This window comes from Argiope bruennichi, chromosome 7 (genome assembly GCF_947563725.1).
Source record: "Argiope bruennichi chromosome 7, qqArgBrue1.1, whole genome shotgun sequence".
Taxonomy (NCBI): domain Eukaryota; kingdom Metazoa; phylum Arthropoda; class Arachnida; order Araneae; family Araneidae; genus Argiope; species Argiope bruennichi.
In genome coordinates this window covers 4,781-284,651 of record NC_079157.1, presented here as the reverse complement: position 1 = coordinate 284,651, position 279,871 = coordinate 4,781, and the positions used below count along the sequence as shown (strand labels likewise).

Here is a 279,871-nt window from a genome sequence, read left to right as displayed (position 1 = left end):
CTCCATGGTAATTCCAACTAGCATAAACTGGCTTTCCTTCTGGCCGAACCAAATCTCTGGATTTACTCGCGAAAATGGCGGAGCTTGTACGGCTACCCAAGCTATGTTAGCGGAAATTTCGTTTTCCTCTTTCGAAATTAAATTTCAAAAAATAAGCAAAATGATTGCTACACAAGGTGTAGCAAGCACTTCAAATAAGTCCTACGGCTGCAGAAAGCAAGGTTATAGCAATTGACGGATGTAAACAGATTGAAGCTAACGTATTCAAAGTCCACAGGTCACTAGTTTGGCGGTGGAGAATAAACACCATCCATAAAAAAACCATAAATTTAATTATTAATTCTTAAAGCACTTTAAATATTTGATGAAAAAAATATGTGTTGCACATCAATGATAAACTAAATTAAAAGTTTGAACGAAAGAAAGTACTGTTACTCGATCAGCAAAATCAAATAGAAAAATGACAACATTTTGCAGTGTTCCTTCAGCCAGCTATTTTAAATAATAATCATATATTTTAGCTGTTGTTGCCGACGCCACAAGTAGAATGCATTTGAGCTCCTGTTGCCAATGCCACATACACTGTTACTCAATTTTTAAATTTCATTAATATCATTAAAGAAATTTCTGTAAGATATTCATAGTATAGTTTATTAAAAGTTTATTAGGCAGCTTAACTTTTAAAATAACTTTATATATATAATTATAAATTGAATATATTACTAATAACAAATTATATATTTAATATATATAATTTGTTATATATTATAAATAATATATAACAATATTCCATAGGAATAGTTGTTAATATGGAATATTTGTTGTAGGAATTCATGAGGATATTGAGAGCTATATTCCCTGTGTTTGTCATTAAGTGAAAATATGAATTAAATATTTTAGATACATTAATTTTCATTATTTGAAATTATACAGGATAAAATTAGAAAATAAAGAACATTTGTCAGGGTATCTTTTTGTAGTTGTTATTTGCAATTTCGATTGCTAGTCATTTAATATTTATAAAATTAAAATTATGACATGCATTACTATATTTTCAATAATTTTAATTCATTTTTTGCAATGAACATTTTGTTTCATGTCTTAACCAAAGAGGATCTCTTTTGAAAGAAATCTAGGGAAGGATGTGCTTATTGAGAGCGTAAGAGAAGGTGCAATTTGATGTTTTATAATTATTTAGGCTTCTTCTACTTCTGTAATCCTTAGAAAATTTTGCATTTTCTATATGATGCAATATCGCCATTCGTGTTGAATATAATCCAAACAAGGATGTATTTGGTTTTAAGGGAACAAGACCTGACATTCTTTCAAGGCTTGGTCCCTTACATATCCAGAGTACATGCTGTCTGAAGTCCTGTGGTGTCGAAAACAACAATTAAAGTTTTGATTTTCGTTGAATTTTTTAGCTATATTCCTATTTTTGAATTATTGATAAGAATTATTTAGAAGAGCGGCAGTGGCTGCAATATAGTACAAAAGCTTTATATCGACTGCTCTATAGAAGTGGAAGAGCATCCATCTCCGTTACAATAGAGGGCTTTGGTGATGTACTTCACTGATTGGTAATTAGTCAGACGTTCCAAAGCGAAATGAGAAGACGTGCCCCTCGAAATTATCACACATGAGTCACCATGTTTGTAAATCTTTTCACCTTTTCTCCACTTAAAGATTTTTTTACAAATTATGTACAGCAAAAAAAAATAACATAATTGTAATGTTGTCCTTTTCTAAACTTCAGCACATCATAGAATTTATATACCAAACTTCAAATGCAATTCCTGATTAATATCCTATTCTTTATTACTATTCAAGAGAACAAAGGAAGAGAAAAAAATTGTATTTCTTCTCATTATTTAGGATAACTTAAACCTCTCGATGTTTGATCTCACATCTATGCGAACAATTTCAATACATGCTAATACGCGGCGTTACCATAAATTGCATTAGAAATGATGAAAGCATCTAATGCGCACCTGACACTCAGAATCGTAGACACTGTTTGCGGCCAACCACAATTAAAACAGATCGCTCCTCTTAATGCCTCAAAACAATTTAATCCCGTTTTGCAATTTTCATTCTTGCCCATAATTCAAAATCCAAATTGCGCTTTTAAGAGGCGCGAAATATCATTGCCCGAAGCAATTTCCCCAGATTCGATTCCATCCCCTGAAAATTGGCACACACACCACTTTTACTAGAAACCGTGACCGTAACTTCAGGTTTATAGGAAATAGGTGCGAGCGAAGCCTAGTATATTTATGAAAGTGGATTCCATTTCCTGTCGCTCGACCGTAATGAGTTTCATTTGGTGAGAGGGAGAGGCAGAAAGTCCTTCATTTGAGCCTGATTTGTCTCTAGAATGATAGAAACAGCGCATTCTACGTTGGATAAAATAAAAAACTTAAGAACTAGGAAAGCAGAAAAGAGTGAGTCCTTTTTGGCAGCTACATATATATATATATATATATATATATATATATATATATACAAAAATATTAAAATCAAGTTAATAGCAAAATCAAATAAACCAAATAAAAAAAGAATCCGGCCTGAAGACTTTTTCAAGGGTCACCCTCAGGAGGGATTCAAAAAAGGGGATTTTTTTCTGTGAGGGAAGGCAGACAAAAAGTCTAATAATGATTTCTCGTGACCCGAAAATCAACTGAAATTAGGACTAAGAGATATACCATTTTAACAGAAAGGACAATACAAAACAACAAATTAGAAGAAAATAACCACTAAAAAGTAAAAAAACAATAACAAAATAATAAAAAACACTAAAAACACTAAACCATTAAAGAAAAACGAAAGGGAAAGCAACATGCCAGCAGCAGCAAGGAAATTTTAAGCTATCGATTGTGATTCCCGCTTTTTAAAAACACAAAGCTAACGAATTAAAGGTAAATAATAAATGTTGTCTCCCAGCACCATTTATTGAGTGATCTAATATGCAAGTAAAGTTCTGTTTTAATTTTAGGTAAAGGATTAATCTCAAATCATATTTTGTTTAATCAAAGAGTTGATATTGCAGTAGTTTCTTCGAAATTCATTATTAATTAAATTTTTTATGAGGTTATTTGAGGTTTTAATATAGGAATTTTTACTATTGCAAACACTTTTAATCCTGTTAAATTGTGAAAAAATTAGATTTTTGAAAATTTTAGAGTTTAGATTGGAATGATAATTACAAATTTTTGTTATTTTAAAGTTGAATTCATCCTTTTTATCGCAGATACCAACTATTGTTTTATCATTAGCAATTTCGATTTTCAAATCCAGAAAGGTAGCCTAAAGTTGATTTTTATTTGTTTCTGTTAGAATTAAATCTTTTGGATAGCAATTGGTAACAATATTAGTATTGTTTAAACTAATCAAAAGTAGGTTAATATACCTCCACCCGTTTATTAAATTATATTTAATTATTTTATTCTCATAGTAATGTAGGAAAATATTAGCTAAAGCAGCGTTTCTCAACCTTTTAGTATTCGTGACCCAGTTTTCAATCATAAATTTCACCACGCCACCCGCTTACAATAAAATATATACAACAATAATGTATATTGAGTATTTTGGATTCTGTTTTTAAATTATTTTTAACTAACTGCCAAAACAAGAGTAAAAGCGAGCCAACGTTCGCGAGAAACCACATCTTGCATTTTGGACAAGCGGGCGGTAAACAGATAAAGCGAATGAAAGCGGAGAAAATTTAAATATTATATTTGAAATGAAAGCGAAACAGGAAGATAATGTTAAAAGAATATGAAAGTAGAAAAATTCGTCAATGAAAGTTAACCTAGATGGGGTGAGCTAAATTAAGAAACTGGGATTACATTTTTTTCGAATAATAAAAGAAATAAAACAGAAGCATGACAAAACAAAAGTGAAAAAAATAGAAATGTTTGCGGAAGGGAATCCACACGACCGATGCCGTCTCGAATATGCGCGGAGCAAATGTTTTCTCATAGAAAGAAGGAAAATATTCGATAACGCAAGTTTTAATTCCAGCCAGTCTCATTCGAGTCGATCCTTTTATGACTATCGAATCTATCGTAAATCTGTATGTTATATATATTTTCGTGTTAATTGCAATTCTCTATATTAAATATTCACGGCAGCAGATTTATCCAGATTCATGAATAAATTTTTAAGCGTAAGTAAGCAAGAATTAGACGATAGTCAAGTATCAACAAGTACACAGACGAGCGTGGTTCCGAAAATAAAATCAAGGAAATATTCACAAGAATACTTAAATTTTGGGTTTACCAGTACTGAAGTAAATGAAGAAAAAAGGCCCCTGTGTATCATTTGCTCAAAATTGTTGGCCACAGACAGCATGAAACCTAATAAACTTAAACGACATTCGGAAATGCTTCATAGTGAGTACGTCAACAAACCCAGAGAATTCTTCGAATTAATATTAAAATCATATAAAAAGCGAAAATCATTTTTTAAAGAAACTTTCTGTGAATAAAAAAGGCTTTAATTGCATCTTACAAAGTTCATATAAAATAGCCAGATGTAAAAACCTCACACCATTGATGAAGAGCTTATTTTGCCAGCAGTAATTGAGATTGTAGAAACTATGTTTGGAGATAATTTTTCAAAAGAATTGCAATCCATACCTCTTTCAAATGATACTGTTGCCTGTCGAATTGGCGATATAGCTGAAGATGTACAGTGTCAGCTTTTCTCCAAGTTGCGTGACAAATTGTTTTCAATACAGCTTGATAAAACAAAAGATAGTAATGAAGATCGCATTTAATTGCCTATATTCGAATTTCTGATAATATGTCATTAGTAGAAGAACTACTTTTCTGCAACCCAATAGAACTCAAAACATCAGCGCTCGCATTATTTGTTATTTTAAATGATTATAGAATGGAAAAATTGTGTCGGAATATGCACCGATGGCGCTCGTTCAATGTCCGGAAGATTCAAAGGTATACAAGCACTTGTAAAACAAAAATCGCCTCAGTGCACACTTTGCATGATCCACAGAGAAGCTTTGGCTTCGAAAGAAATGAGTCCTGGTTTGAATATTGTGTTAACTACGGTTGTAACCGTAGTAAATTATATAAAAATGAGACCCCTGAAATCAAGAATCTTTTCCGCACTTTGTAAAGACATGGGTCAGTACATTCAGCGTTACTATTTTATTGCGAGGCAAGATGGTCATCACGTGGGAAATGTTTGGAACGTGTTTATGAATTAAGAGAAGAAATCGCCATTTTCCTTGAAGAAGAAACAGGAGGCCGAGAATTTTCACGATAGTTTATTTGTGATGAAATTGAGGTACTTGGTCGACATATTCGATAAATTAAATAACATGAATCTTCAACTCCAAGGAGCAAATACACATATATTGGATGCGAGTGAAAAAGTTAATGATTTTTGTAGAAAATTGGAATTGCGGAACAGAAATTTAAAGCAAAAAACCTAATAATGTTTGTAAATGTGGATGATTGTACTAAAACTTATAAGGCTGAAGAAAAACATGTAAAAGTTGTTTTTGTAACCATTGAAAATCATTTAGCCATGCTGGCAAAGAATTTTAAAAAGTATTTTCATGCTGACGACAAACTGATAACAAGTTACGAGTGGATTAGGGATTTCATAAGACTCTCGAAGGACTCTCAATTGATGAGGAAGAAAAATTCATAGACTTCACGACAAGTGGCGAAACTAAAAGACAATTTAGTAATAAATCACTGTTTGAATTTTGGGCAGGAGTAAGGGTTTATTTTTCTGCACTAAAAACAAGGACATTTCACTTTCTATTACCTTTCTATTCACATTCAACATCCTACCTTTGTGAAACTGGATTTTCTGCTGTGGCTTCTTTGAAGACAAAATATAGAAACAGAAGTGAGAGTGGCTATTTCTAATATTAATCCTCCCTTCAAAAAATTTTGCTCTGCAAGACAGGCCCAAGGAAGTCACCAATAATTATTAAATTTGTTTTTAATTTAGTATATTTTGATTTAGTAAATTGTTTTACTTTAATAAGTTATTAAATATTTCGAAATGTATTTTGTTTTCTATGTGTATGTGTCCTTTCCTCTCAGTCAGTTAATCAATTTTTTAAAATATTTTCTCTTGAATATTCTCGCACCCCCCCCCCTCTAGTGTGCTCGCACCCCTCTAGGTGGGCGCGCCCCACAGGTTGAGAATCGCTGAGCTAAAGCACTTGAGAAAGCTGTTCCCATTGGAATGCCCTTTACTTGTTTATAAAAATTGATTCCATTAAAAACGCAATTTTCAGTAATATTAAAATTACATAACTCTAGCCAGTTATTTTTAGGAATAACATCTTCGTTTAAATATTCATCATATAAAAAAGTACAGACCTTTATTAATTTTTCATGAGGTAGATTGGTGTATAAATTTTCGAAATCATAAGTATTAATTTTATTAATGTTGTTATCTTTAAGAAAATCCGGTACTTCTTTGTTACTAGAAATTATAAAATTGTCTTCATCTTTGATTTTGTCCAGGATAATTTTTAAGTATTTAAAGAAATGTTTTCCCGATAGTAATTATAACTGCCAGTGCTACAAGTCACGAATCTGAATTTTAATGGATTTTTATGAAATTTAACTGTTGGGAATAAATAAAGATAGTTTAGAGATGAAGTCTTAATTTTGGTTTTTTTGCAAAAGCTAGCATTCTATTATCTAATTCCTTTTTCCCGGTGTTCTTTAAAATATAAGTTTCGTTAGAGTTATATTCATTAATTAAAAGTTCTTTATAATAATATTTACAAATTAAACAGAAATTGTTTGCTGATTTATCTATTACTGTAATAACAAATTTTTCTTTTAAATTTTTTATTTCGTTTTTTAAGGTTTTGCTAAAATAAATCCCGCGTTGTTTAGATCTGTCAATATCAGTATTCATTTTTATTTTTATTTCTTCTAAAATTCTCACTTTCCATTCCCTGAAATCTTCCGTAGGCCAATGGTATTTTCTAGATAATTTAGCAATAAAAATGTCCAAATCTTAACCAATAGAAATTAAAATTTTATTATGGTTTATTTTTTCTCTTAATCTAAATTTAGTTCCTCTTTCCATTAATTCTCTTAAAGAGTTGGATTTAATAATTTTTAAATTACCTGTAATAATATGACCTTTATCAACATAAATAAAATCTTTAAAGTTTTCATTATTACAGTAACAATCTGTTTTATTTATTTTATCTTTGCTATAGTAATTGTATTTACTAATTTTTTTCTTTACAGTTGAAGCATAACTAAACACTACTGAAACAGTTGTTTTATCTGAAAGAGGAAAAAATATATTATTATTATGTACAATTTTGGGTAATTTTAGATATTCGAAGTAAATATCCAAGAATTTAATCACACAGAATTCTTTGTAAACATTATTTTTATTATTAAAAAGTAAATCGTTTTTCCAATGTTAAGCTTACATTTAATTAGATCTAGAATAATATATTTTGTGTACGGATTTTTAAACTCTAAATCCCCGAATTTATTATTTAAAAACCATTTAATTTCCAAAAATGTATTTCCTAATTTTGTGAATGTTTTCACTATTGTGTTCCAGATTACAGAAATTTTGAAATTCCTCAAATATAATTTGAAAATTGCCCCCTTTCCCTTTACCTCTTTTAAATCTTTTAGAATAGTTATCTTTATTAGAAAATTTTTAAAAATGTTATATTTGTAATAAATACAATTATTGTTTAAATCTGCAAAACCTTCCAGTTCAAAATCAGTAGTTCTATTTTTAATGTCGGATCTGTGATTGTTAATTCTTAAATGGAGCTCGGCTTCAGTTTGGCCAATATATTTTAAATTGCATTCTGAACAATTTAAAAGATAAATCAAGTTTTTGTTTTTACAGAAAACTTGTAATTTTGAGTTTTCGTTATTGATCTGTTTCTTATCTGGTAATGGACATGTCTTACACTTTCCGTTTCCACAAATTTTATATTTTTTTGTATTTTTAAGATTTTTAAAACAAAACGATTGTGTCAGTAATTTTTTCTCCGTGAATGCTCCTGACACAAAGCTATCCACAGTGCCCCTTGGTAGAGCGCGCGACGGGCCATGCGCTATGATCAATTTCCTATTATCTTCTTGCATAGTTTTATTTATTTATAAAATGAAGTTATATCTCCCAAATGCCAAAAAACATAGAATTCTCAAAAAAGCAAATTTAGGAGAATGATATATATATATATATATATATATGATGATGAGAAAGGCGAACAGTAAAACAATCGGAATCATTATACTTAAAAATTAAATATTTTTTTAAAAATCATATGAAATGTTCAGTAAAAGTGGCATTCAGATCTCTTGTGTCATTTCTATTACAGTCTACTCTTTCCTAAATTAGAAATAAAACTAAGAATCATTACATTTGTATCACTCTAAAAATTTTGACTTAGGAGAAAAGGCCAAACAGTCCATTTTGAAATGTTCTCAGAGTATCAGCACTTCGTATTTCTTTTTTATCCATTACATCTAGAAAAGCGTCTAAATTTATGTTGATACTTTTTAGCAAAAGCATGTTTCCTTAAAATTAGGATTGATCTAATAAAATAAAGAAGTGATTATAAAAACTTATCTTATTAAGATACTTACTTATTTTATACATTCTATTTTTTTCTCCATATAATGAAATGCTAAAGATTAAGTTGCATTTAATAGACTAAGAGAAAAGTATTTATTGCTTTGCAAACGCAGAAACAAACATATTTTGCTTTTACTATAGTATATTTCATTCGTCTATCTTAGTATCAATAATGTTTAGCAGAAGAATTTGAAATGATTTTTTTATCATGGATATTATTTTTACTATAAAGCGAAACTTTCATTTAAATGAAATCTGATATATATTTCGTTAAAGCTTTCTTACAATTCTTAATTTAGAAGTGTTCAACGAAAAACAGATGATTTCTCTGTTCAGTAGCAATTGTCACTACCTACTAATATAGATAACATGGATTTTAGATCCCGTCTTTTTTTAACCGAGTTTAATTAAGAATAATAGAGCGGAATCAATAGATGGTGGATATACAATTTGGTACAACGCTTCATTACAGCGGTACAAATTGTAGTGATTCCTTTTGGCAATGCATACCTAAATATACGTCTTCCGTTGAAGTGGTTGTGTACACTGTTGCTGTAACATTCGATATAATATAGTGCACCTACAAGAGACCTATCATTCGTTTTTTGCTTTTCACCTATTTCCCTGGAAGATAGATGAATTTATAATTGTTTAATAGCTCATTTACTTTCTGTCTCTGATCATTGAATAAATGGGTCCCTTCACTATTGGGTAAGAAAAAGCAATAAATATTCACTTTTTCCCCAGGAGCTTCTATAGTAGCACAAACAGTATCTTCTATAAATTCGAATTTTTTCTGACGGCTGTCTTGAAATACTAACATTGATTAAGAATGCCATGTATAACTCTAGAATCTGGTAAAATATCTATTCTCAAAATAGTACGATTTCTTTAAACTAATGTGAGAACAATATGTATTATAGCAATTACCTTTCTTTCAAGATGTATGTTTATATGGAATGTATGGATCTTAGAATTTTTCTGAGCACTTAATCCTTTTTTTTCCGAAGGAAAGAGTGTAATATCTTTCCAGAAATTGAGTTACTAGCTACAGTGTCAACACACCATATTCCACACCAACACGAATGAAAATTTCAAACCTATTTTTGACCTAGTTCTGTAGAATGTGAGTACAAGGCAGTAACGGTTTGCATGCTTTCAATGTTTTCTTTATGGGGAGAAAATAAGGCATTTTACTTTTATGAATCTTATATTCCCACATCCGTATTAAGTAACTAGGGTTTATTCTCACAGTTCAAAGTTTTAATTTTTAGAATAAAATTCTCTGGGAACTCCACATTTTAAATTCTGAAGGTTTTTTTTTTTTTTTTTTTTTTTTTTTTTTACGGAATATTTCTTTCAGAGACAACAATGCTTGGGGGGGAGGGGAAGGAAGAACAATATTCCTCTCTTTCGTAGACAGCTTGTCCTTCCGCCAGTGGCAAGAAATTAAGAATTTCATTGCTAAAATTATTTAGCGTTTCGAGAGGAGATGTAGAGAGTTACATTTCAAAGAACTTACATTTCAAGTTCTGTCGTAAAGTTATTATATTGTAAACTCTCGAAATATGCTAATTTTCTCCAAATTTTATTATCGGTTAATGGAAGTGAAATCAACGGAATGTGGACATCTAATTCAGTTGTCAGCAATTATCCTGTAGTTGACAAAGCATTGCCGGGATAAACTACAAGGCCGGCAACTTCCTCGTCAAAACATTTTCTTCTTTAGGCCATCAAAACCCCTTTTTGTTTTTATTTTTTTATCTACTGATTTTAGTCACTCAGCTAAGAAGTTTATGTGATGGAGGCTGCCGATTAAGTCGACAGAACATTGAACATCTGATTCAGTTGTCATTTATTCTACTAGTAATTTGTATTACATCTGGAAGAATAACTGGCATGGCGACAAGGGAGTCAAATGTCACTTTGTCGTCAACTAAAAATCGTTATGAAGTATGAAATGGATGAAACTTTTTATGAATTGTTACTTTCATTGATTGCTATCACTTGACAGTGGAACTGTTAGTGAAACATTATTATTATTATTTAGCGATTGAGTATTCGGATCAGTCATCGGATGCATGGACGCCTTTTGTCTTTTATTCAGGTATTAAATTGTTATTAAACCCATAAGAAAAGAAAGAAAATTTCTTCATTTAATATACAACAAACTTATAGAAAAAACTTTTTTAACAATTGGAGTGTTAAAAAAAATGCATATTTTCTTTTCAAATTTTCGTTAACACTTATTTTCCCTTATATTTAATTTTGCTCATTTTATTCACTCATTTTCTTTTTATTCAGTAACTTTTCTTTAATATTAAAGAAAAATTATTTATTAAAAAAGAGAAAAATTTCTGTGAATAAGACTACAGTGTAGAAATTTTGCCATTGGATTATCACTCTAAAGTATGTCGAAAGTATTTCTAGGCCCTTCATAGATTTCGAATCATGCTGCAATCTCTTCCAAAGCCTCTGCGAATAGCTATAATTGTGAACTTGTATTTGAAATATGTAGAAAACAATCATTTGTATAAGTGCAAAAAAAATAAAAAATAAAAATCTTTTTAAAAATACATTTTTTTTTCTTATAAAAAAAGAAAGAATATGAGATTTAGATGGAATTTGAGAGAATATTACATGCGTAATTAAACAACAAAATTATTAAAATAACCTATCATAGTTCAAAAGTGTTAAATTCCTTGCTAAAGTATAATGTACTGTAACAAGAACATATTACATAATAAACTAAGATTAAATAAAACCATACAGATCCTAATAGAATAGATTACTAATAGCGTACAGGCTACTTCTTTCTCAGGCTGATAGCAGTTAGCGGTGATAATAAAGTTTCTGACTTTCAGGCTCAACGGATAGAAGTTCATTGCTTAGTCTGATAGTAAACAAATCTCCTTAGTCTGTTTCTATTACTAGTCTACTGTTTAGCGATTGCTTTCAATCTAGCAGTAAATAAATTTAGCACAGACTTATTTAGAGGACTTAATTAATTGACATAATTCATAACTTAAGATCCTTTATAATGAAGTTATAATAAACCTTACACAACCTGTGTTTATTTATTTTCTTTGAATAAATATAACACAATTATTTCAAATATCATACAAAAAAAGGCCTCCTCCGGCTAACCACTTCAAATATATCTCATCGATAGTAAAAACTTAATTTTTAATTCTTGATTCACAGAAAAAAAAATGTTTATAATGATATTTATGATTCTTAAATCAAAGCCATCAATCATTTGATAGCACTGTAATTGTTTTCAGCTTTATCATTTGGATTTTCAGATCCAAACAAAAATATGGTTTAGGGCCAATAATAACTAAAAAATGAATTATTAAGTAAAATCTTTAATTTTCATAACAAGAAAGGAATATGTAGAACAGATATTTATATATAAAGGTTAATATTTAATTTTTTGCACATTAATATTCAAAAAAAAATTTCAAGAAAAAAACAGTTTTTCAATTTATAGTCAATAAGCTTTTTATTACTTTTTGAATATCAATTCAAACTGAAAAAAATCAAGGTATAAATGTATCAATCATCCTTTTAGACAGAAAAATAAAAACACTAAACAAATAAAAAGCTCATGCAAAAAAATGAATGGTTCAGTAATTTTCATAGTAAGACCTATTACAAATGTTTAAATATATCTTACATAAATTTGCCATAACATTTATTTTTATTGCGGGCTACTACACTTTATTATTATTATTATTTTTATTTATTTTTTATTTATTTATCATTATTATTATTATTATTATTATTATTGACATTGGGAGTACAAATAATTGTCCAGATTTCGAAATCTAGTAACAGTTTCTGAACTTCCAGTTAGAATGTTCAGTATAGAGCCTAACCAGTTCCCAGGGTCAGGTCAAATGCCAAAATTTCTGGTCATAGGATTGTTAGTAATCTGTTTTTAAAATAACAGTAGGTCTTTGAAATGCTTGACATTGCCTTCATCATACTTGCTGAAGTAGGCCCTCATCATTCATACTACTCGAATAAAACGAATCCAAATACTTTTTTTTTCTTTTTGTTCTTTCTCTCAAAAAATTATTTTTTAAGTATTCAATTAAATTCATTATAATCTGAACTTTTCTTTACGTTTTAGTCTTTAACTAATTTCATTCTTCTTTTTTCTTCCTCTTTCTTAATTCAACGGCCCTCAGATTAACGTTGTACTTAGATTATATATGATTTAATTCTGCTGTTCTGTCAGTATTTACTCCAGGTATGTAGCGTTCGAGCCAATATGACCGATTCAGAAAATTAATCATTCTTGCAGTAAATGACAGGTTAAGAAATGGTTTAAACAATAGTAATGCAAGTTTTAAAAAAATATATCAAATAATATAAAGCATCTATAAAAATAAAAGGAAAATACTCGAAATTGAAATTTACGTTATTTACACTTTGAACAATAATATCTTACATGAGATCTGCAAATGTAATTCTTACAATTGTAGCGTAACATAATAGCTTTGTTATCATTGCTTGATGGACAGACCTTGCATCTTGCACTTTTGACACACAATGAAATATTCTCAGCAAATTCCGATGGTACGTTTTTCCCTTTTTCTCTATATTCATTTCACTATTTTTATTGAGTCCTCACTTTTTGGTAGATGTGGCATTGCTTCAATGTGTGGAAAAATGAAAGATTTTTCCAGTTCTTCCAAAAATAGCCTTAGTTTAGTCAATTTGTTTTCGTTCCATTCACTATGTATTGAAGTCCATAGAACAAATGCATTGTACGCAGAATTGTCAAATATGTTATAGAATGTTACCATGGGCCAGCGATTTGTTTTTCTTATACAAGTGTTTAAAAGTTGATCAAGAGTATCAACAGCCCCTTTAGTCGAATTAAAATCTACGATAATTAATGATTTTGGTCACGTCTATTGCTAACTTCTTTGTCATGATGTAAAGTGCTCATAAGAATAACATTCTTGATCTTTTTTGGGATTTAGATTACAATTGCTGTGTCTTCTGTAAAATAAAATAATGAGCTGTGAACTTCTTTATTTAGCATTTCTTTAGGAAGTTCTAATTTGTTTGTTCTAATTGTGCCAAGCATAGCCATTTTCCGTTTTAGAAGAAGTTGTTCTAAGTTGTAAGATGTGAAAAATCATCACGTGTAATATTGCGCCTCTAGTACCTATAAGTAAGATCACATACAACTCGCATTCCATGATTTTTCTCTGGCTTTGACCCGTGTTTTTTTCATGTGTAAATTTGTGTTTTCACTACATTACGAAGTTTGACTGTCACATGAAGTCCATATTTTGATCCCCTACTTAGATGGCTTATTTGGTATATATTGTTTGAAAGGACATCGACCATGAAATCCTACTAATTGTTCATCTACAGTAATATTTTCATTCAGATTATATAATTTTGGTAGAATTTCTATCCACTTTTTCCAGATATCTCACACTGCAGCTAATTTATCCAAATTTCTTTTTTCTTAACAAGTGTATTTATTATTAGAGAGAATAACTCCCGATATGGTGCAAAACGTTTGGAGGGATATTATCGCACAAAGTATATTTTTGCCAATTTCTTTGTCTCGTAAGCTTTTGGTTGATTCTCTATATGAATTGTAAATACCCGCTAACAATAATAAATTAATATATACTTGAAAAGTTTCAGTTTCAGTATTTTTCCATTTATCTCCCTATATCTTTTTGCTTTCAATATTAGTCATTTTTATGATTTCACTTTCAGTTGTAGATTTGAATTCTATCGCAAATGCACTTTTTACGTCTGTTATCCTTCATATCTTGTGACCTCTGGAGTAGTTTTTATAATATTAGCAGCTGTTTATTGAGACGAATGTGAACTTACACTTTATTTCACGATTCTTGGATCAAATACTCTGTTTATAGTTCATTTGTTGAATATCGGTATCAAAATCGTTGTCACAAATTTCACTCTCAATTTCATCATTTGTATGATTTTCATACTCGGAGATTTCTTCGCTACCAAAATCTTCCATTAGTTTAGCTATATCAGCGTGACTCAAATTTATGCGATTCGTTATTTTTTTTCTCACATACACAGGTACAACTCTTTTACAGTATATCAGAAAACGAAATACAGCAGAAAAAAGGAAACGTTGAAATAAGAGCAAATAGTTTAGCCCCCTACCAATCGTATCAACTTTTTGACGCGCTCTCGTCATATGACCAAACACATACGTCAATGAAACAGGTTTCAGAAACAAATAAATTAGAAAAACTATTATTATTTTCTTTTAAATTTTTCCAAACAAAAGTGAATATGCATCAGTAAAATTAAATGTTTTTTTTTTTTTTTTTTTTTTTTTGCAATGGGTCATACTGACCCGAACGATGCATTGAATATAAATTGAAAAATATTCCTTCGAAATACAAATAAACATAAATTCCTCTAGGAGTGCATACTTATATTATTTACCAACAATATCAAGAAGTTTCAGGAAACCTGTACTATATTTTTTATGAACGTATAAATTTTATCTTGAGTCATATATACCTGAACAGAACAGCAGGATTAATACTTCTGAATATAACTGAACTATATCTTGTTCAGTTGTAATTTTTACTTAATTCTTGAAATAAATTTATTTTTGGCTCATCTATGTCAAAGAAATAATTTAAAGAAATGCATTTTTTTTTTAAATTTTAAATGCTACCACACTAAAAACAAACCAAAAATTAATTACAAATTTCTTGCGAAATATACTAAAAGAAAAAAAAATCTTTTATTTTTGTTTACTCCCGCAAATATCAAAATGTTTTGCGCATAAATACTTCAATGTTTAGTAAATTCTTCACATGTCTCTGAAAAAATCTTGATCCTGGACGGGGAGCTCAAATTAAACATATGTCTTCACATTTGAATTCAATATATATTTGATGTTTCGATTCAAAAATTTACTCAGAATTATTGTGCAATCATAAAGTAATTCATTCACTGCTTAATACTACCACTATCTAAAAAATATTTTTCTCACGTATATGTCTTTGCAAGCATTTCTTGTATAAATATGTACAATATGAGTGTTTATTATTAGAATCATATGCTGTTTATTACCTGAATTTTAATTCTGATAAGAAATCAGATACGAATGACTGAAATTTGGAGCGCTGGCATTGCTTCTCCAAGGACTACCCATGCATTCTTGATTGACGATAAAAGAAAGAGCGGTTCCCCTATCTTTCAAAAGCAGCTGTTGCTGTGCTGAAAGCTTTTATCGGGAGATTGGCAGATGAAGATGAGATCTCAGGTTGTCATCGGCGGGTGTCGCCGGGCCTTGATAACTCGTCCGCGGCCACATTGATTTTCATTCACCAATCTCATGAGCTTTGACGTTCTGAAGAAGTGAAAATGAAACTTCGAATACTCTGAAAGTGTAAAATTTTTCAGAGAGGTTGCTAAAAGATAAACACTTAAAATGGTTGATCTAATATACACTAGAATATTTACACATTCTGTAGATCTTTGTGTCTCTTACTGAAAGTTAGGAAATGTCAGTTTGCTTTCACGAGGTAATACAGTTTCGATCAATAAACGAATTAAATGAATTTCATAGTTGAATTTAAATGCATAGTCAGTGGTGAATGTATTCTTAATCGATATATGAACGTTCAGCCTGTCGAAAGTTCGCAATATTAAAACGCTGTGTAATCTTTCTGTACAGAGTACAAAAGTACTCTAACATAAAAAAAAAAAAATGGAATCTATAATATCGTAGTTCAAATTGCTTTCAAACAGCAATTAAAATTTTTGGGTGCCACTCAGATCACACGAAAAATTTAATGTACAGAAATATTTCAACTTGGTATATTTCTAAAATTATATTTTGTTGATTTTTATAAGAACTTCTTATACAAACATCGAGATATTAAAGGTTGAATTTTGTCAAACTTGGACAAATTATGTTTTTTAAAGTGTCAAATTTTGAATTATTTTAATAGATTTTGTCATCCTTCGAAAAACTCTTGGACCAATCCTGTTCACTTGGTACCCAAAATTACGGATTTGAGAATTTGTGGTAATTGTTACCGTCTGAACGCTGTATCTGTTGCTAACAAATATCCATTACCGCAAATTCAAGATTCAACGTCATTATTCCAAAATAAAATAGTACTTTCCAAACGAGATTTAAAACACATGTATTATTAGATACCTGTTGAAACTACAGACATACCAAAAACACCTCAGATTAGCCCTCGTGGTTTATATGAATTCCTTTACATGCCTTTTGGTTTTAAAAATATTGCTAGCAAAGAATGCTTTTAAAATTTTGCTTCAGTATATCCTGGCTATTAAAGACAATTATCAGTCGTTACTTCTAATTTTGTGTGGTGCAACCCTGTCAGAACTTCCAAATCTGCTTTCATAAGTGGGCATCGTAGATGAGACATATATCAATGTTTTTCGTTTTGGATAAAAAAAACCAATGGAGTTAAATGAATAAACATGTAAGACATAATGACTTATTGAAAGAAAATTTCCATTCACTTAAGAGCTTAACTAACATGTTAATTTGATGGCGAAGGGCATTTGAAATAAATTTTTTTTCTGAGAACAACTAAAAGTTATGAACATTCGTTGAAAAATTATTTAAAAAAACATGCATAAAATTTATCTCAGTAAAGAATTTAGAAAACAAAGAAATAACCATATGGAAACTAGTGCTTAAGGAAAATTAAATGCTGGAAACGAAAAATGAACGAGGAGAAAGTTCTTGAAGTGAATATCTTACAAAATAATGCTTTAGGATTTTTTTAGAATACAGTGGATGACATTTTAACGAATTTTTAAGACAAATCATCCTTTAAAGAACCCATTCACAGATAATGTTCGGATAATAAACATGTAATAGAAGAAACAAATTGCACGAATCTATTTGTCATATTCAAAGAAATGAAACAATCTGAACTTCCATTTGTTAGTAGCATTGCAAAAGAGATGGTAGAAGTAGGATATAAAAAGTTGCTTGGAACAGCATCATACACGTCAAGCAAATAAATGTTAACAAAAACAAAATCAAAAGTAAGAATTATAGATTTTTTTTAATATATGGATAACTTTGAAAATTTCTGTGCTTACATATATTTTTGTTTTAATTAAAGTGTTCTGACTCCAATTTACATAGAGAACGTTTTAGTTTGAGTATTTTGTTGAAATTTAGCATATACATTATTTGGATCGTGGGGGAGGGGGATCTGCAATAAAAATTGATAATTCATTCAAAAGATCGCTCATATCAAGAGCAAAAACAACATATTTGAAACAAAAAACTTTATGTGATCACATAATTTGTTCAATGCACAATTTCTTTGTGACAATCACGTGCTCAAAGCTAGTTATAGAGCTTTTCACAACAGCGCGAATCGCTTCTTGAAAGATTGCAGAAGCCTGGTGCTTATTCTTCTTTGCAAGAGATACATTTTCTCCATTGACACCATTTTTCAGGAATCCGTACAACCAGAAATCAATAGAGAACGTAAAAAAAAAGTATCAGAAATGTCTCTAAATTATCCAGTTATCTCCAAACTGACTACGAAACGTTTCTTTAATTTTCATACACCTTGGAATGTGGCACCATCTTGCATGAAGACAGTACTCTATAAACATTCGTGTTCTTATGAGTCAGGATTGACTCGCTGCAGTAGAAATTCACAGTGGCGAACACCCGTGACGGAATATCTCTTAGACCTTTTGAAGAACATTCTTCTCAAAGATAAAGAGCCAAGAATGAAATCTGCAGTCAAATCACACCAGCCAGTAATGTAATCAAAATGCAGATTGTTCATGCACAACCTTAAAATTATCAACAAACGCATATGACAATTCTGAATATTCACTGCTCCAACTGGTTTTTAAATATTGATCTGAAAGGTGATAACCTCATATGATCACTACTCCAAGGTCATGCATTGTCAATGGTTATTTTGGCTTGAAAATTAAGCAAAATTAATACGTTGTTTCGGGTCTTCAAGTAACTGTAAACCACATGAACCTTCTTAGGATAGTATACTTTTAGAAGAATTACAGAATTTTTCGTACCATAGACTAAGGGAGAAACAAGCCATGTGACAATTCTCGCACATTTGTCAAAGAACATTGAGAACGGGACGCTCTTTCAACTATAGAAAAGTGACTTCTAGAATTTGATTTGAAATCCATTTCCGCCCTCTTCTTGGTAGCACAACCAACACAATGGTCTTTGCAAATTCTGTAATCCTTTTTTTCAAACCAGTCTTCGACAAAGGCCTTTTTCTCTACCCTTAACAGGTGTCGATCTTCCGATAGTGCATCTAAACCATTAATGCGTAACAACTTAACCAATAAAGATTCTCTAAAATCATGGTGAAGAATGATTTTACAGCACCGATTACTGACATTTTTAAACATTCCTAATTTGCAAAATGACCTTTCTATATTGCATAAAAAGCCCCATGTAATAAAGTATTTAAACTACTATTTTTTCCAAGTTTCTCCTCCCCATAGCCCATATAACACGTAAACAAAGTTTCAATGTAGTAAATTTATCAAAATGGGCTATTCATAGATCTAAATGGAATCAATTTAATTATATCCTGCAGTTTAATTATTTTCTCAGTGTTTTGATTTCTAGTCATGAATATTCCAATGAGTGAAAAGAGAAATTGTATTTTCAAATGCTGTTGGAATTGATTTGCGGACTAAGAAAAAAAACTCTTCAAAACTCAGTGTAGGGAGGTACCCCTTATTTTCTACTCGAAAATTATTTTAAATGGTAAGGAGTGTGGGAAAGGTGGTAGAACAATTTCAAGAGAGATTTAATTTCCAGACACCATTAATAAACATATTCTGTCTATTATTGTCCATTAAAAGAAAATGTCATAAAAAAGACAGTGTTTTATTACCGGCACATATAGAGCCGCTCTGCAGAAAAGTGACATAAACTGTGCGTTCAGAAAAAAAACCAACTTCTCAAAGTGATTAATTTCATCACACTTTAATAAAATATGAGGAATACTTCAAATTCTTTCAGGACTGAGAAGGCATTTTTTTGAAACATATACCAAAATTGCAAAATTCATTACGTATTTGTGGGAAAAAATTTATTAAATGTTATCATTTAACTGGACCATAAATATTGCATTGTTAGAAAAAGTATTTAAATAAGGAGAAACACTTTTGCTCTCCACAACACCCAAACGATTAACTTTCTGAATTATAGTGGTTTATTATTTTTCCTGGACCACTTATTTTAGTTTTAAAACCATTTAAGGAAAAAGTGTATTCCTAATCTTTAAAAATATTCCATTATGTGGTTTTAAAACTTGAATGGATGCATTAAATACTGCTTTGATATGAGTGAATCAGAAATAAAACCCCATATTTGAAAGATTTAAGCTTCTTCATGACTCGGAGAACTGGCTTCTATGAATGACGAGAGATTTAAATAACAAAATTTCATTCAAATGAAAAAAAGTTGCAGAGATGCATTTTCTTTTATTTCGGCGCTTTTAATATTAATGCATTCTGTGTTTGAGAAATAAGAAAAAGTTAAATTGCACGCACTTAATAGTTTCTCATTTCATTAATTCTTTTTCTCTTCCTAAAATTAAGATAGTAGAATCATCAGTACTACACGAAATTGAAAGAGGCTACAGTGTTTCATAATATCATTGGATAGCTATTTATATTTTTGCATGCGTTTAAATCAATGTTGGACGCGTAACTCAAACATTTAAAAATATTACTTTACAACGTTATGATCTTATCTTATATAAATATTTTATAAGATAATCCCGAACTGCTGTGCTTTGAAAAGAAAGACAACTGTGTTGTTTTTCCATTCAATTTGAACTGGCTGTTGTTCCCACTCTTCTTCTGGAAAGATTTACAAAATTTGAATAAGTTAAGAAACAAAGAAATCTGCACCCAAAACACAAACAGAGCGAAAGATTCCAATTAAAGCAGCGGGTAATAAATTATACATTTAAAACAGCAAAGCAGCACATTCAGAAATTAAGTTGGGATACTTAATCAACAAACGGACGAAAACTTTTCTGTCTAATTATAATTATTTCCGCTGCAGTTACTTCGGTACGAGGAATTGCTTTAATAAAGCATTCTGGACGAGCTAAAATGTATGAAATTTTAACCCACTCGGCAGAGGGCGACCCAACCTACTGTTGGATCGTGAAATTTCCTCTGGCAATATCATTTTATTTTGATGAACATTCAGTGAGATGGTTGTTGAGAAATTCTAATAACTAATGAAACGATGCATTGGCTTCAAGTTACCAAATGAGAATGACAGTCAAGAATTTCATAATTTATTTTAATATTTGAATTCTCCAAATTACAATCTTTATAGGAAGTTGGTTACTTTCCATGAAATTAATTTAAATCTAAAAGGTACAAAAACTTTAAATGATGTACTAAAATACAAAATTCTCAATAATTTCTGATGCATAATGTTAAAGGAATTCGCAGGATTTTTTTTTAAATTCGCTTTTGGATTGTTCACAAGATTATTGACTTTTTAAGCAGTGAAATAATTAATATCGAATGCACTTTTTTTTGAACATTTTACCTTATTATTTGATAAGAACAAAAAACCTGAATTTAACTGAATACATCAAAACAAACCAATTATAATGTATGCAAATTATAAATTGTATTTAGTGAAATTCTAAATTTTGCACCTCTAGTGAATTAGCTAATTACAATTTAAAACGTTTACAATAAGTTATTGCTTTAAACAGGAAAAAGAGTTTGGAAAATAGTAATTTAGTAACATGTATTCTGTTAATTGCAATATGATAGAATATAAGCTCCTTTCTTAAAAAAATATTATAATTCGTAAAAAAGTTGAGGCATGGCTTTTGGGCATTCGCATGAATTGATCCATGCTAACAAGGACAAATCTGTGGAATACTCACCACTTATTTCACAAAAGTGTATAATTAGTGAAAAGACCTAAACGATAAAATACTGCTTTGTGAATTTGTTAATAGGTTATCTTGTTTTGAGAACAATTTGGTACATTATAAAATTCGAATATAAGGAAATATGATTGTAGAAACAACTTTAGATTGAAAAGCAATACGAAAAGTAATCTGGAATTATAAATAAGCAAATAATAATTAAATGAAATATATATTTATAAAACTATGGACTTTTTCTTCTAATGCCATGAGTCAAAAAAACCTTGGATTTCAAAATAAAAAATAAAATCATAAGTTATCAAAGCAATTGAATAAGGAAAAGTAAAATTCTTAAAAACATTAAGAGTTAAAACAGAAACACACTTTCAAATAAAAGGGAATCTGAAATAATATGAGGTGAGTAAGCACTTTTATGATTCTCGTTTCCATTTCTTCCTTCCTTAATTAATTTCAATAAATCGCATTATCGAGATTTTCATAATAGGGAAGGAAAAGGCGAAAAATGAAGATGGGTCATTTAGAATCAATTTGATAAGAAACTTCATAACTGTAAATCAAGTACTTAAGCTAGTACAGAGATCTCACTTCTATTGCTTCTATAACAAACGCTAGAAATGGAAATCTTGAAAGAAATCTCGCTTTTGTTTAGTTTTTCTTTGGCTTTCAGTGACTTTATGTGTATAGTAAACGTAATAATTATTTCCTATTAGTTTTTTTTTCACAAAAACTTCCATAATCACGAGCAAAGTAATGGCTCACATAAAAAAGAGAAAAGTTCTTAGCGCATAGAAGAAACATTGTCAAAGGTCAAACATGTTTGAAGAAATAGTAAATTTAAAAAGCTAAGAAATACATGGAAAAGAACGTCGTTGAAAATCGCAAGTTACAGCATATTTTTTTATTATTATTATTAAAGGCTAATATAGCTGATTTCAGGAATTGGATGTTGTTTCTTTTCTTGATTGTTTCAATCGAACTTTTTAATCGCTCTAACCGAATGCTTTTAAAAACTAGAAACTCTAGAAGAAATTCATGTTAAGGGTATAGTAATGTTTCAAAAATTTATCAACAGTGTTTAACTTTCAGATAGGAAAATCACAAGCACAGAGTACAGTTACTTGAAAATAAAATCTAGCTTCCAAGGAAAATTCTCTAAATGTAAAAATCAATAATAAATAAAAATGGAAAATTTAATTTCTTTATAAAATCGTGCTAAATAATAATCCAACGATGTTTTCATGACGAATGTTTTCAAGACGATGTTTTCAAGACGAATGGACATTTTTGGAGAAAATATATAAGGTAAAAAATAAAAAGATATTTATATTTATGCTGTCATGGTATTCTATTAATATTAAAATTACTAGAAGATATGCCCATCTATGCCAATTTTTATCCTATAAACCATATCTCAGATGAACTTATGCAAGCTTGAGAAGAATATCTCGTGTAAATTTGCAGAATGTTTTAGAAATAAAAAAGTATGATTTGTACTACTCTTTAGTAGTAAATATATAGTAATATTAAAAGATAACAATAAAAATTCTGCTTTACAAATTAATCTACTCAGAAATTTTATTTCACATTAAATTATTTTCCCCTCTGTCATCCTTCACCAATCTCTTCCCGTTGGGATAGTACGGACCTTATAAAAAGTGGCATGGATTATTCTGCACATATACATCTTGTAGATATTCTGAATGCAGCAATGAATGCGAATTATCAAGGACTAATTTAAGTAGTCATAAGAGAAAGCGTCAATAATATTCCTTGCCTTTTAGTGTAATTAAAACTGCCAGTGAAGGTTCTTTCTTCACTTATTGAAAGCTCCTCCCAAAACATTTGTTTATTATTTATATCTATTCCATGTATCACTACACTCTAGAAATCCTGCGATGTGCTTACGCCCACTCCTTCATGCATTTTTACTGCTAAAGAATGCAGCTATTTACAAAGAATTTAAAACTTTTATTTTAACCATACACATTTATTTGAATATCAGAATTTAATCTAAACATGATACTATTTTATTTTTATCATCAAAAACTTATCCGAAATTCGCTTGAAAACAAGAATAAATAAATAGTTTTACTAATATTGCTAAAATTTTATGACCGAAGATTGCAGAGTCATAAATGTATCTCAGGACATGAACCAAAGGACAAAAGTTTCCATAATGCTAAATAGATATGAATTCTGCTCAATATTTTTCTCGTTTCAGAATAATGTACCTTCTAATACAGTATACAGATAATATCTTCTATGCAGTTATTATAAATACAAGATATACAATATGTGCAATGGCACATAAAGATATATAAGAAATATTGTATAATTATTCCATAAAAAGGCTATTTAGAGAGTTATATAGTTGTTTTACTATATAAAAATATTAAAGAGGATTTTTTTTTTCCTAATTTAACAAAAATTAATCCAACAAAGTTTTTAAAAACACAATTTTTTAAGTAAAAATTATTCTTCATCAAAATAAAATTTCTAAAATTTTTGTGTCTTCTACATTTGTATTTCACTAAGCATCCAGCATTCCATTAGAATTTCTTGTAATTTGGGTAGTTGCAAAAAATGTAACAACGCGTTTTTCTGTCATTAAAAATTATAGACCAGAAAATAACTTCTATCATAATTCCCTTGGACGTTAATATTCCCTTTAGGCTAAACTGATTCATTTATTTTACATAATCATCTTTTTTTTGTCTGGAGTAATTAAGATTTATGCAATGCTTGATTATAAATAGCGATTTGAAATTGATTATTTCAGCCTCAAGAAATTCAAACAAGAATTGCCCAAGAACTTGATGGATTGCAATTCAATACAAATATTATGTTTCTTTTTTTCTTTATCATCAAGTCGCTAAATTTTTTTCACAGGCGTTATTAAACAATAGATTTTATATTCAACAATATACTTAAGACAGCGGGATGGCATTAATGTATAGAATATTTCGCAACTTAAATATATTTGATTTATTTAAAAGCTGCAGATGATAAATTAAGATATTGTGTAATTTTGGATTATTTAAATTAAATATTTTTCATTGTTAAATGGGTACAATATATACTGTAAGAATAGTTTATATCATTATACATCAATAGAATCTTGAAAATAAATACTTATAGTTAGTTTCACAATAAAACATACATACATATTAATTTATTAAATTATTTAACAGTAAAATACTTCGTTGATGGTTAATCAATTTGATAGATGCTTACGATTCGACATTTTTTCCTTCATCTTTTATTTTTGAATCACTCGTTTTTTTGTTAATGTTTTTCTGATGGGATTTTTCTAAATAAACGAACTTTATTTATCAGTAGTAAATATTTGTAGAAATTGAGAAAAAAAAAGAAATGGCTATTTGTTAAATGTTCGAAAGTTAAAATAGAAGGGGGACTTAAAACTTTATCATCAAGCTGTAGCAAAGGTTGTTTTACGAGAAAATTTGTGAAGCTATGTGTGTTTATTAACATCTCCATTTTCTATTGTATTAGCTAATCGTTTCGAAAATTTCTACAGCTCATTCAAGAATGGACTTTTCTTCTACCGTAAAGACCAAATGCTTCGGACTCACCAGATGATTGCCTCAAGCTTTTGAACTCTTTTCTTGGTGTTTCTCTTTTCTCGTTCTCTTTTCTTGGTGCATATTTTTTTTTTCAGTGTCCATGCAATTAATTTTACTCATGAATTCATTCGAGCACAAAGATTTTCTGTAGGGAAAATAGAGTTGTTTAAAGAAATGTAGTAGCTTTTCCGCATTTTCAAGCCATTTGTGCGATTTTTCAGGATAAAATGAAGCATATCTGTAAATACATAGTTGAATATTCTATGGTCAAATATATTTTAAATTATGAAAACCCTCGTCACGAATAAATGTCATATTCTAATTCCTCTGGCGGTAGTGAAAAGCGTTTCTGATAAAAAAAGAATGTTCATATGAATATTAAGTTTGATTCATAGAATATATATTGCTATTGTTTAAAACTACTTTTTATACGTATAATTTATTTTTAAATGTATTTTAAGTAATAATGCACTCTTTTCCCAAACCTAAAATTATAATTTTGTCTAATGACTTGGCGTAGCAGGTTTTCATATGTTTTCATGGAAGAGATCTGTTCGGTGATGCAGTGTGAATAAGACAGAAGAAGGAATGCGATAGTTCTCGTTCACGATTCAGCAGCGCTAATCCATTATCATAAGAAATGAAGACTGAAATTTGTCTCGCAAAATTCGGTGATTGCCATTCTGCTGTAAAATTAGAAAAATTATATTTTTACAACTTTCCCAATCTTACAGCTGAATGCGCGAACAAACTATAAAATTACTGTCAATAAACTATACACTTCCCAAAATTATTTAAAGCCAATCAAAAAGAACAATAATTATTTATAAAAACAACTGATGCTATTACTTTTTTTTATTCGGGTTTGAAACATGTAAATTAAATTATCTTATTTATTCATCACGGAAAATCATAAATTATATTCCGTCACTGCTTCGTAAAATGATTTTATTCATTTTAATTATTTATTTAAAAAGATATAAAGCAAAAAAAAATTAATATCACTCAACTAAAATTTGATCGATTTACTGTTCTTTTCTTCTTTGTGTCATTTATTCATATATTTTCAATTCTAAAATTTAATAAAACCTATCAATAACAATTCTTTTTCAAACAATAAGCAGTGAAGTATGTAGTTTTCTATTCCACTGAGAGAGTTACCTAAAAGTTTATTCCATAATGAATGGAAGGTGTATTTTCAAAACTGTAAGCTACTGATTTAAATTTTTAAAGAAGCTCAAAAGGGCTTCAGAGAAAATAAAGAATCTCTTCCTACGCGATTACCCTTATTTGGGGTAGAATAATTCAAATGCAAAATCACTTTTTCAATAGAAAAAAAAATTAGGGCTTGAAGAAAATAAAAAAATACTATTTTCAAAGATTTAAAAAACAGTGAACTCCTATTTTGAAAATGAATAACTGTAAGATATGAAAAGCAATAGCAAATAGCTTTGCGGCCTATACTATTCAACTTATAAAAAGAAAAAATAGCAGCTCCTATTTAATTGTAATTTTATAAATAAATTAAGTAAATATCTTACAAAAATTATGATACTGCCATATTGTTTCAAAATTTTTTGATACCAATTGGCTGATACGATTACTATGAATAAAGCTAATCAAGTGTTTTAATATTATTTTTATAAAAAGGTTCAATAACTGTACATAATAAATAAATATTCAGTATTCAGGTAATGCTTCTGATAATACAAAAAAATAATCATTATGACATTTTATAATACCAAATGGGGATATAGTGGTTACATTTGTTCCAGGAATAAAAATTAATTTTTGCTTAAACAAAATGTTTTACATACTCATTACAATGCTTTAAGTCATGGATTCAAAAGTTATTGATAAAAGATAACCAGAGAAACGTTTCACGAATAAACGGTCAAAAGAGGGAGGATCTCCATTTTGTATTTGTACCTCCATCTCTGGATAGTTTTCTCGGGACCCGTTTTTCTATTCGTATCGGAAATATCTCTTCCAGTGCGAAGAAGAGTAGAACGCATTCCTCTTCACAAACACCCGGGCAAGGCTAGAAGTAAAGTTATCGGATTTATTGGATTTCACTTTATCCCAAGACCTCCTTTTTACTCCTTGTCCATTTTTTTTTTCCTCTCCAGGATAGAGGTCGGGATTTACATGGGAGGAAACACAGTAAAGATCTATCTGAGAATTTATGTCCCCCTCCTGACTCTGGCTGAATCACACACCATTCTCTAACTAACGCAGGAGGATTTTTTTACGTGCTCTGCTCTCTTTTCGGCCTTTGAATGCTCCATTTTTACTTTCGAACTATCCTTTTATTTGTGTGTTTTTGTTTCTGCTGCAGGTCGGAGATTCACACCTGAATTATTTTGATTTAGGGCTTCCGCTCAACATGCGAACGGTTCGATCCTTCAGACTCTGCATGTACGGATTTTCGTTTGAGAGTCACGAAAAAAAATTCTATGCTTTAAAATGATTAGACTCGGGCTTCTGTTCGATAAGAATTTGGTAGCTCGTTTGTTGTTTTTGTGGGGAAAAACAGTTTACAGTTAAATGTAGATCTGGAGTAAGATGAAGAATATTTCTTTCAAATGAAATTTGTGATTTGTGTTTGTTTAAACACATGAAAAAGTTTCAACAAAAAAAGGTTCGAAAACTTAATTCAGGATTCATTTGGCACAATTAGAAATATTATAAAGACGTTACAATTATTACATGAAGGAAAATGATAAATAGGAGGAATTAGTGAGGAACTTAAAATTGTACATTTCGATTGTTCGGCTAACAAATTTGGTAGTTATTAAAAATGTAAAAATTTTCATATTTTTTTAAATATTTAAATTGTATGCAAGATTTTTATTTCTAAAAAAGAAATCTTTATATCCAGCCTAGTTATAATAAAAACACTAAATATGATAAGAAATTAATGTTGACAGACCTAAACATAGAATTCAAAAATTTGTAAAACTTGAATTCAATATTTTCTCTAAATGTTACATTAAATTATATAAAGCAAGTTTAAATATTTGAAACCACATAACAAATCTCTGAATAAAATAAAGAATAGTATTATAATTGGTATGAAACAACTTAAACTATGAATTTAATCCAATTTAAATCTTTGAATAAAATAAACAATAGTACTATAACGGGTATGAAACAACTTAAACTATGATTCCTCTTAAGGAATTGGACAAAACATTTAAAGAATTATCATTCAATTACTATGTAGCAGAAATGGGATTAATTTAAATTCCATCACACGGTAAAGCATTCATTACGTTTATGTTACCAATCAGTTACACCGATGGTTAGATCGAACTCTTATAATTCCCACCCCCTTTCTCCTACGTATGAATGATTTGTCTTTAATTTCACGGAAAAGGTTATAGGTACGTCGATTTTAATATTTTTATAATTTTTTAGTTCCTATAAAAAAATTTAAAACTGAGGAGTGTATCTGTGACTTAAGAATGCATTATGACTGCAGATTATAGAATAAATTTCAAAAATCATTAATCTATATTTTATAAATTTGACTCCAATAAGAAAAAATAAAACTCCCGAAACACCATTAATTTTTATGCATTTTCAAAGCATGAAATGCATACACAAAATTTATATTTCTGTATGCCTAAAATGACATGTGTTCAAACACATGCTCAATTTTCATGTGCTTGAACGCACGTCATTTTAAGCATATGAGAATATAAATTTTGTGTATGTGTTTCATGCTTTGAAGGAAGAACAACAAGTTTCAGCAAATATTCGCTACATCTTAATCATCTTTCAAGATTTGCATGGATTCTTTTTCAAAATTTCATCACAAACATTTACATTCGAAATCCTAAAAAGACTTTCTCTTCTGTTTCATAAAATTCTGTTATTGTTAATTTTCTAAATTTTCTTTCAGCTGAATCCTTAAAGAGAAGGATCTATATAACAAATTGGATGATTCCTTCGAAGTTGAGTGCTTGAGCTGCAAATTTGCATTTCCAACTCGTTATTTGCTCAAATCCAAGTTGTCTTCGACTTTTCATTGGCAATACCTCTCTTCCTCATTCAAACTCAATTCAGAGAAATCCATAGTCATTTGAAACACTGAAGCACCTTTCATCCAATGAGAACCTTTCCAGCACCTTATACAGCTTTTTTTGGTGACGTTTAAATTAACAGGAATTTTCTTGGCGTGTTTCAATGATGCTCGATCACTTAAATATCTGATATCTTGAATGTGCTTTGAAATCCATTTAAGCATAGGGTCACACTTTAAAAAAATACACCAACCAAACGCTTTAAAAAAAGAATCAATTAACTTGGCTCCAATAATTGTAGCAAGAATTTCCGTTCCTGAAATAGTCGTGCCTCTCAACTGAGTTATTTCGAATTTTTCAGCGAAGAGAAGCAACTCTAATGAATCACATTTTTTACTCTTAAAGAAGAAAATATTACATTATCATCATGTGGCCATTAGAAAAATTCGCACAGTTGCTAAAACCTTCTGAAAATGTTTGAATAAATCTTGGGATATGGCCATCTATTAAAATTCTCAGGTCTTTAAACCACTACAAGAACATTTTTAGGAAGTCATCAGTTACTTCTTCATTTCAGCTATTCCCACCTTCCATGTTTTATGTGGCATTATTTTTGACAAAGCTTGATCAGGGGGAAAAAGGCCGAAAGTTTCAAATACTTTAGAAACTGTAGAACCATCAAACTATAATCCTATCAACCCATATTAATTCTCGATATATCAAATTTTTGTTCCAAGACAAAACTAATATGTGAATTTTGGTTTTATTATTACCACCTATGTAAAGAAAAAAGCTAACGGTAATCCCATTCTTTTAATTTAAAACTGTTTTTGGAGGCCATGAATTTTGAATAAAGATATACTCGGTAGTTTTTTTTTTTTTTTTTGCTATTATTAATATTTTTGATAAATATGTCCACATAAGATCATTGGGGGTGGGATCTCCCCTGTATTTATTATCTGTACATGAATATGGTATATCTGTCCTGAATATGGTAATCTGTTAATGAAGATAACAAGAAATAATTACATATTATACCACAAACATCTTTTGTGAGTCGGAAAATTATTATATTTTTTCCTTTAATTTCACACCACAGAAAATGAAGGAAGTCTGTCTTCTTCATTTATACAGGAAAAATTTTGATATCGGCTATGACTCCAAAATGTCTTCCTCATTATAGAAGAAGGTTATCATGAAAGGGTTCATTTATATTCAGACCATTCTATAATCATTGGTTTTATGAACGATGAAGAATCAAACACAGGTCATATTATATTCTTTCTACTAATTGCTTTTATCAAGGTAAGATGAAGCAAAAATTTGACAGCAGAAATTGCATGCATCTTAGTTACTTTTTATTGTGAATTCCTGTTCTCACGTTTTTCATACAATATTATTGCAATAATTTTTAAAGTATTGTTGTCAAGTATTCACTTAGCCGAACTGAGATTATTAGGCAAAAAAGATTTATCATCAATATAAAATAGACTTGTCTCATATCGGCCATCATAATTCACAAGCAATGCAATTCAAAAATACTCTTTTGTCTAGCAATCAATCTCACACTCAGAAATCTCAACAGGATCCACTCCCCTCAGCCACAAGACTTCTTCTGGTGTAATGAACTTCACGACTCTCAGGCACCCTGGTAATCTGGGCTGCCTTCAATTTACCTTTTTCTCAGCCTGTTGCTTTTTGCTCTTTTCCTTCTTTCCCTCGATGGCAAGTGAAGGAACTACTCATGGAAAAACTATTGCCTTCTTGTTTTCTTCATACTTCTCATAGACAGTCCAAACCCCCCAGATGTTGGCCATGCGGGCGACCCATTATACAAGTAGTGCAGTGTGGTACCCATTGTTTTAATCGGCCAATAGCTAGACACCTAAATAGTTAATCTGGTAGAGATCAAGAGAAGGGGTCATTTTTTTTTAGTTTGAAGGTACTGTCCCCGAGAATGAATCTGAGCATATGAATTCCGATTATGAAGCTGGTAATTTCCAGAACCAGGGGCTGTCATTCCTGATCGGATTCAGTGATGCCTGGAACCTAGGGCGTAAAGTCTTATCAACGTCTAATAGGCAAATCAAAAACTCTTCAACAAATGTAATAGCAACTTTTCAACATTCTTTTCGATTCAAAGGAAATAATAAAAAAAAGAAAAATTTCATGGTGTATCTCCTTCCTTGGAGGAAAAAAAATCAATATCTGCAAATATTGGCGAGGTGTAATCCATAAAGAAACTTCGACTTGGTGAATTGCTGGTAGAAGATGGACTTTCAAACAAGTGGAACAAATTGTAAATTTGATGATTCCAGCTTTAATTAGTCCACATCCATTATTATTAAATTCATCAAAAGGTAATATATCCTGTAGTGAACTATTTAATGCTCCAGTAGAAGAAATTACTAAAAAGTTAAAAAATCAGGGAGTGATCCACATGCGGCGTAAAACAATAAGGAGAAACGGCTAATTCCTGAACATTAAACATGTTGTGTTAACTTTCAATTCCGCAATATTTCGGGAGAATATTAAGGTTGGATATATGCGATTATTTGTTAGAATGTAAATCGAAATTACATTTAAATTTTTTGCTCTCACTTTATAACAATTTTGCTTCAACTTTTCAGTGTCGATCCCTCAAAAGAGCAAATGAACAAACTTTTTTTTTTTGACTAAGATGAATGTAATTCAGTTCTTAAATTAAATTTAAAAATCCCCTAATTTATAATTTCTGCAATTTTGAGTCAAAAAGTAATAGTCTAATTTTTCTCTAATGCAATTAATACTTTCAAAGTCTGGAGAAATATATTTGGTCTTCTTAATATTTCTTGATTGCGTGACTATGATATAAACATTTGCTTATGTTTCAATATTATTTCACTTTTTTGTTAAAATAATTTGTTGAGCATTAAAACAATATAAGTTGAAATGTTATCCATCATAAAAAATGTATGGACTCTTACTATCTGTATTCGCTACAGTTGATTACAAATTTGCAACTATTAGTAATTTATTTCTCAAATATCATTAAACTGATATGTTTAGAAGGACTAATTTCCTATTCTCTTTTCTTATACAAAACTAGCTACTCCTAATAATATTCTCTCTTATTTTTCTTTTAAGAGCATAATAAAATATATTTTCTGCATCAATATTGGGAATGGAAAGCCTATTGAGTTTAGAAATTATTGAAAAAGTCAATAAGAAAGCAAGACTGAATCATCTTATTCATTTATCTTTTGTCAAGCCAAGCATTTCCTGTGTTCATAAATAGAAGAATTTTTTTTATTTGAGCAGATATAATCAATTTCAGTAGTTTTATCCTTTCGACTAAAAAGTCTTCCCTGTCAAGACGAGATTTCCTACATTTTTAGCCATATCATATTCAGCACCAGTTAGCGGAAAATACTCAACAAATTCCTTGGTAAGGGAACTAACGACAGTTGCATTCACTAAATATTAGAATTTGTCGATAACAAATATTTCATCGCATTTATGAATCTATTTAATTTCAAAATAGCAACTATCCTATTATATAGCCGAAAATTAACTGCGAGTTTTTTCTTTTATCTGAAGGAGCAATGGGTAAAAGTAATTAAATGTAAGCTGAGCATGAAGCCTTGGTAATTCATGATCTTGTTCATTTTATTTTATTTTTTTAGTGAGAGTTTTAAATATGATATTTTGTGACCTTTTTACATGTTTCCAGCTTCGTTTGACGAAATCATTTATCTCCAATTCTTGATCGAAATCAGTATCTTACGTAGATTTTTTTTATGCTCAATATAAGATAACTAAAAATTTTAATTGGATTAATTGCAAGGAGACATTTAGTAAACCTCAACGAATATAAAATCAACTTTCTTCAAGCTTTTCTCTTTTTCAGAGGTTTTCTTACTTTATAAAACTCCTTTTACCCATAAGGAAAATATGTCCAAGAAAATCATCTATTTTCTCAGTTTAAAAAAAAAAATAATTATCCCCAATAAATTTATGTCCATAAATAATTTTATTAAATAACTATATTAAATATATATTCATACTTCTGTTAATCAAAGTAGTTCTAACTCATCTTATACAAGAGATCTTAAATCACTATTGGATCTACAGTGAATAAAATTATAGCAAAATTAAATTTAAATTCAGCAAGCAAAACGCAACAACCCTTTCTTTGTAGTCGTCCATAAATTTTTATTCATTTTTATGACTCGTATACCGTTTTTTTTTATTGTTATTTTTTTAAACAAAAAGATTGATACCGATTACGAGGATGTCTAAAATCAACATTATTATAAAAAATAATGAAACTCGCAAAATAAAAAAATTAAGCTTTCGTCCTTAATAACGAATTTTCCATTTCACAATGGAGGTTTCGCCATCAGATCCAGTTACTTTGTTTAGAGGAACTTAGCTACAACTGGTTGCTAGGTTACAAAAAGATAACTTTTATATTCTCCTAGCATGATTAGTACTATTTTAATTTTTAAAAACCAGAAGGAAAAAAGTTTTTTAAAAAAATATTCTTTTTCTTAAATATAGCAAATCGAGGCCTCGGTTTTGTGATTCTTGGTAAAGGCACTCAGAACATTTGCTCTAATCATATTAAGTCACTGAAGACACATCATATACGATAATTTATAATTCTTAATACGTACCATTCAAGCAAGCATTTGTCAATCCGAACTGAAAATACTAAAACCACCAGACAAACTTTTGTACCGTTTAAGAAAATCAATGAGCTTGTAGTGCACGAATCATTCATAAATTTAGGAACAAATTATTTTTTCATGAAAAGAAAGGGCTTAATGTTCTGGGGAAGACAAAAAAAAATTAGCATTATGAATGAAGGGTTCATGTACCCAGTTGATTCCTAGTATAGTTCTGACGGTTGGAGAGGATGTGTCGGCACAGATGTATCATCATCGGGCCAAGATTCAAAATCATGAGGTCCGTCAAAAAATATTTTTCTCGTCACTCGAAAAAAAAGGCTAATTAAGGAAATATAAATTTCAATTAGTATAGCTTTGCATTGCAAAGCCAGACGGACTCGAAGACTTTCATCCAGAAGGAACAGTCTGTCAACCCTCAGAAGCAATGCTTTCAGCCGATCCCTATCATAACAGGCGGTAGATTTCAAATGGAAGTGGGAGCTCCTTAACCAGCATAAGCAGGAGAGGGTGAAAAAGAAGGAAGATAGGGAACGGTAAAAGAAATCGAAAAGACGAAATGTTTCCCAACTTCACTGGTGAAAGACGACATCCGTCGCCCGAAACTGATACCATTTTACAATATAATTATTAGCTTAGGAAAAACTAGCAAATGGAAGTTTTCGTTGAAAATCCAGAAATGCTATAAGAAATAAACAGAGAAAGAAAGTATAAAGAAAAATTCTGAACATTTATTAAAAGCTAAAATATGTTATAAATTTAATTAAAGCATTTTTATTAGGATATCAATCTCCATTCATCAATTTTAAACATAAATATTTTTGATTAAAAAATAACTAAATTTAAGAGATCAGGAATATTATTAGAGGATAGTAATTAAAAAATTTACTCTCAGAGAAGGAATATCAGACATTCGAACTAGAGTATTTCAAATCCCCTAGAATATTAAATATATTTATTCCGTATATATATAAATATTAAGTAATGAATATCATAAGAAACCCTTGAGAAATAATAAATAGAAAAGCTTTTTTACATAAATCTCTTATCAGTTTCTTGAAGAAGAAAAAATTCTTTTCAAAATTTGGAAATCAAATAAATATTTTAAAAATCTGAGGTCTAAAAGAAAAAATTAAAGTCTCGATGAATATGCGAACAAATAAGAAATTCTAATTAATTATGTACAAATGAAAATACATTTCCTATTCCTACTTCCTTAGTGATACAATAAAAGTCCTTGCAAAAGTTGTCACGATTTACCATTTGTCTAATACTGTAAATTTAGATAATATTTGTGAAGGAGTTGATGAAAACGAGCTCAGTAACGATCAAAAATACCTTCAGGATATATAGCATGCTGTATTTAATAACCGACATTGAATTAGAGTTAATTCAAGAAACTAAATTTAAGAATTTTTCAAATTTTGACAATGATAATATTATATTAAACTACACAATACGCATATGTTCGCTTTTTGTGGTGCGCGAAAAATTTATTTTTCATTCTTTAACAACTGGAGTGTTTAAATGAGAGGGTGTTTTTTTTTTTTCCCCCTTTTCTAAATGTTTTTGCATTTTTTTTATTTTATTTTATTTTCCTTAAAAATAAATATTATAAATGGTTAAAAGTAATTTTTGATATTTCAAAATTTATTGTTAATTAATTGCATAATTTTTGTCATTTTTTTTGTTGCAATTGATATTTCTTTTTATTTATAGCTAGTTCATCATTTAAATATGCATCGAAAAAATTATGTTTACATTTGATTTTTTTTTATTGTAATGTAACTAAATTAATGAAACAAAAGGTGGCCAGTTGTAAGACAGCAATGTAAAAATGAAAGCTTTTCGGCAGGATAGCTTTCGTGTGGGGGGGAGGGGGAATTGCATATTTTTTGGTTATTACATTTATCCTCACGTCCATTTAAAGATTTTATTTCTGTAAAAACGATAAATATAAGGATATGGCACAGCGTTATATACTAATAGGCGCAATTTAATGCAAATTTCTTAACCAGAAATTATGAATTTTTTAATCAATCTTAAGTATTTTTATTTTTTAATACTGAGCACAGATAATAGCAAAGCTAGACCACTAATGTTGGCATTTGAATGTCAGTCGATTATTTCTTTACTGAACATAATCTGCCATTCAAACTTTTGATTTAAATTTAGCAAATTTTTGTATTGTGTGCGATTTTGATATTCCCATTAAAAAATGTCTAAGCATTTGAATCAATGATTCAGAGATTAAATATTACATTGTATACCATTATATCATAGAGCAACATGTTTCAATAGTAATCACCAATTCATTACCAACTCTTACAGGTAATGCATGCAGCAAAAGTTATTGACAGACTCCAAAAGATATTATATATTAACATTAAAATCATAGCGATTTAATTTTACGAGTTGGCAATTTTTCTGGCGAAATTTCTACTTTTCAAATTCAATATTTCAAAGAGCTGTAAGCTAATTATTAAAGTATTTTTATATATATATTTTAGCATAGTCAACGATTTCATTTATGTTATATTTACATATATAAGAACTACGATGAATGTCTAAAATTAAATATCGTCAAATTGCATAGTTTATGTAAAAGGTAACAACTGAATACTTTGAAAAATATATTCATTTCAACCTTAAAGCTTCAATCATAGCAACTATTTAGAAAATTTGGAAAAAAAATTTAAATATTTCGCAACACTTTTGAAAGATTGAAATATATCCTGCATTTATTAAAATAATATAGAATATTACAATTTATTTTTAAAAAAATATGTATTTCTTTTAAATATAAGAAAAACTGCAGAATGATCATTTCGATTTATTTTAAATAATTTCCTATTACTTTAAATTGAAATTTAGATCTCTAAAGAGATTAATAGGAAAAAGTAAAAGATGTCAAAAGAAACTGGAATCTACTATATTTTAGAAAAAATACTAACTAGAACCATTAAGTAACTACCAAAATAAATGGTACAATAAATGTAAATATTCATCTTCAAATGAAACAATGAAAAGTAATTTAGGAGTTATAACAAACTCGAAGTCAATTGCTTTTTTTGCCTCATCAACAAACTCTAGTTTAGCAGCACTAAGTAGAGAAAGAAATAATACTTAATATAAATTTTATTGGAAGAAATTAAGAAAATTGTAGACTCACAAAAAGAAGGTCAACGATTTCATTTATCAGGCCCAAAAAGCGCATGAGCTTACAAAACAGTAAATTTACAAGAATCAAAAATATTGTAATCAAAACCAAATAAAAAGGAAACTTTAATAAAAATATCGGGAAAACTATTATAAACATCAATTAATGAATTAGTAATAAATGAAGACAATTCAATATAGACAACAGATGATTCAAAAATAGTACCATTAAAGGGTTAGAAAAAAGAGGAAGCTCTCCAATTAGCTAAGAAGGCGAATGAACAGGAAATCATGAAAAGTAAGAAAAATCCACAACAAAGAAAAATCTCCTTTGCTTGTGCTGCAGAAACTCCTAAAAAGAAACAAATCCAACTCTCACAACTAAAAAAATTTGAAATTTATTTTTAAAAAGGTCATTTGTTAAAAAGGCATACGTTAAAACACTTCTCAATACCAACGAGAAAAATGAAGTGCTAAAGAAAACTATAATAGCTAGAATGCTTTGAAAAAGGTATCAGAACACCATCACATACGATTTCCCATACTTTATGATAGTAGATGATATTAGAATTCCTTGGTGCAAAGTTTCAAACCAAAATTACCTTTCAGATAAAAGGCTGGGAATCAAATACTTCACAGCGATTGAGTTTCAAAGAGACCATCGGAGGTGATAAAAAAGCTATTGGAATGTTGAACCATTGCAATAAACCGGAAGAAACACAGAATGAAATTCTTCTGCATAAAAAGGTGCCTTAAAAGCTGAGCATTATGCGATGCAGCAAGAGCCGAATGCAAATACAATCAAATTGTGCTCCGGGAGACATGAAGTCAAGGGATGCAGGCTTCCTGAACCAACCTGCATTAAGTACAGTGAGGCTAACGAAATACATGGAACCAGAATACAACAACCAACAAAAAGCAACAAACCACAAGTGCCCTTGTTTCAAGAAGGAAGTTATAAAATATCGTCGCAAAAAAAATTATTGATAATTTTCTTCTAGAGCTTTCATCTTACTATGAAATACCAAAAATGTTGAAGTTTAATTCTAGATATCAACCAATCCAACAATTAGTTTCGTTGTACTCTTCACCAATAGCTAACAGTCAAAAAATACTGAAAATCTTTACTTTCTTCTTAAATGAAATACTCCATTAATCTATACTACTATTATAAATGTGAAAGTTTGGATGGATAGATGGATGTTTGTTAGTCAATTATGCCAGAACGGCTGAACGGAATTGGATGAAATTTAGCTGAGATATAGATTATAGTCTGGAATAGGACATAGGCTACTATTTGTTCCGGTAAATTCAGTAGTTAATTTTTTATTAATTAAAAACTAACTATCTTGCCAAAAATATGAGGCCAAATCCCGCCAAAAATGAGTAAGGCTTCAGTTTTTTTCCCCACGCTAATGAGGTTAGGCTTAATGGATTTTCGACCGATTATTTCAAAGGATTCTGTTTATTTTCTTGGTTTTTGATGCATTTAAAATTAAACATTGTTAATTAATCGATCTTTAGGATTCATTCTGAAGTACTTTTAAATTAAAATAAAACAGATTAAAGGAAATTAAAAATTTCTAATCTACATTGCGTTACCTCAAATGGCGTAGAAAATTCACGAATTTGCGTTACCCCAACTGGTGTTGAAAATTCACGCATGCGCAGTGTGTTCTTATTCTTGACAACTATGTTTTCATCTATACTACTATTATAAATGCGAAAGTTTGGATGGATGTTTGTTAGACAATTACGTCAGAACGGCTGAACGGAATTAGATAAAATTTAGCACAGTAGTAGATTATAGTCTGGAATAGGACATAGGCTACTATTTATTCCGGTTAATTGAGTGGTTAATTTTTTATTAATTAAAAACTAACTTTCTCGCCAAAAATCTGAGGCCAAATTCCGCCAACAATGAATAAAGTTTCAGTTTTTGCTTCCACGCTAATGAGATTAGGGTTAACGTATTTTCGACCAAATATTTCAAACGATTCTATTCATTTTCTTAGTGTCTGATGCACTTAAAATGAAACATTGTTAATTAATCGATTTTTCGGATTCATTCTGAAGTACTTTTAAATTAAAATAAAGAATAAATTAAGGAAATTGAAAATTTCTAATCTGCATTGCGTTACCCCAACTGGTGTAGAAAATTAACGCATTTGCGTTACCCCAACTGGCGTTGAAAATTCACGCATGCGCAGTGTGTTCTGATTGTTGCCAACTGTTTTCATTTTAATTGAAAGTTTAAAAATTCTGTGTATTATACTGTTGTAGATATCTCAATCTTGATTTATAAATAAAATAGACTTGACTTGATTTTAAAGAAACACGGACTTCATTTGCTGATTTGTTTTATTTCAGGTAACTATATAAATAAATTTTTTTTAGGTTAGTTGAATGCTTTTTAATTAAATTGTATTTATATCTATACTACTATTATAAATGTAAAAGTTTGGATGGATGGATGGATGTTTGTTAGCTAATCACGCCAGAACGGAATTGGATGAAATTTAGCTGAGAGATAGATTATAGTCTGTAAAAGGACATAGGCTACTATTTATTCCGTTTAATTGAGTGGTTAATTGTTTATTAATTAAAAACTAACTTTCCCGCCAAAAATTGCCATATAAGTAAAGCTTCAGGTTTTTTTTTTTTTTTTTTTTTTTTTTCCCACGCCAATGAGAGTAGGCTTAACATGATTTTGATTGTTATTTCAAACGATTCTGTATATTTTCTTAATGATCGATACATTTAAAATTAAACAGTGCTAATTAATCGATCTTTCAGATTCATTCTGAAGTACTTTTGAATTAAAATAAAACAGAATAAAGGAAATTAAAAATTTATAATCTACTAGCCATTACCCGCGACTTCGTTCGCGTGGAAATTTTGATGTGTATGTATGATAACTGACGGTCTGATCAAAATATAAAATGTTATTAAACCGTATCATTATAGCGTTGCTGAAAGCAAAATCTGATCTATACTACTATTATAAATGTGAAAGTTTGGATGGATTGATAAATGAATGGATAGATGTTATTTAGTCAATCACGTCAGAACGGCTGAAAGGAATTGGTTGAAATTCAAAACAGACGTAGATTATAGTCTGGAATAGGACATAGGCTACTATTTATTCCGGTTAATTGAGTGGTTAATTTTTTATTAATTAAAAACTAACTTTCCCGCCAAAAATAGCCAAATGAGTAAAGTTTCAAGTTTTTTTCCCCCTACGCCAATGAGATTAGGCTTAACATGATTTTGTCTATTATTTCAAACGATTCTGTTTATTTTCTTAATGTTCGATACATTTAAAATTAAACGTTGTTAATTAATCGATCTTTCGGATTTATTCTGAAGTTCTTTTGAATTAAAATAAAATAGAATAAAGGAAATTAAAAATTTATAATCTATATTGCGTTACCCCAACTGGTGTAGAAAATTCATACATTCGTGTTGCCCCAATTGCGTTGAAAGTTCACGCATGCGCAGGAGTAACAAAAGATAAAGGCATTGATGCTATAAATTCCAATCTCCTACTACTTTCAAGTTCAACGGACTTTATTTTGAATAATTGGTTTTTTGTTTTGTTTTGTTTCAGGTACACACTTTAAATAAACTGTTTTTAGGTTAGTTCTGTGGGCTAAGCTTTCATATACAACCATTTGGTGCTTTGCGAGGTTGGTAATTTTTTGGTACCGCTTTGTTTGGGTTTACATTGCCGTCATTTTTTTATGTTACTGTAATTCGAACTTTCCTGTTCATTTCCCTTGATTTTTTTCCCTGCTGTACATTCCTCTGCATACATTCATTATTTCCGATTAAATTTTTTTGCGTGCATTTCATTTTTTTTTTTTTTTTTTTTTTTTGCATTTATTGATTTTTTTTTTCTATATTTCAGACCGTCAGTTCTCACACATACACATCAAAATTTCCACGCATACGAAGTCGCCGGTAAAAGCTAGTGTTCTATAAATTGAATATTTTCTCAACGACACTTCATGAAAATAGAGTGTACACTCCAATGTTTTACTATAGGTGTGCTCCAGAAACTTCTAATATTCCAGTAAACGTAAAGTTAACTTTATCCAGACATTCGGTTGTACTCTTTTGATTTAAGGCATGCACACGTTTAGTTGTAAAGGAAAAATACTTTTTTTTTTGGGTTTTTTTATGATTATATACATATTATCACTCTTTTTATATTTGTTTTCTTTTTGTTTAACGATAAACGTTTAATTCTGAATTTTCTGCATTTAATGTTTTTTTATTTATTTCTACATTGTATTATTTTATATATATTGTTTACTTAGTTTTTTTCAAAATAAATGTCTTTTAAAATTTATTTATGATTGTTATTCATTTATATTTAATATTTGTATTCATTTTTATGTTTAATTTTTATAGTATTTATATTTTTTATATTTTTCATTTTTGTTAATTTTTTATTTAAATAGTTTTTTTTTATATATATTCTCTTTTTCTCTTTATATTCTCCTTCTACTTTTACTTATTTTGGGAACAATCCTCTAAATTTTTATGTAACCATATTTGACAATTTATCGTAGGCCCAGCAATATAATCACTTTTTAAAGAATTTTTTTTCTATGAAATAATAAAGTTGCACGGAGAGTGATTTATTTATAAGGGGCTTGAAGGGGTGTTGGTTATCATTTTGCTCTCACATTCATTCAACTTTTTTATTCTTGTAAAAGGAATGGGTGCAGATGATATGTGTGACGGGGGTTATATATTTACAGGCGATTGCTTCAAAGAATTAGCAAGCAGAAAACCTAAAAACATCACCCATGTAATATGAATCGAAATGACAAATTAAATTTCAGGTTTATACATTACACCACTTAATAAAATCCCATAAATTAATTAACTAGCTAAATTTGTCATGAAAATTTATGCTCTCTTATAGCTTATTATAAGTTGTTATCTAAGCATTACTTTTAGATCACAACACTTTTTTTGAGATAGCACGATTCTTTGAGCACTTAGAAGATGAAATTAAGGTAATTGTTCAATCAACTCTATTGAGAGAAGCTCTAAGAAAGTTTCCTTTCGTGCTTATTGCTTGATTCATGAAAAATTATTTGATGTCTGCTTAGCAAACCACCTGCTTATCCCCTACACCTTAGCTGCTTCAAATCACCATTTTAAGACAGAGAATTAATTCACTAATTTTGAGACAGAGAATTCTTGGATCTAATTAAATAGTAGTCTACAGCACTAATGCAACCATCGCTCATCTTAATATAAATAAAAGTAAATACATACATATATATATATATATATATATATATATATATATATATATATATATATATATATATATATATACTAGCTGCCTTTGGCGACCAGCCGATTTGCCACTCTTAATGCTCGTTAAAATTTTAATAATTAAATATTTTATGTAACTCCTACTTTAATAGCTTCTTCATCAAAATATTTTAAAACCTCAAACTTTGATAGTCATATAATTCACTCATAATATTATAAAGGCCTTAAGTCATAACGTAATATGTATCTCTCTAATTTTCTGTTAGCTCCCGTAGAATTTATGCTTTAAATTTAAGTGGCAACGATTAATCTGCAATTAATAATTTTTTTTTAAACTGAAATAAAGCATTTTTTCTCATAATATGATTACTGAAAGCAGGTTCAATGATTACTGAAAGTAGAGTCACTGAGCATTTAAATTTTATGGTCATAAAGAATATCTTTCTTAATTTGTGTAATATCTCAAGAATTTTTCAACAAAATTTTTCTCAGATTCATCATGAGCAGATCGATTAATTAACAATGTTTGATTTTAAATGCATCAAACACTAAGGAAATAAACAGAATCGTTTAAAATAATCGGTCGAAAGCAGGTTAAAATAAACTACTTAAAAAACGATGTACTTAAAACTATAAGCATATACAATTTAAATACAAAAGCACACAACTAACCATAAAATAATTTAAATCAAGTCCGAATACGTTGAAAATAATTGTCAATAATCAGAACACAATGCGCATTTGTGAATTTTCAACGCCAGTTATGGTAACGCAAATGCGCGAATTTTCTACGCCAGTTGGGGAAACGCTATCCAAATTAGAAATTTTAAATTTCCTTTATTCTGTTTTATTTTAATGCAAAAGTACTTCAGAATGAATCTGAAAGATTGATTAATTAACAATGTCTAATTTTAAATGCATCAAACATTAAGAAAATAAACAGAATCGTTTGAAATAATTGGTCAAAAACATGTTAAGCCTAACCTCATTAGATTGAGAAAAAAAACTGAAACCTTACTCATTTGGTGGTGGGAAAATTAATTTTTAATAAATAATTAAAATTCTAATTAAAAATTCAAAAAATTGGACTCCAGGTACACATTCCTGACCTCCAAGGTATACATGTACCAAATTTGATAGCTGTAAGTCAAACGGTCTGGCCTGTAGAGCGCCGACACACACACACACACTCATTGAGCTTTATTATAAGTATAGATATAGATATAGATATGCATGTATGTATGTTTCATATCTCTTCCTAAAAGACTGGGCTGATTTCAGCCGTTTATTGCACACTTGTTCTTCAAGAGAAAGGTTATTATCTTCTTTTCAAAGTGAAAAAATGAATTTAATATTCAATTTAATTAAAAAATAAATGTAATTTTGCAACTTTTCTGAGATTACTTCGGAGCGAATAATCTTACAGAAATTATTTCAATACCTTTCTAAAATTCAAAGTTTTACTATTTCGATGATACTAATTCCAATTTCCATAATACATCCTTCAATTGTTATCATTTTTTTAAAAAAATTAAAATTATTTAATTCAGTGTTAACTTTGAATTATTTTATTACTGATTTTCTTATTTCTGCTTTATTGTAATACATATTCTTCCAGAAGGGTTTCATTTCCTTTTAAGTGATTTAGCAATGCTTAAAAACAGGAATAAATCAATCGCTCAAACGGAGGCAATAAAAGCCCTTGCGAGCACATGAAACAAATGTTCAATGAAAATAGCGGCTTCAGGCTAAAAGAAATAATTAAAATTTTATCTAATTTCTAGAATAACTTTGAAGAAAATTATCTTAGAAAATATATTTTTACATCATCTTAAAATTCAGTATTTTAAATTTTCAACGATATCGATTTCGTTTCTGCGCAATTTTTTCAAGCGCTATTAATTTGTTTTTTCAATGAGCGCAGACGATTCTAAAATTAAGAAATTCATGCACAACTTTTGATTGGCAAAGGTTGAACCTTAAATTATTTTACCATTATGTATTTAATATTCTTTTTATTTTAATACATTTCCAAAGGAAAGCTTATATGCACGACACAAATTGAAATGATGGATCGGAAAACAAATTGCTTGTGAGCAGTTCAAAAAGCTTTTATTTTTGAAGAGAAAAAAATATGTAAGAAGATCTATTGCAAAAATTACTTTAGTAAAATTCTATGAGAATACTTTAAGATGGAGAAGATTAACAATTTGTATCAGAAAAACCATTGATTTAATTTATATTCTTGTTTTTTAATAATGAAAATTTAACTTTTTAATTTATTTTCTCTTAAAACGATCTTTCACTTTTTCATATACTTCAGCATTTGTGAAAAAAATTTGCAAGACTAATATAAGAAATATTTCATAGAAAAAAGTAGCTACCGATGATTTTCAAAATCGCCTACTTCAATTGATATTTGATTTAAAAAACTATTTCAAACAATAAAAGGACTTTGTTATATCATTACTGCAAATAGACATAACATTACAAAGAAAGGACTGCAGACGATAAAAAGTAATATGTACATGATTTAAAAATGGTAAGTTCGTGAAAGTTATTTTCTTATGAAGTTATCCTCCTACAAAAACATTTTTCGAGAAACAAGAAAAATATTTGTTTCAAAGAGAAGTGCTGAAGACGTCCAGAGAATGATGAATGCATGTAATTCATGAATATCCGAGCAACCCTCCTTGCAGCGATATGAGAAACAGCAGATCGGGAGGAATGGTGAAGATTGAAGATAAATATTTGATGCAACAGGATTTCTTTCTCGATACCAATCGACATGCTAAAGATATTTGTAAATATGGTTTCAAAATTTCTTCGAACTGTGGATTTCAGTGTTTTCAAGAAAAATTAATATGTATGATGGGCTAATGCATACAATGCGTTTCAAGTTAGCGTTCGTTGTTCAAATTGGTTGTTTACCGACTGTCGATTGGAATCTATTACAAAGAGATGTCTTTTTTTGAAACTCTACATTTGAAGTTGATAAAATGTTGGCTCAATTGTGATCATATATTTGCCAAAAGGAATTACCAATGAAATTGAAAATCATTTAGAAACAAATAGACAGCAATAAATAGACAGCAATTTTTTGTATTGAAATACAAAAATGTAAGTTCAAGAATATTAATTAAAGGAAAAAAAAACATTTAACTCATATACAATTTAGAAATTTAGGTCTCTCATATTTGTAAAAGAACTCATATTGGAATGTGTGTGTGTGTGTGTGTAATGATATTTTAAACTTTTAATTTAGCCCATAGTAAAATATTGTCTTATTTCTTGATCTAATTCCACTTTCGGTTTAATTAATTCCTTTGTAAAAAATAATGAACCATCAGTACTACTTATCAAATGAAAATCATCCCTTCAGTGCTCTTACCAAGGTGTCAAAGGTCAAAACATGTATTGAATTGGCGCGCGTGGCCGGAAATCTCATCTTATATAAGACTAGTGATCATTTGTTTCGTTCCCTTTTGCCTTTCTTTACTTCTGCTTTTGTGCCGCGCTTGAAAATTTAAAAAAATTTTAAATAAAAGATTATATGAATATGAATCATTCATAATGAAATTCCTTAATAATACATAGAGAAAATAATAAAAAGAAATAGAAAGTTTTCTTCCAATACAAAAATGCAAAATTTAGATTGAAATTTAAAGATAAAAAAAAATTAATAATAATTCTATTTTGAATGTGTGAGATGTGTGAGAATGTAACAACTGTACTATGCCTATAACCTTTGCGGAAAGGTAGTCAATAATTTGGCAATATTTATTGCAATCAGATGAACGTTACGGCAGTGCATAAAATACGAACAAACATTCATTTTTATATATTAGATTTGTCTGTTCTTTTAGAATTGTGATGCTTGGTGTTCTTTCAGAACTCTACATAAAGAAACTGTTTTTGTATCTTTCGTGACTCGTTTAATATTCGTTCAGAATTCTCGAGATTAATGTAAGAAAATGAGATCAAAAGTTTTTCTTTTAAAATTTATTAAACATGCAAAATATGCTTATACCATAAAAGCATTGAAATAGTTGAAAAGATAATTTTTTGAAAATTAAGAAGGTGCAAAATTATTTTTACTTTAATATTTTTGGAAGTAACTGCGAAAAACGCTAACATTTTTTTAATTAAAATTTAAACCCAGCAGGAGCGGTCTCCCCATTTCTTTCTCGCATGCTCTCTAATGAAACTGTTGCCTCAGAGAACGACCTGCACGACATTTGCTTGCATTTAGATAAGAAATATTAACCACTATTTCGAATTTAGTATTTCTACTGTAATGTTTTGATCTAGACGGATCAAATAACGAAGCAGAATTTCCAGACAGTGGTTTCTTTTACAGCCCTACATATACAAAACAACAACTTGTTTTAATTTTGGTTAAATAAAAAGTTATTTACACCTGTAGTAGGAGAGACAACAGTCGAAGTTGATGGTTTTCTTGAAACTCAGTTCTCCATCAATACGGAGAAACCACACCACAAGGAACTCACAGGTTGTTAGTCAACAAGACCACTTAAGGGGTAGTTCTCCAGAATCCGAACTCGTGGACACAGTCCAACAGTCTGCCTGCAATTCGTTTCTTCTCTTCTCCTAAAAAAAAAAAAAAAAAATCCGCAACGCAACGGCAACGTCGTGATTAGGGATTGCAATACCGGACCAAAAGTTCAATACCGGTATTCGGTATTTTTTAGATCTTAATACTGGGATACCGGTATTGGAAATTTTAGGGAAAGAAAGAAAACACGGGTGTTTCTTTGTTTTATTTACCAGTTTTATTAGAGAATGTAAATATCACAAAAATAATTTGTAGCATATAAATTATAACGGTTTATAAAGAATCACAAAAAAGTAAAGGAACGTTTTCTTTATTTCAATCACAAAAAAAGTGCTGTTGTTGTTTCTGGTCCAAAGTGATACAGCTGCACTATACCACCTCCATGAAACCAAAGATCTCTAAAAAGTCCAAAAACAATAGCGGATCCCTTAAAATCTCAAAAATCGTAAAATTTAAACATTTAAGAATTTGATTGTGAGAGGCTTGATCTGCCTTGCACCAAGGACATTCAGCAAAGATCCTCCGTCCGTGTTGGAAGATGAGGGATTTGGTGTGTCCACTTAAAAAACGAGAGATAGCCGTTTGCTGTTTTCTAGAGATATTCAGACGGTGACACCAATCGGGACTTTTACCAAAGTACCAAGGATGAGCAGGTGGGATTCTCCAAAGTGCACTCGACTCCATCTTTTTGATAGAGGAGATTTCAGAATAAGTTAGTGTTGCATCACCATGAAATATGTCTGCTTAGGCAGTCTTAGCTAAATTATCCGCTATCTTATTACAATTTAAACCAACATGTGAGGGGACCCACTGAAAGTGTATAGAGTGTTCAGCAGAGAACCTGGCAATAATAATGTTTAGATAAACAAAAAAGTGTTAACATCACTATTCAGTCTCTGGTACTATTACAAATTTTTGAAATGTGATCTTAAAAACATAATGCATCAATTGTACTGTCATTAAGCCTGGAACATAATTCTGTGCGAAAATTATCAGCTGTCGAAAGCGCTCTTACGGCATCTACGATAGTTGGTGGTACTGTTAGCAATTTGTGATATACTTTTTCCAAATATTTACTTCCAAAATACCTCATCTTCAAATAAATCGATTACTCGTCGGATGGTTTTGGATATAGCTGATTTCTGTGTTGTATTTTGGTTTGTTGAATATTTTTTATTTATCCCTAATTCTAATTTTTGTTCAAGGGACAATTCCTTTTCACTGTCGGCATTTGTGCCATAATAATCTCCGATAACTGTACCAAATTCTTTTGAATGTGGACAGGGTTGTGGGTAAAAAAAATTTAAGACAATTTACTATAAACTTGATCAGATTTGAATTGGTTAGTCTCTTTTCTTCTTTTTCATTTTTAAATTAATTATAATTATGTAAATACCGTGAGACATTTTCTATTTCGGTATGCCTTTCTTCTGAGGGATTTTTCAATGTAATATATAATTCTTCAGATAGTGATGTGTGCTGTTCTTTCAATGACTGTAACATGAAATTTATTGTTGCATTCGCTGTTAATAAATTAGAATCTCTCCGACATAATGCCTCAACTGCCAGTTTTAATATTAAGTTTATATTAATTATAACAACCTGTTCTGGATATTGAGTCGAATTCCTTATCTGAAAAATTAATTTGCTGGTTAAAGTTAATTATTGCTTTTTGGATTGGATATATCAGTTCCAAAAATCGTTCCATCATTAGGAGTAAACTGCTTTTTAAACTGTAAAGAACTTTTGAATCTCCTCCTAAACATCTCCTTTCATCTTTCCTCTCACTCCTATTTTGTCAAAGTAAACTCAAAGTTGTGCGAAAAAGGTGGAGGCTTTAACAATCCATTGTCTTTCAGTATTTTATCACTTCTCTTGATTGTACGATGCAACTTTGTATTCACAGTCTAATTAATTTCGCCCGTTAGGGAGACATAAAAACACAAACGTATACTATTTTGCTATGTTGGCGATCCCTGAACAATTTCAAAAATTACAAGGCAATTTAAAAAATTTCTATTAAATGCCGAAAAATCGGTATTTAAACTTGTGAATATCGGTATTATAAAATTGTACAAATGGCTCAAAATACCAGTATTCGGTATCCCGGTATACCGGTATTGCAATCCCTAAATACATCTATATCTCCTAATTGAATTCCATGTGCATAGCACAACTGCTGATTTGCACCAATCAACTTTCCAACTTTTTTCGTAACTGTTGCTCCATCAGTCGTTATGGATACAATTTCTTTTTTCGGGGATAATCCATGTTTCGCTAATTTAGATTTAAGCAATTAATTAAGCCATTAATTAGCTAATTAATTTCGCCCGTTAGGGAGACATAAAAATAAAAACGTATACTATATTTATATGTTGGCAATCCCTGAACTTATAGTGGAGACAGTTTTAAAAATATTTAGTAAATACCGAAAAACCGGTATTTAAACTTGCGAATACCGGTATTACAAAATTGTACAAATGGCTCAAAATACCGGTATTCGGCATCCCGGTATACCGGTATTGCAATCCCTAGTCGTGATGTTTCGGAGTCCCGCGATGTAACAAAGCGGTCACGAGCACCTCCACATCATAATTTGGAATAAATACTTTAATTTGTTAGTTTAGGGAAAAGTTTAAATTAATTGAAACTAGTTTGGACGAGCGCAATAAAGCTCTAACGTCATAAGATTTGGTATTTAATTATTATTATTATTATTTATGATAAATTAATTAATTAAAAATAATATTTAGTTTATTTATGGGGTAAAATACAGAGAATTTTAATGGAATTACGTTGCACGTGCCTTACTAACTATTGGGAATGTTTTATTGAACTAAATTTACTGAAAGGAAAAAAAATTTCAAGAAATTTCACGCGTGTAGCTTTTTGTAGCTATCTGAGGCCAAAACAAATAATTTTGATAAATTTAATCCTCCTGATTGGAAACAGAGTTCATTAGTTCTCAGTTTTTTGACTGAGGGAAAATTAATGTAGACATTATCTATCACAGCTCTCGGTCTCTTCCTCGAGCTGGATACTACTGGATCATATGCAAGTAAGTTAAATAACTTGTTTCGAATCTGGGGTAGTTTTCGAAGAATTTAATTGATGTTCTTCTAATAAAGTCCGAAACAGGTTCAATTTTGAGATCGTCATGTAAGACTTTTCTCCTGATATACCAGGGGGAATCTACAATGTTAGTCAGGTGCCTATTATGGAAAACTTGCAACCTCTTAATGTTAGTGATGGAAGCCGCCCCCCAAATTTGGGAGCAATACATTAAAATTGCTCTTAAAATAGCTTTGTAGAGCAGAAGCTTGAGTCTAATCGATCGCTTGCTCCTAGGAGAAATTAAGCTGTTGAGTTTAATACTCATTCTTGTAGCTTGGTAAGGGCAGCTTTAATATGACTATTAAAGCTTAATTTTGCGTCTTAAACTAACCCTAGGTATTTATATTCATTTACGAAGGGGGCGGGTTGGCCAAAGATTTGGATAGTGGCTAAGTCAGGCATTATCAATTTTTTTGAAAATAGAAGACACGCGCATTTATTTGGGTTGACTTTTATTTTCCAGCCGGTGAGCCAGCACCGTAAAACGGTCATATACTATTGTAAGTTTGCTATGATTGTGTGTGGATCCCTATGCTGTGTGAGAATGGCGGTATCGTCTGGAAAAATTCCTAAAGGACAATTACTAGATATGGGTAGATCATTAACATAGATGTTAAAAAGAGTTAGTGAAAGTAAACTCCCTTGCGCACAACCGCTCCACTTATTAAAAGCAGCTCTCTCCAAACTACTAAAATGAGTATTAAACTCAACAGCTTAATTCTCCATGGAGTAAGGCTCAGGCTTCTACTCTACAAAGCTATTTTATGATCTTGATCTTGATTATTATCTTGAAAAACTTGCATCAAGTTGCAAGTTTTTCAAAACTGAACACTGAGGAAAGTAGTTAACGCACCCTGGTATGTCAGAGGAAAGATAATACATAACGACCTCAAACTTGAACCTATTTCGGAATTTATTAAAAGAACGTCAATCAGGTTCTTCGAAAAGTTGCCCAAGATTCGCAACGAGTTACTCAAATTACCATCGTATGATCCAACGTTCCCCAGCTCTAGGAAAAGACCTAGAGCTGCAATTGATAATGTATATAATTGATAATCAATATCCCAGCCGTTAATAAGCTGAGAACCTCCTAACTCTGTTGCCAATCTGGTGGCTTAAAAAGTCTCAAAATTATCACTGTTTAGGCCTTAGATAGCTACTACATGTGAGTATAATTTTCTGAAATTTTTTATTCGGCCCAATTAAAGTCAGTCCCCATAGAAAAAGGCACGTGCAGCGTAAATCAATTAAAATTTCTTTCTACCCCATAAAATATCTTTATATTATTTTAAATAAATTAATTTTACCATTAATTTTAAATATATAAAAATTAAATACCAAATCTCATGACGTTAGAGCTCTACTGCGCTCGTCTAAACTAGTTTCAATTAATCTTAACTTTCCCTAAACTAAAAAATTAAAGTATCTATTCCAAATTATGATGTGGAGGTGCTCCTGACCACTTTGTCACATCGCTGAACTCCGAAACATCACGACGTTGAAATGCCGTTGCGGAAATTTTTTTTTAAAGGAGAGAATAAGCGAATTGCAGGAGACGGTTGGATTATTCCCACGAGTTCGAAGTCTGAGAAACTACCCCTGGAGTGGTTGTGTTGACGTGATGGAGAACTGAGTTACAAGAAAAACCTTCGACTTTGACTGTTGTATCTCCTACTACAGGTGTAAATAACTATTTATTTAAGCAAGATTAGAACAAGTTGTTCTTTGTATATATAGGGCTGTAAAATAAAGAATTGTCTGGAGATTCTGCTTCGTTATTTGATCAGTCTAGATCCCTTTTGTTGGAAAAACAAGAATGCCAAATATTCCTTCCAATAAAATTTAATAATATAAATTAATGAAATATTTGAGAATTTTCCAGAAATTAAGACAAATAATATAGTGCTGAAGTGAGATTTCCAGATTCATGAATTATTTAAGTATCGCCTAAGAATATTTAACCAATGTTATTACGCTTATAAAAAAGCAATTTACTTGGATTTCTAATTCAAAACAAGAGCTGTACAAAGAATCAACTGAAAATTCTGATTTCTGAATTTATTATAATATTCTGCTTATTATTTTATTCAATTTCGCCAGATGCATATAAATATATCAGAAAGTCTGACTATATATTTTTTTTATCTTATCCTGTGACTTTGAGAAATATATTGTTACCGATTTCCCCAGGTTCGCTTTGTTAGTGTATGGTTTGTATGGTGAAGAGAACACACAATCAGCAGGCTTCAGTAGAACACAACAACGATTATTTACGAGGAAGACGAGGAATCCGCAGACGACAAATATTTACAGCCCAGCCGAACACAGGTAAGCACACAGCAGCAGACAGTAGACGACAGTAGCTCACAAGTAGTAATCCTCCACAGCACACAAAGCGGCTGGACAGAATGCAGCTCCAACGGCTGAACTTCTCGCTTTAGCTGCCGACTCGCTACTTCTCACACCTGGCTACTACACATAATATACGACGACACAGCATTCGGCACACAGCAGTTCAGTACTCGCTCTCTCCAGCAGCAGTGGAGAGAGCGAGCACTCAAAGTGGTCAGGAGCACCTCCACATCATAATTTGGAATAGATACTTTAATTTTTTAGTTTAGGGAAAGTTAAGATTAATTGAAACTAGTTTAGACGAGCGTAGTAGAGCTCTAACGTCATGAGATTTGGTATTTAATTTTTATATATTTAAAATTAATGGTAAAATTAATTTATTTAAAATAATATAAAGATATTTTATGGGGTAGAAAGAAATTTTAATTGATTTACGCTGCACGTGCCTTTTTCTATGGGGACTGACTTTAATTGGGCCGAATAAAAAATTTCAGAAAATTATACTCACGTGTAGTAGCTATCTAAGGCCTAAACAGTGATAATTTTGAGACTTTTTAAGCCACCAGATTGGCAACAGAGTTAGGAGGTTCTCAGCTTATTAACGGCTGGGATATTGATTATCAATTATATACGTTATCAATTGCAGCTCTAGGTCATTTCCTAGAGCTGGGTAACGTTGGATCATATGCTGGTAATTTCAGTAACTCGTTGCGAATCTGGGGTAATTTTTCAAAGAACTTAATTGACGTTCTTTTAATAAATTCCGAAACAGGTTCAATTTTGAAGTCGTTATGTATTATTTTTCCTCTGACATACCAGGGTGCGTTAACTATTTTCCTCAGATGTCTGCTTTGAAAAACTTGCAACCTCTTGATGTTAGTGGCTGATGTCGCCCCCCATATTTGGGAGCCGTACATCAGTATTGGTCTTAAAATAGCTTTGTAGAGCAGAAGCTTGAGCCTAATCGATAGCTGACTCCATGGAGCAATTAAGCTGTTGAGTTTACTACTCATTTTGGTAGCTTTGGAAAGGGCTGCTTTAATATGACTATTAAAGCTTAATTTTGCTTCTAAAACTAACCGTAAGTATTTGTATTCATTTACAAAGGGGACGGGTTGGCCGAATATTTGGATTGGGGCTAAGTCAGGCATATTCACTTCTTTAGTAAACAGGAGGCACGCGCATTTACTTGGGTTGACTTTTATTTTCCAGCCGATGAGCCAGCAGTGTAAAACGGCCATATACTATTGTAAGTTTGCTATGATTGTATGTGGATCCCTATGCTGTGTGAGAATAGCGGTATCGTCTGCAAAAATTGCTAAATGACAATTACTAGCTCTGGGTAGATCATTAACATAGATGTTAAAAAGAGCTGGAGAAAGTAAACTCCCTTCCGCACAACCGCTCAAGATTGGTCTGGAGGATGAAATTACATCGTTGACTCGTACCCGAAAATTACGAGAAAGTAGTTACGAGCGTAAAATTTTGACAAATTGCGCCGAAAATCCAAGTCGCATGCACTTGAATAAAAGCCCTTCGTGCCAAATTTTATCAAAAGCCTTGGCTACTTCCAGAAAAAGTGCACCTGTGGTTTGGGACTTCATAAAGCCACTGCGAATCAATTCTGTAACATGAATTAGCTGGTGATTCGTCGACAGATTTTTAAGAAATCCGAATTTTTCGGAAATTAAAATATTTTTGTCGCTGAGGAATTGATTCAGGCGTTTGAGAAGCACAGATTCGCACACTTTGCTCAAGCTACTAAGTAGCGAGATGGGACGAAAATTTTGAGGTAAAGTCAAATCAGAGTTTGGTTTTGGAATAGGGACAACCACAGCTGTTTTCCAGCAATCGGGAAAATAACACAAGTCCATTAACCTGTTTATTAACAAAGTTAAATATAAAATAAATCTAAGTGGGAGGTTTTTAATCAGGCGATTAGTTATCAGATCCGATCCAGGCGATTTATTCGGCTTAACGGTTTTCAGAAATTCCATAATTTCCGTAGGCCGAACGGGCTCGAGATTGTTTACGTGTTGTTGTGATAAGAACTTCTCCAAAATATCTGCACTTTATTTCGGCGGCAGTCTCCGCCTCTTAATTTTCATTGGTCATTTCAGCTCTCTTGCCGCGAATCGGGGTTTAGCAATATACTGCCTCAGCATCGCAGGTAGGGGGATCAGTGCTCTTCTGATGAAGAAAATATGGAGATTCAGCAGTGAAAAGACAACAGAAAAATTCAAGAACCAAGCACAAGTAAAGATCAGAGGCCGACATCGCCATCGTCGGTCCAGATTACGGACGAGTACATTGCCGAACATAGCCTGGAAATAACTCAATTTATCTCCCTCAAGGAAAACCTGGGAAACTGGGTTCAGGCCCTAGCAACAGTCAAGACTGAGGAAAACCACAGTCAAGTCCAGAAGGAGATTGCGCAGGTAAGCGGCTGTTCAACAATCTCTTAGTTAAGTTAGGGATCCCCTTTTCAAACTACCTGAAAATGTAAGAAAATTTAACTTCATTTGTGAAAGGGTCCGGCTTAAAAATGCCCCTAGTGCAACCTCAAATTTAGGAAAAAGTAACGAAAAATCCAACGTTAAATCTACTCCTAAGAGAAAAATAGACCTAAGTTGTAATTCAAATAAAAATATAAATTCGACGAAAGGCAGCCCAGTCAAAGAGAGTAAGAAAAGAGTAGCTGGTGAGGATGGGTTTATAGCCCCGGCTGCTCATCTCATCTAAAAGTCAAAAACTTAAAAATAAATAACGATAAAAAAAATAATGAAGAAATTAAAACTAAAAAACTTCCGGAACGAATAGAAGAGGTTGCGTTAGACGACGAGGTCGATGCCTAACTCCCAATTACACAACCAAAACCAACCGCCCGTCTTTGTAACCCCCAGAGCAGACTTCAGAACGATGTTCAATATTCTAAAACTTGAGGCACCTTCCCTACACTCAGTAATGAGCAACAAATTCTTAAAGATCACAGTAGAAACCGAGGGAGAGCACAGAACCTTTCCCACATTCTCGAAGCTCAGGGTGCTAAGTTTAAAACTTTTATGTTAAAAACAGATAGGCCCATATTGGTCGTACTTCGAGGACTTCCCTCCTGCACTCCTATTGAGGAAATTAAAGAGGAATTAAAAAAGGAAGGGTTCGCAGTTGTCAGTACCACTCAACTGTCAAAATTTCAGAGCAAGTCACCGATGCCGTTATTCTATGCACAGATTGCAAACGGCCCTCTGTCAGAAACGGTCTACACCTCACTGAAATGTTTGGCACGAAAATTTCAGTGGAGCGATACAGAGGAAGGAAGGGGCCTTCTCAATGCTGGCGGTGTCAGGGCTTCTTCCACAGCTCTGAAGCATGTAAATTACCTATCAAATGTGTAAAATGTGAAGGACCTCACAGGGCTAAGGACTGCATGTTAGCCTACGAGGATAAACTTACTTTTGCAAATTGTGCAGGTGATCACGCGGCGAACATGCGCCAATGCCCCCGTTTCCCTAAACCAAGTGATAGAAACAACATCACTACTAATTTCCAAAAACCTCACCCCTCCAAAAAATCCATATGGGATATAACCTAGGACGCATCGGCCTCTTAAAAATTTCAGAAAAGTGGAATATAATGTGTCGTTCACAAAACTTCTGGCGAATTCAGAGTCAGAATTTCCTCCAATAGAGACCCCAGTGGAGAGTGAAACAATCTCACCAGCTGCTAAAACCCCTATTCCAAATCAATCGGTCCCAGTGGATGCAATAAATACCAAAAATTTTACCGACATCTTTTTAGGTCTAGCTATGCTCATGAGAGAAGATTGGTGCGAAGCACCTCTTCTATTCCAAGCCTATACAAATGCTTTACCAGCAATTCGTGCTGCATCCCACGGAGCTGATATGGCGTATTTTCTTTTCAACGAATACATCAATCTTAGTTACGGTACCCAACATTAACATTCAATTGTAACAACACAATAAACTTGCATAATCTTAAAGTTTGCACCTGGAACGCAAATAGTCTGCGGCCCAGGATGAGGGTGAGAGACTTTGTATCAGAGCAAAATCTTGATGTGTTATTGGATCAAGAGACCCTACTCCCCCCGGAGTGCACACCCGTAATCGCTAATTACCGGATTTATAAAACTGATAGATCCGGAGATAGTTTTAATCGCCAGCGTACTTACGGAGGCACCTGTATTTATGTGAAATCAATAATTGAACCTCACGTCATCCCCACTCCTGGTTTAGAGAGGATGGACGCGACAATTATTGAGGTTAAATTAGGAAATCCCCCGCCCTCTCAAAATTGTGTCAACATTTGTTCGATCTGGGAGTTCGTACATGTTCGCTCTGGAGGATTTGAAAAAACTTTTAAATTTAGACCCAAACGTCATCATAGCGGGCGATATGAACGCAGGTCATATCGCTTGGAATAACTACAAAATCACGAGGTATGGAATCCAGTTGTATAATTTTCTTGCAACGCAAGAAGGAATCAATGTTTTGGCCCCCCACTCTCCAACCCACATTAATGAAGTTATCTCTAATTATTCCTTCATAGACTTCGCAATATTAAAGCGAATTCCTTTCCACTCACAAATTAGAGTGCTAAATTCATTAGATTCAGATCGCCTTCCAGTAGTTTTGACTTTTAATACTTGAACCTTTTCTCTAAATTCACCAGCACAATTCTCCACCAACTGTGAGAACTTTCGGTATATCTTAAATTCAAAACCTCCCCCCCCCTTCAAAATTAATAGCAATGATGACGCAGAATTTGCAGTTGGTAGTTTAGGAAAAATTTTAACAGAGGCACTCGCAGAAGTCTCAAAACCAAAATTTAATAAACCTCCAGAGAAGTTTCCTTTAGAAATCCAAAACAAAATTAAACTGCGAAAGTACCTGCGAAGAGTTTGGCAACGTTCTCGCGATCTTCAAGTGAGAACGGAACTTTGCAGAACCCAGGATGAGATAAAAGGGTTAAAAGTAGGTCATTTTGAGCAACGGTGAGTTGAGCAGTTAGAAAACCTTAACTCTCGCGGCCTCTGGTGCCGCTCTTCCTTTCTCCAAAAACCATTCTCCCCGATCCCCCCCCCCGTAATAGGGGGAATTGGGGAACTTGCTCTTGCACCCATTGAAAAGATGGAAGTTTTGACAGATAATGATGTAGTTTCTTCCCCCAGACCAAGCCTGAGCGGTTGTGCGCAAGGGAGTTTACTTTCACTAACTCTTTTTAACATCTATGTTAATGATCTACCCATAGCTAGTAATTGTCACTTAGCAATTTTTGCAGACGATACCGCCATTCACACACAGCATAGAGATCCAAACATAGTCATAGCAAACATTCAACAGTACATGACCATTTTACAGTGCTGGCTCATCGGCTGGTAAATAAAAGTCAACCCAAGTAAATGCGCCTGCCTCCTGTTTACTAAAAAACTGGTAATGCCTGACTTAGCCCCTATCCAAATTTTCGGCCAACCCGTCCCCTTCGTAAATGAATATAAATACCTAGGGTTCCCTCAGTCAAAAAACTGAGAATTAATTAACTCTGTTGCCAATCTGGTGGATTAAATTTATCAAAATTATTTGTTGTGGCCTCAGATAACTACAATGAGCTGAAACGCGTGAAATTTCTTGAAATTTTTTCCTTCAGTAAATTTATTTTCAAAAAATCAGTCCCAATAGTTAAGGTACGTGCAACGTAATTCCATTAAATTTTTCTGTATATTACTCCATAAATAATCTAAATATTATTTTAATCAATTAATTATATCATAAATAATAATAATATGAATTAAATACCAAATTTCATGACGTTAGAGCTTTATTGCGCTCGTCCAAACTAGTTTCAATTAAATTTAACTTTTCCCTAAACTAACAAATTAAAGTATCTATTCCAAATTATGATGTAGAGGTGCTCGTGACCACTTTGTCACATCGCGGAACTCCGAAACATCACGGCGTTGTCTTTCACAAAGAGAAACTTCTAGCATCCAGATGTGTGGACACCCCTTTCTCTTTGAAGGTACTATCAATACCTCTTGGACGAGGAATTCCATATGTGGTCTTTCAATGTAGTCGCTAATGAACAGATGCGAGACCATCCAGGTGAAAAGGTCCACCATCTGGCTATCTTGAGAAGTTTAGTAAGTAGCAGCGACGACACAGCTGGCTGTAAATGTCTTGTCAATACTGGGAAACGGGGAATGTTATACTACTGAATCTATTGTGTCTCCTCCGCGAATTATTTGGAGATTAATCCTTGGTTAACAGATGCTATTAATAGATTTGAAAATATTTTTTATATATATCAGATTAGATTTTTACTATGCCTATAACCAAAGTGCAAATGCAAGCAGTAAGTTGGCAAAATTTTATCGCAATTGGATGGACGTTATTGTAGTGCATAAGATACGAACAACCAAAAATTCATTTTCATATATTATATATAATGTAATATTTTTAATAAAATTCTTTTTATTTCTCTTATTTAAAAATAGACATCTTTCATAAATCAAAAAACGAGATGGATTTAGTAAACACAATTCGATTTTGAAATAGTTTCTATTTATATAGTTGCAGGAAATTTATTACAAATAAATAGATTATAAGCAAATAAAACAATATGCAGCAAATATATATATATATATATATATATATATATATATATATTGTGGAAAATTGATAATTTTGCTGCTTATTAGGGAATTCTAAATTTTAAATGTAGCAAATAATATTAATTTTACTATTATTTAAATTCTAAACTTCACATTCTTGTACCTAAAAGCAAAAATTTGCTTTTTATTGTGCTTTTCAAAAAAAAATTGAAAATTTATGTTTTTTACTTTAAAAAACCATGTTTTAGGTCCATTCCGAGAGACCTAAATATTTTTCAATTTGACCAAAACTTTTTTTTTTTTTGAAAATATGTGATAGACAATAACATATATTTATTTATTTATTTAAAAAAAAATGTTGTTTATCGTGAAACTCCCTACTGCCGATTTACCAGGGACATTTATAGAATTTTAATTCGTATAGGAAACAGAAAAAAAAGGACGAAACTATGATTATTATTGTTGTCTTTATCTGCAATAACATTAATACATAGATTTTGTCTGGTTGATATGATTTGTAGATATTTTAAGCACAATTTTGAACGCGCCTTAATTCCAGGCATTTTTATAAGGAAAAAAAGTGAAGCGGAGGGAATATAAAAAATCATATAAAATTTCAGATAGCAAAAACTAACTGCTTTCTGCACTATGATCTCATACAAGCATTGTCAGGAACTTATTTAAGAAATCCTTCATAGATGTAGATATCACATTTCCAATTTTCGAATTTTGTCATCTCTATTCGCGCTGTTGGCGCGTAGGCGTTTCGCACTGGTGACGGGAGTAACTCTTCTTCCCCTCTCTATAGAAACTGGGAGGATTTCAGAAACAGTGGGTTATTGCTCTTCATCTCGAAATTCAAAAATATTGATAATTCTTTTACTTAACTATTACACAATGCGTTGTTCTGTCTTTATCAAATTTTATTATAACATTTATAAATATATCTGGTATTGCTCTGGAATAAAATACTGTCATGTATAATATTTTTAAAAAACTATTTTTGTGTAAAATATTTTAATACATAAAATCATTTTATAATTCCTGAAGTGACTATTTTTTTAATAAAAATTAAAATATCAGTTGAATCAGACGATTTTTAAAAATCACCGATAACTAATTTTCTTCATGTTATTAACATTTGTTTCATTAGTATTATAAATTTTATTTGAAAATGATGTAATACAAAATAGTTTCTTCAGAATATTTCTAACTATTGATTAAATAGCTGTTTCTTTTTCATTAGTATCATAATCGCGAAAAGGAGCCAAATCAAATTTATTATTAATCATCTATTTTTAAAGTTTCCTTTTACAATATTGGAAATGTGTTCTAGCCATAATACTTCGTATTTTGTTGTTGTTTCTTCCTTCGAAAACTAAAACTATTTCACTTGTTCACGAGAGCTCAATATTCTTTACTTTCATTTAAGTGATTAATTTATATTTGATTTTAGATATCTTCAAACCACTACATTCAAATCATTAAAAGTAAATGAGTGAAAATAAACACGAATTTAAAAAATAGTGGTAGAGTAGTTCAAAGTTTTGAAATTGACTTGAAAGATCATTTTCCATTTGGTATGTTACTTTCTCAATCCTGCTATAGCTAGAAACATTTCCTCCAACTATTTGAAAAATTTTCCATATTTGTTGCTTACTGAACCTGAAGATTCCTTTTGGTAAAAATTGCGACATAAGGCAAGAAACTAATTCCAACTTTAGTTGAAAATAATTGGCAACGTTTATTATCTTAAATTCCATTTTAAACATTCAATACAATTCCCAAATCACTGATAATCACATAATTCTCCCACACTAAGTGATAATGATGTGGAAAGACAGAATCCGAAACTGAGGCAGCATTGAATTAAGCACTGAAGTGTTTTAATTTACATAAAGCATTTTTCATTACTAAAAAATTTTAAAAATACGCTTTTCAGCGAAAACGAAGAGATTAGAATTATGGGCAGAAAGAACATCTGAAAAGAATCGAATGCATATAGAAGTGTTCAGCTGAATAGTAAAAATTCAGCATACAGTTATTGGCTGAGGTTTAATGACGACATAATCATTCAGCATTTGATTATTTGAAAAGGAGATTTTAAATATTATTTCATGAACGACAGAAGAGTATCGATAAGATTCAACTTTGTTATCATATGCAAATTATAAACGATCGGTAAATTCATTTAAAAAATAAGAAATGAAGACTTTAATTAACTTTCCGGATATCTTGAGTGCAAAAGATGTCGTGATAAAAATTATCTGTATGATAAATAACGACTAAAGTTGAATATCTTATTCAGACAAATGTAAACGTTAACACACAGAAGTAGCAAGTAATTAGAAGCGTGAGATGTAACTGGTATCCTTTCCTGGTGCATTTAAAACAAATTTTGCGATGCCTATCTAGATGTTCATGGCTGAATGGTTGTAACATTTAGTGCCAGAGACTTTACAAATGTTCGATAATTTAAGATGATCATGATGTGTCAAATACACTTTGGTGATAGATATCAACGGAAGCACATTTTTAGATGTGTTTTAGCTCAGATTTATTCTTATTAAATTTAAACTTCAGGGAAAATATACAACTAAAACATCTTTTCTTGAAGCATGGTTTAATGTTTTGAACTTAAAAATAATGGAATCTTTGAATGGTAAAAATACTTGATGTGAATATGTTTAAATGGAAGACCATTGAAATATGAGAAAGTTTGTAGAAGTATATGAATGTGTGTAAGTATGAGAAAAGGTTTATGGATGTGTATAAAAAGTAGATGAATGTTTGTGAAAATGTGTGAAGATTGAAGAAATGGGTTAAGGTCGCGGAAGTATGTACATGTGAAAACATGCATGTGAATCTATTGAATTTAATTATTCATAAAAATAATCAATTTTCTGAAAAAGTGATTGCTATTGAAAATTTATAGGAATAGGAAAGAAACATAGAACGAAGCACAGGAAAAGTGAAACTTAAAATAACGAACAAATATAATTCGTTAAAAATAGAAAACATTATGAATAAATGCGTATAATAAGTATTCATTGTTAAAATAAACTATTAAACATTTTTAAATTCTAAAGAAGAAAGATCTCTTTCATCTTTATTCTTATTTGGGGGAAAATCTTGCACTTAACAAAATTCAAAGAAAATTGCTCTGAAAATCAAAGTAAAAGAATAAATTCAACTTGTTTTTATAGATGGCAGCACGAGCAATATCTTATTTTCTTGATAATTTGCTTCGAAGTCTGTATGATAAGAAGTCGAGATTATAATCTGTAGGAACAGAATGAGAATCGCGTTCCTTTAATTGACCGTTTGCATTCCATGCAAATTATTTCTTAAATAAAAAGATTTATTCAGAATAAAGTTTTAATTAAGGTAAAAATTAAATAAGAGTGAAACTTTGGAAATAAGACAACTTCAAAATGATGTACCAGCAAGAAAGTTGTTATTTAAGTTCTTGAGATTTCTCGTCTCACTATCAATTCAGTCAACCAGAATCAAGTGAAGTTAATCTATACCAGAACAGCAATTATTATTAAGAACAGCAATTATTAGCAATTTATATACCACAGAGTTTTCTTTAGAATATAATATTTGTATGTGGTTTTCTTTTTTTTTTTTTTTTTTTTTGCTTTATAAATATAAAAAAATTAGTATGAAAGCAATCCGTGATATACAGTAGAAAAGTTGGAAAGACAGGACGGATTTCCGCACAGCCGGTCGCCTCTTGACTTGAAATCAAATCAATCAAAACCTATATCGTAGTGCTGAATCGGCAGCAAATTTTTTCATTGCAGATTTGTTCAGAATTTTTTTTTCCTTTTACTCATAAAAAAAAAGGAAAGGACAAAGAAAGAAACTAAATGAAAAGGAAAAGAGTAAACCAAACATAGGAGGAAATAACTATGAATGGAAAAACTAAAAATAAATAATTTCAAAAGTAGTGATATTCAAAAAATTTCTAAGATATAAAAAATTATAAAATATTGAAAAAAACCGAAATATTAATATCATTTGTTACAAATAAACTGCAGTATGATTATCAAATTCATATGATCTGAATATTCCTATTAACTGAAAACTGAAGGGGATATGGCATACCGGGGCGAGGGACGATCTAAATGTTTTCTTTTTTTTCTGCAACAAATGAGCAACTATGTTTTATTTATTTGATTTACAAGAGTAGTGTACTCAAATGCATTATTCTTTATATTATTTTCTGTCAAATTTTAGAATATTTCTCTCTTGATTTATTTCAAATTTGTTTGCAGATCCATGAGATCCCTTTATACTTTCATTAACTAACCGACTCAATAGTCAACAATTTTCAGCTAAAATAAAATTTAAAAATAGCCCCCTTTTACAAAAAAATGTCAATGCTATTCCCTGAAACGAAAAAGAGGTATGACATTGACCTCACTCTTGACCTTAGGCTCAGGGAACGACATTGTTTTCTAGAAACTTCTGCATATTTTCGTTTCTATCGTCTACATTTCCTTTAAAGTATTTCTTTCCCGAGATATTTCCTTTTTGCTGAATTTTTGGAGAGGCCAGCTTCTTCTTCCACTTATTAGTTAAAATACTAAAAGAAGAAATACAAAAAGTGCCTTTTAATTTGAAATCCAGAGAGTTAGGCGACCCTGGAATAAAAAAGAAAAAAAAACATATGTAAAATTGGATGAAAGAATTGAAAACATCCTAAAAGAATTTGAAACATCAATCAATTTAGAAAAATGTCTAAAATCTTTAAGTTTTGTAACTAGGTTAGACTAAATTCTATGGTAAATGATATTTATGCCTTTATAATAAAGATTAGTTAATATTAATTTACTTGTGTTTATTTTTCTTTTATTTACTTGTATCTGTTTTATATATTTTACTTCTAGTATTTATTTTTACTTACATTAAGGAAACTAATTAATTTTATGGCAATTGCACCTGTTCTAATATTTATTTGACTCTCAAATACAGTTTTCCACAAAATCCCTGAAATTCGTTCATACCCTTCATTATACTGTTACTTGCTGTTAATTTTTAAATATTTTTTATTTTTATTACATTTTGCTATGTTTAAAATGCATTCGCACTATAATATAATATAAATAACTAAATTTGATTGGTAAAAATATTTTTATCCTTTTAATTCGATAATAGAGTGCAAAAACAGAAAATTTCGGTTAAAAAAAAACGTGTTATCCCACGTGAAAGAGGTTTGCCACTTAAAATACTATTTTAAATTATATTTGTGATTTTTAAAAGTATTTATTTACTTATTTATCTGCACCCTATCTGTTCCCAAAATGTGTCCGCTCTAACCACGATGAGTTTCGGGGTGTCCGCTCTGACCACAAAATCTTATATGTCCGCTGTAGCCACACCACCTTTTTGACACTTGAACATGTACACAATCTCGAGCCCGTTGGGCCGATGGAGATCATAGAATTTATGAAAAACGTTTAGTCGAATAAATCGCCATGATTGGACATAATTACAAATCGCATGATTAAAAACCTCCCGCCTAGATTTTTTTTTTATTTAACTGTGTTAATTAACAAACTGATGGAACTTTGTTATTTCCCCGATTCCTGGAAAACAGCTTTGGTTGTCCCTATTCCAAAACCAAACTCTGATTTGACCTTACCTCAAAATTTTCGTCCCATCTCGCTACTCAGTAGCCTGAGCAAAGTGTACGAATCTGTGCTTCTCAAACGCCTGAATCAATTTCTCAGCTACAAAAATATTATAATATGCGAACAATTTGGTTTTCGTAAAAATCTGTCGACGAATCACCAGCTAATTCGTGTTATGGAATTGATTCACATCGGCCTTGTGAAGTCTCAAACCACAGGTGCACTTTTTCTGCACGTAGCCAAAGCCTTTGATAAAATTTGGCACGAAGGGCTTTTATTCAAGTGAATGCGACTTGGATTTTCAGCCACATTTGTCAAAATTTTACGCTCGTACCTACTTTCTCATAATTTTCGGGTAAGAGTAAAAGATGAAATTTCATCTCCCATATCAATCCTGAGCGGTTGTGCGCAAGGGAGTTTACTTTCACTAACTCTTTTTAACATCTATGTTAATGATCTACCCATAGCTAGTAATTGTCCTTTAGCAATTTTTCCAGACGATACCGCCATTCTCACACAGCATAGGGATCCACACACAATCATAGCAAACTTACAATAGTATATGGCCGTTTTACGGTGCTGGCTCACCAGCTGGAAAATAAAAGTCAACCCAAATAAATGCGCGTGTCTTCTATTTTCAAAAAAGTTGATAATGCCTGAATTAGCCACTATCCAAATCTTTGGCCAACCCGCCCCCTTCGTAAACGAATATAAATAACTAGGGTTAGTTTAAGACGCAAAATTAAGCTTTAATAGTCATATTAAAGCAGCTCTCTCCAAACTACTAAAATGAGTATTAAATTCAACAGCTTAATTCTCCATGGAGTAAGGCTCACGCTTCTACTCTACAAAGCTATTTTATGATCTTGATCTGGATTATTATCTTGAAAAACTTGCATCAAGAGGTTGCAAGTTTTTCAAAACTGAACACTGAGGAAAGTAGTTAACGCACCCTGGTATGTCAGAGGAAAGATAATACATAACGACCTCAAACTTGAACCTGTTTCGGAATTTATTAAAAGAACGTCAATCAGGTTCTTTGAAAAGTTGCCCCAGATTCGCAACGAGTTACTCAAATTACCATCGTATGATCCAACGTTCCCCAGCTCTAGGAAAAGACCTAGAGCTGAAATTGATAATGTATATAATTGATAATCAATATCCCAGCCGTTAATAAGCTGAGAACCTCCTAACTCTGTTGCCAATCTGGTGGCTTAAAAAGTCTCAAAATTATCACTGTTTAGGCCTTAGATAGCTACTACACGTGAGTATAATTTTCTGAAATTTTTTATTCGGCCCAATTAAAGTCAGTCCCCATAGACAAAAGGCACGTGCAGCGTAAATCAATTAAAATTTCTTTCTACCCCATAAAATATCTTTATATTATTTTAAATAAATTAATTTTACCATTAATTTTAAATATATAAAAATTAAATACCAAATCTCATGACGTTAGATCTCTACTGCGCCCGTCTAAACTAGTTTCAATTAATCTTAACTTTCCCTAAACTAAAAAATTAAAGTATCTATTCCAAATTATGATGTGGAGGTGCTCCTGACCACTTTGTCACATCGCTGAACTCCGAAACATCACGACGTTGCAGTTGCCGTTGCGGAAATTTTTTTTTAAAGGAGAGAATAAGCGAATTGCAGGAGACGGTTAGATTATTCCCACGAGTTCGAAGTCTGAGAAACTACCCCTGGAGTGGTTGTGTTGACGTGATGGAGAACTGAGTTACAAGGAAAACCTTCGACTTTGACTGTTGTATCTCCTACTACAGGTGTAAATAACTATTTATTTAAGCAAGATTAGAACAAGTTGTTCTTTGTATATATAGAGCTGTAAAATAAAGAATTGTCTGGAGATTCTGCTTCGTTATTTGATCAGTCTAGATCCCTTTTGTTGGAAAAACAAGAATGCCAAATATTCCTTCCAATAAAATTTAATAATATAAATTAATGAAATATTTGAGAATTTTCCAGAAATTAAGACAAATAATATAGTGCTGAAGTGAGATTTCCAGATTCATGAATTATTTAAGTATCGCCTAAGAATATTTAACCAATGTTATTACGCTTATAAAAAAGCAATTTACTTGGATTTCTGATTCAAAACAAGAGCTGTACAAAGAATCAACTGAAAATTCTGATTTCTGAATTTATTATAATATTCTGCTTATTATTTTATTCAATTTCGCCAGATGCATATAAATATATCAGAAAGTCTGACTATATATTTTTTTTATCTTATCCTGTGACTTTGAGAAATATATTGTTACCGATTTCCCCAGGTTCGCTTTGTTAGTGTATGGTTTGTATGGTGAAGAGAACACACAATCAGCAGGCTTCAGTAGAACACAACGACGATTATTTACGAGGAAGACGAGGAATCCGCAGACGACAAATATTTACAGCCTAGCCGAACACAGGACAGCACACAGCAGCAGACAGTAGACGACAGTAGCTCACAAGTAGTAATCCTCCACAGCACACAAAGCGGCTGGACAGAATGCAGCTCCAACGGCTGAACTTCTCGCTTTAGCTGCCGACTCGCTACTTCTCACACCTGGCTACTACACATAATATACGACGACACAGCATTCGGCACACAGCAGTTCAGTACTCGCTCCACACAACGCTGGTAATTCGCCGTTGCTTCTCTATACTCTCGAAGACTCATTACTTGTCGGCGACTCCGACTATTCGACACACCCAGCTTGAGAGTGCCAGCCTTTTATAGATCCCGGGAGACAAGGCTAGACGCTTCTAGAACAATCAAGTGTGTATCGGTTCCTAATGGACGGATCGACGAAATGCTCGAAGTTTCGAGTATTATCCATTTTGTCGCCAAAGTCACCAAATGGTCGCCAAGTTCGGGGATCACTGGCTTGGCATCCGGCAGCATCCAATACGGACGACTGTAAATCAGTCTTTCTTATGGGGACACTATTCGAGATGGGAAGCAAAATTGCAAGTTCTTAACAATATTCACACTTGCCATCAGTCAGAGCAGAACAATTTGCATTTTTCATGGTATATTAAGCAGAAGTTACAGTTTATTGGGTCTACCGACAAAAATATGATTTTTCAAATAGATGAAATGCACATCGAACCTTACTTTGGATACCAAAGGTGGAAATATATTTGGTTTCTATTATAGTTCAGATAATGCTGTCACATAGGTTATAACTTTTATGATGAACAGCATTTCATCTTCATATAAAGATGTTGTTCATATTCTTCCTATAAATAAAATAGGAACAAGTGTTTTGCATATATTCGTTAAAGAAATTATTGTTGGATTGGTAGACATTGGTTTTAAAGTAATATGTGTAATAACAAGTAACAATTCAATCAATCAAAAAGCAATGTCAATGTTAGTAGTCATATTGAATTGTTAAGCTGGTAAATGATGAACAGCATGATTTTTTTACATGATTCATACCATCCCTTAATTGAAAAGTATTCACAATAATTGAATCAATCAGAAGAATATTGATAAAAGCATCAAAGAAAAAAATTCACGAGATTATTTTAAAGATGCTGAATAAACTGATATAATATCATTGATTCTCTTGGTGCAATAATTGAGTATTCTAATAATAATTGAATATTCTAATCTGATAATAGGATTTATCTCGTCTTATTTATCTTCAAAACGTTAAAATTGTAGTATGAAACTATAAAAAATAATAACCTTGTAGTGTATATATAAATTATCTTCAAAAGGCAATGAGGCCCAATAATCTAGAAAAATTAAATGTTAAATTCGTACTTAAATTTTCAACAAATTTATGACTGAAAGTATAATGAAATTATGATCTTCTATTTTGGAAATTCTAGTTCCCAAATTAAAAAGATATTGTAGAATGTATAAGAATTATAAACAGATGGTGAAATATTGATAATGTAAAAATCCATTCACTGGAATCCGAGAAAATAATATTTAAATAATAATAATAATAAAATGAAATCTACGATCGCAAATTTCAAGTTATCATGTGAGAACACTATTATTTTTTAAGTCATTATTTGTCTTGATTAATTTAAGACATTAACAAGTTTTAACCGGTTCGAAACAATCATGAGACTTCTCTCATATATATTTATATAATGGTAATTTTTTAAACTTTCATTTTCAATTTTTCTAACTGGCAAACAAAGTTTTGGAACTCGACCAATTTTGAGATGAAAAAAATCCATCGTTTTTCTAAATATCGACATATGCGTAATCTGATAGTCTCGTGATTGTTTCAAACCGGTTTAAACTGGTTAATGACTTAAATTAATTAAGACAATTCGTAAGATTTTAGAGAATGAATAATTTGGAAATCAAGTTGTAACTTTAGGTGTCGATAAATCGCCAATTTGTTCTCTACGCATTTTGAGGCTTCAAAAAGGGAGGAGGATCCTGCAATTTTTAATCACTAAATGTCACAGCCTATTAAAATATTGAGAACTGAAAACAATATTATATTCTTGTAGAACTAGGGAAGCATTACGATTATATACAAAATAAATCATCATTATAACCAAAAGTTTCTTGTTGTCTTATATATATATATATATATATATATATATATATATATATATATATATATATATTGTTACAAAAATTGTCTGGTGTGTGTAGGTGAACAGTCCGACAAGCAGGATACTAGAAAAATAGTAATTTATTCTTTAAAAGTAATAAAACAGGAAGCACAGATGACAACAAAAATCGTACTTGCACAAATTTGCAGCACAAAATAAACAGTAATCCACAATTTTAAACAGACGTAATCCGAACAAAATAACTCATTTTGCAATGCAATCAAGATAATCGCTTTCACTCCGAAAGACTAACTCCCCGACGATTGAATGGTGGTGGTTAAAGGAGAGCCCGCTTTATTCAGAAGCTGTCTCCTGTAGTGGCGAGAAGTTGTAATAAAATAGCTACAACTTCTCGCCACTACAGGAGAATGAATGCCAGGACTTTCTATGGTCCTTGGTAGTAGGTGGTTGAAGTAGAACTGGCGCTACTCTGCGTAGCAGTACCCCTAAGTCTCCCCGACGATCAGCGGTTCTGTCTATTTATACCTTGAAGATCGGATGTGACACCACATAGAGAGTTCTCTAATATTCCGGTCCTATTCTGGAAACTTCTCGACGAACCTGGTTTTTACTTGAAGATTCGTGATACCAATTTTTGTCCCCAAATTTGTCGCCAAGGCCGGGGGTCGAATTCCTGCTTTTCCCTTTGGCGTCCAGATAGATTGTGAACGTCTATTCGCAACCATACAATCCGTATAGCTGGGAAGCAACATTTCATATTTGTAACACTGCTCCCCTCTTTAAAGACTGACATCCCGGCTGTCTCATTGCGAACAATTATGGTTAATCGCCTGATATGGAGCTAGCCGATTTATGTGAATGACCTTCGGTTTAGCATTCGGCAACTTCTGAATTCTGTAGGCAGCGTCATTTAGCTTCTTGAGACAGTGTTGGGGCCTTCTCATGTTCTGTTGCAGTTTCGGACTGAGTCCTCTCTGTCGCTTTGGGTTATACATCCATACAGAATCACCCTCTTTAAATCGGTGCTCTGTCGTCCCGGAGTCGTAACGAGTCTTCATTTTTTCACTGGCTAGTTTTATTCGCTCTCTGGCAAATGCGTGTACGCTTTCCAAACGTGCCTCTAAGTCCTTCATGTATTTATTCGGCGAGGAAGGCGTATCTGTCGGGTGTCAAAGAGGACATCACAGGACAGTCGAAGCGTTCTGCCAAACAGCATCTCTTACGGAGTCCATCCAGTCGCTTCGTGAATAGAACTTCTATAGGCGAGGAGAAAAAGTGGCAAATGCATGTCCCAATCAATTTGTTTCCTCGAAACGAATAAAGACAAAAGGTTTAAAATCGTTCGGTTAAACCTCTCGATCATGCCATTGGACTCTGGATGTAGCGCTGTAGTACGAGTTTTCAGAATTCCCAAGCCTTTGCACAGCTCGGTAAAGAGCGCAGAGTTAAAATTTGTACCTTGATCTTAATGTAATATCATAGGCACACCATAAGGCGAAATCCAGCTACGAACGAGTTCCTCAGCTACGGTCGAGGCTCCTTGATCTGGAATGGGGATCGCCACTGACCACTTCGTGAAATAGTCCATCAATACTAGGACGTATCTATTGACATTTGCCATCACAAGAAAAGGCCCTAATATGTCCAAAGCCATTCTTTCGAACGGAGCACCTACATTGTAACGTTGCAAGCGACCTTCAGTTCTTGTTTTGGGTCCTTTTCTGGCTCCGCAATCTTGGCATTCTCTGACCCATTTCTCAACGTCAGCTCGAAGTCGATCCCAATAAAATCGCTCTCTAGTTTTACTTAACGCTTTCATGACACCAAAATGACCTCCACTTGCGCTGTCATGAATCTCTCGCAGAACTTCTGGAATAAGGCTTTTCGGGAGAATAAGCTGCCATCGCCAAGAGGTTCCATCATCACTCTCCCATTTACGGTATTAAACGCTGTCCTTAAGATGTAAGGAGTCCCAAAAAGCCCAATACCGTTTTGCTGTAGGACACTCCGGAGTGATTTCCTGCCAAGATGGTTGATCGGCCGAATTTAATTTCTTCTCCAGAATTAACTTAATGTCTGGATCCTCTAGTTGAGCCTTTTGGATATCACTTGAAGACCAAGAATCAGAAGCTGTAGTTGTTAGAACTCTCACGGAAATATCCGTTTCCAATCCAAACTTTTTCTCGGCATTTACACAATGTTTGCAGCTCACTTTACAGGGTCTACGGGAGAGGGCATCTGCATTACTGTGAGAAGTTCCTTTGCGATGTTGGATTTCGAAGTCATATTCTTGAAGCCGTTGAATCCAACGAGCTACCTGGCCTTCAGGCTCCCTAAAATTTAAAAGCCACCTCAAGGAAGCGTGATCAGTCCTCAAAAGAAATTTCCGTCCATAGAGGTAATGATGAAAATGCTCTATAGATTTAACAATGGCCAACAGTTCTTTACGGGTGACACAGTAATTCCTTTCCGGCTTACCCAAGCTCTTACTAAAGTAAGAGACGACAAACTCTTCGTTCCCAATTTTCTGGGATAGCACAGCTCCTATTCCTTCATTACTGGCATCCGTATCCAGAATAAAATTTTCGTCAGTCCGGGGATAGGTCAGAACAGTTGAAATTGTCAGTGCCTGCTTTAAACTATTGGAAGATTTCTGGCAATCTTCTGTCCAATTAAAGTTATATTTTGCTTCCGTTAATTTATGAAGAGGTCTAGCTATTGTGGAGAAATTTCTTACAAATCGACGATAATAGGTGCACAGTCCAAGAAAACTTCGAAGCTCGTGTACTGTCTCTGGACGAGGCCAATCAGCCACTGCTTTAATTTTCCCTGGGTCGGTTTTCACTCCTTAGGTGGAAATAACGTGTCCAAGGTAAGAAAATTCCTTTCGAAAGAATTTGCATTTCTTTGGCCTTAGTTTAAGGTTGGCTTTCTGCAATCTCTGAAATACTTTACGAACATTACTCAAATGTTCTTCGAATGTTTTTCCTACTAATATAATGTCATCTAAATACACTAAGCAGGCTTCAAATGAAAGTCCATGTAACACGGTCTCCATCAATCTTTCAAATGTCGCAGGTGCATTACAAAGGGCATTACCTTAAATTGCCAAAGTCCTTGTCCGGTGGTGAAGGCTGTCTTTTCTTTGTCTTCAGGTTGGATTCCCACCTGCCTATATCCACTTTTCAAATCTAATGTCGAAAACCATTGGCTTCCATTCAAAGAATCTAGGGTGTCGTCTATTCGAGGCAAAGGATAGCTGTTCTTTTTCGTAATCTCATTCAGTTTTCTATAATCAACTCAAAACCGTGTTGATACGTCTTTCTTCTTAACAAGGACAATAGGTGAAGCACAGGGTCCAGACGATTCCTCGATAATTCCGCTGTCAACCATTTCTTTAACTTGGAGCTCAGCTTCTTCCTTCCTTGCAAGAGGCAAACGTCTTGGATATTGTTTTATTGGAGGATGATCGCCAGTATTTATTTTATGCTGGGTCACATTACAAAGGCCGACATGAGCGTCACATGTGGAAAACAAGTGCTGAAATTCTTGAAGCAATTTTTGTAAAGCTATTCGCTGATCCTCGTTAAGTCCTTTAATATTCTCCAAGATCGACTGGATAGTTTGTTTTCCAGAAAATTCTTGAGGACGAGCAACAATATCAACCACTGGTTCGTATGACGCAATGACAGCTCCTTTATCCATGGTCTTGGGTTTATTGTCTACATTCAGAACTCGGACTGGAATGGTTTCCTTTTTTAAATCGACAAGTGTGGCCGCAACAAGGATACCTTTTTCAGAGATATGGTTAGGAGAATTCGTTACGGCATACCTGAATTGTTCGGAAACTTTAGTAATTCCCCGAACGAGGCATTCAGATCTTGCTGGTATTACAGTCTTTTCTTCTGCAAATACGGAGCACAACTTTGGAAATTCTACATTGGACGAAAACAAAGGAATTCCTCCCTTCCTGTCCGTATCTCATTCCTTTCCAGGTCTACCGTAAAGTTGAATTCTCGAAGAAATTCCAGACCAAGTATGCATGGATCGGTGATGTCAGCCAAGTAAACTTTGTGTTGGAATCGTCTGGAACCACATTCAATCGATGCATCCAACTTTCCGTGTATGTTAGCTTTCTCACCAGTGGCTGTCGTTAAAGAGATGTTAGGAGCCGTATAGATAAATTGTTGTTTCAATTTATGTGCTAAGTCGGTTCTTAAAAGAGTTACGTTCGCACCTGTATCCACTAACATCAAACATGGAATACCGTAAATCGATCCTTCCAAGTAGAGTCCATATTTTTTTCCGCTCAATGCGGAAATTTTCAGTTCTTCTACAGTGGCATTATTCAGAAAAGGCAGCCTTTACCCCACAAGACGGCCTTTGCTTAGTTTTTCTGGTTTGGCTTAATCGATTGGCAATCCCTCTGTAAGTGCCCTTTTCTATTGCACTGCCAGCGAGTCACATTTGGGTTCCGTCGAGTGACATTCTTCTTTTCAGTGATACAGTTATTCAATAATTTTTCCAACCTGTTGAATAGAGATTCAAATGTATCCTCTTTCTTTTCTGAATCTTCCTCCACCTCTATAGATCTGACATGCTTGGAGGTCTTGGAAACAATTCTTGCCGCTTCATATTTCATACTATAGGCCAGAGCGGATTTCAAGTCTTTGGCATCCATCAACCTAGTTGAATGTTGCGTGTCTTCGTCTACGATGGCGTCGAAGAAGTACTGAGCTGCTAAACTTTCACGAATGTCCAGAGGGCACTCGGCATAGGCTAGGCTCATTAGTCGCTCCACATCGGCGGCTAATACTTGCAGGCTTTCACCCAGCTTCTGCCGTCTTATCTTCAATTCAGTCCTATAAAATTGTGTAAGGTGATTGTCTCCAAATCGGGATTCTAAGGCTCTTTCTATAGTCGTTAGGTTCGTCAAATTTCCTGCTGGAATTCCTTGAAGAACCTCTGCCGCAGACCCTAGGAGAGATACCACAAGTAGACTAGCTTTCACACGATCCGTCCATCCGTTTGAAGAGCTCACTACGTCAAATTGAGTCTTAAAAACAGACCAGGACGTCTGCCCGTCAAATGTCAAGGGTTCGACTGTCGGTCTAAAATACATGACTTCTGAACTTGGCAGAGAATTGATTGGTCTTTCCTCTAGATCACAAAGTCTCTTCTCCAGGACGCTAATCTTTCCTTGAACATTGTCTACCTCTTCTTTTACATCTTCAATTTCCTTTTTCACACTTTGGACATCTCCTTCAATTTTTCCAATACATTCGTTAACATGTTCCTTCATCCCTTCGACTTGCACCTCGACGTGTTCTCTAATCTCCTTCTTCATTACTTCCTGTCTAGATTCCAATTTCTTCTCCAATCCGGCTGACATCTGCTCCATTCTTTCTTGACCGGAACGCATCTCTTTCTCCAATTCGGCTCTCATCTCCTCCATTCTCTCTTGTCCGGATCGCATCTCCTGCTACATTCTTTTTTGTCCTTGCTTCATCTCATCTTGTCTTTCTTCATCTCCTCTTGTCCAGCTTCCATAGATTTCTTCATCTCAGCCAACAGAGCCAGTAACTCACCATTACCGCTATCAGCCATCGTAGACTGAGATCTCGTTTTCACCATACACAACAGATAAATCCCACTTCAGACACCAAATGTTATGAAAATTGTCCGGTGTGTGTAGGTGAACAGTCCGACAAGCAGGATACTAGAAAACAGCGGCTCTGTCTATTTATACCTTGAAGACCGGGTGTGACGTCACATAGAGAGTTCTCCAATGTTCCGTACCTATCCTGGAAACCTCTCGACGAAACTAGTTTTTACTTGAAGATTCGTGATGCCAATTTTTGTCGCCAAATTTGTCGCCAAGGCCGGGGGTCGAATTCCTGCTTTTCCCTTTGGCGTCCAGATAGAATGTGAACGTCTATTCGCAACCATACCATCAGTATTGCTGGGAAGCAACATTTCATATTTGTAACAATATCATTCTTTCAGAAACTGCGCAAGTTCGATTTTTAAAAAGTTATTTTCTTGCTCTGCATTTCAGTATGTCTCAGATATCTTAAATGCTCAATTCCTCAAGTTTATCTTCCCTTCTTCATAAAGGCGAAGATGCAATTGCCGATCAATGAAAACGAACAACGTTATGCGCAATTATCAAATTTTTTTGGAGCCATAATATTTGGATCATTTACTAGTTGCATTCTGAAATAAATAGTTTTTTTTTTTTTTTTCATATTTGCGGCCAGTCCTTCGAAATTTAAAACTAAGCATATCTCTGCCAATTTTCTAAATAAATATGTGAAATTTGGTACGCATGGACGAAAATAAGAGAAACATTATACTAATTCACTCTTGAAATTATAAAAATTGCCTAACTTATTTAATGAAATATTGTAAATGGAAGTATGTCCAAATGCAGAATTTAAAAAAACAAAAACTTGTTCCTAAGTGCAACCACCTAATTCTTTTTTAAAAAAATGAATTCTGAAACCATGCTTACATTGCTGTGAAATTAGTCCTACCTTACGGCCTAATATTTAAATATTTACTATTGTAATTTCAATTTTGATTACGATAAAGATCCAATCTATATGAATCTATACTTTTGGAAAGAAATTCCGGGGGGGGGGGAGGAAAAAGACAATTAAAATATAAAGTAATATATCTTATTTCGAATTTTCTTTCGAGCCTAGATTTAGGACAAATTGAAAATAAGTATTAAATAACTGTCAGCGCTTTTAAAAAAATAGACAGAAATTTGTTACTACATTACCTGCGAATAAAACATTAGCTCATGATACTGTATCTGAGAAGTAATCGTTTTAATGTAATACGTGTAGATGTTGCATTTATAAGTCGATTGCTGGTGCATTGAATTATATATATTTAAATCTGACAGTAAATAAGCTAGAAGATGAGGTAATATATTTCTGAAAGGAATATATACTACCTCATATATTTTGAAGGAATTTCAGTAATTATCAACATTTCGTTATTGAAAATATGTTTTTTTTCCTGTGAATTAACCAGCAATTATTTTTAAAATTATTAATATAAATCCTATCTTATTTATTTTAGCCAAAGCGCTTCTTATTTTGTTAAAAAAAAAAAGTGAAATTAATGCAACTTATTTGAATAACTTCAACATTAGCACATTTCACGCATCAGCTTGGGGAATATATATACATACATGCATACGTATATTTTGAAAGAACTAAACATTTTTGATATCCATTTAAATTTGAATTTAAAGCACTTTCTATGCATTTTTTTTTTTTCATTTTCTTAAATAAAGTTAAACCGTAAAAGATATAAAGATTAAATACTCATAAAGCAGAAAAATTACATTTCACTTTATTAGGTTAAATATTTATTATGCAAATCAAAATTATAATTTTTATAAATGTCTTCTATGTGGGGAAATTATAAACAAGTTCCTTTATAATAAATTTTTACAGCAAATTTCCTACATTTTATTTATTATTTTTAACTCTCATCTGAAACGCGGTAAGGGTCATCAGCATTTTTCTCACGGAAGCTTCGTTTCGTTATCAGAGACATAGAGTATCATTCTTAGTCTGACAGTGATTGATTACCATATGACGTACATTGTAAAATCGCCAAATCTTACATGCAAAGATAAAAGTTATAATGTGGTAACTTTTTTAAAGCTTGAGCGCAAATGACACTTTTTAATGAGTTAGCGCAAATGCGACTGAGGTCATCGGACACACGACAAAATAAGCATTATAGAATTTTTTAATGATGTAATGCGATATCGAAAGATACCAAAGGTATTATCTATATGTAGATTATTTTAAGAAAAAAAGCAATAATCACTATGCGAAGAACTGTGTAAAGTAGTAAGTTTTATACAGACGGTCACTTAAGAGAAATATGATAATATCGCAATTTATGTTTTTGTAAATAAAAAAAAAAATCTAATAAAGAATCAACAGAATGCTTTAACATCAATAAAATACTTTTTGATCACAAGTTCTGTACTTAAACATAATACTTATGATAGATTCTTTTCAGATTTCTCATAAAGAGAATTTTCTTTCCATTCGAGGGAAACCACCTGCAGCCTACTATTCAAACAATCTACTTTTCTCTGTCTTTTCTGCACAGGTGTGTGTTGTCTGCTCTGCGAAGAGTGAATAAAACCAGGAGAACTTATGTTAGCTAAATTTTTAACGCCGTTAGTTACAACGTATTTATCCTCAGTGTATTCCCATAATTTGCATTAATTTATATTATGCCTTTTTATCCGAAATAATTTGAGAGAAGTTGATTCTACATTTAAATACAAACTATGTCATCAAACATTCAAAAAATTTTCTTAGCTTTCATAATATACCATACAAGTTTCTGTTTCGGCTTTCAAATGTATTAAAATAAATAGAGAAACAAGAATATATCTGGAAAATATTCAGTAGAAAAGTAATAACATTTACAATTTCGAGTCCTAAATTATATTTCTTATTAGCTTATTAATAAATTGTCTGATTGGGGCAACTATTTACTAATGCCCCAATGCGGTCTCCTGAAGAAGGGGTGACCTTAAATTGCGCTCAGTAGGTGGTTTCGTGTGAACCCTGCTTTACTGAAACCAACTAATTTTCAATTTTCTCTTCTTTGTGGCCAGAGTAGCGGCTATTGGTCAAAGAAAACGCCTGTTAGTACGCCTTCAGTCATTGACGAACTATGGATGAACCGGAGAAACAGAGGTAAGTATCTACTGTTGAACTTATTTATTTTGCGTATATGTAAACAGCAATTTTTTTTTATTTAAATACTTCTAATACAATAAAAAGAGAAATGCCACAGGATGATATAATCTCAAAGTATTGCATAACTCTTATTTAACTCTAGAATCTATGCCACTTTTTTTTTCGCGCTTAATTTTCAAGCTTTAAAATACAGAGAAAAATTTTGCTTGTGATGAATAGAAAACTTTTTTTTTAATTTTTTTTTCCATCAAAAATTATAACTATGAACTTTAGTCACCTTTCAATACCTTTCGCCGAATATTCAGTAATAATATTTAAATATTTTGTATGTTAAAATAAACTTTCAAAAATTTTGTTGATTATTAACTTTGGGAAGATGAAGCATTAGATTTTTTTTTAAGTATTATTTTGTGAAAATATCAGTAACTTTAAGATTATTGCAAAATTTATCTTGATTTAATTGTCATTCAAAGCTTCCTTAAAATCTAAGCAATGCAAATTTCTTTAGTTGCTACAATAATGACTGAAAGATATTTCTGAGATATTATGACTTATTTAATAATTCCTTAGTAATTAGCTGGACATAGTTATGGATTTAAAAACTACCATTATAAAGAAATGATTTTCGCTTTGAAAACGAAAGTGTATTTCCTATTAAAAGTTAAATAAGTTTCCTTCTTATACAATACTGTCTTCAAAACTTGTAGAATGCAGTCATTAATTACTGAAGGATGCAGCATAATAATTCTTTCTGTAATACTTTACAAAATAAACATTTGGAGTTTCTTCAAGTTATAGCTTCATTCAATTACGTATATTAATTATTTCTATTATTTAGAATATCAATCTTTTCAATAAAAGTAAAACAAAATTTTTGAGTACTGCAATAGTTTTATTATTATCATTATTAATTTAGAAGGAATATTTTGAAAATAGGGATTTATTTTCTGAATGTCAGCCTGAAGTTGAAAAGATACTGGGTGGTTTTGTGGTGTATCGCGTATGTAAAATGAGTGGAGGGAAAATTATTATTATTATTATTATTATTATTTTTGTAAAATTAACGAATATAATACACTTGTAAAATATCCTTCAATAATATCAAAGGCCTATCATTACACTCACTCCGTTGCGTATTGGCTTTCGAATTGGTTTCGTAAAAACGGTATTTTTATCAGTGCTTTCACTTGGCAAACAAATCGGTCCAACATATTCTTTATAAATTTGTAGATTTAATTATTGTAATATTCTTAAAACATTTATATAATTCTTGGTTATATATTAATGGTAGAATACCTTAACAAATTTCTCCATATAACTCTATTGCTTAAAAAAATACTTTGCAAAAATAGCCTAATAAAAATATGTGTGTAAGCGCATGTTGGTGGCATCCTATAAAATACACCTGAACTTAACTATTACAGACATAGACGATTCTAATTGTTTTAAGATAACTGGGTTATTTCAGCTAGTTAATAATACATTAATTTGTAACAGAATTTAACAGCTGATAAATTTCTTATTATTTGAAATAAAATATATCTAAAGCTTTATAATTTCGTGTATTATAAATAACTCATATGCCTTTAAAAATAAATTACTTTACAAGCCTAATTTAGTTATAAAAATACAAATCTCATATTTAAAAATCTAGTATTCGCGTTTATATTTAGATATGAAAACTATATCTTTTCTTACATAAATATAAATGGAAGATCTTGACTATAAAATTTATATAATATCTAAGAATTATACATATTTTTTAACAGTATAAAGAAACGCAACTTAAAGACTGATGAAACAATAAAATTAACGTAATTTATTCTTAATTGTATGATAATTTGCACTAATTATAACATTATTTTTGTGTGTCAATATTTTTGAGTTGCACTAAATTGCACATTTCTTCCTCCCAAATATATTTGTTCTAAAATTAGTAACTCTAGGTACAAAGATCTATCTAAAGTAGATCGTCAAAATCGATGAAATTTCTGTGAAAAATTGTGAAAACAGAATAAGTTAAGAATTTTTTTTTTTTTTTCAAATTATGTTTCTATGGCTGCTAGAAACAAACTTTAACTTTTTTGTAAAAATAATTTAAATTACTTTTTTATGGATAGTAGCATTAAAGGTCTAGGTCTTATCATAATAAAAGTAAAATACACCTATATGCAATTTAAAGTCATTTCCCAAGTATATAATATGCAAATTAAAATGTATTTGCTCACTAGCAATCAACATTAAATAAAAGATAAATCTATATTAAAAGAAATGCATAAATACAAAATAACTTTTACGTATAATAGCTTTTATATGTACTATAATCTGGATTTATTTCATTTTGTGTCCTCATACAAAAAAACTGGAAAGGCAAAACTTTTTTTTTTTTTTTTTTTTTTTGCACAAATTATATATAATGTTAACAATTTATTGATTTCCTAATAAATGAAAGCTGAAAAATGACAAGAGTATTTTTATATTTGAAGTATTTTGAACATTCTTTGAAAGAAATAACTAGGCCGTGGAGGCCTTATGGCAAAGTCTTGCTTTCGGAACCGAAGGGCTACAGATTCGAGACCCGATATTCTACCGACCTTTGTGTAAGCTAATCTGGTGCACCTTAAATTCGTCGGGGTAAACGTCCTCTCGCTAATGTGGCATGGAAGTTTGGACATTGTGTGCCAACTTAGGTATCGCCCTCGTCATTTGACCGCTTTTCAAAATTACGAGGTCCACCCCTAAAACAGCCGTAGTGTTGCTTTAAAAAAACGGGACTTTAATATAACTGAACTGAATTGATAACTGCTAGAGGTTATTTTGATAATAACTTTAAAATGTAAATGTTATGTAAAAATAATTTAAATTACTTTTTTATGGATAGTAGCATTAAACATTAACGTTTTGTTAAGTATTCCTTCAAATTTAATACAAAATCACTAAAATGTTTACCTGAGAAAAAAATTACAGCTGTTACGTAAGATATTAAAATACAGTTTTTTTATTTAACAATATATTGATCGGAAATTATTTATTTCATGTTAATAACAAGATTACAAATGTCTATAACGAAAATATGCTGAAGATTTAATCAAGGTTTTATATATTATGATTGAAAATAAATTGCATAAAAAGAAGTGAAATTTTTTAAAACTTTTTTAATGCTACAGTAACAGTTTTTCTTGCAATGCAATAATGCAAGTCTGATTTTATCACTTTTAATAAAGAAATTAAGGTTATAAATTCGGAAATCGTACCGATCGGAGTTCTGCGACTTGTGGGCTCATTGTGTAGCCAACTAGACTTTTGCCATAGCAAATTGTCTGTAACATGCAAATAATTTTCACAAAAAAGAATTGCTAAAGAACATCCGAATCAACGGGCATTGAAATGTGTCCGTAAAGCCGTTTCTAATAAATGTAATTAAATTCCCAACAGTTTTGAATCTATAGTACAGGAGGTTTTATGTCAACAGACCGAAGAAATTATTTAAATAATTCAAATAAAGACGTAAAAATGGCCGATTTATTAAATAGGTAAAGTTTGTAATTGCCAAGAGCCCCCTGAACTCTCAAAATTTTGTAGCGGTATTTTAAAAGTTAAGTTATTTAATTTTATGCTTTCATTTAATTATAGAGGCCGAATAATTCAACATTCAACTTAGTCAAATTAAAATCAAATATTGTATTAATTTATTTGGTCTTTATTCTAGTGATATTCCTAATTACCATTTGCAAGTTATTTACTGCGCTATTTTATAACTCTACAAAATTAGGTGCTTTTGAATTTTAAAAAAATTAGCCAACTTTTTGTAATATTATTTAAAGTATGTAAAAGAAAGTTTTTTTAAAAAATTCAATTTTGCTTAAAGTTATTTTCAAATTTTATCTTTGCACTTTTTTTATGCTTAAAATATTGAAATCGACTTTTTAGAAAGGGATTTTCGATTGCATTTTGTCAAAATTTGCTACTTAAAGTTGCCGAATAAAAATTAAATTAAAATCGATAAAAAAAAAATACTGAGTCTTTGGCGGGAAAAAGGGACCTAGATATTTGTATTACCTCAGGGTCCCTGAAAGTTTTGTCCGTCCTGAATTCTTTTGAAATTAGAAATAATCACATTGCTTGAAATATGAAAAGCGAGTGATTAAATTCTGTGTAAATTCATCAGGTCTCTTGTTTTGTTAGCCTTGTGGAGTAAAAGCATAACTTATGAGTAAAAACTTGTAATAAAAAGTGTACATCTATATCATTGAAGAGTGCATTATTAGGGCTTCGTTCATCACGATTTAACGACTTATTTTGCACGTAAAAACGATCTTTAAAACAATTTAAATTTCTAAAACATATATATTACATGTATTAATATATATATATCAATTTTTTTATTGTTTTCTCTTACAGCTGTAGATTTCGGTTATCGTTTAATAGTGCATCTGAAAGAAAATTAAATTTGAATTCAGCTAACATTTACAGATTTTCGCAGCAGTAAATGATCATTTAGGAAAATATTTCTTGTCATTTGTCTTCTTATCATTAGGCTCTCTCTTTTTATGCACTTTCAACATTTCATATACAAAATGAAAAGTCATACAACGGACAAATAATTTATCCTTATCAGAATACAAATTATAAACAATGTTAGAAGATTAAAATATATTTGCGATGATAACCAGAGAGATTTAAATTTGTAATAGCGCTTCTACTCTTTAAACTGATTTAACACTATCTCACGGAAATGCAACATCCGTACTTCGATATTTTCTTATTACTTACGACATTTCAAGAATTGCTTTGGCAACCATTCCCTCCTTAGAAATCATTGCAATTTCAGTTACCTCATTAAATTGTACTTCAAACTTAAGAAACGACTTTTTTTAAATGCCTATATTTAAATAACATACATTTCACTGTTCGAACTTATTGAATTAAACAAACGAATCAAGAAGAAATAAAGCAAAAACTGATGAAATCAAAACTTTCTTTTTAATGAAGATCATTATATTTATAGAAAGTAATGCATCTTCTATCTAAAATATAGAAGAAATGATTATTGTTTCGAAGTAGGTACAGTATTTATATGAGAAGAAATATGATTCCTCAATGATTTTTATCATACATTTTTGAATGCATTTATTGAAAAGCAATTTATTTTTTATAAAAGACAAAGTGGAAAGTATTCGGACTGTATTAAAACGCCTGAAATTGTATTAAAGAACATATCATTAATTATTCAAAATTGCTTTAAACATCATGTTAATTTTAATTTGGTGGCGGATTAATTACAGCGGAGGTGGCTACAGCGGACACATAATATTTCGTGGTCAGAGCGTACACATTTCCCTCCCATCTTAGAACAGATAAAGGGTGCAGATAAATAAGTAAATAAATACTTTTAAAAATCACAAATATAATTTAAAACACTATTTTAAGGGGAAAATCTCCTTCACGTGGGATAACGTTTTTTTTTTTTTTTTTTTTGGTTGTTGTTTGTTTTGTTGTTTTTTTTATCGAAGCTTTCTGTTTTTGCACTCGATTATCGAATTACAAGGATAAATACATTTTTACGAATCAAATTTAATTATTTATATTATATTATAGTGCGAATACATTTTAAACATAGCTAAATGTAATAAAAATAAAAAATATTTAAAAATTAACAGTAAGTAACAGTATAATGAAGGGTATGAACGAATTTCAGGGATTTTGTGGAAAACTGTATTTTATAGTCAAATAAATATTAGAACAGGTGCAATTGCCATAAAATTAATTAGTTTCATTAATGTAAGTAAAAATAAATACTAGAAGTAAAATATATAAAACAGATACAAGTAAATAAAAGAAAAATAAACACAAGTAAATTAATATTAACTAACCTTTATTATAAAGGCATAAATATCATTTACCATAGAATTTAGTCCAACCTAGTTACAAAACTTAAAGATTTTAGACATTTTTCTAAATTGTTTGATGTTTCGAATTCTTTTAGGATGTTTTCAATTCTTTCATCCAATTTTACATATGTTTTTTTCCTTTGTATTCCAGGGTCGCCTAACTCTCTGGATTTCAAATTAAAAGACACTTTTTGTGTTTCTTCTTTTAGTATTTTAACTAATAAGTGGACATTAGGCTGGTTTCTGCTAGTGATTGCATTTAATTTGGAATTCCACCCTTTAACAGAATTATTTGTCCTATGACTCTGTCCATATACATTCCATACTTGAATGGGCATATTTGTAGAAAGGCCTTCTCACTCAAACATATCCACTTATCTCTACAGCAGGTGCAAAGCTCGAAACTACACAATAGATGACATATGACTGATTAAGGAAACAACACAATAGGTGCAAAAATGTCCGCTCTGCCCACCCAGCTCCTCTGACGTGTCCGTTGTAGCCACTGTCCGCTCTGGCTACGTAACCTTAAGTTTCGCCAAATCTAACACTTTTATATAACGCTTTAAATTTTGAAACTTCTAGTGGAATTCATTCTTATCAGTAACACAAATGGCTTGTAAACAAAACCATTGATTGACAGTTTTAAGACTGGTGCGGAAAAATTCATACAACCCTCCCAAACATTACGAAGTTACTGTTGCCGCGGGGATGTTCGTTTCTGACACTTCTTTCAAGGACGCACAATGACCCTTTTGCTTTATGTCCAGGGGTTGACACTGTTTTGTAGATTTCGTCTGCATCTCGTTTTCTATCTGTCCTCTTTCTCGTTCTATTCTCGTTTTCCATCTGTCCTCTTATTAAACTGCTAGATATACATTCGTCGTCCCTCGAAACTAAAATACTTCACGTATAATAGTTTTAATGTAAAGAATATTTTATAAAATATTATAATACATATTATATTTTTATCGTCTTATGTTTTTTTATTAAAATCAGAATTTCAACTGAACCAGATGATTTTTCAAAAAATACCGATAAAATTCCTTATTTCAAAATCCCCCGCACTTACTTTATATTCTCTTAAATTTGGAGAAAAAAAAATAATTGGTGAAAATCGAAGAAAGATTGTATGGAAATAGAATTGCATCATTGAAAAGGAAAAAGTTTGAATTATAAGATGATATAAACATTTTTCTTATAGAATAATTTGCTCTCAATTTACTGTAGAAAAACTATAAATTTTCGGTTTATTTCTAATTAGCTGAATATTTAATTAATTTTATATTTTGAAAAGTCAACAATATTCTTTCTCCTTTGTAAATAATAAGTACGCAAGGTTTGATTTATTTCTGGCCCAATTCTTTAGGTGATCTATAACACACAAGCGTAGCCATAGTAGCCTTTATTTATATTATAATTTTTAATTCCCTTAAAGTTTTGGCATTTTTTTTATCGAGTTTTTGAAGATAGCCAGTTTTCGAGTATCTTTTGAAGAGGAGAGAAATGTACTTTCTTAAACTTTTCATTTCTGAATGATTTAAAGGGAATTCATCAGTTGTAAATTTTCTATATATATTTAAAGAATTAAAAAAATCAAAGTAATTTATAACACAAGAATTAAGAAGTGAATAACAATAGAAAATGATTAAATATCAAATACTAACAGGCATTAAAAAAGAAGTGATTGGAGCTTAACAGTTTCACATTTTAACCTTTCGTTCTGTTGCGCTTTTTAAAAAAATAAATTAGACATCTGTTCTCTCCATCTCAATTATGAAGTTTCTTTTTCTTATAAGAGAAATTTTGTTTCAGGATAGAACTTTAAAGCAATTAAGTTCTATAAATTGCATTTAAACAATGTAATATCGCATTCTTCAAATTCTGAAAAATTAGCATCTTTAAATATAGATGAGCATTATATATCGATACATCCTATATAAACATGTTAATAATTGCATTAATCAGTTATAAGCTCTTTCATGAAAATTACGAATTGTCGTATTTTTATTATAGCAAAAATTATTCGTTTTTCGAAGGAAAAAAATATTTTGGGAACTCCTTTTTTTCTTTGGAAAAATATCAATTTTTTATCTTATTTAATTATTTATTTTCATCGGCATTAGAAATTTTAAAGACCTTCTGCATGGTTCACAAGAATTATATCTTTAAAAAAGAAGATTAAATATCTTTTTGAAGAACTACATATATTTTTTAATCATTTCGTAACAATTGTTTATGTTTTTTTTTTTTTTTGTATCTTAACATTAGACAAATATATATTGTTCTGTAACACAGAAAAGCCCATACATTTTATGTACATATTTAACATTTGAAAGATATATATATATATAAATATAAAGAAAATATAAAGTTTTCTGATTGTCCTTTCTCCTCAGTAAAATGTGCGCTTTCTATTATAAATTCTTAAGAACTTTGTTCTGAAGCAGTGACAGTACACTTCCAAAATATAAGTAGAGGAATTTTTTTGTTTGTACACTGAAAACATTAACCAGGCTCCCCCTTTTAAGCGGCGGTCTCACGACAGGAGAAATCTTCAGACGGGCACTCGTTCCCCTTTCGACCCTTCTTGCGGTTTTCTGGGGTGCTTTGATGCCTGTCTAGTTTACCGACAAATTGTGGTTAACGGCAACGGCAACGTTGTGAGGTTTCGGAGTTCCGCGATGTGACAAAGTGGTCACGAGCACCTCCACATCATAATTTGGAATAGATACTTTAATTTGTTAGTTTAGGGAAAGTTAAAATTAATTGAACTAGTTTAGACGAGCGCAGTAAAGCTCTAACGTCATGAAATTTGGTGATTAATTTTATTTATACATATTTTTACAATATTTGATCTAATTTATTTAATTAAAATAATAAAAAGATTATTTATGGGGTAGATAGATAATTTTAATGGATTTACGTTGCATGTGACTTTTTCTATGCGGACTGATTTTAACTGGGCTGAATAGTATTACAGAAAATTTTCACGCGTGTAGCACATCGTAGCTATCTAGTACCTAAACAGTAATAATTTTGAGAATTTCAAGCCACCAGATTGGCAACAGAGTTAAGATGTCCTCAGCTTTTTTACTGCTGGGAAATTGATCTATACATTATCAATTGCAGCTCTAGGTCTTTTCCTAGAGCTGGGTAAAGCAGGATCGTATGCTGGTAATTTCAGTAACTCGTTGCGAATCTGGGGTAATTTTTCAAAGAACTTAATTGACGTTCTTTTAATAAATTCCGAAACAGGTTCAATTTTGAGGTCGTTATGTATTATTTTTCCTCTGACATACCAGGGTGCGTTAACTATTTTCCTCAGTTGTCTGTTTTGAAAAACTTGCAACCTCTTGATGTTAGTGGCTGATGTCGCCCCAAATATTTGGGAGCCGTACATCAGTACTGGTCTTAAAATAGCTTTGTAGAGCAGAAGCTTGAGCCTAATCGATAGCTGACTCCATGGAGCAATTAAGCTGTTGAGTTTACTACTCATTTTGGTAGCTTTGGAGAGGGCTGCTTTAATATGCTAGAGGGACGGGTTGGCCGAAAATTTGGAGAGGGGCTAAGTCAGGCATTACCAGTTTTTTAGTAAACAGGAGGCACGCGCATTTACTTGGGTTGTCTTTTATTTTCCAGCCGATGAGCCAGCACTGTAAAATGGTCATGTACTATTGAATGTTTGCCATGACTATGTTTGGATTCCTATTCTGTGTGAGAATGTCGGTATCGTCTGCAAAAATTGCTTAGTGACAATTACTAGCTCTAGGTAGATCGTTAACATAAATGTTAAAAAGAGTTGGAAAGAGTAAACTCCCTTGCGCACAATCGCTCAGGCTTGTTCTGGGGGAAGAAATTACATTAAATTTTGGTTTTAAGGCTTCTGCGAGTGCCTCCGTTAGAATTTTTCCTAGACTTCCAACTGCAAATTCAGCGTCTTCATTCCTATTAATTTTGAAGGGAGGAAGGGGTTTTCAATTTAAGATATGCCGAAAGTTCTCCCAGTTGGTGGAGAATTGTGATGGTGAATTTAGGGAAAAGGTTCCAGTATTAAAAGTCAAAACTATTGGAAGGTGATCTGAATCTAAACAATTTAGCACTTTAATTTGAGAGTGGAAAGGAATTCGCTTTAATATTGCGAAGTCTATGAAGGAATAATTAGAGCTAACTTGACTAATGTGGGTTGAGGAGTGTGGTGCCAAAACATGGATTCCGCCCTGCGTTGCAAGAAAATTAAATAATTGTATTCCGTATCTCGTTGTTTTGTAATTGTTCCAAGCGATATGACCTGCGTTCATATCGCCCGCAATTATGACGTTTGGGCCTAAATTTAAAAGTTTTTTTCAAATCCTCCAGAGGAAACATGTACGAACTCCCAGATCGAACATACGCTGACACAATTTTGAGAGGGGGGAGATTTCCTAATTTAACCTCAATAATTGTCGCGTCCATCCACTCTAAAACGGGAGTGGGGATGACGTGAGGTTCAATTATTGATTTCACATAAATACAGGTGCCTCCGTAAGTACGCTGGCGATTAAAACTATCTCCGGATCTATCAGTTTTATAAATCCGGTAATTAGCGATTAGGGGTGTGCACTCCGGGGGGGGGGGAGTAGGGTCTCTTGAACCAATAACACAACAAGATTTTGCTCTGATACAAAGTCTCTCACCTCAGCGATCCTGGGCCGCAGACTATTTGCGTTCCAGGTGCAAACTTTAAGATTATGCAAGTTTATTGTGTTGTTACGATTGAATGTTAACGGTGGGGACCGTAACTAAGATTGACGTATTCGTTGAAAAGAAAATACGCCATATCAGCACCGTGGGATGCAGCACGAATTGCTGGTAAAACTTTTCTATAAGCTTGGAGTAAAAGAGGTGCTTCGCACCAATCTTCCCTCAGGTCTTTACTTGGAACTTGTTCTTGATTTTTCCTGCTTTCTTGGCAAACATCCATTAATTCTTCATCTGAGGAAGAGCCCTGTTCCCCCTTTCCGCTATGGTCCTTAGAAGGACCAGTCCGGGGGCTTTGTGCTCTGGGAGTCGGTGAAACAACCCTCAACAGCAGCTCCTGCTCCGTCAAAGACAGAGCCACACACGACCAATCCATTTGGAGTTCAAATCGAGAATTCACAACAAAAAAAAATGGTCTAAGAACATTCTCATGCTCTAATGATTCGACAATCCCTCTCACCTTCCCCAACCTCTTCTGTCGCTTATAAAATAAAATATCTCTAAATATATAAAGTTAAACATTGTTATACTGTGATTCAATTTATTCAGCCACCTCATATTTTCTTATATTTTATAACGGAATAATTTAATGCTAATCCGACATTTTTCTTTCTCATCAAAATATAGGCAGCTTAGCCTTTATGTATACAGTTTTGCTAGATTGTGGGAACATGCCATAATTGGGTTATAATACTCTCCTTTAACTATTCGGGATAGTTAAACATGCCATCACCCAATTATGGCATGTTTTAAATTAGTAAACATTTTCGGAAGTAATATTTTAGAACTTGTTTATTATAATAACTAACCAAGTTATACAAATTTTCTTGAATATATAGGTCAAATAAAATAATTGGATACAAAGTAATAATTTTTATATAATGTTTTCTCATAAGTAAATTTTACTTAAACATTTTGTAAAATGTCAGCATTTCTAATAGTTATTGGGCAGATTTTTTCCTTTCTTTAAAATGTCTAAAAATAGAATAAAATTTTAGAAAGTCACATAGCAATTTTATTTATCAGTCTTTACCAAACTGAAAGCGTTTTCTTCTCTGTGTAGAAAGCATGTGAATAAGCATATGCAACTGAAAGTGTGCACTTCACACATTATATACATTTAATCCAACACATTTAATCCAAATTTTTAATTTTATTAATATTGTTATTTAACTTGATTAATATTGTTTACAATTATTAATCAAGTTTAACAGAAGCAATATTGTATCCTAAATATCATTACAAAATATTATTATAATTTCCACATCCTCTTTCGATTTCGAATTAAAATTGACGATTGTAAGAACAGTAACAGAATTGAAATATCTATATAAAAACCATAAAAGAAGCATCATTAAATTACGTATTTATATAAGCTTTGCATCTGCCTTACATTAGATGCAAAGCTTATATAAATACGTAACGAAATTAAGAAAAAGAGCTATCATCACAGTGCGAAAAACTGTAAGGTAGTAATAGTTTTACACAGATGGTCACTAAATAATTTACCGTCGAAGTGGCATGCCCGGAAAAACATCTTTTTTCCCTTCAAAATGGCCGGCCCATCAGAAGAAGAAACAAACACTCCCTTTAAACTGTCGCTGCCGTATTTTTACGGATTCCAGTTTTCCCTTTGTCCAATCTCAAGCAGTGAGATAATGAGAAGGGAATGTGAGATAATGAGAAGTGAATCGTTATCAGTGGACGACATGATTGATATCTTCCTGCTCGCGTTCTTTGAAGCATTTTAAAATTTCCATTAAGTGAGTCGTTACTCTTAAGATTTTGAGAATAAATACGTACCCAAAATGAGTTTTAAATAACAGGAATAAAATAGAACGTATGAAAATATATATCTAGAATGAACACATATACGTATTATTAATAATAATTTGATTCATAAGATTTTAAAGCTTTCTAACAAAAAAAATAGTTAATCTAAAAATAAATAAAAATATATATATATAATTAAAATTTGACAAGTTTCTGTTTTATAGTGTGCTTTCATTTAAGAATTTTCCAATTCAGATTGCTTATGCAACTTATTTTCGAAAATAAGGCACTAAATTTATGTACAGAATTTACTTAACGAACGAGATTTTTTAACTTTTAATGAAATAATATTTTTAGTTTTCATTATTAAGCGTATTTAATAACGGGAATATATTTAAATTGTATAGAACCAACATATTAAAGTGGAGTTTTTTTTTCTGAAAGACAAACATTCATTATATTAAATCGTATATTTTTATAACATAATAATCTATATATGAAAAATGAATATTTGTTTAATTCTTTAAACCTTAATGAATTTCACACTCCTTGACGAATTCAAAGAAAAATGTAAGCATTGTATAGATATAAGTTTCATTGTTTTTCTATTTCTCTGAGGTTTTTAATAATATTTTCAAAGTTATAGTCTGTGTATTTTCTGTAGGCGATTCAAGGTCATATTTTCTACCGCGTTACTGGTACCACACAACCAATAACGACGTAGAAAATGTGACCTTGAACCACCTATTGAAAATACACAGACTATAATATAAGCGCAATTTTTATAAGTTCTATTTTTTTTATCGAAATATTAACTTTATTTCACTGTTCAATCTCATATATATATCGCGCACTTCTATTAATGTTAAACTGGTTTCTTTGACATTTTCACTTATACGTTTACTGCTGAGTAATTTAATCTGCTTGAAAGTAAGTGAATGAGTGAGTTAAAAGTGAGAATTTTTTAAAGTTAATTTAATGAAAGTGAAATAATTATATTTTGTTTTTTAAAACTGTTGCCATTTTTATAACTCCTTGATCTAATTTTATCTCATATCTTAGCATTTTTAAAATTTTTAAAGCGTACAACTGGCATTTATTTTATTTTCTTCTCCTGTTTGTCCAGTTTGAGTTCATTGCATGTGATTTTGATTTATTTATAAAATTCGTTAGTTTTTATTTCCTAATATGCCAAATGAAGAAACTAAAATGCTCGCTTAGTTTCCCAAAGCTTTAAAGATGTAATTAATTATTGTTAATTAGGGCTAAGGATTCTAAATACTCTTAAGAAATTGAGTATAAAAATTTAAAAACTTAAATAAAAAAATCTGCATATTTTTTTCTTTTTCACAAACAAATAAACGCAGGTCAGGTATTTTATATATACTAGTTGGTATATGTAAAATTAATGCATCTTTTTTCTAACATTTTGGCTTAATTTTTTTCACATATTTTAGCACCTTTAAATTTTTAATGTATCTAATGCATATTATAACTTTTTTTTTTTGAGTTTGTTGAAGAATAAAATTGCATTTAACTTTGACAGCATTATATATTTTATGACACTAGTTTTAAAACCACACTTTTAATATGTACCAATTGACAAATCTGATTAGCTTTCCTCACTACAGATTTTGGATATTCTTTTAATTCCATAATAAATATAGACTTCAGGCATTTTTATTTATTTCTTTATTGAAAATCTAAGTACTGAGCTTTGAAATTTGTTTAAGAATTGTAGAAAATTCGAACAGTAATGCTCTTTAAATTGAACGAATATGAACGCGTCATATTCGTCACAAGTCAAAACTATTTTTACAAACACAATCAAAAACATTTTCAAAATATATGTTTACTTATATACTCATCTTCATTGACATGCTACTTTTATTAGCACTTTATAGTAAAACTTCTACTTGTGCTATTACATCAGGTTTTTAATGAAAGGATTGTTATCTGAAACCAAACATTTTTTATTCCTCTTGATATTGTTAATTCCTTAAATAAAAAATTATTCCTTTCAAAAATCCAGCATGTACTTAGAAACTAAATTTTTTTTACCAACGTTCAATTAGGGTTCAAGCAATCTGTATATATTTGCACCAAATTTAAGACTAAAAATGTTGTTCCTCCTAATTCTTTAGGTTATTAAGTAATTAGAATAGAGAATCTTAAAACTTCTTAAAGATTTAAAAAGAAAAATTTTACAATATAAATATGTTCTGTATAGGGCGAACACACTCTGTTCGTATATAATTTGGAAATGGGGATATACACATCGGGATGAAATTTCCAAAAATTTTAATTAAAAATTTTGTTAATTAAAAATTGCATAAAATTTTAACATTTATCTGCGATAAAGTCCGAAATTATTAAACACAATTAATACAATGTACAATTTTATTTATACATTTGAATGTATCACCAAGAAAATTCATCATTTGAGTCAAAATTAAGACCTTGAACTTTTTATGTATTATTTAGTGCCATACTAATTATGGAACTTTCGCTCCAACTTCATGTTTTATTTGTATTTCAGTAAAAAAAAAATTAACCCTTGGCTTTTAGTCTAGACCTTTTTAACCCTTTAACTAAATCTCATCAATTGGATAAAAACCAAAATGAAATATTAGAATAACAATGAAAACGATTTTAGTTTCAATTCAAAAATAAAATATATTATGTGAAAAAAGTTAAAATATTTTTGGAGTTCATTAAAAATTGGAAAATTATATGGCACAAAATTTCGTATCATTGATAAAAAAATTTTTGAATTCACAATCAATGCACAAATTATTTTTCTACTGTGATATTGTGAAATGAACTTTAAAATTTTAATAATTTTTATTAACCCTTGAAAGGGCCTTTTTTTCTAGTCGTGGTGAATTAAAATATTTTAAGAATTGAGATTGACCTCGGAAAAGTAATTTAAATATTAGATAAATTTTATCTGATTTATTAATTAATTTTTTCAATTAACATTTAAGATACAATTCAAGACACATGATGAGCCCCATGGTGATGAGCCCCATGCCCTTAGAAAAGGTTATTTAAAATTTTAAAGAAATGCTTTCCACTGTGCAAAGTATTTTGGAAATTCTATTTCAAACTGTCTGGTTTGAATATCAGCAGACAAATAATGATGCACACACTCATCCATTTATATTATTAATAGAAACGAACATTTGTGCGTTTTGGCACTGTATTAAGCGGCGGTCCAACGACCTGCGACCTCACGGATTTGGTCATAAATCTGACATCCTACCCACTGGGGGAACACACTCCCCCGTCGCCCGTGGTACGCCTGTAGTTTCCCGCAAAATGTCGGTAGATGGATAAACATCAAAGAACCGGAAAATTTGTTTGGGCTATGCGGGGGGAGGGGGCCAAAGAAACTGAGGGTTTTGAGCGGTCGAAAGGGGAAATAGGAGGGAGGGGGGTCAAAGAAACTGAGTCAGTTTGTTTTCAGCAGCCATCCAAAGTAGTTGTGTCCATCGTTTTTCTAGCGGTTTTTAAGAATGGAGTGGAGCAATCAAATTGTCATCGAATTTTTGGATCTGTATGAAGCAGAATCCATATTATGGAATCCACGACATCAACATCACAAAGATCGGGCCCAGGTACATGATGCCTGGAGGCGAATTCAGGACAGCCTAAGCATTGAATGCTCTTTAAATTTATTTAAAAAAAAGAAAGAAAATTTAATGTCCACTTTCAGAAAGCTGCAATGAAAGTGAGAGAGAGCGTTAAAACTGGTTCTGGAACGGATGAAATTTACAAGCTGGAATGGTTTGCGTACGAAAAAATACATTCTTTCCTTCATTCCGTGTATACGGCATACGCCAAGGAGAACCAAAACATCAGAGGTAAGAAATTCATTGTCTTCTCTTATTAACTTATTTCAGTTTTTTTGTTTAATATTTGAAGTGACTTTTATTTAATATTTGTTTAGTAATTTAATTCTAATTGAATTACAAAGACAATTAATAATTATCACAACTAAGAAATATTAAATTTAAATTAAGATTAGAAAGTAACTACTATTTACATGAACCTATGTAATGAGTCGAGCGATTAAGATTAGAGAAAAAATTATGTGACAGCTCAATTAGTATAACAGAAAATATGGCATTTTCCTTCACTATTAGTGTAAGTTTTTCAAGTAATTATTCAAAAATGTTGTAACAATATTAGCATACTTTAATGTCTAAGAAAAGAAATAGAAATTTAACCCTTTCGGGGACGGTCATTAAAGTTTTGCACAAATTTCTTATCATAATTGCAGTAAATATGAATATTTTAGGTTAATAAAGATTTTTGTAAATTTTTTTATATATTTAAAATATTAAAAATGCAATTTATGACATATTTATTACGAAATATCTAAATTATATCTTATATATATAAATAAAAAATAGAAACCAGTGCAATTTAATACAAAATATCAATTAAGATTAAGAAATATCTAACTAAAATGCGAAAAATATATATCCACAATTAAATTTAAATTGATAAATATCAAATAGAAAGCAAAACCAAAAAAAAAAAACACAATATTTATTCTTTAGCAATATTTATCTTGCCAAGATAATTTCCCACTTGTTGAGAAATACTCAGCAAAGCAGTTGCGAGTAGCTTTGGCTACTTGTCCCGATTTTCTAGGTGCTTTCTTTAAGGGCATGAAGGAAGTCATTCCGCTTTGATCATTTCTCCACGATCCGGAAACAACATCCCCATCTGCTTCGATATCAAATGTACCCGGTGGGGAATAAGATGATGTTGATGAAGCACTTTTTCGCATGAAATTATGTAAAAGGACACACGCTAGAGTGACATCGCTCACTTTGTCCGGTTGTAATGCCATCGGTTTTCTGAAAACTCGAAAGGCTGATGCCATTATGCCGAAAACATTCTCAACTACACGGCGTGCACGAGATAACCTGTAATTGAAAATTCTTTCTGTGCTGCCTTTTTCAAAATTACCAGGATATGGCTTCATCATGTGACGACTTATGGCGAATGCTGAATCGCCAAGGAAGACATAAGGCAAATTTTTACCTAATGGCTGCAATTTTCTATTGGGCGGAAGTTTCAGTTGTTCCATTTTCAATTTCGTTAACAAAACTGAATTATTAAAAACTCCCCCATCACTTATTCGTCCTTGACATCCAATGTCCACAAACGTAAAACAATAGCGTGCATCTACTAGTGCCAGTAGTACCACGCTGAAAGTCCCTTTATACTTAAAAAACTCTGTTGATGTATTATTTGGGCACTGTATCACAACGTGTTTCCCGTCAATCGCTCCCAAACAGTTCGGAAAGTTCCACTGATTTTCAAATTGCTGTGCTATGCACAGACACTCATCTTCATTTTCTGGCAACTGAAAAAAAAATTAACATCAAATACAACACAAATATAAAGTTATTATAAATGTAATAAATAGCAAATAATGCAAATGTAATAAACAGCATGAATTTCAATAAGGCTAAAAATTACTCTTTATTTTCAGAGACTAGAGAATATTTCTGATGAGGATATAAATGAGGAAACACCATCCAGCCACACTCATCCATTCCTAGCTCATCCCAGCACATCTCAGGATGAGGAATTCGCATCAGGGAATGGTGCTGTTCAAGGTGGGCCGCCAAGGAAAAAGAGAAAAGCAGAGAACATAGAAAAACGGATGGACCAGGCGTTTCACTTTTTCGAAGAAGTTGCTGCAAAGCCAAAAGCCATCAAAGACGAAAGTTTTTTGTTTTGTGAGTTGCTGTGCTGTCAACTCAGAGGTTTAGATTCTGAGACGAGAGGAACAGCAATTCACGAAATCAATAACTTAATGTACAATTTGAAGAAAAAGAAGCAGCAGCAGCAACAGCCAAAAATATTTTCAATCACAAACTTTTTACCGGCGCAGACAAGTACATCAGAAAATGAAAGAAATCAAAGTTTTAATAGATAAAAATAAAATAAGTTATTTAAAAAATTTGCTTCTGTGTTTTTAAAAAATACTTCATACAGAAAATATCATAAAATTTTTTTCGAATTGGAGTTTATGAAAGCCTTATAAAAAATGTATTTTTTGTATATATATTATCATTAATATCCAAGATTTCTTAATATATGACGTTTTTGGTGAACATTTTCAGAACTTTCAAATATCTTAGAGATCAAATTTATATACTAATTCAAATAAAATGTATGCTAATACAAACCATACATTTTAGATAAGAAAAAATGTAGTAGAATTAAACAAAATCTTAAAAAATAGTAATCATTATATTTAATAATATTAAATTTAAAATATATTTGTACAGTATAAGTATTTTAGTACGGTAAAGAAAGTATTTATAAAATTTTAAACCAATCTGTTGGTACCATTTTGAGTTAATACTAGATATGAGAAAATTATGCATGCGATTTATTGGAGAGAAATGTATTTTTAGATTAGTTTTTAAAAGTATAATAATAATAATATATGATATATAAGTAAAAATTTAAATTAATATATAATACGTACATATTATATTAATATATAATATGCAAGTAAAAATATTAAAATCCAAGTGGGTGATACAATAGCAATTGTATTACCAAAGTTATGTGAATTTATTAAATACTGCAACATACTTTAATTACATATAAAAAAAATTTAAATATTTTTATACGAATAATTTCTACGAACAAAAAAGCCAATGAAGTACAAAGAAATATATATATATATAACTGTGGGTTTTGCGTGAGCACATTATTTATCGCTGTATGTGAACAGTGAATAAAACTAATTTAAACATCATCAATGCTTATGATTATAAGTATTTATACCTTTTTAGTAATATAACATTTCATAATTTTTATGATAATAAATTCTTAATTTATTTTTTAAATTACCAATTAACTTTTGCTTTTTCATAAACAATTTATTTTAAAAGTAAGTTAGTGCCTCTTACCTTTATTTCTTCTTTCAGCTCTTGTATGATGGCTTTACACACATCATCTATACATCTAGATATAGTCTGTTTTGAAAATTTAAATAAATAAGACAGGCTGGCATAACTGTCACCGGTTGCGAAAAATCTTAATGTAACTGCAAGCCTTTCTTGAAACGGAATAGTATCTCTCATGTTGGTACTTTTCTTTGCAATAAGTTTTCCAATTTTTCCCAACAAAGATTCAAAATCAGTAGCCGACATTCGGCAAAAATTTTCAAATTTGCCAGAGGGCTCTTGTTTTAAATCAATCAGCATATCAGTCGCGCTGTATCTGTAAATAAATATATCGCTGTTAGATTAAATGCAGCTAATTTAAACGATTTATTCGTTTAAATTTTATAAATAATTTATTACTATCAAAATTATGAATACCTTTTTCGACTTTTATTCAAGGAAGTCATCCACCAACGTCTTTTGCGCTTCTCCGTCTTTTTTCTCAAGTAGTCGCCACTTAAGAGCACATAAGCTGCTGCAGCACAAGCTATTTCTTGGTCACTATCTGACTCAACCATTTCATTCATTTTTATTTAAAAATACTTCCAAAAGAAATTTCAACCTCCGGTAGAGAGCTCTGGAAATGACGTGAGAACGGGAAGCTGTTTCTTCAGACGACGGATCGTTGGAAATTGTCGGTAAACTGGAAAAACTTCAAAGCACCCCAGAAAACCGCAAGAGGGGTCGAAAGGGGAACTCGTGCCGTCTGAAGATTTCTCTGGTCGTGGGTCCGCTGCCACAGGCGGGGGTGGCACCACGAAGGAAGGGTGACAGTTTTATGACCACATCTGTGAAGACCATCCGGCCGTTGGACCGCGGCTTTAGAGCTTACGTATATTAGTGGAATATACATCTTAGAAAATGAAGCTGTGTATTGTAAAGAATAATTTTTTTACTTCTGAAAGTTTTTAAAAATTATAAAGTAAATGAGATTTTCACGAATTTTTCATCACAACTTTCAAAATTATTACAGTAAAAAAATAATTTTTTGTATCATCTTAAAATTCAAAAGATTGCGTTTTCAATGATTCATTTGTTTTGTATTTTATTTTTTTTATTTATTTGTAATAAATCCAAAGACATATATTAAGCCGTTTTAACAGCAGCATATTTCATTGTTATAAAATAACTCAAGCCGTTTACTTAACTGCAATTTATATTGCATTTTAATTGCATAAAACACATATTTCATCATGGATTTTTTTTATCCCAATGTTCAAGATGCAGTTACGAAGATATGACTTATATTTCCAATATTCATTTTTAATGAATAAATTTCTGTTAAAGCTGGCTTTTAATATACTTTTATAAATCTCTTGTAATTGAACTACAGTTTAATTTTACAACTAAGCAGTGAAGAAAATTGTTCGTTACATTCATTTTTAAAATTCATGTTCTATCCTATAATATAATTAAAAATATAACTATATATGATCGTTCTTATCACCTGAAAATTACATTGGTATTATAATAAGCTGAATTGTAGTTGAATCAGACAAATTCACTGAATAAGATATTAGATAGGTCATCCGAGACATTCAAAAATTAAAAAGGAATATTCAGTAGTACACTTAAAAATTTATTGCTGAATGATTCTATTCTCTGTATAAGCCCGATTGCTTTCAACAAAAAAGGTTTTTCATTAATTGAAGTTTATTCACTTCCGTTTTAAATCTAGAATTTACTGTCGAGGAGCTTACAGAAAATTCAAAAAATATATGGTACAGAATGGTGCATGGCGTCTGAAACAGTATGAGTTATATGACTATCAAAATTTCAAATTTCAAGACATTTTGATGAAGAAACCATTTGATTAAAATTTTTATATTGGCCAGTAACGTCGGCACATATGCTGGTCGCCAAAAGCAGCTAGGAAGAAATAAGTAAAAAAAAAAATCAATGCAATTGCTTTTGCAAACTTTTAAATTCAGATTTTTTCAATGATTCCTTTACCCCAAGATATTCGACTTCGAAATAGTGAAAGCTTCGATTCTACCCGAATAACTTAAAGTTGAGATTTTTTTAAAGATTTTAATTTATTTTCAAACGGGTCTTAATATTCTGCAAGGACTTTCTTCAGAGGTATTCAAAAAATTCCAGTTGCAAATGGTTAATTAAAAGTCTAAATAACCTGTAATTTAAATTATTTTTCCATACCAAATTTCTTTGTATCATGAATATTACAAAGATATATTTTTTGACAATTAGTTTTATTTGTTGCAATCATAAGGCACATTAGCTGCATATTCTAGTTATTTCAGCATTACGGAATTATTGTAAAAGATATTTAATAACAAAATTTTAATCATGCAGATAAATACCAAAAATCGATGTCTCGGAAAGTGAAATATCATATGAAATTCCCTAATTACACAATTATTTTTCTAAATGCTGAAGAAATAAAACTATAACGTAGTGTTCCTTATCGCAATTAAGGCTATAAACACTCATTTCAAAATATTAAAAAACATTGGCAATGCGCTGAAAAAGAATTTCTTTTTTTTTTTTTTCAAGAATTAAAATCGTTTGTATGTAATTTCGAGAACTAATTTCACAGTACGACGGGATAAAATAATTTTGGGAAACTTATTACAATGATAAAAATATGACACGAACACTTTCAATTTATAAAAATTAGATTTCTTATCAAATTAAACATAACAATAATTTATTCCTAACGCAAATTTTAAGCAGTGTTTTATGAAATAATCGAAAAACGTCTAAAAAAACAATCACTCTTTCTGCATGTTCAATTGATGATATTGTCACTCTCTTCCTAAGCACTAAAAGAAAAAGGCACTTAAAAATCGTAAGATTGCGATAAGCAACACCATGCAGTCAGTTAATCACTACGCCCTGCAGCGCTGAACTCACCGCAAAAGGGGGAAGCAATCCTTTTGGCCAAATCCTGACAATTTTAAAGGTAGACCTGTTTTTCAGACGTGCCGCTTTCGGTAAGTATAGCAATCTGAACGCCGCCGATAGGAGGGTTAAGAGAAATAGATAAAATTGCAACTTATGGTTTTGGAAATTAAAAATTAATTTAGAGTCCGGAACAATCTAAAGAATCATCACAATCCTATAACATCAATAAAATTGTATCTAATCTTTGTGTTTAAATATAACACTTATAAGTAATTATTTTCAGATTTTTTACAGAAGAAATCCGTTCTGGCAGAGGGGAAAAAAAGTTCTTATAAAACTACATTTCTCTCCTGTCTTCTTTTCTCATTGTTTGCTCTGCGAAGAGTGAACAGAAGCAGAAGTTGTTAACTAATTTATTTACGCCGTTAGGTACAACGTACTTATATGCTCTTACAGTATAGTGTGTTATGCTTATCTCTAATTTTTTAAAGTAATTATGGAATTGTTAACCATTTAAATGCAAATCCAATGTATTAAAACAAATAGAGCTTCTGCAAAAAAATGTTCCAGAAAATGTTCAAAAGAAAAGGTGCATTAACATTTATAATTTTATTTTACTGGTTTATAATACTATCAACTTATTAAATTATTTTTAAAAATTGAATACGAAATCCTGTTACTCTGAGCTATTCTTTTGAAAATGCGTACAACCTACATTGTGCCCCAGAAAAGTGCAACAAACACTCATTTCCTTAAATTATATACTAAAACATATATTTTTATTAACAAAGTTTTAGTAATTGAACTAGATAATTATATGAATACATCATGAATTCTATCGAAATCAATAATAAAAAAATAGAAAAAAAATTATACAGTTCCTGTAGTGCAAAAGTATTAATTGGAAAAAGGAAAAAAAAAATTCTGACGTTCATCCATGTATACAGTAAAATTGATGTTTCTAACTTAAAAATATTTCAAAGGTATTAAAAGCCAAATATATATTGCACTAAAGACATAGAAAATATTTGACATATCTCCACGTTTCCAACTGCCTCCCCCTTAAGTTCATGGAGCACATTTTGGAGGTTGTGTGACTTTTGCGTACAGTACACTTTGCGTACCAGTCATAAAACTTTCAATCAATAATCTCCTTTACAATGCGGTTATGTTACTGATAAGAGTTCTAGAAGAGGTTACAACATTTTAAACGTTATCTAAAAGTGTCATATTTGGCAAGAGTTAGCACGATGTTTGACACAATTGAGAATACTTAACGATACGTTCATTAATACAATTTCATGCGTTCTAATACTATATGAATAATTTCTACTTTGCTTTTTATGAAAGATGGATTTATTTTCAATGCATTTATTCAAAAATGTATGATAAAAATCAATGAGGAATGATATTTCTTCTCATATAAATAGTGTATCCACTTAGAAATAATAATCATTTCTTCTAAATTTTAGAAATGCATTACTTTACACAAATATAACGATTTGCATTAAATGAAAAGATTTTGGGTTTCATTAGTTTTTGCTTTATTTCTTCTTGATTCGTTTGTTTAATTCAATAAGTTTGAACATTAAAATTTATGTTATTTAAATATAGGCACTTAAAAAAAAGTTGTTCCTTAAATTTAAAGTACACTTAAATGAGGTTAGTGGTATTGGAAGGATTTGTAAGGAGGCAAAAGTGGGAAAAGCAATTCTTGAAATGACTTAAGTAGTAAGAAAAGCTTCCAACTACGGATATTAAGTTTCCATGCTATATCATTTTTTTAAAAAAAATCAGTTTCCGGAGTACAACGTAATTACAAATTTAAACTTTTCTATTTATCATCGTAGATTTAATTTAAATGTTGTTGCATTTTTTAAAAAATCTGTACTCTAATAAAGATACATTATTTGTACATGATTTTGCATTTTGTATATGAAATATTTTAAGTATACGGTGCATAAAATAAGAAGCTTACTAAGTCAGAAGTATATTAATATTTTTCTAACTGATCATTTGTATCTGCGAAAATTTGTAGGAGATATTAGCTGAATTCAAATTTATTTTTCTTCTAGTTGCACTATTTATTAAACCATAATCCAAATCTACTGTTAAAAAATAAAATAGAATTAAGAAAAATGATTTTTACATTAACATGTTTAGTATATGTTCTTCAGAAACTTTAATTTTATTGAAGATCGTTCTTATATGTAAAATAAATCATTAAAAATAGTGTTCAATGAAGTTCTGGTAATACACTCTTCAACAATATACATCTACATCTTAATTGGAATGTTTACTGATTAGATATGCGTTTTTTCCATATTTAGAAAAATGTAATTATTTCTAATTTCAGAAGAATTCATGGCCATTTTAAACTTTCCAGTGGCTCTGAGATAATGTGAATCTCAAAGCCCCTTTTTCTCTCCAAATGTTTTTATTGATTTTAATTTATTTATTCAGCAATTTTAAGTAGTAAATTTTGAAAACTGAAGTCGCAAGTCCCTTTCTAAAAAGTCCATTTCAATATTGTACAAATAAAAAAAGTGCACAGTCCAAACGTAAAATTAATTTTAAGCAAAATATCGAAAACAAAAGACAACTTTCTATAACACTCTAAACAATATTGTAAAAGGAGGGAATATATTTTTTTAAACTGTAAAGCTACAATTTTTTTAGAATTATAAAATAGTATAACGAATAACTTGTAAATGGTAATTAGGAATATTACTAGAATAAAGTTCCAAAATTAATTTAATCAATACTTGATTATGACTTGAATAAATTTGATTGCAAAGCCGGTAGTCATTAAATGAAAGTATAAAACTTAATACCTTTCTACAACTACTAAAAATTATCAAGAGCTGAGGCTATTTTTCTTTGTTGTTTTTAACTAATCACTCTTTGTTTTGTCATTTAATCAGACTCGTCATATTTATATATTTCTTCATCCAACTAAAATATTATGTTAATTTACCCGCATATGAATTTTGCGATTAATATTTATCATAAGTATCCTTTATAAGCTTCTGATGCATTCTACTTTTAAAATTTACATCATCAATGGAAAAATAAGAGAATACAGCGTTTCAAAATTATCTAAATTTGTAACGATGTCACAAAAGATAAAAGAAATCACGCTGAGAATATTTTAAAATAATATTCAATACATTGCGATATTATAAAAATCAAATAAATAGTAAATGCGGAATAAGTTTAAAAAATAGTAAAAAATGCTTTCTTAAGTATTATTATTCCATTTTCAGTTGTAATGTTCCATTAAAATATTCCGAAATTTATTTTTAATTCATAAAATAAAATAAGGACTGTTTTAGGAACTTAAATGACAAAATACCTGATAATTAATTAAAATTCTAATTAAAAATTCAAAAAATCACTTTCCCACCCTCCAAAGTATATATTTGCCAAATTTGTTAGGCAGATGGCCTGGTGTATACAGAGGCAGCATATACACATAGAGACAAAAAAAAATTTTCCTTGTGCTTAAATATCAAAATTTAGTTAAAATACCAATACATTTTCTCGCCAAATACTCTTGCCAACAGGGTTTAGCAAACCTAAACTAATCACTCCATACCCCCTTATTTTCCAAAGAGCTACGCATGATTTATCGGCCTTTTATGACCAGTCCGCATTTGTCCCACTACTCATTTTGGGAATTCTGACTTTCTATCTGTAAACACGGTAACTCAAAAACGCTTTGAGTTAAAATGATGAAATTAGATATATGATTTTAATATTAAATTTATAGATTTCTATCAAATTTGAGTGAAATCCATTCAAAGAAACTATGCCTATCCGACTGTCCAAATATAAGTTAACATTATAACTAGAAAACGTAAAGAGCTATTTAAGAAAAAATTGGTCTACACGGTTTAACATCTAAAATATATTCTTATCAAATTTTTAATCAGGCTGACCGAATATCGGTCAATTCTTTCTCATACATGTAAACACGAAAACTCATAAACATAATAGTTATATCAATGAAATTCGGTATGTGATCTTGTGACAGCTATACGAGTCGAGTTGAAAAAAGAACTGCTCAAAATTCATATTCTCACTATAGATTTAGTAGGAGTGCTAGATTTACACCAAGGATCTATATTTCGTAATTGTTGCTCATAAACGCCATGTAAGGCATCTGTAAGGCATCTTCACTCAAGGACCATGATTTTATTCGGGAAAAGGAGAATAATACCCTTATTGGATAGTCTGAAAGGACATTTCGGGAAAACCACTCCTGTTGATTCATACTTTTGGTTGACGTTTGAAAGAATTTATCGCTGCATATTTCAGGGATAATGCACATATCAAAATTTGCTATTACAAAGGCTGCAGCAGGAAATAATAATGAATTTATCACAAAAAAAAAATGTCAAATACTGCATTAATTGAAATGTGAATTTAGAATGAACAATTTTTATGCCTTTACAGTATTTCATTCTGTTAGCAATGCTTACACATTCATGCAGCTGCACTTCGATTACTTACAATATAAATTAAAAAGAATATTAAATGTTTCCTCTTTGCTGAAATTCTTTTTTTTTAAAGGAAATATTCCGCACATTTCTTTTTTCTTGTTCGGAATTGAACTGCTTCTATAAATATCTTAAATGTTCAACTTCTCAAATTTTTTCTTTTAATTTGGTCAATCCTGCAGTTGTCAGCCATTTGCTACCCAGTCATGGGTAGCAAATTTTTTTCAAGTCATGATGATTGAATGACAATTTCCTTGAGACAGTTTTTATGTGGCCTCTCTAAATTCTGAAATAAAGAAATATCTACAAGTTTTATAGATAAAAATGAAAAACTTTGTGTGTATGTACACATGTATTCTTAAGAAATATTTTGCTAAACGACGTTTATCCGCTATGAGTCATATAAAATAATTTTTAAAACTTTTAATTATTAACTTCCACAAAATCCAAAGCATTTTCATACAATATCCAACTTATTTAAGAAAACTTTGAAATTTGAAATATATAGATGCAATATTTAGGGAAATAAAATATTGCATCACTTTTTAGGACATTCTGTATATGCATCATCGCAGCAATGAAGGGAAAAAAAAAAAAAAATACCCAAACTATTTTCACATAACTTGAGATTTGTGAACAATTAATTCAATACCTAATTTTACGAAGCAATATTTAAATTAAATTACTTGATTTTATTACTGATCTATAAATGATCTGAATATGAAAATTTTTAAAAATATTCAATGCAAAAACAATCAAAGTCCTCATTTAATAAATAGATCTTTCTACGATTTAATAATCCCTCAAATGTATTAAAACACTAATCAAATATATTTCGAAAAAAAACTGATACTAATATTTTATTACTTAGTTTTCAATTCTTAAAATGTAATTTGGCTGAAAACATTTTTTCAATTAATTTATTCAACCATTTGAAGTGCATTAGTTTATATAAATATACTTTATTTAGCATTTGAATTGGAAAAAAAGTCAAATCAATTCCGCATCAATTTTCAATTAAGCCTACCAAAATACTGGCTAAGGAATTTAAAAGCGCTTTGAACAACAAGCTAATTTTCTTAAAACTATAGTTCTGCCCATATTTAATGCCTTCTATTATCAACCACTAGTGAGTATGGATTCTTAACTTGGACTCATTTCGATCTACATATTAGTAATTGATTTTTAAAAACATTTCTTATGAAATATTTCCCACCCGCACTCACTCCAAAATTTTTATGTGATATAAAAATTTGAAAATAACTAAGGACATGCAAAAAATAAATAGACCTCATCGCAGTTATTGTTCACCAATCGCATTAGTTTCATTCGGAAATATCACACTATATCTTATTGATCTAAAGTCTGTTCTGTAATATTTTCTTTTGAAACGACAGTAATTAGTCTCATAGACAAAGCGGATTTTTTGTTTGTTTGTTTATTCTGAAGAAAAATGCAATTAGGTTTTATTAGTTGCGTAATTCACAACTAATAAAAGCAGACTTTATGCTTATAGATTATATATTGTGATTGAAAGGGTTGATCAATATTTTATTAAAAATTATATTTTTAGTAGATTAGTTAAAAAATCTATAATGTTTATAGAGTAGTATGTTTCAAGTAATCTGTTCTACATTTTTCAAATACTTTTTAATTTCAAAATATTTATTGTTATTTTTTATTTATTGACTTAACTACTGTAAAAGCATTAATTAATCCTGCAATTTCCATAATGTAACAAAATTCTAAACTTCATTAGAAAATAAATTAACTCATATTTTTTCATAAATTATAAAAATAAATCTAAGAAGGTGCATTATATTTAAAATGAATTCGAAGAATTTATTTTCGTATTTATATAAATAGCATTTATATAATCAGTTTTTCCTTTTCATGCCTAATGTGAGTCAGAACTCTTATCACTAAATAGCTTTAGGATATAAACTAATCTTCCTATGAATACTTTGTTGCCTGTTTGGTTACCTGGTACATGTGTTCACCATCTGTGTTCCCTAAAATTTTTGGTCATTGTGTGCGGCAAATACCTTACTGAAAGCAAGTGTACGGCAACGGCAACGTCGTGATGTTTCGGAGTTCCGCGATGTGACAAAGTGGTCACGAGCACCTCCACATCATAATTTGGAATAGATACTTTAATTTGTTAGTTTAGGGAAAAGTTAAATTTAATTGAACTAGTTTGGACGAGCGCAATAAAGCTCTAACGTCATGAAATTTGGTATTTAATTCATATTATTATAATTTTTGATACAATTAATTAATTTAAAAATAATATTTAAATTATTTATGGGGTAAAATAGAACTTTAGTGGAATTACGTTGCACGTGCCTTAACTATTGGGGCTTTTTTGGAACTAAACTTTCTGAAGGAAAAATTTCAAGGAATTTCACGCGTGTAGCTCATCGTAGCTATCTGAGGCCAAAACAAATAATTTTGAAAAATTTAATCCACCAGATTGGTAACAGAGTTAATTAATTCTCAGTTTTTTAACTGAGGGGAAATTTACATAGACATTGTCTATTGCAGCTCTAGGTCTTTTCCTAGAGCTGGGTACTGCAGGATCATAAGCAGGTAGGTTAAGTAACTTGTTACGAATCTGGGGCAGTTTTTCGAAGAAATTTATTGATGTTCTTCTAATAAATTCCGAAACAGGTTCAATTTTGAGATCGTCATGTAAGATCTTTCTCCTGATATACCAGGGGGCGTCAATAATCTTCATCAGATGCCTATTTTGAAAAACTTGCAACCTCTTAATGTTTGTGGCTGATGTCGCCCCCCATATTTGGGAGCCGTACATCATTATTGGTCTTAAAACAGCTTTGTAGAGCAGAAGCTTGAGCCTAATCGATAGCTTACTCCTAGGAGAAATTAAGCTGTTGAGTTTAACACTCGTTCTAGTAGCTTTGGTGAGGGCTGCTTTAATATGACTATTAAAGCTTAATTTTGCGTCTAAAATTAACCCTAAGTATTGAAAGCAAGTGTTCAATTTTCTTTTCTTTGTGGTCAGAGCAGCGGCTATTGGTCTAAGTAAGGGATCTTCTTTCCTTGGTCGTGGAATACTCCGGCGTGGTGTACATCTGGTTCACTTACGTAACGACTGACGTGTTAGAACATCTTCATCCACTGACTTGCTTTGGATGAACCGGAAAACAGAGGTACTAAGTATCTGTTGTCGAATTTTTTTGTTTTGCATATATGCATAATTTTTACCGCATCCAATTATGTATGTTAAATATTTTTATTATTTAGGATGTCAATCTTTGCGATAAATGTAAACCCAAAGTTTGAATGCTGGAATATCTTATTTTAGAAGAATTTTGAGAATAGGGAGTTTATTCTCTGAATGTCAACCTGAAGTTGTCAAGATAATAAGGGTGGGTGGAGGGAAAGTAAATTAATTTTTTTATATAGAAACAACTAACATAATACATTGGTAAAATATCCTTCAATAATATTAAAAGCGTATCAATAAACTCAATTTATTAGTATTAGTCTTTCTTGACTTTTAAATTGGTTTCAGAAGAAAAATATTTTTAACTGTACTTTCAGTACAAATCAGTCCAATTCATTCTTTATAATTTTGTAATGTTAATACTTTTAAAACACTTATATAACTCTTGGTTATATATAACTTAAGGAATATTTTTAAGAAACTAACCTTACTCCATACTACTCTTTTGCAAAAAAGCAAAAGTGATTCATATCACTTAAGTGTAAAATTCCAATCAGTAGGAACATTAAAAAAAATGGTTAAAAATGCATGGTGAAAAAAATATAAATAGTGAAATATAATATTGAACTAATATTGAATATAATATTTAAAAAATATAAATAGTGAAATACATATATATCCTGTAACATGTGTGTGTGTGTGTGTGTGTGTGTGTGTGTGTGTGTGTGTGTGTGTGTGTGTGTGTGTGTGTGTGTGTGTGTGTGTGTTAATAATATATGCGGATGTGTGTGAGTGCATTGTGGCTTTCTAAAGGACAGACTACTAGGTATTAAATATAAAGTACTACTAGGTATATAAAATGGGTAAAAAAATATTATGTATTTAAGCCAAATTGATGATTAAATTTGCAATTTCTAATCTTTGATTCTTACTATCATAAACTATATGTTTTATTTAATTTTTTTGAGTGATTTTATAGTAAAAGCATATTTTTACAAAATGCAACTTTTTGAATAAACTAATAAAAAAAATGTTGCGAATTGTCATGCAAAATATGTTTCCATGCGCACCATTCGAATTAATGTTATCATTATTAATTAACTAAGACAATTCTAATGTCTTCTACAGTTAATTCGGGTAAATTTTCGAAACGAAGGGCACTTAAACGTTATGAAGGAATGATAATAACATTTGTTTAATCTTAAATTCTAGAAATTTCTAAAGCTACTGGGAATTCAGTTAAGAAATTATCTATGAAAATAATTGGTGGAATCATTAAATTAGAAGTCAATGAATTTAGTTACATACTTAGACTAATACATTAGTTTACTTCAATGAAATTAGTTACTTTGAATCATGAGATCCAAAATTTCGGGCATAGAGATAGATTCAGACTACATCCGCAGACAAGGCGATTGCATAAAAGAAATGCAGATAGATACAAAATTTGAGAATAAAGATTCGCAGCATAAACATTAATAAACCAAGAAAATTAATGAAACTTTTTTAATTTTAAGATAATTTATGATAGACATTGCATTATTTTTCTGTATTAATATTTTTAGTGGCACTGACTTGCGTATTTCTTTCTCCCAAATCTAACTATGCTAAATATAGTAACTTTACGCATAATGGTCTGTCTTGTAAAACAGACTGATAGACGAATATATACACATTCACTTTTCATCTTGAAAGAAAATTTTAATTTGTGAATTAAAATTTTTAGAATAAAGTCTAAATATTCAAAACTTTAATTTTTCAATAATTTTAAGCAAGAAATTTGGAGATACCTGTCAAATATAAAGCATGTGCTTCCTTCTTGAAAATCAAGTTTATATGTGTATGTTTAATCCTGGAAGCCTGATTTAAGTTCCTAAAACTGTTCTTATTTTATTTTAAGAATTGAAATTGCGACTGAAATTTTAATAGAGCCTTACAACTGAAAAGGAAATAATAACAATATGCAAAAAGAAAGCAATTTTACTTATGTATACGTAAAACATGCATAAGAAAGCATTGGATTTATACATAGATTTCTTATGCGTTGGACTTAATAATATCCAGTATTTACATTTTTACTATTTATATAAATATTCATTGGATAATTGCAACTATTTATTGGTTAATTACAACTAATTATTTATTTATTGGTTAACAACAACTAATTATTTATTTATTGGTTAACAACAACTAATTATTTGTATGCGAAAACGTGATAATTATTTCATTCCAAATCTATTTCAGTTCCAATGGCGTGTCCCATTTTTGTATTTAAATAGCAACATTTCAATGTTGTGTATCATTTATATTTTTTAATTGTGTTTATTTATGAAGTTGAAAGGCAAAAGTTATATAAAAAATATCTAAAAATTGAAAAGGAAAATTTATTTAATTTTCTCTCTCCTCAGCCTCATTAACAATTACAGCTCAAATGTCAAGAATAGATTTCCCCAAATTCAAAGAATTGTTGATTAACAATATATAGAAAAAATATTTTATTTACACAAAAGCTAACTCCAGGTTGTTGCTTTTTTTTTGGGGGGGGGAGGAATAAAAAGAAGAAAGTTAGCTTTAAAAATATTATATTTTAGAGCTAACAACTCCATCTCCATTTTTATTTGTAAACTCTTCCGATGCAAACAAATTAAATCTGTGCTATCTTCTAAGGTATATTTATCATAGTAAACTTTCTGCGTGCAATAAAATTGTCTCTGCACTTTAGAAAGCCTCTAAAATTAATAAAGTTTATTCAAAATCGATGAAGTTTCTTTGAAATACTGTGAAAACAGAATCAATTTCACCTTTTTTTTTTCCAATATGTTTGTTTTTCATATATCTGCGATTGTTAGGAATAAAGTCTTAAAATTATGATGTGGAGGTAAGTGCTCGTGACCACTTTGTCACACCGCGAAACGCCGAAACATCACGACGTTGCCGTTGCTAGGAGGCGGAGATGAGCTTTTCCAAATTTTTCTCATCCTCGATGGGAGCCATTATGTATTCTGTCATGGATGGATCTTTAAGGCCATCAATGAAATAAGATTTTTTATGGGGAAACCTACATTCATCTTTACCATATTCTCCCCAATTCTAAATTCTGATAAAAGCGAATATTTTTATTTCATTTAAAGTATTATCAAAAAGAGTTTTTAATAAGTAGACGGAACGATTTATATTTATAAAAAAAAATTTTTGTAAATATATAATGCATCTTCAGTTATAATAGAAAGAAATGTGTGCTTGCGTGTGTAGTGGTGTTCTCCAATGAAGACCGTTCGTCCAAGAGGTATTAAACTTGCTACATATATATTTAGGGGGATGGGAATGAACACTTCAAAGAAAGGTGTGCTTTTTTCATGAAATTTTAATTAATTAAAATTATAGCGAAATGTTAACATGGTTCGATGAAAACGCCCGTATATATTTCAAAACAAAATAAAAACTTTATATCATCTTAATATTGAAAAAATTATCTTGTATTCAATGATAGTACTTTTTTAACAAATAAATTAAGTTTTCATTAAGTTAATACTTACTGAAAACTAAATGTAGAATAGTGTTATTCTCTAACACGTGTCTATAAAAAATGAAATAAACAGAAAGATAAATGCTAAAATGTGGCTTTCGGAATGGAAGAAAATCGTTCTTAAATTCTTATTTCACATGCAAAATTTTATACTTATTTTCAAAAGCAAAGCAAATGGTTTTGAAGATCTTATAAAAAGATATAATTAAACATTCTTAAAATTTATTTATTGGCATTAAAGTAATAATAACAATAAAAACTGATGTTTCTTCTCTCTCTTTTATATTAAAAACACACATACTGAAATCTTGTAATATTTTCAATTAAAATTATTCTTTTACTTGTAAATCTCTTAAAATAATTTTCATAATTATTTGAAAAATGTGACAGATGATAAATTTTTAAATATGAAATTTATTAAAAATAAGCTCTCATTCTATTGAAGAAGGTTCAACTAAGGAATGAATCTTCGAACAGGAAAAATTTTAATGTTGTTGCAATGTACTATTTTAAGTTATTTATTAACTGCCATATTGTTTCAAATAATTAAAATTAGAAATTTCACCAAAATCAAATAATTTTATTCTTAGTATCTATCATTCATGTATTATTATGTTCAGGATATTTCAGAATTTTCCGGGTTTTTTTTTTTTTTCTTTTTTCCCCTCACATATAAGTTTGTTTGGAAAAACCTAGCACTCAATGAAAGTCACGTTGAAAATGTGTAGAAATGATCTATTGCAGAGTATGTGATAGCAAACATGCATTTGTGAGATAGCAAACATTCTTGTAAAAAAATGCCTTTTCTTTGGGTATATTCGATTGTATTGCTTATATTCTATCAATATTCATAGATTCATTTCCTTATGTAATGACGAATACCTTACGGGGTAAATGGTGTGTGTGGGTGGCGGAGGGATGCAAAACAGATGGGTGCAGAAAACGTGGTTGACACAAGTGACCATTTCGCAAACTTGTTTCTTTGATAAAAGAATGTTAATTGATGTCTTTGTTGAAGATTACAATGAAGCGGGGAATTTTTGTAGTAGCAGAATGAGCATGTGCTATTCAAACTAAATGCTTCAAGTTGAAATAAATTCAAAGTAAATTTAAAATAATTTGAATGAAGTGCGATCGAATTTTAGTATTTTATTAGAAGTATGATTTCGGAAGTATTTCATATTTTACATTTCGCTGTGAAGAAATCAGGTTAAGATATCAAACACAAAAATATTCACAAAAATTGCTGTTAAACAGATTTTTTTTTCACAATGACAACTTAAAATTATCAAACAAAAAGAAGTAGAAGTTTCTTAAATATTAGTATTATAAAAATTATTAATAGCGTTAATCAAATGTAACAATATTAAAAATGGTTTTATTAATAATTTAATATAATTCTTTTTCCTTAGAAAAAATATGCAACAGCGATTTTATTGCTTTAAGCTGTTGAGCAATCTTTCCAAAACTGTCCTCTGAGTGTTACAAGATACGGATTATATCAAATTTCCCGAGTTTAAATTGATTAAATTTCCTATTAAACCAAGAGGAAAAATATCCATTCTTTAAAGTATTACAATAGTTCTTTAAAGTCGGTTCTATAAAATGCAGCTCTAAAATAATAATATCATAATAAAATTTGAAATAAATGAAAATTTGTAAAATGAATTTATTTTTTAGTATGAGAAATTTTTTAAATTCCACTTAAGTACTTGTTATATAGAAGGAAATTACGAGTAAAGGCTTAAAATAGATATTAAAATTATATTATAGAAATTTGACTCTGTTAGGAATAAAAACAAGGCTTCCAAAAATGTCTATAAATACTTTTTTTTTTTATCAATAGGGATCTCAGAAGAGAAAAAAAAATCTGCCCTAAAAAGTTTTTCTGTAATTTCAAATGGTGTCATAATAACAGAAAATAATTTTTTTAAAAAATAGTCTCATATTTTATCAATTGATTCTCGAGAAACATGGAAATCTGAGACTCGTGAGGGTAATGATATTAGAAAAATGAATATTAGCTTGATAGTTGTGACAAAATGCTAAGAATTAAATTAAACAAAATGTAATTACAATTTTTTTTTTTTTTTTTTTTTTGAAATTTTGGATGTATACCAAACTGTATTCTGCATTTCATTACCGATGCACACAAATAAGCTTTAGATTTTTGAGCAAATATAAATCAAAGAAAATCTTATGTAGATGTAAGGAAACCGTTCTAATATAGGTACTTCAACTGCGTCTAGATAGGATCCTTTGAATTAAGAAATGATTGAAAAAAGCCGGTGTAAAGAATCAGCTCAAAATTTTTTGATAAAAATTAGTAAAATCAAATTTCAAGGTTGCTTTGTTGATACAAACATATGTTTGTTATCATTCACAACAGCGCTAATTTCCGTTTATATTCTATTTTGCCTAGGTTTCATTGAGAAATGTGGCAAACATGAAATTATTTCATTTGGAACATTCGATTCATACACTTACACCTTTTGGTATTCATAATTAAAAAAAGATGCACCTGTCTGTCCATTCTAATATTTACAATTCAATCAAAATGATTCTAATCGCAGGCTGTGTTGAAGCACTGAAAAGCGTTTTCTTGCCAAAAATTATTCAAAACAGATATTAAAGCAAAATCTTTAATGAAACAAAACTTTATATAAAAGAAATCAACAGGCGAACAATACATTACTTTTACAAAAGCATTTTGCTTTATTTCAAGGCAAAATTTAGATGACTTAGGCGCTTAAATATAAAATAAATAACGAAAACTCCTGTGGCCGAAATAAAGTTAACATCACTTTATATCTCACTAAAAATTAATTCTATCAATTTAAAATTTTCAAAAAAAAAATATTCACAGAAAAAAAATTGAATTTTGAGCTTAAAATTGAAACATCCAACTGAAAGTAATTGAAGGATGTACTTAAATGATATTTCCAAGGTTATATATAAATGCATATATTCCAAAAGCTTGAATATGCTTCTTAAAAAATTTTGTCAAAGAATGGTTATCCCTCTCTAATGACAAAGACAAGAATTTGTGAGGTTTCGTCATTAAGATGTAAAATTTTCACTTTTGAATGCTAAAGATATCTTAAAATAAATCTCCAGAAAAAAATAAAGTATAAGAGACATAGATTTTGAAAATTAATATGCATTCGAAAAAAAAGCATCTATTTGCATTAAACATTACTTGTAAATGTGTAGCATGATATAGCGCGAATATATCTCTGAATGCTTTTCTTCGTTTTTATATATTATTAATGAAAATATAACTTATAACATAAGATGTTTTAGTAAATATGCTGTAATAAAGCAATAATAAATGTAATGAAAATTTGATTATAGAGAAAAATCCTCTAAGTTTTCATTTGAAAAATAAGACCTCTAATGGATAATCTTTTCTTCCCTTTCCAAAATGTGATAGAATTCCGAAAAACGAATTCGGATCAAAGTTTAGTTTGGAACTACATATTGCTAATGTGAGTAAAAAGTTGGAGAGGGAAGAGGTCAGTCAGTAAGATAAGGTAACTAGATTGAAAATAATCCAGTCTCCCCACTGTGATAATCGGACCCCGCAGCTTAGAAGGAAAGGGAACGAAAAATGCTTGTTTCTTTTTCGAACACTTTTTCGCGAGAAGCTGATAATTTTTGAAATAATCTTTTACTTAAATGAGATATATTTTAGAGAAGCTATACTCAGGCTCGGAGGGTTAAAGCATTGCATAAATCATTTTAAAAAATTTTCTGTAGTGCACATAAGATGTCAATGATGAAAGATTCTGTTTTGCGTTTTTACAAAGAACATATTTAAAAAAATGTCTTTAAAGGTATGTTTTATGTTTTTATGCACGTTTATGTTTAAAATGATACATTTTTTTTTTCATATTTAAAAAAAACCTGTTTAACTTTAGTAAAAAAGGTTTTTGTAAGGCTTCTAAAATAGTATGTTATATGACTATCAAAATTTGAAGCTTAAAAATATTTTGCTAAAATGGCTATTAAGAGGACAAGTTATATAAAAATTTTAATAGAAAATTTTGGTGACATTATTCATAGAGAACCATCAGATCGCAAAGGCGGCTAGTAGATAATAAAGCAAAAAATAGTTTTTTTGATAAATGCAATCATTTATATCATTTAAGTTTGGTCGCTTCCTTTTCATACTTATTTTGAGAGAAACAGAACTATTTCCTTTTTCACACGATTTGGCAGTCATTATTTACAAGATGATGTTGTCGAGACGAAAATATAATCAGTTCTTTTATTAGTGAAGTTTTAATGAATTATCAAGAAACCTGCATTTGGATACTAATTACACTTTGTTTATGAGAAAAGTGCGACATAACAAATACTAATAACTTAATAAAAATTACAATCACCATCAAGACAGGATATTGAAAAGCGGTTTTATATAAGTTAAAGTAAAAATACATTTACTATTAATATTTTTATTATTTACTATTAATTAATGGAATATTAATGAGAATTAAATAAACCCGTTTTTTTAAAAGCAGATGTATTTTTATTGTTGACCTTTACATTAAAAAATAATCTATAATATTTTCTTCTCGCCTGCAGATATTATTTTAGTTAAAATGTATCTATTGCACAAAACCCGTAACTTTAATTAATGAAATTGTCCTTAAATTATTTTTCAATTCAAATAAATCTTTCAAATAGAAAAAAAAATACTATTTTTCATTGGTTATTAAATTTTTTTGAAGATTGATACTAAATCGATAAAATAGTTCGAGTAGTAACTCGGAGACAACAGATAAATTTCCTCAAATATGTACGATATTTTCAATCAGTAGGGGTTGCGAACTATAAAGGCAAAATGAATTCTTTCAGGTATGGAAATCATGTTTCAAATAATTAGAATTTTTATTATTTAATTTATCATCGCGAAACCTTCCGTAAAACTTTGCTTTTAAATCCTTGTGTTTGTAATCGAAAATTAAATAAAATCTATACAATAATTTAGATTTCTACAGCTTACATATTTTTAATGAAAATATGTTATTTCCCGAATTGGTAGGAAACGGTTTCAATTTCCTATATTTCAAAATTAAATTCTGATTTGATTTTACCTTCGTCGCCTCTCAGTACCCTGAATCAAATGAAAGCTTTCGTAGTTCTCAAACGCTTGAATAAACTGCTCGGATTTCGGTCAAATTCATATTACAGAATCGATTCATGGTGGCTTTGTGAAGCTGGAAACAACAAAGCCCTTGAAAAAGTTTGTCATAATGGCTTGTTTTGCAGTCTCATTCAACTTGAAATTTTGGAGCCAATAATTAAAATTTTTAAATTTTTACGATCATAATTTTTTTTTTTTTTTTGTAATTTTAGGATAAGTGTGAATATGGCGATGATGAAGAAAGAAGTTGTATCAGTGATAATTTAATAATGCAGCAGGTATTGAAGAAATCAACACAAACACCTGCTTCTTAGATCTGCAAAACGTCTTAAATGCATTTGCTAGTACTATCTGGTTCTTAATTTAAGAAGTACCAGTTTATTTTATCTGAAAGATTTTCACCGTCATAAATCACGAATTGAACTACGTATGTTTCAAATGCAGAAAGTATTTAGTATTCAATAAGAAATACTATCTGTTCATTATTTTCTTATTAAGGTGGTAAACTTGCCTTCCTTTTTATCAAATAGTCTTTTCTAAACCATCTGGACAGCCTAAAATTCTATTCTTTTAATGACACACTGCCGAGATGGCTGGTCGTTTCTTCCGTTTTCAGAGACATATGCGGGTGGCGTTCATCTATTACTCACTAATAGTCGGAGGGAAAAATTTTAAGGGAGTTCCACGGTATAGGTTGTATGATTTTTCCTTACGGAACATTTCCCTGCCGATCATAAAACTGTCAATCAATGGTCTTGATTGCCATCCGGTTGTATTATTGATAAGAATGAATTAACAAAGTTTTGAATATTTAAGACGTTCTTTAATACAATTTCATGCGTTTTAACGCAGTCTGAATACTTCTCACGTTGTCTTTTATAAAAGGTAAATTCCTTTTCAATAAATGAATTCAAAAATTAATGACAAAAATAAAGAACGAATGATAATTCTTCTCATATAAGTACTGTATCTACTTTGAAACAATAATCTTTTCTTCTATATTTTAGACAGTAAATGAAACGCTTTAAATAAATATAAAGATCTTCACTAAGCGAAAGTGAATTGGTTTCATCAGATTTTGCATTAATTCTCCTTGATTCGTTTGTTTAATTTAATAAGTTCGAACACTGAAATTTACGTTATTTAAGTACAAGCTTTTAAGAAAAAATTGCTTATGTTTGAAGTACAATTAAATGTGGTAACTAGTATTAGAATGATTTCTGAGGAGGGAATAATCGCAAAAGGAATCATTTTGAAATGCCATAAGTAGTTAAAAAAATTTGCAAATACGGATATTATTTTTCCATGACATGGCGTGTTATTTCACTTTCCAAATATGAATTTCCTAGAAGTACTATAATAAATGTAAATTTTTCTCATTGTCATTGTAGATTTAACCACAATATTGTTGCATTTTTATTTTTATTTTTCAAAAAAATGTGTTCTCTGATTAGGATAAAGTAGTTGTTCGTTATATAACTTTTCATTTAGTATATGAAATATTGAATGCATAACAAGAGAGAGCACTTTTTAGCAATACACTTTTACAGTAAGTTTTTATTCATAAACTAGGTTGCACCATTCACATGCTATGATGGAAAAAAAAATTCACATTTTTTCGCCTCCCTGGCAATTTTTTTCAGTCTTTTAGACCAAAAGATATTGTTAATTTAATGATAATTAATTTATTAATTTAATGATATCATTTTGATTATTTACTTTAATAATATGTTTTTTTTTTTTTTTTTTTTTTTTTTTGTAGATTTGGGTAATATTTAAATGATAACATTTCACGGAATTACTTTTCTATATTTCTGCAATGTTCACCGAGCTCCAGAAGGGAAAATAGAGCAAATGACTTTTATTCCTTGTGCTGCTCATTCTTTAATTTAGTCGGTTACTTTGCTTCAAAAAGTTGTAACACAGCAATTCATTAATTTACGTTTGTACAAAAATCATCTGCCAATTTGTCTGCATCCACTCCTTGCTGGCATATATTTAATGAAAACGTGGAGAAGTGCTACAATTCATTTACTATTAAGAAACCATCTGATACAAGATGGTCGACGAGAGTTGATACAGCGTTTTGTTTGTAATAAATACTTTATCAAAAATGAAAGCATCTGAAGCAGAAACAAGCCCTGCTGCAATTGAAGCTGTATATTTACTTAAAAAAACATATGTCAAAAGTGCGAAGATGTAAAAATGAAACAAATAAACTACTGTGATCAAATGAAGACGCAGTTTCTCTTTGAAAATTTTACTAGGCAGTTTCGAAATGAATATTCAAATGTTGAAGAACAAGTTAATTTCATAACAGAATTAACTTTCAAGGATAATATTCATCAAGAACATGCGCGGAAAAGAATTTTTATTGAAAATTCGTTTTCCATTTCCCTTTTCTATATATATATATATATATATATATATATATATAAAACTCTTAGAAATATTCAAAATATTTTTATTTTTATTTTAATACATCTAGAGCAGAAAAGAATACTTAGTATCTTTGAGAATTAAAATCTATTTATCAACTAGGAGTAGATGCTACAGTATTTGATGATGAATTACAATAATTCTTATTTTAAAAAATAAAATTATTTCTTATTGCTTGTAAAGAAAGGCAATAATGAAGAATTTCAAAATAATCCAAATATTTTCTTTCAGTCTTCGGTTTATTTTAATGCACTTAATGTATTACTTTCTCTAAACGCTTTTATTCATAATTTCATGCGGCTGAAACTCCTAAATGATTGAAAGAGGAATAGATTGTGGCATATTAAGAAAAACAGCGGGGAAAAAAAAAGGAAAAGGAGGAATTAAAGAAAACTTTAAATTGCCGACGAATTAATCAAAGTATGTAGAAATAAAAATGGTTCAACACGCCTCTTTAAATGCAGATAATTAGAAAAAGTTTACCGATTGTATATGTCGCAGACTGCTCTTTTTTTAAACTGATGACTTAACATTGGTAACATTTAAAAATATTTGTCTGATAAAAATTAAGTTTTTCCTGAAATGCATTCCCCGGCCATCAATCTATTAGAGTTCCTCTACTCCAAACATCTTTTTCATAAAAATTCTAAGCTGAAGAAATCATAGAATTACAGTAGTAAACGATTTATGGTTTTCCCGGACATTTCCATACCGGTCATAAAACTTCTATTCTATGGTCTTTTGAAAGCCGGTTCTATTGCTGATACCCCAACCTAGCCAGAGGTCATGCGGAAAACTTGATGGGGCCGCAGAAGAGCAACCCCACTTAGCAAGAAGGAACCAACTGCACTTGATGACATTGGACCCTTGCAAACAATAAAGAACCCTCTAGACAAAACGCAAATCGGTACAGAAAAAGAATAGATAAAAAAAAAACCATCACAAATTAAGTTGTATTACTGATAAGAATTACCTCTAGAAGAGGTTGCAACATTTTTTTACAAGAGTAAGATTTGGTTGACAAGATTTTTAATGCAAGAATATTTAATGACATATGGCTTTTAATCAATTTAATACTTTTTGACTCAATCTGAATAATTTCTACATTGTGTTTTATGAGAGATTAATTGTTTTTCAATGAATTTGTTATATGAATGTATAGAGAACTTCCAGGATAAATGACATTTCTTCACATAAGATACTTTGTCTATATGGAAACAATAATCATATTCTATATTTTGGACAGCTATTTCATTACTTCATTGAAATATAACAACTTTCATTATTCGAAAGCTACTGATTTGATGAGTTTTTGTAATATTCTTTCTAGACTCATTTGTTTAATTCAATAAGTTCGAACACAAAGATAATGAGTATTGTATTTTATTTTAGTCACTTAAAGAGTCATTTCTTAAGCTTGAAATGCAGTTAAGTGAATTTACTTGCGTTGAAAGTTCTCCAAAGGAGGGCTAAATTTCTGAAAGAATATCTTGAAATGCTATAAATAATTTAAGGAAAGCCCAAGTACGAATACTATGCTTTTATGAGATGGCGTATTATATCAGCTGCAAATAATTTCGAGAATAGCAGTTCTATCACAAATTTAAACTTTCCTAATTCTCTTGACAGGTTCGATTTCAATACTGTTTTATTTTTTTATGAAATTTATGTTCGGATAGAGAAAAATTGTTCATTGGTTCTATAATTTCTCATTCTGCATATTAAATATAATAAACGCGAATGTAGAACAGTCTTCATACCGGCTGGACAAAATGCAATGGTGCGAGTAAGATCAAATGTAACAACTCTAAACTACACTGATTTCAAATGGCTTATCGTTTCATAAATATGTAGGTTTGTTGTTTGGATAGTATTATGGTTTAAAAAATGATAAATTGTAGGAAATTTTTTTAAATTACATTTTAATTATCTGTTATAAATTATAAAAAAACGCATCTCAATAAAATAAGTTTTAAAATTTTGATTTACATTGCAAAGAAGGATTTTTCTAAAATATTCCCCAGTTTTATGTGCTGTTCGATCTTCTCTATCCGGTTTATTCTATAACATTTGTTTTCTTTTTTTATTTGAGAAATATTTGTTGTTGTTTTCTTTACTAATAAATTTTTATAATGATTTGTCATTTGATCGGCAAAGACATGTGTGAATGCTGCTTAAGTCTGCTAATTTTAACATTCATATATTCGTTAGCTGGTTTGAGGTTAGATAGGAATCTGGCATTTTCCCAGCAATCCGAGATGGCATTTAAAATAAAACTGGCATTATAAGCTTGAAATTAAATTTCGGATGTAAGTATTTCAGCATTTTATTTGCGATGTCGTCAGTTTCTGAAGAATTTTAAATTTTTTGCTCTTCATGTAGTCTCTTATTTCCGAGGCTATGACTTTTTGAAAAAATTTGTTTCATGGATTTTAAGGAAAATTTTATTTACATTTCGAAATTGTCAACTAGTAATACCACTTTCGTTTCATCAGAGTAAATGATAAAATTATTTGCAAGATTTTGGAGTTAAAAAAAATTTAATTGTCTTGCCTATTGCTTCCATAGAATCTTATCGCTGGGAGAAAGATGTTTTAGTTGAGTTTGGCATGTTTCTGATTGCTGCATTTCTCAACGAAAAATGATTTGGGCTCTGTCATAATGAAGTTTGGGTGACTGAAATATTTTCTTAAATTTATTTTGTATTCTGGATGAAAGTTGGCTAGAAACAGGTGCTATCGAAAGCTTTTTCCAATTGGGCCTCACATCTCTTAGCTGGAAATCTCTCAAATAGCCAAAAAAAAAAAAAAAAAAAAAAAAAAAAAATCCCTTCGACTTCTTTTTCTTTTCTTTTTTATATTTTGCGTGAAATTTAATTCTATGACTGTTCATTAAAAAAATTATATAAAACGAGGAGTCAATTTCCACTAGAAATTCAGGATGCCTATTTAAAATCGGTCCAATTACTGTTACAGTCGATTGCTTTTAATAAGTACAGCCTTTGAGATCTGGATGAAGGATTTACAGGAGATCTGGAGGATGCTTTCCCAACATGCTGAAAATAAAAAAAGAAATTCAAAAATAAGTATATATTATTTACTATTTATAAAAACATCTATAAATAAAATATATAAAGTCAAATATAAATAAATGTTGTTTAATTATTCCCAACTTCAAAACTTTGCAAATAATTATATCTCTTAATCTTATGAAGAGAAAGTAGAATTACTAGCCGATCACCTCGAAATACAATTTCAGTAAAATAATGCTTTTAACCTTCTCACTGAAATAAATTTCAAAATAAATTCAAAAATTTCTTGAAAGTCCCCAAAACACATTCTCTTTCCTCTCTTTCTTGATACTTTTCTGAATTATTCAGCTTGCTGATGGACTGATTCTAAAATTTGATGTAGATGAAAACTTCTAGTGGTTAAACCATATCCCATAGTCCACCCATGTAATATGTGCATTTTAGAGCTGACTATGTTCAGATACACATAGATGAACAACAAATAAGATTTCCGTTAGTAGATTTTTTTTTAAATTTAATATAAATGCATAATTTTGGTGAAAAAACTGTAATCTAGATCTATTTTCATGCATGACTTCACCTTTTCCTCTGCTGTTGATTCACCCTTACTTCCTTTTGGAACGGATCCATGTAAAAGAAATAATTACACATCGTAGAAGAACTTGGAATTACTGACTTCCATTTGGTTTCCTTTCTTTACTTTTTAAATGTAACACTATTCCTGCAATTTATTTCTAATAATTCTCACAAATTCTCTGTGTTTATTATCATTTTTTGAGGATTTTTTTTTCTAGTATCATTATTAAGGAACATTTTCTTTAACGATTATTGTATTATGTAACTGTTGTGAAACATTCATAAAGGAAAGGAGATTGACAATGGTAATTATAAAATGTTGTGGAAATCCGCGAAGTGCGAAGTCTTCGCAAGCAATCAGAAGTATGTCAGAATTTATAATGGAATTTTTTAATTTTTATAAAAGAGTAAGTTATTTGGATTAACAAAGAGAGTGCTCGTCGGTTTTAGACATATATATATATATCTATATATATTGTTAAGAGTTATTCATAAATAAAAACCGTTTATCGATAAATATGGCAATTAGTGGATTTTTGTGGTTTTTATCTTAAAATTACAATACTGTAACGTAAGTTTTTGAAAATTCTTCCAAATTAATGTATGTAGCACATTGTAACATATCTAGGGCCTGAACAGAAATAATTTTGCATTCGTGTGTATAGGTGGTATGCTCCTAGTGAGTTTTTCTGAGGAAGAAACGTGGAGAAATACAATAATAATTTTATAATGACAAAAACTGTATTTATACGGAAACTAACATATAGTATTCTAAAACTAACATATAGTTTTATTTTCAGAAGCAGCTAGAGTATAAATTATTTCAATTGAATAAAACAATTTTAAACAACTAAATTTACTGCTAAACTCAAAAAAGAGCTTTTTCCAGTTAAACATAAGAGAAAATAATTTTAAATAACTTTTTATGTATTGAAATTTGTATTTCTTAAATGGATGTGTTCAAGGATGGAATTTGAAGAAAATACGGATTATTGTTTTTGTTGTGGAATGTGAAACAATCATAATATACAGAAGAATGGAATATTTTCATGAGAACTAGATTATTCTTTATAGCTTGTTCTTGTTTTTCTTTTTTATATACAACGTCGTTAAAATTTCTACTAAAAAAATCCAATAACATTTTCATTCGTTAAGATTGGCTTTAAATATCTCATTTTGGAGTAAAATGTTTTCTGGTCTCTAATTGAAAGTTTGCAGTACCAGATTGTTATTTAAATACAAAAAGAAATTCTGTATTTTTACTTCCGCATGTATTTGCAATTTAACCATTTTTTTCTTTGAATTTTATTAATTTAAAACAGATGGAGTAACTTCCTAAAGTGTAGTAAGGCAAACTTTGGAAGTAGTTTTTAATACTTTTATAGAAAAGTTAAATGCGGTTAAAGGTCATGCAAATCAGCGAACTCAAAATGTACCTCTTCAGCAACAGACGCTAAATTTTATTTAGTTTTAAATACCTGTTATAGAATTTAAAAATTTAATAAAAAAATGTTGCTATCATCAAAAGATTAATTTTTCTTTTTAAATTCAAAGAAGATATGTTTAACAGAGTAATTGTTCAAAACTGTTTTCGACAAACTCTTAATCCAATACAACATCATAAATTATTTTTTAATATTTTCATTGTTAAAAGAGACACTCGTAAACTTTGTAATGTTTCTCCGGGCAGCCAAGGAGACGGAGCTCCCATCCCACAGTGTAAATAATTTTATGAAACACTTCTCAAGTTAAAAACCTTCCTTTAGTAAGAAATAAAACACTATATAGCATTGCAAAATGATAAAGTATTAATAGCTAAATATTGCTGAGATATGAAAAGTGATAGCAAAATGATTTTTATTCCCAAAATTACCATTATTGATACCTATTACATTCTGCATTCAAGATGTAAGCAAATGTTAAAGTATCAAAGAAAATTGAAATATTTAATTGCAATCTCAGATCTCCGAAAATATTTGGTAGTGATATTTTTTGCAGAAATCAAAATTCCCGACTGGTCCTTGAATACACTTAAGGAACTGCTGAACAAGGCACCAGAAATCCAATTACTATTCTTTCAACAGTTTGCGAATCCGGTATGAATTACTAACGAGTTTTGCTGTGTGAATAGGAAATGTTGATAATGGGATATTGCACAATGGCCTTTAAAAGGAAAAAATGTCTTGGGTGTTATTAGAAGAAAAAAAAAGAAAGAAAAGAGTGATATCAATGTTTTCAGCATAAAAGCATTACGATACAAAAGTTTTATCATCAGCCGTAAAATATTTTACACACTTGTGAGGACATATGCTACGCACTTGTTCTAACACGTAATTACTATAAACATGTCAATAATACATGTGAAGGAAAACTTTTAGTAAATGTCCTTTTTGTTGTAGGGAATCCCTTTCCCACCGCTAGGGAAATGGACAATGGAACAAAAGCCAGCCCCTACGGGTCAGTTACGCCTCTCAGACCTCTGACCACTGGCGACTCTAAGTTCCGCCTCATCATAGCCAGTCTAGAGTCGAGAACAGATGTAGTTAAACTGCTTGAAGCGCGTTTGTGTCTTCAGTTTGCAATACTACGTTTCGCAGCTCCAGACGTTCGCCAGCCACCAAGCGTTAAGTCCATGGCACTCAACAAAACCAATGGTTTACATTCTTCAATACCCACCACTTCAGGAGATAGCTTCCGAATGAAAGTGGGAATTCCTTCAAAAGCAAAATATAGTCTTCATATCAATTTTAAGTATATAAGTTGGTAAGTTTTACTTTTACGCCTCTCAGACCACTGACTTATTTAAAGTATCCGATTTTATATTTTTAAAAAATGGAATTTTCCGAATTTTATACCGTTACAAACTAGTTCAATTTCTTCTTATATTTTAATTAAATTATTTTATTTTGTACTTATGATAAAGATTATGTTTAATGGTAGAACGTTTCACCTATGATAATCAGTATTCAAATTTTGATTAAAAATATTTTTCCAATTATTTATATTTAGTTTTTCAATCTTCCTGTCATTTTAATTAAACAAATTTTAATATGATTTGCAACAGTAATTTTTATTGTTGAATTTATTTGAAACTACTCTGCTTCATCAAGTCGTAAAACGCTTTGTTTTCTGATGTTTAGATTTCCTTTCTCTTTGTTTGATTGTAAATATAAATTAATCTTTCTTCACTTAAAAACAAGATTTGTCTTTTGATTTTTATTAAATATATCTTGATTTTTACTTTTAATGATATATAAATTTATTTCATTAAACTCTGAATTTTTTAATTATAAAAATGACACTATACTTACTTTTTAATTCTTATTATTTTCCTTTGAGATATAATTAGATTTAAAAGTAACTGTAAGTCACCAATGAATGCAGCTATTGCGATGATCATTTGAAGTATTCGTGAATTAAAATTTGTAGAATTTGTTAATTAAAAATAATAGTATCAATTACTTATATTTTTTCTTCAAAACTTTAATCATTTTAGATATTTTAACACTTATGAATTGTAGTTTCCCCTCCCCCTCCGCTAGTTATTATGAGTACATGATCTTTTACTTCAGAACTATATTTGGAATCGGATGTTTGTAAACACTGAGCAACCTTGGGTCTTTTTGAAAGATGACGAGGACGAAAGGTATTCATGAGCATTAGGAAAGGGAAAGCAGCATATCACACTGTGTTCATAATTTCCCACGATTTATGGAGAGAGCCAGCTGGAGTAATCTCCCCTAAACTTTCTCGCATACTATCTAATAAAAGTGTTATTCTCAAACTGCGGCAAAAAATTGTAGACATTGCATAAACTCCTTGCGTAGCATTGGCGTAAGATATTTAGGAAAAATTCAACTTTGGAGTGAGTTTAGTATTTTAATTAAATTTATCGTGTGATCCTTGGCCATTCATCCCTGATATGCATTTAATAATATCCGGAAAGCAAATTTGTTTTACACGTCTTTCCTAGCAGATTGAAACCAAAATTTGGTATCAAAGTAGAATTTAATCACAAAATCAGATACCAAATTTTATATATTGAAGTCATTGCGTTTTTGAGTTATCCCGTTTATATGCTTCTGAAAGTACAGGCCGACAAACGGCCACCCGCTCTTTGTGTTTGGCTCAATATGTGATGCGAAACTTGTATACCGAATCTAGCTGTCTTCTTCTTTTTAATTATGTTTAGCTAACATTAAAATAATAATAAAAAAAACAGAAGACAGACTTCCTCCGAATGGATTTTGATTCGACAGAAATCTACAAATCTAGTGTAAATACCATATACCAACTTTCATCCGTCTGGCTCAAAGCATATTTGTCACAAATAGACAGATAGAAATAATGGCAAAAATATTTTTATGTTTATTGCCATTAGCATTTCCCCTCTCATTTAAAATTGAAGTTTTATGGGAGATGACAGAAAATTAAAGAGAGAAAGATAAGTAGTACAATGAACAGAACTGTTTAAGGTCTACATAACAGTATGACTGCATTATGAAACTATCAAAATCTGAAGCTTAAAAATTTCTTTCAGAAAAAGCTTTTAAGAAACCATGTTACACAAAATATTTAATTTAAAATTTTAGAGATCATTAATAGTGGCGAACCGGCTGGTCATCAAATGCGGCTTCTTAACAATAAAAGTTAAGGCTAGTATATGTTTGCTTCTGTACAACAAGGTATTCAACTGTACTACATTGGATTGTAATTACGTTTGTCAATCGCGTGAAATCTAGTATGATGACATTTTAACTTGAAGCTTTTAAAAATGTTCAATTACCCCTTCGATACCCTCCGCGGTATTTTTCGAATGTTCTCCACCCATTTGAACATTTTTATTTGCTGTACTCATATTGCCGAAATTTTTTTAAGAAAAAAGGATTATTAATTTCTTGATTGAAAGAAATTAGTTAAATGGTTACGTTATTGCGGGAGAAACTATTGCTGTGATATTAAAGTAGAACTGAAAAAAAAAGTAAAAAGAAAGCTTTATCTTATGATAATTATGTGACTGACTTTATATAAATAAATTATTTTTGATCATAATTCCTGAAAGTTTGATTGAATCTTGATTAAATATTCGTTATAGACATTTGTAATCATGTTTATAAACATGCAATGAATCATCTCCCATTAAAGCAGAACATGCAATATTGTTGGATAGAATAAAAATTCATTGTAATTCTTTTGTAACTTCTGTAATATTTTCCTCTAAACGGTCTACAATTTTAAACAAAATCTAAATGAATATTTAATAGAATGTTAATGATGTAATGCTATTATTCATAAAAAATAATATTAATTATTTTCTACTTTATATTTTAAAATAACTGTTAAAGCAATTTCTCATAACAAATACTTCAAAAAAAAAACTTTGAAAATGAAATATTAAACTATCTTAACCATTGTTTAACTTTGATTTGTTCAGAAGCCAATAAATTGCTGATAGTATTTAACATTCGTGTAAAGAAAATGCATCTCTCTTTTTTATATGAAAATTCAAAATTATTGAAATCATAATATACCCTAAATTTATGGTACATCTAGAAGTAAAGAATAATCTTTTATTTCATGCTGATTGCTCATGAAACATATGGTATATCAGGAATGTTTAATTTGCATAATATATACTTGTGGTATTTTAATTTATATGAGAATGTGTAAAGTATAACTATATATTATACATAATTAAGTAAATCTATAAATGTTTATTAAGAATATATAAATGTATATAAATATATATTATTTATCTTAAGATATTCATTTCAGAATTACAAAAGCTTGTTTTTCTACTGAAAAAGCAACCATAGATGTACGAAAAACCAACATATTTGGAAAGAGGTTTAACTTATTTTGCCTTAACAATTTTTCATAGAAAGTTCATTAAATTTGAAAAACCCATAAAACTTCTTAATTTTTATAGGTCATCGATAATGCTGAAGCTATAGAAATCAATATACTGCATACGGAAATGGGAGAATAATTTTTATAGCAATACTAAATTTGTTTGAATATAATTTCTTAGCACCGGAAAAATTTATAAATAAAATTTTAGATACAGTTGTTATCTCTAAAAATTGATAAACTTTATTATTGTTTACTGCATTTCTTTTTCTATGTCTTTCTTAACCTCAAAACAACTTTTGTTGAAGTAAAAATACAGCTGCATTATTCTGTTATAAGTTTTTAATTAACAACTACTTAAATTTGAGTAAGTTTGTTCTTAACATTTGAGATGTAATTGCTAATGAGGCTTAATTTACAAAAATAGAGAGGGAATAAAATCTGATTTTAATTTCCGTTTTCACATATTTATTAATTACATCGGTCCTTCAACTTCATTCATAGACATTGATTAAGATGATAATCATTAAGATGATATTCAACATTGAAATTTTTAATATTGTGTAAATGTTAATGGAATGTGCAAATGCTAATGAAATACAGCAAATTTAAGATTTTTATTGTTCTATGATGTCACGGAACTGGAAAGTTAAAGTTACAAAGGTTCATGCACACAATGAATAAATATAAAAAATTATAAATAATTGCTATAATTAGTTGATTTTTATTTTAAAATTATCTTTGGCATATTTAGACAGTGAATTAATGATTCAGATAACTGCTGTTACTTGCAAATAATCTTGATATATTTAAGCATGTATTTTGAAAGAAAAGGAAAAGTTCGCTTATTTTAAGATAAAAAAGCATGTTTCCTAATTTTAAGCATTAAGATATAATTCAAGTAGAAATGCACTTTTTCGCCAAATATTTTTAACAACTAATACAATAAGCAAACCTAAAGTAATCTCTTCTTAAATCCTCTTTAATGAGATGCGAATGATTTATTGGACTTTTATGACCGGTACGGATGTCTCGCGCGCAACAATCCCAACTTCGACTGCAGCTGTGCCATAAAATAGACCGTTAAGGGATCCTTCACTTTCTAAACAAAACAGAAACGGTATTTTCCTTTCTTTCTTTCTTTCTTTTTTCAAATTGTTTTTTTATCACCATCTGGACACTGAAATTTTATCAACTTCTGAATGATAGCCCAGATGGCCGGTCCTTCTTTGCGCTTTCTGACAAAAGGCATGTGCTGCAGGTTTCATGTATCTCCCTGAAGCTACTAGATTTATGATAGATAAGAGCTGCACCCAAAATGACTCATGACGCCTCCAACAATCTTTTTCTCCAAGTCTCCCCCACGTAAAGCGCTAAAGCCTCTGTGACTGAAGCAATAAGCAACGAGAAAGTATGAAAGGAGGCTGTCAGTAAATTGCAAATGGTGCAGAAAGAAATGCTGCATCGTCACTCTTTCCTTCCCTTTTAGAAATGAAATTATTCTGCGTTTTACAAATCCACTTTTGCATTGGTCAGGATGAAAAGAATACGTAGAGCACTTTTATCACCGAAATTTTAAAAGAAAGTTCTGAAACAAATATGTTTCAATGGTTATTTATTTAATACAGGCGGAGATAAGTTACGGGACTTGCAAGTGTAAAGGAATATTAAAATAATTTTTTCTACAAAGAATTCATTCCTGCTCGACCGTCAATTTTTACAAATGTACTTACATCATAAAGTATTTATCTTTAGATTGTTAGATTTTATTCTTACTATACTTCTTACTATTCTTCTTACTATATTAATTATGAACGGAAATTCAAGCCGATATATTAATAAAATCATGTGCAAGCGCATCAATTTCCAATTATGTTGCAATTGCCGATTAGTATTTGCATAGATTATTATCAGAAAAGTGTTAAGCAAAGTGAAAGCAGTAGTAATTGCTCTGTAAGCATGAATCTTGTATATCGTTTATTTTATTAATTTTAAAGCGAATCAAGATCGAAAACGATGATAATAACTGAGTGCATTTATTTTTCCACGCGGCATTTAAATAAGGATAAATATCAGAACTTATTACTGAAAATGAAGACACTTTTAAGAAATGAGATAATGAAACAAGGATGTCTGCAATGCAAGCAGAAGTTAAATTGTGTGAAAATATTTCCATGATTCTTAGAATGGTAACTTTGTTACCTAAAATGGAGTTATGATTCAGTTTGAATAATCAAAAGAAAATTGCACCTAGGGCAAATAACAAAATTGCGCCCTCTTCCTTTACTTCCTGATTAGGAGAAATTGAACCCAAATAACTGTATTTTAACTATCCGGAACAGATAAACCTTTTTTCAATTTAAACATTTAAAAAAATAATATAACAATGAAATAGGTGATTAATAAGGAAAAAACTATAGTTTAAATATGTGAAAACAATTGAAATTATATTTTATGCATTTATAGCTCTGTAACACGCACACAGATATATATATATATACTAGCCGCCTTTGGCGACCAGCCGGTTCGCCACTATTACCGCTCGCTACAATTTTCAATTAAATATTTTAAGTAACTGGTCTCTTAATAGATTCTCAAACAAAACCTTTTTAATCTTCAAATTTTGATAGTCATACCAAGCTTATACTGTTGTTTAGATCGTTTTGTTCAATTTACTATATATATATTTTGCTAATTTGTTGTCATTTCCGGTAAAACTTCAACTTTAATTTAAAGTGGAAATGATAAAATTGCAATTAATATAAAGATATTTTTTTAATAAAAACAAGCGTTTTATTTTATTTATCATCTTTATTGTTATTTATTTATTATTATTATTATTGAATATGAGTATTGCAAACAGAATCGCTAGGTATTTAAGTTTTATGTGAACTACAAAATATTTTTCATAATTTATGTAATTTCTCAAACGATAATTCAACAAAAATTTCTCAGATTCAGCATAAAATTCAGTTTTTAGTTTTGCTTTCAAAAGGATTGAAATGAAATCAACAATAATATTTTGTTCCGGCCTATAAATATATTTCAAAAATTATGAAGTCTAAATTTAATGCAGTAAGTTATCATATTCTGAGAAATATTCTGGACACACCAAATTTTAAATAAATGAATGAATGTTTCTATTTTCCACGATCAACTAAGACTTATTTATGAAGTTTTAAATGTTAAAAATTTAGAAAAACTCAACATTTTCATAATCTTAGGTCAATTAATCTTGAGAAACCTGCGCGCTGATTGGCGTATTTTCTTTGAAATAATCGATGTAAAATTTAAAATTATCCTTTTTTTTTATTGAATAGTGATGTTCAAATTTTCATAAATCAGTCAGTTTGAGTGATTGATTTAGTTGATCGGAAATTAACTCGTTTTATTTAAAATATTAGTGTTTCAAGAACATTTTGTTATTCGTGATTTCCCCAGCAGAAGCTTTATGTAAAATCAAAAATTCGTTATTTATTAGAGTATTTATTGAATCAAGTTACATAAAATATAATAATTTTCCATTTAAACCATTTTAGCAGATCTGTGTCTTACTAAAGGTTTACAAATTAGCTGTATGGCCCTGATTTGAATGGATATCCTGTTCATATTAAACAAAACTCGCCTTAAAATAAAACTGATTTATTGAATTAATAATATAGAGAGTGTAAAAGATCATAAAATAATTTTTCTTGAATTTATTTTTTAGAAAAAATAATATTTCATATTTGTTTTATTTCCTACAGACACGTGCCGAAAATTATATTTTTGCAGATTTCATTTCCAAAAAGATTTAATTTATATTTAGTTGGAGCTTTAATCAATGTGATGGCAACACTTTGAAAAAAGTTAATTTTTTCCCATGAATGCGAAACGTGCTCGTGCAGCTTAAATTTTATTTTTATTTTGTACGAAAAAAATTGTTGAAAAATATAATTAAAATATTTATTTAAAAAATCATTAAAAATAGAAATTTAATTTTAAGTTTAAAACATTGGTATCATTTAAAAGATAAATTTTTGATATCTAACTTGATGTAAAAATCTTTTTTGTGCGGTAATATTTTCGGAAGTTATAGCAGAAACACGCCAAAATTTCGCGTAATTTTTAAATAAATAAAATTCTAATTAAAAATTCGAAAAAAATAACCCCCAGGTGCACATTCCCGGCCTCCAAGGCATACAAGTGCCTAATTTGGTAGCTGTAGGTTGAATAGTCTGGCCTGTAGAGCGCCAACACACACACGCACACACACACATTGAGCTTTATTATAAGTATATAATATATATATATATATATATGTGTGTGTGTGTGTGTGTGTGTGTGTGTGTGTAACATTATTTGTTGTGAAACAGGATGCAGTTTGAAGACAGTGAAGATACTTTTAATTTCGTGACGCCGTTTCGTTTTATTTCATTTTGAAGAAGCAGGCATATGTACAAGCGATGAGCACACAGATCGACACAGAAAGGAATGAGGAAAAAGCTCTTGGACATTTTATCCCTGGTCTTATATAACCTATGATTTTGATAGGGAAAATATTTCTTTACAGTGCTAATGTATTATGAGATTTCGATAGGGATTTTCGTTACACGGGTGAACAAGGTAGGGGAAACACAGGGAGATTTTAAAAAAGAATTTGCCTGATCAGCGTTATTTTATCTCTTCACGCGCAGTGTGGGAAAGTTAGATTTTAGCTGATTCGACAATTTAACAAAGCTTCTCTTGAATTAATTAAGTAGAGATAGTGGAATTGGATCACGAAATAAGAGAATATTTTAGAATGAATTTACTGTGGGCTAAATTAAGATAAAATCTTGAAAATTAATTAAATTGAAATTAGAGTTAATATATATATATATATATATATATATATATATATATATATATATATATATATATATATATATATATATATATATATATATATATATATATATATATATATATATATATATATATACACACACACACACACACACACAACCAGAAAGTTTATTCCCCTCCGGTTTATACTACAATGTCCATTGACGACATTTCAAATGAAACCGTTTGATTTAACGTTCCCAAACTCAATGTTTAATAAAAAGATCATTATAATAAAAATTATTTTCACCTATTTTAAAACTATGAATATTTGATTTTTTTATATGATACATTCAGTTGTGTCATTATCCTCAGTATTAAAAATATCTTCTAACATAACCGTTTTAAAAATAAATATAATTTGCAAAAATAATTTTCATTACCGATACTTAAGTCATATACATCTCATTGTTCGGTCTGTTCTTTAAATAGCCCTTTTTGACCAAGAATTCTTATTTAGACTTCTGAAGCAAAAATTTAACAAATGTTTTTATTGCTTATGAATATTAGATTTTTTTCCCTCACTTTGTGTGATCGCAAGAATAAGCAAATTTAATTTTTCAAGATTAGATTTGTCAAAGATATTTTATCTCTAAAAAACACTTATCTCACTTTTCCAAATTTTGCGGATTCAGTATTTGAGATTTGACTAGAACAGATGTGGCTGTTTGTAGCTCTTGTTCTACCATTAATTTTAACACATCCTGGTATTTCTTGCAATTCTGACTGTTTTCTTGCAGTCCAACTGCCTAATGCTGATAGGCTTACTTATTTTAATCCCTTGAGGGCGTTGTCCTCTTTCTCAAAAAAAAAAAAAAATATCGCCAAAGTACAATGACGATTATAATATCAGATGAAATTTTACTCAAGTTAAAATCAACGCTATGGCGTTGTCATAACCAGTTTTAGCCGTTCAGATGACAGATAAGAAAATTCTCCCATTCCTAGAAAAGAGGATCTTATAATAAGGATTAAAGAATTTGTTTACAGCTCTCGATTTATCATGATTCGAACGTTAAGTGGCACGTTAATCAGTTTGATGATACTGTGCGTTAACATTATTAATTCAAAATACACTGGCTAGATAATAACTACTAACGCAAATGAAAAAATTCAATCTAAACTTGAAGATAGTGTCCTTAAAACTGAATTATACCCCACCTAAAAGAAAGATCCAAACTTTTGACCCTGGAATGCACTGAGAAGGTCAACAAATGACATAAATGACGGAAGAAAAAGATATGGAGGATTTCGAATTCTGGAAAAAGTAAAATGGACTTTGTCAGGTGAGCAATCACCAATGGAAAATAAGATTAATGAAAAATCAGTAACTTCTACCAATTCGGAAAACTAGAAATAAATAAATAAATCTCCGAATATATAAGGGAAATTACAAAAAATACATTTACAAAATTTCAGTTACAAAAATTTCAGTTTAGACCCAAAAAGCTACGATATACTATATAAATTAATTTCTGAGAATTTTCTAAAACATTTAATTACGATATCGATATCAGTCTCTTAATTTTTAAGACGCTTGCAATGAACGTCTACTTATTGAAAGATGAATAACAATAAGATAATTAATAAAAGATGAAATGATAATTTTAATGTTGATATTTGCTATCTACTTATTTACATTTTTATTTACGATTTTTAAATGAAAGTATATAAATTCTTTTTTCAATATAAATTCCATAATGAACATGGAAAATATAATTATTTGAAACTTATTATCTCAATTATGTAGTCCCAGTAAAGACAAGAAGCCTTGAGACATGTTATTTTTAGAACTTATTTCATAGATTTTTAGGATTTAAAAAAAACAAAAACATTAAAAATATATTTAATGTAAAAGCTTTTCTAAAAACATGTATTAAGAAAATGTTATTATTTTGGTATAAAATGGGAATATTAACATTTATTAAAGTAAAATTATTGACACTTTAAAAGGAGCTCATTTAGCCTTTTTTCTCTTCAGCATTTTTTTTATTGCCGTAGTACTTTTAATTCTCTTCTGCATTTTTTTTAATGCCGTAGCACCTATTCTTCTCTTGATTTTTTTTTCTCTTTATTTTCTGCGAATAGTACTTAGTTTCAGCAAAATAAATAAAGAACTATTTAAATTCAGTGAATTACATTTGAACAATGAAATATTTTAATTCTAGAAATCTTCAATTATTAGTCTCTTTAAATATTTATTCTTATAATATAACACGTTGTCAATTACAATATTCAACTTGGGAAATTTAAGAGCTATCACTTAATTTTACATGAGCATTTCCTTCCTTGAAAAAAAAATTTGGAACTTTTAATCATTTTTCTTATATTGACGGAAAATGCGCATTCTTCTTTTTTTCAGCATGAAATTCTTTGAAAGCACACAAAACGCATCATAAAAATTACATCTTTAAACCAGAAGGTTAAGTATTTTTAAAAAACTTCATACATTTTTTAATCATTTTTTGTAAAAATGTAATACTTTTTTGGCTCTACACTAAAATACATACACTAAAAATACATAACACTAAAACACTTTAATAAATGTTAATATTCCCATTTTATACCAAAAGAATAACATTTTCTTAATACATGTTTTTAGGAAAGCTTTTACATTAAATATATTTTTAATGTTTTTTTTTTTTTAATCCTAAAAATCTATGAAATAAGTACACTAATACATAACACTAAAAAATATGTATTTCTGCATATCCTGGGCATTCATCCTCCTCAGCAAAACGTGCTCATTTCGTGAATTAAAGTTTGATCACTATATTCAAAAGCCGCCGTAGAAGCAACTAGAGCAGTTTCAGTTGAGTCTTACTTTTTATCTTACAGTCGTTGGGCTCACATTGTAGCTTATCTAGGTCTTAACTACCGTAGGCAGAAAAAATGGGGGTGGATCTAGAGGGACTAAAGAGAATGCACATTCCTCGTATTGATAAGAGAATCATTGACGATTGAGGGATATTTTTCATGAAACAGTACGCTTTTTTTTCACGGTAAAACAAATAATTTCTCTTTAAGAACTCTAAAAACATTTTTGAAATTTTATTTCTAATTTATTTGCTCCGTGTGTTTGCTATTTTCTCTCTTCGTTGTCTTGATCTGATTTTAAATATGAATAAGAGCAATTAATATTTCGAAACATAATTTATATTAATTATTTGAAAGAAATTCATTTAATTATTTCCTGAATTGTAATATAGTCAAAAAGAATTTCAGTTAATCTTTGAAAGATAGGCGCTAAAAATTATAGGTTAATAAAATTTTAAAATAACAAACTTGTATAATAATTGTTTTAGGTATAAAGGTATCAAAAATTGTTAATCTCAATAGCTTTTAACATATCACTTTAGTAGGAGTAAAATTATCTTAAATTTTCTTTTTTTTTTTTGAAATCGAATTCATAATGGAATTCGATTCAAATAATAATAGTTTAAAAAAAATGTGTATGGAGGAATTATTTCGATCATGGTATTCTGTGAAATATTACTCTTAAATTATTAAATGTTACATTTTTGTTCCTTAAAAAATATTGACGTTATTTGATCACATATAAAATTTTAAATAAATACTGATAACTAGAGGTTTAATTACGTAGAAATGTAGAAAGCCAATTTGATATTGAAATAACTAACATTAAGAGGCACAATAAACTCAATTTTTTCCCTTCAAGGAAAATTCTTTAAGTTGTGAAAAATGATATATAATTAATGTTATATATATATATATATATATATTTATATATATATATATATATATATATAGGGAGGGAGAGAGAGAGAGAGATAGGAGACAAACAGTAGATTTCAAAGATTCTTCTGCCTTGTTTACTGTATGTATTAGATAATTTTTTTATATCAGTACATTTTTATGTTAAATATTCTTTTATAAAAATGCCTTAATTCATGTAAATTCTATTCATATAGATCCTATTCATAATGTAATGCAATTATTATAATTGCATTAATAGAATTTCATGAATAGAATTTTAAACTTGTAGTGGATGACACTTGATGTTAATACATTTTTTCAAATATTAATTAATTAATGAAATTTGTCCAATAATTTCTATTTGGTCGCCAAATAGTAACTTAAATAAAAAATATAAAATGTTGACCTTAGTAGAAATTAACTTAAAATTTTTTTTTAATATATATTATTTGTTTTTACATTATACTATTAAATTATTTAAAATATGGATGTTGAAATTTTAAAATCATTTTTCTTTGCAAAGCATTTATTCTTTCATTATGGTGAGCAAAGCTTTTAATTTATACATTAGGATATTTTCACCCACTTTTCAGTAACACTGTCCGTCAGTAGGTGATTCCTCCCTGTTTCTGGTGAGTGTTGACAAGCGTAAAACACGTTTACAGTTGAGAGCAATAAAATTCTGGTTCCACGGGGTGGTCCTTCCGCATCTGTTTAACCACCCCACAGATCCGTCAACCCAACCATCTCAATACAGAACGCCGTCTCATGCCCCCCCCTCCCCGTATCCGTGACTATTCTGGTCACTGAACGGTTTGGTGGGCATGTTACGACCATCGCAATACAAAGCACATTGGTAAGTTGTCGTGGTAAGAGATTCCGAAACATATAGAAGACAGCCATTATTAGTGACATATATTGTATCCTTATTTTAGCTGCTATGGATTTACTATTTTGGCTACCTTTCTTCATTATATTTCAAAAATGCTTCGTTGAAAGTTTTGAGTAAGTTTTCTTTTCCTTTTTTCATGTGTATGTGTCTGTATTCAGTGATACTGCATACTTCCTTCAATTTATTGGGTTGTATTTGAAATGTCATAAATCATGATAATAACATTTAACGTTGTTCTTCTTAATAGGGAGTAGTTGCACGTTATGCATAATACTATTTTCTTATTTTTTTAATTTTATTTTGTGAGATGTTATTCTTTAAAGAAATAAATGTTTTATGAATATGCTTGCTTTAATGTAACAGAATTTTGATCGAATGAGAGTTATTTATTTAATGAGATGCAGTATCTGAGAATTTTAACATTTTGATACGTTATGTTAATTTTTAAAAAAAATTATCTAGAATTAAAACCACATAACTAAAAATTGTAACCCCTTAAAAATTCCTTTAAACTCGATTCTACAATTGGAGTTATTGTATTTTAATGTTAATGAATTTATTCTAAATTTGAATGAAAGCTGACTTCAGAATCCTATCTTTATATATAATTTTAATTTCTTGTGAGTTAAGCTCGACTGCTTAGGTATTTTTTTACCGTGCACAGGTTAATGTAATGCCAATAATGTATGAATTCAAAATTTATTTAAAAATAATTTATTTTTTAAATTTTTAGGAGGTAGTTATTTTTGATTCAAAGACATTTAGTTAACATTGGTTTAGGTAACATTTAGTTAACATTTCGAACATTGGACATTTAATTCATTAAACTTCCAAAGTTCTGAATTATATTACTGGCCAATCTTCACTGTTGTTTGTAATAATTTTTCTGATGGGATTGATAATGAAAACAAGCGAATAATTCATGTGTTTTAGAAAAGTGTACCCTCTTAAGCTGATTAAAGATGAATTAGTTAATTTTAGTGAAGATTTCCTGTAAATATTTTGAGACATCTAATAACATATGCAATTAATATGCCTTAACTTATAAACTGATTGAATGCTGAATTTCTTCTTTACCAGGTGCATGATGTACATAATACAGGATTACAGTTGATTGAAGGTGGGAGAATATTCGTAAAGCATTTTTAATATAATATAAAATAAGGCATCATTAAAAAATAATTCAAGATTGCCCTATTAAAAAATATATTAAGGATTTTTTAATTAAAATTTTTGTAATTGGCAGAGTAATTTAAAAAGAAACTTGCATCTCAATTCAGCCAGTAAAAGGGTGGAAACTTTACATGTTTATAATTTTTAGTTCAACAACAGCTGTCGATGAAAGTTAGTAAATCCTGTTTATAGTCTGTTTCAGTTGAACGTTACTTTTTACATTATTTTATTTCATTTACATTACTTATCCATTATCATCCAAATCCTAATATCTCATGTTAATTAAGACAATTAAGAGAGATACTCATTATCTTAAAAATAAAAAGATTTTAAATTCGCATTCTGAAGTTATTTAAATTAATGGAATGATACAGTAATTAAAAGGTCTGAACCTAAAAATTTAATTTATTATGAACTAGACGCATTTGGCGACCAGCCGGTTAGCCAATTTTAATGATCGTTAAAATTTTAATTATTAAATATTTTATGTAATTCCTACTTTAATAGCTTCTTCATCAAAATATCTAAAAATCTCAAATTTTTATAGTAATATAATTCACTCATAGTATTATAAAGGCCTTAAGTCATAACGTAATATGTATCTCTCTAATTTTCTGTTAACACCCGTAGAATTTATGCTTTAAATTTAAGTGGCAATGATTAATCTGCAATTAATATATATATATATATATATATATATATATATATATATATATATATATATATATATATATATATACTGAAACAAAGCATTTTTTTTTTTCATAATATGATTACTGAAAACAGACTCACTGAGCATTTAAACCTTATAGGCTCTAAATAATATCTTTCTTAATGTATGTAATATCTCAAACATTTGTCAAAATTTTTTTTCTCAGATGCATTATGAGCAGATAGGTTAATTAACAATGTTTAATTTTAAATCAAACACTAAGAAACTTTTGCATCATACACTAAGAAAATAAACAGAATCGTTTAATATAATCGGTCGAAAACATGTTAAAAAAGACTACTTAAAAAACATGCACTTAAAACTATAAAAATATACAAAATATATATAAATAACATAAATACAATTTAATTACAAAAGCATACAACTAACCTTAAAATAATTTAAATCAAGTCCACGTGAATTTTCAACACAAGTTATGGTAACGCAAATGCATGAATTTTTCTACGCCAGTTGGGGTAACTCTATGCAGATTAGAAATTTTTTTAATTTCCTTAATTCTGTTTTATTTACATTCAAAAGTACTTCAGAATGAATGTGAAAGATCAATTTTTTAACAATGTTTGATTTTCAATGCTTCAAACATTGAAAAAAAATAAAGAGAATCGTTTGAAAAATGTTAAGCCTAACTTCATTAGAGTGGGAAAAAAACTGTCTTACTCATTTGGCGGTGGTGTAATGAAGATTTTTTTGGCGGGAAATTTAGTTTTTAATTAATAATTAAAAATTTAAAAAACGCACCCCAGGTGCACATTTCCGACCTCCAAGGTAAACATTCACCAAATTTGGTAGCTGTAGGTAGCAAACGGACTGGCCTGTAGAGCGTGAACACACACACACATACACACATTGAGCGTTATTATAAGTATATATTAATACTTATTCGCATTAATGCATAAAAGAAGAAGAACCGTTATTATGTTTTTCTTCCTTCCTAAAATTAATGTATTTTCTTCTCTAGATTTTCGGAAATTTAAGTATTTCCCTGTTAGAAAGGGAACAAGGTGTAATTTTGGTCATTTTTTTTAATGTTCATTTACACTTCGTAAAATATTTTTTACGAAGCTTTTGTGATGTTTGTTTTTTGTGATAATTTCTTAAATGAATGAGCAATGACATCAATTTTATTATTATTTGCTTTTTAAGCCAATGTGTGTGTTTTTTTTATCTGCATTAATAAAAGTAAAAAGATGTATGAAAAGTGAATACTCCTGAAAGAGAAAGCAATAATGAAAGATAATAATTTGCTTTAATAAAATTTATTCCTTTAAAAGCAAGATGAATTTAACTGTTTGTGGGTAAAATTATCATTTTTAATAGAATTAAAATTTGAAATAAATGAGAACTGATTTAATTACATACATATTAATAATTTTGTAACAAATAAATTAAAATTATAATTTGTTACAACAAATGGTAAATATAGATGAAAAATCTTTATAAAGCTTTTTCTGTAATTTTAGAATATTATTTTAATTTCATTTATTTTATCAATTAAATCAGCATAAAATAATCATATGCATATATGCATTATACATCTGTAATTATTATTATGCAACGTAATTATGCATCTGTGCATAATAACGTTGCTACTTTTATTTTATACATTATTCAGAAATACAGACGCCATGCATATTTGAAATTTATCTTCTTTACAAAGAACCGAATTTTTTTTTTAGAATTAATTTTTAAAAAAATCTAATTGAATTAATCATAAAAGTAATTCAGATTTCGAAGAAAGTTTATTTTTTTCCCAAGTAATCTTGAATTACAAAACATGTCTGTTTTATTTTTTTCACGAGGAAACGAAATATTTTATATGTATTTACTTTCCTCTTTAATTGTTTGTTAAAGTAAGACTTGCAAGGATAGTTGAATGCTGCATTAATGATACCCGTTGTGCCATCTATTATCACTTTTGAAAACTCGAGTAGTATTTCGATATTTATTGAATCGATTAGCAATAATGATGCCATTTTCCAAATGGATTTTTTGCTATTTTCACTTCCGGTTTGTGTTGGTAGGCGTGTTTTGGTGATTATCATAAATGTACACAAGTCGGATTCGTTATTGAGAGATAGTATTTCAATCCTCTTTGAGTGTGAGAACTCATGATGGTGTAAAAGCGAAAGCAAGGAAATGTTAGAAAGATAAGCGTTAGGAATTTGAATGATATGTACTTTTTTCCAGTTTTTAACTGAGAATCTCGGCTTGCAAGCAGTAATTTTTTTAAATTTCAATTTATCCTATAAATAAACTCAAATTTAAATTGCTTACATGGGACCTTTTTTTCAATAAATATCTATTTGTTGGAAAAGATAAAAAAAGTTTAAGAACAATTGATGAGAATTATGAATTTCTGTAAATTTTATTGATATAGTATGTTTGCACTAACTTTTTCATTTCCAGCAATCTTATTATTATTATTTTTTTTTTTTTCGTTTTTTCATGAGGCATAAGTGCACCGCTAACAGAAACGAAAGGATGGAGAAATGGCATAAAAACATTATATATCTTTTAACACCTTTTTGTATGTAAATTAATTATAATGAAACATTGATTAATGAACATTGCAACAATAAATTTATGCGAAACATAGAATTTGCCTTTTCCTTAAATTTTTTTTTTTAGTATTGGGATATTGACAATGAAACTAACAATATGTTTGAATATTTAATAAAAGAATAAAGATATAATCTAAAGGCAAACATAAATTTCTCGTTCATAAACACATCTATCTTTTTTTAAAAAAATATTATTCAATGAAACATCGATTTTTTCTGCTCATCAAATTGCTGTATTGCCTTTTGAAGCATCCAAAGGCTCCCCAACTGTTTGTGAAATGGAGGTTTTTTTATAAGCATTATATTTTTCTTATTCACATTTTAGCATTAACTTTACTTGTTTAAACATATTACACAAAGGTGAAATTAACTGAAACATTTCTTTTTCTCCATTCCTGACACTGATTTATGAAGTAATGATCTAGATTTATACATATATGAGGGGGTGGGGTAGGATGGATAGAAAAAATATTATTCTTGCCTTAATTGAAAAATAATCATTGCTTTTGATAATAAAAAAATAAAAAAAAAAATTGAAAGTGAAGCTTATTTTTGTAACAGGGGAAGGGTAGGAAACTATTTATTTCCGATTTTTCCAAATGTGGAAATTTTTTTTTTCTGTAATGTATTTTGAAAACTGAGGAAATCAAGGTTATTACATTGACATAGACTTAATTTATCTTAACTAATTTATCTAGTTCTTATTTATCTTAATATGTATTAATTATATAATTATTCTGGAAAGGGAAAATAAAAATTTTGTTTTTAAATTGGAAGTTATCTTTTTTCTGTAATAATTTGAACTGTAACAAATTATCATTATTTTAATTATTTATTAAAATGTATTATTTATTTCAATAATATCTATTTTTTGTAAATTTTTTTTTATTAAAATCATGTATTTTTTGGGGTGAAAGCAAATTTTTTTATTTAAAAAATTTTGTATAGCTTTGTAATGAAATATAGTTTATGAAGTAATTGTAAAAATCTCTATTATATATGGTTTTTGAAATTTCTTCTGTTATTAAAATATATTTTTCTGTATTTAATAATTGTCGAAAATCGGAAACATAACTAGATATATATTTTTATTTTTTAATTACTTATTTATTATTTTATTTTTGGTGAATAGTAGTGAAAATTATTGTTTTGAAGTTTCAAAGACAAGTACTGTTAATTTTAGTGTTAAAATGAATATTAAAAAATATTAATTATTGATTTTGTTCTTTTTTTAGTCAATATGTGTAAAACGCTGAATGGATGAAACTTAATTTTTGTGAATGTTGTTGTTAGTGGAAATGACTATACTTAGATTTATACTGATCAAATTATGTAAATATTGTTTTTTATTTAATTATTATATTTTTTTATTGGTTTAAAATTGTTAAACGTTGTTTCATATCTTATTTCTAGAAAGCTAATGAAAGGATATATTTTTTCAAGGCATAATAAATTTTTATATTCTTTCTTATTTTCTTTTATATAATTTTGTAATTCAGACGTTTTAGGAATTAGTTAAATTGTTTAGTTAATCTAAAGAAAAATTTACCACCTTTAAAGTCTTGTATTTTCTGCTTTGAAGTAAATTGCATGCATTCATTCCTTGAAATAATTCAAAATTTATATTTCGCCACTTATTGATGCAAATATTTTTGAAATATGAAAGATTAAATTAATTACATGTAGGTGAATTTTATGCCAAATCTTTTAAATTGATGTAAATAGCATATTCAATAGTACTTTTTATTTTCTCATTTTTTAGAACCTATTAACATTGTTTCAAGAGATATTTCTACAACTGTCATATTATTCACTGATGAGGCTGAAACTGTAATGAAATTGACCTAAATGATTGTGCTGAATTTTCAATCACTTGATAAATGTTATTTTGGATTTTTCTGAGAATTCTAAATTTTTGTTCTTCTCATTAATACTGAAACACTGAAAATTAATCTATTTTGTAATATAGGATAAGAGTTGTAGTAAATGAACTGTTTAAATTTTTATTAATTGTGAATGCATTAAGATTTTTGATGTTACTCCTTATATGTTAGATTGATTTTCAAAGATATTAATTAATTTGCATGGACATTCATAGAGATTTAATAAAAAAGTTTATGTGTTTTATTAGATGCAGTAGTTTATGTAATACTGTCTATATACAGAGAAGCTGAAAGCATGTTTAACAATTTATGGAAAAAATGAAATTTTAAATATATGTTTTTTTTAGTGGTGGTGATAAAAATAACGAAGCAGGTATTAATTAATTATTTTGTTATTTCAAAAGCTTGCTATCTTTAAAACGTTTTCAAACACTAAAATTACAGAATACTGAAAATTGACTTAACTTGACTGCAGATCCAGGAGTTTCCATCCACATGATCATGATTATAAAGAAACGAGCTTGCCCTTATTATTGATAGCAATAATTCTGGGAAATGAGAAGTTAAAATTGAAATCACTGAAATCGTGTGATTATCCTGGTCTTTCTTTAAGCGTAATAAAGGACAGTTTTCTGCATTGCTTTTAGTATGATTTTTTAATTCGGAACTTACGGAACGCTGTGTGCGTAATAGAAAGAACAGAATTGGAGATTTGTGCGCTATGTAACACCAGAAATGTTTTTGTGCATAATTAATTAGGTAAACAAAGAAGATTTTTCACTTAACTGCGACGAAGTTGTTCTGTTTCAAGCTGAAAAACGTACTAAAAATATCTAAACAAGAATTTCAGTACAAAATAGAAGAAGGCTTTTAAAAAATGTAAGTTTTTCGAAGAAAGGGAACTAAAATTATTTATTTATTGTTAATTTTTTAATTTCGAAGCAACATCTATAGGCGGAAGTTAGAAACTTTTCTTTTTCTCAGATGTGGAAGCTTATTATCATATTTTCCATATAAGGCGAAAGGGGAGGTGATTAAAAGTTTGTAAGGAGCGCAACAGACGTCATTACGCATATGCGCGTGGACTCTTTTTTTTTTTTTTTTTTTTTTTTTTAATAGAGGGTTTTTTTTCTTATATTTTGTGGGGTGTGATCTGTGTCTCGTGTTCGTTTCTTGTAGGAGTGCGTAATGAAAAGAAAGAAAGAAAAAACTTGATAAGAGTATTGTAACATGAACGTGAATGCACGGTCTCTTTTTGGCTGTCGGTGTCAATTCGCTTGCAGCTTGTGGGCAATTGAAATTGTCGCCGTGGGTGGTGTCATCCGATCCCCATTGTCCCCCCTGGCCATCGTGTGTGGTCAGTGATGGTCGTTTTTTACGACCCTCATTAAAGGGTCATTAGGGTGGTCCTTTTACGACCCTCATTAAAGGGTCATTAGGGTTGTCATTAGCGACATCCATCTGCGCTAATGACACTCGTCATTAGCAAGACCCCCCACGAAAAGGTTCATTATCGCACCTGTAGAGTATTAGTATCGTATATATAAGATCGGACATGAAATGTATTTTCTCACCAGATGAATGTCAACGGCCATACCATGCTGAAAGCACCGGTTCTCGTCTGATCACCGCAGTTAAGCAGCATCGGGCGCGGTCAGTACTTGGGAGGGTGACCACCTGGGAACACCGCGTGCTGTTGGCATCTTTTTAATTTTATTTCACTTTCAAAAATTCAGATTTGATCCTTTTGCATGTAATGTTATTATTTTTTTATTAATTTATTTGATGTGTTTTATTAATTTTCCCTACAAAATACGTTTTTATTGCACGAAGTGTTTATTTATTTTGTACCTGTGATTCTAAATTGTAATGAAGTATCATCAATAGTGATTGAATGTTATTATAAATTATTTTTCACTAAAAATCCTTTTCTTATTTCCTTTCCAGAATTAGAAAGAGTGTGAAGAATTTAAAAACAAAACAAAAACGGAAATAAAATGAATTGAAAGTTAACAGATGCATGTAAGTGTTAAAAATCTAATAACCCATTTATTTATTAATTTTATCATTTTCTACACATGTTTTAAACTATTATTCTTAATTTCCATGAATCACTTACTCTTTTTTTTTTTTTTACACAAAGTATATTGTGAATTATTAATATGATTATGTATACACACACTTGAAATTTCAATTTCTTTTTTATATTATTGTGATAAACATTGTTCTTTGCAAACAAAACAGTGTTCTACAACATGTGTTGGCCCTTAAAAGGGCCTTTTTTTTTTTTTTAAACGAGGGATTCCATTTTTCTACTTGGAGCTAGTGTACTTGGTGACAGCTTTGGTTCCTTCGGAAACTGCGTGCTTGGCCAATTCACCAGGCAACAAAAGCCTCACAGCTGTTTGAATTTCCCGACTGGTAATTGTGCTCCTCTTGTTGTAGTGAGCTAATCGGGAAGATTCGGCTGCGATACGTTCGAAAATGTCATTCACGAAAGAGTTCATGATTGACATGGCTTTGCTGGAAATACCGGTATCAGGATGCACCTGTTTCAAAACTTTGTAGATGTAAATAGCGAAAGATTCCTTCCTACGCTTCTTGCGTTTTTTCTTATCACCGGCACGAACAGCCTTTTGGGCCTTTCCGGCCTTTTTAACAGCTTTACCAGAGGCTTGAGGAGGCATCGTCAAGTCGAAATGAGAATGGAAAATGCCCCCGCGCTACCTCGCTTGCATTTTATACACACTGCTGCGAAGCTGAAAGTAACCAATCGCGTTTCACTCTTCGGAGCAGGGGCGTGTGTGAAATCACTATATAATGAGGGCGCTTTGCCGTCCCGGGCCATTCGAGTCATTTTAGCTCATTTGAGAAGTCATGTCTGGTCGTGGTAAAGGAGGCAAGGGTCTTGGAAAGGGGGGTGCCAAAAGGCATCGTAAAGTTCTTCGTGATAACATCCAGGGTATTACAAAACCCGCAATCAGGCGTTTAGCTAGACGTGGCGGAGTCAAACGTATTTCAGGTTTGATTTACGAAGAGACTCGAGGTGTGCTCAAAGTTTTCTTGGAAAATGTCATTCGAGATGCTGTCACTTACACCGAGCATGCTAAAAGGAAAACTGTCACTGCTATGGATGTTGTGTATGCACTAAAGAGGCAAGGACGTACCTTGTACGGTTTCGGAGGTTAAGCGAAAGTTGGAATCCCTTGCACTGAAAAAAAAAAAAAAAAAAAAAGGCCCTTTTCAGGGCCAACACATGTTGTTGAACACTGTTTTGTTTGTAATGCTATTAAAACATAATTATTTTATATTCATGTTATTAGAAGCACATAAAGAAGGAGGGGGGGGGGGGGTGCAATTAAAAATAAAGTAATAATGTAGGGTGTAATAAAAAGAAAATAACTTTTCATTTCTCAGAAAGTGCTGTTCTTGATGATAAGAAATTTAAATTGTGTCCTAATTGAAGAAGAATGATTTGATCTTTTAAATTATCTTTTGAACAATGTCCTTCTTTTTAGTGACAAGAAAGAAAGAAAAAAAAAAAGAAAAAGAAGGGGGGGGGGGGGGGGAAGAAGGAATTGAGAAAAAAAAAAAAATTCATTCTAATCAATTATAGGAAAAATTTCAAGTTTCATTGACTCCTTTAATAACTTAACAATAATAAAATAATAATAAAAAGAATAACAATAAATAAAAAAGGTGATATGGTTCATAGCATTATGACATAAATGACAAAATTCAATGAATAATAAACTTAACATTTAAAGCAAATAAACTATAACTGCTTTGAAATAACTGAAGAAAACAATTTAAAACATCAGTGGACAGGATCTAAAATGAGTTTCTAATGAAAATGAATGTATATTGAAAACACAAAGCATCAAATGTAAAAGGAAGTTTGGAGAGTGGGAGGATGTATTTAAATTTCTGTTTCCCAATACTCTACGACCAGCAACTATTTTTTAAAAGATATAAACTTATTAAATCTTCAAAACAGAAGACTGTACATGCAAAATTTGCCAACATTTTAAGCAAAAATGGGCTCTGTCACTTTCTTAAGTAACAACCATTTTCATTGTATATTTGATATAAAAATATACTTTTCTGCTAGAATTTACATCCTTCTACCCCCCCCCCCCCCCAAAGAAAAAAACAAAAATAATTTTCCTGAAAGCAGGGGTTCAGAATTAATAATTATACACTAAGAAGAAACAGAAACTAAATGTCAACATATGAGAATTGCACATGCGTAGAATCAGTTGTCAAGCATTCATTTCTATGGTAACGTGCTTATACCATAAATAAACATGCAAATCAGGGTTAGAGGTTAACTAATCAGTGTGATTGATTTGAAATGTCATTTGGTGAAGACACCCATGCCTTGTCTCTCAATAAGAAGCTTTCATTTGATTACTTATAGACAGACTTTTTTTAATAATAATTTATTTTCAATAATTATGGTGCACTTATTTATTGTTTTTAAATGTTATCATCATTTTGCAGATTTGATTTTATAAATGATTTAATTTTTGTTTTTTGCTAAATATTAAGAATGTTCATTTATTGCATTTCAATGTTTTTTTTTAATATGTATTGAATTTTTGTTTTATTTGTGCTGCTTACACATACACAAATAAGAATTACTTGACTGCATATGTGTGTACAACTATTGCATGAATAATAACCTGTTTCTTTTGTAAAACAAAATACTCAATTGAACAGTATGACACAATTATTGTATAAACATTATTTCATTACAAGCATTTTTTTTTTTTTCAATTAATATTTTCATTTATATACACGGTGTGAAATAGAATATAAACACATGTCTCTGATTCCCATTACACACTATTCACTTTACATGATTTTGAAGTGTTTGCATCTTAAACATGTATCATAAAAATATTGAGTTGTTAAATGTGTTTAAAACATATTATTGTGTGTGCTATGGTTTTTCTTGGCTTTTAATGAAAAAAAAAAAAAAAAAAAAAAAATGGCTTGATCAAGTTTAAGTAAATGACTGTGGGAATTATATATTAAATTAAATTAATTTTGGCTTGGCACATGTGTTTTTTACACCTGTTTTATGGCCCTAAGAAGGGCCGTTTTTTTTTTTTAACGAAAAATTTTTTTGTTCAGTCCATTTACTTCTTGGAAGTTTTTTTAGGAGCTGCTTTTTTGGGTGTTTTTAATTTCTTGGGCTTGGGAGCTTTTGGCTTTGTAGCCTTTGCCTTCTTAGGAGATTTGGGTTTGGCTACTTTTTTAGCCCCAGCAGTGGCTTTCTTAGCAGCAGCAGGCTTCTTCTTTTTCTCTGCTTTTTCCTTCGGCTTGGCCGTTTTCTTAGCAGGGGCTTTTGCTTTCTTTGGAGAAGCAGCTCCTTCCTTTTTAGGCTTTTTCACGATTTTCTTTGGCTCCTTGGTTTTTTGACCGGATGCACTCAGCTTGAATGAACCGTTAGCTCCCTTTCCTTTGGTTTGAACCAGAGTTCCAGCAGCGACAGCGCTTTTCAAATATTTTTTGATGAAAGGAGTCAAACGGTCGATGTCGACTTTGTACTGACTGCTGATGTGCTTTTTGATAGCTTGCAGTGAAGAGCCACCTCGCTCTTTCAGAGTGGTGATGGATTTCACAACCATTTCGGAAACCTTGGGATGAGTTGGAGGATTAGGTTTCGATTTGGTTGCGCCACTTTTTGCCTTTTTCTTAGGCGTGGCAGTGGCTGGAGTTGCAGGGGCAGCGGCTGTTTCCTCGGACATCTTGACAGTCGAGAGTCTGAAACGTAATATAAAAATATTCTTAATAACGAAACCGCCAAGAATCCGCCCGCCCGCCTTTTCGCTTTTACGATTGGTCGGTTTCGACTCGCTCACCCACCTTCCCCTTCTGTTTCGGAGCATATTTAAGCGAAGTCATCTTTGTGCGCCCCATTTTCTGTTCAAAGTCGTTTGAGAATAGTCAGTCATGGCACGTACCAAGCAGACCGCCCGTAAGAGTACTGGAGGTAAAGCCCCCAGGAAACAACTGGCTACTAAGGCCGCTCGTAAGAGCGCCCCAGCCACCGGAGGTGTTAAGAAGCCCCATCGTTACAGGCCCGGAACTGTTGCTTTGAGAGAAATCCGTCGTTATCAAAAATCCACTGAACTCTTGATCCGAAAATTGCCATTCCAGCGTTTGGTTCGAGAAATCGCTCAGGACTTCAAAACTGATCTCCGATTCCAGAGTTCTGCTGTTATGGCTCTCCAGGAAGCTAGCGAAGCTTATTTAGTAGGCTTGTTCGAAGACACTAACTTGTGCGCTATCCACGCCAAGAGAGTAACTATCATGCCTAAGGACATTCAGCTCGCTAGACGAATTAGGGGTGAACGTGCCTAAGCCAAAAAAAAAAAGTTGTTTAAAAGAAAAAAAAAAAAACGGCCCTTCTCAGGGCCAAGAAACACCATAGCACACACAACCATGTACTAATTAATATGTTAATAATTATGTATTTATTTATAATATTAATTTCCCATGAAATACTCACCTTTTTTTATGTAAATCTCTTCTTACACAAGCATGTTTGAATGTTCATGTTTCAAAAAGCAAATAACTTTCCATTTCATCAATTTATACATCTCCCTCTCCTCTTGTTTACTAATAGCGAAATGCATTCCAGTTTCGAATTCTTAGCATGATCGCTAGATGGCACCACATTCCGGGACCCTTTCAGTTTCTCTTTAGTGTAAGCAGAAACACGTTTCGTTTCATTACTACCCAGCCCAATTCTTGTAACACTAAACTGTGCATGTCATAGAAACCCTTCCATACAATGCATTCTTATGGAAATTCATTCAGTTTATAAATTAAAAAGTAATACTCATAAATTTAAAAAAAAAAAAAAAAAAAAAAAAAAATCGATGTCTAACTTTTTTTTTAAAAAATTCAATATATTGCCCTTTTTTTATTATTTTTACAAGTGTTCAGTAGCTAATTCTTAATAATTTGTTGGCCCTTAAAAGGGCCTTTTTTTTTTTTTTTTTTTTTTTTTTTTTTAACTTGTAAAGTCTTAATTTAGGCTTTCTTTTCGGTTTTCTTGGGGAGCAAGACAGCTTGAATGTTAGGCAATACACCACCCTGAGCAATAGTTACTCCGGAAAGGAGTTTGTTCAACTCCTCGTCGTTTCGGATGGCGAGTTGGAGATGTCTAGGAATGATCCTAGTTTTCTTGTTATCTCTGGCGGCATTACCAGCCAACTCCAACACTTCAGCAGCTAAGTATTCTAACACGGCAGCCAGGTACACGGGTGCTCCAGCTCCAACACGTTCTGCATAATTGCCTTTTCGGAGAAGTCGATGGATACGACCGACAGGGAATTGAAGCCCTGCTCGGCTAGAACGAGTCTTGCTCTTTCCCTTAACTTTACCGCCTTTGCCACGACCAGACATGATTACAGTTCAGGAGAGAGAGAATGCGAAATGCCTGGCGCTTTTTCGCCCTCTTTTATATAGTACTACCGCGAAACCGGGTTTCAGCCAATCGGAGAGCAAGGAAATTGCGCAAAAATGCACGCAAAGCGCTCATCTTCGGCATTCAAGAGAGCCGTTTCTTTCCTATTGTCACGTGTTTTAATTATAGGCAAACAAATCAAATAAACAGACAGCCGATGTAAACATGATAAGTAAACAGTGACCTTTAATAAAGTGTCTTCTGTCTTCGGATTGGAATTTTTTGAGCATTTCAAATTCCTAGGTGAAAACGACTCATCGCGTGATAATTTCAATTGAGAGGAGAGTTAGTTATTATTATAAGAACCTTTTTTTTTTTTTTTTTTTTTTTTTTTTAATAGAGGGTTTTTTTTCTTATATTTTGTGGGGTGTGATCTGTGTCTCGTGTTCGTTTCTTGTAGGAGTGCGTAATGAAAAGAAAGAAAGAAAAAACTTGATAAGAGTATTGTAACATGAACGTGAATGCACGGTCTCTTTTTGGCTGTCGGTGTCAATTCGCTTGCAGCTTGTGGGCAATTGAAATTGTCGCCGTGGGTGGTGTCATCCGATCCCCATTGTCCCCCCTGGCCATCGTGTGTGGTCAGTGATGGTCGTTTTTTACGACCCTCATTAAAGGGTCATTAGGGTGGTCCTTTTACGACCCTCATTAAAGGGTCATTAGGGTTGTCATTAGCGACATCCATCTGCGCTAATGACACTCGTCATTAGCAAGACCCCCCACGAAAAGGTTCATTATCGCACCTGTAGAGTATTAGTATCGTATATATAAGATCGGACATGAAATGTATTTTCTCACCAGATGAATGTCAACGGCCATACCATGCTGAAAGCACCGGTTCTCGTCTGATCACCGCAGTTAAGCAGCATCGGGCGCGGTCAGTACTTGGGAGGGTGACCACCTGGGAACACCGCGTGCTGTTGGCATCTTTTTAATTTTATTTCACTTTCAAAAATTCAGATTTGATCCTTTTGCATGTAATGTTATTATTTTTTTATTAATTTATTTGATGTGTTTTATTAATTTTCCCTACAAAATACGTTTTTATTGCACGAAGTGTTTATTTATTTTGTACCTGTGATTCTAAATTGTAATGAAGTATCATCAATAGTGATTGAATGTTATTATAAATTATTTTTCACTAAAAATCCTTTTCTTATTTCCTTTCCAGAATTAGAAAGAGTGTGAAGAATTTAAAAACAAAACAAAAACGGAAATAAAATGAATTGAAAGTTAACAGATGCATGTAAGTGTTAAAAATCTAATAACCCATTTATTTATTAATTTTATCATTTTCTACACATGTTTTAAACTATTATTCTTAATTTCCATGAATCACTTACTCTTTTTTTTTTTTTTACACAAAGTATATTGTGAATTATTAATATGATTATGTATACACACACTTGAAATTTCAATTTCTTTTTTATATTATTGTGATAAACATTGTTCTTTGCAAACAAAACAGTGTTCTACAACATGTGTTGGCCCTTAAAAGGGCCTTTTTTTTTTTTTTAAACGAGGGATTCCATTTTTCTACTTGGAGCTAGTGTACTTGGTGACAGCTTTGGTTCCTTCGGAAACTGCGTGCTTGGCCAATTCACCAGGCAACAAAAGCCTCACAGCTGTTTGAATTTCCCGACTGGTAATTGTGCTCCTCTTGTTGTAGTGAGCTAATCGGGAAGATTCGGCTGCGATACGTTCGAAAATGTCATTCACGAAAGAGTTCATGATTGACATGGCTTTGCTGGAAATACCGGTATCAGGATGCACCTGTTTCAAAACTTTGTAGATGTAAATAGCGAAAGATTCCTTCCTACGCTTCTTGCGTTTTTTCTTATCACCGGCACGAACAGCCTTTTGGGCCTTTCCGGCCTTTTTAACAGCTTTACCAGAGGCTTGAGGAGGCATCGTCAAGTCGAAATGAGAATGGAAAATGCCCCCGCGCTACCTCGCTTGCATTTTATACACACTGCTGCGAAGCTGAAAGTAACCAATCGCGTTTCACTCTTCGGAGCAGGGGCGTGTGTGAAATCACTATATAATGAGGGCGCTTTGCCGTCCCGGGCCATTCGAGTCATTTTAGCTCATTTGAGAAGTCATGTCTGGTCGTGGTAAAGGAGGCAAGGGTCTTGGAAAGGGGGGTGCCAAAAGGCATCGTAAAGTTCTTCGTGATAACATCCAGGGTATTACAAAACCCGCAATCAGGCGTTTAGCTAGACGTGGCGGAGTCAAACGTATTTCAGGTTTGATTTACGAAGAGACTCGAGGTGTGCTCAAAGTTTTCTTGGAAAATGTCATTCGAGATGCTGTCACTTACACCGAGCATGCTAAAAGGAAAACTGTCACTGCTATGGATGTTGTGTATGCACTAAAGAGGCAAGGACGTACCTTGTACGGTTTCGGAGGTTAAGCGAAAGTTGGAATCCCTTGCACTGAAAAAAAAAAAAAAAAAAAAAGGCCCTTTTCAGGGCCAACACATGTTGTTGAACACTGTTTTGTTTGTAATGCTATTAAAACATAATTATTTTATATTCATGTTATTAGAAGCACATAAAGAAGGAGGGGGGGGGGGGGTGCAATTAAAAATAAAGTAATAATGTAGGGTGTAATAAAAAGAAAATAACTTTTCATTTCTCAGAAAGTGCTGTTCTTGATGATAAGAAATTTAAATTGTGTCCTAATTGAAGAAGAATGATTTGATCTTTTAAATTATCTTTTGAACAATGTCCTTCTTTTTAGTGACAAGAAAGAAAGAAAAAAAAAAAGAAAAAGAAGGGGGGGGGGGGGGGGAAGAAGGAATTGAGAAAAAAAAAAAAATTCATTCTAATCAATTATAGGAAAAATTTCAAGTTTCATTGACTCCTTTAATAACTTAACAATAATAAAATAATAATAAAAAGAATAACAATAAATAAAAAAGGTGATATGGTTCATAGCATTATGACATAAATGACAAAATTCAATGAATAATAAACTTAACATTTAAAGCAAATAAACTATAACTGCTTTGAAATAACTGAAGAAAACAATTTAAAACATCAGTGGACAGGATCTAAAATGAGTTTCTAATGAAAATGAATGTATATTGAAAACACAAAGCATCAAATGTAAAAGGAAGTTTGGAGAGTGGGAGGATGTATTTAAATTTCTGTTTCCCAATACTCTACGACCAGCAACTATTTTTTAAAAGATATAAACTTATTAAATCTTCAAAACAGAAGACTGTACATGCAAAATTTGCCAACATTTTAAGCAAAAATGGGCTCTGTCACTTTCTTAAGTAACAACCATTTTCATTGTATATTTGATATAAAAATATACTTTTCTGCTAGAATTTACATCCTTCTACCCCCCCCCCCCCCCAAAGAAAAAAACAAAAATAATTTTCCTGAAAGCAGGGGTTCAGAATTAATAATTATACACTAAGAAGAAACAGAAACTAAATGTCAACATATGAGAATTGCACATGCGTAGAATCAGTTGTCAAGCATTCATTTCTATGGTAACGTGCTTATACCATAAATAAACATGCAAATCAGGGTTAGAGGTTAACTAATCAGTGTGATTGATTTGAAATGTCATTTGGTGAAGACACCCATGCCTTGTCTCTCAATAAGAAGCTTTCATTTGATTACTTATAGACAGACTTTTTTTAATAATAATTTATTTTCAATAATTATGGTGCACTTATTTATTGTTTTTAAATGTTATCATCATTTTGCAGATTTGATTTTATAAATGATTTAATTTTTGTTTTTTGCTAAATATTAAGAATGTTCATTTATTGCATTTCAATGTTTTTTTTTAATATGTATTGAATTTTTGTTTTATTTGTGCTGCTTACACATACACAAATAAGAATTACTTGACTGCATATGTGTGTACAACTATTGCATGAATAATAACCTGTTTCTTTTGTAAAACAAAATACTCAATTGAACAGTATGACACAATTATTGTATAAACATTATTTCATTACAAGCATTTTTTTTTTTTTCAATTAATATTTTCATTTATATACACGGTGTGAAATAGAATATAAACACATGTCTCTGATTCCCATTACACACTATTCACTTTACATGATTTTGAAGTGTTTGCATCTTAAACATGTATCATAAAAATATTGAGTTGTTAAATGTGTTTAAAACATATTATTGTGTGTGCTATGGTTTTTCTTGGCTTTTAATGAAAAAAAAAAAAAAAAAAAAAAAATGGCTTGATCAAGTTTAAGTAAATGACTGTGGGAATTATATATTAAATTAAATTAATTTTGGCTTGGCACATGTGTTTTTTACACCTGTTTTATGGCCCTAAGAAGGGCCGTTTTTTTTTTTTAACGAAAAATTTTTTTGTTCAGTCCATTTACTTCTTGGAAGTTTTTTTAGGAGCTGCTTTTTTGGGTGTTTTTAATTTCTTGGGCTTGGGAGCTTTTGGCTTTGTAGCCTTTGCCTTCTTAGGAGATTTGGGTTTGGCTACTTTTTTAGCCCCAGCAGTGGCTTTCTTAGCAGCAGCAGGCTTCTTCTTTTTCTCTGCTTTTTCCTTCGGCTTGGCCGTTTTCTTAGCAGGGGCTTTTGCTTTCTTTGGAGAAGCAGCTCCTTCCTTTTTAGGCTTTTTCACGATTTTCTTTGGCTCCTTGGTTTTTTGACCGGATGCACTCAGCTTGAATGAACCGTTAGCTCCCTTTCCTTTGGTTTGAACCAGAGTTCCAGCAGCGACAGCGCTTTTCAAATATTTTTTGATGAAAGGAGTCAAACGGTCGATGTCGACTTTGTACTGACTGCTGATGTGCTTTTTGATAGCTTGCAGTGAAGAGCCACCTCGCTCTTTCAGAGTGGTGATGGATTTCACAACCATTTCGGAAACCTTGGGATGAGTTGGAGGATTAGGTTTCGATTTGGTTGCGCCACTTTTTGCCTTTTTCTTAGGCGTGGCAGTGGCTGGAGTTGCAGGGGCAGCGGCTGTTTCCTCGGACATCTTGACAGTCGAGAGTCTGAAACGTAATATAAAAATATTCTTAATAACGAAACCGCCAAGAATCCGCCCGCCCGCCTTTTCGCTTTTACGATTGGTCGGTTTCGACTCGCTCACCCACCTTCCCCTTCTGTTTCGGAGCATATTTAAGCGAAGTCATCTTTGTGCGCCCCATTTTCTGTTCAAAGTCGTTTGAGAATAGTCAGTCATGGCACGTACCAAGCAGACCGCCCGTAAGAGTACTGGAGGTAAAGCCCCCAGGAAACAACTGGCTACTAAGGCCGCTCGTAAGAGCGCCCCAGCCACCGGAGGTGTTAAGAAGCCCCATCGTTACAGGCCCGGAACTGTTGCTTTGAGAGAAATCCGTCGTTATCAAAAATCCACTGAACTCTTGATCCGAAAATTGCCATTCCAGCGTTTGGTTCGAGAAATCGCTCAGGACTTCAAAACTGATCTCCGATTCCAGAGTTCTGCTGTTATGGCTCTCCAGGAAGCTAGCGAAGCTTATTTAGTAGGCTTGTTCGAAGACACTAACTTGTGCGCTATCCACGCCAAGAGAGTAACTATCATGCCTAAGGACATTCAGCTCGCTAGACGAATTAGGGGTGAACGTGCCTAAGCCAAAAAAAAAAAGTTGTTTAAAAGAAAAAAAAAAAAACGGCCCTTCTCAGGGCCAAGAAACACCATAGCACACACAACCATGTACTAATTAATATGTTAATAATTATGTATTTATTTATAATATTAATTTCCCATGAAATACTCACCTTTTTTTATGTAAATCTCTTCTTACACAAGCATGTTTGAATGTTCATGTTTCAAAAAGCAAATAACTTTCCATTTCATCAATTTATACATCTCCCTCTCCTCTTGTTTACTAATAGCGAAATGCATTCCAGTTTCGAATTCTTAGCATGATCGCTAGATGGCACCACATTCCGGGACCCTTTCAGTTTCTCTTTAGTGTAAGCAGAAACACGTTTCGTTTCATTACTACCCAGCCCAATTCTTGTAACACTAAACTGTGCATGTCATAGAAACCCTTCCATACAATGCATTCTTATGGAAATTCATTCAGTTTATAAATTAAAAAGTAATACTCATAAATTTAAAAAAAAAAAAAAAAAAAAAAAAAAATCGATGTCTAACTTTTTTTTTAAAAAATTCAATATATTGCCCTTTTTTTATTATTTTTACAAGTGTTCAGTAGCTAATTCTTAATAATTTGTTGGCCCTTAAAAGGGCCTTTTTTTTTTTTTTTTTTTTTTTTTTTTTTAACTTGTAAAGTCTTAATTTAGGCTTTCTTTTCGGTTTTCTTGGGGAGCAAGACAGCTTGAATGTTAGGCAATACACCACCCTGAGCAATAGTTACTCCGGAAAGGAGTTTGTTCAACTCCTCGTCGTTTCGGATGGCGAGTTGGAGATGTCTAGGAATGATCCTAGTTTTCTTGTTATCTCTGGCGGCATTACCAGCCAACTCCAACACTTCAGCAGCTAAGTATTCTAACACGGCAGCCAGGTACACGGGTGCTCCAGCTCCAACACGTTCTGCATAATTGCCTTTTCGGAGAAGTCGATGGATACGACCGACAGGGAATTGAAGCCCTGCTCGGCTAGAACGAGTCTTGCTCTTTCCCTTAACTTTACCGCCTTTGCCACGACCAGACATGATTACAGTTCAGGAGAGAGAGAATGCGAAATGCCTGGCGCTTTTTCGCCCTCTTTTATATAGTACTACCGCGAAACCGGGTTTCAGCCAATCGGAGAGCAAGGAAATTGCGCAAAAATGCACGCAAAGCGCTCATCTTCGGCATTCAAGAGAGCCGTTTCTTTCCTATTGTCACGTGTTTTAATTATAGGCAAACAAATCAAATAAACAGACAGCCGATGTAAACATGATAAGTAAACAGTGACCTTTAATAAAGTGTCTTCTGTCTTCGGATTGGAATTTTTTGAGCATTTCAAATTCCTAGGTGAAAACGACTCATCGCGTGATAATTTCAATTGAGAGGAGAGTTAGTTATTATTATAAGAACCTTTTTTTTTTTTTTTTTTTTTTTTTTTTAATAGAGGGTTTTTTTTCTTATATTTTGTGGGGTGTGATCTGTGTCTCGTGTTCGTTTCTTGTAGGAGTGCGTAATGAAAAGAAAGAAAGAAAAAACTTGATAAGAGTATTGTAACATGAACGTGAATGCACGGTCTCTTTTTGGCTGTCGGTGTCAATTCGCTTGCAGCTTGTGGGCAATTGAAATTGTCGCCGTGGGTGGTGTCATCCGATCCCCATTGTCCCCCCTGGCCATCGTGTGTGGTCAGTGATGGTCGTTTTTTACGACCCTCATTAAAGGGTCATTAGGGTGGTCCTTTTACGACCCTCATTAAAGGGTCATTAGGGTTGTCATTAGCGACATCCATCTGCGCTAATGACACTCGTCATTAGCAAGACCCCCCACGAAAAGGTTCATTATCGCACCTGTAGAGTATTAGTATCGTATATATAAGATCGGACATGAAATGTATTTTCTCACCAGATGAATGTCAACGGCCATACCATGCTGAAAGCACCGGTTCTCGTCTGATCACCGCAGTTAAGCAGCATCGGGCGCGGTCAGTACTTGGGAGGGTGACCACCTGGGAACACCGCGTGCTGTTGGCATCTTTTTAATTTTATTTCACTTTCAAAAATTCAGATTTGATCCTTTTGCATGTAATGTTATTATTTTTTTATTAATTTATTTGATGTGTTTTATTAATTTTCCCTACAAAATACGTTTTTATTGCACGAAGTGTTTATTTATTTTGTACCTGTGATTCTAAATTGTAATGAAGTATCATCAATAGTGATTGAATGTTATTATAAATTATTTTTCACTAAAAATCCTTTTCTTATTTCCTTTCCAGAATTAGAAAGAGTGTGAAGAATTTAAAAACAAAACAAAAACGGAAATAAAATGAATTGAAAGTTAACAGATGCATGTAAGTGTTAAAAATCTAATAACCCATTTATTTATTAATTTTATCATTTTCTACACATGTTTTAAACTATTATTCTTAATTTCCATGAATCACTTACTCTTTTTTTTTTTTTTACACAAAGTATATTGTGAATTATTAATATGATTATGTATACACACACTTGAAATTTCAATTTCTTTTTTATATTATTGTGATAAACATTGTTCTTTGCAAACAAAACAGTGTTCTACAACATGTGTTGGCCCTTAAAAGGGCCTTTTTTTTTTTTTTAAACGAGGGATTCCATTTTTCTACTTGGAGCTAGTGTACTTGGTGACAGCTTTGGTTCCTTCGGAAACTGCGTGCTTGGCCAATTCACCAGGCAACAAAAGCCTCACAGCTGTTTGAATTTCCCGACTGGTAATTGTGCTCCTCTTGTTGTAGTGAGCTAATCGGGAAGATTCGGCTGCGATACGTTCGAAAATGTCATTCACGAAAGAGTTCATGATTGACATGGCTTTGCTGGAAATACCGGTATCAGGATGCACCTGTTTCAAAACTTTGTAGATGTAAATAGCGAAAGATTCCTTCCTACGCTTCTTGCGTTTTTTCTTATCACCGGCACGAACAGCCTTTTGGGCCTTTCCGGCCTTTTTAACAGCTTTACCAGAGGCTTGAGGAGGCATCGTCAAGTCGAAATGAGAATGGAAAATGCCCCCGCGAAAAATGACTTCGATTTACGGAGTTCCCGCCCGAGATGGGCTACCTCCAACTTGGTGATGTTAACTGGACCCTGGCGTAGACTAGTTTGACATGACTGGAACTACTCGTGGGTATATATACGATGTACCAACGACCAATCAGAGTCGACTCGTAAGAGGCGTGTGGGTGAGGGTGCTGTAAGCTGGCGAATCCAGAGCTCTCCTTTCAGGCGTTCCAGAACAGCTTAGTTTTTTCCGTTTCGGGTACTTCCTCAAGATATTGTGAGGGTGAAGGGTGCTCAACTGGTCTACTTTCCCTTTGACTGCTTGCTCAATGTTTTTAGATGTACTTAAGTTTAGTGTATTCTTATCTGAATGATTATTAATGGGTTAAAATGGAGATGTAAGGTATACAGGAAACACAGAAATAGGTCGGTGTGGGGGGTTATTTTTTAATGATTTCTTAGAGGTGTTTTAAATTAATAATACATTTCGGGGTCTTCTATTTTTAAGGTTAGGGGTGTATGGTGTTAATTTATTTAGTTCTTCATTTTCATGTTCATCTAGGGATTTGAAAAAATTAGTTGCAAGCTTTTTAATTACTTCTCTAAGGGAGGGATAATTTAGTGCCTTCCTGATGTCGGTGTTTCTCATATACCATTTCGCGTTTGCTATTTTTCTGATCGTTAGGTTGTATTGAGTTTCTATCGTTTTTAGGTTTGTCTTTGCAGCGCAGCCCCATATGGGACATGCATAGGTTAGTACTGGACGCAAGTAGGCAGTAAAAATAAGCATTTTTGCATCCCTATCCATTTTAGAATTCCGAGAAATTAGTGGGAAAAATTTACGCGTTGCTCCTCGGAATTTATTTCTGAGCTTGGTTAAGTGGGATTTAAAAGTTAATTTTCTGTCCAATGTGACTCCTAAATATTTGCTCTCCTGAGACCATGGGATTTTGTGGTTGTTTATTTCAGTTTGTTCATATTTTCCAACATTGTATCCTCTATGGAAGAGAACAGCTTCAGTTTTTCCTGGATTAATTTCTATTTTCCACAGAGTCATCCATTCATGTATGGCTTTTAGATGCCTATTTAGAGCTATTCTAAGATAATTGACGTTTCTATTTTTGGCCAGTATTGCTGTGTCATCGGCATATAAGCAAAGAAGTGTGTTGAATTGTTTGGGGATGTCATTGATATAACATGTGAAAAGCACCGGTCCTAGTTTAGATCCTTGTGGTACACCTGCTTTAATTCTTTTAATATCTGAGTATTCATCTTTGACCTTTACTAGGAATTTTCTATCTTGGAGATATGATATTAAAATTTTAGTCAGGTACGGGGGTGTATTGTAATTAATTAATTTGTGTATTAATCCATCCTGCCAAACTCTGTCAAAGGCTTTTTGTATATCAAGAAAAATTGCTCCAGTTTTTTGTTTGTTCTGGAAGCCTTCTGTTATATATTCTGTGACTCTAATTAGTTGATGGGTAGTTGACAGTTTTGGTCTGAATCCAAATTGTTCTGGGCACAGGATGTTACTATCTTGTAGGTGTGTGTTTAATCTCTTTAATATGACACTTTCTGTTATTTTACTGAGGGTAGGGAGTAAAGAAATTGGACGATAACTAGCAGGGCTAGTAGGGTCTTTTCCTGGTTTTAATATGGGGACCACAGTGGCAGTTTTCCAACGTGTGGGAAAATGTCCAATTTCTATAATTTTTCTAACCAGAATTGTAAGAATTAAGATTACATTTAGAGGTAGTTTTTTGATCATTAGGTTATTAATTTTGTCTATTCCAGGTGCTTTTCCATTTTTAAGTTTGTTTATTTGTTGAATTATTTCATTTGTTGTTGGTAGTTGGTCTTTATTACACTTGGGTGTTGGTGTGGTGTGAAATCTTGCTAGTGTGTACTTAACCGTGTCCTCGACTTCATTATTTTTAATGTCATTGAGTGTAAATTGTGTCTCAAGGCTGTCAGCCAGGCAGTTTGCTTTGTCAATGTCAGTTTGTGCAATACTGGCCTGTCCTTTTAGTGCTGGAATTTCAACTTTCTTTTTCTTGAATGGTCTTGCAACATCCCATATGTTTTCATTTTCAATATTAATATTTATTAATTTTTTCACGAATTTGTTTTGTTCTATCTCTTCATCCAACTTATGTATATTTTTATTTAATTTATTTAAAATAGTTTTAATGCTTGGGTCCCTAGTAAGTTGATACATTTTTCTGATTTTATTCCTTTGAGAAATTAAATTTTTAAGTTCATAGGGGATGTAATTTTTGTTAGGTTTTATAGGGATAGAGTTTTTATTTTTAGTTAGATTAATTTTGGATTCTATCTCATCCACAAGGTTGTCTATTTTGTCTGGGCTGTTAATGTTATAAAAATTAAAGTTTGTTTTGGTAAGGTCATTTTTAAAGTTTTTCCAATTAATTTTAACTTTACTATTGTCAGGGAGTTGATATTTAAAGAAAAATTCTAATTTAACTGGGTTGTGGTCAGAGCTAAGTTCATTGAGGGATGTTATATTATAGGGATATAGAAAATCTTTAACTAATGCTAGGTCTATAGTGGTTGCTGAATTTTGTCCGATTCTAGTGGGCTCTGAGGGATAGATAATTTCCATACCTGTTTGATTTGTAAAACGTTTTAGAGTATTTCCTCTTGTGTTGATATTTTTGCAATTCCATGCATTGTGGTGCGCGTTGTAATCCCCACATATTATTTGATTAGAGCTGCACTGCAGTAAATTTTCAAGGTCGAAGGTGAACAATAATTCATCCGACGATGGGGGAATGTAAAGAGACGTTAATGTGAAGGGATCAGAATTTTTAGGGGTAACTACGACTACAGTTGCCTCAGTATGATAAAGCGTCGGTGGTATTAGAAGATGGTGAGGGATTGATGATTTAATAGCGATTGCCGTACCTCCACTTGCTCTCGCTACATCCTGGTTTTCACGATAGCTATAATACACATTGTAATTTGCAATATAAATTTTTTCATTTGGTCTCAGGTGCGTCTCTTGTAAGAGTATAGCATCAGGGTTATACTTATTAATAAAGTGTTTAAACTCATTAATTCTGAGTTTAATCCCATTTGCGTTCCAGTACACTAGAGATAGAGATCTAGCTATAAATTATTCTAGCCAGTCGGTTTGCCTTGGCTAATTGTCTCCACTAAAATTAGTAATTTTGTCATTGGGTCGTTAGCTTTTCTCATTTCATTTACTGCATGGAGAAGGTTCGGAATTTCCTCAAATAGTTTCCTTATTTCTGTGATGGCACTGAGGAGTTCTGTGATGTTTCCACCCCCGCAGTCGTTGTTTATGTTTTGAGTGTTTACATTAGGTTGCTGTGGTGGCGCCATCTGTTGAGCTGAGTTGCCGTTCAAAGCTTGCGCATATGAGATGTTTGTTTTTGTGTATGAGGGCTTGATTATTTGTGGAGTTCTGTTTATATAGTTATTATTTATGGGTTTGGGGAATTTGGGACATCCTCGATATGCCGCGACGTGTCCTACCTGCTCGCAATTAATGCATTTAGGATTTGGATGCTTCTCTTTTATTTCGCATTCCCTGGTCTGATGTTGTTTGTTGCATTTTATACACCTGGGTTTCATCCCGCAATTTTCTGCTCGGTGTCCGAAATTATTGCAATTAAAGCATTGGATTGTCTGGTATCTCCCTCTGTATTGCTCGACAGTGACTTTAAGATAGTCAATGCTGTCTACTTTGTAAATTTGATCTACTATGTTATTCCTGTTTAGTTCAACCATTAAGAAAGGTAGCGGGTTCTTGGTTCTGATTTGGGTCAGTCTGATAATCTTATTTACCGAAAAACCTCTTCTGGTTAATTCTGCCTCCAAAATATCAACCATATAGTCTATTGGCAGCCCTTTAAACACTACTTTGACTGGCCTTTGATTTTTTGGTCTAATTACGTAAAATTCGTGGCCCATTTCCCTGCAGTGTTCGACAATTTTCTTATATGTGTTTATGTCATTTGTGAATATTTTTATGAACCCATTACCAAGGATGTTGTTTGTCGTTCCAAATTTAAGGTTAATTTGCTCTAATACTTTATTAAAGTCCTTGACATATTTAAGCATGATAGGTGGTATTTTTTCATTAGTTTCTTCCTGATTATCAGTATCAACACTATTCAGTGCATCAAATCTATTATTTGTGGTGATTTTTTCAGGGCTATTTTTTGGGCTATTTACTGGTTGCCTAGCAGTTTTCCTCTTTTGAGGGCTCTTAAAATTTTCCCCTTGTTTTTCCTTATACTCCTCTAGCAATTTCCCTTTTGTCATTTTATTTCTATTGATTAAGCAGTCTGAAAATGCCCCCGCGCTACCTCGCTTGCATTTTATACACACTGCTGCGAAGCTGAAAGTAACCAATCGCGTTTCACTCTTCGGAGCAGGGGCGTGTGTGAAATCACTATATAATGAGGGCGCTTTGCCGTCCCGGGCCATTCGAGTCATTTTAGCTCATTTGAGAAGTCATGTCTGGTCGTGGTAAAGGAGGCAAGGGTCTTGGAAAGGGGGGTGCCAAAAGGCATCGTAAAGTTCTTCGTGATAACATCCAGGGTATTACAAAACCCGCAATCAGGCGTTTAGCTAGACGTGGCGGAGTCAAACGTATTTCAGGTTTGATTTACGAAGAGACTCGAGGTGTGCTCAAAGTTTTCTTGGAAAATGTCATTCGAGATGCTGTCACTTACACCGAGCATGCTAAAAGGAAAACTGTCACTGCTATGGATGTTGTGTATGCACTAAAGAGGCAAGGACGTACCTTGTACGGTTTCGGAGGTTAAGCGAAAGTTGGAATCCCTTGCACTGAAAAAAAAAAAAAAAAAAAAAGGCCCTTTTCAGGGCCAACACATGTTGTTGAACACTGTTTTGTTTGTAATGCTATTAAAACATAATTATTTTATATTCATGTTATTAGAAGCACATAAAGAAGGAGGGGGGGGGGGGGTGCAATTAAAAATAAAGTAATAATGTAGGGTGTAATAAAAAGAAAATAACTTTTCATTTCTCAGAAAGTGCTGTTCTTGATGATAAGAAATTTAAATTGTGTCCTAATTGAAGAAGAATGATTTGATCTTTTAAATTATCTTTTGAACAATGTCCTTCTTTTTAGTGACAAGAAAGAAAGAAAAAAAAAAAGAAAAAGAAGGGGGGGGGGGGGGGGAAGAAGGAATTGAGAAAAAAAAAAAAATTCATTCTAATCAATTATAGGAAAAATTTCAAGTTTCATTGACTCCTTTAATAACTTAACAATAATAAAATAATAATAAAAAGAATAACAATAAATAAAAAAGGTGATATGGTTCATAGCATTATGACATAAATGACAAAATTCAATGAATAATAAACTTAACATTTAAAGCAAATAAACTATAACTGCTTTGAAATAACTGAAGAAAACAATTTAAAACATCAGTGGACAGGATCTAAAATGAGTTTCTAATGAAAATGAATGTATATTGAAAACACAAAGCATCAAATGTAAAAGGAAGTTTGGAGAGTGGGAGGATGTATTTAAATTTCTGTTTCCCAATACTCTACGACCAGCAACTATTTTTTAAAAGATATAAACTTATTAAATCTTCAAAACAGAAGACTGTACATGCAAAATTTGCCAACATTTTAAGCAAAAATGGGCTCTGTCACTTTCTTAAGTAACAACCATTTTCATTGTATATTTGATATAAAAATATACTTTTCTGCTAGAATTTACATCCTTCTACCCCCCCCCCCCCCCAAAGAAAAAAACAAAAATAATTTTCCTGAAAGCAGGGGTTCAGAATTAATAATTATACACTAAGAAGAAACAGAAACTAAATGTCAACATATGAGAATTGCACATGCGTAGAATCAGTTGTCAAGCATTCATTTCTATGGTAACGTGCTTATACCATAAATAAACATGCAAATCAGGGTTAGAGGTTAACTAATCAGTGTGATTGATTTGAAATGTCATTTGGTGAAGACACCCATGCCTTGTCTCTCAATAAGAAGCTTTCATTTGATTACTTATAGACAGACTTTTTTTAATAATAATTTATTTTCAATAATTATGGTGCACTTATTTATTGTTTTTAAATGTTATCATCATTTTGCAGATTTGATTTTATAAATGATTTAATTTTTGTTTTTTGCTAAATATTAAGAATGTTCATTTATTGCATTTCAATGTTTTTTTTTAATATGTATTGAATTTTTGTTTTATTTGTGCTGCTTACACATACACAAATAAGAATTACTTGACTGCATATGTGTGTACAACTATTGCATGAATAATAACCTGTTTCTTTTGTAAAACAAAATACTCAATTGAACAGTATGACACAATTATTGTATAAACATTATTTCATTACAAGCATTTTTTTTTTTTTCAATTAATATTTTCATTTATATACACGGTGTGAAATAGAATATAAACACATGTCTCTGATTCCCATTACACACTATTCACTTTACATGATTTTGAAGTGTTTGCATCTTAAACATGTATCATAAAAATATTGAGTTGTTAAATGTGTTTAAAACATATTATTGTGTGTGCTATGGTTTTTCTTGGCTTTTAATGAAAAAAAAAAAAAAAAAAAAAAAATGGCTTGATCAAGTTTAAGTAAATGACTGTGGGAATTATATATTAAATTAAATTAATTTTGGCTTGGCACATGTGTTTTTTACACCTGTTTTATGGCCCTAAGAAGGGCCGTTTTTTTTTTTTAACGAAAAATTTTTTTGTTCAGTCCATTTACTTCTTGGAAGTTTTTTTAGGAGCTGCTTTTTTGGGTGTTTTTAATTTCTTGGGCTTGGGAGCTTTTGGCTTTGTAGCCTTTGCCTTCTTAGGAGATTTGGGTTTGGCTACTTTTTTAGCCCCAGCAGTGGCTTTCTTAGCAGCAGCAGGCTTCTTCTTTTTCTCTGCTTTTTCCTTCGGCTTGGCCGTTTTCTTAGCAGGGGCTTTTGCTTTCTTTGGAGAAGCAGCTCCTTCCTTTTTAGGCTTTTTCACGATTTTCTTTGGCTCCTTGGTTTTTTGACCGGATGCACTCAGCTTGAATGAACCGTTAGCTCCCTTTCCTTTGGTTTGAACCAGAGTTCCAGCAGCGACAGCGCTTTTCAAATATTTTTTGATGAAAGGAGTCAAACGGTCGATGTCGACTTTGTACTGACTGCTGATGTGCTTTTTGATAGCTTGCAGTGAAGAGCCACCTCGCTCTTTCAGAGTGGTGATGGATTTCACAACCATTTCGGAAACCTTGGGATGAGTTGGAGGATTAGGTTTCGATTTGGTTGCGCCACTTTTTGCCTTTTTCTTAGGCGTGGCAGTGGCTGGAGTTGCAGGGGCAGCGGCTGTTTCCTCGGACATCTTGACAGTCGAGAGTCTGAAACGTAATATAAAAATATTCTTAATAACGAAACCGCCAAGAATCCGCCCGCCCGCCTTTTCGCTTTTACGATTGGTCGGTTTCGACTCGCTCACCCACCTTCCCCTTCTGTTTCGGAGCATATTTAAGCGAAGTCATCTTTGTGCGCCCCATTTTCTGTTCAAAGTCGTTTGAGAATAGTCAGTCATGGCACGTACCAAGCAGACCGCCCGTAAGAGTACTGGAGGTAAAGCCCCCAGGAAACAACTGGCTACTAAGGCCGCTCGTAAGAGCGCCCCAGCCACCGGAGGTGTTAAGAAGCCCCATCGTTACAGGCCCGGAACTGTTGCTTTGAGAGAAATCCGTCGTTATCAAAAATCCACTGAACTCTTGATCCGAAAATTGCCATTCCAGCGTTTGGTTCGAGAAATCGCTCAGGACTTCAAAACTGATCTCCGATTCCAGAGTTCTGCTGTTATGGCTCTCCAGGAAGCTAGCGAAGCTTATTTAGTAGGCTTGTTCGAAGACACTAACTTGTGCGCTATCCACGCCAAGAGAGTAACTATCATGCCTAAGGACATTCAGCTCGCTAGACGAATTAGGGGTGAACGTGCCTAAGCCAAAAAAAAAAAGTTGTTTAAAAGAAAAAAAAAAAAACGGCCCTTCTCAGGGCCAAGAAACACCATAGCACACACAACCATGTACTAATTAATATGTTAATAATTATGTATTTATTTATAATATTAATTTCCCATGAAATACTCACCTTTTTTTATGTAAATCTCTTCTTACACAAGCATGTTTGAATGTTCATGTTTCAAAAAGCAAATAACTTTCCATTTCATCAATTTATACATCTCCCTCTCCTCTTGTTTACTAATAGCGAAATGCATTCCAGTTTCGAATTCTTAGCATGATCGCTAGATGGCACCACATTCCGGGACCCTTTCAGTTTCTCTTTAGTGTAAGCAGAAACACGTTTCGTTTCATTACTACCCAGCCCAATTCTTGTAACACTAAACTGTGCATGTCATAGAAACCCTTCCATACAATGCATTCTTATGGAAATTCATTCAGTTTATAAATTAAAAAGTAATACTCATAAATTTAAAAAAAAAAAAAAAAAAAAAAAAAAATCGATGTCTAACTTTTTTTTTAAAAAATTCAATATATTGCCCTTTTTTTATTATTTTTACAAGTGTTCAGTAGCTAATTCTTAATAATTTGTTGGCCCTTAAAAGGGCCTTTTTTTTTTTTTTTTTTTTTTTTTTTTTTAACTTGTAAAGTCTTAATTTAGGCTTTCTTTTCGGTTTTCTTGGGGAGCAAGACAGCTTGAATGTTAGGCAATACACCACCCTGAGCAATAGTTACTCCGGAAAGGAGTTTGTTCAACTCCTCGTCGTTTCGGATGGCGAGTTGGAGATGTCTAGGAATGATCCTAGTTTTCTTGTTATCTCTGGCGGCATTACCAGCCAACTCCAACACTTCAGCAGCTAAGTATTCTAACACGGCAGCCAGGTACACGGGTGCTCCAGCTCCAACACGTTCTGCATAATTGCCTTTTCGGAGAAGTCGATGGATACGACCGACAGGGAATTGAAGCCCTGCTCGGCTAGAACGAGTCTTGCTCTTTCCCTTAACTTTACCGCCTTTGCCACGACCAGACATGATTACAGTTCAGGAGAGAGAGAATGCGAAATGCCTGGCGCTTTTTCGCCCTCTTTTATATAGTACTACCGCGAAACCGGGTTTCAGCCAATCGGAGAGCAAGGAAATTGCGCAAAAATGCACGCAAAGCGCTCATCTTCGGCATTCAAGAGAGCCGTTTCTTTCCTATTGTCACGTGTTTTAATTATAGGCAAACAAATCAAATAAACAGACAGCCGATGTAAACATGATAAGTAAACAGTGACCTTTAATAAAGTGTCTTCTGTCTTCGGATTGGAATTTTTTGAGCATTTCAAATTCCTAGGTGAAAACGACTCATCGCGTGATAATTTCAATTGAGAGGAGAGTTAGTTATTATTATAAGAACCTTTTTTTTTTTTTTTTTTTTTTTTTTTTAATAGAGGGTTTTTTTTCTTATATTTTGTGGGGTGTGATCTGTGTCTCGTGTTCGTTTCTTGTAGGAGTGCGTAATGAAAAGAAAGAAAGAAAAAACTTGATAAGAGTATTGTAACATGAACGTGAATGCACGGTCTCTTTTTGGCTGTCGGTGTCAATTCGCTTGCAGCTTGTGGGCAATTGAAATTGTCGCCGTGGGTGGTGTCATCCGATCCCCATTGTCCCCCCTGGCCATCGTGTGTGGTCAGTGATGGTCGTTTTTTACGACCCTCATTAAAGGGTCATTAGGGTGGTCCTTTTACGACCCTCATTAAAGGGTCATTAGGGTTGTCATTAGCGACATCCATCTGCGCTAATGACACTCGTCATTAGCAAGACCCCCCACGAAAAGGTTCATTATCGCACCTGTAGAGTATTAGTATCGTATATATAAGATCGGACATGAAATGTATTTTCTCACCAGATGAATGTCAACGGCCATACCATGCTGAAAGCACCGGTTCTCGTCTGATCACCGCAGTTAAGCAGCATCGGGCGCGGTCAGTACTTGGGAGGGTGACCACCTGGGAACACCGCGTGCTGTTGGCATCTTTTTAATTTTATTTCACTTTCAAAAATTCAGATTTGATCCTTTTGCATGTAATGTTATTATTTTTTTATTAATTTATTTGATGTGTTTTATTAATTTTCCCTACAAAATACGTTTTTATTGCACGAAGTGTTTATTTATTTTGTACCTGTGATTCTAAATTGTAATGAAGTATCATCAATAGTGATTGAATGTTATTATAAATTATTTTTCACTAAAAATCCTTTTCTTATTTCCTTTCCAGAATTAGAAAGAGTGTGAAGAATTTAAAAACAAAACAAAAACGGAAATAAAATGAATTGAAAGTTAACAGATGCATGTAAGTGTTAAAAATCTAATAACCCATTTATTTATTAATTTTATCATTTTCTACACATGTTTTAAACTATTATTCTTAATTTCCATGAATCACTTACTCTTTTTTTTTTTTTTACACAAAGTATATTGTGAATTATTAATATGATTATGTATACACACACTTGAAATTTCAATTTCTTTTTTATATTATTGTGATAAACATTGTTCTTTGCAAACAAAACAGTGTTCTACAACATGTGTTGGCCCTTAAAAGGGCCTTTTTTTTTTTTTTAAACGAGGGATTCCATTTTTCTACTTGGAGCTAGTGTACTTGGTGACAGCTTTGGTTCCTTCGGAAACTGCGTGCTTGGCCAATTCACCAGGCAACAAAAGCCTCACAGCTGTTTGAATTTCCCGACTGGTAATTGTGCTCCTCTTGTTGTAGTGAGCTAATCGGGAAGATTCGGCTGCGATACGTTCGAAAATGTCATTCACGAAAGAGTTCATGATTGACATGGCTTTGCTGGAAATACCGGTATCAGGATGCACCTGTTTCAAAACTTTGTAGATGTAAATAGCGAAAGATTCCTTCCTACGCTTCTTGCGTTTTTTCTTATCACCGGCACGAACAGCCTTTTGGGCCTTTCCGGCCTTTTTAACAGCTTTACCAGAGGCTTGAGGAGGCATCGTCAAGTCGAAATGAGAATGGAAAATGCCCCCGCTTTAGATAGATAGCAATGATTGAAGGAGTTCCCGCCCGGTGTGGGCTACCTCCAACATAGCATGTTGTACGAAGCCTGGCTTGCGCTGGACTGACCTAGACTGGGAAATCTCCGAGATATAAGTAGTATTAGTTGTCGACCAATGAGGGACGTCTGCTGTGTGGCGTGGAGGGGTGGGTGAGGTATTCCGGCGAATCCGAAGCTCTCCTTTAAGATTGTCAGTTTCGAGAGACTCTTGACTGTTCCAACTTTCTCCTCCGGATGTTGAGAGGGGAAGGGGTTAGGGTGGTTAACTGCTCAGCTTACCCATTGGCTGCTTGCGTGGGTGAAATTTATTTTATCAAGATTGAGAATAAAATTGTTCCTGCTATTAAAGTTATTTAATGGTTGTTGTGATAACAGGTATACAAGAAACACAGATTTAGGTCAGAGGGGTGGAGGTATTTGTTATTACGTGTATTTTGAGTTAAATTAGCAGAATATTGCGGGGTCTTTTACACTTGGGATCAGGAGTATATGGGATGAGTTTATTTAATTCTTCGTTTTCATGATTATCGAGTGATTTAAAGAGATTAGTTGCGAGTTTTTTAATTACTTCCTTAAAGGAGGGATAATTCAGTGCCTTCCTGATATCGGTGTTTCTCATATACCATTTTGCGTTAGCTATTTTTCTAATCGTTAAATTGTATTGGGTTTCAACTATTCTGAGGTTGGATTTTGCAGTGCAGCCCCATACAGGACATGCATAAGTTAGTACTGGACGCAAGTAGGCAGTAAAAATAAGCATTTTTGTGTCCCTATTTAATTTAGAATTCCGAGAAATAAGGGGGAAGAACTTACGCGTTGCTCCTCGGAATTTGTTTTTGAGATTTTTCAGGTGGGGTTTAAACGTTAATTTTCTATCAAGTGTTACTCCTAGATATTTGCTCTCCTGAGACCATGGAATTTTATGCTTGTTAATCTCAACTTGCTTGAACTTTCCTTCCTTGTTTCCTTTGTGGAACAGTACTGCTTCTGTCTTGCTCGGGTTTATTTCGATTTTCCAAATCTGCATCCATTCGTAAATGGCCTTTAGATGCCTGTTTAGCGCGATTGTGAGGTAGTTGGTATTTTTATTTTTGGCCAGTATTGCTGTGTCATCGGCATATAAGCAAAGGAGCGTGTTGAATTGTTTGGGGATGTCGTTTATGTAACAGGTGAAAAGCACCGGTCCTAATTTAGAGCCTTGTGGAACTCCTGCATTTATACTTTTAACATCAGAGTGTTCATCTTTTACTTTGACGATGAATTTTCTGTTTTGTAGGTAGGAGATTAGAATTTTTATCAGGTACGGGGGTGTGTTATATTTAATTAATTTGTGTATTAATCCATCCTGCCAAACTCTGTCAAAGGCTTTTTGAATATCCAGAAAAATTGCTCCGGTTTTTTGTTTATTAATAAAGCCTTCTGTTATGTATTCAGTAACTCTGATTAATTGATGTGTTGTTGACAGTTTTGGTCTGAATCCAAATTGTTCTGGGCACAGGATGTTACTATCTTGAATATGTTCATTTAATCTCTTTAGGATGATGCTTTCTGTGATTTTGCTAAGTGTGGGGAGTAGTGAAATTGGACGATAACTAGCTGGGCTAGTAGGGTCTTTACCAGGTTTTAAAATAGGGACCACAGTGGCAGTTTTCCAACGTGTGGGAAAATGTCCAATTTCAATGATTTTTCTGATCAAAATTGTGAGGATAATAATTACATTAAGAGGTAGTTTTTTGATCATTATATTGTTAATTTTATCTATTCCCGGTGCTTTTCCATTTTTAAGTTTACGTATTTGTTGAATAATTTCGTTTAATGATGGTAGTTTGTCTTTTGTACAGCTTGGTGTTGGTGTGGTGTGAAATTCTTGTAATGTGTTCTGTACAGTGTTCTCAATGTCCTTATTTTTGATGTTGTTAATTGTAAATTGTGTCTCCAGGCTGTCAGCCAGGCAGTTTGCTTTTTCTTTGTCATTTTGTGCAATACTGGCCGGTCCTTTAAGTGTGGGAATATCAATTTTCTTTTTCCTGAAGGGTCTTGCACAGTCCCATACGTTTGCATTCTCTACATCTATATTAATTAATTTGTTCAGAAACCTATTTTGTTCAAATTCAGCATCCATTTTGTGTATGTTTTTATTTAGTTTATTTAATAAATTTTTAATATTAGGGTCTCTTGTGGTTTGGTATATTTTTCTTAATCTGTTCCTTTCAGTTATCAAGTTTTTAAGTTCATAGGGGATAAAATTCTTTTTATATTTTATGGGGGCAGAGCTTTTATTTATAGTTGTATTAATTATGTTTTCAATTTCATCTACTAATTTATCAATTTTGTCCGGGCAATTAATGTTATAGAAATTAAAATTAGTTTTTGCAAGGTCAGTTTTGAATTTTTTCCAATTGGTTTTAATTTAACCATTATCTGGGAGTTGATATTTAAAAAAGAAATCTAGTTTTATTGGGTTGTGATCGGAGCTTAATTCGTTTAGTGTTTCTATTTTGTAAGGATAGAGGAAGTCTTTGACAATTGCTAAGTCTATCGTGGATGCTGAGTTGTGACCAATTCTAGTGTGCTCTGGTGGGTAAATGATTTCCATTCCTATTTGATCAGCAAAGTGTTTTAATGTGGTCCCTCTCCTCGTATTATAAGCACAATTCCAGGTGGTGTGATGTGCATTGTAGTCTCCACAGATGATTTGGTTTGAGCTGCACTGCAGTAAATTTTCTAGGTCGAAGGTGAACAAAAATTCATCCGACGATGGGGGAATATAAATAGAAGTAAGAGTGAAGGGGTCAGAGTTTTTTGGAGTTACTACAACGACTGTGGCTTCGGTATAATATAGAGTCGGTGGGATGAGGTGGTAGTGGGGAATCGTAGATCTAATAGCGATCGCTGTACCTCCACTTGCTTGTGCAATGTCTTGGTTTTCTCTATAGCTATAGTAAATATTATAGTTGGCCAGATAAATTTTGTTATTTGGTCTCAGGTGAGTTTCTTGAATTAAAATAGCATCAGGGTTATACTTATTGATAAAGTGTCTAAACTCATTGATTCTGAGTTTAATCCCATTTGCGTTCCAGTAAACTAAGGAAAAAGTTTTAGCAGTAAATGAACCTAGCCGCTGTGTTTACCTTGGCTGATTGATTCAATTAAAATTAATAATTTGGTCATAGGGTCTTTTGTTTTTCTCATTTCATGGACAGCTTGTAGTAGGTTAGGTAATTCCTGGAATAGTTGTTTAATTTCATTGATTGCAGAGAGGAGTTCTGCAATGTTTGCTCCCCCGCAGTCAATGTTTACGTTTGTGTTGTTTATCTCTGGCTGCTTGGGTGGCGCCATCTGCTGGGCAGTGTTGCCATTTAAAGCTTGCGCGTATGAAGTGTTTGATCTAGTGAAGATAGGTTTTGCTGGGTTTGTTTTATTTGTGAAATTATTGCTTTTAAGTTTAGGGGCGGCAGGGCACCCTCTGTACGCCGCTGTGTGTCCCTCTTGTTTGCAATTAATGCAGGTTCTCGTAGGGGGATTTAAAATGCCCCCGCGCTACCTCGCTTGCATTTTATACACACTGCTGCGAAGCTGAAAGTAACCAATCGCGTTTCACTCTTCGGAGCAGGGGCGTGTGTGAAATCACTATATAATGAGGGCGCTTTGCCGTCCCGGGCCATTCGAGTCATTTTAGCTCATTTGAGAAGTCATGTCTGGTCGTGGTAAAGGAGGCAAGGGTCTTGGAAAGGGGGGTGCCAAAAGGCATCGTAAAGTTCTTCGTGATAACATCCAGGGTATTACAAAACCCGCAATCAGGCGTTTAGCTAGACGTGGCGGAGTCAAACGTATTTCAGGTTTGATTTACGAAGAGACTCGAGGTGTGCTCAAAGTTTTCTTGGAAAATGTCATTCGAGATGCTGTCACTTACACCGAGCATGCTAAAAGGAAAACTGTCACTGCTATGGATGTTGTGTATGCACTAAAGAGGCAAGGACGTACCTTGTACGGTTTCGGAGGTTAAGCGAAAGTTGGAATCCCTTGCACTGAAAAAAAAAAAAAAAAAAAAAGGCCCTTTTCAGGGCCAACACATGTTGTTGAACACTGTTTTGTTTGTAATGCTATTAAAACATAATTATTTTATATTCATGTTATTAGAAGCACATAAAGAAGGAGGGGGGGGGGGGGTGCAATTAAAAATAAAGTAATAATGTAGGGTGTAATAAAAAGAAAATAACTTTTCATTTCTCAGAAAGTGCTGTTCTTGATGATAAGAAATTTAAATTGTGTCCTAATTGAAGAAGAATGATTTGATCTTTTAAATTATCTTTTGAACAATGTCCTTCTTTTTAGTGACAAGAAAGAAAGAAAAAAAAAAAGAAAAAGAAGGGGGGGGGGGGGGGGAAGAAGGAATTGAGAAAAAAAAAAAAATTCATTCTAATCAATTATAGGAAAAATTTCAAGTTTCATTGACTCCTTTAATAACTTAACAATAATAAAATAATAATAAAAAGAATAACAATAAATAAAAAAGGTGATATGGTTCATAGCATTATGACATAAATGACAAAATTCAATGAATAATAAACTTAACATTTAAAGCAAATAAACTATAACTGCTTTGAAATAACTGAAGAAAACAATTTAAAACATCAGTGGACAGGATCTAAAATGAGTTTCTAATGAAAATGAATGTATATTGAAAACACAAAGCATCAAATGTAAAAGGAAGTTTGGAGAGTGGGAGGATGTATTTAAATTTCTGTTTCCCAATACTCTACGACCAGCAACTATTTTTTAAAAGATATAAACTTATTAAATCTTCAAAACAGAAGACTGTACATGCAAAATTTGCCAACATTTTAAGCAAAAATGGGCTCTGTCACTTTCTTAAGTAACAACCATTTTCATTGTATATTTGATATAAAAATATACTTTTCTGCTAGAATTTACATCCTTCTACCCCCCCCCCCCCCCAAAGAAAAAAACAAAAATAATTTTCCTGAAAGCAGGGGTTCAGAATTAATAATTATACACTAAGAAGAAACAGAAACTAAATGTCAACATATGAGAATTGCACATGCGTAGAATCAGTTGTCAAGCATTCATTTCTATGGTAACGTGCTTATACCATAAATAAACATGCAAATCAGGGTTAGAGGTTAACTAATCAGTGTGATTGATTTGAAATGTCATTTGGTGAAGACACCCATGCCTTGTCTCTCAATAAGAAGCTTTCATTTGATTACTTATAGACAGACTTTTTTTAATAATAATTTATTTTCAATAATTATGGTGCACTTATTTATTGTTTTTAAATGTTATCATCATTTTGCAGATTTGATTTTATAAATGATTTAATTTTTGTTTTTTGCTAAATATTAAGAATGTTCATTTATTGCATTTCAATGTTTTTTTTTAATATGTATTGAATTTTTGTTTTATTTGTGCTGCTTACACATACACAAATAAGAATTACTTGACTGCATATGTGTGTACAACTATTGCATGAATAATAACCTGTTTCTTTTGTAAAACAAAATACTCAATTGAACAGTATGACACAATTATTGTATAAACATTATTTCATTACAAGCATTTTTTTTTTTTTCAATTAATATTTTCATTTATATACACGGTGTGAAATAGAATATAAACACATGTCTCTGATTCCCATTACACACTATTCACTTTACATGATTTTGAAGTGTTTGCATCTTAAACATGTATCATAAAAATATTGAGTTGTTAAATGTGTTTAAAACATATTATTGTGTGTGCTATGGTTTTTCTTGGCTTTTAATGAAAAAAAAAAAAAAAAAAAAAAAATGGCTTGATCAAGTTTAAGTAAATGACTGTGGGAATTATATATTAAATTAAATTAATTTTGGCTTGGCACATGTGTTTTTTACACCTGTTTTATGGCCCTAAGAAGGGCCGTTTTTTTTTTTTAACGAAAAATTTTTTTGTTCAGTCCATTTACTTCTTGGAAGTTTTTTTAGGAGCTGCTTTTTTGGGTGTTTTTAATTTCTTGGGCTTGGGAGCTTTTGGCTTTGTAGCCTTTGCCTTCTTAGGAGATTTGGGTTTGGCTACTTTTTTAGCCCCAGCAGTGGCTTTCTTAGCAGCAGCAGGCTTCTTCTTTTTCTCTGCTTTTTCCTTCGGCTTGGCCGTTTTCTTAGCAGGGGCTTTTGCTTTCTTTGGAGAAGCAGCTCCTTCCTTTTTAGGCTTTTTCACGATTTTCTTTGGCTCCTTGGTTTTTTGACCGGATGCACTCAGCTTGAATGAACCGTTAGCTCCCTTTCCTTTGGTTTGAACCAGAGTTCCAGCAGCGACAGCGCTTTTCAAATATTTTTTGATGAAAGGAGTCAAACGGTCGATGTCGACTTTGTACTGACTGCTGATGTGCTTTTTGATAGCTTGCAGTGAAGAGCCACCTCGCTCTTTCAGAGTGGTGATGGATTTCACAACCATTTCGGAAACCTTGGGATGAGTTGGAGGATTAGGTTTCGATTTGGTTGCGCCACTTTTTGCCTTTTTCTTAGGCGTGGCAGTGGCTGGAGTTGCAGGGGCAGCGGCTGTTTCCTCGGACATCTTGACAGTCGAGAGTCTGAAACGTAATATAAAAATATTCTTAATAACGAAACCGCCAAGAATCCGCCCGCCCGCCTTTTCGCTTTTACGATTGGTCGGTTTCGACTCGCTCACCCACCTTCCCCTTCTGTTTCGGAGCATATTTAAGCGAAGTCATCTTTGTGCGCCCCATTTTCTGTTCAAAGTCGTTTGAGAATAGTCAGTCATGGCACGTACCAAGCAGACCGCCCGTAAGAGTACTGGAGGTAAAGCCCCCAGGAAACAACTGGCTACTAAGGCCGCTCGTAAGAGCGCCCCAGCCACCGGAGGTGTTAAGAAGCCCCATCGTTACAGGCCCGGAACTGTTGCTTTGAGAGAAATCCGTCGTTATCAAAAATCCACTGAACTCTTGATCCGAAAATTGCCATTCCAGCGTTTGGTTCGAGAAATCGCTCAGGACTTCAAAACTGATCTCCGATTCCAGAGTTCTGCTGTTATGGCTCTCCAGGAAGCTAGCGAAGCTTATTTAGTAGGCTTGTTCGAAGACACTAACTTGTGCGCTATCCACGCCAAGAGAGTAACTATCATGCCTAAGGACATTCAGCTCGCTAGACGAATTAGGGGTGAACGTGCCTAAGCCAAAAAAAAAAAGTTGTTTAAAAGAAAAAAAAAAAAACGGCCCTTCTCAGGGCCAAGAAACACCATAGCACACACAACCATGTACTAATTAATATGTTAATAATTATGTATTTATTTATAATATTAATTTCCCATGAAATACTCACCTTTTTTTATGTAAATCTCTTCTTACACAAGCATGTTTGAATGTTCATGTTTCAAAAAGCAAATAACTTTCCATTTCATCAATTTATACATCTCCCTCTCCTCTTGTTTACTAATAGCGAAATGCATTCCAGTTTCGAATTCTTAGCATGATCGCTAGATGGCACCACATTCCGGGACCCTTTCAGTTTCTCTTTAGTGTAAGCAGAAACACGTTTCGTTTCATTACTACCCAGCCCAATTCTTGTAACACTAAACTGTGCATGTCATAGAAACCCTTCCATACAATGCATTCTTATGGAAATTCATTCAGTTTATAAATTAAAAAGTAATACTCATAAATTTAAAAAAAAAAAAAAAAAAAAAAAAAAATCGATGTCTAACTTTTTTTTTAAAAAATTCAATATATTGCCCTTTTTTTATTATTTTTACAAGTGTTCAGTAGCTAATTCTTAATAATTTGTTGGCCCTTAAAAGGGCCTTTTTTTTTTTTTTTTTTTTTTTTTTTTTTAACTTGTAAAGTCTTAATTTAGGCTTTCTTTTCGGTTTTCTTGGGGAGCAAGACAGCTTGAATGTTAGGCAATACACCACCCTGAGCAATAGTTACTCCGGAAAGGAGTTTGTTCAACTCCTCGTCGTTTCGGATGGCGAGTTGGAGATGTCTAGGAATGATCCTAGTTTTCTTGTTATCTCTGGCGGCATTACCAGCCAACTCCAACACTTCAGCAGCTAAGTATTCTAACACGGCAGCCAGGTACACGGGTGCTCCAGCTCCAACACGTTCTGCATAATTGCCTTTTCGGAGAAGTCGATGGATACGACCGACAGGGAATTGAAGCCCTGCTCGGCTAGAACGAGTCTTGCTCTTTCCCTTAACTTTACCGCCTTTGCCACGACCAGACATGATTACAGTTCAGGAGAGAGAGAATGCGAAATGCCTGGCGCTTTTTCGCCCTCTTTTATATAGTACTACCGCGAAACCGGGTTTCAGCCAATCGGAGAGCAAGGAAATTGCGCAAAAATGCACGCAAAGCGCTCATCTTCGGCATTCAAGAGAGCCGTTTCTTTCCTATTGTCACGTGTTTTAATTATAGGCAAACAAATCAAATAAACAGACAGCCGATGTAAACATGATAAGTAAACAGTGACCTTTAATAAAGTGTCTTCTGTCTTCGGATTGGAATTTTTTGAGCATTTCAAATTCCTAGGTGAAAACGACTCATCGCGTGATAATTTCAATTGAGAGGAGAGTTAGTTATTATTATAAGAACCTTTTTTTTTTTTTTTTTTTTTTTTTTTTAATAGAGGGTTTTTTTTCTTATATTTTGTGGGGTGTGATCTGTGTCTCGTGTTCGTTTCTTGTAGGAGTGCGTAATGAAAAGAAAGAAAGAAAAAACTTGATAAGAGTATTGTAACATGAACGTGAATGCACGGTCTCTTTTTGGCTGTCGGTGTCAATTCGCTTGCAGCTTGTGGGCAATTGAAATTGTCGCCGTGGGTGGTGTCATCCGATCCCCATTGTCCCCCCTGGCCATCGTGTGTGGTCAGTGATGGTCGTTTTTTACGACCCTCATTAAAGGGTCATTAGGGTGGTCCTTTTACGACCCTCATTAAAGGGTCATTAGGGTTGTCATTAGCGACATCCATCTGCGCTAATGACACTCGTCATTAGCAAGACCCCCCACGAAAAGGTTCATTATCGCACCTGTAGAGTATTAGTATCGTATATATAAGATCGGACATGAAATGTATTTTCTCACCAGATGAATGTCAACGGCCATACCATGCTGAAAGCACCGGTTCTCGTCTGATCACCGCAGTTAAGCAGCATCGGGCGCGGTCAGTACTTGGGAGGGTGACCACCTGGGAACACCGCGTGCTGTTGGCATCTTTTTAATTTTATTTCACTTTCAAAAATTCAGATTTGATCCTTTTGCATGTAATGTTATTATTTTTTTATTAATTTATTTGATGTGTTTTATTAATTTTCCCTACAAAATACGTTTTTATTGCACGAAGTGTTTATTTATTTTGTACCTGTGATTCTAAATTGTAATGAAGTATCATCAATAGTGATTGAATGTTATTATAAATTATTTTTCACTAAAAATCCTTTTCTTATTTCCTTTCCAGAATTAGAAAGAGTGTGAAGAATTTAAAAACAAAACAAAAACGGAAATAAAATGAATTGAAAGTTAACAGATGCATGTAAGTGTTAAAAATCTAATAACCCATTTATTTATTAATTTTATCATTTTCTACACATGTTTTAAACTATTATTCTTAATTTCCATGAATCACTTACTCTTTTTTTTTTTTTTACACAAAGTATATTGTGAATTATTAATATGATTATGTATACACACACTTGAAATTTCAATTTCTTTTTTATATTATTGTGATAAACATTGTTCTTTGCAAACAAAACAGTGTTCTACAACATGTGTTGGCCCTTAAAAGGGCCTTTTTTTTTTTTTTAAACGAGGGATTCCATTTTTCTACTTGGAGCTAGTGTACTTGGTGACAGCTTTGGTTCCTTCGGAAACTGCGTGCTTGGCCAATTCACCAGGCAACAAAAGCCTCACAGCTGTTTGAATTTCCCGACTGGTAATTGTGCTCCTCTTGTTGTAGTGAGCTAATCGGGAAGATTCGGCTGCGATACGTTCGAAAATGTCATTCACGAAAGAGTTCATGATTGACATGGCTTTGCTGGAAATACCGGTATCAGGATGCACCTGTTTCAAAACTTTGTAGATGTAAATAGCGAAAGATTCCTTCCTACGCTTCTTGCGTTTTTTCTTATCACCGGCACGAACAGCCTTTTGGGCCTTTCCGGCCTTTTTAACAGCTTTACCAGAGGCTTGAGGAGGCATCGTCAAGTCGAAATGAGAATGGAAAATGCCCCCGCGCTACCTCGCTTGCATTTTATACACACTGCTGCGAAGCTGAAAGTAACCAATCGCGTTTCACTCTTCGGAGCAGGGGCGTGTGTGAAATCACTATATAATGAGGGCGCTTTGCCGTCCCGGGCCATTCGAGTCATTTTAGCTCATTTGAGAAGTCATGTCTGGTCGTGGTAAAGGAGGCAAGGGTCTTGGAAAGGGGGGTGCCAAAAGGCATCGTAAAGTTCTTCGTGATAACATCCAGGGTATTACAAAACCCGCAATCAGGCGTTTAGCTAGACGTGGCGGAGTCAAACGTATTTCAGGTTTGATTTACGAAGAGACTCGAGGTGTGCTCAAAGTTTTCTTGGAAAATGTCATTCGAGATGCTGTCACTTACACCGAGCATGCTAAAAGGAAAACTGTCACTGCTATGGATGTTGTGTATGCACTAAAGAGGCAAGGACGTACCTTGTACGGTTTCGGAGGTTAAGCGAAAGTTGGAATCCCTTGCACTGAAAAAAAAAAAAAAAAAAAAAGGCCCTTTTCAGGGCCAACACATGTTGTTGAACACTGTTTTGTTTGTAATGCTATTAAAACATAATTATTTTATATTCATGTTATTAGAAGCACATAAAGAAGGAGGGGGGGGGGGGGTGCAATTAAAAATAAAGTAATAATGTAGGGTGTAATAAAAAGAAAATAACTTTTCATTTCTCAGAAAGTGCTGTTCTTGATGATAAGAAATTTAAATTGTGTCCTAATTGAAGAAGAATGATTTGATCTTTTAAATTATCTTTTGAACAATGTCCTTCTTTTTAGTGACAAGAAAGAAAGAAAAAAAAAAAGAAAAAGAAGGGGGGGGGGGGGGGGAAGAAGGAATTGAGAAAAAAAAAAAAATTCATTCTAATCAATTATAGGAAAAATTTCAAGTTTCATTGACTCCTTTAATAACTTAACAATAATAAAATAATAATAAAAAGAATAACAATAAATAAAAAAGGTGATATGGTTCATAGCATTATGACATAAATGACAAAATTCAATGAATAATAAACTTAACATTTAAAGCAAATAAACTATAACTGCTTTGAAATAACTGAAGAAAACAATTTAAAACATCAGTGGACAGGATCTAAAATGAGTTTCTAATGAAAATGAATGTATATTGAAAACACAAAGCATCAAATGTAAAAGGAAGTTTGGAGAGTGGGAGGATGTATTTAAATTTCTGTTTCCCAATACTCTACGACCAGCAACTATTTTTTAAAAGATATAAACTTATTAAATCTTCAAAACAGAAGACTGTACATGCAAAATTTGCCAACATTTTAAGCAAAAATGGGCTCTGTCACTTTCTTAAGTAACAACCATTTTCATTGTATATTTGATATAAAAATATACTTTTCTGCTAGAATTTACATCCTTCTACCCCCCCCCCCCCCCAAAGAAAAAAACAAAAATAATTTTCCTGAAAGCAGGGGTTCAGAATTAATAATTATACACTAAGAAGAAACAGAAACTAAATGTCAACATATGAGAATTGCACATGCGTAGAATCAGTTGTCAAGCATTCATTTCTATGGTAACGTGCTTATACCATAAATAAACATGCAAATCAGGGTTAGAGGTTAACTAATCAGTGTGATTGATTTGAAATGTCATTTGGTGAAGACACCCATGCCTTGTCTCTCAATAAGAAGCTTTCATTTGATTACTTATAGACAGACTTTTTTTAATAATAATTTATTTTCAATAATTATGGTGCACTTATTTATTGTTTTTAAATGTTATCATCATTTTGCAGATTTGATTTTATAAATGATTTAATTTTTGTTTTTTGCTAAATATTAAGAATGTTCATTTATTGCATTTCAATGTTTTTTTTTAATATGTATTGAATTTTTGTTTTATTTGTGCTGCTTACACATACACAAATAAGAATTACTTGACTGCATATGTGTGTACAACTATTGCATGAATAATAACCTGTTTCTTTTGTAAAACAAAATACTCAATTGAACAGTATGACACAATTATTGTATAAACATTATTTCATTACAAGCATTTTTTTTTTTTTCAATTAATATTTTCATTTATATACACGGTGTGAAATAGAATATAAACACATGTCTCTGATTCCCATTACACACTATTCACTTTACATGATTTTGAAGTGTTTGCATCTTAAACATGTATCATAAAAATATTGAGTTGTTAAATGTGTTTAAAACATATTATTGTGTGTGCTATGGTTTTTCTTGGCTTTTAATGAAAAAAAAAAAAAAAAAAAAAAAATGGCTTGATCAAGTTTAAGTAAATGACTGTGGGAATTATATATTAAATTAAATTAATTTTGGCTTGGCACATGTGTTTTTTACACCTGTTTTATGGCCCTAAGAAGGGCCGTTTTTTTTTTTTAACGAAAAATTTTTTTGTTCAGTCCATTTACTTCTTGGAAGTTTTTTTAGGAGCTGCTTTTTTGGGTGTTTTTAATTTCTTGGGCTTGGGAGCTTTTGGCTTTGTAGCCTTTGCCTTCTTAGGAGATTTGGGTTTGGCTACTTTTTTAGCCCCAGCAGTGGCTTTCTTAGCAGCAGCAGGCTTCTTCTTTTTCTCTGCTTTTTCCTTCGGCTTGGCCGTTTTCTTAGCAGGGGCTTTTGCTTTCTTTGGAGAAGCAGCTCCTTCCTTTTTAGGCTTTTTCACGATTTTCTTTGGCTCCTTGGTTTTTTGACCGGATGCACTCAGCTTGAATGAACCGTTAGCTCCCTTTCCTTTGGTTTGAACCAGAGTTCCAGCAGCGACAGCGCTTTTCAAATATTTTTTGATGAAAGGAGTCAAACGGTCGATGTCGACTTTGTACTGACTGCTGATGTGCTTTTTGATAGCTTGCAGTGAAGAGCCACCTCGCTCTTTCAGAGTGGTGATGGATTTCACAACCATTTCGGAAACCTTGGGATGAGTTGGAGGATTAGGTTTCGATTTGGTTGCGCCACTTTTTGCCTTTTTCTTAGGCGTGGCAGTGGCTGGAGTTGCAGGGGCAGCGGCTGTTTCCTCGGACATCTTGACAGTCGAGAGTCTGAAACGTAATATAAAAATATTCTTAATAACGAAACCGCCAAGAATCCGCCCGCCCGCCTTTTCGCTTTTACGATTGGTCGGTTTCGACTCGCTCACCCACCTTCCCCTTCTGTTTCGGAGCATATTTAAGCGAAGTCATCTTTGTGCGCCCCATTTTCTGTTCAAAGTCGTTTGAGAATAGTCAGTCATGGCACGTACCAAGCAGACCGCCCGTAAGAGTACTGGAGGTAAAGCCCCCAGGAAACAACTGGCTACTAAGGCCGCTCGTAAGAGCGCCCCAGCCACCGGAGGTGTTAAGAAGCCCCATCGTTACAGGCCCGGAACTGTTGCTTTGAGAGAAATCCGTCGTTATCAAAAATCCACTGAACTCTTGATCCGAAAATTGCCATTCCAGCGTTTGGTTCGAGAAATCGCTCAGGACTTCAAAACTGATCTCCGATTCCAGAGTTCTGCTGTTATGGCTCTCCAGGAAGCTAGCGAAGCTTATTTAGTAGGCTTGTTCGAAGACACTAACTTGTGCGCTATCCACGCCAAGAGAGTAACTATCATGCCTAAGGACATTCAGCTCGCTAGACGAATTAGGGGTGAACGTGCCTAAGCCAAAAAAAAAAAGTTGTTTAAAAGAAAAAAAAAAAAACGGCCCTTCTCAGGGCCAAGAAACACCATAGCACACACAACCATGTACTAATTAATATGTTAATAATTATGTATTTATTTATAATATTAATTTCCCATGAAATACTCACCTTTTTTTATGTAAATCTCTTCTTACACAAGCATGTTTGAATGTTCATGTTTCAAAAAGCAAATAACTTTCCATTTCATCAATTTATACATCTCCCTCTCCTCTTGTTTACTAATAGCGAAATGCATTCCAGTTTCGAATTCTTAGCATGATCGCTAGATGGCACCACATTCCGGGACCCTTTCAGTTTCTCTTTAGTGTAAGCAGAAACACGTTTCGTTTCATTACTACCCAGCCCAATTCTTGTAACACTAAACTGTGCATGTCATAGAAACCCTTCCATACAATGCATTCTTATGGAAATTCATTCAGTTTATAAATTAAAAAGTAATACTCATAAATTTAAAAAAAAAAAAAAAAAAAAAAAAAAATCGATGTCTAACTTTTTTTTTAAAAAATTCAATATATTGCCCTTTTTTTATTATTTTTACAAGTGTTCAGTAGCTAATTCTTAATAATTTGTTGGCCCTTAAAAGGGCCTTTTTTTTTTTTTTTTTTTTTTTTTTTTTTAACTTGTAAAGTCTTAATTTAGGCTTTCTTTTCGGTTTTCTTGGGGAGCAAGACAGCTTGAATGTTAGGCAATACACCACCCTGAGCAATAGTTACTCCGGAAAGGAGTTTGTTCAACTCCTCGTCGTTTCGGATGGCGAGTTGGAGATGTCTAGGAATGATCCTAGTTTTCTTGTTATCTCTGGCGGCATTACCAGCCAACTCCAACACTTCAGCAGCTAAGTATTCTAACACGGCAGCCAGGTACACGGGTGCTCCAGCTCCAACACGTTCTGCATAATTGCCTTTTCGGAGAAGTCGATGGATACGACCGACAGGGAATTGAAGCCCTGCTCGGCTAGAACGAGTCTTGCTCTTTCCCTTAACTTTACCGCCTTTGCCACGACCAGACATGATTACAGTTCAGGAGAGAGAGAATGCGAAATGCCTGGCGCTTTTTCGCCCTCTTTTATATAGTACTACCGCGAAACCGGGTTTCAGCCAATCGGAGAGCAAGGAAATTGCGCAAAAATGCACGCAAAGCGCTCATCTTCGGCATTCAAGAGAGCCGTTTCTTTCCTATTGTCACGTGTTTTAATTATAGGCAAACAAATCAAATAAACAGACAGCCGATGTAAACATGATAAGTAAACAGTGACCTTTAATAAAGTGTCTTCTGTCTTCGGATTGGAATTTTTTGAGCATTTCAAATTCCTAGGTGAAAACGACTCATCGCGTGATAATTTCAATTGAGAGGAGAGTTAGTTATTATTATAAGAACCTTTTTTTTTTTTTTTTTTTTTTTTTTTTAATAGAGGGTTTTTTTTCTTATATTTTGTGGGGTGTGATCTGTGTCTCGTGTTCGTTTCTTGTAGGAGTGCGTAATGAAAAGAAAGAAAGAAAAAACTTGATAAGAGTATTGTAACATGAACGTGAATGCACGGTCTCTTTTTGGCTGTCGGTGTCAATTCGCTTGCAGCTTGTGGGCAATTGAAATTGTCGCCGTGGGTGGTGTCATCCGATCCCCATTGTCCCCCCTGGCCATCGTGTGTGGTCAGTGATGGTCGTTTTTTACGACCCTCATTAAAGGGTCATTAGGGTGGTCCTTTTACGACCCTCATTAAAGGGTCATTAGGGTTGTCATTAGCGACATCCATCTGCGCTAATGACACTCGTCATTAGCAAGACCCCCCACGAAAAGGTTCATTATCGCACCTGTAGAGTATTAGTATCGTATATATAAGATCGGACATGAAATGTATTTTCTCACCAGATGAATGTCAACGGCCATACCATGCTGAAAGCACCGGTTCTCGTCTGATCACCGCAGTTAAGCAGCATCGGGCGCGGTCAGTACTTGGGAGGGTGACCACCTGGGAACACCGCGTGCTGTTGGCATCTTTTTAATTTTATTTCACTTTCAAAAATTCAGATTTGATCCTTTTGCATGTAATGTTATTATTTTTTTATTAATTTATTTGATGTGTTTTATTAATTTTCCCTACAAAATACGTTTTTATTGCACGAAGTGTTTATTTATTTTGTACCTGTGATTCTAAATTGTAATGAAGTATCATCAATAGTGATTGAATGTTATTATAAATTATTTTTCACTAAAAATCCTTTTCTTATTTCCTTTCCAGAATTAGAAAGAGTGTGAAGAATTTAAAAACAAAACAAAAACGGAAATAAAATGAATTGAAAGTTAACAGATGCATGTAAGTGTTAAAAATCTAATAACCCATTTATTTATTAATTTTATCATTTTCTACACATGTTTTAAACTATTATTCTTAATTTCCATGAATCACTTACTCTTTTTTTTTTTTTTACACAAAGTATATTGTGAATTATTAATATGATTATGTATACACACACTTGAAATTTCAATTTCTTTTTTATATTATTGTGATAAACATTGTTCTTTGCAAACAAAACAGTGTTCTACAACATGTGTTGGCCCTTAAAAGGGCCTTTTTTTTTTTTTTAAACGAGGGATTCCATTTTTCTACTTGGAGCTAGTGTACTTGGTGACAGCTTTGGTTCCTTCGGAAACTGCGTGCTTGGCCAATTCACCAGGCAACAAAAGCCTCACAGCTGTTTGAATTTCCCGACTGGTAATTGTGCTCCTCTTGTTGTAGTGAGCTAATCGGGAAGATTCGGCTGCGATACGTTCGAAAATGTCATTCACGAAAGAGTTCATGATTGACATGGCTTTGCTGGAAATACCGGTATCAGGATGCACCTGTTTCAAAACTTTGTAGATGTAAATAGCGAAAGATTCCTTCCTACGCTTCTTGCGTTTTTTCTTATCACCGGCACGAACAGCCTTTTGGGCCTTTCCGGCCTTTTTAACAGCTTTACCAGAGGCTTGAGGAGGCATCGTCAAGTCGAAATGAGAATGGAAAATGCCCCCTGATTGTTGTATGGGTATTGCAGCTCATTGGGGCCGCAGGCCCCACCATCTGCAAATCTGGTAATGTTAGGACTTAGCGCAAATGGAACTGACTTGTTATGTTAAAGTGTGCACCATTTAATTACTTATTGGGGGATTTGTAGATGTTTCATTGTTTTGTGGAAAAAAAAAAAAAAAAAAAAAGAGGAATACTGTAATTAAGAGAAAATAAAGTAAAATAGCAAGATGAGGAACATACTACGGTAGCAGTAACTATTGTAGAATTTTAAGGGAGCAACGGGGCCTTTTCTTGTTTTGTTTGTCCTCTGTGTCGTATGTTGGGAGTTCTTGAAGGGTCATATTGTCAATTTCAGGAATTTTATCATAAAATTTTTCGGAGAGTTTCACTATAAATTCCTTGATTGGGGGAATTCCTGCTGCGTGAGAAATGTCAGCATTCCTGTGGAACCATCTGGCTGCAGTTATCATTCTGATGGTTTTATTTTCGAGTACTAAAATTTTGTTGAGGTTTGTTTTAGCGGTGGCAGCCCAAACCGGGCATGCATATGTTAGGATAGGTCTGAGGTAAGCAAGATAAATTAGAATTTTACTATTGAGAGTGAGGGCAGAGTTCCTACAAATTAGGGGATATTGAGCTCTTAGGGCTTTATTAAATTTCTCCCTGGTCTTTTGGATGTGGGTTCTATAATTTAAAAATCTGTCAAGGGTGATGCCTAGGTATTTTATTTCCTTCTTCCAGTTTATTTCCTTGTTATAGAGTTTAATTTTTGTCCAGTTCATTGTATTTTTAAAGAAGATTATTGCCTCAGTTTTTTCAATGTTTAATTTAATTTTCCAGTTAATTAGCCATTTTTCTAGGTTGTTTAAATAGTTCTGTAGGGGTACTATTGCTTCGGCTGGTTTCCTCCCTTGAGAAAGAATGGCAGTGTCATCCGCATAAAGGCTAATCATAATATCTTTTTGTTGGGGGATATCATTTAAGTAAAGAAGAAAAATTACTGGGGCGAGGATGCCGCCTTGTGGGACACCAGCTTTTAGTTGCCTTTTGGTGGAAAATGCCCCCGCGCTACCTCGCTTGCTTTTTATACACACTGCTGCGAAGCTGAAAGTAACCAATCGCGTTTCACTCTTCGGAGCAGGGGCGTGTGTGAAATCACTATATAATGAGGGCGCTTTGCCGTCCCGGGCCATTCGAGTCATTTTAGCTCATTTGAGAAGTCATGTCTGGTCGTGGTAAAGGAGGCAAGGGTCTTGGAAAGGGGGGTGCCAAAAGGCATCGTAAAGTTCTTCGTGATAACATCCAGGGTATTACAAAACCCGCAATCAGGCGTTTAGCTAGACGTGGCGGAGTCAAACGTATTTCAGGTTTGATTTACGAAGAGACTCGAGGTGTGCTCAAAGTTTTCTTGGAAAATGTCATTCGAGATGCTGTCACTTACACCGAGCATGCTAAAAGGAAAACTGTCACTGCTATGGATGTTGTGTATGCACTAAAGAGGCAAGGACGTACCTTGTACGGTTTCGGAGGTTAAGCGAAAGTTGGAATCCCTTGCACTGAAAAAAAAAAAAAAAAAAAAAGGCCCTTTTCAGGGCCAACACATGTTGTTGAACACTGTTTTGTTTGTAATGCTATTAAAACATAATTATTTTATATTCATGTTATTAGAAGCACATAAAGAAGGAGGGGGGGGGGGGTGCAATTAAAAATAAAGTAATAATGTAGGGTGTAATAAAAAGAAAATAACTTTTCATTTCTCAGAAAGTGCTGTTCTTGATGATAAGAAATTTAAATTGTGTCCTAATTGAAGAAGAATGATTTGATCTTTTAAATTATCTTTTGAACAATGTCCTTCTTTTTAGTGACAAGAAAGAAAGAAAAAAAAAAAGAAAAAGAAGGGGGGGGGGGGGGGGAAGAAGGAATTGAGAAAAAAAAAAAAATTCATTCTAATCAATTATAGGAAAAATTTCAAGTTTCATTGACTCCTTTAATAACTTAACAATAATAAAATAATAATAAAAAGAATAACAATAAATAAAAAAGGTGATATGGTTCATAGCATTATGACATAAATGACAAAATTCAATGAATAATAAACTTAACATTTAAAGCAAATAAACTATAACTGCTTTGAAATAACTGAAGAAAACAATTTAAAACATCAGTGGACAGGATCTAAAATGAGTTTCTAATGAAAATGAATGTATATTGAAAACACAAAGCATCAAATGTAAAAGGAAGTTTGGAGAGTGGGAGGATGTATTTAAATTTCTGTTTCCCAATACTCTACGACCAGCAACTATTTTTTAAAAGATATAAACTTATTAAATCTTCAAAACAGAAGACTGTACATGCAAAATTTGCCAACATTTTAAGCAAAAATGGGCTCTGTCACTTTCTTAAGTAACAACCATTTTCATTGTATATTTGATATAAAAATATACTTTTCTGCTAGAATTTACATCCTTCTACCCCCCCCCCCCCCCAAAGAAAAAAACAAAAATAATTTTCCTGAAAGCAGGGGTTCAGAATTAATAATTATACACTAAGAAGAAACAGAAACTAAATGTCAACATATGAGAATTGCACATGCGTAGAATCAGTTGTCAAGCATTCATTTCTATGGTAACGTGCTTATACCATAAATAAACATGCAAATCAGGGTTAGAGGTTAACTAATCAGTGTGATTGATTTGAAATGTCATTTGGTGAAGACACCCATGCCTTGTCTCTCAATAAGAAGCTTTCATTTGATTACTTATAGACAGACTTTTTTTAATAATAATTTATTTTCAATAATTATGGTGCACTTATTTATTGTTTTTAAATGTTATCATCATTTTGCAGATTTGATTTTATAAATGATTTAATTTTTGTTTTTTGCTAAATATTAAGAATGTTCATTTATTGCATTTCAATGTTTTTTTTTAATATGTATTGAATTTTTGTTTTATTTGTGCTGCTTACACATACACAAATAAGAATTACTTGACTGCATATGTGTGTACAACTATTGCATGAATAATAACCTGTTTCTTTTGTAAAACAAAATACTCAATTGAACAGTATGACACAATTATTGTATAAACATTATTTCATTACAAGCATTTTTTTTTTTTTCAATTAATATTTTCATTTATATACACGGTGTGAAATAGAATATAAACACATGTCTCTGATTCCCATTACACACTATTCACTTTACATGATTTTGAAGTGTTTGCATCTTAAACATGTATCATAAAAATATTGAGTTGTTAAATGTGTTTAAAACATATTATTGTGTGTGCTATGGTTTTTCTTGGCTTTTAATGAAAAAAAAAAAAAAAAAAAAAAAATGGCTTGATCAAGTTTAAGTAAATGACTGTGGGAATTATATATTAAATTAAATTAATTTTGGCTTGGCACATGTGTTTTTTACACCTGTTTTATGGCCCTAAGAAGGGCCGTTTTTTTTTTTTAACGAAAAATTTTTTTGTTCAGTCCATTTACTTCTTGGAAGTTTTTTTAGGAGCTGCTTTTTTGGGTGTTTTTAATTTCTTGGGCTTGGGAGCTTTTGGCTTTGTAGCCTTTGCCTTCTTAGGAGATTTGGGTTTGGCTACTTTTTTAGCCCCAGCAGTGGCTTTCTTAGCAGCAGCAGGCTTCTTCTTTTTCTCTGCTTTTTCCTTCGGCTTGGCCGTTTTCTTAGCAGGGGCTTTTGCTTTCTTTGGAGAAGCAGCTCCTTCCTTTTTAGGCTTTTTCACGATTTTCTTTGGCTCCTTGGTTTTTTGACCGGATGCACTCAGCTTGAATGAACCGTTAGCTCCCTTTCCTTTGGTTTGAACCAGAGTTCCAGCAGCGACAGCGCTTTTCAAATATTTTTTGATGAAAGGAGTCAAACGGTCGATGTCGACTTTGTACTGACTGCTGATGTGCTTTTTGATAGCTTGCAGTGAAGAGCCACCTCGCTCTTTCAGAGTGGTGATGGATTTCACAACCATTTCGGAAACCTTGGGATGAGTTGGAGGATTAGGTTTCGATTTGGTTGCGCCACTTTTTGCCTTTTTCTTAGGCGTGGCAGTGGCTGGAGTTGCAGGGGCAGCGGCTGTTTCCTCGGACATCTTGACAGTCGAGAGTCTGAAACGTAATATAAAAATATTCTTAATAACGAAACCGCCAAGAATCCGCCCGCCCGCCTTTTCGCTTTTACGATTGGTCGGTTTCGACTCGCTCACCCACCTTCCCCTTCTGTTTCGGAGCATATTTAAGCGAAGTCATCTTTGTGCGCCCCATTTTCTGTTCAAAGTCGTTTGAGAATAGTCAGTCATGGCACGTACCAAGCAGACCGCCCGTAAGAGTACTGGAGGTAAAGCCCCCAGGAAACAACTGGCTACTAAGGCCGCTCGTAAGAGCGCCCCAGCCACCGGAGGTGTTAAGAAGCCCCATCGTTACAGGCCCGGAACTGTTGCTTTGAGAGAAATCCGTCGTTATCAAAAATCCACTGAACTCTTGATCCGAAAATTGCCATTCCAGCGTTTGGTTCGAGAAATCGCTCAGGACTTCAAAACTGATCTCCGATTCCAGAGTTCTGCTGTTATGGCTCTCCAGGAAGCTAGCGAAGCTTATTTAGTAGGCTTGTTCGAAGACACTAACTTGTGCGCTATCCACGCCAAGAGAGTAACTATCATGCCTAAGGACATTCAGCTCGCTAGACGAATTAGGGGTGAACGTGCCTAAGCCAAAAAAAAAAAGTTGTTTAAAAGAAAAAAAAAAAAACGGCCCTTCTCAGGGCCAAGAAACACCATAGCACACACAACCATGTACTAATTAATATGTTAATAATTATGTATTTATTTATAATATTAATTTCCCATGAAATACTCACCTTTTTTTATGTAAATCTCTTCTTACACAAGCATGTTTGAATGTTCATGTTTCAAAAAGCAAATAACTTTCCATTTCATCAATTTATACATCTCCCTCTCCTCTTGTTTACTAATAGCGAAATGCATTCCAGTTTCGAATTCTTAGCATGATCGCTAGATGGCACCACATTCCGGGACCCTTTCAGTTTCTCTTTAGTGTAAGCAGAAACACGTTTCGTTTCATTACTACCCAGCCCAATTCTTGTAACACTAAACTGTGCATGTCATAGAAACCCTTCCATACAATGCATTCTTATGGAAATTCATTCAGTTTATAAATTAAAAAGTAATACTCATAAATTTAAAAAAAAAAAAAAAAAAAAAAAAAAATCGATGTCTAACTTTTTTTTTAAAAAATTCAATATATTGCCCTTTTTTTATTATTTTTACAAGTGTTCAGTAGCTAATTCTTAATAATTTGTTGGCCCTTAAAAGGGCCTTTTTTTTTTTTTTTTTTTTTTTTTTTTTTAACTTGTAAAGTCTTAATTTAGGCTTTCTTTTCGGTTTTCTTGGGGAGCAAGACAGCTTGAATGTTAGGCAATACACCACCCTGAGCAATAGTTACTCCGGAAAGGAGTTTGTTCAACTCCTCGTCGTTTCGGATGGCGAGTTGGAGATGTCTAGGAATGATCCTAGTTTTCTTGTTATCTCTGGCGGCATTACCAGCCAACTCCAACACTTCAGCAGCTAAGTATTCTAACACGGCAGCCAGGTACACGGGTGCTCCAGCTCCAACACGTTCTGCATAATTGCCTTTTCGGAGAAGTCGATGGATACGACCGACAGGGAATTGAAGCCCTGCTCGGCTAGAACGAGTCTTGCTCTTTCCCTTAACTTTACCGCCTTTGCCACGACCAGACATGATTACAGTTCAGGAGAGAGAGAATGCGAAATGCCTGGCGCTTTTTCGCCCTCTTTTATATAGTACTACCGCGAAACCGGGTTTCAGCCAATCGGAGAGCAAGGAAATTGCGCAAAAATGCACGCAAAGCGCTCATCTTCGGCATTCAAGAGAGCCGTTTCTTTCCTATTGTCACGTGTTTTAATTATAGGCAAACAAATCAAATAAACAGACAGCCGATGTAAACATGATAAGTAAACAGTGACCTTTAATAAAGTGTCTTCTGTCTTCGGATTGGAATTTTTTGAGCATTTCAAATTCCTAGGTGAAAACGACTCATCGCGTGATAATTTCAATTGAGAGGAGAGTTAGTTATTATTATAAGAACCTTTTTTTTTTTTTTTTTTTTTTTTTTTTAATAGAGGGTTTTTTTTCTTATATTTTGTGGGGTGTGATCTGTGTCTCGTGTTCGTTTCTTGTAGGAGTGCGTAATGAAAAGAAAGAAAGAAAAAACTTGATAAGAGTATTGTAACATGAACGTGAATGCACGGTCTCTTTTTGGCTGTCGGTGTCAATTCGCTTGCAGCTTGTGGGCAATTGAAATTGTCGCCGTGGGTGGTGTCATCCGATCCCCATTGTCCCCCCTGGCCATCGTGTGTGGTCAGTGATGGTCGTTTTTTACGACCCTCATTAAAGGGTCATTAGGGTGGTCCTTTTACGACCCTCATTAAAGGGTCATTAGGGTTGTCATTAGCGACATCCATCTGCGCTAATGACACTCGTCATTAGCAAGACCCCCCACGAAAAGGTTCATTATCGCACCTGTAGAGTATTAGTATCGTATATATAAGATCGGACATGAAATGTATTTTCTCACCAGATGAATGTCAACGGCCATACCATGCTGAAAGCACCGGTTCTCGTCTGATCACCGCAGTTAAGCAGCATCGGGCGCGGTCAGTACTTGGGAGGGTGACCACCTGGGAACACCGCGTGCTGTTGGCATCTTTTTAATTTTATTTCACTTTCAAAAATTCAGATTTGATCCTTTTGCATGTAATGTTATTATTTTTTTATTAATTTATTTGATGTGTTTTATTAATTTTCCCTACAAAATACGTTTTTATTGCACGAAGTGTTTATTTATTTTGTACCTGTGATTCTAAATTGTAATGAAGTATCATCAATAGTGATTGAATGTTATTATAAATTATTTTTCACTAAAAATCCTTTTCTTATTTCCTTTCCAGAATTAGAAAGAGTGTGAAGAATTTAAAAACAAAACAAAAACGGAAATAAAATGAATTGAAAGTTAACAGATGCATGTAAGTGTTAAAAATCTAATAACCCATTTATTTATTAATTTTATCATTTTCTACACATGTTTTAAACTATTATTCTTAATTTCCATGAATCACTTACTCTTTTTTTTTTTTTTACACAAAGTATATTGTGAATTATTAATATGATTATGTATACACACACTTGAAATTTCAATTTCTTTTTTATATTATTGTGATAAACATTGTTCTTTGCAAACAAAACAGTGTTCTACAACATGTGTTGGCCCTTAAAAGGGCCTTTTTTTTTTTTTTAAACGAGGGATTCCATTTTTCTACTTGGAGCTAGTGTACTTGGTGACAGCTTTGGTTCCTTCGGAAACTGCGTGCTTGGCCAATTCACCAGGCAACAAAAGCCTCACAGCTGTTTGAATTTCCCGACTGGTAATTGTGCTCCTCTTGTTGTAGTGAGCTAATCGGGAAGATTCGGCTGCGATACGTTCGAAAATGTCATTCACGAAAGAGTTCATGATTGACATGGCTTTGCTGGAAATACCGGTATCAGGATGCACCTGTTTCAAAACTTTGTAGATGTAAATAGCGAAAGATTCCTTCCTACGCTTCTTGCGTTTTTTCTTATCACCGGCACGAACAGCCTTTTGGGCCTTTCCGGCCTTTTTAACAGCTTTACCAGAGGCTTGAGGAGGCATCGTCAAGTCGAAATGAGAATGGAAAATGCCCCCGCGCTACCTCGCTTGCATTTTATACACACTGCTGCGAAGCTGAAAGTAACCAATCGCGTTTCACTCTTCGGAGCAGGGGCGTGTGTGAAATCACTATATAATGAGGGCGCTTTGCCGTCCCGGGCCATTCGAGTCATTTTAGCTCATTTGAGAAGTCATGTCTGGTCGTGGTAAAGGAGGCAAGGGTCTTGGAAAGGGGGGTGCCAAAAGGCATCGTAAAGTTCTTCGTGATAACATCCAGGGTATTACAAAACCCGCAATCAGGCGTTTAGCTAGACGTGGCGGAGTCAAACGTATTTCAGGTTTGATTTACGAAGAGACTCGAGGTGTGCTCAAAGTTTTCTTGGAAAATGTCATTCGAGATGCTGTCACTTACACCGAGCATGCTAAAAGGAAAACTGTCACTGCTATGGATGTTGTGTATGCACTAAAGAGGCAAGGACGTACCTTGTACGGTTTCGGAGGTTAAGCGAAAGTTGGAATCCCTTGCACTGAAAAAAAAAAAAAAAAAAAAAGGCCCTTTTCAGGGCCAACACATGTTGTTGAACACTGTTTTGTTTGTAATGCTATTAAAACATAATTATTTTATATTCATGTTATTAGAAGCACATAAAGAAGGAGGGGGGGGGGGGGTGCAATTAAAAATAAAGTAATAATGTAGGGTGTAATAAAAAGAAAATAACTTTTCATTTCTCAGAAAGTGCTGTTCTTGATGATAAGAAATTTAAATTGTGTCCTAATTGAAGAAGAATGATTTGATCTTTTAAATTATCTTTTGAACAATGTCCTTCTTTTTAGTGACAAGAAAGAAAGAAAAAAAAAAAGAAAAAGAAGGGGGGGGGGGGGGGGAAGAAGGAATTGAGAAAAAAAAAAAAATTCATTCTAATCAATTATAGGAAAAATTTCAAGTTTCATTGACTCCTTTAATAACTTAACAATAATAAAATAATAATAAAAAGAATAACAATAAATAAAAAAGGTGATATGGTTCATAGCATTATGACATAAATGACAAAATTCAATGAATAATAAACTTAACATTTAAAGCAAATAAACTATAACTGCTTTGAAATAACTGAAGAAAACAATTTAAAACATCAGTGGACAGGATCTAAAATGAGTTTCTAATGAAAATGAATGTATATTGAAAACACAAAGCATCAAATGTAAAAGGAAGTTTGGAGAGTGGGAGGATGTATTTAAATTTCTGTTTCCCAATACTCTACGACCAGCAACTATTTTTTAAAAGATATAAACTTATTAAATCTTCAAAACAGAAGACTGTACATGCAAAATTTGCCAACATTTTAAGCAAAAATGGGCTCTGTCACTTTCTTAAGTAACAACCATTTTCATTGTATATTTGATATAAAAATATACTTTTCTGCTAGAATTTACATCCTTCTACCCCCCCCCCCCCCCAAAGAAAAAAACAAAAATAATTTTCCTGAAAGCAGGGGTTCAGAATTAATAATTATACACTAAGAAGAAACAGAAACTAAATGTCAACATATGAGAATTGCACATGCGTAGAATCAGTTGTCAAGCATTCATTTCTATGGTAACGTGCTTATACCATAAATAAACATGCAAATCAGGGTTAGAGGTTAACTAATCAGTGTGATTGATTTGAAATGTCATTTGGTGAAGACACCCATGCCTTGTCTCTCAATAAGAAGCTTTCATTTGATTACTTATAGACAGACTTTTTTTAATAATAATTTATTTTCAATAATTATGGTGCACTTATTTATTGTTTTTAAATGTTATCATCATTTTGCAGATTTGATTTTATAAATGATTTAATTTTTGTTTTTTGCTAAATATTAAGAATGTTCATTTATTGCATTTCAATGTTTTTTTTTAATATGTATTGAATTTTTGTTTTATTTGTGCTGCTTACACATACACAAATAAGAATTACTTGACTGCATATGTGTGTACAACTATTGCATGAATAATAACCTGTTTCTTTTGTAAAACAAAATACTCAATTGAACAGTATGACACAATTATTGTATAAACATTATTTCATTACAAGCATTTTTTTTTTTTTCAATTAATATTTTCATTTATATACACGGTGTGAAATAGAATATAAACACATGTCTCTGATTCCCATTACACACTATTCACTTTACATGATTTTGAAGTGTTTGCATCTTAAACATGTATCATAAAAATATTGAGTTGTTAAATGTGTTTAAAACATATTATTGTGTGTGCTATGGTTTTTCTTGGCTTTTAATGAAAAAAAAAAAAAAAAAAAAAAAATGGCTTGATCAAGTTTAAGTAAATGACTGTGGGAATTATATATTAAATTAAATTAATTTTGGCTTGGCACATGTGTTTTTTACACCTGTTTTATGGCCCTAAGAAGGGCCGTTTTTTTTTTTTAACGAAAAATTTTTTTGTTCAGTCCATTTACTTCTTGGAAGTTTTTTTAGGAGCTGCTTTTTTGGGTGTTTTTAATTTCTTGGGCTTGGGAGCTTTTGGCTTTGTAGCCTTTGCCTTCTTAGGAGATTTGGGTTTGGCTACTTTTTTAGCCCCAGCAGTGGCTTTCTTAGCAGCAGCAGGCTTCTTCTTTTTCTCTGCTTTTTCCTTCGGCTTGGCCGTTTTCTTAGCAGGGGCTTTTGCTTTCTTTGGAGAAGCAGCTCCTTCCTTTTTAGGCTTTTTCACGATTTTCTTTGGCTCCTTGGTTTTTTGACCGGATGCACTCAGCTTGAATGAACCGTTAGCTCCCTTTCCTTTGGTTTGAACCAGAGTTCCAGCAGCGACAGCGCTTTTCAAATATTTTTTGATGAAAGGAGTCAAACGGTCGATGTCGACTTTGTACTGACTGCTGATGTGCTTTTTGATAGCTTGCAGTGAAGAGCCACCTCGCTCTTTCAGAGTGGTGATGGATTTCACAACCATTTCGGAAACCTTGGGATGAGTTGGAGGATTAGGTTTCGATTTGGTTGCGCCACTTTTTGCCTTTTTCTTAGGCGTGGCAGTGGCTGGAGTTGCAGGGGCAGCGGCTGTTTCCTCGGACATCTTGACAGTCGAGAGTCTGAAACGTAATATAAAAATATTCTTAATAACGAAACCGCCAAGAATCCGCCCGCCCGCCTTTTCGCTTTTACGATTGGTCGGTTTCGACTCGCTCACCCACCTTCCCCTTCTGTTTCGGAGCATATTTAAGCGAAGTCATCTTTGTGCGCCCCATTTTCTGTTCAAAGTCGTTTGAGAATAGTCAGTCATGGCACGTACCAAGCAGACCGCCCGTAAGAGTACTGGAGGTAAAGCCCCCAGGAAACAACTGGCTACTAAGGCCGCTCGTAAGAGCGCCCCAGCCACCGGAGGTGTTAAGAAGCCCCATCGTTACAGGCCCGGAACTGTTGCTTTGAGAGAAATCCGTCGTTATCAAAAATCCACTGAACTCTTGATCCGAAAATTGCCATTCCAGCGTTTGGTTCGAGAAATCGCTCAGGACTTCAAAACTGATCTCCGATTCCAGAGTTCTGCTGTTATGGCTCTCCAGGAAGCTAGCGAAGCTTATTTAGTAGGCTTGTTCGAAGACACTAACTTGTGCGCTATCCACGCCAAGAGAGTAACTATCATGCCTAAGGACATTCAGCTCGCTAGACGAATTAGGGGTGAACGTGCCTAAGCCAAAAAAAAAAAGTTGTTTAAAAGAAAAAAAAAAAAACGGCCCTTCTCAGGGCCAAGAAACACCATAGCACACACAACCATGTACTAATTAATATGTTAATAATTATGTATTTATTTATAATATTAATTTCCCATGAAATACTCACCTTTTTTTATGTAAATCTCTTCTTACACAAGCATGTTTGAATGTTCATGTTTCAAAAAGCAAATAACTTTCCATTTCATCAATTTATACATCTCCCTCTCCTCTTGTTTACTAATAGCGAAATGCATTCCAGTTTCGAATTCTTAGCATGATCGCTAGATGGCACCACATTCCGGGACCCTTTCAGTTTCTCTTTAGTGTAAGCAGAAACACGTTTCGTTTCATTACTACCCAGCCCAATTCTTGTAACACTAAACTGTGCATGTCATAGAAACCCTTCCATACAATGCATTCTTATGGAAATTCATTCAGTTTATAAATTAAAAAGTAATACTCATAAATTTAAAAAAAAAAAAAAAAAAAAAAAAAAATCGATGTCTAACTTTTTTTTTAAAAAATTCAATATATTGCCCTTTTTTTATTATTTTTACAAGTGTTCAGTAGCTAATTCTTAATAATTTGTTGGCCCTTAAAAGGGCCTTTTTTTTTTTTTTTTTTTTTTTTTTTTTTAACTTGTAAAGTCTTAATTTAGGCTTTCTTTTCGGTTTTCTTGGGGAGCAAGACAGCTTGAATGTTAGGCAATACACCACCCTGAGCAATAGTTACTCCGGAAAGGAGTTTGTTCAACTCCTCGTCGTTTCGGATGGCGAGTTGGAGATGTCTAGGAATGATCCTAGTTTTCTTGTTATCTCTGGCGGCATTACCAGCCAACTCCAACACTTCAGCAGCTAAGTATTCTAACACGGCAGCCAGGTACACGGGTGCTCCAGCTCCAACACGTTCTGCATAATTGCCTTTTCGGAGAAGTCGATGGATACGACCGACAGGGAATTGAAGCCCTGCTCGGCTAGAACGAGTCTTGCTCTTTCCCTTAACTTTACCGCCTTTGCCACGACCAGACATGATTACAGTTCAGGAGAGAGAGAATGCGAATGCCAATGCCAATGATGTTGGGGTTCTTTGGAAGCGCCTAGGCTCGGCGGCCTTTCATCTTCCGCTCAGCTGAAATGGTTATTAGTGACAGACAACTTATGTTGAGCATAAACTAGGGTGGAATTAAGTAACAATTTACAGATATTATAGCTATTATTTATGGGTATAAGGACATGGACGACACAGGACACACAGCAACAACGACAAACAAACAAAACAGAGAATCTATTACTATGAGGGGTTTTAAGTTGTCCTAGAGGGTTCCATTGGCTAATTGGCGTGGGTGTAGACTGGTTGGGGCGTGGGGGGCTAGGTGTTTGAAGGAGCAGGGATTTGCATGAAATATCTTTATAATTTTTTTTGTTCTTCCTATTAGTCCATTAGCGTTCCAAGAGGTTGCAACTACCCCGGAAGTATGTGCAGTCATCGTTAATTGGTATTGGGGGACCTCAGTGCTTCGGCAAGTATCATAAGCTTCTCCCACGCATTATCTTTGCTTTGCATAGCCTTAAGTGTTCCTGGTATGTCACTGATGACACTAAAGATTTTGTTTACTTCAGCGGCGAGCGCCAGAACGTCTTTCAGTCCCCCACGTGCTGAGCACGTGGCTCCTGTTATCAGTGCCGTGCTATCTTCCTTTTCTACTCCCGCGGTCGGGGGGGAGGGGAGTGTATTTACTCTTCTCTCTATTGTGTCTGTCGCTTCCTCTCTGGTGGGGTTGCTCTTGCTTGACTGGGGGTTCGCTTGTCTCCTAACTGCCTCGGCGAAGCTTTTCCCAGGTTGGATGGCTCTATTGTTCGCTGCCTTAGGGTATCGCGGGCATCCTCTGTAGTTAGCTGTGTGGGGTCCTCCGCAATTTGCACATTTTACCTCTGTTTCTTTTTTCCCCTTCTTTGGGCATTCTTTAGATGGATGAGCTTCGGCGCAGATGACGCACTTAGGTAGCAGTTTACACCCGTTTGAACCATGATTCCAAAGCTGGCAATTATAACACTGGTGGCTCTGCTTGGTGACATATTTCTCCACCCTTATCATAAAATACATTATCGTATCTAGTTTATAAATTTCTTGAATATTATCGGTTTTGAACAGATGTATTTGATAGATCGGCAGGGGCTCTTTGGTTTTAAATCTTCTAAGCTGGTTTATTTTGTCTACTCGGAACCCTCTCTCCGTGAGTTCGGTTTTTAATTCTTCGGTATCTAAATTTAGTGGCAACCCTTTTATTACAACCTTGACTGGTTTTTCTGCCCTGTCAGCAATAACAAAGTACTCCTTGCTTTGTTCGTCGAGATATTTGGTCAGTTTTCTGACGTCGTCTGATGTCTCTGCAAATAGCTTGATAAATTCGCCCGCTTCTTTTGCCTTGCATTTTATGTTGTAGGTAGTGTTAAGTCTTTTTATGATTTCCCTATATTCCGCCGTTCTTCTTAACATGATGGGTGGGATTTTTGGCGATATTTGTGTTTCTTGGGAGGGGTTATCTACTTTATCCACTTCCAGTGGACTGTATCTATTTTCTGTTGCTATGGGGTCACTGGCTATCATTTTTTTATTAGGGATGAATTCTTTGCTATTTTTAAAACTGCGTTTACGCTTGGGCAGTTGGAATCCGTCACTATCTGTGTTTACGCTTTTTTGGTCTGATATTTCCCTCACTAATTTAGTCTCCTCGTTATTTTTATGTTTTGTTCCTTCCTCCCCCGTGGGGGTAGCATTTGATTCTATTTCCTTAGTTTTACTTAATTTGTTTTTATTATTTTCCTTTTCCTCTCTATCGGACTCTTTGCCTGATTTTTTATTCTGGCGGTTGATTTTGGTTTTGCCCTTATTGCTATCACTGGCCGGTTCATTTTTTTTCTTATCCTTGGGGTCATTTTTTGGGGTTGCGTCCTTTCCACCAATTTGCTTTTGGTCGGAATTTTTATTTATTGACCTACATACATCCTGCATCATTTCTAGTACTAAATTTTTCTCATTTGGGCTAATTGACTCATCCTCATCGCTGGACTCACTCATTGGTTCTGTATCGGAACGAAAGCCGCATTCGAATAATCTATCTTGGAACTCTATACAAGTACTCTTAAAATTTTCATTATCGTACAGGTTTGGGGGAATGCTCAACATAAGAGTCTGCCACTTACCCATTTGCTGGTGGAACAGTCTGTAGAGTCTCTTCATCAGTCGGGTGGGGTCCATTACGTAGTCCATACTCTTGACGTCCTCCATGTCTTGTAGGATCTTCCTCATGCTTGCTTGTAGCTCGTGGTCTCGATTAAGAAGCTCCACGAAATCCGGGGAGGCCTCCGTCATGATTTCTTGGTCTGCGTCATCCATCATCTCAGGAACGTTTGGCCCTTCCGACACTAATCCTGAAAAGGACGGGTCGGGCCTATTAATCGTCTGCGGGTCTGGCGCTAGCAGGTTGGCAAAGATCAGAGCGGCTGAAAAACACGTCCGTTCAGTTCAATCCCAAGCACTCGAATCAGAGAGAATGCGAAATGCCTGGCGCTTTTTCGCCCTCTTTTATATAGTACTACCGCGAAACCGGGTTTCAGCCAATCGGAGAGCAAGGAAATTGCGCAAAAATGCACGCAAAGCGCTCATCTTCGGCATTCAAGAGAGCCGTTTCTTTCCTATTGTCACGTGTTTTAATTATAGGCAAACAAATCAAATAAACAGACAGCCGATGTAAACATGATAAGTAAACAGTGACCTTTAATAAAGTGTCTTCTGTCTTCGGATTGGAATTTTTTGAGCATTTCAAATTCCTAGGTGAAAACGACTCATCGCGTGATAATTTCAATTGAGAGGAGAGTTAGTTATTATTATAAGAACCTTTTTTTTTTTTTTTTTTTTTTTTTTTTAATAGAGGGTTTTTTTTCTTATATTTTGTGGGGTGTGATCTGTGTCTCGTGTTCGTTTCTTGTAGGAGTGCGTAATGAAAAGAAAGAAAGAAAAAACTTGATAAGAGTATTGTAACATGAACGTGAATGCACGGTCTCTTTTTGGCTGTCGGTGTCAATTCGCTTGCAGCTTGTGGGCAATTGAAATTGTCGCCGTGGGTGGTGTCATCCGATCCCCATTGTCCCCCCTGGCCATCGTGTGTGGTCAGTGATGGTCGTTTTTTACGACCCTCATTAAAGGGTCATTAGGGTGGTCCTTTTACGACCCTCATTAAAGGGTCATTAGGGTTGTCATTAGCGACATCCATCTGCGCTAATGACACTCGTCATTAGCAAGACCCCCCACGAAAAGGTTCATTATCGCACCTGTAGAGTATTAGTATCGTATATATAAGATCGGACATGAAATGTATTTTCTCACCAGATGAATGTCAACGGCCATACCATGCTGAAAGCACCGGTTCTCGTCTGATCACCGCAGTTAAGCAGCATCGGGCGCGGTCAGTACTTGGGAGGGTGACCACCTGGGAACACCGCGTGCTGTTGGCATCTTTTTAATTTTATTTCACTTTCAAAAATTCAGATTTGATCCTTTTGCATGTAATGTTATTATTTTTTTATTAATTTATTTGATGTGTTTTATTAATTTTCCCTACAAAATACGTTTTTATTGCACGAAGTGTTTATTTATTTTGTACCTGTGATTCTAAATTGTAATGAAGTATCATCAATAGTGATTGAATGTTATTATAAATTATTTTTCACTAAAAATCCTTTTCTTATTTCCTTTCCAGAATTAGAAAGAGTGTGAAGAATTTAAAAACAAAACAAAAACGGAAATAAAATGAATTGAAAGTTAACAGATGCATGTAAGTGTTAAAAATCTAATAACCCATTTATTTATTAATTTTATCATTTTCTACACATGTTTTAAACTATTATTCTTAATTTCCATGAATCACTTACTCTTTTTTTTTTTTTTACACAAAGTATATTGTGAATTATTAATATGATTATGTATACACACACTTGAAATTTCAATTTCTTTTTTATATTATTGTGATAAACATTGTTCTTTGCAAACAAAACAGTGTTCTACAACATGTGTTGGCCCTTAAAAGGGCCTTTTTTTTTTTTTTAAACGAGGGATTCCATTTTTCTACTTGGAGCTAGTGTACTTGGTGACAGCTTTGGTTCCTTCGGAAACTGCGTGCTTGGCCAATTCACCAGGCAACAAAAGCCTCACAGCTGTTTGAATTTCCCGACTGGTAATTGTGCTCCTCTTGTTGTAGTGAGCTAATCGGGAAGATTCGGCTGCGATACGTTCGAAAATGTCATTCACGAAAGAGTTCATGATTGACATGGCTTTGCTGGAAATACCGGTATCAGGATGCACCTGTTTCAAAACTTTGTAGATGTAAATAGCGAAAGATTCCTTCCTACGCTTCTTGCGTTTTTTCTTATCACCGGCACGAACAGCCTTTTGGGCCTTTCCGGCCTTTTTAACAGCTTTACCAGAGGCTTGAGGAGGCATCGTCAAGTCGAAATGAGAATGGAAAATGCCCCCGCGCTACCTCGCTTGCATTTTATACACACTGCTGCGAAGCTGAAAGTAACCAATCGCGTTTCACTCTTCGGAGCAGGGGCGTGTGTGAAATCACTATATAATGAGGGCGCTTTGCCGTCCCGGGCCATTCGAGTCATTTTAGCTCATTTGAGAAGTCATGTCTGGTCGTGGTAAAGGAGGCAAGGGTCTTGGAAAGGGGGGTGCCAAAAGGCATCGTAAAGTTCTTCGTGATAACATCCAGGGTATTACAAAACCCGCAATCAGGCGTTTAGCTAGACGTGGCGGAGTCAAACGTATTTCAGGTTTGATTTACGAAGAGACTCGAGGTGTGCTCAAAGTTTTCTTGGAAAATGTCATTCGAGATGCTGTCACTTACACCGAGCATGCTAAAAGGAAAACTGTCACTGCTATGGATGTTGTGTATGCACTAAAGAGGCAAGGACGTACCTTGTACGGTTTCGGAGGTTAAGCGAAAGTTGGAATCCCTTGCACTGAAAAAAAAAAAAAAAAAAAAAGGCCCTTTTCAGGGCCAACACATGTTGTTGAACACTGTTTTGTTTGTAATGCTATTAAAACATAATTATTTTATATTCATGTTATTAGAAGCACATAAAGAAGGAGGGGGGGGGGGGTGCAATTAAAAATAAAGTAATAATGTAGGGTGTAATAAAAAGAAAATAACTTTTCATTTCTCAGAAAGTGCTGTTCTTGATGATAAGAAATTTAAATTGTGTCCTAATTGAAGAAGAATGATTTGATCTTTTAAATTATCTTTTGAACAATGTCCTTCTTTTTAGTGACAAGAAAGAAAGAAAAAAAAAAAGAAAAAGAAGGGGGGGGGGGGGGGGAAGAAGGAATTGAGAAAAAAAAAAAAATTCATTCTAATCAATTATAGGAAAAATTTCAAGTTTCATTGACTCCTTTAATAACTTAACAATAATAAAATAATAATAAAAAGAATAACAATAAATAAAAAAGGTGATATGGTTCATAGCATTATGACATAAATGACAAAATTCAATGAATAATAAACTTAACATTTAAAGCAAATAAACTATAACTGCTTTGAAATAACTGAAGAAAACAATTTAAAACATCAGTGGACAGGATCTAAAATGAGTTTCTAATGAAAATGAATGTATATTGAAAACACAAAGCATCAAATGTAAAAGGAAGTTTGGAGAGTGGGAGGATGTATTTAAATTTCTGTTTCCCAATACTCTACGACCAGCAACTATTTTTTAAAAGATATAAACTTATTAAATCTTCAAAACAGAAGACTGTACATGCAAAATTTGCCAACATTTTAAGCAAAAATGGGCTCTGTCACTTTCTTAAGTAACAACCATTTTCATTGTATATTTGATATAAAAATATACTTTTCTGCTAGAATTTACATCCTTCTACCCCCCCCCCCCCCCAAAGAAAAAAACAAAAATAATTTTCCTGAAAGCAGGGGTTCAGAATTAATAATTATACACTAAGAAGAAACAGAAACTAAATGTCAACATATGAGAATTGCACATGCGTAGAATCAGTTGTCAAGCATTCATTTCTATGGTAACGTGCTTATACCATAAATAAACATGCAAATCAGGGTTAGAGGTTAACTAATCAGTGTGATTGATTTGAAATGTCATTTGGTGAAGACACCCATGCCTTGTCTCTCAATAAGAAGCTTTCATTTGATTACTTATAGACAGACTTTTTTTAATAATAATTTATTTTCAATAATTATGGTGCACTTATTTATTGTTTTTAAATGTTATCATCATTTTGCAGATTTGATTTTATAAATGATTTAATTTTTGTTTTTTGCTAAATATTAAGAATGTTCATTTATTGCATTTCAATGTTTTTTTTTAATATGTATTGAATTTTTGTTTTATTTGTGCTGCTTACACATACACAAATAAGAATTACTTGACTGCATATGTGTGTACAACTATTGCATGAATAATAACCTGTTTCTTTTGTAAAACAAAATACTCAATTGAACAGTATGACACAATTATTGTATAAACATTATTTCATTACAAGCATTTTTTTTTTTTTCAATTAATATTTTCATTTATATACACGGTGTGAAATAGAATATAAACACATGTCTCTGATTCCCATTACACACTATTCACTTTACATGATTTTGAAGTGTTTGCATCTTAAACATGTATCATAAAAATATTGAGTTGTTAAATGTGTTTAAAACATATTATTGTGTGTGCTATGGTTTTTCTTGGCTTTTAATGAAAAAAAAAAAAAAAAAAAAAAAATGGCTTGATCAAGTTTAAGTAAATGACTGTGGGAATTATATATTAAATTAAATTAATTTTGGCTTGGCACATGTGTTTTTTACACCTGTTTTATGGCCCTAAGAAGGGCCGTTTTTTTTTTTTAACGAAAAATTTTTTTGTTCAGTCCATTTACTTCTTGGAAGTTTTTTTAGGAGCTGCTTTTTTGGGTGTTTTTAATTTCTTGGGCTTGGGAGCTTTTGGCTTTGTAGCCTTTGCCTTCTTAGGAGATTTGGGTTTGGCTACTTTTTTAGCCCCAGCAGTGGCTTTCTTAGCAGCAGCAGGCTTCTTCTTTTTCTCTGCTTTTTCCTTCGGCTTGGCCGTTTTCTTAGCAGGGGCTTTTGCTTTCTTTGGAGAAGCAGCTCCTTCCTTTTTAGGCTTTTTCACGATTTTCTTTGGCTCCTTGGTTTTTTGACCGGATGCACTCAGCTTGAATGAACCGTTAGCTCCCTTTCCTTTGGTTTGAACCAGAGTTCCAGCAGCGACAGCGCTTTTCAAATATTTTTTGATGAAAGGAGTCAAACGGTCGATGTCGACTTTGTACTGACTGCTGATGTGCTTTTTGATAGCTTGCAGTGAAGAGCCACCTCGCTCTTTCAGAGTGGTGATGGATTTCACAACCATTTCGGAAACCTTGGGATGAGTTGGAGGATTAGGTTTCGATTTGGTTGCGCCACTTTTTGCCTTTTTCTTAGGCGTGGCAGTGGCTGGAGTTGCAGGGGCAGCGGCTGTTTCCTCGGACATCTTGACAGTCGAGAGTCTGAAACGTAATATAAAAATATTCTTAATAACGAAACCGCAACGGCAACGGCAACGTCGTGATGTTTCGGAGTTCCGCGATGTGACAAAGTGGTCACGAGCACCTCCACATCATAATTTGGAATAGATACTTTAATTTGTTAGTTTAGGGAAAAGTTAAATTTAATTGAACTAGTTTGGACGAGCGCAATAAAGCTCTAACGTCATGAAATTTGGTATTTAATTCATATTATTATAATTTTTGATACAATTAATTAATTTAAAAATAATATTTAAATTATTTATGGGGTAAAATAGAACTTTAGTGGAATTACGTTGCACGTGCCTTAACTATTGGGGCTTTTTTGGAACTAAACTTTCTGAAGGAAAAATTTCAAGGAATTTCACGCGTGTAGCTCATCGTAGCTATCTGAGGCCAAAACAAATAATTTTGAAAAATTTAATCCACCAGATTGGTAACAGAGTTAATTAATTCTCAGTTTTTTAACTGAGGGGAAATTTATATAGACATTGTCTATTGCAGCTCTAGGTCTTTTCCTAGAGCTGGGTACTGCAGGATCATAAGCAGGTAGATTAAGTAACTTGTTACGAATCTGGGGCAGTTTTTCGAAGAAATTTATTGATGTTCTTCTAATAAATTCCGAAACAGGTTCAATTTTGAGATCGTCATGTAAGATCTTTCTCCTGATATACCAGGGGGCGTCAACAATCTTCATCAGATGCCTATTTTGAAAAACTTGCAACCTCTTAATGTTTGTGGCTGATGTCGCCCCCCATATTTGGGAGCCGTACATCATTATTGGTCTTAAAACAGCTTTGTAGAGCAGAAGCTTGAGCCTAATCGATAGCTTACTCCTAGGAGAAATTAAGCTGTTGAGTTTAACACTCGTTCTAGTAGCTTTGGTGAGGGCTGCTTTAATATGACTATTAAAGCTTAATTTTGCGTCTAAAATTAACCCTAAGTATTTGTATTCATTTACAAAGGGGACGGGTTGGCCAAAAATTTGGATAGGGGCTAGGTCAGGCATATTTACTTTTTTAGTAAACAGGAGGCACGCGCATTTACTTGGGTTGACTTTTATTTTCCAGCCGATGAGCCAGCACTGCAAAATGGTCATGTACTGTTGAATGTTTGATATGACTATGTTTGGGTCCCTATGCTGTGTAAGAATGGCGGTATCGTCTGCAAAAATTGCTAAGTGACAATTGCTAGCTCTAGGTAGATCGTTAACATAAATGTTAAAAAGAGTTGGAGAGAGTAAACTTCCTTGCGCACAACCGCTTCGGATTGGTCTGGGGGAAGAAATTACATCGTTAACTCGTACCCGAAAATTACGAGAAAGTAGGTACGAGCGTAAAATTTTGACAAATTGCGCCGAAAATCCAAGTCGCATGCACTTGAATAAAAGCCCTTCGTGCCAAATTTTGTCAAAGGCTTTGGCTACGTCCAGAAAAAGTGCACCTGTGGTTTGGGACTTCTCAAAGCCACTGTGAATCAATTCTGTAACACGAATTAGCTGGTGATTCGTCGACAGGTTTTTACGAAATCCGAATTGCTCGGAAATTAAAATATTTTTGTCGCTGAGAAATTGATTCAGGCGTTTGAGGAGCACAGATTCGTACACTTTGCTCAAGCTACTAAGTAGCGAGATGGGACGGAAATTTTGAGGTAAAGTCAAATCAGAGTTTGGTTTTGGAATAGGGACAACCACAGCTGTTTTCCAGCAGTCGGGAAAATAACACAATTCCATTAATTTATTTATTAGAAAAGTTAAGTATAAAATAAATCTAAAAGGGAGGTTTTTAATCATGCGATTTGTAATTAAATCCAATCCTGGCGATTTATTCGGCTTGAGGTTATTCATGAATTCCATGATTTCCGTGGGCCGAACGGGCTGCAGGTTGTTTACGTGTTGTTGCGATAAGAAGCTCTCCAGCTGATCTGTGACGAATTGAGTCAGTGGGGGGTTCGCCAGCCACGCGTCCGCGTGGGGGGCAAACTGGTCCTGTAGGCTATCTGCCAAAGTTTCCGCCTTTTCAATGGGAGCTAGAGCGAGTTCCCCCGTCCCCCCTCTGAGGGGGGGAATCGGGGAGAATGGTTTTCTGATAAAGGAGGAGCGGCGCCAGAGGCCTTTTGTGTCTAGGTTCTCTAATTGACTAGCTCGCTGTTGCTCGAAGTGACCTACTTTTAACCCTTTGATCTCATCCTGGGTTCTGCGAAGTTCCGTTCTCACTTGAGGGTCGCGAGAACGTTGCCAAATTCTTCGCAGGTAGTTTCGCAGTTTAATTTTGGTTTGGATTTCGAAAGGAAGCTTTTCTGGAGGTTTATTAAATTTTGGTTTTGAGGCTTCTGCGAGCGCCTCCGTTAGAGTTTTTCCTAGACTTCCAACTGCAATTTCTGCGTCATCATTGCTATGAATTTTGAAGGGAGGGAGGGGTTTTAAATTTAAAATATGCCGAAAGTTCTCCCAGTTGGTGGAGAAATGTGCTGGTGAATTTAGAGAAAAGGTTCCAGTATCAAAAGTCAAAACTACTGGAAGATGATCAGAATCTAAACAATTTAGCACTCTAATTTGAGAGTGGAAAGGAATTCGCTTTAATATTGCGAAATCTATGACGGAGTCATTTGAGCTAACTTGATTAATGTGGGTTGGAGAGTGGGGCGCCAAAACATTGACTCCGTCCTGCGTTGCAAGAAAATTAAACAACTGCATTCCATACCTAGTTGATTTATAGTTATTCCAGGCGATATGACCTGCGTTCATATCGCCCGCAATGATGACGTTTGGGCCTAAATTTAAAAGTTTTTCTAAATCCTCCAGAGGGAACATGTACGGACTCCCAGATCGTACATATGCTGACACAATTTTGAGAGGGGGGAGATTTCCTAATTTAACCTCAATAATTGTCGCGTCTATCCTCTCTAAAACGGGAGTGGGGATGACGTGATGTTCAATTATTGATTTCACATAAATACAAGTACCTCCATGATTGCCTGGCCGATTATTATTATTTCCGGATCTATCTGTTTTATAGATCCGGTAATTAGCGATTAGGGGTGTGAACTCCGGGGGGAGTCGGGTCTCTTGTACCAAAAACACATCAAGATTTTGCTCTGAAACAAAGTCTCTTACTTCCGCGATCTTGTTACGCAAGCTATTTGCGTTCCAAGTGCAGACCTTAAGATTATGCAAGTTTATTATGTTGTTACGATTGAATGTTAACGTTGGGGACCGTAACTAAGACTGACGTATTCTTGGAAGAGAAAATACGCCATATCAGCACCGTGGGATGCAGCACGAATTGCTGGTAATGCCTTTCTAAAGGCTTCGAGTAGAAGAGGTGGTTCACACCAATCTTCTCTCATTACTGTTGCTAGGCCAGAAAAAATGTCGGTGAATATTTTAGAATTTTTAGCATCCACTGGGACCGACTGATTTGGAATAGAGGTTTTAGCAACTGATGGAGTTGCTTCGCTCTCCACTGGGGTCTCTAATGGAGGAAATTCTGACTCTGAATTTGTCAGAATTTGTGAGAATGACACATTTCCTTCCACTTTCCTGAAATTTTTAGGAGGTCGATGCGTCCTGGGTACATCCCATATGGATTTTTTGGAGGGGTGATTTTTAAGGAAATTAGTAGTGGTGTTATTTCTACCACTTTGTCTAGGGAAGCGGGGACATTGGCGCCAGTTCGCTGCATGCTCACCTGCACAATTTGCACACGTAAGTTTATCCTCATAGGCTAAAGTACATTCCTTAGCCCTGTGAGGTCCTGCACACTTTACACATTTAATTGGTAATTTGCATGCTTCAGAGCTGTGGAAGAAGCCCTGACACCGCCAGCATTGAGATGGCCCCTTCCTTCCTCTGTATCGCTCCACTGAAATTTTCGTGCCAAACATTTCAGTGAGAGTGTAGACCGTCTCTGACAGAGGTCCGTTTGCTACTTGAACGTAGAATAACGGCATCGGTGATTTTGTTTGGAATTTGGTCAGTTGAGTTATGCTAACAACTGAGAAGCCTTCCTTATGAAATTCCGATTTAATGTCCTCAATAGGAGTGCAGGATGGAAGTCCTCGAATAACTACTTTTATGGGCCTATCTTGTTTCAGCATAAAAGTTTTGAACTCAGCACCCTGAGATTCGAGGAGGTGGGATAGGCTTCGGTGCTCTTCCTCAGTTTCTACAGTTAATTTTAGAAATTTATTGCTCATTACTGAGCGTAGGGAAGGAGCCTCTAATTTTAAGATGTTAAGCATAGTTCTAAAATCTGCTCGGGGGGTAACAAAAAAGGGCGGCACTCTTTTTTGTTTTGGTTGTGCAGGTGAGGGATCGGCATCGACCTCGTTGTCTAGCGCAACCTCTTCTATTCCTTCAGGAACTTTTTTAATTTCGATTTCTTTATTTTTGTCACTATTGGTTTTTAAGTTTTTAGCTTTTCTGACGAGGTGGGCAGCCGGGGCTATAAACCCATCCTCATCAGCAACACGTTTTTTCCTTTCTTTAACAGGGCTGCCTTTCGGCGAAGTTTGATTTTTATTAATCACATTTCCACTCAGATTAATTTTCTTTTTAGGAGTGGTTTTAACTTTACAACTAGCATTATTTTTACTATTATTAGAGGTTGCGCTAGGGGCGTTTTTTAGCCTAACTTTTTCACAAATTACATTTAATTTCCTGACATTTTCCGGTAATTTAAAAAGGGGGATCCCTAGTTTAATCAATAATTGGTTCAAACAGCCGCTTACCTGCTGTATCTCCTTCTTGACTTGGGTGTGCTGGTCTTCAGAAGTAGCAGCTGCCAGCGCTTGCGCCCAATTTCCCAGGTTCTCCTTGAGGGAAATGGCCTGTGTAATTTCGAGGCTGTGTTCAGCGATAAACTCGTCTGTCACTTGGATGGAAGTTGGGGATATTGGTCTTGGGACCGTCACGCTCGCTTCATTTCTTGCGATTTCTTCTTCGCTGGGGTTTCCTTGGCCCTGCTGAATTTCCATATTGCTAACATCATCCGCTAGTGAGCTCATCTCCCCCTTTCCGCTCCGGTTCTGATAAGAACCAGTCCGGGGGGTCTGCGCTCCAGGCATCGTCCGCTTTGTCGGCGTAATCACCCGTAAAAGCAGCTCCTGCTCCGTCGGAGACGGAGCTCTCTCCACAAACGTCCTCTCCATTTGGAGTCCAAATCGAGAATCATCAACGAAACCGCCAAGAATCCGCCCGCCCGCCTTTTCGCTTTTACGATTGGTCGGTTTCGACTCGCTCACCCACCTTCCCCTTCTGTTTCGGAGCATATTTAAGCGAAGTCATCTTTGTGCGCCCCATTTTCTGTTCAAAGTCGTTTGAGAATAGTCAGTCATGGCACGTACCAAGCAGACCGCCCGTAAGAGTACTGGAGGTAAAGCCCCCAGGAAACAACTGGCTACTAAGGCCGCTCGTAAGAGCGCCCCAGCCACCGGAGGTGTTAAGAAGCCCCATCGTTACAGGCCCGGAACTGTTGCTTTGAGAGAAATCCGTCGTTATCAAAAATCCACTGAACTCTTGATCCGAAAATTGCCATTCCAGCGTTTGGTTCGAGAAATCGCTCAGGACTTCAAAACTGATCTCCGATTCCAGAGTTCTGCTGTTATGGCTCTCCAGGAAGCTAGCGAAGCTTATTTAGTAGGCTTGTTCGAAGACACTAACTTGTGCGCTATCCACGCCAAGAGAGTAACTATCATGCCTAAGGACATTCAGCTCGCTAGACGAATTAGGGGTGAACGTGCCTAAGCCAAAAAAAAAAAGTTGTTTAAAAGAAAAAAAAAAAAACGGCCCTTCTCAGGGCCAAGAAACACCATAGCACACACAACCATGTACTAATTAATATGTTAATAATTATGTATTTATTTATAATATTAATTTCCCATGAAATACTCACCTTTTTTTATGTAAATCTCTTCTTACACAAGCATGTTTGAATGTTCATGTTTCAAAAAGCAAATAACTTTCCATTTCATCAATTTATACATCTCCCTCTCCTCTTGTTTACTAATAGCGAAATGCATTCCAGTTTCGAATTCTTAGCATGATCGCTAGATGGCACCACATTCCGGGACCCTTTCAGTTTCTCTTTAGTGTAAGCAGAAACACGTTTCGTTTCATTACTACCCAGCCCAATTCTTGTAACACTAAACTGTGCATGTCATAGAAACCCTTCCATACAATGCATTCTTATGGAAATTCATTCAGTTTATAAATTAAAAAGTAATACTCATAAATTTAAAAAAAAAAAAAAAAAAAAAAAAAAAATCGATGTCTAACTTTTTTTTTAAAAAATTCAATATATTGCCCTTTTTTTATTATTTTTACAAGTGTTCAGTAGCTAATTCTTAATAATTTGTTGGCCCTTAAAAGGGCCTTTTTTTTTTTTTTTTTTTTTTTTTTTTTTAACTTGTAAAGTCTTAATTTAGGCTTTCTTTTCGGTTTTCTTGGGGAGCAAGACAGCTTGAATGTTAGGCAATACACCACCCTGAGCAATAGTTACTCCGGAAAGGAGTTTGTTCAACTCCTCGTCGTTTCGGATGGCGAGTTGGAGATGTCTAGGAATGATCCTAGTTTTCTTGTTATCTCTGGCGGCATTACCAGCCAACTCCAACACTTCAGCAGCTAAGTATTCTAACACGGCAGCCAGGTACACGGGTGCTCCAGCTCCAACACGTTCTGCATAATTGCCTTTTCGGAGAAGTCGATGGATACGACCGACAGGGAATTGAAGCCCTGCTCGGCTAGAACGAGTCTTGCTCTTTCCCTTAACTTTACCGCCTTTGCCACGACCAGACATGATTACAGTTCAGGAGAGAGAGAACTTTTTCGCCCTCTTTTATATAGTACTACCGCGAAACCGGGTTTCAGCCAATCGGAGAGCAAGGAAATTGCGCAAAAATGCACGCAAAGCGCTCATCTTCGGCATTCAAGAGAGCCGTTTCTTTCCTATTGTCACGTGTTTTAATTATAGGCAAACAAATCAAATAAACAGACAGCCGATGTAAACATGATAAGTAAACAGTGACCTTTAATAAAGTGTCTTCTGTCTTCGGATTGGAATTTTTTGAGCATTTCAAATTCCTAGGTGAAAACGACTCATCGCGTGATAATTTCAATTGAGAGGAGAGTTAGTTATTATTATAAGAACCTTTTTTTTTTTTTTTTTTTTTTTTTTTTTAATAGAGGGTTTTTTTTCTTATATTTTGTGGGGTGTGATCTGTGTCTCGTGTTCGTTTCTTGTAGGAGTGCGTAATGAAAAGAAAGAAAGAAAAAACTTGATAAGAGTATTGTAACATGAACGTGAATGCACGGTCTCTTTTTGGCTGTCGGTGTCAATTCGCTTGCAGCTTGTGGGCAATTGAAATTGTCGCCGTGGGTGGTGTCATCCGATCCCCATTGTCCCCCCTGGCCATCGTGTGTGGTCAGTGATGGTCGTTTTTTACGACCCTCATTAAAGGGTCATTAGGGTGGTCCTTTTACGACCCTCATTAAAGGGTCATTAGGGTTGTCATTAGCGACATCCATCTGCGCTAATGACACTCGTCATTAGCAAGACCCCCCACGAAAAGGTTCATTATCGCACCTGTAGAGTATTAGTATCGTATATATAAGATCGGACATGAAATGTATTTTCTCACCAGATGAATGTCAACGGCCATACCATGCTGAAAGCACCGGTTCTCGTCTGATCACCGCAGTTAAGCAGCATCGGGCGCGGTCAGTACTTGGGAGGGTGACCACCTGGGAACACCGCGTGCTGTTGGCATCTTTTTAATTTTATTTCACTTTCAAAAATTCAGATTTGATCCTTTTGCATGTAATGTTATTATTTTTTTATTAATTTATTTGATGTGTTTTATTAATTTTCCCTACAAAATACGTTTTTATTGCACGAAGTGTTTATTTATTTTGTACCTGTGATTCTAAATTGTAATGAAGTATCATCAATAGTGATTGAATGTTATTATAAATTATTTTTCACTAAAAATCCTTTTCTTATTTCCTTTCCAGAATTAGAAAGAGTGTGAAGAATTTAAAAACAAAACAAAAACGGAAATAAAATGAATTGAAAGTTAACAGATGCATGTAAGTGTTAAAAATCTAATAACCCATTTATTTATTAATTTTATCATTTTCTACACATGTTTTAAACTATTATTCTTAATTTCCATGAATCACTTACTCTTTTTTTTTTTTTTACACAAAGTATATTGTGAATTATTAATATGATTATGTATACACACACTTGAAATTTCAATTTCTTTTTTATATTATTGTGATAAACATTGTTCTTTGCAAACAAAACAGTGTTCTACAACATGTGTTGGCCCTTAAAAGGGCCTTTTTTTTTTTTTTAAACGAGGGATTCCATTTTTCTACTTGGAGCTAGTGTACTTGGTGACAGCTTTGGTTCCTTCGGAAACTGCGTGCTTGGCCAATTCACCAGGCAACAAAAGCCTCACAGCTGTTTGAATTTCCCGACTGGTAATTGTGCTCCTCTTGTTGTAGTGAGCTAATCGGGAAGATTCGGCTGCGATACGTTCGAAAATGTCATTCACGAAAGAGTTCATGATTGACATGGCTTTGCTGGAAATACCGGTATCAGGATGCACCTGTTTCAAAACTTTGTAGATGTAAATAGCGAAAGATTCCTTCCTACGCTTCTTGCGTTTTTTCTTATCACCGGCACGAACAGCCTTTTGGGCCTTTCCGGCCTTTTTAACAGCTTTACCAGAGGCTTGAGGAGGCATCGTCAAGTCGAAATGAGAATGGAAAATGCCCCCGCTTAGATAGCAACGATTGAAGGAGTTCCCGCCCGGTGTGGGCTACCTCCAACATAGCATGTTGTACGAAGCCTGGCTTGCGCTGGACTGACCTAGACTGGGAAATCTCCGAGATATAAGTAGTATTAGTTGTCGACCAATGAGGGACGTCTGCTGTGTGGCGTGGAGGGGTGGGTGAGGTATTCCGGCTAATCCGAAGCTCTCCTTTAAGATTGTCAGTTTCGAGAGACTCTTGACTGTTCCAACTTTCTCCTCCGGATGTTGAGAGGGGAAGGGGTTAGGGTGGTTAACTGCTCAGCTTACCCATTGGCTGCTTGCGTGGGTGAAATTTATTTTATCAAGATTGAGAATAAGATTGTTCCTGCTATTAAAGTGATTTAATGGTTGTTGTGATAACAGGTATACAAGAAACACAGATTTAGGTCAGAGGGGTGGAGGTATTTGTTATTACGTGTGTTTTGAGTTAAATTAGCAGAATATTGCGGGGTCTTTTACACTTGGGATCAGGAGTATATGGGATGAGTTTATTTAATTCTTCGTTTTCATGATTATCGAGTGATTTAAAGAGATTAGTTGCGAGTTTTTTAATTACTTCCTTAAAGGAGGGATAATTCAGTGCCTTCCTGATATCGGTGTTTCTCATATACCATTTTGCGTTAGCTATTTTTCTAATCGTTAAATTGTATTGGGTTTCAACTATTCTAAGGTTGGATTTTGCAGTGCAGCCCCATACAGGACATGCATAAGTTAGTACTGGACGCAAGTAGGCAGTAAAAATAAGCATTTTTGTGTCCCTATTTAATTTAGAATTCCGAGAAATAAGGGGGAAGAACTTACGCGTTGCTCCTCGGAATTTGTTTTTGAGATTTTTCAGGTGGGGTTTAAACGTTAATTTTCTATCAAGTGTTACTCCTAGATATTTGCTCTCCTGAGACCATGGAATTTTATGCTTGTTAATCTCAACTTGCTTGAACTTTCCTTCCTTGTTTCCCTTGTGGAACAGTACTGCTTCTGTCTTGCTCGGGTTTATTTCGATTTTCCAAATCTGCATCCATTCGTAAATGGCCTTTAGATGCCTGTTTAGCGCGATTGTGAGGTAGTTGGTATTTTTATTTTTGGCCAGTATTGCTGTGTCATCGGCATATAAGCAAAGGAGCGTGTTAAAATGCCCCCGCTGAAATAGCAAAGATTAGTGGAGTACCCGCCCGAAATGGGCTACCTCCAACATAGCAGATAGAGATGGCCTAGCTTGACATAAATTTCCATAGACTGTGACGTCTCCAGTGATGGTTGAAGGAGAAATGAAGCAGTATCGACTGGTGAAAAGTCGCATGGCAGGTGAGGGAGAGAGGGTGAGATGTCTCAGCCAATAGCAAAGCAGACGGTCAAGGGAGTAGGAGAGGGTGAAGTAGGAGCACTTTTGGTCTTGAAGTGGGGCCGGAGCCGGATAATCCATTGTACCTGGGGGACCAATCAGAAAGCTGGGTTATTGCAGTGGGATTTCTTGAATTCTGAGGGGACTTAGCCGATCAGCGCGTTAAGGATGATAAGCTTTTTCTCTTCTTTGTCATTTGTTTTTCTTGCAAGTTTCACTGCCTCCATTAATTTGGGGAATTCCTGGAGTATTTCTTTGAGTTCTCTTATAATTTGTAGGGTTTCTTGGAATGATGTTATTTCTTCATTAGCCATTGAAGTGGGCACCGTGATCTGTTTCCTGGGTGTTGAGATGGGCTTTGGGTCTTGTCTTGGTTGATTTTTCTTGGTTATTTCAGCGTATGTAGTTTTCCCGTTGGAGGTTATAAGTTTGGGGAATTTTGAGCATCCTTTCCAGGCAGCTGTATGGCCAGTTTCTCCGCAGTTTACACAGACTGGATCTTGAATTTTTTCCTTGATGTTACAGTCCCTGGTTGCATGGGTACCACCACATCTGATACATTTCGGGGTCATTCTGCAGTTTCTTGCTGCATGGAAAAAGCCAGCACAGTTATAACACATGGTGGCAGTCGTTTTTTGCATTTTATACACACTGCTGCGAAGCTGAAAGTAACCAATCGCGTTTCACTCTTCGGAGCAGGGGCGTGTGTGAAATCACTATATAATGAGGGCGCTTTGCCGTCCCGGGCCATTCGAGTCATTTTAGCTCATTTGAGAAGTCATGTCTGGTCGTGGTAAAGGAGGCAAGGGTCTTGGAAAGGGGGGTGCCAAAAGGCATCGTAAAGTTCTTCGTGATAACATCCAGGGTATTACAAAACCCGCAATCAGGCGTTTAGCTAGACGTGGCGGAGTCAAACGTATTTCAGGTTTGATTTACGAAGAGACTCGAGGTGTGCTCAAAGTTTTCTTGGAAAATGTCATTCGAGATGCTGTCACTTACACCGAGCATGCTAAAAGGAAAACTGTCACTGCTATGGATGTTGTGTATGCACTAAAGAGGCAAGGACGTACCTTGTACGGTTTCGGAGGTTAAGCGAAAGTTGGAATCCCTTGCACTGAAAAAAAAAAAAAAAAAAAAAGGCCCTTTTCAGGGCCAACACATGTTGTTGAACACTGTTTTGTTTGTAATGCTATTAAAACATAATTATTTTATATTCATGTTATTAGAAGCACATAAAGAAGGAGGGGGGGGGGGGTGCAATTAAAAATAAAGTAATAATGTAGGGTGTAATAAAAAGAAAATAACTTTTCATTTCTCAGAAAGTGCTGTTCTTGATGATAAGAAATTTAAATTGTGTCCTAATTGAAGAAGAATGATTTGATCTTTTAAATTATCTTTTGAACAATGTCCTTCTTTTTAGTGACAAGAAAGAAAGAAAAAAAAAAAGAAAAAGAAGGGGGGGGGGGGGTAAGAAGGAATTGAGAAAAAAAAAAAAAATTCATTCTAATCAATTATAGGAAAAATTTCAAGTTTCATTGACTCCTTTAATAACTTAACAATAATAAAATAATAATAAAAAGAATAACAATAAATAAAAAAGGTGATATGGTTCATAGCATTATGACATAAATGACAAAATTCAATGAATAATAAACTTAACATTTAAAGCAAATAAACTATAACTGCTTTGAAATAACTGAAGAAAACAATTTAAAACATCAGTGGACAGGATCTAAAATGAGTTTCTAATGAAAATGAATGTATATTGAAAACACAAAGCATCAAATGTAAAAGGAAGTTTGGAGAGTGGGAGGATGTATTTAAATTTCTGTTTCCCAATACTCTACGACCAGCAACTATTTTTTAAAAGATATAAACTTATTAAATCTTCAAAACAGAAGACTGTACATGCAAAATTTGCCAACATTTTAAGCAAAAATGGGCTCTGTCACTTTCTTAAGTAACAACCATTTTCATTGTATATTTGATATAAAAATATACTTTTCTGCTAGAATTTACATCCTTCTACCCCCCCCCCCCCCCCCAAAGAAAAAAACAAAAATAATTTTCCTGAAAGCAGGGGTTCAGAATTAATAATTATACACTAAGAAGAAACAGAAACTAAATGTCAACATATGAGAATTGCACATGCGTAGAATCAGTTGTCAAGCATTCATTTCTATGGTAACGTGCTTATACCATAAATAAACATGCAAATCAGGGTTAGAGGTTAACTAATCAGTGTGATTGATTTGAAATGTCATTTGGTGAAGACACCCATGCCTTGTCTCTCAATAAGAAGCTTTCATTTGATTACTTATAGACAGACTTTTTTTAATAATAATTTATTTTCAATAATTATGGTGCACTTATTTATTGTTTTTAAATGTTATCATCATTTTGCAGATTTGATTTTATAAATGATTTAATTTTTGTTTTTTGCTAAATATTAAGAATGTTCATTTATTGCATTTCAATGTTTTTTTTTAATATGTATTGAATTTTTGTTTTATTTGTGCTGCTTACACATACACAAATAAGAATTACTTGACTGCATATGTGTGTACAACTATTGCATGAATAATAACCTGTTTCTTTTGTAAAACAAAATACTCAATTGAACAGTATGACACAATTATTGTATAAACATTATTTCATTACAAGCATTTTTTTTTTTTTCAATTAATATTTTCATTTATATACACGGTGTGAAATAGAATATAAACACATGTCTCTGATTCCCATTACACACTATTCACTTTACATGATTTTGAAGTGTTTGCATCTTAAACATGTATCATAAAAATATTGAGTTGTTAAATGTGTTTAAAACATATTATTGTGTGTGCTATGGTTTTTCTTGGCTTTTAATGAAAAAAAAAAAAAAAAAAAAAAAATGGCTTGATCAAGTTTAAGTAAATGACTGTGGGAATTATATATTAAATTAAATTAATTTTGGCTTGGCACATGTGTTTTTTACACCTGTTTTATGGCCCTAAGAAGGGCCGTTTTTTTTTTTTAACGAAAAATTTTTTTGTTCAGTCCATTTACTTCTTGGAAGTTTTTTTAGGAGCTGCTTTTTTGGGTGTTTTTAATTTCTTGGGCTTGGGAGCTTTTGGCTTTGTAGCCTTTGCCTTCTTAGGAGATTTGGGTTTGGCTACTTTTTTAGCCCCAGCAGTGGCTTTCTTAGCAGCAGCAGGCTTCTTCTTTTTCTCTGCTTTTTCCTTCGGCTTGGCCGTTTTCTTAGCAGGGGCTTTTGCTTTCTTTGGAGAAGCAGCTCCTTCCTTTTTAGGCTTTTTCACGATTTTCTTTGGCTCCTTGGTTTTTTGACCGGATGCACTCAGCTTGAATGAACCGTTAGCTCCCTTTCCTTTGGTTTGAACCAGAGTTCCAGCAGCGACAGCGCTTTTCAAATATTTTTTGATGAAAGGAGTCAAACGGTCGATGTCGACTTTGTACTGACTGCTGATGTGCTTTTTGATAGCTTGCAGTGAAGAGCCACCTCGCTCTTTCAGAGTGGTGATGGATTTCACAACCATTTCGGAAACCTTGGGATGAGTTGGAGGATTAGGTTTCGATTTGGTTGCGCCACTTTTTGCCTTTTTCTTAGGCGTGGCAGTGGCTGGAGTTGCAGGGGCAGCGGCTGTTTCCTCGGACATCTTGACAGTCGAGAGTCTGAAACGTAATATAAAAATATTCTTAATAACGAAACCGCCAAGAATCCGCCCGCCCGCCTTTTCGCTTTTACGATTGGTCGGTTTCGACTCGCTCACCCACCTTCCCCTTCTGTTTCGGAGCATATTTAAGCGAAGTCATCTTTGTGCGCCCCATTTTCTGTTCAAAGTCGTTTGAGAATAGTCAGTCATGGCACGTACCAAGCAGACCGCCCGTAAGAGTACTGGAGGTAAAGCCCCCAGGAAACAACTGGCTACTAAGGCCGCTCGTAAGAGCGCCCCAGCCACCGGAGGTGTTAAGAAGCCCCATCGTTACAGGCCCGGAACTGTTGCTTTGAGAGAAATCCGTCGTTATCAAAAATCCACTGAACTCTTGATCCGAAAATTGCCATTCCAGCGTTTGGTTCGAGAAATCGCTCAGGACTTCAAAACTGATCTCCGATTCCAGAGTTCTGCTGTTATGGCTCTCCAGGAAGCTAGCGAAGCTTATTTAGTAGGCTTGTTCGAAGACACTAACTTGTGCGCTATCCACGCCAAGAGAGTAACTATCATGCCTAAGGACATTCAGCTCGCTAGACGAATTAGGGGTGAACGTGCCTAAGCCAAAAAAAAAAAGTTGTTTAAAAGAAAAAAAAAAAAACGGCCCTTCTCAGGGCCAAGAAACACCATAGCACACACAACCATGTACTAATTAATATGTTAATAATTATGTATTTATTTATAATATTAATTTCCCATGAAATACTCACCTTTTTTTATGTAAATCTCTTCTTACACAAGCATGTTTGAATGTTCATGTTTCAAAAAGCAAATAACTTTCCATTTCATCAATTTATACATCTCCCTCTCCTCTTGTTTACTAATAGCGAAATGCATTCCAGTTTCGAATTCTTAGCATGATCGCTAGATGGCACCACATTCCGGGACCCTTTCAGTTTCTCTTTAGTGTAAGCAGAAACACGTTTCGTTTCATTACTACCCAGCCCAATTCTTGTAACACTAAACTGTGCATGTCATAGAAACCCTTCCATACAATGCATTCTTATGGAAATTCATTCAGTTTATAAATTAAAAAGTAATACTCATAAATTTAAAAAAAAAAAAAAAAAAAAAAAAAAATCGATGTCTAACTTTTTTTTTAAAAAATTCAATATATTGCCCTTTTTTTATTATTTTTACAAGTGTTCAGTAGCTAATTCTTAATAATTTGTTGGCCCTTAAAAGGGCCTTTTTTTTTTTTTTTTTTTTTTTTTTTTTTAACTTGTAAAGTCTTAATTTAGGCTTTCTTTTCGGTTTTCTTGGGGAGCAAGACAGCTTGAATGTTAGGCAATACACCACCCTGAGCAATAGTTACTCCGGAAAGGAGTTTGTTCAACTCCTCGTCGTTTCGGATGGCGAGTTGGAGATGTCTAGGAATGATCCTAGTTTTCTTGTTATCTCTGGCGGCATTACCAGCCAACTCCAACACTTCAGCAGCTAAGTATTCTAACACGGCAGCCAGGTACACGGGTGCTCCAGCTCCAACACGTTCTGCATAATTGCCTTTTCGGAGAAGTCGATGGATACGACCGACAGGGAATTGAAGCCCTGCTCGGCTAGAACGAGTCTTGCTCTTTCCCTTAACTTTACCGCCTTTGCCACGACCAGACATGATTACAGTTCAGGAGAGAGAGAACTTTTTCGCCCTCTTTTATATAGTACTACCGCGAAACCGGGTTTCAGCCAATCGGAGAGCAAGGAAATTGCGCAAAAATGCACGCAAAGCGCTCATCTTCGGCATTCAAGAGAGCCGTTTCTTTCCTATTGTCACGTGTTTTAATTATAGGCAAACAAATCAAATAAACAGACAGCCGATGTAAACATGATAAGTAAACAGTGACCTTTAATAAAGTGTCTTCTGTCTTCGGATTGGAATTTTTTGAGCATTTCAAATTCCTAGGTGAAAACGACTCATCGCGTGATAATTTCAATTGAGAGGAGAGTTAGTTATTATTATAAGAACCTTTTTTTTTTTTTTTTTTTTTTTTTTTTAATAGAGGGTTTTTTTTCTTATATTTTGTGGGGTGTGATCTGTGTCTCGTGTTCGTTTCTTGTAGGAGTGCGTAATGAAAAGAAAGAAAGAAAAAACTTGATAAGAGTATTGTAACATGAACGTGAATGCACGGTCTCTTTTTGGCTGTCGGTGTCAATTCGCTTGCAGCTTGTGGGCAATTGAAATTGTCGCCGTGGGTGGTGTCATCCGATCCCCATTGTCCCCCCTGGCCATCGTGTGTGGTCAGTGATGGTCGTTTTTTACGACCCTCATTAAAGGGTCATTAGGGTGGTCCTTTTACGACCCTCATTAAAGGGTCATTAGGGTTGTCATTAGCGACATCCATCTGCGCTAATGACACTCGTCATTAGCAAGACCCCCCACGAAAAGGTTCATTATCGCACCTGTAGAGTATTAGTATCGTATATATAAGATCGGACATGAAATGTATTTTCTCACCAGATGAATGTCAACGGCCATACCATGCTGAAAGCACCGGTTCTCGTCTGATCACCGCAGTTAAGCAGCATCGGGCGCGGTCAGTACTTGGGAGGGTGACCACCTGGGAACACCGCGTGCTGTTGGCATCTTTTTAATTTTATTTCACTTTCAAAAATTCAGATTTGATCCTTTTGCATGTAATGTTATTATTTTTTTATTAATTTATTTGATGTGTTTTATTAATTTTCCCTACAAAATACGTTTTTATTGCACGAAGTGTTTATTTATTTTGTACCTGTGATTCTAAATTGTAATGAAGTATCATCAATAGTGATTGAATGTTATTATAAATTATTTTTCACTAAAAATCCTTTTCTTATTTCCTTTCCAGAATTAGAAAGAGTGTGAAGAATTTAAAAACAAAACAAAAACGGAAATAAAATGAATTGAAAGTTAACAGATGCATGTAAGTGTTAAAAATCTAATAACCCATTTATTTATTAATTTTATCATTTTCTACACATGTTTTAAACTATTATTCTTAATTTCCATGAATCACTTACTCTTTTTTTTTTTTTTACACAAAGTATATTGTGAATTATTAATATGATTATGTATACACACACTTGAAATTTCAATTTCTTTTTTATATTATTGTGATAAACATTGTTCTTTGCAAACAAAACAGTGTTCTACAACATGTGTTGGCCCTTAAAAGGGCCTTTTTTTTTTTTTTAAACGAGGGATTCCATTTTTCTACTTGGAGCTAGTGTACTTGGTGACAGCTTTGGTTCCTTCGGAAACTGCGTGCTTGGCCAATTCACCAGGCAACAAAAGCCTCACAGCTGTTTGAATTTCCCGACTGGTAATTGTGCTCCTCTTGTTGTAGTGAGCTAATCGGGAAGATTCGGCTGCGATACGTTCGAAAATGTCATTCACGAAAGAGTTCATGATTGACATGGCTTTGCTGGAAATACCGGTATCAGGATGCACCTGTTTCAAAACTTTGTAGATGTAAATAGCGAAAGATTCCTTCCTACGCTTCTTGCGTTTTTTCTTATCACCGGCACGAACAGCCTTTTGGGCCTTTCCGGCCTTTTTAACAGCTTTACCAGAGGCTTGAGGAGGCATCGTCAAGTCGAAATGAGAATGGAAAATGCCCCCGCTGAAATAGCAAAGATTAGTGGAGTACCCGCCCGATGTGGGCTACCTCCAACATAGCAAATAGAGATGGCCTAGCTTGACATAAATTTCCATAGACTGTAACGTCTCCAGTGATGGTTGAAGGTGAAATGCAGCAATATCGACAGATGAAAAGTCGCATGGCAGGTGAGGGAGAGAGGGTGAGATGTCTCAGCCAATAGCAAAGCAGACGGTCAAGGGAGTAGGAGAGGGTGAAGTAGGAGCACTTTTGGTCTTGAAGTGGGGCCGGAGCCGGATAATCCATTGTACCTGGGGAACCAATCAGAAAGCTGGGTTATTGTAGTGGGATGTCTTGAAATTCTGAGGGGACTTAGCCGATCAGCGCGTTAAGGATGATAAGCTTTTTCTCTTCTTTGTCATTTGTTTTTCTTGCGAGTTTCACTGCCTCCATTAATTTGGGGAATTCCTGGAGTATTTCTTTGAGTTCTCTTATGATTTGCAGGGTTTCTTGGAACGATGTTATTTCTTCACTTGCCATTGAAGTGGGCACCGTGTTCTGATTCCTGGGTGTTGAAATGGGCTTTGGGTCTTGTCTTGGTTGATTTTTCTTGGTTATTTCAGCGTATGTAGATTTCCCGTTGGAAGTTATAAGTTTGGGGAATTTTGAGCATCCTTTCCAGGCAGCAGTATGGCCAGTTTCTTCGCAGTTTACGCAGACTGGATCTTTAATTTTTTCAGTGATATTACAGTCTCTTGTTGCATGGGTACCACCACATCTGATGCATTTCGGGGACATTCTGCAGTTCCTTGCTGTGTGGAAAAAGCCAGCACAGTTATAACACATGGTAGCAGTAGTTTTTCTTCGGTAGCTTTCAAATTTGATTTTTAGATGTAGTAGGAATTTTTCATTAAATATGTTTTGGGCGTTTTCAGTTTTCTTAATTTCTAGGAGGAAAATTGGGTAAAGGGATTGTAGCTTGTGGTTTTTGAGCTGGGAGATTCTGTTTACCTTGTAGTTTCTTTCTTCTAGAGCTTTTGTGATTTCATCTTTTTCTGTGTTAACTGGGAGGCCTTTCAGGATAACTTTGATAGGTCTTTCGTCTTGGCTTTCTGATAGAACAAATTCTTCTTTCTTTTCAGTTAGCAGTTCAATGATTTGTGTTCTTTCATCTTCCGTTGCTGGGCTGATTGCTATCATGTTTCTTATCAATTTGTTTTCTGTTTGGGGGAACCTTCTATGAATTTCTTGTAGAATTACGTTGTAGTTGCTTGTAATTTTTAAATTTATGGTGGCTGGTCTGTTCGCTATTTTTTCTTGGTTATCCTGCAATTCATTTAATGCTTCAAATCTATTCGATGTATCCATAACTTCTAGCTTGTCCTCGACTTTCCTCATTTTAGCGGCTTTTCTCGGGCTAACCATTTGGTAGTTTTCTTCAGTATTGGTATTTTTCTTGTTATTTTCCTCCGGTGTGTTATCAATATCCATAGATTGAGGTGGCTGCTTTACGTTATCAGGGGTATGCCTTTCGCAGTTTTCCAATGGGCAGGGGGTTATATCATCCAGCTCGCTGGCGATATTCCTGATTTCCATTTGAATTTCTTTCAATTTGGAGTAGTCTTCAAGATACTGGGCTGTGTGTTCAAGTTTGTCTTCTTTCATCTGTTGCAACGTGTCTATGAAAGTCGACGCAGTGTAATTTAATCTTAACATTTTTTCTTGGGATGTGGAGATGTAGGTGCATAAGTTCTTATTTCCATCGTGGGTTCGGCATCCTTTATTGATGCATGGTTTTGCAGAGTTAAGTTTGTCTTTGTTGTAATCAATTGTTCTGTTAAGGTCATCTAGACGTTTCGATAGTTCCGCCTTTTCAGAGAGACTACACTCTCCAATTAGCTGTCTTTTGACGTTGTAAGCTTTACAATCAGCTGCGTTTATTTCTCTTTTCCAACTCTTTAGTTGTCGGCAGTGGTTTTGAATGCTTATAATGAAATCTGAAGCGCAACTGGCTTTTCCACTGTAGTAAGACTTATCACTAAGAACACTCTTGCAACTACTAGAGTCCTCAGAGCGTCCGTCTCCCTCCATAGCTGGAGACTGAATCATGACATGAAAATGCCCCCGCGCTACCTCGCTTGCATTTTATACACACTGCTGCGAAGCTGAAAGTAACCAATCGCGTTTCACTCTTCGGAGCAGGGGCGTGTGTGAAATCACTATATAATGAGGGCGCTTTGCCGTCCCGGGCCATTCGAGTCATTTTAGCTCATTTGAGAAGTCATGTCTGGTCGTGGTAAAGGAGGCAAGGGTCTTGGAAAGGGGGGTGCCAAAAGGCATCGTAAAGTTCTTCGTGATAACATCCAGGGTATTACAAAACCCGCAATCAGGCGTTTAGCTAGACGTGGCGGAGTCAAACGTATTTCAGGTTTGATTTACGAAGAGACTCGAGGTGTGCTCAAAGTTTTCTTGGAAAATGTCATTCGAGATGCTGTCACTTACACCGAGCATGCTAAAAGGAAAACTGTCACTGCTATGGATGTTGTGTATGCACTAAAGAGGCAAGGACGTACCTTGTACGGTTTCGGAGGTTAAGCGAAAGTTGGAATCCCTTGCACTGGAAAAAAAAAAAAAAAAAAAAGGCCCTTTTCAGGGCCAACACATGTTGTTGAACACTGTTTTGTTTGTAATGCTATTAAAACATAATTATTTTATATTCATGTTATTAGAAGCACATAAAGAAGGAGGGGGGGGGGGGGTGCAATTAAAAATAAAGTAATAATGTAGGGTGTAATAAAAAGAAAATAACTTTTCATTTCTCAGAAAGTGCTGTTCTTGATGATAAGAAATTTAAATTGTGTCCTAATTGAAGAAGAATGATTTGATCTTTTAAATTATCTTTTGAACAATGTCCTTCTTTTTAGTGACAAGAAAGAAAGAAAAAAAAAAAGAAAAAGAAGGGGGGGGGGGGTAAGAAGGAATTGAGAAAAAAAAAAAAATTCATTCTAATCAATTATAGGAAAAATTTCAAGTTTCATTGACTCCTTTAATAACTTAACAATAATAAAATAATAATAAAAAGAATAACAATAAATAAAAAAGGTGATATGGTTCATAGCATTATGACATAAATGACAAAATTCAATGAATAATAAACTTAACATTTAAAGCAAATAAACTATAACTGCTTTGAAATAACTGAAGAAAACAATTTAAAACATCAGTGGACAGGATCTAAAATGAGTTTCTAATGAAAATGAATGTATATTGAAAACACAAAGCATCAAATGTAAAAGGAAGTTTGGAGAGTGGGAGGATGTATTTAAATTTCTGTTTCCCAATACTCTACGACCAGCAACTATTTTTTAAAAGATATAAACTTATTAAATCTTCAAAACAGAAGACTGTACATGCAAAATTTGCCAACATTTTAAGCAAAAATGGGCTCTGTCACTTTCTTAAGTAACAACCATTTTCATTGTATATTTGATATAAAAATATACTTTTCTGCTAGAATTTACATCCTTCTACCCCCCCCCCCCCCCAAAGAAAAAAACAAAAATAATTTTCCTGAAAGCAGGGGTTCAGAATTAATAATTATACACTAAGAAGAAACAGAAACTAAATGTCAACATATGAGAATTGCACATGCGTAGAATCAGTTGTCAAGCATTCATTTCTATGGTAACGTGCTTATACCATAAATAAACATGCAAATCAGGGTTAGAGGTTAACTAATCAGTGTGATTGATTTGAAATGTCATTTGGTGAAGACACCCATGCCTTGTCTCTCAATAAGAAGCTTTCATTTGATTACTTATAGACAGACTTTTTTTAATAATAATTTATTTTCAATAATTATGGTGCACTTATTTATTGTTTTTAAATGTTATCATCATTTTGCAGATTTGATTTTATAAATGATTTAATTTTTGTTTTTTGCTAAATATTAAGAATGTTCATTTATTGCATTTCAATGTTTTTTTTTAATATGTATTGAATTTTTGTTTTATTTGTGCTGCTTACACATACACAAATAAGAATTACTTGACTGCATATGTGTGTACAACTATTGCATGAATAATAACCTGTTTCTTTTGTAAAACAAAATACTCAATTGAACAGTATGACACAATTATTGTATAAACATTATTTCATTACAAGCATTTTTTTTTTTTTCAATTAATATTTTCATTTATATACACGGTGTGAAATAGAATATAAACACATGTCTCTGATTCCCATTACACACTATTCACTTTACATGATTTTGAAGTGTTTGCATCTTAAACATGTATCATAAAAATATTGAGTTGTTAAATGTGTTTAAAACATATTATTGTGTGTGCTATGGTTTTTCTTGGCTTTTAATGAAAAAAAAAAAAAAAAAAAAAAAATGGCTTGATCAAGTTTAAGTAAATGACTGTGGGAATTATATATTAAATTAAATTAATTTTGGCTTGGCACATGTGTTTTTTACACCTGTTTTATGGCCCTAAGAAGGGCCGTTTTTTTTTTTTAACGAAAAATTTTTTTGTTCAGTCCATTTACTTCTTGGAAGTTTTTTTAGGAGCTGCTTTTTTGGGTGTTTTTAATTTCTTGGGCTTGGGAGCTTTTGGCTTTGTAGCCTTTGCCTTCTTAGGAGATTTGGGTTTGGCTACTTTTTTAGCCCCAGCAGTGGCTTTCTTAGCAGCAGCAGGCTTCTTCTTTTTCTCTGCTTTTTCCTTCGGCTTGGCCGTTTTCTTAGCAGGGGCTTTTGCTTTCTTTGGAGAAGCAGCTCCTTCCTTTTTAGGCTTTTTCACGATTTTCTTTGGCTCCTTGGTTTTTTGACCGGATGCACTCAGCTTGAATGAACCGTTAGCTCCCTTTCCTTTGGTTTGAACCAGAGTTCCAGCAGCGACAGCGCTTTTCAAATATTTTTTGATGAAAGGAGTCAAACGGTCGATGTCGACTTTGTACTGACTGCTGATGTGCTTTTTGATAGCTTGCAGTGAAGAGCCACCTCGCTCTTTCAGAGTGGTGATGGATTTCACAACCATTTCGGAAACCTTGGGATGAGTTGGAGGATTAGGTTTCGATTTGGTTGCGCCACTTTTTGCCTTTTTCTTAGGCGTGGCAGTGGCTGGAGTTGCAGGGGCAGCGGCTGTTTCCTCGGACATCTTGACAGTCGAGAGTCTGAAACGTAATATAAAAATATTCTTAATAACGAAACCGCGGCAACGGCAACGTCGTGATGTTTCGGAGTTCCGCGATGTGACAAAGTGGTCACGAGCACCTCCACATCATAATTTGGAATAGATACTTTAATTTGTTAGTTTAGGGAAAAGTTAAATTTAATTGAACTAGTTTGGACGAGCGCAATAAAGCTCTAACGTCATGAAATTTGGTATTTAATTCATATTATTATAATTTTTGATACAATTAATTAATTTAAAAATAATATTTAAATTATTTATGGGGTAAAATAGAACTTTAGTGGAATTACGTTGCACGTGCCTTAACTATTGGGGCTTTTTTGGAACTAAACTTTCTGAAGGAAAAATTTCAAGGAATTTCACGCGTGTAGCTCATCGTAGCTATCTGAGGCCAAAACAAATAATTTTGAAAAATTTAATCCACCAGATTGGTAACAGAGTTAATTAATTCTCAGTTTTTTAACTGAGGGGAAATTTATATAGACATTGTCTATTGCAGCTCTAGGTCTTTTCCTAGAGCTGGGTACTGCAGGATCATAAGCAGGTAGATTAAGTAACTTGTTACGAATCTGGGGCAGTTTTTCGAAGAAATTTATTGATGTTCTTCTAATAAATTCCGAAACAGGTTCAATTTTGAGATCGTCATGTAAGATCTTTCTCCTGATATACCAGGGGGCGTCAACAATCTTCATCAGATGCCTATTTTGAAAAACTTGCAACCTCTTAATGTTTGTGGCTGATGTCGCCCCCCATATTTGGGAGCCGTACATCATTATTGGTCTTAAAACAGCTTTGTAGAGCAGAAGCTTGAGCCTAATCGATAGCTTACTCCTAGGAGAAATTAAGCTGTTGAGTTTAACACTCGTTCTAGTAGCTTTGGTGAGGGCTGCTTTAATATGACTATTAAAGCTTAATTTTGCGTCTAAAATTAACCCTAAGTATTTGTATTCATTTACAAAGGGGACGGGTTGGCCAAAAATTTGGATAGGGGCTAGGTCAGGCATATTTACTTTTTTAGTAAACAGGAGGCACGCGCATTTACTTGGGTTGACTTTTATTTTCCAGCCGATGAGCCAGCACTGCAAAATGGTCATGTACTGTTGAATGTTTGATATGACTATGTTTGGGTCCCTATGCTGTGTAAGAATGGCGGTATCGTCTGCAAAAATTGCTAAGTGACAATTGCTAGCTCTAGGTAGATCGTTAACATAAATGTTAAAAAGAGTTGGAGAGAGTAAACTTCCTTGCGCACAACCGCTTCGGATTGGTCTGGGGGAAGAAATTACATCGTTAACTCGTACCCGAAAATTACGAGAAAGTAGGTACGAGCGTAAAATTTTGACAAATTGCGCCGAAAATCCAAGTCGCATGCACTTGAATAAAAGCCCTTCGTGCCAAATTTTGTCAAAGGCTTTGGCTACGTCCAGAAAAAGTGCACCTGTGGTTTGGGACTTCTCAAAGCCACTGTGAATCAATTCTGTAACACGAATTAGCTGGTGATTCGTCGACAGGTTTTTACGAAATCCGAATTGCTCGGAAATTAAAATATTTTTGTCGCTGAGAAATTGATTCAGGCGTTTGAGGAGCACAGATTCGTACACTTTGCTCAAGCTACTAAGTAGCGAGATGGGACGGAAATTTTGAGGTAAAGTCAAATCAGAGTTTGGTTTTGGAATAGGGACAACCACAGCTGTTTTCCAGCAGTCGGGAAAATAACACAATTCCATTAATTTATTTATTAGAAAAGTTAAGTATAAAATAAATCTAAAAGGGAGGTTTTTAATCATGCGATTTGTAATTAAATCCAATCCTGGCGATTTATTCGGCTTGAGGTTATTCATGAATTCCATGATTTCCGTGGGCCGAACGGGCTGCAGGTTGTTTACGTGTTGTTGCGATAAGAAGCTCTCCAGCTGATCTGTGACGAATTGAGTCAGTGGGGGGTTCGCCAGCCACGCGTCCGCGTGGGGGGCAAACTGGTCCTGTAGGCTATCTGCCAAAGTTTCCGCCTTTTCAATGGGAGCTAGAGCGAGTTCCCCCGTCCCCCCTCTGAGGGGGGGAATCGGGGAGAATGGTTTTCTGATAAAGGAGGAGCGGCGCCAGAGGCCTTTTGTGTCTAGGTTCTCTAATTGACTAGCTCGCTGTTGCTCGAAGTGACCTACTTTTAACCCTTTGATCTCATCCTGGGTTCTGCGAAGTTCCGTTCTCACTTGAGGGTCGCGAGAACGTTGCCAAATTCTTCGCAGGTAGTTTCGCAGTTTAATTTTGGTTTGGATTTCGAAAGGAAGCTTTTCTGGAGGTTTATTAAATTTTGGTTTTGAGGCTTCTGCGAGCGCCTCCGTTAGAGTTTTTCCTAGACTTCCAACTGCAATTTCTGCGTCATCATTGCTATGAATTTTGAAGGGAGGGAGGGGTTTTAAATTTAAAATATGCCGAAAGTTCTCCCAGTTGGTGGAGAAATGTGCTGGTGAATTTAGAGAAAAGGTTCCAGTATCAAAAGTCAAAACTACTGGAAGATGATCAGAATCTAAACAATTTAGCACTCTAATTTGAGAGTGGAAAGGAATTCGCTTTAATATTGCGAAATCTATGACGGAGTCATTTGAGCTAACTTGATTAATGTGGGTTGGAGAGTGGGGCGCCAAAACATTGACTCCGTCCTGCGTTGCAAGAAAATTAAACAACTGCATTCCATACCTAGTTGATTTATAGTTATTCCAGGCGATATGACCTGCGTTCATATCGCCCGCAATGATGACGTTTGGGCCTAAATTTAAAAGTTTTTCTAAATCCTCCAGAGGGAACATGTACGGACTCCCAGATCGTACATATGCTGACACAATTTTGAGACGGCAACGGCAACGTCGTGATGTTTCGGAGTTCCGCGATGTGACAAAGTGGTCACGAGCACCTCCACATCATAATTTGGAATAGATACTTTAATTTGTTAGTTTAGGGAAAGTTAAATTTAATTGAACTAGTTTAGACGAGCGCAGTAAAGCTCTAACGTCATGAAATTTGGTAATTAATTTGATTTATACATATTTTTCAATATTTGATCTAATTTAATTAATTAAAATAATAAAAATGATTATTTATGGGGTAAATAGATAATTTTAATGGATTTACGTTGCACGTGCCTTTTTTCTATGGGGGACTGATCATAACTGGGCTGAATAAAATTACAGAAAATTATCACGCGTGTAGCACATCGTAGCTATCTAGGGCCTAAACAGTAATAATTTTGAGAATTTTAAGCCACCAAATTGGCAACAGAGTTACGATGTCCTCAGCTTTTTTACGGCTGGGAAATTAATGTAAACATTATCAATTGCAGCTCTAGGTCTTTTCCTAGAGCTGGGTAAAGCAGGATCGTATGCAGGTAGATTTAGTAACTCGTTGCGAATCTGGGGTAATTTTTCAAAGAACTTAATTGACGTTCTTTTAATAAATTCCGAAACAGGTTCAATTTTGAGGTCGTTATGTATTATTTTTCCTCTGACGTACCAGGGTGCGTTAACTATTTTCCTCAGTTGTCTGTTTTGAAAAACTTGCAACCTCTTGATGTTAGTGGCTGATGTCGCCCCCCATATTTGGGAGCCGTACATCAATATTGGTCTTAAAATGGCTTTGTAGAGCAGAAGCTTGAGCCTAATCGATAGCTGGCTCCATGGAGCAATTAAGCTGTTGAGTTTACAACTCATTTTGGTAGCTTTGGAGAGGGCTGCTTTAATATGACTATTAAAGCTTAATTTTGCGTCTAAAACTAACCCTAAGTATTTGTATTCATTTACAAAGGGGACGGGTTGGCCGAATATTTGGATTGGGGCTAGGTCAGGCATATTCACTTTTTTAGTAAATAGGAGGCACGCGCATTTACTTGGGTTGACTTTTATTTTCCAGCCGATGAGCCAGCACTGCAAAATGGTCATGTACTGTTGAATGTTTGCTATGACTATGTTTGGATCTCTATGCTGTGTAAGAATGGCGGTATCGTCTGCAAAAATTGCTAAGTGACAATTGCTAGCTCTAGGTAGATCGTTAACGTAAATGTTAAAAAGAGTTGGAGAGAGTAAACTTCCTTGCGCACAACCGCTTCGGATTGGTCTGGGGGAAGAAATTACATCATTAACTCGTACCCTAAAATTACGAGAAAGTAGGTACGAGCGTAAAATTTTGACAAATTGCGCCGAAAATCCAAGTCGCATGCACTTGAATAAAAGCCCTTCGTGCCAAATTTTATCAAAGGCCTTGGCTACGTCCAGAAAAAGTGCACCTGTGGTTTGGGACTTCACAAAGCCACTGTGAATCAATTCTGTAACACGAATTAGCTGGTGATTCGTCGACAGGTTTTTACGAAATCCGAATTGCTCGGAAATTAAAATATTATTGTCGCTGAGAAATTGATTCAGGCGTTTGAGAAGCACAGATTCGTACACTTTGCTCAAGCTACTAAGTAGCGAGATGGGACGGAAATTTTGAGGTAAAGTCAAATCAGAGTTTGGTTTTGGAATAGGGACAACCACAGCTGTTTTCCAGCAATCGGGGAAATAACAAAGTTCCATTAATTTATTTATTAAAAAAGTTAAATATAAAATAAATCTAAAAGGGAGGTTTTTAATCATGCGATTTGTAATTAAATCCAATCCTGGCGATTTATTCGGCTTGAGGTTATTCATGAATTCCATGATTTCCGTGGGCCGAACGGGGTGAAGGTCGTTTACGTGTTGTTGCGATAAGAAACTCTCCAGCTGATCTGTGACGAATTGAGTCAGTGGGGGGTTCGCCAGCCACGCGTCCGCGTGGGGGGCGAACTGGTCCTGGAGGCTATCTGCCAAAGTTTCCGCCTTCTCAATGGGAGCAAGTGCGAGTTCCCCCGTCCCCCCTCTTAGGGGGGGGGATCGGGGAGAATGGTTTTCTAAGGAAGGAAGAGCGACGCCAGAGGCCGCGTGTGTCAAGGTCTTCTAATTGACTCGCTCGCAGTTGCTCGAAGTGACCTACTTTTAACCCTTTGATCTCATCCTGGATTCTGCAAAGTTCCGTTCTCACTTGAGGATCGCGAGAACGTTGCCAAATTCTTCGCAGGTAATTTCGCAGTTTAATTTTGGTTTGGATTTCGAAAGGAAGCTTTTCTGGAGGTTTGTTAAATTTTGGTTTTGAGGCTTCTGCGAGCGCCTCCGTGAGAATTTTTCCTAGACTTCCAACTGCAAATTCAGCGTCATCATTGCTCTCAATTTTGAAGGGGGGAAGGGGTTTTGAATTTAAAATATGCCGAAAGTTCTCCCAGTTGGTGGAGAATTGTGCTGGTGAATTTAGAGAAAAGGTTCCAGTATTAAAAGTCAAAACTACTGGAAGATGATCTGATTCTAAGCAATTTAGCACTCTAATTTGAGAGTGGAAAGGAATTCGCTTTAATATTGCGAAATCTATGACGGAATCATTAGAGCTAACTTGATTAATGTGGGTTGGAGAGTGGGGCGCCAAAACATTGATTCCGTCCTGCGTTGCAAGATAATTATACAACTGCATACCATATCTAGTTGATTTATAGTTGTTCCAAGCGATATGACCCATAATTTTGAGAGGAAGAATCCGCCCGCCCGCCTTTTCGCTTTTACGATTGGTCGGTTTCGACTCGCTCACCCACCTTCCCCTTCTGTTTCGGAGCATATTTAAGCGAAGTCATCTTTGTGCGCCCCATTTTCTGTTCAAAGTCGTTTGAGAATAGTCAGTCATGGCACGTACCAAGCAGACCGCCCGTAAGAGTACTGGAGGTAAAGCCCCCAGGAAACAACTGGCTACTAAGGCCGCTCGTAAGAGCGCCCCAGCCACCGGAGGTGTTAAGAAGCCCCATCGTTACAGGCCCGGAACTGTTGCTTTGAGAGAAATCCGTCGTTATCAAAAATCCACTGAACTCTTGATCCGAAAATTGCCATTCCAGCGTTTGGTTCGAGAAATCGCTCAGGACTTCAAAACTGATCTCCGATTCCAGAGTTCTGCTGTTATGGCTCTCCAGGAAGCTAGCGAAGCTTATTTAGTAGGCTTGTTCGAAGACACTAACTTGTGCGCTATCCACGCCAAGAGAGTAACTATCATGCCTAAGGACATTCAGCTCGCTAGACGAATTAGGGGTGAACGTGCCTAAGCCAAAAAAAAAAAGTTGTTTAAAAGAAAAAAAAAAAAAACGGCCCTTCTCAGGGCCAAGAAACACCATAGCACACACAACCATGTACTAATTAATATGTTAATAATTATGTATTTATTTATAATATTAATTTCCCATGAAAGAAATACTCACCTTTTTTTATGTAAATCTCTTCTTACACAAGCATGTTTGAATGTTCATGTTTCAAAAAGCAAATAACTTTCCATTTCATCAATTTATACATCTCCTCTCCTCTTGTTTACTAATAGCGAAATGCATTCCAGTTTCGAATTCTTAGCATGATCGCTAGATGGCACCACATTCCGGGACCCTTTCAGTTTCTCTTTAGTGTAAGCAGAAACACGTTTCGTTTCATTACTACCCAGCCAATTCTTGTAACACTAAACTGTGCATGTCATAGAAAACCCTTCCATACAATGCATTCTTATGGAAATTCATTCAGTTTATAAATTAAAAAGTAATACTCATAATTTAAAAAAAAAAAAAAAAAAAAAAAATCGATGTCTACTTTTTTTTTAAAAAATTCAATATATTGCCCTTTTTTTATTATTTTTACAAGTGTTCAGTAGCTAATTCTTAATAATTTGTTGGCCCTTAAAAGGGCCTTTTTTTTTTTTTTTTTTTTTTTTTTTTTTTAACTTGTAAAGTCTTAATTTAGGCTTTCTTTTCGGTTTTCTTGGGGAGCAAGACAGCTTGAATGTTAGGCAATACACCACCCTGAGCAATAGTTACTCCGGAAAGGAGTTTGTTCAACTCCTCGTCGTTTCGGATGGCGAGTTGGAGATGTCTAGGAATGATCCTAGTTTTCTTGTTATCTCTGGCGGCATTACCAGCCAACTCCAACACTTCAGCAGCTAAGTATTCTAACACGGCAGCCAGGTACACGGGTGCTCCAGCTCCAACACGTTCTGCATAATTGCCTTTTCGGAGAAGTCGATGGATACGACCGACAGGGAATTGAAGCCCTGCTCGGCTAGAACGAGTCTTGCTCTTTCCCTTAACTTTACCGCCTTTGCCACGACCAGACATGATTACAGTTCAGGAGAGAGAGAATGCGAAATGCCTGGCGCTTTTTCGCCCTCTTTTATATAGTACTACCGCGAAACCGGGTTTCAGCCAATCGGAGAGCAAGGAAATTGCGCAAAAATGCACGCAAAGCGCTCATCTTCGGCATTCAAGAGAGCCGTTTCTTTCCTATTGTCACGTGTTTTAATTATAGGCAAACAAATCAAATAAACAGACAGCCGATGTAAACATGATAAGTAAACAGTGACCTTTAATAAAGTGTCTTCTGTCTTCGGATTGGAATTTTTTGAGCATTTCAAATTCCTAGGTGAAAACGACTCATCGCGTGATAATTTCAATTGAGAGGAGAGTTAGTTATTATTATAAGAACCTTTTTTTTTTTTTTTTTTTTTTTTTTTAATAGAGGGTTTTTTTTCTTATATTTTGTGGGGTGTGATCTGTGTCTCGTGTTCGTTTCTTGTAGGAGTGCGTAATGAAAAGAAAGAAAGAAAAAACTTGATAAGAGTATTGTAACATGAACGTGAATGCACGGTCTCTTTTTGGCTGTCGGTGTCAATTCGCTTGCAGCTTGTGGGCAATTGAAATTGTCGCCGTGGGTGGTGTCATCCGATCCCCATTGTCCCCCCTGGCCATCGTGTGTGGTCAGTGATGGTCGTTTTTTACGACCCTCATTAAAGGGTCATTAGGGTGGTCCTTTTACGACCCTCATTAAAGGGTCATTAGGGTTGTCATTAGCGACATCCATCTGCGCTAATGACACTCGTCATTAGCAAGACCCCCCACGAAAAGGTTCATTATCGCACCTGTAGAGTATTAGTATCGTATATATAAGATCGGACATGAAATGTATTTTCTCACCAGATGAATGTCAACGGCCATACCATGCTGAAAGCACCGGTTCTCGTCTGATCACCGCAGTTAAGCAGCATCGGGCGCGGTCAGTACTTGGGAGGGTGACCACCTGGGAACACCGCGTGCTGTTGGCATCTTTTTAATTTTATTTCACTTTCAAAAATTCAGATTTGATCCTTTTGCATGTAATGTTATTATTTTTTTATTAATTTATTTGATGTGTTTTATTAATTTTCCCTACAAAATACGTTTTTATTGCACGAAGTGTTTATTTATTTTGTACCTGTGATTCTAAATTGTAATGAAGTATCATCAATAGTGATTGAATGTTATTATAAATTATTTTTCACTAAAAATCCTTTTCTTATTTCCTTTCCAGAATTAGAAAGAGTGTGAAGAATTTAAAAACAAAACAAAAACGGAAATAAAATGAATTGAAAGTTAACAGATGCATGTAAGTGTTAAAAATCTAATAACCCATTTATTTATTAATTTTATCATTTTCTACACATGTTTTAAACTATTATTCTTAATTTCCATGAATCACTTACTCTTTTTTTTTTTTTTACACAAAGTATATTGTGAATTATTAATATGATTATGTATACACACACTTGAAATTTCAATTTCTTTTTTATATTATTGTGATAAACATTGTTCTTTGCAAACAAAACAGTGTTCTACAACATGTGTTGGCCCTTAAAAGGGCCTTTTTTTTTTTTTTAAACGAGGGATTCCATTTTTCTACTTGGAGCTAGTGTACTTGGTGACAGCTTTGGTTCCTTCGGAAACTGCGTGCTTGGCCAATTCACCAGGCAACAAAAGCCTCACAGCTGTTTGAATTTCCCGACTGGTAATTGTGCTCCTCTTGTTGTAGTGAGCTAATCGGGAAGATTCGGCTGCGATACGTTCGAAAATGTCATTCACGAAAGAGTTCATGATTGACATGGCTTTGCTGGAAATACCGGTATCAGGATGCACCTGTTTCAAAACTTTGTAGATGTAAATAGCGAAAGATTCCTTCCTACGCTTCTTGCGTTTTTTCTTATCACCGGCACGAACAGCCTTTTGGGCCTTTCCGGCCTTTTTAACAGCTTTACCAGAGGCTTGAGGAGGCATCGTCAAGTCGAAATGAGAATGGAAAATGCCCCCGCGACGAGTGGTAGAAGTTGAAGGAGAGCCCGCTTCCAACAGAAGCTATCTCCTGTAGATGGTTAGAAAGTAGAAGAAGTAGACATGGCTTCACATGACTGCCGTGGACTTGTTGACTTCGAGCGGAGCGGTCCGAAGGACCGTCCTCTCCAGTTGCAAGAGAGAAATGAAGCATGGCCGGGTGAAACCCGGTGAAGCAGAAGAGAGAAGGGGAGTAGGTGCGGCGGTGTCCAATCAGGAACGATTGGCTGGAGGGGTGTGGGTGAAGGGAGTTGTTGACATTTTCTTGGAAGTTATCGGAGCCAGGTGGTGGATAGTCTATTGTCTGTGGAGGACGAATCAGGAGCCTGTTTATGGGAGGTGGGCGGGTGAGTCCGGACTTAGTCGAGAAGTGCGTTAAGGAGGATCAGCTTTCTTTCATCTTTGGATTTAGTTTCTTTTAATTTGGCTGCAACTGTTAGTAATCCGGGAAATTCTTTCAGTAGGTTTCTTATTTCTCTGAAGGCTTCAAAAAGTTCCTTCATCTCCGGGATGCTTATTTGAGGGTCGTGGGCTTCTAAAGTTGGGGTAGAATCAGGTAACCGTTGTTGGCGCTGGGGTCTCTGTCTGGGTGCGGGTGGATTCTGTGCAATTTCAGTGACTTTTTCAGGGGTAGTATTTCTATTTCTAAGGACGTCTGCAAAGGATCTTCTATTTCTGGGTGCTGGGGCTGTAGTTGGATAGGCAGGGCATCCTTTCCATGAGGCCAGATGTCCGGTATCTTTGCAGTTAATGCATACAGGCTCTAGTATTTTCTCTTTCTGTGGGCATTCCATGGTCATGTGCTCCCCGTTACATTTAATGCAGCGCGGATTGCATCTGCAATTCCTAGCGCTGTGATGGAATCCAGCGCATCTGTAGCACATCGTTGCTTTCGCTGGTCGCCTGTAGGTTTCAATTTTTATTCTAATGTAGGACAGGTGGCTGATATTGTAGATGTTATTATAATTACCCGTTTTCTTGACTTCTACCAGGAAAATGGGATAGAGGGTCTTGTTCCGATAATTTTTAAGCTGGGAGATGCGACCAATATTGAAATCTAGAGCTTCCAATTCTTGTTTGATATCGGTGATGTCATGATTGAGAGGCAGCCCTTTGATGACGATTTTGATGGGTCTCTCAGTAGGGTCTTCCGTTAACACATATTCTAGCTTCTTTTCGCTCAGGTACTCGAGGATTCCCAATCTGTCTGCATCGGTGCTGGGAGTGATTTTGATGAATCCATTATAGTAGGTATTTTCTGTGTTGGGGAATTTTCTATTAATTTCTTGCAAGATCAGGTTGTACCCGTCTGATAGCTTTAGATGTATGGGGGGAATTTCTTTTCTTAGTTGCTGAGTATCCTTCTCGAGGATCTGGAATTTGTTGCAGATGGCTATGTCTGGGTTTTCAATGGTTATTTTTCTTTTCGCCGCGTGCCTTTTGTCAATGGGTTGGAAGGGCTGTTCGATTTCCACATCCATCTTTGTAGGCTTATCCTCGATTTCGGTGGTATGTTTGTTGCATTTCCTGATGGGGCAGTATCCTAAATTATCTAACTCTTCTTCAAGAACCATGATGTCAGGGAGTATTTTTGCATAATTAGGTCTGTTCTCCGTAGATGCATGTGTCCATCCTGCGTGAAGTCTATTTATCTTGTTCTGAACGTTTTGGATTTGTAAGCAAAGGTTATTATCCGCATCACGACTACTTCCGCTACTACGATTGCTCGAGCAACTGCTGGAGTCATCCAAGCATCCGTCACCTTCCATGGCTGGAGACGAAATCGAAAATGAAAATGCCCCCGCGCTACCTCGCTTGCATTTTATACACACTGCTGCGAAGCTGAAAGTAACCAATCGCGTTTCACTCTTCGGAGCAGGGGCGTGTGTGAAATCACTATATAATGAGGGCGCTTTGCCGTCCCGGGCCATTCGAGTCATTTTAGCTCATTTGAGAAGTCATGTCTGGTCGTGGTAAAGGAGGCAAGGGTCTTGGAAAGGGGGGTGCCAAAAGGCATCGTAAAGTTCTTCGTGATAACATCCAGGGTATTACAAAACCCGCAATCAGGCGTTTAGCTAGACGTGGCGGAGTCAAACGTATTTCAGGTTTGATTTACGAAGAGACTCGAGGTGTGCTCAAAGTTTTCTTGGAAAATGTCATTCGAGATGCTGTCACTTACACCGAGCATGCTAAAAGGAAAACTGTCACTGCTATGGATGTTGTGTATGCACTAAAGAGGCAAGGACGTACCTTGTACGGTTTCGGAGGTTAAGCGAAAGTTGGAATCCCTTGCACTGAAAAAAAAAAAAAAAAAAAAAGGCCCTTTTCAGGGCCAACACATGTTGTTGAACACTGTTTTGTTTGTAATGCTATTAAAACATAATTATTTTATATTCATGTTATTAGAAGCACATAAAGAAGGAGGGGGGGGGGGGTGCAATTAAAAATAAAGTAATAATGTAGGGTGTAATAAAAAGAAAATAACTTTTCATTTCTCAGAAAGTGCTGTTCTTGATGATAAGAAATTTAAATTGTGTCCTAATTGAAGAAGAATGATTTGATCTTTTAAATTATCTTTTGAACAATGTCCTTCTTTTTAGTGACAAGAAAGAAAGAAAAAAAAAAAGAAAAAGAAGGGGGGGGGGGGGTAAGAAGGAATTGAGAAAAAAAAAAAAATTCATTCTAATCAATTATAGGAAAAATTTCAAGTTTCATTGACTCCTTTAATAACTTAACAATAATAAAATAATAATAAAAAGAATAACAATAAATAAAAAAGGTGATATGGTTCATAGCATTATGACATAAATGACAAAATTCAATGAATAATAAACTTAACATTTAAAGCAAATAAACTATAACTGCTTTGAAATAACTGAAGAAAACAATTTAAAACATCAGTGGACAGGATCTAAAATGAGTTTCTAATGAAAATGAATGTATATTGAAAACACAAAGCATCAAATGTAAAAGGAAGTTTGGAGAGTGGGAGGATGTATTTAAATTTCTGTTTCCCAATACTCTACGACCAGCAACTATTTTTTAAAAGATATAAACTTATTAAATCTTCAAAACAGAAGACTGTACATGCAAAATTTGCCAACATTTTAAGCAAAAATGGGCTCTGTCACTTTCTTAAGTAACAACCATTTTCATTGTATATTTGATATAAAAATATACTTTTCTGCTAGAATTTACATCCTTCTACCCCCCCCCCCCCCCAAAGAAAAAAACAAAAATAATTTTCCTGAAAGCAGGGGTTCAGAATTAATAATTATACACTAAGAAGAAACAGAAACTAAATGTCAACATATGAGAATTGCACATGCGTAGAATCAGTTGTCAAGCATTCATTTCTATGGTAACGTGCTTATACCATAAATAAACATGCAAATCAGGGTTAGAGGTTAACTAATCAGTGTGATTGATTTGAAATGTCATTTGGTGAAGACACCCATGCCTTGTCTCTCAATAAGAAGCTTTCATTTGATTACTTATAGACAGACTTTTTTTAATAATAATTTATTTTCAATAATTATGGTGCACTTATTTATTGTTTTTAAATGTTATCATCATTTTGCAGATTTGATTTTATAAATGATTTAATTTTTGTTTTTTGCTAAATATTAAGAATGTTCATTTATTGCATTTCAATGTTTTTTTTTAATATGTATTGAATTTTTGTTTTATTTGTGCTGCTTACACATACACAAATAAGAATTACTTGACTGCATATGTGTGTACAACTATTGCATGAATAATAACCTGTTTCTTTTGTAAAACAAAATACTCAATTGAACAGTATGACACAATTATTGTATAAACATTATTTCATTACAAGCATTTTTTTTTTTTTCAATTAATATTTTCATTTATATACACGGTGTGAAATAGAATATAAACACATGTCTCTGATTCCCATTACACACTATTCACTTTACATGATTTTGAAGTGTTTGCATCTTAAACATGTATCATAAAAATATTGAGTTGTTAAATGTGTTTAAAACATATTATTGTGTGTGCTATGGTTTTTCTTGGCTTTTAATGAAAAAAAAAAAAAAAAAAAAAAAATGGCTTGATCAAGTTTAAGTAAATGACTGTGGGAATTATATATTAAATTAAATTAATTTTGGCTTGGCACATGTGTTTTTTACACCTGTTTTATGGCCCTAAGAAGGGCCGTTTTTTTTTTTTTAACGAAAAATTTTTTTGTTCAGTCCATTTACTTCTTGGAAGTTTTTTTAGGAGCTGCTTTTTTGGGTGTTTTTAATTTCTTGGGCTTGGGAGCTTTTGGCTTTGTAGCCTTTGCCTTCTTAGGAGATTTGGGTTTGGCTACTTTTTTAGCCCCAGCAGTGGCTTTCTTAGCAGCAGCAGGCTTCTTCTTTTTCTCTGCTTTTTCCTTCGGCTTGGCCGTTTTCTTAGCAGGGGCTTTTGCTTTCTTTGGAGAAGCAGCTCCTTCCTTTTTAGGCTTTTTCACGATTTTCTTTGGCTCCTTGGTTTTTTGACCGGATGCACTCAGCTTGAATGAACCGTTAGCTCCCTTTCCTTTGGTTTGAACCAGAGTTCCAGCAGCGACAGCGCTTTTCAAATATTTTTTGATGAAAGGAGTCAAACGGTCGATGTCGACTTTGTACTGACTGCTGATGTGCTTTTTGATAGCTTGCAGTGAAGAGCCACCTCGCTCTTTCAGAGTGGTGATGGATTTCACAACCATTTCGGAAACCTTGGGATGAGTTGGAGGATTAGGTTTCGATTTGGTTGCGCCACTTTTTGCCTTTTTCTTAGGCGTGGCAGTGGCTGGAGTTGCAGGGGCAGCGGCTGTTTCCTCGGACATCTTGACAGTCGAGAGTCTGAAACGTAATATAAAAATATTCTTAATAACGAAACCGCCAAGAATCCGCCCGCCCGCCTTTTCGCTTTTACGATTGGTCGGTTTCGACTCGCTCACCCACCTTCCCCTTCTGTTTCGGAGCATATTTAAGCGAAGTCATCTTTGTGCGCCCCATTTTCTCACCCTCTCTCCCTCACCTGCCATGCGACTGTTCATCTGTCGATATTGCTGCATTTCACCTTCAACCATCACTGGAGACGTTACAGTCTATGGAAATTTATGTCAAGCTAGGCCATCTCTATTTGCTATGTTGGAGGTAGCCCACATCGGGCGGGTACTCCACTAATCTTTGCTATTTTGCTATTTCAAGTGCGCCCCATTTTCTGTTCAAAGTCGTTTGAGAATAGTCAGTCATGGCACGTACCAAGCAGACCGCCCGTAAGAGTACTGGAGGTAAAGCCCCCAGGAAACAACTGGCTACTAAGGCCGCTCGTAAGAGCGCCCCAGCCACCGGAGGTGTTAAGAAGCCCCATCGTTACAGGCCCGGAACTGTTGCTTTGAGAGAAATCCGTCGTTATCAAAAATCCACTGAACTCTTGATCCGAAAATTGCCATTCCAGCGTTTGGTTCGAGAAATCGCTCAGGACTTCAAAACTGATCTCCGATTCCAGAGTTCTGCTGTTATGGCTCTCCAGGAAGCTAGCGAAGCTTATTTAGTAGGCTTGTTCGAAGACACTAACTTGTGCGCTATCCACGCCAAGAGAGTAACTATCATGCCTAAGGACATTCAGCTCGCTAGACGAATTAGGGGTGAACGTGCCTAAGCCAAAAAAAAAAAGTTGTTTAAAAGAAAAAAAAAAAAAACGGCCCTTCTCAGGGCCAAGAAACACCATAGCACACACAACCATGTACTAATTAATATGTTAATAATTATGTATTTATTTATAATATTAATTTCCCATGAAATACTCACCTTTTTTTATGTAAATCTCTTCTTACACAAGCATGTTTGAATGTTCATGTTTCAAAAAGCAAATAACTTTCCATTTCATCAATTTATACATCTCCCTCTCCTCTTGTTTACTAATAGCGAAATGCATTCCAGTTTCGAATTCTTAGCATGATCGCTAGATGGCACCACATTCCGGGACCCTTTCAGTTTCTCTTTAGTGTAAGCAGAAACACGTTTCGTTTCATTACTACCCAGCCCAATTCTTGTAACACTAAACTGTGCATGTCATAGAAACCCTTCCATACAATGCATTCTTATGGAAATTCATTCAGTTTATAAATTAAAAAGTAATACTCATAAATTTAAAAAAAAAAAAAAAAAAAAAAAAAAATCGATGTCTAACTTTTTTTTTAAAAAATTCAATATATTGCCCTTTTTTTATTATTTTTACAAGTGTTCAGTAGCTAATTCTTAATAATTTGTTGGCCCTTAAAAGGGCCTTTTTTTTTTTTTTTTTTTTTTTTTTTTTAACTTGTAAAGTCTTAATTTAGGCTTTCTTTTCGGTTTTCTTGGGGAGCAAGACAGCTTGAATGTTAGGCAATACACCACCCTGAGCAATAGTTACTCCGGAAAGGAGTTTGTTCAACTCCTCGTCGTTTCGGATGGCGAGTTGGAGATGTCTAGGAATGATCCTAGTTTTCTTGTTATCTCTGGCGGCATTACCAGCCAACTCCAACACTTCAGCAGCTAAGTATTCTAACACGGCAGCCAGGTACACGGGTGCTCCAGCTCCAACACGTTCTGCATAATTGCCTTTTCGGAGAAGTCGATGGATACGACCGACAGGGAATTGAAGCCCTGCTCGGCTAGAACGAGTCTTGCTCTTTCCCTTAACTTTACCGCCTTTGCCACGACCAGACATGATTACAGTTCAGGAGAGAGAGAATGCGAAATGCCTGGCGCGCTTAGATAGATAGCAACGATTGAAGGAGTTCCCGCCCGGTGTGGGCTACCTCCAACATAGCATGTTGTACGAAGCCTGGCTTGCGCTGGACTGACCTAGACTGGGAAATCTCCGAGATATAAGTAGTATTAGTTGTCGACCAATGAGGGACGTCTGCTGTGTGGCGTGGAGGGGTGGGTGAGGTATTCCGGCTAATCCGAAGCTCTCCTTTAAGATTGTCAGTTTCGAGAGACTCTTGACTGTTCCAACTTTCTCCTCCGGATGTTGAGAGGGGAAGGGGTTAGGGTGGTTAACTGCTCAGCTTACCCATTGGCTGCTTGCGTGGGTGAAATTTATTTTATCAAGATTGAGAATAAGATTGTTCCTGCTATTAAAGTGATTTAATGGTTGTTGTGATAACAGGTATACAAGAAACACAGATTTAGGTCAGAGGGGTGGAGGTATTTGTTATTACGTGTGTTTTGAGTTAAATTAGCAGAATATTGCGGGGTCTTTTACACTTGGGATCAGGAGTATATGGGATGAGTTTATTTAATTCTTCGTTTTCATGATTATCGAGTGATTTAAAGAGATTAGTTGCGAGTTTTTTAATTACTTCCTTAAAGGAGGGATAATTCAGTGCCTTCCTGATATCGGTGTTTCTCATATACCATTTTGCGTTAGCTATTTTTCTAATCGTTAAATTGTATTGGGTTTCAACTATTCTAAGGTTGGATTTTGCAGTGCAGCCCCATACAGGACATGCATAAGTTAGTACTGGACGCAAGTAGGCAGTAAAAATAAGCATTTTTGTGTCCCTATTTAATTTAGAATTCCGAGAAATAAGGGGGAAGAACTTACGCGTTGCTCCTCGGAATTTGTTTTTGAGATTTTTCAGGTGGGGTTTAAACGTTAATTTTCTATCAAGTGTTACTCCTAGATATTTGCTCTCCTGAGACCATGGAATTTTATGCTTGTTAATCTCAACTTGCTTGAACTTTCCTTCCTTGTTTCCCTTGTGGAACAGTACTGCTTCTGTCTTGCTCGGGTTTATTTCGATTTTCCAAATCTGCATCCATTCGTAAATGGCCTTTAGATGCCTGTTTAGCGCGATTGTGAGGTAGTTGGTATTTTTATTTTTGGCCAGTATTGCTGTGTCATCGGCATATAAGCAAAGGAGCGTGTTGAATTGTTTGGGGATGTCGTTTATGTAACAGGTGAAAAGCACCGGTCCTAATTTAGAGCCTTGTGGAACTCCTGCATTTATACTTTTAACATCAGAGTGTTCATCTTTTACTTTGACGATGAATTTTCTGTTTTGTAGGTAGGAGATTAGAATTTTTATCAGGTACGGGGGTGTGTTATATTTAATTAATTTGTGTATTAATCCATCCTGCCAAACTCTGTCAAAGGCTTTTTGAATATCCAGAAAAATTGCTCCGGTTTTTTGTTTATTAATAAAGCCTTCTGTTATGTATTCAGTAACTCTGATTAATTGATGTGTTGTTGACAGTTTTGGTCTGAATCCAAATTGTTCTGGGCACAGGATGTTACTATCTTGAATATGTTCATTTAATCTCTTTAGGATGATGCTTTCTGTGATTTTGCTAAGTGTGGGTAGTAGTGAAATTGGACGATAACTAGCTGGGCTAGTAGGGTCTTTACCAGGTTTTAAAATAGGGACCACAGTGGCAGTTTTCCAACGTGTGGGAAAATGTCCAATTTCAATGATTTTTCTGATCAAAATTGTGAGGATAATAATTACATTAAGAGGTAGTTTTTTGATCATTATATTGTTAATTTTATCTATTCCCGGTGCTTTTCCATTTTTAAGTTTACGTATTTGTTGAATAATTTCGTTTAATGATGGTAGTTTGTCTTTTGTACAGCTTGGTGTTGGTGTGGTGTGAAATTCTTGTAATGTGTTCTGTACAGTGTTCTCAATGTCCTTATTTTTGATGTTGTTAATTGTAAATTGTGTCTCCAGGCTGTCAGCCAGGCAGTTTGCTTTTTCTTTGTCATTTTGTGCAATACTGGCCGGTCCTTTAAGTGTGGGAATATCAATTTTCTTTTTCCTGAAGGGTCTTGCACAGTCCCATACGTTTGCATTCTCTACATCTATATTAATTAATTTGTTCAGAAACCTATTTTGTTCAAATTCAGCATCCATTTTGTGTATGTTTTTATTTAGTTTATTTAATAAATTTTTAATATTAGGGTCTCTTGTGGTTTGGTATATTTTTCTTAATCTGTTCCTTTCAGTTATCAAGTTTTTAAGTTCATAGGGGATAAAATTCTTTTTATATTTTATGGGGGCAGAGCTTTTATTTATAGTTGTATTAATTATGTTTTCAATTTCATCTACTAATTTATCAATTTTGTCCGGGCAATTAATGTTATAGAAATTAAAATTAGTTTTTGCAAGGTCAGTTTTGAATTTTTTCCAATTGGTTTTAATTTTACCATTATCTGGGAGTTGATATTTAAAAAAGAAATCTAGTTTTATTGGGTTGTGATCGGAGCTTAATTCGTTTAGTGTTTCTATTTTGTAAGGATAGAGGAAGTCTTTGACAATTGCTAAGTCTATCGTGGATGCTGAATTGTGACCAATTCTAGTGTGCTCTGGTGGGTAAATGATTTCCATTCCTATTTGATCAGCAAAGTGTTTTAATGTGGTCCCTCTCCTCGTATTATAAGCACAATTCCAGGTGGTGTGATGTGCATTGTAGTCTCCACAGATGATTTGGTTTGAGCTGCACTGCAGTAAATTTTCTAGGTCGAAGGTGAACAATAATTCATCCGACGATGGGGGAATATAAATAGAAGTAAGAGTGAAGGGGTCAGAGTTTTTTGGAGTTACTACAACGACTGTGGCTTCGGTATAATATAGAGTCGGTGGGATGAGGTGGTAGTGGGGAATCGTAGATCTAATAGCGATCGCTGTACCTCCACTTGCTTGTGCAATGTCTTGGTTTTCTCTATAGCTATAGTAAATATTATAATTGGCCAGATAAATTTTGTTATTTGGTCTCAGGTGAGTTTCTTGAATTAAAATAGCATCAGGGTTATACTTATTGATAAAGTGTCTAAACTCATTGATTCTGAGTTTAATCCCATTTGCGTTCCAGTAAACTAAGGAAAAAGTTTTAGTAGTAAATGAACCTAGCCGCTGTGTTTACCTTGGCTGATTGATTCAATTAAAATTAATAATTTGGTCATAGGGTCTTTTGTTTTTCTCATTTCATGGACAGCTTGTAGTAGGTTAGGTAATTCCTGGAATAGTTGTTTAATTTCATTGATTGCAGAGAGGAGTTCTGCAATGTTTGCTCCCCCGCAGTCAATGTTTACGTTTGTGTTGTTTATCTCTGGCTGCTTGGGTGGCGCCATCTGCTGGGCAGTGTTGCCATTTAAAGCTTGCGCGTATGAAGTGTTTGATCTAGTGAAGATAGGTTTTGCTGGGTTTGTTTTGTTTGTGAAATTATTGCTTTTAAGTTTAGGGGCGGCAGGGCACCCTCTGTACGCCGCTGTGTGTCCCTGTTGTTTGCAATTAATGCAGGTTCTCGTAGGGGGATTTTCTTTGATCGGGCAGTCTTTAGTTTCATGTTCCGAGCTGCATTTTAGGCATCTTGGCTTCATGCCACAGTTTTCAGCCTTATGGCCAAAGTTATTACATTTGAAGCATTGTATTATTTGGCTTCTTCCTCTGTATTGTTCTACCGTTACTGCCAGGAAGTCTATGCTGTTAACGTTATAGATTTGATTAACCATGCTGTTCCGGTTGATTTCTGCCATTAGGAATGGAAGTGGGTGTTTAGTTCTTAGTTGGGTCAGTCTGATGACCTTCCCTACAGAGAATCCTTGTTGTGTGAGTTTTTCAGATAACACCTCTGCTAGATAATCGTGTGGGAGTCCCTTAATGACCACCCGAATTGGTCTTTCTGTTTTGGGTTTTATTACATAGTACTCCCAACCCATTTCTCTGCAGTACTCAACAATTTTTTGGTACTTGCTTATTTCCTCTACGTATACTTTAATGAATTTGTTCCCTAAAACGTTTCTTGTTTGACCAAATCTCAGGTGTATTTGCTCAAGCATTTTATTGAAATCCTTCTTCTGTGCAAGCATGATAGGGGGAATGCTCTCTTTTTTATTATTGGTTTCATCCTGAGTATCAACATTTATTGTGTTTAAGGCCTCGAATTTATTACTCGTAGGAATTATGTTATTATTTTTGATGGGACTAGATGTTTGTTGCCTAGCCGTCTTTCTTTTTTGGGGGCTTTTAAATTCCTCTCTATTTTGATTTTTGTCATTAAATTCCTCTCTAAGTTTGCCATTTACAAGTTTATTTCTGTTTAGCAAGCAGTCATGGGGGGAGAGACAGTTAAGAGTACTTAACTCACCTAACCAATGGTCCTGTCTTTGCCTGGCTTTTTCCAAATCCAAGTGAAGTTGTTTAACTTGCTCACTATTACTGTGAGCAGTAAACTCATCGGATTCATAAGAATGAATCAGCCCTACCGTGTAATTAATGGTGTATTCACCTCTCTCTAATTCCTTGCTGATTACGCCACTCTGGTGGCAGTTTTTACATGGCTTTAAAAGACTGTTGTCTAAAAAACCAGCAGTCTCCATTTCTACGACATTTTCGTCTGTGCATATGCGCTTAGCTGAGCCTGATTCAGCTACCCCGGCAAGTTCCGAAGAACTGTTCCGGTTCATCATACAATCAAATTCCGAAACGAACAAACAGGAGAGACGAAAAATACGTCCTCTCCCTAGCTGGTCGAATCCCCTGTACCCAAATGAAATGCCTGGCGCTTTTTCGCCCTCTTTTATATAGTACTACCGCGAAACCGGGTTTCAGCCAATCGGAGAGCAAGGAAATTGCGCAAAAATGCACGCAAAGCGCTCATCTTCGGCATTCAAGAGAGCCGTTTCTTTCCTATTGTCACGTGTTTTAATTATAGGCAAACAAATCAAATAAACAGACAGCCGATGTAAACATGATAAGTAAACAGTGACCTTTAATAAAGTGTCTTCTGTCTTCGGATTGGAATTTTTTGAGCATTTCAAATTCCTAGGTGAAAACGACTCATCGCGTGATAATTTCAATTGAGAGGAGAGTTAGTTATTATTATAAGAACCTTTTTTTTTTTTTTTTTTTTTTTTTTTTAATAGAGGGTTTTTTTTCTTATATTTTGTGGGGTGTGATCTGTGTCTCGTGTTCGTTTCTTGTAGGAGTGCGTAATGAAAAGAAAGAAAGAAAAAACTTGATAAGAGTATTGTAACATGAACGTGAATGCACGGTCTCTTTTTGGCTGTCGGTGTCAATTCGCTTGCAGCTTGTGGGCAATTGAAATTGTCGCCGTGGGTGGTGTCATCCGATCCCCATTGTCCCCCCTGGCCATCGTGTGTGGTCAGTGATGGTCGTTTTTTACGACCCTCATTAAAGGGTCATTAGGGTGGTCCTTTTACGACCCTCATTAAAGGGTCATTAGGGTTGTCATTAGCGACATCCATCTGCGCTAATGACACTCGTCATTAGCAAGACCCCCCACGAAAAGGTTCATTATCGCACCTGTAGAGTATTAGTATCGTATATATAAGATCGGACATGAAATGTATTTTCTCACCAGATGAATGTCAACGGCCATACCATGCTGAAAGCACCGGTTCTCGTCTGATCACCGCAGTTAAGCAGCATCGGGCGCGGTCAGTACTTGGGAGGGTGACCACCTGGGAACACCGCGTGCTGTTGGCATCTTTTTAATTTTATTTCACTTTCAAAAATTCAGATTTGATCCTTTTGCATGTAATGTTATTATTTTTTTATTAATTTATTTGATGTGTTTTATTAATTTTCCCTACAAAATACGTTTTTATTGCACGAAGTGTTTATTTATTTTGTACCTGTGATTCTAAATTGTAATGAAGTATCATCAATAGTGATTGAATGTTATTATAAATTATTTTTCACTAAAAATCCTTTTCTTATTTCCTTTCCAGAATTAGAAAGAGTGTGAAGAATTTAAAAACAAAACAAAAACGGAAATAAAATGAATTGAAAGTTAACAGATGCATGTAAGTGTTAAAAATCTAATAACCCATTTATTTATTAATTTTATCATTTTCTACACATGTTTTAAACTATTATTCTTAATTTCCATGAATCACTTACTCTTTTTTTTTTTTTTACACAAAGTATATTGTGAATTATTAATATGATTATGTATACACACACTTGAAATTTCAATTTCTTTTTTATATTATTGTGATAAACATTGTTCTTTGCAAACAAAACAGTGTTCTACAACATGTGTTGGCCCTTAAAAGGGCCTTTTTTTTTTTTTTAAACGAGGGATTCCATTTTTCTACTTGGAGCTAGTGTACTTGGTGACAGCTTTGGTTCCTTCGGAAACTGCGTGCTTGGCCAATTCACCAGGCAACAAAAGCCTCACAGCTGTTTGAATTTCCCGACTGGTAATTGTGCTCCTCTTGTTGTAGTGAGCTAATCGGGAAGATTCGGCTGCGATACGTTCGAAAATGTCATTCACGAAAGAGTTCATGATTGACATGGCTTTGCTGGAAATACCGGTATCAGGATGCACCTGTTTCAAAACTTTGTAGATGTAAATAGCGAAAGATTCCTTCCTACGCTTCTTGCGTTTTTTCTTATCACCGGCACGAACAGCCTTTTGGGCCTTTCCGGCCTTTTTAACAGCTTTACCAGAGGCTTGAGGAGGCATCGTCAAGTCGAAATGAGAATGGAAAATGCCCCCGCGCTACCTCGCTTGCATTTTATACACACTGCTGCGAAGCTGAAAGTAACCAATCGCGTTTCACTCTTCGGAGCAGGGGCGTGTGTGAAATCACTATATAATGAGGGCGCTTTGCCGTCCCGGGCCATTCGAGTCATTTTAGCTCATTTGAGAAGTCATGTCTGGTCGTGGTAAAGGAGGCAAGGGTCTTGGAAAGGGGGGTGCCAAAAGGCATCGTAAAGTTCTTCGTGATAACATCCAGGGTATTACAAAACCCGCAATCAGGCGTTTAGCTAGACGTGGCGGAGTCAAACGTATTTCAGGTTTGATTTACGAAGAGACTCGAGGTGTGCTCAAAGTTTTCTTGGAAAATGTCATTCGAGATGCTGTCACTTACACCGAGCATGCTAAAAGGAAAACTGTCACTGCTATGGATGTTGTGTATGCACTAAAGAGGCAAGGACGTACCTTGTACGGTTTCGGAGGTTAAGCGAAAGTTGGAATCCCTTGCACTGAAAAAAAAAAAAAAAAAAAAAGGCCCTTTTCAGGGCCAACACATGTTGTTGAACACTGTTTTGTTTGTAATGCTATTAAAACATAATTATTTTATATTCATGTTATTAGAAGCACATAAAGAAGGAGGGGGGGGGGGGGTGCAATTAAAAATAAAGTAATAATGTAGGGTGTAATAAAAAGAAAATAACTTTTCATTTCTCAGAAAGTGCTGTTCTTGATGATAAGAAATTTAAATTGTGTCCTAATTGAAGAAGAATGATTTGATCTTTTAAATTATCTTTTGAACAATGTCCTTCTTTTTAGTGACAAGAAAGAAAGAAAAAAAAAAAGAAAAAGAAGGGGGGGGGGGGTAAGAAGGAATTGAGAAAAAAAAAAAAATTCATTCTAATCAATTATAGGAAAAATTTCAAGTTTCATTGACTCCTTTAATAACTTAACAATAATAAAATAATAATAAAAAGAATAACAATAAATAAAAAAGGTGATATGGTTCATAGCATTATGACATAAATGACAAAATTCAATGAATAATAAACTTAACATTTAAAGCAAATAAACTATAACTGCTTTGAAATAACTGAAGAAAACAATTTAAAACATCAGTGGACAGGATCTAAAATGAGTTTCTAATGAAAATGAATGTATATTGAAAACACAAAGCATCAAATGTAAAAGGAAGTTTGGAGAGTGGGAGGATGTATTTAAATTTCTGTTTCCCAATACTCTACGACCAGCAACTATTTTTTAAAAGATATAAACTTATTAAATCTTCAAAACAGAAGACTGTACATGCAAAATTTGCCAACATTTTAAGCAAAAATGGGCTCTGTCACTTTCTTAAGTAACAACCATTTTCATTGTATATTTGATATAAAAATATACTTTTCTGCTAGAATTTACATCCTTCTACCCCCCCCCCCCCCAAAGAAAAAAACAAAAATAATTTTCCTGAAAGCAGGGGTTCAGAATTAATAATTATACACTAAGAAGAAACAGAAACTAAATGTCAACATATGAGAATTGCACATGCGTAGAATCAGTTGTCAAGCATTCATTTCTATGGTAACGTGCTTATACCATAAATAAACATGCAAATCAGGGTTAGAGGTTAACTAATCAGTGTGATTGATTTGAAATGTCATTTGGTGAAGACACCCATGCCTTGTCTCTCAATAAGAAGCTTTCATTTGATTACTTATAGACAGACTTTTTTTAATAATAATTTATTTTCAATAATTATGGTGCACTTATTTATTGTTTTTAAATGTTATCATCATTTTGCAGATTTGATTTTATAAATGATTTAATTTTTGTTTTTTGCTAAATATTAAGAATGTTCATTTATTGCATTTCAATGTTTTTTTTTAATATGTATTGAATTTTTGTTTTATTTGTGCTGCTTACACATACACAAATAAGAATTACTTGACTGCATATGTGTGTACAACTATTGCATGAATAATAACCTGTTTCTTTTGTAAAACAAAATACTCAATTGAACAGTATGACACAATTATTGTATAAACATTATTTCATTACAAGCATTTTTTTTTTTTTCAATTAATATTTTCATTTATATACACGGTGTGAAATAGAATATAAACACATGTCTCTGATTCCCATTACACACTATTCACTTTACATGATTTTGAAGTGTTTGCATCTTAAACATGTATCATAAAAATATTGAGTTGTTAAATGTGTTTAAAACATATTATTGTGTGTGCTATGGTTTTTCTTGGCTTTTAATGAAAAAAAAAAAAAAAAAAAAAAAATGGCTTGATCAAGTTTAAGTAAATGACTGTGGGAATTATATATTAAATTAAATTAATTTTGGCTTGGCACATGTGTTTTTTACACCTGTTTTATGGCCCTAAGAAGGGCCGTTTTTTTTTTTTAACGAAAAATTTTTTTGTTCAGTCCATTTACTTCTTGGAAGTTTTTTTAGGAGCTGCTTTTTTGGGTGTTTTTAATTTCTTGGGCTTGGGAGCTTTTGGCTTTGTAGCCTTTGCCTTCTTAGGAGATTTGGGTTTGGCTACTTTTTTAGCCCCAGCAGTGGCTTTCTTAGCAGCAGCAGGCTTCTTCTTTTTCTCTGCTTTTTCCTTCGGCTTGGCCGTTTTCTTAGCAGGGGCTTTTGCTTTCTTTGGAGAAGCAGCTCCTTCCTTTTTAGGCTTTTTCACGATTTTCTTTGGCTCCTTGGTTTTTTGACCGGATGCACTCAGCTTGAATGAACCGTTAGCTCCCTTTCCTTTGGTTTGAACCAGAGTTCCAGCAGCGACAGCGCTTTTCAAATATTTTTTGATGAAAGGAGTCAAACGGTCGATGTCGACTTTGTACTGACTGCTGATGTGCTTTTTGATAGCTTGCAGTGAAGAGCCACCTCGCTCTTTCAGAGTGGTGATGGATTTCACAACCATTTCGGAAACCTTGGGATGAGTTGGAGGATTAGGTTTCGATTTGGTTGCGCCACTTTTTGCCTTTTTCTTAGGCGTGGCAGTGGCTGGAGTTGCAGGGGCAGCGGCTGTTTCCTCGGACATCTTGACAGTCGAGAGTCTGAAACGTAATATAAAAATATTCTTAATAACGAAACCGCAACAACGGCAACGTCGTGATGTTTCGGAGTTCCGCGATGTGACAAAGTGGTCACGAGCACCTCCACATCATAATTTGGAATAGATACTTTAATTTGTTAGTTTAGGGAAAGTTAAATTTAATTGAACTAGTTTAGACGAGCGCAGTAAAGCTCTAACGTCATGAAATTTGGTAATTAATTTGATTTATACATATTTTTCAATATTTGATCTAATTTAATTAATTAAAATAATAAAAATGATTATTTATGGGGTAAATAGATAATTTTAATGGATTTACGTTGCACGTGCCTTTTTTCTATGGGGGACTGATCATAACTGGGCTGAATAAAATTACAGAAAATTATCACGCGTGTAGCACATCGTAGCTATCTAGGGCCTAAACAGTAATAATTTTGAGAATTTTAAGCCACCAAATTGGCAACAGAGTTACGATGTCCTCAGCTTTTTTACGGCTGGGAAATTAATGTAAACATTATCAATTGCAGCTCTAGGTCTTTTCCTAGAGCTGGGTAAAGCAGGATCGTATGCAGGTAGATTTAGTAACTCGTTGCGAATCTGGGGTAATTTTTCAAAGAACTTAATTGACGTTCTTTTAATAAATTCCGAAACAGGTTCAATTTTGAGGTCGTTATGTATTATTTTTCCTCTGACGTACCAGGGTGCGTTAACTATTTTCCTCAGTTGTCTGTTTTGAAAAACTTGCAACCTCTTGATGTTAGTGGCTGATGTCGCCCCCCATATTTGGGAGCCGTACATCAATATTGGTCTTAAAATGGCTTTGTAGAGCAGAAGCTTGAGCCTAATCGATAGCTGGCTCCATGGAGCAATTAAGCTGTTGAGTTTACAACTCATTTTGGTAGCTTTGGAGAGGGCTGCTTTAATATGACTATTAAAGCTTAATTTTGCGTCTAAAACTAACCCTAAGTATTTGTATTCATTTACAAAGGGGACGGGTTGGCCGAATATTTGGATTGGGGCTAGGTCAGGCATATTCACTTTTTTAGTAAATAGGAGGCACGCGCATTTACTTGGGTTGACTTTTATTTTCCAGCCGATGAGCCAGCACTGCAAAATGGTCATGTACTGTTGAATGTTTGCTATGACTATGTTTGGATCTCTATGCTGTGTAAGAATGGCGGTATCGTCTGCAAAAATTGCTAAGTGACAATTGCTAGCTCTAGGTAGATCGTTAACGTAAATGTTAAAAAGAGTTGGAGAGAGTAAACTTCCTTGCGCACAACCGCTTCGGATTGGTCTGGGGGAAGAAATTACATCATTAACTCGTACCCTAAAATTACGAGAAAGTAGGTACGAGCGTAAAATTTTGACAAATTGCGCCGAAAATCCAAGTCGCATGCACTTGAATAAAAGCCCTTCGTGCCAAATTTTATCAAAGGCCTTGGCTACGTCCAGAAAAAGTGCACCTGTGGTTTGGGACTTCACAAAGCCACTGTGAATCAATTCTGTAACACGAATTAGCTGGTGATTCGTCGACAGGTTTTTACGAAATCCGAATTGCTCGGAAATTAAAATATTATTGTCGCTGAGAAATTGATTCAGGCGTTTGAGAAGCACAGATTCGTACACTTTGCTCAAGCTACTAAGTAGCGAGATGGGACGGAAATTTTGAGGTAAAGTCAAATCAGAGTTTGGTTTTGGAATAGGGACAACCACAGCTGTTTTCCAGCAATCGGGGAAATAACAAAGTTCCATTAATTTATTTATTAAAAAAGTTAAATATAAAATAAATCTAAAAGGGAGGTTTTTAATCATGCGATTTGTAATTAAATCCAATCCTGGCGATTTATTCGGCTTGAGGTTATTCATGAATTCCATGATTTCCGTGGGCCGAACGGGGTGAAGGTCGTTTACGTGTTGTTGCGATAAGAAACTCTCCAGCTGATCTGTGACGAATTGAGTCAGTGGGGGGTTCGCCAGCCACGCGTCCGCGTGGGGGGCGAACTGGTCCTGGAGGCTATCTGCCAAAGTTTCCGCCTTCTCAATGGGAGCAAGTGCGAGTTCCCCCGTCCCCCCTCTTAGGGGGGGGATCGGGGAGAATGGTTTTCTAAGGAAGGAAGAGCGACGCCAGAGGCCGCGTGTGTCAAGGTCTTCTAATTGACTCGCTCGCAGTTGCTCGAAGTGACCTACTTTTAACCCTTTGATCTCATCCTGGATTCTGCAAAGTTCCGTTCTCACTTGAGGATCGCGAGAACGTTGCCAAATTCTTCGCAGGTAATTTCGCAGTTTAATTTTGGTTTGGATTTCGAAAGGAAGCTTTTCTGGAGGTTTGTTAAATTTTGGTTTTGAGGCTTCTGCGAGCGCCTCCGTGAGAATTTTTCCTAGACTTCCAACTGCAAATTCAGCGTCATCATTGCTCTCAATTTTGAAGGGGGGAAGGGGTTTTGAATTTAAAATATGCCGAAAGTTCTCCCAGTTGGTGGAGAATTGTGCTGGTGAATTTAGAGAAAAGGTTCCAGTATTAAAAGTCAAAACTACTGGAAGATGATCTGATTCTAAGCAATTTAGCACTCTAATTTGAGAGTGGAAAGGAATTCGCTTTAATATTGCGAAATCTATGACGGAATCATTAGAGCTAACTTGATTAATGTGGGTTGGAGAGTGGGGCGCCAAAACATTGATTCCGTCCTGCGTTGCAAGATAATTATACAACTGCATACCATATCTAGTTGATTTATAGTTGTTCCAAGCGATATGACCTGCGTTCATATCGCCCGCAATGATGACGTTAGGGCCTAAATTTAAAAGTTTTTTCAAATCCTCCAGAGGAAATCTGTACGAACTCCCAGATCGTACATATGCTGACACAATTTTGAGAGGGGGGAGATTTCCTAACTTAACCTCAATAATTGTCGCGTCCATCCTCTCTAAAACGGGAGTGGGGATGACGTGATGTTCAATTATTGATTTCACATAAATACAGGTGCCTCCGTATATGCGCTGACGATTATTACTATCTCCGGATCTATTTGTTTTATAAATCCGGTAATTAGCGATTAGGGGTGTGCACTCCGGTGGGAGTTGGGTCTCTTGTACCAACAACACATCAAGATTTTGCTCTAGAACAAAGTCTCTAACTTCAGCGATCTTGTTACGCAAGCTATTTGCGTTCCAAGTGCAGACCTTAAGATTATGCAAGTTTACTGAGTTGTAACGATTGAATTTTATTTTTGGGGACCGCAACTAAGTTTGACGTACTCTTGGAAGAGAAAATACGCCATATCAGCACCGTGGGATGCAGCACGAATTGCTGGTAATGCCTTTCTAAAGGCTTCGAGTAGAAGAGGTGGTTCACACCATTCTTCTCTCATTACAGTAGCTAGGCCAGAAAAGATGTCGGTAAAAATTTTGGATTTATTTGCATCCGCTGGGACCGACTGTTTTTGAATAGGCTCTACGACAACTGGGGAAGCGGGTTCTCGCTCCACTGATACATCTAAAGAGGGAAAATCTTCTTGGTTTGTTAATATATTTGAGAACGACACTTTTTCATCGACTTTTCTGTAATTTTTTAGAGGTCGATGCGTCCTGGGGGGATCCCAGATGGATCGATTGGTAGGGTGGTTTTTAAGGAAATTACTGGTGGCGGGATTTCGTCCACCTGATTTAGGGAATCGTGGACACTGGCGCCAGTTCGCCGCATGGTCACCTGCACAGTTAGCACATTTTAGTTTATCCTCAAAGGCTAAAGGACAATCTTTAGCTCTATGAGGTCCTGCACATTTAACGCATTTCACAGGAAGCTTGCATGCTTCGGAACTGTGAAAAAATCCCTGACACCGCCAGCATTGAGAGGGCCCCTTTCTACCTCTGTAACGCTCCACTGAAATTTTGGTGCCAAACATTTCAGTCAGAGTGTACACCGTTTCTGACAGAGGGCCGTTTGCGATTTGCGCATAAAACAACGGCATCGGAGATTTAGTTTGAAATTTTGACAGTTGAGTAATACTGACAACTGTAAAGCCTTCTCTTTCTAAATCCTCTTTAATTTCCTCAATAGGTGTGCAGGAGGGAAGACCTCGAATAACGACCTTTATGGGCCTGTCAGTTCTTAACATGAAGGTCTTAAACTCAGCACCCTGAGCTTCGAGAAGTCTAGAGAGGCGTCGGTGCTCCTCATCTGTATCTACTGTTAATTTTAAAAACTTGCTACTCATGCTGGACTTTAATGACGGGGCCTCTAATCTACAGATATTAAGCATGACTTTAAAGTCTGCTTTAGGAGTAACGAAGAAGGGCGGGACTCTTCTCCGTTTTGGTTGTGCAGGTGCCTGCTCAGCATCGACCTCGTCTAATGCAACCTCTTCGATGCCTTCTGGTTGTTTATTAATTTTTATTTCACAATTTTCATTTAATTTTAAGTTCTTCACTTTCCTGACGAGGTGGGCTGCAGGAGCAATGAATCCATCCTCGTCAGCGGTTCTCTTTTTGTTAACTTTAAGTTCCTTTTGATTAATTTTTACAAGGTCTATTTTCCTTTTTGGGGTTTGATTTATATTTAATTTTTTATCATTGGCTATTTCTTTATCCACTTTAGTTTTATTTTCAGAGGTTGCATTAGCCTCTCTGAATTTTTCGCAGATCTTGTTTACCTCCTTAATACTAGGAGGGAGCTTAAAGAGGGGGATTCCTAATTTTAACAACAAGGTATTTAAAATGCCACTCACCCTGGCAACTTCAGCCCGCATTTGCTTGGACTCCTCTGAGTCTTCCTTGTGGCATCTTAGGGCCTGCGCCCAGCTTCCCATAGTATTTCTTGTGGTTATAGCTTGTATAATATCCACATGATGGGTGAAGATGAACTCTTCTGAGATCTGCACCGATGAGGGTGAGACTGGCCTTGGGGGTTTCTCCGTAGCTGGCGGTAGACTTTTCTCTTTCTTTTCCTGTGGATCCGCATCGCTCTTTTCTTCATGGATCTCCATTTCCTCCTCAGAGGAAGAGCATGATGAGCCGGATTGCTCCGTTCCACTTTGGCCCTGACAAGGGCTAGTCCGGGAATCCGCTCCTCTCCTCCTTCGTCTTCTGTCTTTCCTCGGCTTAACACCCGTAAGCAGCTCCTGCTCCGCCGATGACGGAGCAGCTTCCACACACGTCCTATCCATTCGGATACCAAGTCGAGACTCTAACGAAACCGCCAAGAATCCGCCCGCCCGCCTTTTCGCTTTTACGATTGGTCGGTTTCGACTCGCTCACCCACCTTCCCCTTCTGTTTCGGAGCATATTTAAGCGAAGTCATCTTTGTGCGCCCCATTTTCTGTTCAAAGTCGTTTGAGAATAGTCAGTCATGGCACGTACCAAGCAGACCGCCCGTAAGAGTACTGGAGGTAAAGCCCCCAGGAAACAACTGGCTACTAAGGCCGCTCGTAAGAGCGCCCCAGCCACCGGAGGTGTTAAGAAGCCCCATCGTTACAGGCCCGGAACTGTTGCTTTGAGAGAAATCCGTCGTTATCAAAAATCCACTGAACTCTTGATCCGAAAATTGCCATTCCAGCGTTTGGTTCGAGAAATCGCTCAGGACTTCAAAACTGATCTCCGATTCCAGAGTTCTGCTGTTATGGCTCTCCAGGAAGCTAGCGAAGCTTATTTAGTAGGCTTGTTCGAAGACACTAACTTGTGCGCTATCCACGCCAAGAGAGTAACTATCATGCCTAAGGACATTCAGCTCGCTAGACGAATTAGGGGTGAACGTGCCTAAGCCAAAAAAAAAAAGTTGTTTAAAAGAAAAAAAAAAAAACGGCCCTTCTCAGGGCCAAGAAACACCATAGCACACACAACCATGTACTAATTAATATGTTAATAATTATGTATTTATTTATAATATTAATTTCCCATGAAATACTCACCTTTTTTTATGTAAATCTCTTCTTACACAAGCATGTTTGAATGTTCATGTTTCAAAAAGCAAATAACTTTCCATTTCATCAATTTATACATCTCCCTCTCCTCTTGTTTACTAATAGCGAAATGCATTCCAGTTTCGAATTCTTAGCATGATCGCTAGATGGCACCACATTCCGGGACCCTTTCAGTTTCTCTTTAGTGTAAGCAGAAACACGTTTCGTTTCATTACTACCCAGCCCAATTCTTGTAACACTAAACTGTGCATGTCATAGAAACCCTTCCATACAATGCATTCTTATGGAAATTCATTCAGTTTATAAATTAAAAAGTAATACTCATAAATTTAAAAAAAAAAAAAAAAAAAAAAAAAAATCGATGTCTAACTTTTTTTTTAAAAAATTCAATATATTGCCCTTTTTTTATTATTTTTACAAGTGTTCAGTAGCTAATTCTTAATAATTTGTTGGCCCTTAAAAGGGCCTTTTTTTTTTTTTTTTTTTTTTTTTTTTTTTAACTTGTAAAGTCTTAATTTAGGCTTTCTTTTCGGTTTTCTTGGGGAGCAAGACAGCTTGAATGTTAGGCAATACACCACCCTGAGCAATAGTTACTCCGGAAAGGAGTTTGTTCAACTCCTCGTCGTTTCGGATGGCGAGTTGGAGATGTCTAGGAATGATCCTAGTTTTCTTGTTATCTCTGGCGGCATTACCAGCCAACTCCAACACTTCAGCAGCTAAGTATTCTAACACGGCAGCCAGGTACACGGGTGCTCCAGCTCCAACACGTTCTGCATAATTGCCTTTTCGGAGAAGTCGATGGATACGACCGACAGGGAATTGAAGCCCTGCTCGGCTAGAACGAGTCTTGCTCTTTCCCTTAACTTTACCGCCTTTGCCACGACCAGACATGATTACAGTTCAGGAGAGAGAGAATGCGAAATGCCTGGCGCTGAAATAGCAAAGATTAGTGGAGTACCCGCCCGATGTGGGCTACCTCCAACATAGCAGATAGAGATGGCCTAGCTTGACATAAATTTCCATAGACTGTGATGTCTCCAGTGATGGTTGAGGGAGAAATGAAGCAGTATCGACTGATGAAAAGTCGCATGGCAGCAACGGCAACGTCGTGATGTTTCGGAGTTCCGCGATGTGACAAAGTGGTCACGAGCACCTCCACATCATAATTTGGAATAGATACTTTAATTTGTTAGTTTAGGGAAAGTTAAATTTAATTGAACTAGTTTAGACGAGCGCAGTAAAGCTCTAACGTCATGAAATTTGGTAATTAATTTGATTTATACATATTTTTCAATATTTGATCTAATTTAATTAATTAAAATAATAAAAATGATTATTTATGGGGTAAATAGATAATTTTAATGGATTTACGTTGCACGTGCCTTTTTTCTATGGGGGACTGATCATAACTGGGCTGAATAAAATTACAGAAAATTATCACGCGTGTAGCACATCGTAGCTATCTAGGGCCTAAACAGTAATAATTTTGAGAATTTTAAGCCACCAAATTGGCAACAGAGTTACGATGTCCTCAGCTTTTTTACGGCTGGGAAATTAATGTAAACATTATCAATTGCAGCTCTAGGTCTTTTCCTAGAGCTGGGTAAAGCAGGATCGTATGCAGGTAGATTTAGTAACTCGTTGCGAATCTGGGGTAATTTTTCAAAGAACTTAATTGACGTTCTTTTAATAAATTCCGAAACAGGTTCAATTTTGAGGTCGTTATGTATTATTTTTCCTCTGACGTACCAGGGTGCGTTAACTATTTTCCTCAGTTGTCTGTTTTGAAAAACTTGCAACCTCTTGATGTTAGTGGCTGATGTCGCCCCCCATATTTGGGAGCCGTACATCAATATTGGTCTTAAAATGGCTTTGTAGAGCAGAAGCTTGAGCCTAATCGATAGCTGGCTCCATGGAGCAATTAAGCTGTTGAGTTTACAACTCATTTTGGTAGCTTTGGAGAGGGCTGCTTTAATATGACTATTAAAGCTTAATTTTGCGTCTAAAACTAACCCTAAGTATTTGTATTCATTTACAAAGGGGACGGGTTGGCCGAATATTTGGATTGGGGCTAGGTCAGGCATATTCACTTTTTTAGTAAATAGGAGGCACGCGCATTTACTTGGGTTGACTTTTATTTTCCAGCCGATGAGCCAGCACTGCAAAATGGTCATGTACTGTTGAATGTTTGCTATGACTATGTTTGGATCTCTATGCTGTGTAAGAATGGCGGTATCGTCTGCAAAAATTGCTAAGTGACAATTGCTAGCTCTAGGTAGATCGTTAACGTAAATGTTAAAAAGAGTTGGAGAGAGTAAACTTCCTTGCGCACAACCGCTTCGGATTGGTCTGGGGGAAGAAATTACATCATTAACTCGTACCCTAAAATTACGAGAAAGTAGGTACGAGCGTAAAATTTTGACAAATTGCGCCGAAAATCCAAGTCGCATGCACTTGAATAAAAGCCCTTCGTGCCAAATTTTATCAAAGGCCTTGGCTACGTCCAGAAAAAGTGCACCTGTGGTTTGGGACTTCACAAAGCCACTGTGAATCAATTCTGTAACACGAATTAGCTGGTGATTCGTCGACAGGTTTTTACGAAATCCGAATTGCTCGGAAATTAAAATATTATTGTCGCTGAGAAATTGATTCAGGCGTTTGAGAAGCACAGATTCGTACACTTTGCTCAAGCTACTAAGTAGCGAGATGGGACGGAAATTTTGAGGTAAAGTCAAATCAGAGTTTGGTTTTGGAATAGGGACAACCACAGCTGTTTTCCAGCAATCGGGGAAATAACAAAGTTCCATTAATTTATTTATTAAAAAAGTTAAATATAAAATAAATCTAAAAGGGAGGTTTTTAATCATGCGATTTGTAATTAAATCCAATCCTGGCGATTTATTCGGCTTGAGGTTATTCATGAATTCCATGATTTCCGTGGGCCGAACGGGGTGAAGGTCGTTTACGTGTTGTTGCGATAAGAAACTCTCCAGCTGATCTGTGACGAATTGAGTCAGTGGGGGGTTCGCCAGCCACGCGTCCGCGTGGGGGGCGAACTGGTCCTGGAGGCTATCTGCCAAAGTTTCCGCCTTCTCAATGGGAGCAAGTGCGAGTTCCCCCGTCCCCCCTCTTAGGGGGGGGATCGGGGAGAATGGTTTTCTAAGGAAGGAAGAGCGACGCCAGAGGCCGCGTGTGTCAAGGTCTTCTAATTGACTCGCTCGCAGTTGCTCGAAGTGACCTACTTTTAACCCTTTGATCTCATCCTGGATTCTGCAAAGTTCCGTTCTCACTTGAGGATCGCGAGAACGTTGCCAAATTCTTCGCAGGTAATTTCGCAGTTTAATTTTGGTTTGGATTTCGAAAGGAAGCTTTTCTGGAGGTTTGTTAAATTTTGGTTTTGAGGCTTCTGCGAGCGCCTCCGTGAGAATTTTTCCTAGACTTCCAACTGCAAATTCAGCGTCATCATTGCTCTCAATTTTGAAGGGGGGAAGGGGTTTTGAATTTAAAATATGCCGAAAGTTCTCCCAGTTGGTGGAGAATTGTGCTGGTGAATTTAGAGAAAAGGTTCCAGTATTAAAAGTCAAAACTACTGGAAGATGATCTGATTCTAAGCAATTTAGCACTCTAATTTGAGAGTGGAAAGGAATTCGCTTTAATATTGCGAAATCTATGACGGAATCATTAGAGCTAACTTGATTAATGTGGGTTGGAGAGTGGGGCGCCAAAACATTGATTCCGTCCTGCGTTGCAAGATAATTATACAACTGCATACCATATCTAGTTGATTTATAGTTGTTCCAAGCGATATGACCTGCGTTCATATCGCCCGCAATGATGACGTTAGGGCCTAAATTTAAAAGTTTTTTCAAATCCTCCAGAGGAAATCTGTACGAACTCCCAGATCGTACATATGCTGACACAATTTTGAGAGGGGGGAGATTTCCTAACTTAACCTCAATAATTGTCGCGTCCATCCTCTCTAAAACGGGAGTGGGGATGACGTGATGTTCAATTATTGATTTCACATAAATACAGGTGCCTCCGTATATGCGCTGACGATTATTACTATCTCCGGATCTATTTGTTTTATAAATCCGGTAATTAGCGATTAGGGGTGTGCACTCCGGTGGGAGTTGGGTCTCTTGTACCAACAACACATCAAGATTTTGCTCTAGAACAAAGTCTCTAACTTCAGCGATCTTGTTACGCAAGCTATTTGCGTTCCAAGTGCAGACCTTAAGATTATGCAAGTTTACTGAGTTGTAACGATTGAATTTTATTTTTGGGGACCGCAACTAAGTTTGACGTACTCTTGGAAGAGAAAATACGCCATATCAGCACCGTGGGATGCAGCACGAATTGCTGGTAATGCCTTTCTAAAGGCTTCGAGTAGAAGAGGTGGTTCACACCATTCTTCTCTCATTACAGTAGCTAGGCCAGAAAAGATGTCGGTAAAAATTTTGGATTTATTTGCATCCGCTGGGACCGACTGTTTTTGAATAGGCTCTACGACAACTGGGGAAGCGGGTTCTCGCTCCACTGATACATCTAAAGAGGGAAAATCTTCTTGGTTTGTTAATATATTTGAGAACGACACTTTTTCATCGACTTTTCTGTAATTTTTTAGAGGTCGATGCGTCCTGGGGGGATCCCAGATGGATCGATTGGTAGGGTGGTTTTTAAGGAAATTACTGGTGGCGGGATTTCGTCCACCTGATTTAGGGAATCGTGGACACTGGCGCCAGTTCGCCGCATGGTCACCTGCACAGTTAGCACATTTTAGTTTATCCTCAAAGGCTAAAGGACAATCTTTAGCTCTATGAGGTCCTGCACATTTAACGCATTTCACAGGAAGCTTGCATGCTTCGGAACTGTGAAAAAATCCCTGACACCGCCAGCATTGAGAGGGCCCCTTTCTACCTCTGTAACGCTCCACTGAAATTTTGGTGCCAAACATTTCAGTCAGAGTGTACACCGTTTCTGACAGAGGGCCGTTTGCGATTTGCGCATAAAACAACGGCATCGGAGATTTAGTTTGAAATTTTGACAGTTGAGTAATACTGACAACTGTAAAGCCTTCTCTTTCTAAATCCTCTTTAATTTCCTCAATAGGTGTGCAGGAGGGAAGACCTCGAATAACGACCTTTATGGGCCTGTCAGTTCTTAACATGAAGGTCTTAAACTCAGCACCCTGAGCTTCGAGAAGTCTAGAGAGGCGTCGGTGCTCCTCATCTGTATCTACTGTTAATTTTAAAAACTTGCTACTCATGCTGGACTTTAATGACGGGGCCTCTAATCTACAGATATTAAGCATGACTTTAAAGTCTGCTTTAGGAGTAACGAAGAAGGGCGGGACTCTTCTCCGTTTTGGTTGTGCAGGTGCCTGCTCAGCATCGACCTCGTCTAATGCAACCTCTTCGATGCCTTCTGGTTGTTTATTAATTTTTATTTCACAATTTTCATTTAATTTTAAGTTCTTCACTTTCCTGACGAGGTGGGCTGCAGGAGCAATGAATCCATCCTCGTCAGCGGTTCTCTTTTTGTTAACTTTAAGTTCCTTTTGATTAATTTTTACAAGGTCTATTTTCCTTTTTGGGGTTTGATTTATATTTAATTTTTTATCATTGGCTATTTCTTTATCCACTTTAGTTTTATTTTCAGAGGTTGCATTAGCCTCTCTGAATTTTTCGCAGATCTTGTTTACCTCCTTAATACTAGGAGGGAGCTTAAAGAGGGGGATTCCTAATTTTAACAACAAGGTATTTAAAATGCCACTCACCCTGGCAACTTCAGCCCGCATTTGCTTGGACTCCTCTGAGTCTTCCTTGTGGCATCTTAGGGCCTGCGCCCAGCTTCCCATAGTATTTCTTGTGGTTATAGCTTGTATAATATCCACATGATGGGTGAAGATGAACTCTTCTGAGATCTGCACCGATGAGGGTGAGACTGGCCTTGGGGGTTTCTCCGTAGCTGGCGGTAGACTTTTCTCTTTCTTTTCCTGTGGATCCGCATCGCTCTTTTCTTCATGGATCTCCATTTCCTCCTCAGAGGAAGAGCATGATGAGCCGGATTGCTCCGTTCCACTTTGGCCCTGACAAGGGCTAGTCCGGGAATCCGCTCCTCTCCTCCTTCGTCTTCTGTCTTTCCTCGGCTTAACACCCGTAAGCAGCTCCTGCTCCGCCGATGACGGAGCAGCTTCCACACACGTCCTATCCATTCGGATACCAGTCGCATGGCAGGTGAGGGAGAGAGAGTGAGATGTCTCAGCCAATAGCAAAGCAGACGGTCAAGGGAGTAGGAGAGGGTGAAGTAGGAGCACTTTTGGTCTTGAAGTGGGGCCGGAGCCGGATAATCCATTGTACCTGGGGGACCAATCAGAAAGCTGGGTTATTGTAGTGGGATTTCTTGAATTCTGAGGGGACTTAGCCGATCAGCGCGTTAAGGATGATAAGCTTTTTCTCTTCTTTGTCGTTTGTTTTTCTTGCAAGTTTCACTGCCTCCATTAATTTGGGGAATTCCTGGAGTATTTCTTTGAGTTCTCTTATGATTTGCAGGGTTTCTTGGAACGATGTTATTTCTTCATTTGCCATTGAAGTGGGCACCGTGTTCTGATTCCTGGGTGTTGAAATGGGCTTTGGGTCTTGTCTTGGTTGATTTTTCTTGGTTATTTCAGCGTATGTAGATTTCCCGTTGGAAGTTATAAGTTTGGGGAATTTTGAGCATCCTTTCCAGGCAGCAGTATGGCCAGTTTCTTTGCAGTTTACGCAGACTGGATCTTTAATTTTTTCAGTGATATTACAGTCTCTTGTTGCATGGGTACCACCACATCTGATGCATTTCGGGGACATTCTGCAGTTCCTTGCTGTATGGAAAAAGCCAGCACAGTTATAACACATGGTAGCAGTAGTTTTTCTTCGGTAGCTTTCAAATTTGATTTTTAGATGTAGTAGGAATTTTTCATTAAATATGTTTTGGGCGTTTTCAGTTTTCTTAATTTCTAGGAGGAAAATTGGGTAAAGGGATTGTAACTTGTGGTTTTTGAGCTGGGAGATTCTGTTTACCTTGTAGTTTCTTTCTTCTAGAGCTTTTGTGATTTCATCTTTTTCTGTGTTAACTGGGAGGCCTTTCAGGATAACTTTGATAGGTCTTTCGTCTTGGCTTTCTGATAGAACAAATTCTTCTTTCTTTTCAGTTAGCAGTTCAATGATTTGTGTTCTTTCATCTTCCGTTGCTGGGCTGATTGCTATCATGTTTCTTATCAATTTGTTTTCTGTTTGGGGGAACCTTCTATGAATTTCTTGTAGAATTACGTTGTAGTTGCTTGTAATTTTTAAATTTATGGTGGCTGGTCTGTTCGCTATTTTTTCTTGGTTATCCTGCAATTCATTTAATGCTTCAAATCTATTCGATGTATCCATAACTTCTAGCTTGTCCTCGACTTTCCTCATTTTAGCGGCTTTTCTCGGGCTAACCATTTGGTAGTTTTCTTCAGTATTGGTATTTTTCTTGTTATTTTCCTCCGGTGTGTTATCAATATCCATAGATTGAGGTGGCTGCTTTACGTTATCAGGGGTATGCCTTTCGCAGTTTTCCAATGGGCAGGGGGTTATATCATCCAGCTCGCTAGCGATATTCCTGATTTCCATTTGAATTTCTTTCAATTTGGAGTAGTCTTCAAGATACTGGGCTGTGTGTTCAAGTTTGTCTTCTTTCATCTGTTGCAACGTGTCTATGAAAGTCGACGCAGTGTAATTTAATCTTAACATTTTTTCTTGGGATGTGGAGATGTAGGTGCATAAGTTCTTATTTCCATCGTGGGTTCGGCATCCTTTATTGATGCATGGTTTTGCAGAGTTAAGTTTATCTTTGTTGTAATCAATTGTTCTGTTAAGGTCATCTAGACGTTTCGATAGTTCCGCCTTTTCAGAGAGACTACACTCTCCAATTAGCTGTCTTTTGACGTTGTAAGCTTTACAATCAGCTGCGTTTATTTCTCTTTTCCAACTCTTTAGTTGTCGGCAGTGGTTTTGAATGCTTATAATGAAATCTGAAGCGCAACTGGCTTTTCCACTGTAGTAAGACTTATCACTAAGAACACTCTTGCAACTACTAGAGTCCTCAGAGCGTCCGTCTCCCTCCATAGCTGGAGACTGAGTGAAAAATGAAAATGCCTGGCGCTTTTTCGCCCTCTTTTATATAGTACTACCGCGAAACCGGGTTTCAGCCAATCGGAGAGCAAGGAAATTGCGCAAAAATGCACGCAAAGCGCTCATCTTCGGCATTCAAGAGAGCCGTTTCTTTCCTATTGTCACGTGTTTTAATTATAGGCAAACAAATCAAATAAACAGACAGCCGATGTAAACATGATAAGTAAACAGTGACCTTTAATAAAGTGTCTTCTGTCTTCGGATTGGAATTTTTTGAGCATTTCAAATTCCTAGGTGAAAACGACTCATCGCGTGATAATTTCAATTGAGAGGAGAGTTAGTTATTATTATAAGAACCTTTTTTTTTTTTTTTTTTTTTTTTTTTTTAATAGAGGGTTTTTTTTCTTATATTTTGTGGGGTGTGATCTGTGTCTCGTGTTCGTTTCTTGTAGGAGTGCGTAATGAAAAGAAAGAAAGAAAAAACTTGATAAGAGTATTGTAACATGAACGTGAATGCACGGTCTCTTTTTGGCTGTCGGTGTCAATTCGCTTGCAGCTTGTGGGCAATTGAAATTGTCGCCGTGGGTGGTGTCATCCGATCCCCATTGTCCCCCCTGGCCATCGTGTGTGGTCAGTGATGGTCGTTTTTTACGACCCTCATTAAAGGGTCATTAGGGTGGTCCTTTTACGACCCTCATTAAAGGGTCATTAGGGTTGTCATTAGCGACATCCATCTGCGCTAATGACACTCGTCATTAGCAAGACCCCCCACGAAAAGGTTCATTATCGCACCTGTAGAGTATTAGTATCGTATATATAAGATCGGACATGAAATGTATTTTCTCACCAGATGAATGTCAACGGCCATACCATGCTGAAAGCACCGGTTCTCGTCTGATCACCGCAGTTAAGCAGCATCGGGCGCGGTCAGTACTTGGGAGGGTGACCACCTGGGAACACCGCGTGCTGTTGGCATCTTTTTAATTTTATTTCACTTTCAAAAATTCAGATTTGATCCTTTTGCATGTAATGTTATTATTTTTTTATTAATTTATTTGATGTGTTTTATTAATTTTCCCTACAAAATACGTTTTTATTGCACGAAGTGTTTATTTATTTTGTACCTGTGATTCTAAATTGTAATGAAGTATCATCAATAGTGATTGAATGTTATTATAAATTATTTTTCACTAAAAATCCTTTTCTTATTTCCTTTCCAGAATTAGAAAGAGTGTGAAGAATTTAAAAACAAAACAAAAACGGAAATAAAATGAATTGAAAGTTAACAGATGCATGTAAGTGTTAAAAATCTAATAACCCATTTATTTATTAATTTTATCATTTTCTACACATGTTTTAAACTATTATTCTTAATTTCCATGAATCACTTACTCTTTTTTTTTTTTTTACACAAAGTATATTGTGAATTATTAATATGATTATGTATACACACACTTGAAATTTCAATTTCTTTTTTATATTATTGTGATAAACATTGTTCTTTGCAAACAAAACAGTGTTCTACAACATGTGTTGGCCCTTAAAAGGGCCTTTTTTTTTTTTTTAAACGAGGGATTCCATTTTTCTACTTGGAGCTAGTGTACTTGGTGACAGCTTTGGTTCCTTCGGAAACTGCGTGCTTGGCCAATTCACCAGGCAACAAAAGCCTCACAGCTGTTTGAATTTCCCGACTGGTAATTGTGCTCCTCTTGTTGTAGTGAGCTAATCGGGAAGATTCGGCTGCGATACGTTCGAAAATGTCATTCACGAAAGAGTTCATGATTGACATGGCTTTGCTGGAAATACCGGTATCAGGATGCACCTGTTTCAAAACTTTGTAGATGTAAATAGCGAAAGATTCCTTCCTACGCTTCTTGCGTTTTTTCTTATCACCGGCACGAACAGCCTTTTGGGCCTTTCCGGCCTTTTTAACAGCTTTACCAGAGGCTTGAGGAGGCATCGTCAAGTCGAAATGAGAATGGAAAATGCCCCCGCTGGAAATAGCAAAGATTAGTGGAGTACCCGCCCGATGTGGGCTACCTCCAACATAGCAAATAGAGATGGCCTAGCTTGACATAAATTTCCATAGACTGTAACGTCTCCAGTGATGGTAGAAGGTGAAATGCAGCAATATCGACAGATGAAAAGTCGCATGGCAGGTGAGGGAGAGAGGGTGAGATGTCTCAGCCAATAGCAAAGCAGACGGTCAAGGGAGTAGGAGAGGGTGAAGTAGGAGCACTTTTGGTCTTGAAGTGGGGCCGGAGCCGGATAATCCATTGTACCTGGGGAACCAATCAGAAAGCTGGGTTATTGTAGTGGGATGTCTTGAAATTCTGAGGGGACTTAGCCGATCAGCGCGTTAAGGATGATAAGCTTTTTCTCTTCTTTGTCATTTGTTTTTCTTGCGAGTTTCACTGCCTCCATTAATTTGGGGAATTCCTGAAGTATTTCTTTGAGTTCTCTAATGATTTGCAGGGTTTCTTGGAATGATGTTATTTCTTCATTAGCCATTGAAGTGGGCACCGTGTTCTGTTTCCTGGGTGTTGAGATGGGCTTTGGGTCTTGTCTTGGTTGATTTTTCTTTGTTATTTCAGCGTATGTAGTTTTCCCGTTGGAGGTTATAAGTTTGGGGAATTTAGAGCATCCTTTCCAGGCAGCTGTATGGCCAGTTTCTCCGCAGTTTACACAGACTGGATCTTTAATTTTTTCAGTGATGCTACAGTCCCTGGTTGCATGGGTACCACCACATCTGATACATTTCGGGGTCATTCTGCAGTTTCTTGCTGCATGGAAAAAACCAGCACAGTTATAACACATGGTTGCAGTAGTTTTTCTTCTGTAGCTTTCAAATTTAATTTTGAGATGTAGTAGGAATTTTTCATTGAATATGTTTTGGGCGTTTTCAGTTTTCTTAATTTCCAGGAGGAAAATTGGGTAAAGGGATTGCAACTTGTGGTTTTTAAGCTGGGTAATTCTGTTTACCTTGTAGTTTCTTTCTTCTAGTGCTATTGTGATATCGTCTTTTTCTGCATTAACTGGGAGGCCTTTCAGGATAACTTTGATAGGTCTTTCGTCTTGGCTTTCTGATAGAACAAATTCTTCTTTCCTTTCAGTTAGCAGTTCAATGATTTGTGCTCTTTCATTTTCCGTTGCTGGGCTGATTGCTATCATGTTTCTTATCAATTTGTTTTCTGTTTGGGGGAACTTTCTGTGGATTTCTTGTAGAATCACGTTGTAGTTACTTGTAAGTTTTAAATTAATGGTGGCTGGTCTGTTCATTATTTTTTCTTGGTTTTCCTGCAATTCATTTAGTGCTTCAAATCTATTCGATGTATCCATAACTTCATGCTTGTCCTCGACTTTCCTTATTTTGGCGGCTTTTCTCGGGCTAACCATTTGGTAGTTTTCTTCAGTATTGGTATTTTTCTTGTTATTTTCCTCCGGTGTGTTATCAATATCCATAGAATGCCCCCGCGCTACCTCGCTTGCATTTTATACACACTGCTGCGAAGCTGAAAGTAACCAATCGCGTTTCACTCTTCGGAGCAGGGGCGTGTGTGAAATCACTATATAATGAGGGCGCTTTGCCGTCCCGGGCCATTCGAGTCATTCATTCGAGTGCTTGGGATTGAACTGAACGGACGTGTTTTTCAGCCGCTCTGATCTTTGCCAACCTGCTAGCGCCAGACCCGCAGACGATTAATAGGCCCGACCCGTCCTTTTCAGGATTAGTGTCGGAAGGGCCAAACGTTCCTGAGATGATGGATGACGCAGACCAAGAAATCATGACGGAGGCCTCCCCGGATTTCGTGGAGCTTCTTAATCGAGACCACGAGCTACAAGCAAGCATGAGGAAGATCCTACAAGACATGGAGGACGTCAAGAGTATGGACTACGTAATGGACCCCACCCGACTGATGAAGAGACTCTACAGACTGTTCCACCAGCAAATGGGTAAGTGGCAGACTCTTATGTTGAGCATTCCCCCAAACCTGTACGATAATGAAAATTTTAAGAGTACTTGTATAGAGTTCCAAGATAGATTATTCGAATGCGGCTTTCGTTCCGATACAGAACCAATGAGTGAGTCCAGCGATGAGGATGAGTCAATTAGCCCAAATGAGAAAAATTTAGTACTAGAAATGATGCAGGATGTATGTAGGTCAATAAATAAAAATTCCGACCAAAAGCAAATTGGTGGAAAGGACGCAACCCCAAAAAATGACCCCAAGGATAAGAAAAAAAATGAACCGGCCAGTGATAGCAATAAGGGCAAAACCAAAATCAACCGCCAGAATAAAAAATCAGGCAAAGAGTCCGATAGAGAGGAAAAGGAAAATAATAAAAACAAATTAAGTAAAACTAAGGAAATAGAATCAAATGCTACCCCCACGGGGGAGGAAGGAACAAAACATAAAAATAACGAGGAGACTAAATTAGTGAGGGAAATATCAGACCAAAAAAGCGTAAACACAGATAGTGACGGATTCCAACTGCCCAAGCGTAAACGCAGTTTTAAAAATAGCAAAGAATTCATCCCTAATAAAAAAATGATAGCCAGTGACCCCATAGCAACAGAAAATAGATACAGTCCACTGGAAGTGGATAAAGTAGATAACCCCTCCCAAGAAACACAAATATCGCCAAAAATCCCACCCATCATGTTAAGAAGAACGGCGGAATATAGGGAAATCATAAAAAGACTTAACACTACCTACAACATAAAATGCAAGGCAAAAGAAGCGGGCGAATTTATCAAGCTATTTGCAGAGACATCAGACGACGTCAGAAAACTGACCAAATATCTCGACGAACAAAGCAAGGAGTACTTTGTTATTGCTGACAGGGCAGAAAAACCAGTCAAGGTTGTAATAAAAGGGTTGCCACTAAATTTAGATACCGAAGAATTAAAAACCGAACTCACGGAGAGAGGGTTCCGAGTAGACAAAATAAACCAGCTTAGAAGATTTAAAACCAAAGAGCCCCTGCCGATCTATCAAATACATCTGTTCAAAACCGATAATATTCAAGAAATTTATAAACTAGATACGATAATGTATTTTATGATAAGGGTGGAGAAATATGTCACCAAGCAGAGCCACCAGTGTTATAATTGCCAGCTTTGGAATCATGGTTCAAACGGGTGTAAACTGCTACCTAAGTGCGTCATCTGCGCCGAAGCTCATCCATCTAAAGAATGCCCAAAGAAGGGGAAAAAAGAAACAGAGGTAAAATGTGCAAATTGCGGAGGACCCCACACAGCTAACTACAGAGGATGCCCGCGATACCCTAAGGCAGCGAACAATAGAGCCATCCAACCTGGGAAAAGCTTCGCCGAGGCAGTTAGGAGACAAGCGAACCCCCAGTCAAGCAAGAGCAACCCCACCAGAGAGGAAGCGACAGACACAATAGAGAGAAGAGTAAATACACTCCCCTCCCCCCCGACCGCGGGAGTAGAAAAGGAAGATAGCACGGCACTGATAACAGGAGCCACGTGCTCAGCACGTGGGGGACTGAAAGACGTTCTGGCGCTCGCCGCTGAAGTAAACAAAATCTTTAGTGTCATCAGTGACATACCAGGAACACTTAAGGCTATGCAAAGCAAAGATAATGCGTGGGAGAAGCTTATGATACTTGCCGAAGCACTGAGGTCCCCCAATACCAATTAACGATGACTGCACATACTTCCGGGGTAGTTGCAACCTCTTGGAACGCTAATGGACTAATAGGAAGAACAAAAAAAATTATAAAGATATTTCATGCAAATCCCTGCTCCTTCAAACACCTAGCCCCCCACGCCCCAACCAGTCTACACCCACGCCAATTAGCCAATGGAACCCTCTAGGACAACTTAAAACCCCTCATAGTAATAGATTCTCTGTTTTGTTTGTTTGTCGTTGTTGCTGTGTGTCCTGTGTCGTCCATGTCCTTATACCCATAAATAATAGCTATAATATCTGTAAATTGTTACTTAATTCCACCCTAGTTTATGCTCAACATAAGTTGTCTGTCACTAATAACCATTTCAGCTGAGCGGAAGATGAAAGGCCGCCGAGCCTAGGCGCTTCCAAAGAACCCCAACATCATTGGCATTGGCATTCGAGTCATTTTAGCTCATTTGAGAAGTCATGTCTGGTCGTGGTAAAGGAGGCAAGGGTCTTGGAAAGGGGGGTGCCAAAAGGCATCGTAAAGTTCTTCGTGATAACATCCAGGGTATTACAAAACCCGCAATCAGGCGTTTAGCTAGACGTGGCGGAGTCAAACGTATTTCAGGTTTGATTTACGAAGAGACTCGAGGTGTGCTCAAAGTTTTCTTGGAAAATGTCATTCGAGATGCTGTCACTTACACCGAGCATGCTAAAAGGAAAACTGTCACTGCTATGGATGTTGTGTATGCACTAAAGAGGCAAGGACGTACCTTGTACGGTTTCGGAGGTTAAGCGAAAGTTGGAATCCCTTGCACTGAAAAAAAAAAAAAAAAAAAAAGGCCCTTTTCAGGGCCAACACATGTTGTTGAACACTGTTTTGTTTGTAATGCTATTAAAACATAATTATTTTATATTCATGTTATTAGAAGCACATAAAGAAGGAGGGGGGGGGGGGTGCAATTAAAAATAAAGTAATAATGTAGGGTGTAATAAAAAGAAAATAACTTTTCATTTCTCAGAAAGTGCTGTTCTTGATGATAAGAAATTTAAATTGTGTCCTAATTGAAGAAGAATGATTTGATCTTTTAAATTATCTTTTGAACAATGTCCTTCTTTTTAGTGACAAGAAAGAAAGAAAAAAAAAAAGAAAAAGAAGGGGGGGGGGGGGGTAAGAAGGAATTGAGAAAAAAAAAAAAATTCATTCTAATCAATTATAGGAAAAATTTCAAGTTTCATTGACTCCTTTAATAACTTAACAATAATAAAATAATAATAAAAAGAATAACAATAAATAAAAAAGGTGATATGGTTCATAGCATTATGACATAAATGACAAAATTCAATGAATAATAAACTTAACATTTAAAGCAAATAAACTATAACTGCTTTGAAATAACTGAAGAAAACAATTTAAAACATCAGTGGACAGGATCTAAAATGAGTTTCTAATGAAAATGAATGTATATTGAAAACACAAAGCATCAAATGTAAAAGGAAGTTTGGAGAGTGGGAGGATGTATTTAAATTTCTGTTTCCCAATACTCTACGACCAGCAACTATTTTTTAAAAGATATAAACTTATTAAATCTTCAAAACAGAAGACTGTACATGCAAAATTTGCCAACATTTTAAGCAAAAATGGGCTCTGTCACTTTCTTAAGTAACAACCATTTTCATTGTATATTTGATATAAAAATATACTTTTCTGCTAGAATTTACATCCTTCTACCCCCCCCCCCCCCCAAAGAAAAAAACAAAAATAATTTTCCTGAAAGCAGGGGTTCAGAATTAATAATTATACACTAAGAAGAAACAGAAACTAAATGTCAACATATGAGAATTGCACATGCGTAGAATCAGTTGTCAAGCATTCATTTCTATGGTAACGTGCTTATACCATAAATAAACATGCAAATCAGGGTTAGAGGTTAACTAATCAGTGTGATTGATTTGAAATGTCATTTGGTGAAGACACCCATGCCTTGTCTCTCAATAAGAAGCTTTCATTTGATTACTTATAGACAGACTTTTTTTAATAATAATTTATTTTCAATAATTATGGTGCACTTATTTATTGTTTTTAAATGTTATCATCATTTTGCAGATTTGATTTTATAAATGATTTAATTTTTGTTTTTTGCTAAATATTAAGAATGTTCATTTATTGCATTTCAATGTTTTTTTTTAATATGTATTGAATTTTTGTTTTATTTGTGCTGCTTACACATACACAAATAAGAATTACTTGACTGCATATGTGTGTACAACTATTGCATGAATAATAACCTGTTTCTTTTGTAAAACAAAATACTCAATTGAACAGTATGACACAATTATTGTATAAACATTATTTCATTACAAGCATTTTTTTTTTTTTCAATTAATATTTTCATTTATATACACGGTGTGAAATAGAATATAAACACATGTCTCTGATTCCCATTACACACTATTCACTTTACATGATTTTGAAGTGTTTGCATCTTAAACATGTATCATAAAAATATTGAGTTGTTAAATGTGTTTAAAACATATTATTGTGTGTGCTATGGTTTTTCTTGGCTTTTAATGAAAAAAAAAAAAAAAAAAAAAATGGCTTGATCAAGTTTAAGTAAATGACTGTGGGAATTATATATTAAATTAAATTAATTTTGGCTTGGCACATGTGTTTTTTACACCTGTTTTATGGCCCTAAGAAGGGCCGTTTTTTTTTTTTAACGAAAAATTTTTTTGTTCAGTCCATTTACTTCTTGGAAGTTTTTTTAGGAGCTGCTTTTTTGGGTGTTTTTAATTTCTTGGGCTTGGGAGCTTTTGGCTTTGTAGCCTTTGCCTTCTTAGGAGATTTGGGTTTGGCTACTTTTTTAGCCCCAGCAGTGGCTTTCTTAGCAGCAGCAGGCTTCTTCTTTTTCTCTGCTTTTTCCTTCGGCTTGGCCGTTTTCTTAGCAGGGGCTTTTGCTTTCTTTGGAGAAGCAGCTCCTTCCTTTTTAGGCTTTTTCACGATTTTCTTTGGCTCCTTGGTTTTTTGACCGGATGCACTCAGCTTGAATGAACCGTTAGCTCCCTTTCCTTTGGTTTGAACCAGAGTTCCAGCAGCGACAGCGCTTTTCAAATATTTTTTGATGAAAGGAGTCAAACGGTCGATGTCGACTTTGTACTGACTGCTGATGTGCTTTTTGATAGCTTGCAGTGAAGAGCCACCTCGCTCTTTCAGAGTGGTGATGGATTTCACAACCATTTCGGAAACCTTGGGATGAGTTGGAGGATTAGGTTTCGATTTG

At 33.9% G+C, this 279,871-nt stretch overlaps 55 protein-coding genes and 13 non-coding genes across 68 annotated transcripts in view; 29 read left to right on the top strand and 39 right to left on the bottom strand.

The window, feature by feature from the left end:
* LOC129974930 (uncharacterized) overlaps positions 1 to 6 on the bottom strand; it is a 654-nt gene extending 648 nt beyond the window's left edge. The window contains exon 1 of the mRNA XM_056087730.1: positions 1 to 6. This exon is cut by the window's left edge and continues 648 nt beyond it. Coding sequence (XP_055943705.1) covers positions 1 to 6 — 6 coding nt within the window.
* Positions 7 to 94,904: 94,898 nt separating this feature from the next.
* On the bottom strand, positions 94,905 to 97,853 carry LOC129974928 (uncharacterized). The gene is made up of 3 exons (XM_056087728.1): positions 97,705 to 97,853; positions 97,291 to 97,603; positions 94,905 to 95,723 (listed from the first exon to the last, which is right to left on the bottom strand). The coding sequence occupies exons 1-3, from the start codon at positions 97,851 to 97,853 to the stop codon at positions 94,905 to 94,907; spliced, it is 1,281 nt and encodes a 426-aa protein (XP_055943703.1).
* Positions 97,854 to 145,862: 48,009 nt separating this feature from the next.
* On the top strand, positions 145,863 to 145,981 carry LOC129976773 (5S ribosomal RNA). The gene has a single exon (XR_008785196.1). It is a non-coding gene; the product is annotated as a 5S ribosomal RNA (ribosomal RNA).
* Positions 145,982 to 146,563: 582 nt separating this feature from the next.
* On the bottom strand, positions 146,564 to 147,131 carry LOC129975125 (histone H2B). The gene has a single exon (XM_056088070.1). The coding sequence runs from the start codon at positions 146,964 to 146,966 to the stop codon at positions 146,592 to 146,594; it is 375 nt and encodes a 124-aa protein (XP_055944045.1). The 5' UTR covers positions 146,967 to 147,131; the 3' UTR covers positions 146,564 to 146,591.
* Positions 147,113 to 147,496, top strand: LOC129975128 (histone H4). The gene has a single exon (XM_056088073.1). The coding sequence runs from the start codon at positions 147,157 to 147,159 to the stop codon at positions 147,466 to 147,468; it is 312 nt and encodes a 103-aa protein (XP_055944048.1). The 5' UTR covers positions 147,113 to 147,156; the 3' UTR covers positions 147,469 to 147,496.
* Positions 147,497 to 149,406: 1,910 nt separating this feature from the next.
* Positions 149,407 to 150,176, bottom strand: LOC129975121 (histone H1C-like). The gene has a single exon (XM_056088066.1). It carries the CDS (start codon positions 150,174 to 150,176, stop codon positions 149,424 to 149,426), a length of 753 nt encoding a protein of 250 aa, XP_055944041.1. The 3' UTR covers positions 149,407 to 149,423.
* On the top strand, positions 150,095 to 157,369 carry LOC129974926 (uncharacterized). The gene is made up of 4 exons (XM_056087726.1): positions 150,095 to 150,643; positions 153,880 to 154,167; positions 156,208 to 156,401; positions 156,939 to 157,369. The coding sequence occupies exons 1-4, from the start codon at positions 150,241 to 150,243 to the stop codon at positions 157,353 to 157,355; spliced, it is 1,302 nt and encodes a 433-aa protein (XP_055943701.1). The 5' UTR covers positions 150,095 to 150,240; the 3' UTR covers positions 157,356 to 157,369.
* LOC129975123 (histone H2A) lies at positions 151,303 to 151,747 on the bottom strand. Its single transcript, XM_056088068.1, has one exon. It carries the CDS (start codon positions 151,699 to 151,701, stop codon positions 151,327 to 151,329), a length of 375 nt encoding a protein of 124 aa, XP_055944043.1. The 5' UTR covers positions 151,702 to 151,747; the 3' UTR covers positions 151,303 to 151,326.
* On the top strand, positions 152,567 to 152,685 carry LOC129976772 (5S ribosomal RNA). Its single transcript, XR_008785195.1, has one exon. It is a non-coding gene; the product is annotated as a 5S ribosomal RNA (ribosomal RNA).
* Positions 153,268 to 153,702, bottom strand: LOC129975124 (histone H2B). Its single transcript, XM_056088069.1, has one exon. The coding sequence runs from the start codon at positions 153,668 to 153,670 to the stop codon at positions 153,296 to 153,298; it is 375 nt and encodes a 124-aa protein (XP_055944044.1). The 5' UTR covers positions 153,671 to 153,702; the 3' UTR covers positions 153,268 to 153,295.
* Positions 153,817 to 154,200, top strand: LOC129975127 (histone H4). Its single transcript, XM_056088072.1, has one exon. It carries the CDS (start codon positions 153,861 to 153,863, stop codon positions 154,170 to 154,172), a length of 312 nt encoding a protein of 103 aa, XP_055944047.1. The 5' UTR covers positions 153,817 to 153,860; the 3' UTR covers positions 154,173 to 154,200.
* Positions 156,111 to 156,901, bottom strand: LOC129975120 (histone H1C-like). The gene has a single exon (XM_056088064.1). The coding sequence runs from the start codon at positions 156,878 to 156,880 to the stop codon at positions 156,128 to 156,130; it is 753 nt and encodes a 250-aa protein (XP_055944039.1). The 5' UTR covers positions 156,881 to 156,901; the 3' UTR covers positions 156,111 to 156,127.
* Positions 157,370 to 158,006: 637 nt separating the features above from the next.
* Positions 158,007 to 158,451, bottom strand: LOC129975122 (histone H2A). The gene has a single exon (XM_056088067.1). The coding sequence runs from the start codon at positions 158,403 to 158,405 to the stop codon at positions 158,031 to 158,033; it is 375 nt and encodes a 124-aa protein (XP_055944042.1). The 5' UTR covers positions 158,406 to 158,451; the 3' UTR covers positions 158,007 to 158,030.
* An 819-nt stretch (positions 158,452 to 159,270) lies between these two features.
* LOC129976771 (5S ribosomal RNA) lies at positions 159,271 to 159,389 on the top strand. Its single transcript, XR_008785194.1, has one exon. It is a non-coding gene; the product is annotated as a 5S ribosomal RNA (ribosomal RNA).
* Positions 159,390 to 159,971: 582 nt separating this feature from the next.
* LOC129975126 (histone H2B) lies at positions 159,972 to 160,392 on the bottom strand. Its single transcript, XM_056088071.1, has one exon. The coding sequence runs from the start codon at positions 160,372 to 160,374 to the stop codon at positions 160,000 to 160,002; it is 375 nt and encodes a 124-aa protein (XP_055944046.1). The 5' UTR covers positions 160,375 to 160,392; the 3' UTR covers positions 159,972 to 159,999.
* Positions 160,393 to 164,857: 4,465 nt separating this feature from the next.
* Positions 164,858 to 175,512, top strand: LOC129974918 (uncharacterized). The gene is given in 3 exon segments (XM_056087708.1): positions 164,858 to 165,200; positions 167,967 to 168,389; positions 175,171 to 175,512. Coding segments are annotated over 3 exon segments (1,035 nt in total). The 5' UTR covers positions 164,858 to 164,902; the 3' UTR covers positions 175,485 to 175,512.
* Positions 167,153 to 167,943, bottom strand: LOC129974894 (histone H1C-like). The gene has a single exon (XM_056087671.1). The coding sequence runs from the start codon at positions 167,920 to 167,922 to the stop codon at positions 167,170 to 167,172; it is 753 nt and encodes a 250-aa protein (XP_055943646.1). The 5' UTR covers positions 167,923 to 167,943; the 3' UTR covers positions 167,153 to 167,169.
* On the bottom strand, positions 169,049 to 169,493 carry LOC129974895 (histone H2A). The gene has a single exon (XM_056087672.1). It carries the CDS (start codon positions 169,445 to 169,447, stop codon positions 169,073 to 169,075), a length of 375 nt encoding a protein of 124 aa, XP_055943647.1. The 5' UTR covers positions 169,448 to 169,493; the 3' UTR covers positions 169,049 to 169,072.
* LOC129976770 (5S ribosomal RNA) lies at positions 170,313 to 170,431 on the top strand. The gene has a single exon (XR_008785193.1). It is a non-coding gene; the product is annotated as a 5S ribosomal RNA (ribosomal RNA).
* On the bottom strand, positions 171,014 to 171,434 carry LOC129974896 (histone H2B). Its single transcript, XM_056087673.1, has one exon. The coding sequence runs from the start codon at positions 171,414 to 171,416 to the stop codon at positions 171,042 to 171,044; it is 375 nt and encodes a 124-aa protein (XP_055943648.1). The 5' UTR covers positions 171,417 to 171,434; the 3' UTR covers positions 171,014 to 171,041.
* A 1,910-nt stretch (positions 175,513 to 177,422) lies between the features above and the next one.
* On the bottom strand, positions 177,423 to 178,192 carry LOC129975196 (histone H1C-like). Its single transcript, XM_056088182.1, has one exon. It carries the CDS (start codon positions 178,190 to 178,192, stop codon positions 177,440 to 177,442), a length of 753 nt encoding a protein of 250 aa, XP_055944157.1. The 3' UTR covers positions 177,423 to 177,439.
* Positions 178,111 to 185,385, top strand: LOC129974917 (uncharacterized). The gene is made up of 4 exons (XM_056087707.1): positions 178,111 to 178,659; positions 181,896 to 182,183; positions 184,224 to 184,417; positions 184,955 to 185,385. Exons 1-4 carry the CDS (start codon positions 178,257 to 178,259, stop codon positions 185,369 to 185,371), a joined length of 1,302 nt encoding a protein of 433 aa, XP_055943682.1. The 5' UTR covers positions 178,111 to 178,256; the 3' UTR covers positions 185,372 to 185,385.
* LOC129975197 (histone H2A) lies at positions 179,319 to 179,763 on the bottom strand. The gene has a single exon (XM_056088183.1). The coding sequence runs from the start codon at positions 179,715 to 179,717 to the stop codon at positions 179,343 to 179,345; it is 375 nt and encodes a 124-aa protein (XP_055944158.1). The 5' UTR covers positions 179,718 to 179,763; the 3' UTR covers positions 179,319 to 179,342.
* LOC129976769 (5S ribosomal RNA) lies at positions 180,583 to 180,701 on the top strand. Its single transcript, XR_008785192.1, has one exon. It is a non-coding gene; the product is annotated as a 5S ribosomal RNA (ribosomal RNA).
* On the bottom strand, positions 181,284 to 181,718 carry LOC129975199 (histone H2B). The gene has a single exon (XM_056088185.1). The coding sequence runs from the start codon at positions 181,684 to 181,686 to the stop codon at positions 181,312 to 181,314; it is 375 nt and encodes a 124-aa protein (XP_055944160.1). The 5' UTR covers positions 181,687 to 181,718; the 3' UTR covers positions 181,284 to 181,311.
* On the top strand, positions 181,833 to 182,216 carry LOC129975201 (histone H4). Its single transcript, XM_056088187.1, has one exon. The coding sequence runs from the start codon at positions 181,877 to 181,879 to the stop codon at positions 182,186 to 182,188; it is 312 nt and encodes a 103-aa protein (XP_055944162.1). The 5' UTR covers positions 181,833 to 181,876; the 3' UTR covers positions 182,189 to 182,216.
* LOC129975195 (histone H1C-like) lies at positions 184,127 to 184,917 on the bottom strand. Its single transcript, XM_056088181.1, has one exon. It carries the CDS (start codon positions 184,894 to 184,896, stop codon positions 184,144 to 184,146), a length of 753 nt encoding a protein of 250 aa, XP_055944156.1. The 5' UTR covers positions 184,897 to 184,917; the 3' UTR covers positions 184,127 to 184,143.
* Positions 185,386 to 186,022: 637 nt separating the features above from the next.
* On the bottom strand, positions 186,023 to 186,467 carry LOC129975198 (histone H2A). The gene has a single exon (XM_056088184.1). The coding sequence runs from the start codon at positions 186,419 to 186,421 to the stop codon at positions 186,047 to 186,049; it is 375 nt and encodes a 124-aa protein (XP_055944159.1). The 5' UTR covers positions 186,422 to 186,467; the 3' UTR covers positions 186,023 to 186,046.
* Positions 186,468 to 187,286: 819 nt separating this feature from the next.
* On the top strand, positions 187,287 to 187,405 carry LOC129976768 (5S ribosomal RNA). The gene has a single exon (XR_008785191.1). It is a non-coding gene; the product is annotated as a 5S ribosomal RNA (ribosomal RNA).
* A 582-nt stretch (positions 187,406 to 187,987) lies between these two features.
* Positions 187,988 to 188,408, bottom strand: LOC129975200 (histone H2B). Its single transcript, XM_056088186.1, has one exon. The coding sequence runs from the start codon at positions 188,388 to 188,390 to the stop codon at positions 188,016 to 188,018; it is 375 nt and encodes a 124-aa protein (XP_055944161.1). The 5' UTR covers positions 188,391 to 188,408; the 3' UTR covers positions 187,988 to 188,015.
* Positions 188,409 to 189,599: 1,191 nt separating this feature from the next.
* Positions 189,600 to 189,983, top strand: LOC129975202 (histone H4). The gene has a single exon (XM_056088188.1). It carries the CDS (start codon positions 189,644 to 189,646, stop codon positions 189,953 to 189,955), a length of 312 nt encoding a protein of 103 aa, XP_055944163.1. The 5' UTR covers positions 189,600 to 189,643; the 3' UTR covers positions 189,956 to 189,983.
* A 1,909-nt stretch (positions 189,984 to 191,892) lies between these two features.
* LOC129975181 (histone H1C-like) lies at positions 191,893 to 192,662 on the bottom strand. The gene has a single exon (XM_056088155.1). It carries the CDS (start codon positions 192,660 to 192,662, stop codon positions 191,910 to 191,912), a length of 753 nt encoding a protein of 250 aa, XP_055944130.1. The 3' UTR covers positions 191,893 to 191,909.
* Positions 192,581 to 199,855, top strand: LOC129974916 (uncharacterized). The gene is made up of 4 exons (XM_056087706.1): positions 192,581 to 193,129; positions 196,366 to 196,653; positions 198,694 to 198,887; positions 199,425 to 199,855. The coding sequence occupies exons 1-4, from the start codon at positions 192,727 to 192,729 to the stop codon at positions 199,839 to 199,841; spliced, it is 1,302 nt and encodes a 433-aa protein (XP_055943681.1). The 5' UTR covers positions 192,581 to 192,726; the 3' UTR covers positions 199,842 to 199,855.
* On the bottom strand, positions 193,789 to 194,233 carry LOC129975182 (histone H2A). Its single transcript, XM_056088156.1, has one exon. The coding sequence runs from the start codon at positions 194,185 to 194,187 to the stop codon at positions 193,813 to 193,815; it is 375 nt and encodes a 124-aa protein (XP_055944131.1). The 5' UTR covers positions 194,188 to 194,233; the 3' UTR covers positions 193,789 to 193,812.
* LOC129976767 (5S ribosomal RNA) lies at positions 195,053 to 195,171 on the top strand. Its single transcript, XR_008785190.1, has one exon. It is a non-coding gene; the product is annotated as a 5S ribosomal RNA (ribosomal RNA).
* Positions 195,754 to 196,188, bottom strand: LOC129975185 (histone H2B). Its single transcript, XM_056088158.1, has one exon. It carries the CDS (start codon positions 196,154 to 196,156, stop codon positions 195,782 to 195,784), a length of 375 nt encoding a protein of 124 aa, XP_055944133.1. The 5' UTR covers positions 196,157 to 196,188; the 3' UTR covers positions 195,754 to 195,781.
* LOC129975187 (histone H4) lies at positions 196,303 to 196,686 on the top strand. The gene has a single exon (XM_056088160.1). The coding sequence runs from the start codon at positions 196,347 to 196,349 to the stop codon at positions 196,656 to 196,658; it is 312 nt and encodes a 103-aa protein (XP_055944135.1). The 5' UTR covers positions 196,303 to 196,346; the 3' UTR covers positions 196,659 to 196,686.
* LOC129975180 (histone H1C-like) lies at positions 198,597 to 199,387 on the bottom strand. Its single transcript, XM_056088154.1, has one exon. It carries the CDS (start codon positions 199,364 to 199,366, stop codon positions 198,614 to 198,616), a length of 753 nt encoding a protein of 250 aa, XP_055944129.1. The 5' UTR covers positions 199,367 to 199,387; the 3' UTR covers positions 198,597 to 198,613.
* Positions 199,856 to 200,492: 637 nt separating the features above from the next.
* Positions 200,493 to 200,906, bottom strand: LOC129975183 (histone H2A). The gene has a single exon (XM_056088157.1). The coding sequence runs from the start codon at positions 200,889 to 200,891 to the stop codon at positions 200,517 to 200,519; it is 375 nt and encodes a 124-aa protein (XP_055944132.1). The 5' UTR covers positions 200,892 to 200,906; the 3' UTR covers positions 200,493 to 200,516.
* Positions 200,907 to 204,257: 3,351 nt separating this feature from the next.
* Positions 204,258 to 204,376, top strand: LOC129976766 (5S ribosomal RNA). The gene has a single exon (XR_008785189.1). It is a non-coding gene; the product is annotated as a 5S ribosomal RNA (ribosomal RNA).
* Positions 204,377 to 204,958: 582 nt separating this feature from the next.
* Positions 204,959 to 205,526, bottom strand: LOC129975186 (histone H2B). The gene has a single exon (XM_056088159.1). The coding sequence runs from the start codon at positions 205,359 to 205,361 to the stop codon at positions 204,987 to 204,989; it is 375 nt and encodes a 124-aa protein (XP_055944134.1). The 5' UTR covers positions 205,362 to 205,526; the 3' UTR covers positions 204,959 to 204,986.
* LOC129975188 (histone H4) lies at positions 205,508 to 205,891 on the top strand. The gene has a single exon (XM_056088162.1). The coding sequence runs from the start codon at positions 205,552 to 205,554 to the stop codon at positions 205,861 to 205,863; it is 312 nt and encodes a 103-aa protein (XP_055944137.1). The 5' UTR covers positions 205,508 to 205,551; the 3' UTR covers positions 205,864 to 205,891.
* A 1,909-nt stretch (positions 205,892 to 207,800) lies between these two features.
* LOC129976246 (histone H1-III-like) lies at positions 207,801 to 208,441 on the bottom strand. The gene has a single exon (XM_056089725.1). It carries the CDS (start codon positions 208,427 to 208,429, stop codon positions 207,818 to 207,820), a length of 612 nt encoding a protein of 203 aa, XP_055945700.1. The 5' UTR covers positions 208,430 to 208,441; the 3' UTR covers positions 207,801 to 207,817.
* A 5,356-nt stretch (positions 208,442 to 213,797) lies between these two features.
* On the top strand, positions 213,798 to 222,911 carry LOC129974915 (uncharacterized). The gene is made up of 5 exons (XM_056087705.1): positions 213,798 to 214,201; positions 219,148 to 219,415; positions 219,510 to 219,709; positions 221,750 to 221,943; positions 222,481 to 222,911. Exons 1-5 carry the CDS (start codon positions 213,799 to 213,801, stop codon positions 222,895 to 222,897), a joined length of 1,482 nt encoding a protein of 493 aa, XP_055943680.1. The 5' UTR covers position 213,798; the 3' UTR covers positions 222,898 to 222,911.
* Positions 214,862 to 215,275, bottom strand: LOC129975155 (histone H2A). The gene has a single exon (XM_056088119.1). It carries the CDS (start codon positions 215,258 to 215,260, stop codon positions 214,886 to 214,888), a length of 375 nt encoding a protein of 124 aa, XP_055944094.1. The 5' UTR covers positions 215,261 to 215,275; the 3' UTR covers positions 214,862 to 214,885.
* Positions 216,111 to 216,229, top strand: LOC129976789 (5S ribosomal RNA). The gene has a single exon (XR_008785211.1). It is a non-coding gene; the product is annotated as a 5S ribosomal RNA (ribosomal RNA).
* Positions 216,812 to 217,232, bottom strand: LOC129975158 (histone H2B). The gene has a single exon (XM_056088122.1). It carries the CDS (start codon positions 217,212 to 217,214, stop codon positions 216,840 to 216,842), a length of 375 nt encoding a protein of 124 aa, XP_055944097.1. The 5' UTR covers positions 217,215 to 217,232; the 3' UTR covers positions 216,812 to 216,839.
* Positions 219,359 to 219,742, top strand: LOC129975160 (histone H4). The gene has a single exon (XM_056088123.1). The coding sequence runs from the start codon at positions 219,403 to 219,405 to the stop codon at positions 219,712 to 219,714; it is 312 nt and encodes a 103-aa protein (XP_055944098.1). The 5' UTR covers positions 219,359 to 219,402; the 3' UTR covers positions 219,715 to 219,742.
* On the bottom strand, positions 221,653 to 222,443 carry LOC129975154 (histone H1C-like). The gene has a single exon (XM_056088117.1). It carries the CDS (start codon positions 222,420 to 222,422, stop codon positions 221,670 to 221,672), a length of 753 nt encoding a protein of 250 aa, XP_055944092.1. The 5' UTR covers positions 222,423 to 222,443; the 3' UTR covers positions 221,653 to 221,669.
* A 637-nt stretch (positions 222,912 to 223,548) lies between the features above and the next one.
* LOC129975156 (histone H2A) lies at positions 223,549 to 223,962 on the bottom strand. Its single transcript, XM_056088120.1, has one exon. It carries the CDS (start codon positions 223,945 to 223,947, stop codon positions 223,573 to 223,575), a length of 375 nt encoding a protein of 124 aa, XP_055944095.1. The 5' UTR covers positions 223,948 to 223,962; the 3' UTR covers positions 223,549 to 223,572.
* An 834-nt stretch (positions 223,963 to 224,796) lies between these two features.
* On the top strand, positions 224,797 to 224,915 carry LOC129976788 (5S ribosomal RNA). Its single transcript, XR_008785210.1, has one exon. It is a non-coding gene; the product is annotated as a 5S ribosomal RNA (ribosomal RNA).
* Positions 224,916 to 225,497: 582 nt separating this feature from the next.
* LOC129975157 (histone H2B) lies at positions 225,498 to 226,193 on the bottom strand. The gene has a single exon (XM_056088121.1). The coding sequence runs from the start codon at positions 225,898 to 225,900 to the stop codon at positions 225,526 to 225,528; it is 375 nt and encodes a 124-aa protein (XP_055944096.1). The 5' UTR covers positions 225,901 to 226,193; the 3' UTR covers positions 225,498 to 225,525.
* Positions 226,194 to 228,149: 1,956 nt separating this feature from the next.
* On the top strand, positions 228,150 to 228,524 carry LOC129975161 (histone H4). The gene has a single exon (XM_056088124.1). The coding sequence runs from the start codon at positions 228,194 to 228,196 to the stop codon at positions 228,503 to 228,505; it is 312 nt and encodes a 103-aa protein (XP_055944099.1). The 5' UTR covers positions 228,150 to 228,193; the 3' UTR covers positions 228,506 to 228,524.
* An 8,286-nt stretch (positions 228,525 to 236,810) lies between these two features.
* Positions 236,811 to 237,264, top strand: LOC129975800 (histone H3). Its single transcript, XM_056089020.1, has one exon. It carries the CDS (start codon positions 236,840 to 236,842, stop codon positions 237,248 to 237,250), a length of 411 nt encoding a protein of 136 aa, XP_055944995.1. The 5' UTR covers positions 236,811 to 236,839; the 3' UTR covers positions 237,251 to 237,264.
* Positions 237,265 to 237,901: 637 nt separating this feature from the next.
* On the bottom strand, positions 237,902 to 238,346 carry LOC129975801 (histone H2A). The gene has a single exon (XM_056089022.1). The coding sequence runs from the start codon at positions 238,298 to 238,300 to the stop codon at positions 237,926 to 237,928; it is 375 nt and encodes a 124-aa protein (XP_055944997.1). The 5' UTR covers positions 238,301 to 238,346; the 3' UTR covers positions 237,902 to 237,925.
* Positions 238,347 to 239,164: 818 nt separating this feature from the next.
* LOC129976786 (5S ribosomal RNA) lies at positions 239,165 to 239,283 on the top strand. The gene has a single exon (XR_008785208.1). It is a non-coding gene; the product is annotated as a 5S ribosomal RNA (ribosomal RNA).
* A 582-nt stretch (positions 239,284 to 239,865) lies between these two features.
* LOC129975806 (histone H2B) lies at positions 239,866 to 240,286 on the bottom strand. Its single transcript, XM_056089027.1, has one exon. The coding sequence runs from the start codon at positions 240,266 to 240,268 to the stop codon at positions 239,894 to 239,896; it is 375 nt and encodes a 124-aa protein (XP_055945002.1). The 5' UTR covers positions 240,269 to 240,286; the 3' UTR covers positions 239,866 to 239,893.
* Positions 240,287 to 242,262: 1,976 nt separating this feature from the next.
* On the top strand, positions 242,263 to 254,330 carry LOC129974911 (uncharacterized). The gene is made up of 4 exons (XM_056087697.1): positions 242,263 to 242,589; positions 245,111 to 245,472; positions 245,564 to 245,972; positions 253,989 to 254,330. The coding sequence occupies exons 1-4, from the start codon at positions 242,283 to 242,285 to the stop codon at positions 254,300 to 254,302; spliced, it is 1,392 nt and encodes a 463-aa protein (XP_055943672.1). The 5' UTR covers positions 242,263 to 242,282; the 3' UTR covers positions 254,303 to 254,330.
* On the bottom strand, positions 244,520 to 245,196 carry LOC129975796 (histone H1-III-like). The gene has a single exon (XM_056089017.1). It carries the CDS (start codon positions 245,157 to 245,159, stop codon positions 244,548 to 244,550), a length of 612 nt encoding a protein of 203 aa, XP_055944992.1. The 5' UTR covers positions 245,160 to 245,196; the 3' UTR covers positions 244,520 to 244,547.
* On the bottom strand, positions 246,632 to 247,054 carry LOC129975803 (histone H2A). Its single transcript, XM_056089024.1, has one exon. It carries the CDS (start codon positions 247,028 to 247,030, stop codon positions 246,656 to 246,658), a length of 375 nt encoding a protein of 124 aa, XP_055944999.1. The 5' UTR covers positions 247,031 to 247,054; the 3' UTR covers positions 246,632 to 246,655.
* On the top strand, positions 252,697 to 252,815 carry LOC129976776 (5S ribosomal RNA). Its single transcript, XR_008785198.1, has one exon. It is a non-coding gene; the product is annotated as a 5S ribosomal RNA (ribosomal RNA).
* Positions 253,398 to 253,832, bottom strand: LOC129975805 (histone H2B). Its single transcript, XM_056089026.1, has one exon. It carries the CDS (start codon positions 253,798 to 253,800, stop codon positions 253,426 to 253,428), a length of 375 nt encoding a protein of 124 aa, XP_055945001.1. The 5' UTR covers positions 253,801 to 253,832; the 3' UTR covers positions 253,398 to 253,425.
* A 1,906-nt stretch (positions 254,331 to 256,236) lies between the features above and the next one.
* Positions 256,237 to 256,877, bottom strand: LOC129975799 (histone H1-III-like). The gene has a single exon (XM_056089019.1). The coding sequence runs from the start codon at positions 256,863 to 256,865 to the stop codon at positions 256,254 to 256,256; it is 612 nt and encodes a 203-aa protein (XP_055944994.1). The 5' UTR covers positions 256,866 to 256,877; the 3' UTR covers positions 256,237 to 256,253.
* A 6,413-nt stretch (positions 256,878 to 263,290) lies between these two features.
* Positions 263,291 to 263,718, bottom strand: LOC129975802 (histone H2A). The gene has a single exon (XM_056089023.1). It carries the CDS (start codon positions 263,687 to 263,689, stop codon positions 263,315 to 263,317), a length of 375 nt encoding a protein of 124 aa, XP_055944998.1. The 5' UTR covers positions 263,690 to 263,718; the 3' UTR covers positions 263,291 to 263,314.
* Positions 263,719 to 271,801: 8,083 nt separating this feature from the next.
* LOC129976765 (5S ribosomal RNA) lies at positions 271,802 to 271,920 on the top strand. Its single transcript, XR_008785188.1, has one exon. It is a non-coding gene; the product is annotated as a 5S ribosomal RNA (ribosomal RNA).
* A 582-nt stretch (positions 271,921 to 272,502) lies between these two features.
* On the bottom strand, positions 272,503 to 272,923 carry LOC129975807 (histone H2B). Its single transcript, XM_056089028.1, has one exon. It carries the CDS (start codon positions 272,903 to 272,905, stop codon positions 272,531 to 272,533), a length of 375 nt encoding a protein of 124 aa, XP_055945003.1. The 5' UTR covers positions 272,906 to 272,923; the 3' UTR covers positions 272,503 to 272,530.
* A 4,122-nt stretch (positions 272,924 to 277,045) lies between these two features.
* LOC129975808 (histone H4) lies at positions 277,046 to 277,413 on the top strand. The gene has a single exon (XM_056089030.1). It carries the CDS (start codon positions 277,074 to 277,076, stop codon positions 277,383 to 277,385), a length of 312 nt encoding a protein of 103 aa, XP_055945005.1. The 5' UTR covers positions 277,046 to 277,073; the 3' UTR covers positions 277,386 to 277,413.
* A 1,906-nt stretch (positions 277,414 to 279,319) lies between these two features.
* Positions 279,320 to 279,871, bottom strand: part of LOC129975798 (histone H1-III-like) — a 666-nt gene continuing 114 nt past the window's right edge. The window contains exon 1 of the mRNA XM_056089018.1: positions 279,320 to 279,871. This exon is cut by the window's right edge and continues 114 nt beyond it. Within this exon, the coding sequence (XP_055944993.1) occupies positions 279,337 to 279,871 (535 nt within the window). The 3' untranslated portion in view covers positions 279,320 to 279,336.

Excerpts from the sequence above, each read along its gene's own strand:
- LOC129975157 (XM_056088121.1), bottom strand. The coding sequence starts at position 225,900 with ATGCCTCCTCAAGCCTCTGGTAAAGCTGTTAAAAAGGCCGGAAAGGCC.
- LOC129975181 (XM_056088155.1), bottom strand. The coding sequence starts at position 192,662 with ATGCTCCGAAACAGAAGGGGAAGGTGGGTGAGCGAGTCGAAACCGACC.
- LOC129975124 (XM_056088069.1), bottom strand. The coding sequence starts at position 153,670 with ATGCCTCCTCAAGCCTCTGGTAAAGCTGTTAAAAAGGCCGGAAAGGCC.
- LOC129975187 (XM_056088160.1), top strand. The coding sequence starts at position 196,347 with ATGTCTGGTCGTGGTAAAGGAGGCAAGGGTCTTGGAAAGGGGGGTGCC.
- LOC129975199 (XM_056088185.1), bottom strand. The coding sequence starts at position 181,686 with ATGCCTCCTCAAGCCTCTGGTAAAGCTGTTAAAAAGGCCGGAAAGGCC.
- LOC129975808 (XM_056089030.1), top strand. The coding sequence starts at position 277,074 with ATGTCTGGTCGTGGTAAAGGAGGCAAGGGTCTTGGAAAGGGGGGTGCC.
- LOC129975121 (XM_056088066.1), bottom strand. The coding sequence starts at position 150,176 with ATGCTCCGAAACAGAAGGGGAAGGTGGGTGAGCGAGTCGAAACCGACC.
- LOC129975158 (XM_056088122.1), bottom strand. The coding sequence starts at position 217,214 with ATGCCTCCTCAAGCCTCTGGTAAAGCTGTTAAAAAGGCCGGAAAGGCC.
- LOC129974916 (XM_056087706.1), top strand. The coding sequence starts at position 192,727 with ATGGCACGTACCAAGCAGACCGCCCGTAAGAGTACTGGAGGTAAAGCC. Across the intron at positions 193,130-196,365 it reads TAGACGAATTAGGGGTGAAC|GAGGCAAGGGTCTTGGAAAG; the intron begins GTGCCTAAGCCA and ends GTCGTGGTAAAG. Across the intron at positions 198,888-199,424 it reads CGATTTTCTTTGGCTCCTTG|TCAGTCATGGCACGTACCAA; the intron begins GTTTTTTGACCG and ends GTTTGAGAATAG.
- LOC129975195 (XM_056088181.1), bottom strand. The coding sequence starts at position 184,896 with ATGCTCCGAAACAGAAGGGGAAGGTGGGTGAGCGAGTCGAAACCGACC.
- LOC129975200 (XM_056088186.1), bottom strand. The coding sequence starts at position 188,390 with ATGCCTCCTCAAGCCTCTGGTAAAGCTGTTAAAAAGGCCGGAAAGGCC.
- LOC129975201 (XM_056088187.1), top strand. The coding sequence starts at position 181,877 with ATGTCTGGTCGTGGTAAAGGAGGCAAGGGTCTTGGAAAGGGGGGTGCC.
- LOC129975161 (XM_056088124.1), top strand. The coding sequence starts at position 228,194 with ATGTCTGGTCGTGGTAAAGGAGGCAAGGGTCTTGGAAAGGGGGGTGCC.
- LOC129974895 (XM_056087672.1), bottom strand. The coding sequence starts at position 169,447 with ATGTCTGGTCGTGGCAAAGGCGGTAAAGTTAAGGGAAAGAGCAAGACT.
- LOC129975806 (XM_056089027.1), bottom strand. The coding sequence starts at position 240,268 with ATGCCTCCTCAAGCCTCTGGTAAAGCTGTTAAAAAGGCCGGAAAGGCC.
- LOC129975202 (XM_056088188.1), top strand. The coding sequence starts at position 189,644 with ATGTCTGGTCGTGGTAAAGGAGGCAAGGGTCTTGGAAAGGGGGGTGCC.
- LOC129975160 (XM_056088123.1), top strand. The coding sequence starts at position 219,403 with ATGTCTGGTCGTGGTAAAGGAGGCAAGGGTCTTGGAAAGGGGGGTGCC.
- LOC129975802 (XM_056089023.1), bottom strand. The coding sequence starts at position 263,689 with ATGTCTGGTCGTGGCAAAGGCGGTAAAGTTAAGGGAAAGAGCAAGACT.
- LOC129975796 (XM_056089017.1), bottom strand. The coding sequence starts at position 245,159 with ATGTCCGAGGAAACAGCCGCTGCCCCTGCAACTCCAGCCACTGCCACG.
- LOC129975801 (XM_056089022.1), bottom strand. The coding sequence starts at position 238,300 with ATGTCTGGTCGTGGCAAAGGCGGTAAAGTTAAGGGAAAGAGCAAGACT.
- LOC129975183 (XM_056088157.1), bottom strand. The coding sequence starts at position 200,891 with ATGTCTGGTCGTGGCAAAGGCGGTAAAGTTAAGGGAAAGAGCAAGACT.
- LOC129975128 (XM_056088073.1), top strand. The coding sequence starts at position 147,157 with ATGTCTGGTCGTGGTAAAGGAGGCAAGGGTCTTGGAAAGGGGGGTGCC.
- LOC129974917 (XM_056087707.1), top strand. The coding sequence starts at position 178,257 with ATGGCACGTACCAAGCAGACCGCCCGTAAGAGTACTGGAGGTAAAGCC. Across the intron at positions 178,660-181,895 it reads TAGACGAATTAGGGGTGAAC|GAGGCAAGGGTCTTGGAAAG; the intron begins GTGCCTAAGCCA and ends GTCGTGGTAAAG. Across the intron at positions 182,184-184,223 it reads TACCTTGTACGGTTTCGGAG|CCTTTGCCTTCTTAGGAGAT; the intron begins GTTAAGCGAAAG and ends TTGGCTTTGTAG.
- LOC129975188 (XM_056088162.1), top strand. The coding sequence starts at position 205,552 with ATGTCTGGTCGTGGTAAAGGAGGCAAGGGTCTTGGAAAGGGGGGTGCC.
- LOC129975186 (XM_056088159.1), bottom strand. The coding sequence starts at position 205,361 with ATGCCTCCTCAAGCCTCTGGTAAAGCTGTTAAAAAGGCCGGAAAGGCC.
- LOC129975156 (XM_056088120.1), bottom strand. The coding sequence starts at position 223,947 with ATGTCTGGTCGTGGCAAAGGCGGTAAAGTTAAGGGAAAGAGCAAGACT.
- LOC129975122 (XM_056088067.1), bottom strand. The coding sequence starts at position 158,405 with ATGTCTGGTCGTGGCAAAGGCGGTAAAGTTAAGGGAAAGAGCAAGACT.
- LOC129975805 (XM_056089026.1), bottom strand. The coding sequence starts at position 253,800 with ATGCCTCCTCAAGCCTCTGGTAAAGCTGTTAAAAAGGCCGGAAAGGCC.
- LOC129976246 (XM_056089725.1), bottom strand. The coding sequence starts at position 208,429 with ATGTCCGAGGAAACAGCCGCTGCCCCTGCAACTCCAGCCACTGCCACG.
- LOC129974926 (XM_056087726.1), top strand. The coding sequence starts at position 150,241 with ATGGCACGTACCAAGCAGACCGCCCGTAAGAGTACTGGAGGTAAAGCC. Across the intron at positions 150,644-153,879 it reads TAGACGAATTAGGGGTGAAC|GAGGCAAGGGTCTTGGAAAG; the intron begins GTGCCTAAGCCA and ends GTCGTGGTAAAG. Across the intron at positions 156,402-156,938 it reads CGATTTTCTTTGGCTCCTTG|TCAGTCATGGCACGTACCAA; the intron begins GTTTTTTGACCG and ends GTTTGAGAATAG.
- LOC129975126 (XM_056088071.1), bottom strand. The coding sequence starts at position 160,374 with ATGCCTCCTCAAGCCTCTGGTAAAGCTGTTAAAAAGGCCGGAAAGGCC.
- LOC129974911 (XM_056087697.1), top strand. The coding sequence starts at position 242,283 with ATGTCTGGTCGTGGTAAAGGAGGCAAGGGTCTTGGAAAGGGGGGTGCC. Across the intron at positions 245,473-245,563 it reads CTCTATTTGCTATGTTGGAG|TCAGTCATGGCACGTACCAA; the intron begins GTAGCCCACATC and ends GTTTGAGAATAG. Across the intron at positions 245,973-253,988 it reads TAGACGAATTAGGGGTGAAC|TCATGTCTGGTCGTGGTAAA; the intron begins GTGCCTAAGCCA and ends TCATTTGAGAAG.
- LOC129975799 (XM_056089019.1), bottom strand. The coding sequence starts at position 256,865 with ATGTCCGAGGAAACAGCCGCTGCCCCTGCAACTCCAGCCACTGCCACG.
- LOC129975803 (XM_056089024.1), bottom strand. The coding sequence starts at position 247,030 with ATGTCTGGTCGTGGCAAAGGCGGTAAAGTTAAGGGAAAGAGCAAGACT.
- LOC129975155 (XM_056088119.1), bottom strand. The coding sequence starts at position 215,260 with ATGTCTGGTCGTGGCAAAGGCGGTAAAGTTAAGGGAAAGAGCAAGACT.
- LOC129975182 (XM_056088156.1), bottom strand. The coding sequence starts at position 194,187 with ATGTCTGGTCGTGGCAAAGGCGGTAAAGTTAAGGGAAAGAGCAAGACT.
- LOC129975127 (XM_056088072.1), top strand. The coding sequence starts at position 153,861 with ATGTCTGGTCGTGGTAAAGGAGGCAAGGGTCTTGGAAAGGGGGGTGCC.
- LOC129975123 (XM_056088068.1), bottom strand. The coding sequence starts at position 151,701 with ATGTCTGGTCGTGGCAAAGGCGGTAAAGTTAAGGGAAAGAGCAAGACT.
- LOC129975180 (XM_056088154.1), bottom strand. The coding sequence starts at position 199,366 with ATGCTCCGAAACAGAAGGGGAAGGTGGGTGAGCGAGTCGAAACCGACC.
- LOC129974928 (XM_056087728.1), bottom strand. The coding sequence starts at position 97,853 with ATGAATGAAATGGTTGAGTCAGATAGTGACCAAGAAATAGCTTGTGCT. Across the intron at positions 97,604-97,704 it reads TTGAATAAAAGTCGAAAAAG|ATACAGCGCGACTGATATGC; the intron begins GTATTCATAATT and ends ATTTATTTACAG. Across the intron at positions 95,724-97,290 it reads AGCTGAAAGAAGAAATAAAG|TTGCCAGAAAATGAAGATGA; the intron begins GTAAGAGGCACT and ends TTTTTTTTTCAG.
- LOC129975198 (XM_056088184.1), bottom strand. The coding sequence starts at position 186,421 with ATGTCTGGTCGTGGCAAAGGCGGTAAAGTTAAGGGAAAGAGCAAGACT.
- LOC129975120 (XM_056088064.1), bottom strand. The coding sequence starts at position 156,880 with ATGCTCCGAAACAGAAGGGGAAGGTGGGTGAGCGAGTCGAAACCGACC.
- LOC129974915 (XM_056087705.1), top strand. The coding sequence starts at position 213,799 with ATGGCACGTACCAAGCAGACCGCCCGTAAGAGTACTGGAGGTAAAGCC. Across the intron at positions 219,710-221,749 it reads TACCTTGTACGGTTTCGGAG|CCTTTGCCTTCTTAGGAGAT; the intron begins GTTAAGCGAAAG and ends TTGGCTTTGTAG. Across the intron at positions 221,944-222,480 it reads CGATTTTCTTTGGCTCCTTG|TCAGTCATGGCACGTACCAA; the intron begins GTTTTTTGACCG and ends GTTTGAGAATAG.
- LOC129975154 (XM_056088117.1), bottom strand. The coding sequence starts at position 222,422 with ATGCTCCGAAACAGAAGGGGAAGGTGGGTGAGCGAGTCGAAACCGACC.
- LOC129975125 (XM_056088070.1), bottom strand. The coding sequence starts at position 146,966 with ATGCCTCCTCAAGCCTCTGGTAAAGCTGTTAAAAAGGCCGGAAAGGCC.
- LOC129974896 (XM_056087673.1), bottom strand. The coding sequence starts at position 171,416 with ATGCCTCCTCAAGCCTCTGGTAAAGCTGTTAAAAAGGCCGGAAAGGCC.
- LOC129975185 (XM_056088158.1), bottom strand. The coding sequence starts at position 196,156 with ATGCCTCCTCAAGCCTCTGGTAAAGCTGTTAAAAAGGCCGGAAAGGCC.
- LOC129975807 (XM_056089028.1), bottom strand. The coding sequence starts at position 272,905 with ATGCCTCCTCAAGCCTCTGGTAAAGCTGTTAAAAAGGCCGGAAAGGCC.
- LOC129975197 (XM_056088183.1), bottom strand. The coding sequence starts at position 179,717 with ATGTCTGGTCGTGGCAAAGGCGGTAAAGTTAAGGGAAAGAGCAAGACT.
- LOC129975196 (XM_056088182.1), bottom strand. The coding sequence starts at position 178,192 with ATGCTCCGAAACAGAAGGGGAAGGTGGGTGAGCGAGTCGAAACCGACC.
- LOC129974894 (XM_056087671.1), bottom strand. The coding sequence starts at position 167,922 with ATGCTCCGAAACAGAAGGGGAAGGTGGGTGAGCGAGTCGAAACCGACC.
- LOC129975800 (XM_056089020.1), top strand. The coding sequence starts at position 236,840 with ATGGCACGTACCAAGCAGACCGCCCGTAAGAGTACTGGAGGTAAAGCC.